The 254785-nt window shown below is 39.6% G+C and overlaps 11 protein-coding genes across 28 annotated transcripts in view; 7 read left to right on the forward strand and 4 right to left on the reverse strand.

The window, feature by feature from the left end:
• acsbg2 (acyl-CoA synthetase bubblegum family member 2) overlaps positions 1–21009 on the forward strand; it is a 23978-nt gene extending 2969 nt beyond the window's left edge. Inside the window, exons 1-15 of one of the 3 annotated variants that reach the window (XM_038715387.1) lie at positions 2117–2278; positions 6675–6801; positions 7603–7724; positions 9219–9490; positions 11171–11259; positions 12635–12755; positions 13359–13439; positions 13523–13672; positions 14152–14328; positions 15485–15666; positions 15986–16228; positions 16350–16567; positions 16741–16880; positions 18014–18260; positions 19353–21009. In XM_038715387.1, coding sequence (XP_038571315.1) covers positions 2272–2278; positions 6675–6801; positions 7603–7724; positions 9219–9490; positions 11171–11259; positions 12635–12755; positions 13359–13439; positions 13523–13672; positions 14152–14328; positions 15485–15666; positions 15986–16228; positions 16350–16567; positions 16741–16880; positions 18014–18260; positions 19353–19471 — 2295 coding nt within the window. In that variant the 5' untranslated portion in view covers positions 2117–2271 and the 3' untranslated portion in view covers positions 19472–21009. Of the gene's footprint in view, positions 1–2116; positions 2279–4829; positions 4849–6674; positions 6802–7602; positions 7725–9218; positions 9491–11170; positions 11260–12634; positions 12756–13358; positions 13440–13522; positions 13673–14151; positions 14329–15484; positions 15667–15985; positions 16229–16349; positions 16568–16740; positions 16881–18013; positions 18261–19352 lie in introns of those variants that run through there. The other 2 variants (XM_038715389.1, XM_038715388.1) reach the window with 2 other exon arrangements.
• A 1397-nt stretch (positions 21010–22406) lies between these two features.
• On the reverse strand, positions 22407–58345 carry mllt1a (MLLT1 super elongation complex subunit a). Of its 5 annotated transcripts, none has more exons than XM_038715391.1 (14): positions 58227–58345; positions 57385–57573; positions 56862–56944; positions 40727–40907; positions 39965–40047; positions 38656–38799; positions 37191–37316; positions 34627–35274; positions 33947–34037; positions 33683–33794; positions 31792–31891; positions 31103–31171; positions 30069–30140; positions 22407–28495 (listed from the first exon to the last, which is right to left on the reverse strand). In XM_038715391.1, the coding sequence occupies exons 2-14, from the start codon at positions 57479–57481 to the stop codon at positions 28367–28369; spliced, it is 1935 nt and encodes a 644-aa protein (XP_038571319.1). In that variant the 5' UTR covers positions 57482–57573; positions 58227–58345; the 3' UTR covers positions 22407–28366. The 5 variants fall into 5 exon arrangements, with proteins under 5 accessions (XP_038571319.1, XP_038571318.1, XP_038571321.1 ...); XM_038715390.1 differs by having other exon boundaries at positions 31094–31171; positions 58227–58344; XM_038715393.1 differs by lacking the exon at positions 56862–56944 and having other exon boundaries at positions 31094–31171; positions 40727–40860; positions 57527–57573.
• An 8229-nt stretch (positions 58346–66574) lies between these two features.
• Positions 66575–74333, reverse strand: acer1 (alkaline ceramidase 1). The gene is made up of 7 exons (XM_038715396.1): positions 73955–74333; positions 71932–72044; positions 71628–71742; positions 70437–70575; positions 68940–69077; positions 68719–68856; positions 66575–68154 (listed from the first exon to the last, which is right to left on the reverse strand). The coding sequence occupies exons 1-7, from the start codon at positions 73959–73961 to the stop codon at positions 67977–67979; spliced, it is 828 nt and encodes a 275-aa protein (XP_038571324.1). The 5' UTR covers positions 73962–74333; the 3' UTR covers positions 66575–67976.
• A 1830-nt stretch (positions 74334–76163) lies between these two features.
• Positions 76164–99947, reverse strand: myo1f (myosin IF). Of its 2 annotated transcripts, XM_038715398.1 has the most exons (29): positions 99929–99947; positions 99661–99811; positions 94835–94963; positions 92440–92529; positions 92242–92336; positions 91966–92053; positions 91780–91869; positions 89996–90127; positions 89670–89804; positions 87416–87548; positions 86822–87018; positions 86603–86683; positions 86367–86453; positions 86063–86149; positions 85556–85723; positions 85229–85314; positions 85054–85135; positions 84786–84892; positions 84592–84690; positions 84332–84476; positions 82919–83033; positions 82656–82825; positions 82267–82412; positions 81229–81375; positions 79348–79496; positions 79101–79163; positions 78559–78766; positions 77363–77523; positions 76164–77222 (listed from the first exon to the last, which is right to left on the reverse strand). In XM_038715398.1, the coding sequence occupies exons 2-29, from the start codon at positions 99661–99663 to the stop codon at positions 77146–77148; spliced, it is 3270 nt and encodes a 1089-aa protein (XP_038571326.1). In that variant the 5' UTR covers positions 99664–99811; positions 99929–99947; the 3' UTR covers positions 76164–77145. The 2 variants fall into 2 exon arrangements, with proteins under 2 accessions (XP_038571326.1, XP_038571325.1); XM_038715397.1 differs by lacking the exon at positions 99929–99947 and having other exon boundaries at positions 99661–99849.
• A 3844-nt stretch (positions 99948–103791) lies between these two features.
• adamts10 (ADAM metallopeptidase with thrombospondin type 1 motif, 10) lies at positions 103792–160889 on the reverse strand. Its single transcript, XM_038715399.1, has 26 exons — positions 160752–160889; positions 154774–155175; positions 146201–146340; positions 145857–146066; positions 139623–139791; positions 139001–139203; positions 137720–137803; positions 135833–135978; positions 133753–133796; positions 131593–131698; positions 128387–128533; positions 127946–128087; positions 126707–126814; positions 126054–126199; positions 123950–124013; positions 123746–123848; positions 119854–119987; positions 116228–116351; positions 112438–112518; positions 111498–111661; positions 111291–111417; positions 109554–109683; positions 108779–108983; positions 107819–107995; positions 107516–107681; positions 103792–107095 (listed from the first exon to the last, which is right to left on the reverse strand). Exons 2-26 carry the CDS (start codon positions 154874–154876, stop codon positions 106986–106988), a joined length of 3333 nt encoding a protein of 1110 aa, XP_038571327.1. The 5' UTR covers positions 154877–155175; positions 160752–160889; the 3' UTR covers positions 103792–106985.
• A 2249-nt stretch (positions 160890–163138) lies between these two features.
• On the forward strand, positions 163139–179343 carry LOC119900445 (tyrosine-protein kinase ZAP-70). Of its 7 annotated transcripts, XM_038715402.1 has the most exons (14): positions 169005–169085; positions 169182–169239; positions 169351–169813; positions 171968–172128; positions 172251–172389; positions 172495–172576; positions 172748–172770; positions 172851–172890; positions 174070–174268; positions 174382–174588; positions 175906–176098; positions 177076–177216; positions 177354–177466; positions 178875–179343. In XM_038715402.1, exons 3-14 carry the CDS (start codon positions 169409–169411, stop codon positions 178990–178992), a joined length of 1821 nt encoding a protein of 606 aa, XP_038571330.1. In that variant the 5' UTR covers positions 169005–169085; positions 169182–169239; positions 169351–169408; the 3' UTR covers positions 178993–179343. The 7 variants fall into 7 exon arrangements, with proteins under 7 accessions (XP_038571334.1, XP_038571328.1, XP_038571332.1 ...); XM_038715406.1 differs by lacking the exons at positions 169005–169085; positions 169182–169239 and adding an exon at positions 163139–163312 and having other exon boundaries at positions 174076–174268; XM_038715400.1 differs by lacking the exons at positions 169005–169085; positions 169182–169239 and adding an exon at positions 163141–163312.
• A 1492-nt stretch (positions 179344–180835) lies between these two features.
• Positions 180836–188014, forward strand: mob3a (MOB kinase activator 3A). Its single transcript, XM_038715407.1, has 4 exons — positions 180836–181063; positions 182357–182928; positions 184790–184992; positions 187577–188014. Exons 2-4 carry the CDS (start codon positions 182511–182513, stop codon positions 187604–187606), a joined length of 651 nt encoding a protein of 216 aa, XP_038571335.1. The 5' UTR covers positions 180836–181063; positions 182357–182510; the 3' UTR covers positions 187607–188014.
• Positions 188015–195901: 7887 nt separating this feature from the next.
• Positions 195902–208746, forward strand: mknk2b (MAPK interacting serine/threonine kinase 2b). The gene is made up of 14 exons (XM_038715408.1): positions 195902–196054; positions 196639–196849; positions 197352–197442; positions 197632–197733; positions 197866–197963; positions 200243–200322; positions 200519–200592; positions 200768–200872; positions 201081–201136; positions 201337–201432; positions 204834–205028; positions 205151–205315; positions 205409–205449; positions 205584–208746. The coding sequence occupies exons 2-14, from the start codon at positions 196799–196801 to the stop codon at positions 205852–205854; spliced, it is 1425 nt and encodes a 474-aa protein (XP_038571336.1). The 5' UTR covers positions 195902–196054; positions 196639–196798; the 3' UTR covers positions 205855–208746.
• Positions 208747–213934: 5188 nt separating this feature from the next.
• On the forward strand, positions 213935–231950 carry rexo1 (REX1, RNA exonuclease 1 homolog). Its single transcript, XM_038715411.1, has 16 exons — positions 213935–214293; positions 215216–217074; positions 217210–217311; positions 218698–218908; positions 219046–219194; positions 219386–219523; positions 219794–219917; positions 220181–220306; positions 222531–222671; positions 222778–222891; positions 223034–223107; positions 223480–223590; positions 223796–223911; positions 224071–224209; positions 225436–225556; positions 230744–231950. The coding sequence occupies exons 1-16, from the start codon at positions 214104–214106 to the stop codon at positions 230830–230832; spliced, it is 3804 nt and encodes a 1267-aa protein (XP_038571339.1). The 5' UTR covers positions 213935–214103; the 3' UTR covers positions 230833–231950.
• Positions 231951–240603: 8653 nt separating this feature from the next.
• zgc:101100 (uncharacterized protein LOC445169 homolog) lies at positions 240604–243059 on the forward strand. Its single transcript, XM_038716974.1, has 3 exons — positions 240604–240766; positions 241655–241830; positions 242116–243059. The coding sequence occupies exons 1-3, from the start codon at positions 240604–240606 to the stop codon at positions 242617–242619; spliced, it is 843 nt and encodes a 280-aa protein (XP_038572902.1). The 3' UTR covers positions 242620–243059.
• Positions 243060–244495: 1436 nt separating this feature from the next.
• Positions 244496–254785, forward strand: part of csnk1g2b (casein kinase 1, gamma 2b) — a 42621-nt gene continuing 32331 nt past the window's right edge. For 4 of the 5 annotated variants that reach the window (XM_038715413.1, XM_038715416.1, XM_038715415.1 and 1 more), the window contains exons 1-2: positions 244496–244650; positions 247748–248541. In XM_038715413.1, the coding sequence (XP_038571341.1) occupies positions 248314–248541 (228 nt within the window). In that variant the 5' untranslated portion in view covers positions 244496–244650; positions 247748–248313. Of the gene's footprint in view, positions 244651–244774; positions 244905–247747; positions 248542–254785 lie in introns of those variants that run through there. The other variant, XM_038715414.1, reaches the window with a different exon arrangement.

Below are 254785 nucleotides of genomic sequence, written 5' to 3' on the forward strand. Positions count from 1 at the left end.
GATTCAGTCAGTTAGCAGAGGTTTACTGTGTGTCAAAATAAAAACCCAGTTTGTTGCTATGTCAAGCTACTGCTTTTATGCACTGTCAGTCATTTCTTTGAACAGCGGTTTTTGCCCTCCCATTTAAATCACCCTCAGCTCAGAATAAAACCTCTCCATGTCTTTCTTTTTATCAACAAAGATTTTAGAAACTGTAAAAATCAGTATGAACCTTAAGACACATATGATTAATGTATAATTATCTCTTTCACTTGTGATGTGAGTGGTTCACTAATTGAACATAATGCCGGTAGAATTGGATATTATATGTTAATATTTCTGATTGAGCAGGATTGTGGTACAGCTGCAGAATGTAGTCAGAAAGTTAGTTTTTTTGTTTGTTTTTTTTAAATAAGCTACATACAGCATTTCAGTGACTTTGCCTAAATTTGCTGAGGCTGAAATAAAGCCATTGAACGCTGTTGAGCCAAGATCCAAATAGATATCTTAATTTAAAATTTTTAGTATTTTAACCTCATCACCTTATCAAGTGCAAAACACTTTATTATCAGGTCAGATTGTGAGCTTATCAAGCCGCGGTGTTTTATCCCTATCAGATTAAAGCTGAAGAAATAAATTTAAAATGTAATGTGGGCTACAGCCTAATACACATCAGATTCCACACCTTTATCATCCAAGGAAATGTACAGCCCAGCCTGTCTGGTAAATGATGAATAAGCACACAACACTGAAAAAACTTCTTGTGCTAACTTATTGACACTTTTTCCAACTCTAAGTAGACTTTCTTTAAAGATAAAACTGGATATACATGCATTAATATATCTTCATCCACTTGATTAAAATGGAGACTCTGGTTTTCCATGGTGAATCATAGTATTAGAGCTCCATTGATGATGGCTTTTTTTATTCACCATGAACAAGCTTAACTCAGAGTGAACATACAAAGAGTTAACTGAACTGAATTTGATCAGCTGTTCTGGAAAACAGGGTTTTCGTTCTCAGGGTTCATCAGCTCCGAGTTCAGGGTTAGACTAGCTGGACTCAGAGTTTGTTTAACTTGCTTTCTGGAGCCCGTCCTGGCTCTAAGGAACTAGAAGTACAGGATTGACTTGTTAAGCTGGGTAACTGGGCTGACAGCTTTGATTTTCAGGGCTAAAGTTGTGTTTGCAAACAATGTTACACTGTTAAATAAAAATCGGACTAATTTCACTGACCACTTGCACTGTAATGCAGTCAGCAAAGTTTTTATTTTGAAACAATTGTAGTGGCATGATATGGAAGGTTGAGTTAACAACTAGTTGATTAACCAATTGGTCGACAGACAAAATTAATCTGCAATTATTTTGTTAACCCTTTCAGTTATTTTTTCAGAAAAAATGTCAAATGTTTGCTTTTTCCGGCTTCTCCAATATGAGGATCTGCTGCTTTTCTCTGTTTTATATTATTGTGAACTGAGTATAATTTGTGTTTTCGACAGTTGGGAGACTGAGATGGACATTCACAATTTGTTAACATTTAATAGAGAAAACGATTGGTTGATTAATTGAGAAAATAATTTGCAGATGATTCGATAATGAATATAATCATTATTTGCAGCCTTGGGGTTTCAATGGCTTAAAATGATGGAAGATGAGCAGATGAAGGAAGATCAATGTGTAATATTTTTTAATAATGTAGGTGACAGGATGTGGGCGGCTTTGCAGTGTGCATAAGAATGATTTCAGTCAGTGGAAAGACAAAAAGCCAAGCCAGCACAGCTGCACTTGTAATCTGGCCTCAGACACGTTTGCATACAGTTTGTCCGACAGTAACCCCAGCCGGCATAGCAGCATATCTCTGTAGGGGGATGGGTTTGAGTTTCATAGCATCATCTGTCATCATCATCAAGAGTGAGTGTGTCCTCAGAGCTACCCCCCCCCCCCCCCCCATCTTATTGACTTGGCTTGCGTGGCCTTATATGGAAAATTGGTTTTGTGGTGTGAGCAGTTTTAGCCAATCAGGTTGCTTTGGGAGACACAGGGAGGAGGAGAGTTTGTCTGGAGGAAGCAGGCGGGCTTCTCTGGGTGGGGTTTTCAGGGGGTGGGACCAACCAAGCCGGTTACTAGTGTTTGAAAATGAATGATATGCTGCTCAAGTTGTAGAAAGGGTGGACAGCTGGTGTATTTTTGTGTGTGTGTGTGTTCAGCGGCATTTACAGAAAGGGAAAAGGAAAAGTGGACGATTCCAGAGAAAATCTGTAATACAAACCTGGGATAGAATTAGTTTCCAGCAATGCAGCGTGAGTACCACAGTTTACATTTATATTTCATGTAGCTGAGATATAATCCTTTTACCTTAAACTCCAGCTTTCACTCAGACAAATCAGAAACCAGTTGGTGATGAGAAAACAGCTTCCATTGTAGTCATGTCTCATGTATGATACTTTGGATTTTATATGAATTAAGATCTGTTAAATCCTCAGGTTTGGTGCTATAGTCTGATATCCCATGTTATCATTTGGCTTTGCCATTCCCTGACATTAATTCTACAGATGTAATTAAATGAAGCCAATCTTTTAGCCTGATTTGAGCACAGCTGTGATTCACAGTATTTTAATCTGTAAATTTCAAGAGAGCTGAAATGTATGGCTGAGTCACCCTGTCCACAGCATGTGGATAGATGCTCTTCTGCAAAAGGGTGTAACCCAACCAGCAGATCTGTGTGAATCTGCCAGATGATGACAAACGTTAAAGGCATGCAAAGCCTTGCCTTGTTTTCTTTAAATGGCCACATTAGCTTAAAAAATTGTTGAGCTTGAGGTGGTAACTGTATAGTGAGGATGCAGAGGTTTACGCCCAGTTGTAAAAACTGCTCTGCTGGGTGCTGTTCAGAGGCAGCAGCTGGCTGAGGATGCGGAGGTTCAGAGAATGTATTGATTGAAAAACAAATTGTCTCAGGTGTATTTTGAGTGACAACATTAGGTTCAGACAGTCAAGAGGAGATGTCTGTTATCTTGGACAAGGAGAGATGGTGCCTGAGAACAGACAGACAAAATTGAAAGCAGGGGTGGGGTTTTGTCTGTTGTGTGTTGACAGGGGATTAACCTAACTGAAGTTTGCAGGCATGGTAGTAGGCTATTGTATTGGAGAGAGTCCCTTGTTTGGTTTTAAGTATTCACGTTGGGGGGGGAGGGGTTATGAAAGACAATAATTAGTGATAAAAGGCTTAAGAGTTGTTATCTGTTCCAACTGTTGAATTTTCCCTTTATGAATCGGTTGGTGCAATGCATGACTCTGCTCCACATTCATAATCCTCTCCTGATTGCATGAACGCAATTGCAATAATGATGTCAGTTTGCACAGTGTTAAAATCCATAAGATAATTCATCCTGGGGCATTAGCTGTGCTGGCACATGACAAGGAATCTGAACAAAAGCATGCTAGAAAGCATTCAAAAAGCTGCTCCTGAGCTGTAATGATTACTCTGTTAACTGATTTTTTTGAGGGACAGAAAATGATCTCTAACGAGGCATTTGCTTGTTCCCCCTTCTCCGATGTTAAAGTTCTGCTTTTCTCAGGTTTATATTCTAAGTGAAATATCTGTGGGTTTTGGAAACCTTTGAAGACGTCTCCTCCTTGGGTTCTGGGATTCATTATTTTCTGACATTTAATAGACAAAACCATTAATCAGTCGGCAGGTTAATCTCTACTGAAAATAATCATTAGTTGCGGCCTTACTTCCCAAGAGACCTTGGTTTTGCTTTTCGTTTCTGTGAAGTTCAAGTTAAGGGGAAGCCCACAAAAATGTCCTATGGGTGATATCAGAATCTGAAATGATAGTTTACCACACAAGGCATGATATTTATTTTGGGCAAAACATTGACCAATAACTCACTAACACTTGATGAGAAATGATTGATGCTGTAAGGTATTTGTCGCTTCTGACAAGAAGTAGGGGACTCTCCCACCAGAGCTAAATCAGAGGCATGCATCTGTAGCCTTTAATCGAGATCTAAATGTGTTGGACCAAAATGGTTGAAAAGGAAGAAGGGGATATAAAAAGGGGGGCAAGCAAGAAATAGCCTTAGGTGGTTTTCCAGTCTGATGTCTAAGGATGTATTACACTACAAGTGACTGAACACCTTCCCAGTTCCTTCCGGTGACCACTGTGCTTGAAGACCAAAAACAATGACAGAAAGGAAATAGAGCGGGGTTGTATTCAATATCTGCCAGTCAACCTAACTCCCTTTAATACTGCTGGAAACCCACATTCACTTACAGCTGTGTCCTTAAGGAATCTGCAGATGCAATGGAAGCACGAGCCAAAATAAAATGGCAGCTTTGCATGTGTCCACGTGAGCAGTGGGGAGATCACCCGGTGACATCTGTCTCCTTTTTGAGAGACCTTCGGGCGTCCGTATGACTCAGTAAAGAACTCGCCTCGGTTTAGGCCATTCATCACATGACTTAAGTAGGATTGATTTTCTTAACTGAAGAACTGATGGCTGCTGATTCCCCAGAGGCCAGCATTTCAGGATTGCTGGCAGTTTTGTTCCTGCCATTTTAAATACACTGAAAGTTGTTACATACATGGAAGGTGTGGTTGGCAGATATGTGTCAAACTCTAAAGTATGATGAAAAATATTTTTGTTCCTGCCTCCTGACCTCCCTGGAGCCTGTTTCTTTCCACTAATTGTCCCTGACAGGCGAGTCATGATAGGCTGCTTTCACAATAGGCAGACGAAGCTGCTGGTATGTGTTTTCAGCCCCCTTAAACAAACAGGCCAGCAGCAGTTCAGACCTGTGAATTACCAAAGAGCTTGAATGAGAGGGAGCATCATGGAGGTGTGGGATTGATGGTGGCTGAGTGGTGAGTTGTTTAGGAGGATTTGACGTGTTTCCTGTAATGAGGTAATGGCAAAGGCGGAAAAGGATTCTCCCTCCACCTCTTTTTTTAAAAGGAAATTATTACCTTTTACACACCAAGTAGCACCATGTAAATGATGCAGGATGATTGATAGAGGAGAAGGAAATCAGGCTTTCATTGTCCGTCGCACTTTGCTCTGTCTGTCTTTCATGCCGTCATATCTCATAATCAGATTTTAGTTTTATCTACTAGGTTTTCGTTGGATTTTGAAAGGGTGGTGCAATGGAACCGTTTTTGAAAAGGTGTTTTGTTGACCGAGCGCGGCAATAAAAGGCAATTCATTATTCGCAGCAGGACAATGTTATCTGTAATAAGACTTTCTACTTTGCCAGCTCGGCTCCATATGTTCCCCACACTGTTGCCATACAACCAAAAATTGTCAACAGAGTAGGCGACGTGGTGTAGACGAAGACAATGTTTGTTTAGCAGCTCAGAAAGTCAGCACTAAAGGTTGATAATAAGCATGACGTAGCTGAACATAGTGGTCGTTTTTGAGAGGTTTCCTGTCGACATTCTGTATTTGTTCAGCAGAGGTCAGTCACCATATGTCATCAATATTTATAGTCACTTAATGAAATGTCTAAAAAACAGATTATACAGTGAAACCTGCACAATATCCAAAAACAGGAATGGATGTGTAGACATAACCCAAACTACAACTGCTGGCAAAAGTAATGCGACTTGGTGCCAAAAACACTCAAGTGTGAGTCTTGTGAGTACTAGAAGCTGCCGGCTGTCACACGTTAGTGTTACTGTCTTGCAATTAGACCAGGGGAGCAACCCATTTTTTCTTTTAAAGTCATAAGGTATCTGCCTTCTCAAACCAGGCTTGAATTTTACTGTTAGTGTTTGTGTCTAGTTTTCATATCAAGAAAAAGGCACCCACACCCTGAAATACTACGTCAATATCTACATATTATTTACAATACTGACAGAAATCTCCGTTACAGATTTCTGTAACATATTTGTCAATAGGATGCAAATAAATATTTTAATTCCTAGATGTATGATCCTCTGAATATAATAAATATAATAATTAGATGATTTGGATACATGCTACAAAGAGGGTTCACCGTTAGTCAACAAAGAAATTAACAATAAAGTGAAAGAAATTAACACCCATAAGTAACCCAGTGTACTTAATTAGAGCTGAAACAAGAAGTTGATTGACAGAAAATTTATGATTTTAATTATTGATTAATCATTTAGGCATTTTTAAATCAAAAATTTCAACCATCATCTGATTGTAGCTTCTCAATGGGTGAGGATTTGCTATTTTTCTCTGTTTTAGATCAAAGTAACTGAATGTCTCTAGGTTTTAGGCTGTTTGTTAGACAGAAGAAGGCATTTGAAGCCCTAACCCTTTTCCCACAATTTCTTGACATTTTATAGACTAAACAAAACAATCGGTTAACAAAACAGAATCAATGGATTAATCAATAATGAATGTGATCATTAGTTGCAGCGCTAAACTAAATGATCACCAATGAAATATTTCAAGAAAAAGAAGACAGATGAGATTTGAACAAAAGGTCTTATATTAAACTTCTCGTTCAGCTCATGAGGAGATTTTTTTATGATGCTGTTGCCTTTTTTGCAGATGCACCTGCCAGTATTGGGTTATACTTACACTACTTTGTGTGTGCACATGTGGCTTATGTCTAGTTATCTTTTTCACCATCTGTAACAGCCATAATACTACTTGCTTGTTAGAGATTTGCTTGTCAAATATACAGTAACTAACAAGCCCCATCACTTGTCTCTTTCAGTGACCGCGTGTGAGCCCACCGCCATGTCTGAAGCTGTGGTGATGGAGCCTTCCAGAACAGGCAGCTTCCTGGAGTCATCCTGTGGTGCAGGGGACAGCGCAGCCTCACTTGACGGCATTGTGCTCAAGTATGCCCGCACAAACACATCCGAGACACCTTGACGTCACTGTCCTGAGAGCTTAGGATCCCAACCTGCGTTAGAAGATGAAAGAGGGCTCAAAAGATGGCTGATAAATTAGAAAAAAAGAACAAACATATTTATGAAGACATTTATCTTGGCTTTTTACTTGAAAAATACTGAATGGTTTTAATGTTTGCAACCTCAAAAAGAATATGAAATTAAACAATTTCAGAATGTATAAATCAACTTTTGCTTGGACTGCTCACTGTGTATTGAGCCAAAAGGTTGGGAACCACTGGTCTAGAGTCAGATGTTGTCTGGGATTGCAATATTGCTAACTTGATAGCTAGTTGACAGTGTTTTTTGCAGAAGCATAGCATCATTGTCTTTCACTAAGATTTGAATATTATAGGGAAATTACCGGATGCAAATCCTGATGCAAATATGCCACCCAGGTACTAGCTCCAGTGTGGTAGTTCACATAATGTTAGTAATTGTGTAGTCTTATTGTGTGTAGGATTACATTCCTGTCAGTGTAATCATAGTGATTTATTTCTCTTTTGTTTTGCCCATGACGCTTTAATTTAATGCAATAATAACATAAACTTTAATTTGAAGCTATTATTGTGAGCATTTTGAGATCTACAGTTTAGATGAAGACATAATATGTACTTTCAGGAGGATGATGAACAGTTTTCCACGTATGCCTCTTGTTTCTGCCTCTGGTTTTCACAAGGATGCGACAGTCACTTTGGGAATCCACTCTCCTCTTGTTAGTGACCAAGTTTTTCCTTTGCTTTTCTTCAGTGAGTCTTCAGAGGAGGAGTCCACAGGGGAAAGAGAAGAGGAGACCAGTGCGCATGATGAAGTCAACAGCAGCACCAAGGCCACAGAGGTCCCCGCTGAACAGACGTCAAACACACAAACAGGTGATGGCTGAAGAATAGCCGCCAGGTTGAATGTGTTTACTCTTTCTTCGTCCCTCCCTGAACTCTAACATTCGTGAGGGTGGTGCAGCCGGATTCAAATGATGATAAGCAATATACAGAGCAATATTCTGAGCTGGAGCTGTGTCAGCATTAGTGCACATGTTTTTTTTTTCCCGATCTTTTTTCCTGAGGAAGTGGGCCAAACACAAGTGCCCACATTCTTTGGCAGAACAACACAACTTTCCTTTTCCTGCCTTCAGTCTGCATTTTTACATTCCTTCCTGTCTCAGTCACGGAGGGCAAAATACACGTATTCAATTCCTTGATATTTGGTTGCAAAGCTTCCATTGATTGTAAGGCTTTCTTACAATTCAAGAGTTAATTTAAATTAACAGGGACTACTCACAGGAAACCCTCATAATTACCATGAAGTCAGTGCAGTAGTAAATCTGTTAAATAGGTTATTAGTTTGGTTTAATAGGATTATGCACTAAAATCATCTTGAATTGAACACCGTACATTCAAATGTTGTACATGGATGTCTGCTGGCCATAAGAGTCCATAAGAAAAGATTCACCATCCTGCCCTTCATCTGCTCTGTGTCTAGCTTATTATCTAAACTGCTTTATTTTAAGGCGAAACCAAAGGGTAGTGCACTGAAAATGTTATCAGTAATCTCTCCCTGCACATGAAACTGTGGCCAGTGTGGCTGTTAAAAGTTGAACCAGGAATTAAATCTGTAATGGATGCTTTCGTGGACAGCTGGGGTTGTTATTTTACTGTTTGCTTTAATTTTCTCTTTCAAACAAGGTTGGCCAAAATGGGTCTTTGCTTGCAACCTGTATGATGATGTGATTGCTCATGTTTTGAGGCATCTCAGCAATTACTTACAATGTTATCATAACCGAGAGAATTGATGAACAGCTACAAAAATCAAACATGTGGTAACAAACACTGACAAATTAAGATGCTATTCTAATGCATTCCATTTAATATAACTCTTACTTTTATTTTTAATAATGATAATACACATTATTTCTTTTTGAGTGCTTTCCAAGGCACTCAAGACACTTCACATGACAAATCCAATCAAAATAACCTAGAAAAAAAATTTTTTGTAAAAAAAGTTCAAGGGTGGCACAAGACATTTTGTGTTTTGTGGGAGAAAGTGAGCCTGTAAGGTTGGTATGAGATAAAATTGACTTTACCGTTTCAAAGAAAACTGCATCCAGCCAGCCTTAAACAGCTTAATCAATGTGCATCCTGTGTGACTGTTGCCAAGAGCTTAGATCAGAACCGCTCAGTGGCTTATGTTTGTTTGTAGCTTTATGTGTCATACCAGACAGTGAGTGGCCCTCTTATACGACAAATACAGGGTGTTGCAACTCTCATGGAGATTATGGGAACAAGGAGATTCTGCATGGAAAGGAGATCTGTCGTTGATATCTCTTGACAACCCCTTGCTTATTTTTCTATCTATGTCTATTTTCACAGTGAAAGCCCAGCGCCCAAACTCCCTGTCGGTGCCAGCAGCAGGAGAGCCCGGCCTGTGGACGTCGCAGGGTGATGCGGAGGTGAAACTGAGGATTGGCGACTCTGGCCTGGCTGCTGACAGCCCTTTGACCGTCAACGAGATGTTCACCTCAGCTGTGGAGCGCTTTGGCAACTGTACAGCTCTGAGCTGGAAGGAGGGCGATCAGCAGAAGAGCCTAAATTACAAAGAATACTACCAGACCTGCCGCACCGCTGCCAAGAGCTTCCTTAAGGTAGTCTTTTTATCTATTGTGTAATCCAGTGTAAACAGCATTTTATACGAAAGGACCAAGGCATTGTTTTTACAGTTGTATTCAAATTCTTCCTTTTGTTATGATATTGGTCTTTGGGAGGAAAACATATTGCTTTTAAATATTAGTGCATGTACATTGTGTGTATATTTTCAGCTTTCTCATGAATAATGTGAATAACAGACTAGGGCTGGAACAATTAATGGATTAGTTAATTGACAGAAAATTAATCTCAGGTCAATTTTAAGTAAACATCCCAAAGCCTCCTGCTTCTCCAATAGGAGGATCAGGATTTTCTCTGTTATATCATTATTAATTGAATGTATTTGGGTTTTGGGTGGTTGGTCGGGAAAACAAGACATTGGAATATGTCACCTTGGGCTCTAGGAAAATCATAATGGACATTTTGCACAATTTTTTGTCAGGAGTGGAAACCCAACCAAACCCAGAACAGTTACACATTTGCAGGTTCAGTGCTGGAAAGTCACATAGCGTTGCACTATTAGGGAAGTTCCTCATTGTAGTTTTATTTCAGAGTATGTAAAACTTCTCAAATACACAATACCTTTAAAAGTGAGAAGTATCTGGAAAAAAAGTGTATTCTTTATCTTTTTCACTTTCGTTTTTATTCACTCTGAGCAACAATATTCCTTCATTATGTAAAGGTCTAAGATGTCATTTTTTATGTAAAACAATCAACTTCTGTTGTCTTTGTTTTAAAGTCTTGTGTCGGTGCATTCAATTTTATGCCAAGTCTGTCTAGACAGCACACGACGACAGCACGAAGGAGTCGGGCTGAAATGTCAGTGCAGGCAGCTCAGGACAGGCCTCAGCTGTTCATACAGCACAGGGCAGATTATTGTTTATTGTGAAACCCAACACAGTTAGTCAAAATGGAAATTCAGTGGGGGTCATGGACGGACGGACGGATGGACGGACACACACACACACACACAAAGACATGCTTACACGTGTGTCTGTATGCTTATACATACAAACCACCCTGACCCTGTGCCCCCACACATACCGACACTTTTGACCTTGTTAAAGGTCTGCAGGTTCTGCAGAAATCAAACTTTCGATATTATTCTTAGATTTCAACCTTGGTTATGAAAGACTCCATGAGTGACTGCAGTGTTGAACTTGGTATCAGTTTCCATTATGACAGTCTTGTGTATATTTGGCTATATCAGTTTCCATGGTTTCTCAGATGTTTTCAGGAATAAAGACAAACTTTGTTTTGCACAGATTTCAGTGCATGTGGGAAAGAATCTCATAAGGAAAGGATTGAACTCAGGACAGTTTAAAGTTTCATCTTAAAAATGAAAATAAGCACATTTAGTATAACAAATGTACCTTACCTTATTTAAGGTAAGTAACTTATTTACTTACAGTTACAGAGGGAGCATCACAGAGGCTTAGGAATGAGACATGTACCACATAAACCACATGTCAAAAAGGCCCCCCAAAATATTTTAAATGAAATAAATAAATAAATGGAAAAAAAAACATGGCCTAGAGGGAAGAGAGATTACACTGTACCTACCTAAGTCCCAGCTAAATTATGCACTGGAAATGGATGTTCAGGATATCCCAATGTTATTTCGAGGATTATTTTGTGTTGTTTTGTTTATATTTAAAAAGTGTGTTTTGTTTTTTCAGCTTGGCTTGCAACGCTACCACGGCGTCGGCATCCTGGGCTTCAACTCCGCTGAGTGGTTCATTGCTGACATTGGAGCCATTATGGCAGGGTGGGTTACTTATCACCTCTGAATTTGTGAGTTCAGTGATGAGCTCAGTGTTGCCTCACACACAGCTTCATTGCCAGCTATGTGTATATGTGCGTATGTAGGCACGTCTTACATACCTGAGTGGTGCAATCCAAGACTTGAAATGTAAGTACACCAGAACATAACTTAAGGTGTCTTCCAGTTTAGCACGTAGTCTCTTATCTTAATGACATCTTGATTCGTAGATGACAGAACATTGCTTAACAGGAAACTGATTAATTGCAGTGGTGGAACACAGCTAAGTTTACTCAACTACTGTAACTAAATATAATTTTGAGGAACTTCCATTTTATGCTATTTTATACTTTTACTCCACTACATTTCTGAGAGAAATAATGTACTTTATACTCCACTACATTTATCTCACAGCTGTAGTCACTACTTACTTTTCAAATTAAGATTTCCCATTAAAGCACATAAGCTTACAAAATAAAATACAATATAAAACACCTTAGCAGCCTGAGTTGTTAGCAGTTCCACTAGGAGACAATTCCCCTCTAAATCTCTCAGATGGTTTCATTTAAGTAAGTTCTTGAGGTATAAAAGTAAAATTATCCAATATATTTCAAAAAGATTAGAGAACATAATTGTACCAGAACGTACAAAGATTATGTTGACATTTTCAACATAACATTTTACCAAACCAAACCAAATTAATTTGGTTATACCCATCAGTACATGTCATACCTAATACTCTTCTCTGGAAGCTATAACACACATGCCGATATTGTGTTTGTATATTCCCCTGTCTCCCACGCCAATTCCCTGCTCAGTGCTGATGCTGCAATAAGTGTGTATTGAAACTACCGTCAACTAGTCAAACCAGTTCTGATCAGTCAAATCACAGGTTTAGTTTGATGAACTTAGTAGTAGACTCATGTTTACTGCGGATCATGTTGCTGGAAAGCTGATACAATACTGGTACGTCAGGTAGTTTTTATTGTCCCGTCTTTACTAGGAGTAGGACAAACAAAACATCAGGAAAAAAAATGTAGAGAAGAAATCCCACTGAAGAACTAAAGGTACTTTTTCACCTAAAGTCTTCTCCTGATCAAGTTTAATGAAAACAGTATAAATTACTTCACAAGAGATCTGTTGTAAAAAAAACAAAAAAAAACATTAAACCTTTACAGATGAATGTAGAGAGCACGAACGATGGGGATGGATTTTTGGTACATCACGTCTCATTGTTCTGTAGATTAAATAAATCTCGAGCAGCAGGTTTCGTGCAAAAGATCTTCCAGAATAGCACAAGGGCAGAGTCTCTTCTGAATCTGTCTATCTGCAGTTTCTCTTTCACATTCGCTAAGTCTGGCTTGTCAATGATCTGTTGCAGTGGGTTTGCTGTGGGCATCTACACCACCAACTCTCCTGAGGCATGCCAGTATGTAGCAGAAAACTGCAGGGCCAATATCATTGTGGTGGAGAACCACAAACAGCTGCAGAAGATCCTTCAGGTGAGATCAGAATGAGTGACACCGTGCATATAAATACTGTGGACAACTATGAATTGAAGAAATTAATACAAATAAAGTTTACATACCACACATCACGTAGGAAATGTGCCCCATGTCCGTACTAAATACTAATTGTTTACAGTATATACTAAATTCAAATTTTTATATTATACTGCCTTTGCAGTTAGAATACAATCAATCTACAAACTTAACCATTTTCTATTACCAGGAAATGAGACAATACTTTCCTATGCCACTGCCAGTTAAACTGAAAGAGACAGCAAAATGTTTTTCTAAAAATAAGTTATTTTTTATTTGTTTTTTCCAGCTGTGAGCAACTTCTCTATTTAAGTCGAGGGGTTTTGGTCTGCACACTGACTATTAAAACCTGCTTATAATTAGCGTGCAGTATAGATCTAGGACACAACTAAAGTTTTTTTCATCCTTAATCTTTATTCTATTATTTAGACTGATGTTGTAGCAAGCCTTTGATCAATACAGTATAAGTCTTGAAATAATTCATACATATTTATAGCCAGTAGTGTAGAAAGCAGACCATCGCCTGCAGTTATGTTCTCATTGGATTGTATTGTTTGCTCACAGGTTGAAGACAAGCTGCCACACCTGAAAGCCATTATCCAGTACAAAGATGCACTAAAAGAGAAGAGACCAAATCTGTACACAGTAAGCAAACAATCAGTTTATGAAACATGAAAAAATTGACTTATTTCATCAAACATTCATCTAAGTGAATTTGTGCACTGCAGTGGGCGGAGTTTATGGAGCTCGGACGCGATGAGCCTGATGCACCACTCGACGCAGTCATCTCCAGCCAGAAGCCCAACCAATGCTGCACCCTCATCTACACCTCAGGAACCACAGGGCAGCCCAAAGGAGTCATGCTCAGCCATGACAATGTAAGTTACAACAGCGTGTTTTTTAACCTTTTGAGTGTCACATGTTTGACTCCTGAGACTGACAGCAGAAACTCAACCCAGTTATGTGATGGGAGAAAAGTGCAAATGTGTCTGACAGCTGAAAGTATTGCACTGCTTGTTAGGCAGGTTTCAACGTATGCAGGTGTGGATCAACAAAATGCCTCAAGGAATTAGAATGACTTTACCTTTAGCACGGTTTGTTCAAGACAATCCTCATGGATAGATGATGTGCTGTAGGCATGTTAAACCATAGACTCATTGACTTGGCACCTGGTTGTCTGACTGAAACAATTTAAAAACTTGTTTTCTGTCAAAGTTCACTTATAGACATAAAAAATGGTCATATACATTCACTGTTGTTTCTGTGTCTTGTAAAGAACGTGTCTCTATGTTACCTCTCGTCCATAAAACTATTAAGATACATCATATTAACTGTGTTCCTCTCTCCTGCCCCTCAGATAACATGGACGGCGCTCTCCACCTGCCGCCACGTGCGACTGACAGACGCCACTCAGAACCAGGAGATTGTGGTCAGCTACCTGCCACTCAGCCACATCGCAGCACAGATGGTCGACATCTGGGTCACAATGAAGGTCGGTGGGGCGACCTACTTCGCTCAGCCAGATGCACTGAAGGTGAGAAACAGCAGTTGTTAATATGCGGCGAATAGTACACAAACACACGCAAATATATGGCCCATTTACAGCAAAGATATGGTTATGAAATTTAGCTAAACAACATTCATAATGTAGTAAATCTTTGATATATTGAGATAATAAATCACACTAATAATTTGTATAGCACCTTCCATGCGGACACAAATTCCAAATTGCTTCACAAAAACAGCATTAAAACATGTTTAGTAGAAAACTAGAAAAAACTGAATGAAATGTTTACAATAACCAAAAGAAAAAATGTTTACAGGAATAAATAGCAAAAAGTAATATAGAATACTTCTAAAAAATAGTAAGCCAGTGTTCCGCTCTATGATCGAGAGAGGGTATTTCAGAAAGGATTGGTCCAGCAGATGGTCATGAAAGAGCCTCCATCCATCCATCGTCAACCGCTTATCCTGCGTACAGGGCGCGGGGGGCTGGAGCCAATCCCAGCTGACATCGGGTGAAAGGCAGGGTACACCCTGGACAGGTTGCCAATCCATCACAGATGAAGGAGCCTATCACCAAAACTTCTCTGATCCTTGAACCCTCCACCAATCATGTGCATTTCATAAAGTGCCATTTCATGGGAACTGCAAGATTTTATCTGCGGTGTCTGTGTGCTGAGCTTATGGCTTCTTTAATTTCAGCATAGTCATCACAACTACACGTTCATTAACACATGTAAAGCCTGTAATCTAGTTAGGAGTGGCAGATTACCGAGAGTTCTAGTAAATGTTTAAGGGATATACTGAATGGTCTTCATCATTGGACAAGGCCAGCAGGGAGTACTTCTGGAGAACAGAGAGACTGAATTTGGAGAGAAAGTCAACACTGAAGATGCCATCCGAGAATTCATGTCTTTAGAACAATAATACTTTGTATTAACTCTGGTGAATAAGAATCTCGTATCAGTTTAAAAACATGTTCTTGAACAGTTAACCACCTTGACAAACCATCGCCTTTCAAAGCTAAAAAAGTTTAGAACAATACTAATTATTTGTTGAAAATTTTTTAATTGTAGTGTAGAGGATCTGTTTAGTGTGGGGGTGTGTGAAAATAACTGTTTGATGACTAAGTATGCTTAGTTTTTAAGTATGATATGTGTTTAAAATTCTGCTTTCTTTTTTATCAGGGCTCTTTGGTAAACACCTTGAAGGAGGTGCGTCCCACAGCCTTCATGGGCGTCCCACGTGTCTGGGAGAAGATGCAGGAGAAGATGAGGGCTGTCGGAGCAAAGTCGTCGACTGTGCGCAGGAAGGTGGCTGCCTGGGCCAAAGATGTCGGTCTGCAGACTAATCTGACCAAGATGAATCCGTACGTACATATTCTAAAAAATTACAGCTTTATTTAGACATGGTTAAATCATGCCTTGTTCCTGTTTCCATGCTTTGTTTCTGTCTTTTTACTGAAGTGATTTGTTTCCCTGTTAGTGCTTCCCTCTTACATAAGTCCACTGTAATTGTTGGATTATTAATGTGGATTGAGTGATTTTTGCATAACCAAATGGCATGGCAAACCATGCAATAGTTGTTGAGACATGTCAGTGTGAGCCACAGTGGTGGACCAACAGACAGGCTGATTGCTATGCTGCTTGCGTGGCTCAAAACTCTCTCCATTTTTTGTCTCTCCTCAGAAGCGATGCAGCTGGCCGACCACCATTAAGCTATCACATAGCCAAAAAGCTTGTGTTCAAAAAGGTGCGTAAGGCCCTAGGCCTGGACCGCTGCAGTAAGTGCTACACAGGTGCCGCACCCATCACCAAGGACACCCTGGAGTTCTTCCTCAGCCTGGACATTCCTCTGTACGAGCTGTACGGTATGAGTGAGTGCACTGGACCTCACACCATCTCCCGCCCTGAAGCCTTCAAACTCACCAGGTACGTTTGTCTTTTTACTTCAAATGGGATTAGACACTCAATTTCCTGGTATTGACCAGTCAGAGACAATTCATAAAAATGTGTGCGTGGTGGAGAATTAGAAAGATGTTTTGTCCTGCAGTTGTGGTAAAGAGATCCCAGGATGCAAGACAAAGCTGCACAACCCGGACGAGGAGGGAAACGGTGAGATCTGCTTCTGGGGCCGTCACGTCTTCATGGGTTACCTCAACATGCCCGACAAGACAGAGGAGGCACTCGATGCAGAGGGCTGGCTGCACTCAGGTGACCTGGGCAAACATGACGAGAATGGATTCCTTTTTATCACTGGACGAATTAAAGGTATTTATTCCATGTAGAGCGAGAACACACTTTGAAACAGGTAAATCTGTACAGGATCTAGTAGAGACTTGTGTGCGGTTTGGGAATTCAATCTGTAAGCCTTCAAAACATTTTCTTTATCCATTGTCAATTAAACCTGTCTGTTACTTAACCTGTGTGTATTGGTGTTTTAGAGCTGATCATCACAGCAGGAGGAGAGAACATCCCTCCTGTTCCGATTGAGGATGCAGTGAAGGAGGCCATTCCACTGATTAGTAACGCCATGCTGATCGGAGACAAGAGGAAGTTTCTGTCGATGCTGCTCACCATTAAGGTAAGTCTTAGAAAGTGAGACCTGGAGGCCAGATGCATAAGTATTGGCTCATTCTTTTCATCAGATTTTTTAAAGAGGCAGAGATGACTGGTTCTGTTTCAGCAGAGTTCTCAAATAATTGTGAACTAGATGCACATGCACAGGCCTAATTTACACAGTTCACCATAAATTGACGCAAAATGCACTTAATCAGCCCTTTGCATATTGATACTCCACCACTAGAGAGACCATCAGTGAGAACGGCCAAGAAGTGCAATTTCACAGACTGTGCTGCACCGGCAAGATTCTCCAGAGCAGCTGTCATTACGCATTGCTGTGTGGCTATTTATAAAATCCATAACACTAATTCATCACCTGTAAATCATCATCATGGAGATATCAGTCATTATTAAACATCAGAAGGATGATCAGTGCTTATTTAAAGAGCTCATATTGAAACCGACTTTACAAAATGCTTCACAATTGAGGATAACATTTAAAGATTAACAGGTAAACAAAATGATTTATAATGTGCCTTTGATAAATATTTGTGTAGACTACAGAAATAAATTAGCAAACAACCTAAATAATGTTGTACTACAAGGTTACGTCTCTCACCTTATTTCATGTCCTCTTTATATCGCAGCTGCCTCTACAAAACTGTACGCCTGGTCTCAAGCGCACACATTCGTCTTATAAATACCAGTTATGTGTGTAAAATGGAGTTATTCCTTGTTTTTGTGCATACATATCGTTGATGTGTGGCCCCTGGTGTCAACTTTACAGCAGGCAATGTTCTGTTTGTCCGTTGTATTCTTGGTTAAAGTAGGACAGCAGGATACCGTGCTGAGTTAGGAAATTGTACTGCTGTAGATAAAGGGATGTAAAAGGCTCTGAGCCTTGTAAACATCTTATCTTTATACCTATTTTTTTTTTTACCTAATCTCAAAGAGTCTATGTATCTGTTGTAACTGCTGGCAATGGCAGTGCTGGCTTCTTAGACATTTATTTTCAGAAGCTGCCATCTAGTGGGCTTTAAGGGAAAACAGCACTAGTATAGACAGACCCAAATTTTAAATTTAATGCTTTAATGCACAAGACAATTTAAATATTAGGCAGTACAATAAAAAAAAATCATATTTTTGTACCTCCAGTGCCAGGTAAACCCAGAGTCGGGCGATCCAGAGGACGAGCTGACGCCAGAAGCTGTGGAGCTCTGCCGGAAGCTGGGCAGCGACGCCACACGGGTCTCTGAGATCGCAGGTGGCCGAGACCGGGCAATCCATGCCGCCATTCAGGAGGGAATCAACGGAGTCAACGAGAAGGCAACCTCCAACGCTCAGCGCATTCAAAAGTGGATCATTCTGGATCGGGATTTCTCCCTTCCAGGAGGAGAACTGGGTGAGTGGGATGGCAACGCAGGGTGCGCTGATTAGGGGGTCAACTTTTCAGAGAGAAGAGTGCAGTTGTAATTTCACTTGGAGGACAAGCTAATACTTGAAATATCCTTCCTGAGCCAACTTCAGGGCATCATGTCAGTGTCACATGGTGCAGGTCTGTGACTAGTTGATGTTGTTTTTCAAACAAAAACACCGAGCTTTAACAAATTTCAGCCTCTAATATGTAAAGAGTTACTTTTTCTTTGTCAAGCAACTCAAATAAGTCAGCATGGGCCTATAATTATAATATAACAGTTTTTACTGTTCTCACATTTCTGTTGCTATAGATAAAACTAATTTGCAGCATTGAAAACAAAAAAACAAAATATACTTCATTATAAAAAAAAAAGAAAATAACACAAATCTGTTTGAACTTCTATACCCCAATAATAATCTTGTAATCTCTTAGATCGTGGTAGATAGTGGTTTCCAATCTAGTGGTTAGCGATTACCCTAATTAATCCCTTTATCTATGGTTTTCTTATGCTATTATAATAATACTACTTTATCAAGTGGTATGAGCTTACATTTGAATTTCAGTGGGAACTGGTCTGCGCTTTTATTGGGTTTTTTTTTTTTTTTTGGAGGTCAGTAAACATTTCAGCTGCCAACATTACTGACAAACTGACCACATGTCCTGCTGGTGCTTAAATTAATAAATAGCTGCTATGAAGTCACTTCTTCAGTTTGTCAGATGATCAGTAACCCTCCTTTTGGATTGAAAATGAGCCAGTGACACACATTAATTAAATTCGTTATGCTAACTTTCTTCATAACAGCATGGTAAAATTTTATGACTATTTTAACTTTTGTAAATTAATCAGAATTTTCAGCTGTAGGAATCTGCCTTTAAACTCAACTCCTTTTAACTGCTTCTGCACTCAAGTCTGCAGCGGGTTCAAGTTAAACCTCTGATACAATGACCTCTAGTGGAGTTTAGGTGATTTCCAAAGAACAAAGCAACTGGGCTTAGACCTTTCGAACTACAGCTTCTGAGGTCAAAGCAGTGGGGGCTAGAGGATTTTTTTAATATGAATTCTCTACTTGTCCACAGGCCCTACCATGAAGCTGAAGCGGCCGGTGGTAATGAAGATGTACAAAGAGCAGATTGAGAACTTTTATAAAGAACTGGCAACTCCAACGACCCCTGACAACCCGCTGCCTCCCAAATAGAGCTGCTCCTCTACCTCCTGTTTGAGTTAACACTCCATCTCATTTATCAAAACCTCTCCCTGTTGCCATTCTTCTCCTGTAAAAATGTTTGCCTTAAGTTGTGAATGATCTGTCTTGGTTTACATTTGTGGGTGTTTTACAAAAATTAAAAGCCAAAATAAGAAGCCATTGTAAAATAGCTTTATGATTTTGAAGACAAATTCAACTATTTACAGGGATGAACGGTAATATTGGATAGCTGAAGTAGCCGCAGCTGTAAGTTATTTATTGCACTGCAATTACTCGAGATAAAGAGACAGAATCGAAAATACATTATAGGGTGTTTTAAAAAAAGGAGTAATGTGCTTTTGAACATGTTTATTTATTTTCAGTTTGCCAAAGTTTATGAGGGCCAAATGAGCTTCAAATGAAGGAGGCATTTCTAGAAAGACTTATGAATTTCTTATGAAATTCAGCAATCATATCTCACGTTTACTGGCCTTTTTAAATGTATTTGGTGTTTTTTCTCGTCTTCGTCTGCCTGGTTTCAAAGAAAGTAATCATTATTTTGTACATGTGTTTAAAAGAAAACTCTCATGACAAAAAAAAATTGTTTTTCGTGCTGGAAAAACACGTCATTGAAGCCATATCTATTGCCTTTTGTAACTGTAAAGTCAGACTTGTTCTGTTTGCTGACTGATTTGCAGCCTACACACCTGCCTGGTCCTGTTGAAATGTTTACCCAACAGTCCTTCTGTGTGTAGATGTGCATTGATTGTGTGTAATATTGTAAATACATTTTTGCCTACATCATCTTTTACTTCTCTTTCGCTCAGTTAAAATTTTCATTCCATATTTTGTTTGCACTCAAACATGGAAAAAGTGTTAATGGAAAAAGTTAGATTGTATGTAGGTTTATGGCAAATACATGAACTGCATTATAGTTGTCCTCATTGGTGTGCTGCCATCTTTTAAGCATCACACACATAAATATTCAGATGCTTGAGGTTTTGATCCAGTAACGTCTTCAGCCTCTTGAAGATGTTTCACGCAAGAGATTGTTGCACTCCAAAGAGCTGATCTTGTATATGAAGTAAGTGTGTGTGTGTGTGTGTGTATGTATGTATATATATATATATAAAGCATATAATAGGTATTTGTAGCTCTCTGACAGTTCAAAGTGAAGGCATAAAGATAAATAAGGAAATGAAGGTGATTCAGTGTGTCAGAGTGAGTGAGTTTCTTGCTGTCTTGAATACGTACAGACTTCATTAAGCCAATAATGTCCACTCAACATATAAAATTAGAACTTGGAAGAGTTTAACAGCCTGTCAGAAAGCTTTTATATCTAAGAGGTTGTTATTTGATGGTCTCCAACAGTTCAGCAATAACTCACAAGACCGCAGACAGAAAACTGGATGTACCTGACCTTAAAGAGGTGTTATTGCTGTGAACAATACCAGGGTTCAAAGATGGAAATGTGCATGACGCCGCAGGAGAAAAACAAAGCAGGCATGTGAATGTTTGATCAGTTATGGAATAAAAGTTGATTAAGCTGATGTGTGGAGCGCTGTTGTTCTTCAGTCTCTCTTTTGAGTGTATGCCACCTATTTAGTGTCCAGGATCAGTGGTGGAAGGAGGACTCTGATCTTTTTCTTAAGTAAAAGCAGCACAAGTCCTGCATTGCAAATTTTACTTTAGTACAAAAGTATTCACATCAAACTGTACCAAAAATAAAGCTCATTATGCAGAATGAGTCCCATTTCAGAATGTTAATTATATTATAATTACTGATGCATTAATGTGTATATCACTTTAATGTTGCAGCTGGTAAAGGTGGAGCTAATTTTAATCACTATACATACACTCTGCTGGGTAGCTTGTATATTTCTCTTTATTGGAGATAAATAAAATCTTCTTGATGTAATAATATCATTTATTTGTTGATTATATTTTCTGTTATTAATCTGAATCTGTAAAAAGTAACTTAACGCAAAATTATCAGATAAATGTTGTACAATATTTATCTCAGATTTACTGGAGTAGAAGTACAAAAGGGGAAAGTAAGTACTAAAGTAACTTAACATTGTGCTTAAGTTCAGTACATTAATATCCTTAGTTGTTAACATCACTGCACCCGCACAACATAAATATTATCACCTCAAATGTGAAAAAAGGGTTACTACCACTCAACAGCCTCAAAACATCCAGAAGAATTGAGTTGACACACAAACAACTTCAGTAAGAGTTTCAAGAAGACTGATTTGATCGCTAAGAGTAATAATAGGTGGCTACTGAGTTTTTCACCAAAAAGCTGTATGTATTAGTGACCTGTATTAGAGACCTACAGGTCTCTTTCAAGGCAAACATTTTGGCTGTTCAACTTCTTGGAGAGCAGCCATGGTTAATATTATTAGAAACACCTGTGCTTCTGTCATATTGTGTACTGCAGATGCCCATTTATAGTGATATATTTCTAGTTCATCTAGGCCTGAGTAATTTCCAATAAAAGTAAAATTCAGAAACACTTGTCAAATTAGAATAGAAACTGTTTATAGAAATAATTATCAGGCAGGGACGTCTGTTTATAGCTTATTCTATTCTGGCAAAAACAACTTTCTATTGTCTCACAGTACATATTGCTATTATCACAATACTGTTTCATTTATAATGTTAAATATACTTCATCATTTGAATAAAGCAGTTAACAATTAAAATTAGCAGATGCAGTCACAGACCACAATTTAGTGATCAGCCTTTGCCAATAAAAATCTCTCCCTATAGTGACATTTCCTCGATAGATGGTCAATGCATCATGAGCATTATTATCCGGCCTGCTGCTTGTCCTTTTAACCCCAAAGACTGCACAGACCATTCACATGAACTTTATATGAACCCTGCGGTCCAGCCATGAACGGGTCACACAGCGGTCAGTGATCGGAAACACACGATGGGACAACAGTACTTAATGACTTTATTAATAATATGATTTCAAAATAAAAAATAACATTAAAATAACATGTTTTGTCCTTGTTAACAACTTGCATCATATGGCCACATGGTGGCATTGTAATGCCAAGTTTTTTTTATTTTCAAAAATACCAAATTGTTCATCATCATCATCATCATCATCATCATCCAGTTCATTTGTTCTGCCCATCGTTTGGAGCTTGGACCACATATATGGAACATATTTTGGACTCCACCCTCCCTCTTTTACATCCCAGCTAAAAAAAATCCAACCTTTATAAATACAGACAAACCTGTCTCCTTGTCACAGACACATTATGACGACCACGGACACAGGAAATATCCCGTCTGCACATGCCCCCTCCCACCCCCCTCCATGTATTTGCAAGGTCTATAGTTTCGCTTTGTCCTCATCCTCTAAAGATCCACACAGTAGATATTCTACTTTTGCTGTATTATACACATATTATATATATAATAGTCTCAGCTGAAATGCTCCACTCCCACAGACCTCCTCAGAGTTGTGATGTGGGAGGGGCCACTGGTTCCGGAAGTGGTTTTCACCATTCAGTTTTTAATCTTAAATATTGCTTAACATAGACACCCAGGACTCGAACCAGATAATGTAACAATCATATAGGTGTACAGTAGAACCACCAGATTAAATCAATTCAACTTTGTTTGTGAGAAATCATGTTTTATTTGTTATTTTGGCATAACGGACGGCTCTAAATACTACAATACCCATGAGCCTCAGCCGCAGTTGCCATGGAGAAGGACAGATGGACCAATCAGGTAACATGAGTGAAATAAAAACAACTCACTGTTGCAGTTATTAACAGAACGCGGCGCCAATGTGGCGGAATTCATCCAAAAGGGACTCAAAAATTAAAAGTGAACTGATTTAAGCGGCAGATTGTAAAATCAGTTTTCATGCCGATCCTAGAAGTGCTCAAGCTGTGAGTCACGAAACACCGCCTATAGAAAAATGAATGATGCTATTCCGGTACCAGGAGCGCTCAAAACAGCTCCATCCCACTTCACAACTCTATTGTTTCCTATGATGTGTTTCTTCAGGCTCAAGTTATCATAACACAACACAATTAGGCTTTTGGGTACATACTTCCATGAATGAGTAGAAAAGAAACACCCAAATCATAACTGGACATGACAGAAATTTAACATTTTAGCTCAACAGTCAGTTCCCTGAACCAAAGTGTGGACTCCTCTTGTCCCCGTTCTGGTCCAGTTATTCCTACTGGAAGCAGAGGGTGAAGTTTAGCTCATCCAGCAAATATTTTCCAACACCTGCTTCTTGGTGTTCAGCTGTCATCAGAATCATGACACACAAAAACATACAGGGAACATCCCCCATAACATTTTGCCTAAAATAGATCCAACAGGCATGTTTGTGAATAATAGTGACAAATCATGCCAAAATAAAAACAATTAAATAAGAAACAAAATGGTTGGCAAAGAAAAAAAAATTCATATTGTATTGCATGTAAATATTGTATAAAATCCTTAAAAATACAGTTTAGGTAACTACTTAAGTACTGAAGTCATCACAGCCAAAAGTGCAGAGGTCCATAAATAAAACATTGACTGTGGGTAGACAGTGGGGCATCTCTCGAATCCCCACGTAACCTCCCCTCTCAACCACAACAACAAGGGACTGAATGAGTGCCTGGTCAAAGGTCAGAGTTCATGAACTAGGACTTAAAAGTTCCCACATCGATGCACAGAGAAGAGGACAGGAAGGTCGGTTTTTAAATCTCTCCTGTCACTGACAAACACACTCGCAGATGCACAAACGTCACTCACACAGTTTCAAAGTTCATTCTCAGTAATCACGGCCTGAAGTTCTGTTGACAGAGGCACACCTAGAGAACATGAGGGTGGGACAGGGGGAAGAGGTGAGGGCAGGAGGGGGTTACTGCAGGGCACATAAGGCGGCAGGGATCCTGGTTTTTCTTTCTTTTCTTGTCTTTTTTTTTGGAGACACATTTTCCGTGCTCAGGCGGCGTTTACAATAAGGGCAGAGGGAGTGTGTACAGGTCGCTGAGCCAGGCAGGCAACAGAAAAGGAGAGCGAAGTATTAAAGCTTTCAAAGCGTCAGAATAAAAACACTGTCGGGAGGAAGAACAGAAGAGGAGGGGAGGGAGGGAGGGAGGGAGGCAGGGAGGCAATGGCTCATTGAAGGTTTGTCCCATAGTGGGCTGGTGGTGTGTGTGTGTGTGAAGCCTGGAGGGGCCACAGGAACTAACACACCAGGGGCCTGAATAAAGAACTAAGTTCACCTCAGTCTGGCTTTCCTTCGGTTTTCTGGCTTCACAAAACCTAACACTGGTGAGCTGGTCTCACAACGCTGGCTCCTGGCTCTGTTAACCCACAATTTACCAGTGTGTTGGGGTTTGTTTACATTAAAGAAGTGTAACAAAAAGATGCCACGTCACATCAACAGTACCTTAATTTATTATATGATAAAACTGTTGATCTCCCTGGGGAATTTTTGTCAGTGCAGCAGCAAGTTAAAAAGATATAAAAAGATCACAAGAAATAGAAAACATCATATTAACTATTAATTATATTATATTAACCAAATACTAAAAGTAATAGGCTATATCTAATAGTGGGTATTGCTCTAAAGGCTTCCTCAAACTGTGCATGAACATGTTGTAGAGTGAGAAAAAGTTGATTATTGACATTTTGCTTATATGTTTCTTGTTGAACAAATATTTCAAATTAATCATTCTGAGCAATCCAGAACCTGACAGTTAAATATAACACTATTTCTGCTGCAAAGAGCAAGAGAGTAAATGTGCACATAAAAATAATGACAGTCTGAACAAGGTTACGGTAAGCTAACCCTAAACATGGGTTTCATTGATTATTAAACGACGATTTTAAGTCTACCTTTATTTCCTTTGGAAAGTGGCTTTGACATAATTGTAATAATGCAGTCCTGACATTAAAAATAATGCAGTGGGTGAGTAATGCTCAGCAGTGGAAATTGCACTGCTTCATCTCTGTATAGCAGAACGCCTTTTACGTGGCTAGATGCTGTGAATATAATGCTAGAAGCAAATTTTCAGTGTGTGGCTATAATATTTAATAGGGAGTATTTCTTTTTGCTTATGATCATCGTCTACATGTTCTTCTGAGCTGCAGTAATGCATAATTCAAAATAAACTTTGTTGAGCCTATTAAAGAATTGCAGTGCAATTAAATGCAACTTCAGTATCGCAAACTATGGCCAACCTGCTTGTGCTACATGCTAGAAGCACTGTTAAAAAGTGGGCAACTGCAGGCGCCCCTGTGGCTTCACGGTTATGACGCTGACACACAACAGGATGTCATTGTCCCTCTCTTACCTCCCCTCATTTCCTGTTACCACTCCTGTTACTGTCATCTCTAATAAAAGGCAAACAAATATTTATTTTTAAAAACACTGGGTAACTGCTTCTGGTACAACCATTTCTTAAATGTCTGATGCAGTTTATAGAACATAATTCTAAGTGAATCTACAGTTCTTTGTGCTCATTATTACTAGTCGTTTACAGGTTTTGATTTAATCCTCTAAACAGAAAATTCTCTGAAGGAGGTTTGCCAAGCAGCATAGGTTTAGTGATGTAAATTGCTTAAAGTAAAATTGAGCCAGCTTTGTGAGACCGCACAGCCTGGGTTTAAGTTATCTGTCTAACCCTTGAAATCTTGCTTCCTGATGCAGGCCCCTGAGAAATACATTTCAAATATATAGGGAAAGAAAACACACAGAGTGTTTTGTTTAGCTTATTTTTCTGCCTTTGTTGAAGCTCTTCAAGTGCCTGGTAACTTGGTATCAAACGCTCCACCACACATAAGTTCAAATACTTCAACCCGCTTGAAGAGGGTACGCCCACCATATTCAACAACAACCGTCTCTCACAAAACACACAACACACCTGAAGAAACTGTTACTAGAGCTAATTAATGTGAGCAACTACCACACAGTCACCTGACACTTCCTCTGTAAAACACTGAACCTAATCTCAGAAAGCAAGAACATAAAAACATGACCATCAGTGAAAATTAGTGGTCTGAAAATTTCGAGAGGGCTTGATTAACAGAAACGTCACTGATAAAACGGCAACAGCCTACAAAGACACTGGAAAAGGAGTAGCAGGGATAGAAGCCATTAAGACAATACTGGATACTCGTTTCCCCAAAGGGGGGTATTTGGGGGGTGGGGCGGGGGGGTGGGGGTTCAAGTCTGTGTGACCATGGCTAACAGAGCGCACACCCCCCCTCACACTGCAAGTCGCAGAAAAAGGCACTAGAGTGGGGCTGTTGCTAGCCGTAGAAAAGTAAAAGCGATATACATTCATAGCTCACAGGTTATCGTAACCGCAATCTGGGAATAAATACACAAAATGCACTTGTAGAAAAATAAAATGTAAAAAAGCGTGGCCCCTATTTTTTCTTATTTTTGGATTCTGGGAGACAAGTATGGCTACTTTTTCACGGCTTTATGAAATCCCCACCCGACCCTACCCATCACTTAGAAGGCAATTCAAGAGTGAGCCTCCACTGCTCTGGCCGTGAGCAGGCGAGCCCTTTCATGCACGCCAATATGGGAATAAGGGAGGAGGAGGGAGAGGAGGGATGGAGTGAGTGGGCTTCAGTGGGGAATGGGGGAGCTGTTGGTAGGAGGTCAAGGCTCAGCTTTCAGTGCGAGGAAGTAGAGGGGAAACTCAACAGAACATGTGTTTTCAAAAGTTCAGACAACAGAGAAAACTCATCCAAACAGCCTCTCTCTCTCACACACACACACACACACACACACACGCACGCACACACACGCACACCTCAGTGTCTTCATGTACAGTGTTGAGTGTAAGGACCTGGGAGACAAACATGTGCATGAATCTGGGTACCAGTTTACTTTAACCCCCCCCCCCCCCCATTTAGCATTTAAAAGCACTGTAAACATGTAACAAATGGTTTATAACCCACTATAATGTAGCTATAAGGATATTTTGTGTTTATTAATTTACAGTATTAATAACTTAATCTAGTGTGTTTTACTATATTGTTATTCATTATCTGTTTATAAACCAGCCTCCACGTAAGGGTGCCAACAGGAGGAGTTCTAGTTGTTGATAAATACATAAAAAGAACACTTATATCTACTTCCAAGTACATTATAGTGTGTTATAAACCATTTATTCAATGCTTCTACACTATTTAAAAATGTTAAATGGAGGAGGGGTTGAAGTAAAGTGTCACCTGAATCTGAATTTGTTTACAGTGTGTGTACGGGGAAGGAACGAAACCGGCTGTTTGTGCACAAGCTTCACGAACAAAGAGAAGTCAGTAACAACAAAGACAACACCTCTTAAACCTCAGCAGCGCTCAAATGCACACACAAACACACATGCAGTCAACACACAAACGACTCAAGAGTATGTCGGGAGAGAAATGAGCTCCAGCTGACAGCAGGGGGGAAGGGAACTGGAGTGTTCTGCCGAGTAAGGAGTGTGAAGGGGGGAGGAGGGAGAGTATTGGCTTTGCAAAGGCGGGAGCAATATGAGTGCAGGGTGAAGGAGGGGGTGTGGGGTGCATTCCACAGCGCTGCACAGACTAAAAAAAAAAAGACCAAAAAAAAGGTTGTGTAGTGAAAATCCTGACAGTAGACGGAGTTGAGCTACTCCTCTCCCACTCCCACCCTCCCCTCCACACCTCCTCCTTCAGTTTCCTCCACAGTGTCACCTGAAGGTGGTGTCTTCGTGTGTGCTTGTGTTTGTTCGTGTGGTAGTTGTTCGATGGTTCAGTCAGCCCTGTGAGACAGCTGCGACAGATGTGGCTGCTCGTCCCCTTCCTTAAAGAGGAGACATGGTGGCGAGTCTACCTCCACCGCTGCTGCCATCTACACGCTGGTTTCCCCACACCGGTTTCCACTTCCTGTCACGTGGCCGTCGCCTCCAGGTAGCTCTGTAGTTTGCGGACGGTAGATTCGTCCAGTGAAAAGAGGTCAAAGTCAAAGGTGGTGTTGGTCACGTTGAAGTGGCCCGTCTCCTCAATGAGGTTGACAATCTGACATAGCAGAGAGAGGAGTGATCAATTATCATAATTCATAACATTTGTCTTTCAGATCATATTATTCCTGAAAAAAACTTATTAAAAGATGCTTACATGGATCACCAAGTTTAAAAACCCCGAGCAGGTTTTCTGTAGAATTCACCAAGTTCAATTTTTACCACCACATAGCATTTTAAAGAGGTCATATTATGCTTTTTGGCTTTTTCCTTCTCCTTTTTTGAGTTATATATATTTTTTGTGCATGAAATAGGTTTGTGAAGTGAAAAAGCACAAAGTCCACCCCAAAGGGAGTTCCCATGCTGCAGCACACAGTGACAAGACGTCCGCCTGCTGCCTTTCCTCTCCCTTCCAAACACATTAGCTACCCGCCAGGCAGTCAATGGACATAAAGTTGTTACTGTGATGTAGAGACAGAGCTCAGTTAAAGCTTAATGGATGAAAGATACATTTGTTACAGATTAATAACTCACCACTGATACTCTTGCTCCAGTCCATGTTGCTAAGCTGGTAAGGGGATATACAGCTGAACCGAAGCCGGCTTCTCACGACCCGCCCTACTCTGCTTCTGATTGGCTAGTAGTCCTTAACTAGGAACTGCGCACGTGTTCCTCTCCCAACAAAGATCTTGTAGAGGTAAGATGTATCACTCCACAGCTAAAACGAAGCCTTCAACACACAGGGTGCAAAGAGGAGCTGCAGCAATGCAGTATGTATAACAAGGAAGATAGTGTTTTTTGAAAATGAAATCATGTAAACCTGTTCTGGTACAACCCCTAAATAAGATTTTGAACCGGAAAATGAGCATAATATGACCTCTTTAATACCTGCCAAAGTACTGTATGAAAGTATGACCATAGGGACAATTTGGAATTATTTACTGGTATTAATACCACATTTTTTCAGAACTTCCCAGTAGTATGCAAGAATAATTCCTAATTATGTAATTAATTACATTAATGTGACCTGGACCAATTAAATATGACAGAGTAATTTAAGCTTTTGTTAAAATCGACATTTGCCCATTATGAGAGGATGAACTTCCTAGCTACCGCAGCTAGCAGCAGTGACATTGCTACAGTCTGATGGTGCTGAATGAAACTGAGAAAACTGAGTATCATCCATCTCAACAATCCCACAACATCACTGCCTACAGCAGCAGACAAGAGAGTATATAAATATATTATCTATCTATGAAAAGATACTTTGCTTACAAGATATACAGGTGCACAACACATACCAGTTAAATGCTATTGCATGTGTTATGTGTTGTGTGCCTGTATAGGTTGCAAGTTGTTAAATGTTATTCATGTGCGATTCTTGTGATGGCTGTGTGCTGCCAGACGCTGTGTCTCTTGAATACCCAAAACAAATTTCTCCCAAGGGAGACAATAAAGACTAATCCTATCTTATTATAGTAAAATGGTTCTGGCATTCACTGGTTTTTCCTTGTATGCATCAAATTATCCCATCTGTTTTACATTCATTTACACTGATTAAACTGCAGATACATTTTCCAGTACAATACTTGGACAATGGAATATGGACAATGGAAAGAAGAAACACATACTTGCTGTAGGACATTACGCTCCCTTAAAGCCATCAGTCTGCGATGGAGGTCCACCAATTCTTCTGTGTAGGCCTGTGTAGAGTTTAGGGGGTGACAGAGGAGAGGGACATGGTTAGTATGGTATTGAAAGATTTTATAGAAGTAGAAGTTTGTAAAGTTAACGAAAGCTAACTTCCATTCAAACAAGGAAAAAAATTAATTTTCTGTCATTAATTTTCAGTGTGCCCTCGCAACAGACTGCGTTGTGCACTCTAGTGTGGGGGGCATTCCAAAAACACATTACATTTATTCACGTAGATTTTATCCAAAGTGACTTATAATTTCTATGTCAGAGGTTGCATGCCTCTGGTGCAACTAGGGGTTAAGTGTCTTGCTCAGGGACACATTGGTGGTTGTGTCACAATGGGGAATTGAACCCGGGTCTCACACCAAAGGCATGTGTCTTATCCACTACACCATTACCATCCCTACACAATACAATATCCGTCTAATCATTAGATTCCCTAACTACAGTGTTCTCCTTGCTATTAAAAAAAAGGACAAAACTAGAAAGCCTTGGTAACCACAGATCATGACAGAAACTATCTGAAGTAATGTGACATAATAGATTGGAAAGAAAATCGAGGACAAATGCAAGGCTATTGTTTTAAATGCAACTACCTCACTGTAATCTTAGTTTGTCACTCAAGTGAGGCAGTGGAGGCACAGCAAGTAAACGTTAAAGAACAAACCTTTCTCCCAATGTCCACAAACACAATCCATGAAACTGAGCATATGTTTCAAGAAGTGCAAAGAAGTGATATAAGATAAGTTTCCCCAAGTTTAATTTTATCACTACATAAATCATCTAGTCACAAAGAAGAAAAGAAGAGATTTCTTTTCAAGGGTTCATAGGCCAGAGTTTGTCTGCACATCTGGATCAATTCACCGGCCATTACTCCATCTTGATTTCATTAATGCGCTCATTGAATATTGAAAAAACACTGCATGTGTATGTGAGTTAAAGCATAAAAAGTTTGATTTACCCTTCCTACCTTGTCGTATCCCTTCTTCAACACCTTCTCTGAGCGAAATGAGGAGTCTGGACTCTTTCTGCCTGAAACCTGCAGAAAACAGATCAGACAAAGAGGGAAAGAAGGAAAGAAAGAGAGGACGAATACAAAGAGAGAGATGTTAGACCGTGAGACTTTCTGGGACTCTCCTGAAGCACTGTGGTTTCTATGTCTGTTTGCTGAATGTTTTTTTATTTCGTGCTGGGTAGGAACAAAGACATTAAAAATACGGCATGTACTAAAATTCTAAATGAGTCATCTCAACTAATGCCGTAGATCACTTTTTAATCATTTGTTTTGATAGTTTTACTCCTTTATGGGTTTCTCAAACATGCAAAACACATTTCTTCAGTAAATTTTAATTACAAAACCACAGGGACACACTATTTAAAGCTTTAGAAAATTCCGGTTCCTGTTGGCCAATGGTTATGTTGACAGCTGAACACTGAAAAATGCACGTACTGGATAAAGAAAAACTCAACACAATGCTATTGTTAAGAATTAATGAGACAAGAATCGGTAAACAACAGGTCGCACTCTGATTCAGACAGCTGGATCACAAGCATCCATGTCAATGTGTGGTTTCAGTGTTTATTTTAGAGTGAAACTATTTTAGTCCCTGTCAATACATCAGTGAAAGCAGTCAGTAAAATGAGGTCTGTGTGACTCACTTTGTTATTGGAGGAGTTGTGTTTCTGTGGGGGAGGGGCGGGGTCTCGACTGGGGCTGTGCGAGCCATCACTGCTGTCACTCTCGCTGTCCAGGCTGAGTCTGACAGGGGGACAGGACGAGGTCAGAGGTCAACCACACACAGACAGACCACATTGTCATACTGATTAGCATTGTACTTGGATGTGTGAGTCTTGGACTATAATCATTATTTGCTGCTAATGTGGAGCTAGTAGTCAGTCAAGCAAACAACATTAGCTCTTTTTGGTGTTTCATTTGCTTGTTATCATTTGGGGAGAAGACAGAACAGACTTAATTTAAAAAAAAAACAACAAGAGGAAACAATCTTGAGAAGAGACTAAAAAACGGGTTAGGTAGAGATAGGAAATTAAAGGCGCCAAGTTCACCACGTCACGCTGTGCAACATGGGTCTAATCTAATCTCAGAGGAGATCTGTGTGACATCACTTTTGAGGCAAGTCATGTGTGATAAAAGCCAGCTGAATTGTAGCGCTACAGTTTACTGTAAACAGGAAAAAATACGGATGCAAGCAGAAAGCTCCAGCCACCTATTTTCTGCACTTCTGGAAAAGCTGTCAAAATATCATAAAACGTTTTTCCTCTGGGCTGAGGTGGAAACCTTTATGTACTGATAAAGGCAAAATAGGGCTGTCACGCGATAACCACAAAATTGAGATAACGCGCTATTGGTCAAGCCTACCGCGGAGGATGGCAAGCAACGCAACAACCGCAATGTTCATACTTTACACTTCAGGGCGTGTTAAAAGAATAAATTCGTGCTTCAAAAGTTCCACAACCATAACAAGCTCTGTAACAGTTCAAGGACAGATTGCCTTGGGCTGTACATGACATGACCTCAAACTTGGAAGCTGTAAGTGTTGCCATGTTTTGTGTTGTTTTACCGTTTATTTTAAAAGGTTAGCTAACTTGGTGTTAGCATATTGCGTGGCTAATGTGTAACGTTGAAAATCCTGAGGGACAGTCGAGTTTGCTTGGCAAAGCTGTTGACTAGCACCCAGCAGCTAGCTTGCTCCAACCATAAAGCTGCTGTTAGCGGCTCGCTGTGCAGTGAGGTGAGATCCACAGACACTCTTACTATGCTATATGGCACCAAATTACTTCATTGATGAAAAATGTGATAATACAGCACTGTTGAGCCCCAACATATAATATAACATAATTATTTCACTGCGACAGCCCTAAGGCAAAATGGAACAAAGTGCAAAGGAAACAGACTTTGTGAATCAATCATGATGTACGTGACTTAAATGTCCACTGAAGAGACTAAAAATGGCAAAAATGATTGTAATATTCCCATGTTTTCATCAAGTTTTCCATTGTTTTCATCTGTTTGAGATTTGACTGGATAATCCTTTTGTAGCTTTTCTTCTTCAGCAACGGTTTAATGGCACCCAGCTTGAAAATTCGCGCCAGCGGTTTATCTCGATGTGCTCAACTCCTAATATTTGCACAACAGCAGTGGATGGAAAGGCACATTATTTTTGCATTTTCATTTGCCAGTTCTCTGGAAATTTGTTTAAAATGCACTCTAAATGTGGATGAAAGCTTGGCTACAGACATGTCACAGAATCGCACCATCCATCTGTGTCGCGTTAATGTTTTGAAAATGAGCAAAAGACAATAAATGAGCTTTGACCATAACACTAGCACTTGTCTAAAAATCCCAAACGAGGAGAAGAGGAGGACCCCGTCGCAGCCAGGGAAAAGACTGCAGAACGCGAAGTGAGTGAGTGTTTTAGCAGCAGCTTTACGCTAGCTTGCCAGTGTGTTTCATCGATGAACTCGTCTCATAGTGCAATCTCAGTTTTTGATTGATGACTAAACATGTAAAGAAGCCTTTAGAGAGACTGACCGAGAGTCGCGGTTGGGGGGGTTGGTCTTTATGGGCGTCTCCTCCTCTGAGCTGCTGTCATCGTCATCTGACTCTTCTGACTGGATCTCCTCCACCATGGATCGAAGGGGGCCTGAGAGGGGGAGAAACAGACTAAATCACTACTGACCTCAACCCTACAACTCCAGAAAATCTTTAAACACACCCAAATTCCACCTTATATTATTACATTAAAATATTGTGAATGCTCATCTCTGCCATGAAAAAAGGTGAAGGGACTCTAACCTTGCCCTTGTTTCTGTCCCGGCTCAAAGTCCGAATCTGAACTGGAGTCAGAGCTAGAACTGGAGTTGGAAGGACTTGAAGGGGCCGACTGCTGTAGGAGGAGGAGAAAAAGAAGAAAATTATGAGAGGGGAAACAAGGGAGAAAAGAAATGGAAGGAATAGGTAAGAAGAGAAATGGGCTAATTAGTCTTGAGTTCAGCACATGAGGTGATTTTATTGTGCTGTTTCTGACTTCTGGACTGCTGCCTTTTATCTGACTATTTTTGGGAAGTATAAACATTCAAGATCAAAGATTTGGAATTAAATTAGGTCCAATCGGAAAGAACTTTCATGAATCTATGAATGCAGTTGTGTAACAAATGGATAAAAATACAAATGAGCAAGAACAGCATAAAAATTGGAACTGAAATAATTAGTCCATTTTTTTTGGTTGTGATTATGAAATTTGAAGATGTTCCATTGGGCTTTAGGAAAGCGTAACAGGGACGTTCACTATTTTCTGACATTCTATAAACTAATGAAAATAATCATTAGTTTCAGCCCTACATAAAATATATCATGATAATGAAGTTTTTGAACAGCATGACATTATGAATTGAAAGTATCTTTTTCACTTTCAAGAAAGTCTGAAAAATGTTGCTTCTGCTCATGTCCTGTGTGCTCCTGTGAAGCTGACATACCTCTGACTTTGAAGATGCTTCGTCCTCTGAATTCGACTCTTCTGACTCTGGAAGTTTTTTGGGCTCCTTCGGCTCCTGCGTGTCATTCTTTCCTTTGGCCCAGCGACCTTTTTCCTTGGGAGGTTTCTTCTCTGCGTAGGGCTGGCTAGCTGCAGATGAGGAGGAAACACGAGGAGAAGTTCCTGTGAAGGCCCCACCCGTCTGCCCCTTTGGCCCCTCTGAGCTGCCCTTCTTCTGCTTCTTCGCACTGGGTTTGGGAGACTCAACAGTGGAGGGTCGTTTCCCCGGGGCTTTGGGCTCTGTGGGACCTCCCACACCTCCTCCCCCACCCCCCCCTCCACTCCCAGCCCCCCCTCCTTTGGGGGACATGCCCTCCATTTTTGACTCCTTCAGGGTGAGTTTAGGCTCCTTAAAGGCGGCCTTGGGTAGGACCTTAACTTCATCTTTCACTTTGATTTCTGACGGCTTTTTTGAAGACGAGGAAGAGGAAGGATCGCGACCACTCTTACTGCTTCCGTCTCTTTCGTTGTCTCCTTTCGACGTGGCTTTGCTCTCAGAGTCTTTTCGCGGCCGTTCACGGTGCTCCTTGGTCAGCTTGTGCGGTTTGGGTCCTTTGCTGCTGCCTCCACTTCCTTCTTTGCTGGGTTCCTGGAGAGACAAAACAACGGCACTGTAATTTACAATCTACTCTTAAAGCACTCAGCCAAAGGGCCCATAAAAGGATACAGGCTCAGCTGCACAGAGACCTCATCAAGGTCTTGCCAGTCTATCCTGTAATCACCTTCACTGTGAACAAGATGTCAAATTAATCATTTATGCAATAACTTAAAATATACAGTATACAGCCTTGCTAGTGGGTCGGTCCCTCTTAGGCACAGGGGTATTTTAGGCTATATTCTAAATTCAGCATGCTAACTTGCTCACAATGACAATGCTACATGCTAATGTTTAGCAGGTAGAATGTTCATCGTGTTCGCTATCTTAGCCAATTATCCCTAAACACAAAGTTCAGCTGAGGCTGATGGGAATGTCTCTACTTGGTCATAAACAAAAGTATTGGACAAACTGAAATTTTGATGAACAGATGATGGTTCTAAATGAAAAGTCTGAAAAGGTACAACAAAGGCTATAACAATTCATCCCGAGGGGGGAAATGGATGTTTGTACCAGAATTCCTTGCCAATCCATGTAATAATTGTCTAGTCCTTTCACACAAAGAAACATAAATGAAGAAAACATGGTGGCACTGGATTTTGTTGATATTTGTTGGACTTGTTTCTGTCTGGACCAAACTGGTGGACCGACAGACCGACTTAGTCATCCCTGAAGTCGTGCTGTTAGGATGGCCAAACAGTAAAAAAATGTATACAAAAGAAAAAGGTAGTTAATCACATACCACTTCACAAGTAAAACAAATATACTATAACACTCTGCGCTAGAGTATAAAAACTATGCACCCACTCTGTCATATGCAAACAGGCCATGGACTACATTAGTTGTATTGCTGGAGTTACATTAGATTACACTCTTACCTTGAAGTGCAGTAAATGAGCTAATTTCAATTTGTAGTAAAACTTTGGGTGCAGCAGACAAAGTAATCATGTAGTGAAGCTTGTATGTGTCAACCACATCCACAGGAGTGGCTTTTAACAGATCTCTCTGGCACACTGATACAGGTTGAGGATTGGATTTCCACACTGTTCATCCACTTATCAGCAAACTGTTTTACAGGTTTTCAAATGTACCCTATTACACTTGATATGTACATAAGAGCTGTTATTATGTTCATTCACTGTGAAAAATAGACTCAGACTGGAAGATTACAGAGAGCGGTGTATGGGGCTCTCACTTTTTCTATGTCAGCAGATGGACACTGCTGGATGTAACCCGGTCCTTTATCTGCCTCAAGTCTGTGCTCAAACCACACCCACTCATGCCACAATAATAATGTGGGTCAAAGTGACATGTATTTATGTGTCAAAATGAAGGACAAATTTAGTTTACAGCTTGAATCAGTCCAAAATGTGGGTCTTTAAGTTGTGTAAATTACTCAAAATCAGACCTCAGTCTAGAAAAAACATTTGTGGTGCATACAGAAGCAAACCTTATCAAGAGACAAGGCGAACTATGCAAAGCTACGAGTGACCCGCCATTTCATTTAAGTGAAGAATGAAGACCTTACCACTGTACTGGTCTGTGAAAACCTGATACCAGAAACAGTGGAAACAATGGAAAACACAAGGGGATCAGTTTCCTGTTTTCCCCCTGATATGTCCTCTCTCCCTGCAGATAAGATGGCTGAGTAATTCTGCACACATGCATACAGATACTAAAAAACAGCTGGCAATAATTATAAGCCTGAGTCAGCCTGTTCTGAAGACCGATTTAATGATTTTGTTAAGGGCATATGATGTTAATTTAGACATTTACCCCTATATATCAATACACATTGACTGGAATGATCAATGAAGTTGTGACACTTGATTAAATACTCCAAATGAATGAGCAATCTGACAGTACTAGTGAGATAATAAGCTGATATGTTTTCGGGCAATTTAACCAACCTTTGACACATGAGAGGTCTTAGTCTTCTTGGGGTCTGAGAAGGCAGAGAGGGGTATGGTGGGGAGCATCGGGTAGTCTGGACTGGGTCTCGACACAGCTTCAGCCCCCTCTGGAACCACCAATACCTGAAATTAAAGAGAGAGTTACTTACATACATTCTCATATAGTGTACAGAGCCTTTATTTGACTGAAGACAGAACCAGGCTTTTAATGAGTTTTTCTCAAAGACAATGTAACATGGCTCACAATTGGAGCACTTCTATCAGTTCAATGGTCATAAAACTCTCCCAAACCTTGAAACATCAGTACAAAAGATGAACAACTTAGTTAGAAAATAGCTCTTTCTTCAAAAAAAGTCAATAAGCACATCAAAACTTCAAGGGGGACGTTAACTACAACTCCCAATCTCAAGGTGCATTACGGCAAGAAACCTCCAAGTCACCAAGCTTTAAATTCTGTTGCATGCACTGAACACCAGATTACGATTTTGAGCAAACAAAGAATCCTGCACACTTTCCATCACTTGTTCTCACTTTATTAACAATGTTTCAGTCCTCCGACCTTCATCAGACAAAGCTCATCCAGAGAACCTTCGAACCTGTCACTAACACTTTATGGTGTGCAAGAACTTTTTAATAAATGCGACCTAGATTCAGATAAACATACAATAGACAGATAGACAAATTAAAAGTAATAAATACATTTAAGCAAGTTTACAGAAATTGACACTATGAGATAACGAGCTTCCTAGCTACTGCAGCTAGCACTAACTGACAGTGTGAGCATGTGAGTCTGATAGTGCTGACTGAAATCCCACAAGAAAAGTTTTGAACAGCCTCTTACACAAACTATCCAGTGCCACAACAATGCCACTTTTGTATGTTTTATGTTTAACTTATACGAGTGTTTATGGCAGGGAGAAAAAACAATATTCAAGACTTTTATAAATAAAATGTAACACCTTTTAAGGCCTTTCTGAAGAAATGGATCAATGTTTTCAAGACCTGCAGATGCACTGAGGATATCGCTTAAAGAAAGACTTGAAATGGGAATCCAGAACTTCACAACTCTATTTGAGAAGAACTGGTATAATACATCATGTGGTACCACAATAAGAATCAGGTTCATTGCCAAGTTGAGTACACATTCATGGAATTTGTTTTGGTATGTTGGTGTATTTGCATGTATTTATATATTGCCCTTTGTTGCATTTACAAATTGTCTTGATGCCTTTTATGTTTTATGTAAAGCATTTTCCAATGCCTTGTTGGTGAAATGTGCAATACAAATAAACTTGCCTTGCCGTAACAATAAACATAGTAAGTATAAAATATAAAGAACGATAAAGTGTAGCTGCCATTATAATACTTTTATTGACTTTAGTATCTGCTATTGACCATAGTCCCTCGCTGAGCCATCAGTCAAGTCAACCTGGCAATCAGCCAGTGTGTCAGGCAGCCTCACCCCTCCAGCTTTAATCAGCTTTCTCCTGAATTCTTTGGTGGGGTTGTTGAAGGTGAGCTTCTCACAGCGCAGGTGGTTGACTGGTGGGTTGCCCTCCAAATTAAGGAACAGGTCGTAGTTGAAACACACCTTTTTTGGCTCCTCCTGAAGGAAGACAACAGGATGAACATTGGTTTAACCCACGCTTAACAGCATGTTTGACAAATAACAATAATTTGTGTGTCTTTCTGCATTACTGCCCTACCTCTCAATACCTACATATTTGACAGCAAAAGATAAAAGCTTAATGAATGAACTATAACCCTGGAACTCAATAAAACAGATAGACATAGCTGGAGCCGGCACACAGATAAGAAATAAATAACATTCCTGAGAGAAGCTGTAGAAGTGGACAATTAAGGTTGAGGAAAAGGCAGTAAGACATTAATGAGAGATTTTATATACAAAAATGTCTTCTTGTAAATGGATTAATGGTTTCTGGTATTTAAACTCCTCTTGCTTGACTTTAAATATTTTCTTGACTGATTTCTGTGTTCACTGTGTATTACTTAAGTACACTAAAGATAAGGAAGTAGCATTTCTGGTACAGTCTAGAGGGTTAATATTGTAAAGAATAAAAGGACATGATGGTACACTAATGTGCACATACCTCTTAAGCATCATCATGATCTTGTAATGAAAGTAAAGTGGTTCCTGTCTTTCATCATTCATTGAATTGCCTGACGAAATCACTTAAAGGGAGAAATGTCTCCTTATCAAAGTAATTTTACAAGCACAATTGTGCATTCTGATTGGTCCTATCTGACCTATTTCAGAGTGTGTTAGTAAGGCTGTCCAATGTGAAGCCACTCTCAAAGAAAAATGGACAAACAGGTTTTTAAACCATCTCTGCATTGCACTTAAACAATATACATGCACTTAAGTAACCTGATTACTCTTGGTTACGGACAGTAAAAGTAATTCAGAAACATCATGTACAAGGAAGACCTGGTTTCTTTTGCCAAGTTAAAGAAGAACCATCTTAACAGTAAATAAACAAAACAGATTTCCTCCCAGTAACCCAAATTTATGTGTGCATGTCTTTGCTTGTAAATGTTTTAGTGCAGTTCAATACTATATTCACTTTATTAAAGAGTTTGTACTATAACACCCATATTGTCACATTACTATCTGTGATTTCCTAAAACCTATACTTTCTAATATTTTTCCACAGCCTCAATTAATTTTTTATATACTGGTAAATATATTATCTACATGAAAAGACCTATCAACCGCCCACAGTTTACTATCCGTGTCCAGTCGAGCTCACCTTGTTCTTGAAGTAGACCTCAATAGGCATGAGGAAGCCTGCGTAGCCCGACTCCTCCACTTTGTACGGCGGCTCCTTGCATACTGCAGACAGACAAAGACTCACATTACTCTTTTCAATTGAATGACATAATGAAATAATGACTGATGTAGTGGGGTAGACAAATAAATTAACTAAATTATGTCACGTTATTGAAGAAGAGTCTTGGTAAACTATATAATATTGTGAATTTTTCTACACTAAAAAATTATGATTGGAACCAGCAAAATGTTTCATGACTGCCATGATAATGGATTATCATTATTTTTTAAAAACAAAAACAGTGCCATTTGTAATAAATTATGAATGAGCTCCAACTTAGCTGACATGTTTTTAGGCATTTACAAGATGGATAGTGAGAGCATTCATTTATAAAAGAGCCAGAAACGTAAAGAGAAAAATGATATGGATTATTTCACTGCACCATTACATCCATTAGTGTACTATACATGGAGGCACTGTTGTCACTTTGACCTCTGTGAATGATCACATATATACAACTTAATCTGAAAATTTATTTAAAACAGTGCAAAACAGCATGTATTCATTATTTTAAGTGAAATTAGTTTCCGTCCCTATGTGTTTTGTATGTCCTATGCTGTATTCATTACTTAAGTATTTATGCAGCATCTAAAACACTTACATACCTTTGAGTATGACATTTGCTATGAAAACAAATGTTGCAGAGTGTTTGCATGTTCAAAAAGTATCTTTCTGTCATACCTCTCTTGGGTTTGGGGAAGCTCTCATGCAGGCGGAAGACAACCTTCTCGACAAAGTGCTGGATGTCGCCGGTCTCTGGGCCTCGGACAAACACCATCCAGTCGTGGGTGAAGCCTTCTGATGTAACTTTTTTTCTCAGCTGGGCTCTGTGGCCCAACTCCAGCTTCACCTGCACAGTGCACTGAAAGGGACAGACAGAAACTTGAGATTCAAATGCTGGATATTACTACTCTAGACCTGTAGCTAGACAACATGGGAGAACATACAAAAGGCAAAAAATAGGTAAAATGCTAACGACAACAGCAGAGAAGCAACATATTTATTCAGATCAAGAAAGTGATGAACATTTGTCTGCCGTTATCTACGCTTTGTACACCTTGTGGTGAACAGAGCCAGTTCAGACAAATGCCTTGACATTCACTTCTTCCGTTTAGCCTTTTAAACTTTTAACTGCAGGTGGAGTCTTTGTTTTCTCATGATGAAAAGATTTACATGTCTACGCTCATATAACCTGAGCATGAGAAATCACATATTATGTATTCCAAGCATTTATAATTGCAAATTAAATGTAACATTTATTCTACATTGTTTCTTGACTATAATAAAACCACTAGGTTTACAACTAACAATTATTTAAAGGCATGTCAATTTTTATTTCTATTGACCTAAATTCCAAATTTGGCTCAAGAGGTTTTACAATCTGTACACAGCATACAACACACCATCTATTGTTAGATCCTCAATTTGGATATGGACAAACTTCTAATTTTTCTAATTATTTATTAATCTGCAGATGATGAAAATGCTAGAAAACTTAAAAAGGATATCTTCAAATCACTTATTTTGTACAACCATTGGCCAAAAAAAGATAGTCATAAGATAAAGATAAACAACATGTTCTCAAATTTAGAAGGTGAAACTTATAAAATTATTAAAGCTACGGTACGCGAAACAATTCTCTTTGTATCCTGACAGCAATCAATAAATCAAATGCTCTGACACAAACATGAAAGGAATCTGGTGTCTGTGGCTGTCGCAGTTCTGTAATAAGCAAGGCCTACCTGCCTGTCTACCTACCTACCTGCGGCCATTCTGCCTGTGCACTCATTGCGCATGAAAATGTGTTTTGGGGGAGTTGCTTTGAAGTGAGGCACAAACCTGGTAGGGATTTTTTCGGTTGGATACTTTCAAAATTTAGACTCTAGGAAACTGTCCTGGACATTACTTTCTGTCAGAGTTATAAATTACACTACCCAACAATACATTAATTGCGGCTGAAATAATTAGCCGATCAACCCATTAGTGAATCAAAACTATATGCACTACTGCAACTATTTTGATAACTGATTGTTTAATTTGTCTTTTGATGTTTCCAGTTTCTTAAAGTTTTATAGTGGCTGAGACAAACCTTGCAAATTTAGGGATGCTAAACAAATAAACATAAGCAAAGCTACTTATTGAGATTAAACCAAAGAGCCATTATTAATTGGTTTCAGATTCTACTTTAAACAAAATCTCTGAATCTCTATTTTGAGTGTGTGGACTTCAAACTCAAGAGGAGAGGCCGAACACTTGGCCTAGACAAACACAAAGCTGGAACAGTGTCGGGACGCTCCCTGTGGAATGGGAGTGATTAGCTGCCCGAGCCGACAGATCTCAAAAGGTTTGTCCAGAAGAGGGGCACATTGTTGAGCTACCTCTCTCTGCCAAGAACAATGACAGCAGCGGGACAAGCAAATGACACTGTGCTGGTGTGATGATGGTGATTGGCGTAGCAAGTGAAGAGGCTATGGAGATGGAGAGCAGAAGGGAACGAGGGGAAGGTGGGCAGAGGGGGGGGGGGGGCAAGAGGGGACAGAAAGGCACTTTATGTCCAGGGGAGGACTGAAGAATGTGGGGATTTGGCCCCGACAGAGAGCAGCTCGTGAGCTGGGACTGAGTGGGGGGATTAGAGGGGACAGGATTGAGATGAGCTGGTCTGGCACTCTCCGGCTCACTCACACACACACACACACACACACACACACACGGGCTCACTCACTCACTCACTCACACACACACACACACTTCCCATGCCTGGCACTCTGCCCGGCCATTCTGTGGCAGTAATGCCCTTAAACTCCAGACTCCGCCACACCCACAGCAAGCAGCCGTGGAGTCCCTCCAACAATCAACAACCCCCTACCCCCCACGGCGACTCCGCCAAATCAGAAATGTGATAAGGACAACATAAAATGCAGGATGATAATGAGCCAAAGAGGAAGACGGTGGTGACTCTCTATTAGAAATCAAAGGAGGCAATATGAAGCTGGGGAAAAAATTGAGTTGCTTGAATTGTTGGGATCTGATCTGCTGCTTTTATTTTATTTACATGACAGTACAATTTATTATTATGATTATTAGTATTTGGGTTTTGGACTGTTCATTGGACCAAACAAGGCATTTGCAGACATCAACTTAGGCTCTCGATTATTATACCAGCCATTTTTCACAAGGCTTTGACATCATATACAGCAAACAATTAATCAAGAAAATAACCAGTTTAATCAATAATTAAAACAATCATTAATTGCAGCTATAGTGAAATACTAGTGCTGCAATTGAAGATTGATTACACTACCAATTAATCTGTTGATCATTTTCTTTATAAATTGATTTGTCTATAAGATGTCAGTAAATACTGAAAATTACTTTCCAGAGATTCTTTAAATTGTTTGTTTTGTTTGACCCACAGTCCAGCACCTAAATATATTGAATGTACAGTGATACAAAACCCGAAAAAAGCAACAAAACCTCACATTGTAGAAGTTGGAGAAAGCAAATGTTTGGCATTATTCAAGCAAAATGACTCAAATAGTTTATTTAAGATTTTATTTTCTATTGATCGACTACTAAAATAATGGACTAATCCAATGGTTATGTTTCTCAGTCATTCAATTCTACTAGTATCAGATGGCCAAAATTACTTGTGGCAACACATTTATTCAACTATCCTCTATTAAAGGCAACACAGGGAGACAAAATCTAACACAAAGACACTAACAACGAGACGTGCTTGCTCTCTCTCTCTCTCTCATACACAGTGGTCCAATTGAAGGGAAATACAAATTTTGGCAGACACACTAGGTCCCACGAATACAATGAACTCCCAGCTGACATGTAAATAACACCCCTCATGACCATTTTAATCTCTTCTAGCTAATGAACGATTAAAATGAAAAGTCAGAAAGTTTCCCTAGGAGAGGAACACGCACAAAAAAAAACAATCATGACAGCAGCTGTGTTTTGATGAAGCTGCAGGTTGCAGCTAAATCCTTCATCACACTTAACCGTATAACTAAAAGATGGCACAAAAAGAGATGAAACAGTTACTTGTATTGGAAAATGGTCAGTCCCGGAGAGCCACAGAGGGAGTCACAAATAGCCTTATCTGCATGCACCAAAGGGAAACATGTGAGTATTGGAAATAAGGTGTGTGGATGAGCGTGTGGGGATTACAAAAAGCTGCATGGCCACTCATCCTGTAGTCACAAAGGCAGTGTTCATACATATAGATCTTGTAACTAAACTGCAAATATCAGAATGTATGCACACAAAGTCATAACCCTACTTCACTAATCAGGCTGTCATCCAGCTGTGTCATGATGCTGTAATGTGTAGTAAATAAATTCAAATATACATTTATAGACAGAACTTGTTCTGACAGATCAACTGCAGGTTTATTAGGTCCACATATCTAAATCTAATGCAGAATCAATACAACAACCCTGAAATATATCTTAATTTCAACAAAGATAGGAAATATTAGAAACACCTTCTAATACAAATCAATCCAATAGGATCACAAACTGCAGCCTCAAAAAGGACCATAAACTTACCTCTCCTAAACTTGTTTTAACAAGAACAGTATAACCTTCATGATGGTGAGGCTTTTAACTGCATGTACCAATAAACTGGCAACTGTGCATAATCTTGTGTAATAAGAATGAAAAATCAAATGCAAATCTTTCACATGTGACATAGTTCACATTCATCACAGAAGAACAGCTACACTATTCTTTTAACTTGTGGCAGAAGTCTTCCTCTAGATGAACACTCACAGATCTAGTTAAACTTCAAAGGGACCAACGCTGAATGGGGCTAGTTCCAAGAAAGTGGCTGAGCCACTTTCCATGGGTGTGTGTGGCCTAACCATCTGAAATGTAGTCCTGAATAACCTCAGGCATTTAGAGTGTAACCCACTCTCAAGCAATATCTCACTTACAGTTTGCAGATATCTCATTTGGTTTACCCACATTTCTGTTTTCTGCAAAATAAATGATGTAGCTTTTTAAGGATGACATAAATCTTAACTGGGCAAATTTACACATGAACAGAATAAAATGCAAAGACAAGGTCTTGTAGGAGCAAAGGGTTTACAAACCAGTCTTAATGTTTTATATTCTGGGTTCTTTAGGATTAGCCAATACATGGGTGGTAATCAAGTTCAACGTGTGCCACAGAGCTTTTCCACCATGGTACATGCATTTTAGTTTACAATCATGAATACGGGGAGCATTAAACATTAACCAACTGTTGGCAAATGATGCACAGATATTACAGAGGTTGATGGTGTTATTAGCCTTGCATGTGAGGTTTCAGGCCGCTGGCAGTGGAGACACCACCCCGCCTCTCCTGCCCAACCTGGAGAGGACAAATCTTTTCCCCGGCGCCTTGCAGCGGCTCCTTAGCCTTTAGCCAACGGCCGACACTCTCCTGATAGGTGGACTAGCTTAGCTTAGCTATACAAAACCTCGACTCGAATTGGTCCTCATGGTATTTAACAACGTGCATGTGCGTTTTAAAAACGAGAGAACGGAATAAACACCAGGTGTAAATCTCTTTGTGTCCCCGGTTGTGGCTACAGCTATACAGCGGTGCTGAATGGTGCGGTAGACTGAAGCTAGCTAGCAGTAAATACCGATGTATGAGTGCCCAGCTAGCATAGCTTCAGAGCCAAACAACTACGAGTTCATTAGCGGCAGGAGCATTTTTTTTTTCTTCTGGCTAGCAGAACAGAGGATTCATTCCTGCTCTGCCTGCGCGCAGCCTGCTGCCATTTTCTCCGTGAAAAGTTCACATCCCACAAGGAGACACAAAAGCCACTGTACCTGGTTCTCCATGTTTCTCTGGCCTCAGTGATTGTTGTATTTATTTACAGCGGCGTTTGTGGAGCGTCTCCCCAGCCTCTGCTCCTCATTGTGTGTCAATCCAGCCCAGAAGCGGAAGGCAGACGGCTCCCCTCCCCTTCCAGACGGCTGCTGGCAGGCAACCAAAACAGAAAGCTCTCTCAGCCAATAGGGAATCAAAAAATGTAAGCACTCTTAAAAGAAACCAATGAGAGCAGTCAAGAGGCGGGGCATAGACAGAACTGCAAATACAATTAAAGCATTTTCTGGTGGTTTTCTCGAGTGACAGCGAGCTTGTCCCAATGGCTACAGCTCTGTTTCAATTGTAAAATGCACATGATGCTAATTGATTAATCGGGGATCGATTGTATAGGTTTGCATCGCTATTAGTCTAGTAAGTGCAATATCAATATCATTAATATAACCAGGAGGCTCATTTGATACTCATACAATTTAATATCTCACAATCCTCTTATATATACTAATAATTAATGTGTGAGCTTTCTCTTTCATTTCCAGCCGAAGCTTCTGTGCTATAAACGGGTCCATAAGAAACAAAGTAAACATTTACTCAAGTACTGTATTTAAGAACATTTTAGAGGTTTTGAAGTACTTGAGTATTTTTTATGCTACATTTTAATTCTTCTGAACTACATCTATGATGATGAAAATAAAGTGTTTTTACCTCTAAAATCTTAAACTACATTTAATTAATAGCTATATTTACTTCACAGATGTAGATTTTACATACATATGTAAACAAACATATGATTAATGTATAAAATATGACAAATATGACAAATTAACTTTAACATTCCTTTTCTCATACATAACCAGATCCTCTGGTTCAAAAATTATCAACATATAAGATCATTCATATTACATTACATGAAGCACTTACAATGAGGTCCCCCTGCATGATGCATAATGAGTTCTTGCACTTTTTTCTTTCTTCTTTTATTCTTCTAGTACTTTCTTTGGTGGGTGTTTTCAGTGTTTTTAGTATGTTATAGCAGTTAAATCATCTCAATACTTCTTTCATCAGTGGTGAAAAGCTAACAAACATGTAAGTATAGGCTATTTGGTAAAAGCATGGTAGCCTGCACAAATTACATAATACAAATTCTTTTCAAAAGAATCTAACGTTATTGAAAAAATATGGTGATTGCACCGCTTTTCTAAACGTGGGTATATCTGAATAAATGTATTATAAACTCTGACGCCACATGTTAACACTGATCTTTCTCAGCCTGTGTCTCAAATGTTTCATCTGAAAAGAAAGCAGTACATAAGACATATCTTTTATACAGAGTCAGGGAGTGAAGTCTCTGTGGTGCTTAGACTTTGATGTGAGATTATCGGGCCTCAGCTATGACAGAAGGTCACCACTCTCTCACTGGCTTGGTGCCTCCTCTTCTCCTCCTGCCGCTCAATCTGATCCAGTCTGCCTCTCAGTCAAATCGGAGTAAAAGAAGTCCCACCTGGCTGTCAGAGAGGAGGGTGTCCCACTTGTAGTGAAACATTAACCTTTAAATCCTCCTTTTCAATATGCAGGGAGAGGGAGAATTACAAAATGAATCCATGCCCCACAGGTTTCACACACATTGCAAAGGCTTATTAAAATTAAGAACAAATGCCTTTTAAAATTTATCAACAGGTGTAATTATTAAAAAGCTGTTCAGTAGAAATTACAAAACTTCATTCATTCATCCATTCATTCAGCTGATGTTTTTATCCAAAGCGACTTACAATTGCTATTACAATTGCTATATGACATACAGACTGATAGTCTGTATGTCATATGTCAGAGGTCACACACCTCTGGAGTAACTATGGGTAAAATGTCTTGCTCAGGGACACATTTGTGTATCACAGTGGACTTGAACCCGGGTCTCTCACACCAAAGGCATGTGTCTTATCCACTGCCCCATCACCCCCCCACAAAAAATAATCAAACCTGAAAAAACATTAAATACATGTAATAAACAATGTGGGCAAAATACTATATCTCTCTGTATAAAAGTTTAATGGTAGGATGAACAAAGCTTTTTCTTTTGACTACTTTTTTGGCACCACACATTGACGTCATTAGGCCTATTTTAAGGGGGCTGAAGCCACCCAAACATGGTCCTAAGCCCCCCCCATAAAAAATTATTAGATTTAGATTTTTTCTTATTGATTTTTTTTTTTACAGTACAGAAATGTACTCGACAAAGAGAAGCAAGAATATTCATAAATACTATAGAATAATACAAATATAATTTGTATTTATTGTCTTAAAATAATCCTTTTGGTTGTTTCCCCTGCTTCATAATCTGCTGACATCGGGCACTAGGACCCTGACGGAGGCTGCCTTTCATTGCTGCTCTGCCGAGCTGTAGAGCAATGTTACTTCCAAGCAGCAACCTCCGGCTCTCACTTCTGATACCAATACGGAAGTATCTGAAACTGCAATTCATCGAGTGGCCACTTGAGGCTGGCTGCAGAAGGGAGTCAATCTCCATTGACCCCCATGTTAAAATGCCCAGCTTTACAGCAGAATAAAACATGTTTACAGCCTGGTTCAAAAGATGGTTTTAGTGCATATTGCTAATTTTGCCCTTCGTGACAACTGTGAGGGGGGGGGGGGGTGAATTTATTTATAACTCACCTGTTTAAATGATATTAAGCCTTAAAGTTCTGCATTATTAGGGGCGTGGCCGCTTTGATTGACAGGCGCCTTTTGCCGCTGCCACTGCTAGCACTCAGTCCGTCTCTGTTGGCCTCACTCAGCTACATGGAGCTCTGAGGCTCAGCTTGTTGGAGCCGATTGGACATTTCTACAAGCAGATACCGGATGAATAACGGCAGGCTGTGCAGTTTATTGGAGAGAGAACATCCAGGAAATCTGTGTTCTACTTGGTTAGTGAAATTCCTGTATTTTATTAATGTGTTAACACTGAACAGGTATTGCTGTCAGCATATAGCTTGTTAGCTTAGCTCGTTACGCTAATTAGCATATATATATAAAAAAAATCCTGGAGGACGCACCCAATTTTTTTTGCTTCCAACGCCCATGTAACATTACAATCATTTTTGATCAACAGAGGAGAAATGGAAGAACAGAGTATGTCTGTCGCTTTTTTTTTTGGCTTCTTCACCGGTTGTTGAGATAAGTGTAGTTCTAATACAGTAACAAAAGCGATGTGAGTGCAAAGATTTTGCAAGTGCAAGTTATGCACAACCTAGGGGCTAAGCACCTCCCCCCCCTTCTTTCAATCCTAGTGAGTACCCTGGCACCACACATACATAAGACAATCATGCGCTTCAATTAGGACAGGTGCTTTGACTTGTAGCAATTGGACATAAAAAACAACAACTTTTTGTCCACTGCAAATAATGGAAAATAAAGGTGAGAAATCTTCTAACCCTAACTCCTCTTTGAAGCCCAATTACATCATCAATCATAATTTCACTTAAACAAATAATAAAAATAAATAAAGACTTCGAACTTCTACATTCACATGTAACGAATCCTTTGCCATTGTATTTGCATGTTAATAATGTAAAATGTTGTGGCTTGGCCTGATCGCTTGCTGCCTCCACCTCTGCTGTTGTCGCATTTTGAGTCTTTCCAGGGCCGTTCACGGTGATCCTACATTTGGTAGCACATGAGGTCTGTCATCATCTATCAGACATCATCTTCTCCTCCCCAGATCCAAAATCTAGCCCCTTCATTTTGGTATGCACTGTGGTTGAATTATTTACAGCTTTCCTCAGGGTGAACTTAACCCAAAATAACCAACAAAAAAATATTAGTATACAACATAAACACAGCAAACTAAATCTTTCTCTGTCTAAAAAACCCCAGGAGAATGATGAAAAGGCAGTCCAACCAATACCACTTCACATTTTTAACAGCTTTTTTTGACTACTATGACCCATTATGCAATATTTACACACTGCTCCTGCTATCAGCTGCTAATCTGAAATGACAAACAGGCAATATATGAAGAAAGAAGCTGGTAAAACAAGCTGTACACTACTCGGGCTGTACTGCTGGAGTTAAGTTAGATATTTTAGATGCCTTTGTCAATCAATTCTGAAGACTGATTTAATTTTTTTAACAAACACACTGCCAAATTTGCAGCATCAAGGATGAATGATTGTAATGATCAATAAATTTAGGACACAGTTTCTGGTTAACTAATCTGCAGAATTGAGCAGGCTGATAGTGCAACTGAGATGACTTATTTATTTTTTATAAATACAGTTTAAGTGCACATTAATTAACATTTCTGTAAATGTGCCAGTTTAGCCAGCTTGGCTAATGTTCGACTGTAGTCCCCGGTGTTATTATAACTACATAAAAGACACTTAAACACGAACAACAATACTTAAGCCCATTTTCCACTGCATGGTACCAGCTCGACTCTTTCCCGCCTCGCCTTTTTTGGTTTTCCATTGTGGAAAAGGTGGACCTGCTACCAGGCACTTTTTTTCGTATCCTCTCCGTTGAGGTTCCAAGTGAGCTGAGGTGATACAAAAATTTCACGCGAAAACACAGCAGACTACTGATTGGGCAGAGAGAATCGTCACAATTCACTGCGTCATCATTGTGCGCGCCAGACAGAGGCCAACAACAGAAAGTTTTATATTTTACAGTTTTCTTACGTTATTTCATCACTAAATCCACTTCTGAGAAGTTTTGAGGTGAGAAATCAACTGTGTAGATTTCGAATATTGTCTTACGAAAAGTGATGGCGGAACAAAAATGTGCTTTAAAGTTTTCAGAGTTGTGGCGGTGGGGGGAGCTCGCAAGGCTGGCCTGCTGCCTGCTCACAGAGCCCTCTGGTCCCAAATTCACACAGACCACTGCAGCAGAAATGGCCGAAGAAAACACAGCTGTAAGGCTCATACCGCTTATCTGTCTTTACATTCTGAGTAATGTTCAAACGTTTTAACTTAAATAAAGAGAAAGCTGCATGTGGGTCATTGGTGTGTGTATCGCATTGAACATTACGTCGCGGGAGCTGTGTGTGGCGTCATTATGACGACCAGCTACATTGAGGGGTACTATCTCTGCCTACTATCTGCAATGGAAAATCGAGGACGGCCAAACCGAGTCGAGGCGAGTTGAGCTGATACTGGTAATGGAAAAACGGCATTATACATATATCAAAATACATTGTACAAGGACACGTAAAATACTTTAAAAGGAAACAATTTTAAAAACATAAAACAAAGCACTCTTCACACTTCATTGTTTTTTAACCATGATTTTAAATTCAATTTAAATGAATGCTGTTTCACACTCTCTAATAACAGTTGAATGGAAGATTTTAATGGACTTTAATATTTGTAACCCACAGAAATACATAGTACACAAATGTGTACTATGTGCAAATATTTGACTTTCTTCAAATATGTATTTTTACATTTGTGATGTGTTACTTCTACACACAACAGTTTTTGCACATTTGCAGATTGCTTTCTGTCAATTTGTGGGTCATGTTACATTTGTAACTTTCTTTAAACACATTTGTGGAATTTTGTCCAATGTGTATGGCGGAGATCTGTAAAACTATACACATATCTCACTACCCAAAACATGTATTTTTACATTTGTGTTGTGTAAAATCATATCCACAAAAATACAGTGCAATTTGCAAATATGTACAATTTACTCTGCACACACATTTAAATTTCACATATAAAGTGTTATTTGCACATTTGCGGATCATTTCCTGTCAATTTGTAGGTCACGCTACATTTGTGACTTCCTTTTTACACATTTGTGGAATTTTGTCCACTCTGTACTACAGAAATCTGTAAACAGAGATCTGTAAATGTGAGAAAGGTTTATTAGCTACACCAGCAGTTGGCGGAAGCGACATTGCCTCTCATGAGTTGCAAGAATATCCATTGCATTACCCAGAGTCATCTGTAGGAGACAACATCTTGGACCACTGGACTCTACTCAGTCAAAATTTTCTGTACAAGTGTATATAGTTTACTATTGAATACTTTATCACTGTATTTGTTTTACATTTACAAATATAACACAGCCTCAGCCCCCTCTGGAACTACAATCACCTAAAATCGAGAGACAAAAGTTGTGTTACTGTTTTGTTAAAGCCACTGTACTCTGCACATACACCGTACATCCTGTACTAGTGTGAGAGGCAGCCTCACCCCTCTAGCTTTGATCAGTTTTCTTCTGAATTCCTAAGTAGGGTTGTTGAAAGTGAGCTTCTCAGAGTGCAGCAGAAGTTTCATCCTCTGAGTTTAAGGATGAGGTCGTTTTTGAAACGCACCTTTTTCTGCCTCTTCTGGAATAAAACGATATAAAGAGCTTTTCATTAAGCTAATCTTTGTTATTGTAACCTTCTTGTGTGACAAAAAGTCATTTGTGTTTGTCAGTCAGCTCTCAACAGAAGATGAAAGAATAAATTATCACCCAGGTCAGTAAAACAAACTTTCATGTCAGTGTGTTAGATCCAGCTAATATTTCTGAGCGTTCAGATGTAGAGTGGGGTACAATTAAAGCTAAAGAAAAGGCATTATGATGAGAGAAAATTTATAAACAAAAATGTTTTTCCCCTTCTTGATTTGTCAATCCATTTCACCCTGTTCTTGATGTAAACCCACATAAAACTCAATAGCTATGAGGAAGCATGCAGAGCCTGACTATACCACTTTGTACAGAGGGTCCTTGCAGACTGCGGATGGACACAGATGTCTTGATGAAAATACTAGTAGTTTATACAGTGACAGTAAACTTATATTATTATTCTTGCTATTAGAGTGTGCAGGAGACAAATGCAGAAAGAAAAGCCAGTGAATTTTTTCTTCCCCATAGCAATTTCCCGGGGGAAACCCTGCACACTACTTTAGTTTTGTTTTAAATGTGTTGTGCTGCAATTCTTAATGGATTTTATGGAGTACAGAAAGCATTTTAAATTGCCTTTGTGTATAAAACATGCTATATAAATAATTTTACCTTACATTGTTGATTGGTGCGTGCATGTTCAAAAGATATCCCCCCCGACACTACTCTCTTGGATTTGGGGAAACTCAGGGGAAAATCTCAGAACCCTTTCTCTACAATGTGTTGGATGTCGCCAATCTCTGTCCCTCAGACATAAAAAACAGTCCAGTCGTGGGTGAAGTCTTCTGTTGTTTCTTTCTCCCTTGGCTGTGCTCTGTGGCTCAACTCCAGATTCACCTGAACTTTACACTGAAAGGGGTAGAAACAAGAGAGTTGCATTCTGTACTTTATAGGACAGAGAAAGAACAGAGACAGGAGTTATGATCTAAACCTGTTATCAAATGACCAAAGTCCATCTGTGGATTCAGACCTTGACATGCAGTTGAAAGCCCCCCAAAAAACACATAAGTGGACCTTGACTGAGATCATAATGATATAAATATCTAAAGGATGTCATGAGTAGAGACAAATAACCTATTTGTGTTGGAGAGGGATCAATCCGAGCTAGAGGGGAGACAGCCTATGTACATTATAGCCTGTACCACACCGGGGAATATTGGGAAAAGGGTGTGTGTATGAGTGTGTAGGGATTGTAAGTAGCACAACTGCTCATCCTATCATCTTAGCTTCTCTCAGCATTTGCACTGATGATGGATTACATTTATATAGCACTTTATCTTAGATACTCAAAGTGCTTCAGCGTGAAAGGGGGGAGAACTCATCTCAACCACCACCAATGTGTAGCACCCACCTGAGCAACAGACTGTTCTTTTTCAACAAGTTTAGACAAAATAATCTTGCCTCAAGGTTTAGTCAAGATTATTTTGTCGAAAACGAAGGTTAACTGTACCTGGTACTGCATGTTTCTCTGGCCTCAGTGGCTGTATGTGTCGCCCCAGCCTCTTTTCCTCAATCCAACTCAGCAGCTAAGAATCCTGCACACTTTCCATCACTTGTTCTCACTTTATTAACAACTTTTCAGTACTCAGACCTCCATTAGACAACGTTCATCCAGACAGCCTACGAACCTTTCACTAACACTTTATGGTGTGCAAAAACTTTTTAATAATTCTGACCTAGACTCAAATAGACAAACTGGATAGATAGATTGACAAATTAAAAGTAATAAATACATTTAAGAAAGTTTCAGTTTTTGCAAATATTGACACTATGAGATAACGAGCTTCCTAGCTACTGCAGCTAGCAATAACTGACGGTGTGAGCTGCATGTCTGATAGTGCCAACTGAAATCCCACAAGAAAGGTATTGAACAGCCTCCTACACAAACTATCCAGTGCCACAACAATGCCACTTTTGTACGTTTTATGTGTAACTTCTCCCAACTGCTCGCAATCAGATGCAAAAATTACAAAAAACTAATACAAGTGTTTATAGCATGCAGGAAAAAATATTCAAGACTTTTATAAATAAAATGTAACACCTTCTAAGGCCTTTTTGAAGAAATGGATCAATGGTTTTTAAGACTTTTCAAGACCTGCAGATGCACTGAGGTTATCGCTTAAAGAAAGACTTGAAATGGGAATTCAAAATGGGGGAAAAATACATCCAGAACTTCACAACTCTATTTGAGAAGAACTGGTATAATACATCATGTGGTACCACAATAAGAATCAGGTTCATTGCCAAGTTGAGTACACATTCATGGAATTTGCTTTGGTATGTTGGTGTATTTGCATGTATTTATATATTGCCCTTTGTTGCATTTACAATTTGTCTTGATGTAACGCATTTTCCAATGCCTTGTTGGTGAAATGTGCTATACAAATAAACTTGCCTTGCCGTAACAATAAACTTAGTAAGTATAAAATATAAAGAAAGATTAACAAGTCGGCACACTGATAAGAAACAACTAATATTCCTGAGAGAAGCTGTAGAAAACAGGACAATTAAGGCTGAGGAAAAGGCATTAAGACATTAATGAGAGATTTTATAAACAAAAATGTCTTTTTGTAAATGGATTAATGGTTGCTGGCAGGGTTTGACATTAACCTTTTTGGTTTTCCAAAGTTACTAGCCACACAGCATTTTCAGTACCCACATTTTTGTTGTTGGGGAATTACATTAAAAGAATAGCTTCTGGATCTCTGTAATTTACAACATTTAACGGCACTTTCCTTCTGGGTTTTCTCCGCCTCTGCTCTTTCTCTCGTTCTCTTCTGCATTTTTTGTCCACACTGGTTGGCCACTCACACTCACGCACTGACTGAATGCTGTGTTGATGTGTGTGTGCATGCAACCATTCGCGTGTGATGACAGAGATCATCCGGTTAAAAGCAGGTGTGAGGCCAACGGGCTACAGGTCTATTGGAATGTGGCTACCCTGTAAAGAATTGCAGGACATGATGGCACACTAAAGGCTCGTGCAGACTACACGACTTTCACTGTCAGCCTATGAAGTGTCGTTCATACAACACAACTTGCCGCCTTGTGACGGGGGTCTTGAAGTCGTTGTGGCGTTCACACTATATGACTGATTGGTGACAGGGGGTCACACACTACACGAGCTGAATGCGGCTGTGTCACACAATGCTGGTCCCCAAACCACGTTTTGTCAAGAAAACACACAGGAAATGGGAAATGACGCGAACCTACACTTGAAACAGCTGTTGTTTGTTATTATAAAGATAGTAATTATAAAGACAAAGAATATGGGTGAAAGAATGGATTAGCACATGCAGGTAGCAGGGATTGTCTGAGCTACAGGGAGAGCTGGAGGTGAGTAAAAAGTGTTTTGTGGTGAAAAAGTAGCCGCCTGTTCGGCTAGCTGCCAGATGTGGATGTCGAGTCAGCCGACTCCTCCAGATATTTGGCATGCAAGATATTTGGCATGCAAGATATCTGGCGTATGCAATGTGTCAATGATGTGTCAGGGAGTAGTTCACACATAACAACTGGTGACCGCCATTCGATCACTGATTTACCCCCGATCACAGCCGCTGAGCTCTCGGACCATGTAGTTTGAACTAGGCTTAATGTGCACATACCTCTTAAGCATCATTATGATCTTGTAATGAAAGTAAAGTGGTACTTCCTGTCTTTCATCATTCATTGAATTGCCTGACGTAAACTCAAGGTGCCAGTATAAGTGCTTGCATTTTTAATTCTATCACTTAAAAGAGAGAAATGTCTCCTTATAAAAGTAATGTTTTACAAACACAATTGTGCATTCTGATTGGTCCTATCTGACCCATTTCAGAGTGTGTTAGTAAGGCTGTCCAATGTGAAGCCACTCTCAAAGAAAAATGGACAAACAGGTTTTTAAACCATCTCTGCATTGCACTTAAACAATATACATGCACTTAAGTAACCTGATTACTCTTGGTTATGGACAGTAAACCTAATTCAGAAACATCATGTACAAGGAAGACCTGGTTTCTTTTGCCAAGTTAAAGAAGAACCATCTTAACAGTAAATTTCTGCTGAAAAACAAAACAGATTTCCTTCCAGTAACCCAAATTTCTGTGTGCATGTCTGTGCTTGTAAATGTTTTAGTGCAGTTCAATACTATATTCACATTATTAAAGAGTTGGTACTATAACACCCATATTGTCACATTACTATCTGTGATTTCCTAAAACCTATACTTTCTAATATTTTTTTCCTACAGCCTAAATTTCTTTTTTATATAAATATATTATCTATATCAATGGTTTGCAAACATTTTCAAGGACCCCTAATTGGACACAAATTAGACCACGGGCCCCTGTTTGAACCTGCACAGACATTTTGTCTCAGGGTCCCCAATCCTAATCTGATAGAATTTTTGCTTTTAGATGATTTATTTATTAGAGAAAGTGTGTGAAACCCATAACCACAATTGCCATACCTTCTGTCATTGTGTTACTTAGATTATGTGAAAATAATAGTTTCCCCTTTGGGGGGACCCCCTGGAACCCCTCAAGGGCCCCTAGGACCCCACTTTGAGAACCACTGATCAACCGCCCACAGTTTACTATCCGTGTCCTGTCGAGCTCACCTTGTTCTTGAAGTAGACCTCAATAGGCATGAGGAAGCCTGCGTAGCCCGACTCCTCCACTTTGTACGGCGGCTCCTTGCATACTGCAGACAGACAAAGACTCACATTACTCTTTTCAATTGAATGACATAATGAAATAATGACTGAAGTAGTGGGGTAGACAAATATATTAACTAAATTATGTCACATTTTTGAAGAAGGGTCTTGGTAAACTATATAATATTATGAATTTTTCTATATTAAAAAACTATGATTGGAACCAGCAAAATGTCTCATAACTGCCATGATAATAGATAGATTTTTAAGGTTCATGTTACGTGATACCAGAACCACATACAACATTATTTATCAAATTGACCATTAGCTAAGCCACGCCCCGAATACACAGCTGGCCAATCACAGCGCAGTATAGGACTCACTCTATCTGAGGCGTAAGTGACATACAACCTTTGAGTATGACATTTACTATGAAAACAAATGTTGCAGAGTGTTTGCATGTTCAAAAAGTATCTTTCTGTCATACCTCTCTTGGGTTTGGGGAAGCTCTCATGCAGGCGGAAGACAACCTTCTCGACAAAGTGCTGGATTTCGCCGGTCTTTGGGCCTCGGACAAACACCATCCAGTCGTGGGTGTAACTTCTTATCCTTCTGATGTAACTTTTTTCCTCAGCTGGGCTCTGTGGCCCAACTCCAGCTTCACCTGCACAGTGCACTGAAAGGGACAGACAGAAACTTGAGATTCAAATGCTGGATATTACTACGCTAGACCTGTAGCTAGACAACATGGGAGAACATACAAAAGGCAAAAAATAGGTAAAATGCTAACTACAACAGCAGAGAAGCAACATATTTATTCAGATCAAGAAAGTGATGAACATTTGTCTGCCGTTATCTACGCTTTGTACACCTTGTGGTGAACAGAGCCAGTTCAGACAAATGCCTTGACATTCACTTCTTCCGTTTGGTCTTTTAAACTTTTAACTGCAGGTGGAGTCTTTGTTTTCTCATGATGAAAAGATTTACATGTCTACGCTCATATAACCTGAGCATGAGAAATCACATTATGTATTCCAAGCATTTATAATTGCAAATTAAATGTAACATTTATTCTACATTGTTTCTTGACTATAATAAAACCACTAGGTTTACAACTAACAATTATTTAAAGTCAAGTCAATTTTTATTTCTATTGACCTAAATTCCAAATTTGGCTCAAGAGGTTTTACAATCTGTACACAGCATACAACTGTTACGTTCAGTGGTGGTTACGGCAGAGTTGAGCAAGTTGGAGGACCCAAACGCAGGACACGTAGGCTAGCAGGTAGAGTTCAGATGGTTTATTCCAACAACAAAAAGCGAGCACACCTTCAAACTGAGTGGCTGATGGCAAAGTCCAGAAACACAAAAGCTGTCCAAACAGAAATCCAACGGTGCAGGGAAACACAACGAGTAGGCAGACAACAAGGGATCATAACACACATAGAAAGTAATGAACCAACAAAGACAAGACAGAAACACCAGGTATATATACACAGGGACTAACGGGAGCAACACAGGTGACAGAGATCAGGGTTAATGAGGGACAGGCAGGCAGGCGGAGAGAGAGGCAGAGAAAAGAGAGAGAGCGACACACAGGCAGAGAGAGAGAAGGGGAAAACAAGGACAGACATGCAGAGGGATCACTGGGGTAACAGACAAGACAAGGTTACTGAATACAAGACATGGGCAGAGAGAATAACCAATAAGACAGAAACACACATGTACAATGAACAAGAACTCAAAAGGAGAACACAGAGCTAAAGTACAAAGGAGACTAGACCCAAAATAATGTAGACAAGGAACCTGAAGTAAATACTAAAACAAGAACCAAGGTGCAGGAAGAAGAACTAAGATGAGAGACAAGACTACCCTAAAACATGGAGATAAGACTAAGGACTAAGACAGACCATAATGAGAAAATACAGAAGTACACTGATAAGGAAAACACTAAACATGAACTAAAGCACAGGACCAAGTACTAAAATGAGCGATAAGACAGTTACAAAGAAAACCAACATTCTGCCTGTGCACATTGTATGTGCATACAATGTGAAACATACAATGTTTCACATTGTATATACAGCAAACAACTAATCGAGAAAATAACTGCCAGATTAAACAATAATTAAAACAATCATTTATTGCAGCTATAGTGAAATACTAGTGCTGCAACTGAAGATTGATTTCACTACCAATTAATCTGTTGATTATTTTCTCTATAAATCGATTTGTCTATAAGATGTCAGAAAATACTGAAAAATTACTTTCCAGAGATTCTTTAAATTGATTGTTTTGTTTGACCAACAGTCCAGCACCTAAATATATTGAATGTACAGTGATACAAAACTGAAAAAAGCAACAAAACCTCACATTGTAGAAGCTGGAGAAGGCAAATGTTTCAAGCAAAATGACTCAGACCGTTTATTTAACAATTCATTTTCTATTGATCGACTACTAAAATAATTGACTTATAGTTGCAGCTCTATAAAATACAGACAGGAAGAGAAAACAATATTGATAGACATGAAGAAGAAAAAAACTCACTACTATCATTTCTACCACTAACCAGAATATGAAGAGCCCAGGAGGAGATATTAGGCTGGGAAAATATAAAGACATGAAATGAAAACTCCCTCTCTTGTACACAGTGCTCCAATTGAAGGGATGGGAAACACAAATTTTGGTGTGTGTGGCCTAACCATCTGAAATGTAGTCCTGAATAACCTCTGGCACTTAGAATACAACCCACTTTGAAGCAATATCTCCCCTTACAGTTAGTAGATATGTAATTTGGTTTACCCACTTTTCTGTTTTCTGCTAATTAATAATGTAGCTTGTGAAGGATGACATAAATCTTAACCGGGCAAATTTACACATGAACAGAATAAAATGTGAAGACACGGTCTTGTAGGAGCAAAGGGTTTACAAATCAGTCTTTAAAATAATGTTTTATATTCTTATTCTATAGCTTTTCCACCATGCTACATGCATTTTAGTCTATAATCATGAGCATTGTGCACACCTCTCCCTCAAGACTCGCAGATGCAGGCTGGCGCGCCAAGCTAGCCTGTCGGAAGTGGACCCTATGATGGGGGTAGCCAACCCCCCCGCCACAGGAGTTACTTGAGGACCCAGAGGAGCCCACCATGCCCGTGGGGCCCACCTGGGGCAAACAGCTCGACTAGCCAGCCTAGCAGCAATGCTAAGTGAAGCTGTGGGGGCCGACTCTGACTCGGGGGACGAGTCCATTAGCCTTGGTTCTGAGGAAGACGATGGGGACGGTGACGAGCCCTTTACCCTACCACATGCTGTAAAGCCAGTGGCAATGGATGGTGCGTGCAGCGGCTCTCCAAACCCGACTGCCAGCATGGACCTGCACGAGACCTGCAAAAGAGCAGCCGCAAGGCTGGGCATTGCATGGCCTGAAGTCCTCACCGAGACCACCACATCTTGCTACGGGGGAAAACGGCTGCCAAAAGTCAAGTCCTCGGCTAGACAGCTGCTGCCGTTTTTTCCCGAGTGTCCGGAGGAGGCAACCCTGTCATGAAACAACCCAGTCTCCGCCAAAAACTCCGTCCAGGGAGGGTCAGAGCTGGATTGGGCTGGCATCGAGGAAAAGGGGTTTTTCCACATGTCCCCGGTCGAGCCCCTTTTGGCTTCTTACCTCCATCCCTCACAGAAGCCCACCATGACATCTGTGGGCCCTACTCTGCCTTCCAGGGTAGACTGCTTTCAGTCGTCACTGACAGAAAAGGGCTACAAGGCGGTGGCTATGTCTGTAAAGGCTCTGAACGCATCATCGCTGCTATGGGCCTACCAGGCTGAATTAGAAGACGACACGCCCACTTCACCCACCTCAGCCCTGTGGGAGGAACTGTGTGTGATAACAGACCTCTGCCTGCCTCTGCCTAGTGTGCTGCCGCCAGCTGAGGACAGCGGTCCTGGCCGGACACCTGCATTCTGTTCCCAAACCAGTTCAAGAGGGCACGTTCCAGGCCCCCCAAAAGGCGTGCAGAGGCCATGTCGGCTCACAGTTCACAGCCACGCAAAGAGGAGGAGAGCCAGACCTGCAAAGAGCTCTGTGGAGCCGCAGCTGACTTACTCAAGCACACACCAGTTCCCAAACACCAGTTCCCAAACACACACAAATGTCCCTCCCCTTCAGTAATAAATGTAACTTTGGGCGCGCATCCAGGCCAAGACCCGAGGGCGCAGCCACATTTCTCAAAAAATATAAAAAACATAAAAACAATGAAAAGGGAACAGTCAATGGCAGGACAGCCTCGCTTGTCGCCACAAGAGGGCGCTTGTGGCGCAGCAGGCCATCCTGCCTACTGCAGTGGGCAACAGATTGGGTAATAAAGACTGTAACCAACGGTTACAGGCTTCAGTTTGCGTCCATCCCGCCCCGATTCAATGGTGTAGTGCAATCACGGGCTCGGGGAGAGCACGCTCGCATTTTGCAGGAGGAAATCACCTCTCTGCAAAACAAGGGGGCTGTTCAGAGAGTACCACCAGAGATGAACCAGAGCGGTTTCTATTTGAGGTATTTTCTGGTGCCAAAGAAAGGCACCAGAGCTGGCTGGCTGGCCCGCACGAGGGCGGGGCAGTAAATGGCACATGTAAATGCTCTGTATTTGTATAGCGCCTTTCTAGTCTTTTCGACCACTCAACGCGCTTTTACACTACATCTGCATTCACCACTCATACACATTCTTACACTGAGCCTAAGTGCTCAAACGGAAACTAACATTCACACAAATTCATACACTGGCGGAACAGCCAGGGGCAAATCGGGGTTCAGTATCTTGCCCAAGGACACTTCGACACGCAACCAGGGAGCCGCCCACATGGCGCTTTCACATGCAGTGGGTTCATATAAACTGCCTGGAACTCCGGGCTGTCTACCTGGCGTTAAGGCATTTCCTGCCTTTCCTGAGAGGGCAGCATGTTCTGGTCAGGACGGACAATACCACGGTAGTGGCATATATCAACAGACAAGGGGGGCTGCGGTCACGTTATCTACACACGTTGGCACACAGACTGATCATGTGAAGCAGCTCTTACCTCCTGTCACTGAGAGCCCTGTACCCGTTATTCTGACTTTTTTGCAAACCCTACTCGACAAGGGCTTGGCATTCTCCACTGTTAAAGTGTACTTAGCCGCTATATCGGCATGTCACACAAATCGGCTGGCCAGTATCCGCTCATTTGTCAGTTTATGAAGGGTGCACGACGCCTCCGGCCAGTGTCGAGGAGCTTGGCTGCCCCGTGGGATTTATCAGTGGTGCTTGATGCATTGTCACACCCACCGTTTGAGCCATTACATCAGGTGGAGCTTAAAACACTCTGCTTTAAAACTGCTTTGTTGCTCGCGCTGGCCTTAGCTAAACACGTAAGTGGCATCCATGCGCTGAACAGTGAACCCGACATGCATGCAGTTTCTGATGGGTGATTCCAAGGTTTTGGTGAGACCCAACCCCGTCTTTGTGCCCAAGATTTTTAACCCGGCACTTTCATGCCGCCCCATTGAACTGTTGGCTTTCTGTCCTCCTCCTTTCTTCAGGCAGGAGCAGGAACGGCTGAATACGCTCTGCCCGGTGCAAGCTGTGTGCACGTATGTGGATAGAACGGCTGGATTCAGGAAGTCGGAACAGCTGTTTGTGTCATGGGCCACCCCACACTTGGGAAATTCCCTAATGAAGCAGCATTTATCACACTGAGTTGTGGGGGCTATTGCTATGGCCTATAATAGCAAGGGATTGCAACCTCTGGTGGGTCCGCGCGCTCATTCCACTCGTGGCATGGCTACGTCATGGGCACTGTTTCAGGTTGTTTCTGTTGAAGAAATATGTGCAGCTGCCTGCTGGACAACGCCTCACACCTTCACCAGGTTATATAGGCTAGATGTTACTGCGCCCTCACTGTCTCACGCAGTTTTGGGTGTGTTCTGTGCCTGAACTGCCTATCTTGCTGGCTCTTAATGGCCGGTCTGGCAATACAGGAGTCTCCATATCCCATAGTGAGATACTGAAACGAATGCTGAAAGAGAACTTTAGGTTGAGAAATTAACCCCAGTTCTCTGAGAACGTGAGACCAGATTAGAGGTCGACCGATTAATCGGCCGATTTTTGGCATTTTTTAACATAACGTGGAACACGTGTTTGACGCGCGCTGCCGCTAGAGTCATTTTCCAGCCGAGTGAGCAGCAGACCTCATCCAGTGCCTAAGGAGCTAACGGCAAGGATTCAATTCTTATTACTACTTTATATTTAATTAAAAACTTTTGATATGTTACTGCCAACTTCGAGAAAAAACCTGAATAAGACATGACATTCGGCTAATTTGGATCGTAGTTGAAGTTGCATTATCACAGAAGAGTTGCTATCATGTCACAATAAGTAAGCAATAATTTTGCAATTACAGAGTGAATCTGAGACTTTTATTTGTTCTGTTTGTGTGTCTTATATTTGAGAGGGTTGTCACTCAATGCAGAGAAATAAGTAATAAAAAAGAGACCAACGCACTATAGGCTAGTGACAGACTGGCTTGGCTTTGCTTTGCTAACGGGTAGCTACAGACAGACCCGGTGCTAATACGCACTGGAACCTTAACGACCGTTATCTACCGCACCAAATATCAACGCGGATTTCTGTGCTTCAGTTCGGTGCAAATAGAGGTTAAAAACCAAGCAAATATTGGCCAAAATAAATCGGCAGCATTAATCCAGGATTTCAAAAGATCGGTATCGGCGTGAAAAAAACCATATCGGTCGACCTCTAGACCAGATCATCCTCCTTGCCTGGAGCGAGGAAGAGGTGTGCTTACTAAGACTGAGGAGAAAACGTTATGTCAAGCTCGTATAGAAGGAGGAAATAGCTTCTGGGGGAGAGCTCGAGGGGCGTGTCATATAGTAAAATACCTTACTCATTCATGCCCTGCCTGTGTGCAGCCTGCTGGCATTTTCTCCGTGAAACGTTCACATTCCACAAAAGCCACTGTACCTGGTTCTCCATGTTGTTGTATTTATTTACAGCGGCGTTTGTGGAGCGTCTTCCCAGCCTCGGCACCTCATTGTGTGTCAATCCAGCCCAGAAGCGGAAGGGAGATGGCCCCCCTCCCCTACCAGACGGCTGCTGGCAGGCAACCGGTTGGCATCGCTATTAGTCTGGTAAGTGTATTATCAAAAGCATTACCATCAGTGTTTCCCACAGGATTTTCAGGGACTGTGGTGGGTGAGCCTCAGACCCCCTCGGGGGGTCAGGGGGCATGCCCCCCCCCCGGAAGAAAATTTTGTACATTTTAAGTTAATTGCATTAATTTGGTGCAAAATTAAGAGGCTATCTATGAAGAACTTTGTACGCTTGTAAACAATGTTGTGCTCTAATAATTATAATTATATATATATATATATATATATATATATTATAATAATTATAATTAATAATATTGTAATATTGTATGGCTATAAATGGTGATGAAACGGCAACAAAAGTCAACAAATTAATTACTGTTTTCCCAAAAACCCTAAATCAAAGAATTGAAAATAGAATAAGTAATTTCCCTAACATTTTTTACTTTTAATGAACACATGTAATATGTTTTATACTTTCTTCTTATTTCCATATCTTATTTTGAAAACCGGGCGTTGTTGTATGTGGTTCTGATATCGCATAACATGAACACTTCACAGCCTCTCTTCAGGTAGGAATCTCATAATGCAACACTTGTCTTTGTAAAGAGAGAAACTGACAGGATAATGTCGCTAACCTGCCTGTCTCTCACGGGTTCGTTTCAGTGGATTTACCATAAAGGCTTTAAAACGTGTGCACTCCAAATGTAGGCGCGGCTAGCTTAATCGCCTTCTCCCAACCGAGTGACAGAAACAGACCGTTAGCGTTACCGTAGTTACCTGAAAAGAAGTGGTTGTCTCGAGTCTGATTCCAAAGTGTGTGAGCGTGCGGCGGCGCAAAAGAACAAGATCTGAAATGTTAAAATGAGATGCATAAAACTATTTTCGGTTCATTTTGAAACTATGGCAATGGAGCAAATTAGACGAGAGGGTCGCCAAGGTCTCGTTAATTAGAATCAGATCAGAATCAGAATCAGCTTTTATTGCCAGGTATGTGTACACATACGGGGAATTTGATTCTGGATTGTACATTGCTCACGATGTGCTTACTCATACAAAGATACAAGATCACAATAATAAAAATAAAATAAAATCAGACACAGACTTCAGTGTAGACAACACAAATATACACACTATGAACAATGTGTGAACTATGAACTATGAACAAAAACAATATAGACATTGACAAATAGTGCAGTGAGCAGAGTGCAAAGGATGCAGGAGTATATACATGTCGGAGTTGGTTGTGATATACAGGTACATATACATGCATATATGTACACATGTACACAGTGCGATGAAGCATAGTGCAAAGAATGCTGGAATAAATAAGTATAAGTATTTTGTGCAGGAGTAATGACTTGAGGTAGATGGATTTGGTATACAGTATCTACAATATGACAATATAACAGTAGCCTATTAATAGCACTGAAACATGAACCAGGGATTAATGGGAAACAATAATTACCATTTACAAAGAGGCTTATATGATACTCACACAATTTAATATCTCACAATGCTCTTATATTTACAAATAATAAATGTGTGAGCTTTCTCTGTCACCTCCAGCAGAGGCTTCTGTGCCATAAACCAGTCTTATAAAACCAAACAAAGTACATTTACTCAAGTACTGTATTTAAGTACATTTTCGAGGTTTTGAGGTACTTGAGTATTTCTTATGCTACATTTTACTTCTTCAGAACTACATTTATGAAGATGAAAATAAAGTGTTTTTCCCTCTACAATCTTAAACTACATTTAGTTAATAGCTATAGTTACTTTGCAGATTTAGATTTTACAGACATATGTATACAAACATATGATTAATTTATAAAATATGGCAAATTAACTACTCAACATTACATGAAGCAATTACAATGAGTTCCACCTGCATGATGCATTATGAGTTCTTGTACCTTTTAGAGGTAGTGCTTTTTTTGGTGCAAAAAAAAAAAGAGTGTACATCTACATCAATCAAAAGAATCTAAAGTTATTGAAAAGTTGTTGATTGCACCATTTTCTGCATCACTGAGATAAAGCTTCTCCAAACGTGGGTATATCTGAAAAAATGTAGACCTATTATAAACTCTGACTCCACATGTTGTTAACACTTGTGTCTCAAATGTTCCATCTGAGAAGAAAGCAGTACTTTTATACAGAGTCAGGGAGTGAAGTCTCTGTGGTGCTCAGACTTTGATGTGAGATGATCGGGCCTCAGCTGTGGGACAGAAGGTCACCACTCTCTCACTTGCTTGGTGCCTCCTCTTCTCCTACTCCTGCTCAAACTGATCCAGTCTGCCCCTCATTCAAATCTGAGTAAAAGAAGTCCCACCTGGCTGTCAGACAGAGGGTGTCCTACTTGTATTGATTCATCAACCTTTAAATCCTCCTTTTCAATATGCAGCGAGAGGGAGAATTACAAAATGAAGCCATGCCCCACAGGTTTCACACACATAACTGAGCTTTATTGTTATCCAACTTATAAAAAAAGTATGTATATTCATACAAATCATCATCATCAATCTTCCATGATAACCAAAAATACAGTTGTGTCCTGACTTGTAAAACATTTTGATGAATAATGTGTGCAAAACATTTCTCTATCTATGAATGAATAAATCTAGAGCATCTTTTTTGGCTAGTAACCCCTGGAAATGAAGCAATGTCTCATTCTGAACCCTTCATCAAAAAGACGCAACATAATAGATGGACTGACCGACCCAAGTGTCATACTGCTATTGTAGCTCTTGTGACTCCTCAGATTGTATTTGTGACCCCTGAGGGGTCCTGACTCACAGGTATGGAACCATTGATCCAGGAATACAAACAAAACTTGAATATATCCAGACAGGGCCTGAAAAGATAAATAATTGATTCTGATGACATGCCATTTGAATTTAGTGCCAACACATTGTATTTTATTTGTTAACTGGCTCTCAGTAAAGATTACATTTCTAAAAGCACTGACTGCTTCACCCACATGAGGTCGCTTTTGAACGTTGATTTTCAGAGAATGCTTGTGTCCTTTTTGTAAAAGGTCTATTGTTGTATATATTGTGTTCTTCCGGAAAGATCATGTGAAAGGAGACACAATGTACCTGAATATTCTCAAAATAGCACAAAAATGTTTTTAAAAGTGATTATTCAGTCACACGAAAAACTTATTTGCAGGTGATTGCTGTGGTCAGTCATACAAATGCAGTTTTTCCTGAGAAATATACCAGAAAATTATCTGAACTTTACTACAAAACTCAGTTGATCTTATACAGCTCAAACTAGCCCAGAGGACAGATTATATGACTGTGAAACAACTACCTGTAAAGGTATTTTAAAAACACTTCACTTCATTTCACTGTGGTGCTTCACTCAAATAAACTGTCACACTGAAGAATGACAGTAGTTATTGTTTCTTAGAAAAATAACCATTTTATCGTAAGAAAACATACAGTACATCAATATATTCTGCCATGCACAGAATCAAATGTGCATTCATATCTTGAAAATAAATCACAGCAATTAATTTATATATACAAAAAACACATGCATAACTATCAAAGACAAACTTTTCAAAAATACACACAATTTCTATAATTTTCACAGTCATTCAGGATATATATATATATATACTTCAGGAAAAGACAAACGAAGGGCAAATATTTAAATTAAAGTAATATTACCTGTGTTCTGCATTTGTATTACAAATCTGATAAAATCATAATTATGTGACCATCAGTGAAACAGTCCTTTTTGAACAGGACCAGATAACAACTGTAACTTACATTTAGTTGTTATCTAGTGATAGGTCGTTTTTGTGGTGAGGCAACTTTTTCCACAGATTGTGTTTATAAGGTATGAAGGTGGGGCTGAGTAAAGGTCACTAGATGAAATAATTTGAAATAATGGAGTGTACAAATATAAATGTTCCACCAATGACTTTGACTTTGTTAGCACCGTTTCTGTGTTTTAGTAGTGCCCTTTAGGACAATGTGAGGTAATCCAACAGCCCATTTATCACACGGCCAGTACTGCAGTCCAGGCAGAGAGTAGGGTATCTCATAGTTGGCATCCAGGTAAGCTATCAGAGTGCTGCCATAGGCCACAGCTATCACAATCAGAATGTGCCTGGGGGATATAGATAATGGAGATTAATTCACATGAGCACGTCCTTGAAATAACATGTATATAATTATTCTTGGACAGCACAGAAGCAGTAGGTAGGTGTTTGGGATAAATGATGGGCAGGGATACCATGTGGAGTCCTGTGTGTGGTTAGGTTTAGTCAACAAAAACTCTTTGGTTAAAGGTAGGAAAAGATCTTTGATTACATGGTAATAAACTAAAACTTTCCTTTGTCTTGCTTCATGTCAAAGTAGACTTTTTCTATATATTAAACCTCAACCATGATCTTACCCTAACTGTAACTAAGTGCTGTGAGCATCTAAACATAATCATAAGAACACGTTAATCATGCTTTAATTTCTATGGGCGGGTATAGTTTTGCATGAGTGGATATTGTAGGGAAACATTGAAATATGTTGTCAGTAAACGTTCTGCAGATGTGTTCAGTAAAAACGTTTCCTCGTTATGTTGATGTTGTTATCCATATGTTCTAATTTCTAGGAAAGGGTTAGAAAGAAGGAATGCAAGGGAAAGAAAGGAAAATGACACAAGTAAGCTAGGACTTACCAAAAACCATGGAGGTAGCAGAAGTTTAGCCTCTGCCAGAAGCTGCAGCCAAAGCGGTCACTAATCCAGCATGAGATAGCGAGCACCCACATAGCCACTGCCATCTTGGCCAGTCGCAGAACCTTCTGGTCGTTGCAGCTGAGAAAGAGAGAAAAACAGTTAAAACAATTCAATACTGCTCCAAAAACATTTATGCCTGAAAAAACCCTGAATTTTCATACCATCTCATTTCGACAGCCAGAATATAAAGCATATGGAGGCCGAAGCAGTTCAAAACATAGGCATTGGCTGTAGGTTTGACAAATGACGACACTGTGGTGATGACAGTAATCACAAGTACGAGGCTTGAAAATGTTGACCTGTGGATAAACAGACGAAGAACAGAAGAAGCTGTTAGGCAAAGGTTCAGGAGCATGAGCGGATTATGAGACATTTGTAGTCCAGTGACATTCTGCAGGTGAACCAGAACACTCTGGTGCTGCTGTTCTCCAGTATTTAGTTTACACTTGAGATGAAGAGAGGCTGTCTGACTGCTGTCCAAGGCTTTCTGTAACAGCAGACCCATGCTGACACTACTCTGTACAGACATTATCCAAAATACTAAAGCACTTATAGGAAACAATCAAAACAAAGCCTGGGATAAAGGTTTCTATTTTCTTTTTTTAGGTAGGACTCTCATAATGCAGCACTTGTCTTTGTAAATTTTTAGGGCCATTTGGAGGCAGTGGAAACAAGTTGTGAACACTACACATATCATTTTAAGTTGATACTGTGAACTTGTTAGCAAACAGTTTCTTTTTTACACATCCAGCATTATGGAGCAACATTTTCATTCATTTGATGTTGGTGTTTCTGGCCACCTGACAAATGTAATTCCAATATTCACTTTGTTTTTAGCTTTGTACTTGGTCTCTCTACCAACTCCTGAGGCAAATATTTGGTTCTTTAGATGCGAACCATCTTAACCAAAACAGTAAAGTTGCAGCCAAACAATGAGTGGACAGAGAGAGCTAAACAATGAACTGAAACTCACTACAAAGCTCCATAAAGCCGAGAGGAGCTGCAGATTCAGGTGATAATTCTCTGTAGGTTCTTCACAATGCCACTACATTGTCATTTATTAACTATTATAGCCCCTTTAACTATTCTGCAGTTCTGATTTACAAATGCATTGTTTCTGTAGCCTCAGTATGTCGTGCAACTGTAATATAAAATTAAAAACAAAGTTTTAGTGGATTTGGCTGGCACATACTCAGTATCTAAAGGCCTGTTTAGCATCCATGCATGTACCCATAACTTACAAACTGGAAAATGTGAGATTATTGAGTTAGAGCCGTGGGACTTTTTTCAGGTGCTCATCAAAATTGTGTTAATCTTTTCCCCACCTTGTGATTAAATATTTATACAGGTTGGGTGGAGCCCCACTCATTTACAATAGTGAGAGCACCTATCTGTCACATTCAGGTGAAGACAACAGGACCATACTGTGACTCCGGTTGGTGCTGTCAGACAGACTCAGTTAGTACAGGTTAGGTTTCAGAATGGCGTGTCTTGGGAACGCTCTCTCATTTTTTGTGTCTTATTAAAGGATTATTAAGCTGTATGTCCTTAGTAACACATGGAGAAATTAATCACTACTGAATAAAGACAAACAATATAAACAAAGACATTGGACCAACTCATCTGTTGTTGGGTTCATTGCTGTAAGGTTGCTTTACCTGTCTTTTATAAAAGAAGGGAAGAGTCTGCGGGGGAACCAGACTGCATATACCACCGCCAGGACCCACAGTATAGACAGCTCATCCAACATCTGGCCAACGAAACTAAGTGTCATGTGGAAGTACGCAGAGAAGACACCTGCAAAAAGAGATAACTGTCTTTTTAATGTGAAACATACAATACAGAATTCAATATTACAGAAGACAAAACACAAAAATGACTGAGGGGGGAGAGGAAGACATATAAGGAATGAGAAGCCTAAAATTTTTCAGAATGAAAAATATTTGTTTTAATTCTTAGATCTAGCCTCTGAAACTGTGAACCAGTGGTTCCTAACCCTGGGGATCGGTACCCCACAAGGGGTTTCAAGATGTTCAACTGGAGAGTAGAAGCAAAAACTATTATTTTGGCAACACAAATCTATGCTTATTCTTAGAATTATATATATAAATTACTGGATTATTTTACTTCTCATTTATTCATATAAAGCAGGGGTAATAACTCTTCTGTCAAACCTGAGTGATATTTGCAACTGTTGACAAGGTGTTGCAAGTAGGAATGCAACTAACCTTTTAAATAGTTTTTATTATCAGTGAATTGTTTGGTCTATGAAATTGTGAAAATGGCCAACACAAGATCCCAGATTCCAAAATAATGTCTTCAGATATTTTGTTTTGTCCAAATAACAGCCCAAAAGTTTCAGTTTACTCTCATAGAATAGTAAGAAAACCAGAAAATGTTGACACTTTGGCTTGAAAAAGGAGGTATAATGAGATTATCTAAAATGGTTGTGGATTAATTTTCTGTTGATTGAACAATTGATCATGAAACTAATCGTTGCAGCCTATTTTATATCATCTTTTGTAGGTCCATCTCTACTTTACTCTTTACTCTACTATAATGCTGGTGTGCCTCAGGGGTCCATTTTGGGACCACTTGCACTCTGCAGGTACATAACAATGTTCAGTCTGTGTATGCAAGATGTATGCTGACAACGGACAACGCAGTGATGTATGCTCATGTCAAATCATAATTAAACCAACAACTTACATGAAGAACGATTCATGACTCATGGCCTAGTGACTCATGTTCAGGTTATTCTTGAGATGATGATAACAGAAAGATGATATCTAGTCATGTGTCTATAATGAAGAGACAGATACAGATGTGAAAGACAAAGAGTGACTGACCTACAAATATCATCATGACCCAGACTGTGTGAATTGCCAGGTTCCTTTCTTTGGCATAAGGGTGTAGAAGGTAGAGCATGATGGGAGATATAATGAAGAAACTAAAGCTGCTTATCTGCAGGGGAAAATCAGGGAAATTTATCAATCAACCAACCGTCCTTTTTTCTGTAAGACATGTATTTCTTAATCGAAGAGGGAAAATATGACAAGAACCTGATTGATTATAAATATTATTCTGCTGACATAAATGTTTCCTGAATGAAGTACTGACATAAATCCTGCTGTATATAGAAGTAGAACGTACAGTGTTGAAGTACTCCACTACATGTTCAGAGTGTCGGTAGTTGTCTTCACACCAGTCAATTTCTGAACTCTCGTAGGCGAAAATTCCTTCCATCTTTTCACTGAAGTAGAAGCCTGTCAGACAGAAAGAGGGGGAACTATAAGTCAGTGACGAGGAGCAGACCTGCAGTTTTACAGACTTTTGTGTCACTTCTTCCCCCAGCATATAAAATGAGTGTTTATCCAACATGCCTGGCAGAGTATTTGTATAGGTGGTTTATGAAAATCAGTCTCCACTCCCCCCTGACTTGTATTTGTATTTGTATTCAAATGTGGCCTTGCACCCTTTCTCAGAGTCGTAAATAGATATAAATAAATAGTTCTTTAAATGTATGTGAGAAATAGGGAAATAAACCAACGCCTTCTGATAATTTTGTTTTAATCTGTATGATTAAGATGTTGCGAAGAACATCTAAAAGAACAACAAAGTAAAATAACAAGGGATGAACAGATTTTTTGCTTTAATGTGTATTCAATTTTGCACCTACATAAAATTTGGGGACTTGTAAGAGACTGAACAGTCAAACTTAATACTATACTTCCCCAGATTGTAATTGTATACTTACAATTTTGACATACTTTAATTTGCTTAAGCATTTCCATTTTAGACTACTTTGTTCTACTCCACTACAATTCAGATGGAAATATTGTACTTTTTTGTCCACTATATTTATTTGTCAGCTTTAGTTCCTTTTTACATGAAAAACATAGGATATGTTGACATAATATGATGCAGTACTATACTACTAATCTTTCCAGTTTTACCTTTGACGCTTTATATTTTACTGATAATACTTATCTACTTTTAGTAACATTTTGAATTTAGGACATTTACTTGAAATTGAGTATTTTTAGACTATTGTATGCACAAGGTGGTTGTTTATTACTGGTAGTCATTACACAGCACAAGGCTGCATAACGAAACAAAATTTGTAGTTCCTTTATGCTACACACAACATATAATTATGTGTAGGCCTTTATTAAAATATGGTAACATATAAAGTAAAATAAAACAATATATACAGTCATACATATATACATACACGTATACACCCTATGGTATTGTAAGATTAGAATGAAATACAGCACATTATTACAACACATTTTATGTAAAGTGGGTTATGAGTAGCCTACTTCATGAACTACTTCAGGGTTGGACTGTGTGATCCTAACAAGAATTAATAATTTTAACAACTTGATATTTCATTACATAATGTGATTCAGATAGTAAGATAGTAGGCTACACACTTCTCACAACATTATGACACATTAAACAAATCCAATATCTTCAGTAAAGTGTTTAACACGCATAATACACTTTTTATATATATTCTCATGCATGTAAACAAAGAATAATAGTGCAGTTAAAGTAATAGACACCTCTCTATAATGTAGTTCAGTAAAACTCCACATTTAACAATGACAGTAATAAAGATGTTGAATTGAAATTTACATATTTTGTGACTATGTCACAAAAAACTGATTATAATCCTAGTGAAGGTTAATGTTATGGCAGGGATGGTGTAATCAATAAACTAGATTGTACCTAATAAAGTAACTACTGAGTGTAAACAGTAGTAATAGTAGTAGGCTATTAGTAAAATAAATCAAATATGCACTATTGGATTGTGATTATGCCTCAATAAATCAAAGATCATTTATTCTTATGTGACAGGTTTGAAACATCCTCAAGTACATGATAAACTCACTACTGATCACCACACACGCAATCTCAGTCCCTGTAGGATTAACAACAGGAGGATAATGATTTCTTAAGGGTGTGACAGTTCCACAATATTTCTAGTCGAAAAGCGCCATGAAAGTCTAATTACTAAATTCTTTATTTAAAAAGGGACAGCGTACAGTAAAACATAAACGTTACCATTTGATACACTGTACCACTGCTAATTCACATCTACAGTCCCTTGGAGACTGCTAATTCATTCTCAATTAGCCAAAAGCAGGCCTATCAGAATTGATCTTACCTCCCATGCTGCTGTTGTCCCGGCCTCAGGTCCGTAAGTGTTGCTCTGCTGCAGGTGGTACCGCAGGTGGATTTAACGGGGAGGAGCATCGAAACTGCCTCTGATCCTGTTGCACGACACTGTACTGCCGCTAATCACCATGCTGAACGGTTTCAAATCTCTGTGCCAATATGTCATCAGGGAAAATGTCTGGAATGGACTCATCATTCCCCCTAGCAAATGTTTGCCTTTATAGAGGAAACACTATGACACATAGGCCTACTATTACAAGACAAATAGTAAAAAATAAAATAATAATAAAAAAAAATGAGAGGGGGTTAAGCGTATTTTAAAATCACATAAAGGCACTGTAAACTCGATAATCAGTGCCAAAGACAGTCCATTGGAGTGTTTGAGTATTTTACCATTATTTAAATAGGCTACCATAAACAGATAAAAAAAGTACGCTATACAGAACAGACAGCAGCAGGTGTTACAGGTGCTGCTGGATTTGTTTGTCTAATCTCAGGTCTTGTCTAGAAATGAGGCTCAACCGGTCCATCTGCCTCCGCTGTGTCAGGCCAACAAGAGCGATGCAAATTTCAAAATAAAAGCATGAGTGGGCGGCCGAGCAGGAATGTGGTGGGTGGTTGTGTGTGTGTGTGTGTGTGTGTGTGTGTGTGTGTGTGTGTGTGTGTGTGTGTGTTTTAGTCTCATTAACACTTTCAGTCCCAAAAGCTGTGTGTTTTTCTCTTAAGTGCCTTTTAAAGTCTCTTATTACCTTCAAACATGGATGTGGTGCACATTTTAGGTTATTCCCATTTCTGAATAACCAGGACTATATGAAAATGAGGATTTATTTGAAGTAAATAGCTGCAGTCAAGATTATATATACACATAGAATTTAGGTTCCCCCAGATAAAAATTGTTACAAATTACATTCTTTTATTAGTATTGTGAAGATGCCAGTCCTCATTATAAAGCAATTCAAAACTAACCAAATTACCTGTTAGGCAGGTTACACAGGTGACAGCCTTATAAGACTTACACAATCAAGTTTTACTGAAATCAATGTCATCATGTCTCTAATTTTTTTGACTTCACAAGGGTCAGGGCTCAATGCCTAGAGTGTGTTCACTAAGCACCATTACCAAAGAATAACACACAGGCAACTATTTAATGAACTGTGTGCAGCCTCACTTCCTAGGGAAAATGGGACACAGTCAAAAGTGAAGATCAAATGTTGCTTGGATTGCTAACACCATGCAAAGAGGTGTTACGTGTGATAGTACATTTTCACCATGGCTATTGATGCCTTCAGTGAGAGCGAAATAGAGCAATCATTTCATGTGCAAGTGCCACTTAAAAGCTGCATGCAGTGGCGATAGATGTATTCATATGTTGTACTTAGTGTAAATAGAGGTGGCAAGTATTCATTATGGAAACTAGCACCATTGTGTCATATTAATCATATGTATACTATTAGAAAATTGTGTAAGAAGTACTGTTTTACTTACGTGAAAATACCACAGTATAGAAAATACTCTCATACAAGAAAAATTCCTGCATTCAAAAACAAAAGTATTGGCATAAAAATATACTTAAAGTAAAACTGCTCATTATGCAGAATGAATTTCACAATATTATTTAATCACTGGATTATAATTAGTGATGCATTAATGTGTACATCACTTTGTTGCAGCTGTTAAAGGTGGGGCTGATTTTACTTTGTATGGCCTACTGTACGGTAACTTGTGAGTCTAAATCCTTAATAATACAACATTATTTGTTTATTTTATTTTGTATTATTGATCTGGATCCACAGAGTAACTAAATCTCTCAAATAACTATAGTGGAGTAAAAAGAACAATATTTGCCTTTGAGATGTGGCGGAGTAGAAGTATAAAGTAACAGAAAATGTTAATCCTCAAGTAAAGTACAAGTACCCCAAAATTGTACTATTTATATATATATACTGATATACACACACACACACACACACACACACACATACTGTATTATTACTTGTAACTTGTCATCTTTGTGCAGTATACACACCGGTTCACAGATACACACTGTTCTATGTAGCAATGTATTATTTGTGTTGTTTCTTTGTATTTTACATTGGATACAAATTGCCCTTGTCCCTAATTATTTCCATTTTAATTAACTCTAGTTGAATGAAGTTTACCAACTTTGTTTACCATATGGACAAAACAGAAAAAATCAATTCAGTGTTAAAATCTTTATTTTTCTCTTCTTATTCATAGACTAAAACACATATTGATTGTGAGAGAATTACAATATTTTACAAAATCAACCACAAATTTTTAAAAAAATGCAGAATTAGCAGAAATAAACACTTTAAACATGTTCAGAAAGATTCAGAAATGATTTATAACTTACTGAAGACAACCTAAACAAGTGCAAAAATCCATGAGATACAAATATGAAAATATATTTCTTTTTTCTTTATTGAGATGATAAAATAAATGATAAACTACCAACCATGATATTAGTAATACTCAATGAATAGAAAATCCTTTGATTCTTTTGATTCATCTGAAGCAGGTTTGTTACAGTGCAAACGTAACAGTCAAGTTCTCTTGTTTCATATTGAATATATTCTCAAATGTCTATTATTACTTTTATTTTGAAGATGTCACACTGCTGTCTTAATCAACAATACTAAGCAGTATTGGATGTTGCTCTGTAGAAAAGTTTCAGGTAAACATAAACACTGTAGACACCAGAAAGCAATGCAGTAATTTCAGGTCCCTTTTCTGTTAAGGCTGTAACTTTTAGCTTTGAGCCATATTTCAGTGAAGTAGAGGCTCAAAGAAAGGTGTTGTGGGAGTGCGGGTGAAGTCAAAGATCTTGTTGTTATGTCACTCAGAACAGGAGAGTCTTGGACAACAACAGATGTGAGACCTGTGCAGCTCTTTGCAATGGATCTGTGTTTTAAAGATGATGATGACCATGACAGCGATGTCTGTTTGTACAACATAATGCGAAACAAGTTATATGTGTCTCTAATGTCAGCGAAGTCCACCCTTAAACAGCCCTATTTCCATTACGGATGGAGATCTACCACGTGACCATGGACTATTCACAGGAAGTTTCTTTAGCGGACGATATGTGCTGCCTTCAACAAAATACACATATTTTCTCACCAGACACAAACTAGTCCACCAGGAGAGATCGAGCCTTGTTCAAATCTTTTCCACGTAGTTACCAGGGAAGAGACCTTCCCTTCCGTGAACCCTGCCTGTCCACCAGCCTGATGGATCTACAAAGAAAATAAGCAGAGAGATATATCATTAACTACTGTAGGATATTTTAAATATACCAGATCAATCAAATGAGACTCCAGCCTGCTGATTATTTATTTTCATCACTCTCCATTTTGCATTCTTGTCATTGACACACCTTCTTTGACGAGGTCGAACACGTCGTTGACCTCAAAGCTGATCTCGTCTGTGTCCTGGCCGATGTACTGATATATTGCCCGGCAGCGGGGACCCTGGGGTCGAGGCTGTGGTTTAGGAGCAGGAGGAGGTCGCTGATTGATGCTCCTTTTCCTCTGCTTCCTGTGACAAAGACAGAAAATGACAAAAGGGATAAAAGGAGCTGCTGATGAGAGGGATTCTTTGAGGCTAAATGGCCAGTCAGGGAGAGTTAAACCACAGAGAGCAAGTTTAAGCTTTATCTTCATGGTTTCTTTTTTAAACTGTAAAACCAAACCAGAACGTGTGGTTCTAAAAAACACTCTTTCAAAATCACATGAACATTTGTAATGACAAAGATTACTAAAAATCCAATCTGGTCACAAAACCTTCCTCAATACAAGTTGAGTGGGCCACTCCATATGTCTAGATAAGGATGCTAAAATTATCTTATATTGTTTATTTAATATTTCTGATTTAGGGGACTTTAATGAATACCATTTCCCCAAGACCTTTGCAAACTAAACATCACCGGTTTGACAAAAATGACCAGTCAGTGGATGTAGCTCAAAATAAATCAATTGGCTAATCATATGAAAACAGAGAGACGGCAGAGTTCACATCTAAAACTGGAAAGATGACATTAGAGAGAGCACGGGTCCATATAATTAAAAAATGTTGTATACCAACAAATAAATTGTTTAATTTTGTTAAAATCACAAAAGTTCAAATTCAAATACAGTAGCAAATGTTGTAGTGAAAACACATTAATCTTAGAATATGGAACATAAACCTCATCAACATGTTTCACTTTTCACTCAGCAAGACAAAACCTGAATGCTTTTTAGAAAATTTTAACAGCATCTAAAACCCCCTCCCCAGACACATTGCTGTAACTTTTAGAAACCAACAACCACTTTTGCCTTTGGGCGTGTTCAGAAGACAGTGGGATGGATGTTTATAGTCCTGAAGCTGATTCACTGGTTTCACAGGTTTATCCATCCCACTATAAAATTCATTCATGTGTTTGGGTGTTGAGCCTCACCTTGACAAGCCTTAACAACTCAGTTGTTAAGGTGTATAAATTGATTTTTACTGACTCATCAGCACCACCTACACATGCTGTGATTATCACTTCCTAAGTTTTTTTTTTCTATTTCATGAGGGGATGTTTCTTACCCTGACATGCCCTGGTCAGGCACATTAAGGAAGTCCATGTTCCCCTGGTTGTGCTGGTTGTGGGCTGGGACTCGGGGCATCCTCTGGGAGCCCAGTTTGGGCAGGGCTGTGCTGGGTGGCCGACCCTGTTTGTGCGGGGAGGAATATGTGATATCTGACGGTTGGTTGTGATGGGCTCTGGAAAACTGGGCGGCTCCATTCTGGTGCGCTGAGGAAGGAGAAAGCGGGGAAAAAGTAAAGCTATCGCCCGAACAACCTCAAAACTTCTTCACAGCTGCTACTGCTTGATCTTCAAAGTAACTGTTAACCAAAACTGTCAAATGTAATGGAGTGAAAAATAGAATATATGAAATTGGAGTATAAAATAGTATATTTATGCAAATTATCAAATAAAGTACCTGAAACTCTTTTTAACTACAGCACTTAAGTAAATGTAATTTTGAGTCTAAAGGTATGTCATGTAAATTATCGACATTATATCCAAATAATATACTGAACATAACAAAGAAACTAAAGGAGATACAGTTAAGTAGAAACTTTACCTCTGCTGGCAAAATTATTTCTCCCTCCACCATGAGACTGTGGAGCACTCTTCCTGGTGGGCTCTGATGAAATACATGCTTAGTTACAATAACATTCATATAAACAAGAATCTACGTATCTTAACATATCTCTTTGTAACCTTTTGTATTTTTTTAAATTTCTTTAGTGTGTGAAATTTGCTCAAAGGTTTTGCCCCCCTCCTCCTAATATGAAGACTGTATGGTGCCATTTTTTCTTTTAACTCACTGGAGGACTTGGGTAGACCGTCCCCTATTGTGATGGTGAGGGTCTTCCCTCCAGGTTTCAGCTGGGACAGGTCTCCTTGCCCCCTCTGAAATACCACCACCCTGCATCCTCCTCCACCCCAGCCCTCCTTCTTCACTCTGAACTCTAGCCTGAGAAGGAAAAAAGTGTGTTTTTTGTGTACAGTCCCCTCCAAACGTATTGGAACAGTAAGTCAAATTCCTTTATTTTTGTTGTTCACTGAAGACATTTGGGTTTAAGATCAAAAGATGAGTATGAGACAAGAGATCTAGATGTGTTATACAACTCAGGACATACCACCCTTTGTTTGAACCCACCCATTTTTCAAGTGAGCAAAACTAATGGAACATGTGACTGATAGATGTTTCTTGTTGCCCAGGTGTTTCCTTTTAGGTTGATTGTCCAAACATTAAATAGCTCTGCATGACTAGTCTAAGTTTTCATCCTTGATTCAAACCTATAAAGACTTTTCCTGTTAAAGAAGATAAATCAACATGAAGACCAGAGAGCTGTCTATGGGAGAAAAGCAAGCCATTGTCAAGCTGAGAAAATAAGGACAATCGACCAGAGCCATTGGACAAACATTGGGCATAGCAAGCACAACAATTTGGAATGTCCTGAAAAAGAAAGAAACTACTGGTGTACTGAGCAACAGATGACGAACAGGTCGGCCAAGGAAAACAACAGTAGTTGATGACAGAAATGTAGAGAGCTGTGAAGAAAACCCCCAAAATGTCAGTAAGTGACATCACCAACGACCTCCACAGTGCAGGGGTGAAGGTATCACAATCCACTGTTGGAAGAAGACTCAGAGAGCAGAAATATAGAGGCCACACCACAAGATGAAACCACTCATCAGCAGTACGATTCGGAAGGCCAGATTGAAATTTGCAAAGAAGTACAGAGATGAGCCGCAAAAGTTCTGAAACACAATCTGATGGACTGATGAGACCAAGATTAATCTCTACCAAAGTGATAGAAAGGCCAAAGTGTGGAGAAAGAAAGGAACTGCTTATGATCCGAAGCATACAAGCTCATCTGTGAAGCATGGTGGAGGTAATGTCATGGCGTGGGTGTGCGTGGCTGCTTCTGGAACAGGCTCATTAATATTTATTGATGATGTAACTGATGATGGTAGCAGCAGAATGAATTCAGAAATGTACAAAATGTACAGAAACATTTTGTCCGCCACTTTATGGAGAAATGCATTGAAACTAATCGGGATGAAGTTTAAAACTAATGAAACTAATCGGGATGAAGTTTATCATGCAGCAGGACAATGACCCAAAGCACACTGCCAACAAAACAAAGGACTTCATCAGGGGAAAAAAGTGGAAGGTTTTAGACTAGCCAAGTCAATCACCTGACCTTAACCCAATAGAGCATGCATTTCACCTCATCAAGAGGAGACTCAAGGGAGAAACACCCCGAAACAAACAAGAACTGAAAGAAGCTGCGGTAAAAGCCTGGAATAGCATCACAAATGAAGAATGCAACAGTTTGGTGATGTCGATGGGTCGCAGGCTTGAGGCATTTATTGCAAGCAAGGGTTATGCCACCAAATATTAAATGTTATTTACTTTAAGATTATTTGTTCCATTACTTTTGCTGACCTAAGAATGCTGTGGTCTAATACAAACAGTGATATGTCCTAAGTTGTTTAACACATCTAGATGTGAACACCAGGAAATAAAAGCTGAAATTCTGATCTCTTGTCTCATACTCATTTTTTGATCTTAAACCCAAATGCCTTCAGTGAACAACAAAAACAAAGGAATTTGTCTTACCGTTCCAATACTTTTGGAGGGGACTGTATGTGAGTTTCTATGCAAATACCGGCTGTCTGAGTGTAGACTCCTCTACCTGTCATTGAAGGAGATTGTCAGTTTTCTCTTGGTCACCTCCTCGTAGCGTTTTGAGAGAAGGCTGAGGAACTCTGTCTTAAAGTTGGACTCCAGCAGACTGTCGTACTGGACCTCATGTAGGATGAAGAAATCATCTTGTCTTGTACTGAAGAAATAAAAACATTAAGAGCTTAAAGACAACTAAAAAGAAAACAAGAAAAGCTTAAATTTTTTGAAGAAAATATTTGCCATTGCTGAAACATTGAAACACTTGAATGTAATGTACATTTTAAGTTATTAAAGCTGTACAGCATAAACTTGTACTTAAACCTGCAGTTCAAAACTTTTGTCTCTTTTTTTTTTTTTTTTAAACCAGCAGCCTGGTATAGAGTATGATGACCTGGGTACCATATTGTGCCAGACAGATTTGACTTTAACAATAGAGTATTAATATACTCCTTTGTCTGTTTTATTATTTATTTAATTTATTAAATGTATTGATTTGTCACCGGGCCGGACAGGGGGGCAGACAACGAGAGTAATTACACAACACTGTTGATGCGCTTATGACGTATAGACTATAGATTTACCAGATGTACTGGTGTCTATGGTATATTGCGAAATAAAGAGATTTACATGGCTATGAGAGGCCTTATTAGCATTGTGTGAACTCTTGAATGTAATAAACATTCATTTATATGTAAAAGTCTTCCATCTAAAAATGGCAATAATGAAATGAACTTAGGTTTCAGTTTAAGTTAAAATCAGTGGAAAACATATTCAGATTAAAATGTCTCCAGGGTAACTTGAGCATTTGCTTTGTAGTATTACGGTTTGTGAGACTGGCCCAGAAAATGTCAAGTTCTCAACTGATAAGCTATAAAAAAAAAAGGTTCTGAGAATTCTCAGTTAAGACTAATATGTTCACTCTTAATGCAACAGTGGTTACTGAACAACATGGCATCATTCTAGTTCTTGTATTTTCAACCACAGTATCTACCACAAAAGTTACTAGTACCAGGTGGAGTAATGTATTTCTTGTAAACTAAAGACCCACCTCAGAGAGACACCACTGATGCTTCCAAACTCCAGTTTTCGTTTCAGCACCTCCTTTATCTGTCCTTTCTCAGGTCCTTTCTTCACCTTCTCTCGACCAATCAGATAGATGCCTTTGGGGGTCAAGATTAAATCTCTCTTGATAGGCTGTGTTGGGAACAAAAAACACCCAAAAAAAGAAGTGAGAACCTTGAGCAATGCCAGAAAGCAGAAGACGTTTTGGGGAAGAGGTATGGTGTGAACTCCGTCATTTCCACAATCTTACTCATTGATTTAAAGGGGAAAACACAAAGAGACATCTCTAAGATGAGGAACTTTCTTCTTGGTAAAATTTATTAAAGTAAACATTACTTTTTGCTTTATTCGTTGAAGGACAAAAGCATGTTTTACCTTGAACCTGCGATCAAACTTTGTGACAGAATCAGCAAAGTCAACACGCTCCCTCTTTGCCAGGAACTGTCGTAGCTCAGGCCTCTGCTCAAGACCGAGGTAGTCTCCGACAAAGTTTCTGTTGATGCTATTCTTCCTCCGCTCCTTCGAGTTGTACAGGATGTCTGAGGCTGTGTCGCAAAGGAGGACAAACATTTATAATCACAGTTCTAAATGTGCACTTTGGTAGGAACAATGTGGAGAGTTTTTGCCCTTTAACTCACCCTCCTCTCTCATCTGTTCATACTTCTTCCTGGCAATGTATCTTCTCCAGGATTTCTGAATGATCCTGGCAAAAGTGTCAAACTTCCTCTCCCTCATCTCCTCAAGCAGGAAAAGCTGTGGAGCATACAGTGTGAGAAAGGAGTTTACATTTATCATTATTTTCTTAATATATGTAATTTTTTAAGTATTGAAGCAATTTTCTTTGTGTTAATTAAAATGTTTCTTTGTTAATCGAGCCTCTGCTCACAGAAAAATTACCACAATTTAAATTATTTTTGGCCACTAGGGGGCAGTGGAAACGTGATTGTGACAACACACCTTTTAAGTTGATAAGGTGAATCGTAACTACAAGAGACCCCTTTCACGCTGTCACATTGTTTTCACATCGTCATTTAATGTATTGATATTATAAAAACATTGATTACAGCTGCTTTAAGTAAAAGAAGCAACACTGTTGTAAACGTGACAGGCTCACATTATACATGATAGAAAGGATCCCTACAGAGATAGACCTTTATTTAAAGAGTAAGATCCTTTTTGTTTAATCAGAAGCAGACGCTATTTCACTCTGTTCAAAGGCACGAGATTCCCTTAAGGTTGCTGGTCTACCGCTGCCTCGATCAGTTACTATGTTTGTGTTATTGTATGACTTTGGTGTTTTATAAGGTTAAAAATACCAAAGTCACACAATTACACATAGTAGGTAGACCAGAGAGCTAAAATTAGGATTTTTGTCAATGGAGTTTCGTTGGAGTGGCTGCTTCTAATTAAACAAAAATGATCTCACTTTTTAGCAGAGGTAAATACTGAATACTGGACCAATTTAAAAAACTGTTTTCCCATAGTCACATACACACAAAAACATGGGGAAATAAGGTCCAGGTTTATAAATACCCTATAAGTAAAATTATGCGAGGATTGTGTTCAAAATGTACTAAGAATTAAAAGTAAGTACTAATTAAGCAGAAAAATGGCCCCTTTGAGTTTTATATTATTATGTGGTTTATTAATATAGTAGAAATCTCTAATTCGTGATCCTGTCTGTCTAGTTTTCACTGTAGGTTCTTATAGTTGATGTATTAATGTTTTAGTAGCATTTTACTGTTGTCGAGCTGTTGTTGTGAAGCTAATATTAACTAGTAGTTTCATCTGTAACAATGCCTCGTATTCTATAAGCTCATTGTATGTTTTCTATGTAAGAAATATTACATATCTATATTAATTTGTAAAGTAACTAGCTCTACAACTATCAAATTAATGTAGTGGAGTAAAAAGCAACACAATACCTTTCTCTGAATTGTGGTGGGGTGGAAGCATAATGTAGCATGAAATGGAAATACTCATGTAAAGTACAAGTAACTCAAATTTACAGTACTTCAACACAGACTGAAATATATAAAAAGGTTTGTTACCGATTCAGGGTTCTTGACAAAGACCTTGGTGCGTCCCAGCTGGTACTGGTCGTTATCCATGTTGACAGACCGGAGGAGGTGAAGTACCCCCTGCTGCTCTGGACCCCTCCAAGATGGCCATGTCTCAGCTGTCAGAATGGCGTACCTGGATACACACACACCAAGCCACTTTGAGAGTGTGTGTTAAGCTGTATTCTTCTTTCAGGAAAAACCCACAGAAATGGATGCATCCTTTCAACCATGTGCAGGAATATACTCACCTCATCAGAAATTTATTGAAGACTCTGCGGTATGCAAATCCAGCCCTTCTCACACGTATGTTTTCCTTCAGTCCCAGGTATTCAACCTGATGCCTAGCCCTAAAAACAGATGGAATAACACCATTCAATAAGAAGTCTTTACTACATGTTTGAGTGTATGTGAATAATATGTTTGTCACAGTGAGGATGCTAACCTGCTCTCCTCCCAGTCTTTTGGCCGTTTTGTCTCATTGGGTTTGATACACCGGATATAGTGCGGTGTGCATTTCATCAGCGTGTTCACCAGTTCATTAGCTTGTCTCTGTCAGATATACCAGTGCGCTATTAATGCATTGTTACAACCCAAAAAACTCCATCTTAATTCTATTTTCTGCATATTCAAACTGAGGGAAAAAATCGGGGTGCACTGATCAAAGGACCTCAGATATTTAGTTCATGGTTTCTCTCAGTTTAAATTCTCACCTTGATCTTTGAGCTGGCTGTAGTCGGCCTGCCTTTCTTTTCTGTGTTGAGGTTTTCAGGAAACAAGCTACGGATGAAATCACTGTAGAGACAAATTCAAAGAGATTTTTCCCCACTACATTTCTTAACTAAACCTAACATAAGTAAAAACATCAGATAGGTATAAGAAACTTACTATTCACTGCTTTGCATGAGTTCAATGAGGTCAGGGAAAAGGACATCCCGGTTTCTCTCACAGAAGCCGTTGATATCATATGACACCTGAGACGAACCCAGACATTTTAAATGCTTTGTAAACTTTCCCTACCTGGCAAATTACAGATTGTTTGCTGTTCATGTAGCAAAAAATACGTCCAGTTGATGTGACTAAAACCTTAATCAGAATACAACACACATCTGCCAACAAGCATTATAGGCAACAACACTAACGTTTAAAATATATAAAATACCAACTCTTGTGAAAAGGTAGTATTTCTGCTACAGGAGGTAGGCTGGTTCCTACCTTGCCAGCATAGTGATGTATGACGAAGCCGGAGTTCCAGTTATTGAAATGTTCGTGCGTTCCCACAGCGGCCTGCAGTTTCTGCAGCAGATTTTCATCTGCACCATCTCCTTTGGCATGCATGGTGGCACACACATCATCCAGCACGCTCATAATACCAGGAGGGTTCTTCAGGGAGAAGATTATGTAGATGAATTTTACTTTAAACAATCACCACTTGCCACAGAGTTTACACATATGAAAATCTCTTGGAAGAAAAAAAGATCCCCCCATGCAAATGTAGAGTATAAAGAGTCATAATTTGATGTTAAGTAGATAATAAAAGAACAAAACTGTCTATCTGTCTGACTGTTTTCAACCACTGGAATGCTTCCGTTTTTTTGAGGTAGAGCACCCAACTAGTTCAGTGCAGGAGAAGCACTCTTATTAACCACTTCAAATCGGTCGGTGTAAAGCCTGTAATTATTTACCGACTTCTTGGCTAAGGTGATGCAGTTATGAACTTACCAATTTATTTTCAATGAGGTCGCATACAATCTTGTTGTTGAAGTACTCAATGGGAGTCCACTTGATGCCTTCATGAACGTATTCTTCCTGAGAGAAAATTTGAAGACATACAAAGAAAAGAGCTCAAAGTAAAACTGATTGAAATACGTTTTAAAACAGTGGATCATATTCATATTAAAATAAACAGAAGCTCACTCTTGTCTCTATCAAACAGAACCCCATTTACTCACCATAATGCAGATGTTAAGAGACAAGGAAGAGATGTGGCAGAATTTACAAAAGCATTAAATTTCGCTGTAGCTACCTGCTCAGCCTTCAGAGTCAGTTCAATGAAGATCTGTTGCAGTTTCTCGTTGACAAAGTTGATACAGAACTGCTCAAAGCCATTTCTCTGCCGGGGGAGAACACAATCCAGTCTATGTCAGATCATCACCATAGTAAAATAAACCCTGATGTGCTGTACCATCTGTACAACTACCATCTGCTATTTTAGTGGCTGCCTATAAATATTATGGAGCTGTAAGTTGTAAGAGGACTAACCTTGAATATCTCAAAGCCATAAATGTCAAGTACTCCAATACTGAATTCTTCATGTGGTTTTTGGATGGCTTTATTTATGGCCTGGATAAGGATGGATTGAAAATATTACATACAAATGCAATTATTTCAACTTGTATAGATATCTCAGTTATATAAAAAGAGGATGTTTAACTTCATTTTATCTGTTTTTGTTGTTACTGTATTAAAAAGTTTGACTACCTCCACCAGGTAGTCAAAGACTCGTGCATAAAGGGCTTTGGCCAGGGCATCCCTTGTATATGTGGCCTGCTCCTGGTTCAGGGTCACATTAATGGACTCAGACTTCCCTCCCCACTTTGAATCCATCTTCCGGCTGGTCAGTTTGTCCTGCAGACGGTTGGGGTCGATGCCCAGCAGATAGGCAGGGAAGGCAAGCACTAGAGTAAACAAAAAGTTGTATTCCTTTTGAATCAAAACAAATATATCAATTTTGCCAAAATAAGATTTAGATATGTTCAGCTTCAATATTGAAAGAGTACAGACTGCCTGAAATACTGATGTAACAGAATAAAGTCTAGCTTAAATTTTACAACTGACAGCAACTGTGGGATTGTAAAATTCCCACCCTGAATGAAGAAGAACAAGGTAGTGTTGATGTGCACAAATTTAGCAGGATGTCTGCCATGGGACTGCTTTGCCATGGTGAGCTCTAATTTACTCATATCCCTTGGGGAGAAAATAAGAAATTTTCATATGCCAGGTGGGAATGTATGCACACATCCATGCATGAGTGAATCCAAGTGTGTCTTGTGTATGTGCATGTGTTTCACTCACAGTCCGTGCTCTCCACCTGCCCATAGTTGCCTGCCTCTATGAAGCTGATGTTACCCAGGTGGAGGATGCCTGCGACGATCTGTAGCACCTGAGTCTGGATATTGCCTGGGATCCCAATCACCTGCATGGCTTCCTGGACATCACAACACAAAAGCCGACAGTGAGGGCAGCAGTTTGAAACAGTTCCCCCAATAAGCATAGGTGAAATTTATTGGAAATGTTTAATTGTCCAAACAAACTTATAGGCTGCTATTTTTAATTTTACTATAACACCATTTTTTAAAATTGTCTTGTTCTTTCTGGTTGGAGAATATTAGGCTATAATACACTACAAGGTCACTCACTCAGTCATTTTATACATCAAAACATCTACTTCAAAGCATAGAAACTACATTCAGTTATTATTAGATACATCTAGCTAGCTAAAACTAGTTTAATACAACACCCTTGCAATAAATCACACCTTCATGGGGCTTAAAATGTTTTTAGTTTTGTCGAAACTGTATATCAGGGAGGGCAAGAACAGCAAGACAATTCAGCAGCACCACAAACTACTAGAAAGAGGAATCAACACTTAACTTAGCTAACGTTAGCCAAAACAAAAACAGAAGGTATGATTTACAGCAGGGATGTTGTATTAGGCTGCATTAGTTTCAGGTAGGTGTGCCCAATAAACCGGCAATTGAGTGTAAGCATGGTCACTTAACACAGGAATAAAAGAGAAGCTGTTCAAAAACAGTTTTTATTTTTTTGTTAGTTTAACTCATGGCTAACTCTGTTTCACCAATGACAGTTGGTTTCTCTAGCATTATAACTGTTAGCATAGGGCGTTGCAACAGTATGTATATAACAGTGGAACTTATTAAAGGAATTCCACTTTGGGACATCAGCAGGTGTTTGTATGGCAGGAACTGGTCAGACAGAAACAGAAACAAGAAAGCACAAGTTTCTGTGGAAGAAGTTAGAGCAGCTCACAAACAAGCTCCAGAAAGAGAAGAGCGTGAGACTGGAGCTGAGTCAACAGTTGCAGGAGCAAAAAAACATCCTTCAGCGAGAACGTGAGGCAGAGAAAAAGTCTTAAGCTAAAAGGGTTAGAGTGGATCAGGAGCTCATCTGGGGGCTGAGGGGTGAGCAGGTTGCCCTCCGTCAAGAGCTGGAGGTCCTTAAAAGAACACTGGGACAATTGACCTTACTGACCTCAAGCTTTCCACCAAACCCAAGGATGAGTTAGTGGCCAATCAGGCCCTCCAAAGCAACACTGCCCAGCTGAACAAAAAGTTGCAGGAGGAGAAGTCCTGTACTGTTTTACAGGCTCTCAAGGCTGAGGAAGAAGTCAATCAAACCCTACAGAGACAGACTGCCCAGCTGAAAGAATAGCTGAAGGAGCAGGAGGAGGAGTCCCTCGAAGTACTTAGGGACTACTACTTCAGTAGAAACTAGCTCCAAGTAAAACTGTTACAGAGTAACAGAGGCATTGTTTTTAGGAAGTCATATTGCTGTTGAATCTTTTTAAACATAATTTGTTAATGCTGTTAGCACCACAAATGAAATTCTAAACTCCATTGCATTTGAGAGGCGGAAGAAATTCTGGAGACTGGCATCTCAGACACCAGATAATCAAACTACTAACTAATAAACTCTCTGCAGAACTGGTTAGATGTCACGCTAAAGGTAGGGAAGAAAATAATAGTGAGAAAATTATGTTAAAACATGTTTTGGGCGAACTATGCTGTTGGATGATTTTAACAGACATCTGCTTGCAAGTAATGATATTTTCCATAGTCATGATATAGTCTATAATGTTATTGTGATAACAGCATTGTGAAATCCATGTCACTGTGTTCCTTCAAGGCTGGATTACCAACCGGGCACCAGCCTCAGCCCCTGGGCATGAAACCCATTGGTTTGTGGCAATTAATTGTAACTTTGTCTGGGAATATTTGCACTACTAAATCCCAATATGAACCTGCAATTTTCACAATATACCAAATGTTGCATGAAATAGTGATACTTCCCTCCAAACTTCTTAGATTGTTTAATGTGAATAATTGATAAACGTCGAAAGCGGTTAAAGCAAAGGTTAGAGAAAAGTAAAACAAAATAGCATACATTTGTGTTGTAGAATAGTGTTTTTACTTATTTCTTATTATTTATTTAATCAATGCATGGCCTCTACAATTTATCTTGTGACCTCTCAGAGTCAGAGGGATCCCAGCCATCTGCTTGGGAACCACCTCTTGCATACAATATGTACCATAGTCTCTTGGAAGTCTTTGCTGTCATTGGTCCCATCCACCTTGTATGTCCCAGACTGATTGAGGTAGTAGTAGTAGTCTGGGGTCATGATGCCTAGACCCTCTTTCTGCTGATCATTGGCGCCCTCTATCAGCTGGAAGACAAAAGTGGGGGTAGAAGAGCTGGTTAACTTGAATTTCTGAGGCAGTGCTTTTCAAAGTGGGAACCAATTGACTAAATAAATTGTGAGCATGAGTGTCCAAGAAACGTTTTAGTTTTAGTTTTTTTTAAGGCAATTGTGACTGATCTGTGACCATCTGTGCATGGATCTTGTCAGCCTCTGACCTGATAGTAAATGTGGAAGTTCCTCTCGCTCTCATTCTGGCTCACCACCCTCGACTTCTCCAGCAGGAAGTTTGAGATTTTTCCACCGTCTGGCTCTCCCCCTCTACTGAACTGAATCTCAAAGTATTTCCCCTGGTAGATGCAAAATCAAAGTCAACAATCAGAGGTGACAAACAGGCTGTCAACAGATAAATCTGTCAAATGTGGTAAACTCAACATGTGCAGGGAAGGCAAATATTCCCCTTATTGTACACTCAGCCTGACACACTACTAAAACCTTATCAATCAATAAATACAAGCTAATAAAGATACCATTAAACCTTAGTTTTATAAATAACTTGCTACATGTGCTAGACAGCCTACATTGACCCAATCATGCGTGCCACATCAAGTATGACAGGAAACTTAACAAATTGATGCACTAAAGATGCACACATGCACGTTCATGTGGTTGATAGGTGTGAATTTAGAGGACCCCGCTGATGAGAAACAGGGGATGAAGTGAAATGTCTTTTTTATGCATCAAACCAACAGCATTAGCTGAAACAATGCTACTGTGCTGCATTGTAACAGCACAATTAAAGACTAAGTCATTTATTTTTCTTTTTTAGATCTTTGATTTTATAATTTCTTTGGATAACATGACCTGTAAATATTGTTATGTTCCCATTTGAGCTGAAACGATTAGTCGATTGACAGTTATTAAGATGTTATTTTTCACACAAAAATGCTAAACAATCTTGAGTTTTAGCTTCTCAGTTGTGAGGGTTTGCTTATTTTTTTGTCTTATGTGATGGTCAATTAAATATCTTTGGGGTTTGGACAGTTAGTTTGACAAAAACGACAGCCTTTTTTGTGTGAAAATTAGTCAATTATTTCTGACATTTCATCGACCAATGATAATCAATCAACTGTGGAAATAATCGGTAGACTAATCATAATGAAAATAATAATTAGTTCACAGACAGCAGTTTGAGAAATCAGCTTTAGATGGAGCAAGTCTGCAATGCTGTCGCATTTTATGAAATGAGTCATGCAACCTTCTGCTTGAGACTGAAAGTGAATTCTTGATCTTGGAAACAGCAGTTGACCAAACAATCTCACCACAAGGTCCATTTAGTAGCCGTTGTGGAGCCTTCAGCTTTATCATACAACCTGTTTGCAGACAGAGTTGTACCTAGATTGAGATGCTGTTTCTAAGATCTTTAAGGTGCTAAGACAGAGTTTAGCTGGCAGCATAATTTTTCACATTGCATTATTTGAAAAAGCTTTCCAACATGTATTAGGAGGCGTGTTATTAGTATCTGTTGACTTCCTAATGTGTCAGTGGGTTTAGCTCTCTTTCTAGCCACAGGGTTCATTATATGTCAGTGAATGATATATAAAATGCTTATAATTTTTTCAAATATTCTTATTTCTCTCTGTTAGTGGTCTTTAGTGTAGATATTTTTTGTTACACCGCATACCAGCATCCGCATTGAGATGGTGTTGTCATCTTGGTCGGTCTGTGTTGTCAGTTTTTCAACACTACAAGTCTACAGCCATGCTAGCAGCTCTGTGACATCATGACATCATCATAACACGTGATAAAAAACGAAAGTTTAAATTTAAACATCTACAATCATATAATGTGATAGGATTTTAAGCTCCAGAACAGTTACTGAATGGCGAGATTTTGTCAAATCCTTTTTAATGACTATAAATGTAGGTGAAAAGTGCATTTCTCACAATTAAACTCTTTAACTTGCTTCCACAGTAGGTTTTGAAGTAAAGATCATACTCACAAAACGACTAGAGTTGTTGTTGCGGACGGTCTTGGCATTCCCGAAAGCTTCCAGCAGAGGATTTGACTGTAGGATGATGTCTTTTACATGCTGCAATACACACAATGGCAGAGCATGAGACACAACAGAAATACTTCCACCCCATGCTGCTGGAACTTTAATAGTTATTGTGTGCTGCCTCTCCACCTGAACTTTCGATCCTCCTCCAGATACTTTGGAAATGTAACCCATGATGTATTTGGCAGCCACTGTCTTTCCGGCACCACTCTCACCGCTACAACAGCACCATAATGCCATGAAAAATAGGACAAAATAACATAACTCCAATTAGATCAGCATATGACAACACATGCTTCATTACAAAATAACAGAACACAACCAACACCAAACAAGACACACACAGTCTAATGAGAGAAAATGAAAACGCTGAGAAGAAAAACAAAACAGGGCTGTTGTGATCACCTAATGATGACACATTGATTCTCTCCATCAATCATCATGTTTCTGTACATGTTATCAGTTAAGGCGTAGATGTGGGGTGGATTCTCATATTGGGCCTAAAGAGACAAATAGAGAGAAATAGTATCCAACAATGGTTTGAACCGCAGCACCACAAATTCAAAGGAATAAAGGAATGAAATACGAAAGAGTTTTACTCACAGCTCCTTGGTAAAGCTCGATCTCTCTGTCAGTGAAATAGGGCATCTGTTTAAATGGGTTAACTGATATCAATACAGGGCCGATGTATGTCTGAGAGGAGGAGTTCAGGAGCGGGATGGATAAATACATGTGTAAATCACCTCTAGAACTTGCTGTACATTTCCAATAGAGCCAAGAAGAAGAAGAACGTACTTTATTGTCACATACACATTGCGAAATTCATCCTCTGCATTTAACCCATCCCTTGAAGGGAGCAGTGGGCAGCCACAGTACAGCGCCCATGGACCAACTCCAGTTTGAGATGCCATGTCAGGTCAAACGGCACTGACTGGAGAACCTACCTAACATGTTTTTGATGGTGGGGGAAACTGGAGCACCTAGAGAAAACCTACACAGACACAGGGAGAACATGCAAACTCCACACAGGAAGGCCGGGGCAACCGGGGTTTGAACCCGCAACTTTCTTGCTGTGAGACGACAGCGCTACTGCACCACCGTGCCGCCAAGATACCAATATTGCCTTTTTTCGATATCATACTTTAAAAATCTAATATTTAATAGGCCACTGTATATAATTCAATATATTTTTTTTGTGTACACAAATACATAACTTTAACTAACATTTTGGAAAAAAAAATCTGATTATTACAGAACTGTGACTAATATATGTACTGACCAGGACATTTTACAGGTCAAGTGAAGTCAAAGTGAGTGAGGTGCTCTCTGGTGAACAAGACATAACGGCGAGATTGTTTCTAAAGTATCACAAAAGTGTCTTTGAAATTTTCACTGACATTTTCATAAAATGCCCTCAAAGGTCTTTAAATTTGACTACCTTTAGTCTTTCGTACCTGAGGCTGTATTGTGCCATTGCAAAGTACTGTAATATTTACTATGTTAGTTTAGCGTGTTAGCATGCTAACATTTGTTAATTAGCACTAAACACAAAGTGTAACATACACAAAGTATAGCTGAGTCTGATTGGAATGTCACTTGTTTTGCAGGTATTTGGTCATAAACAAAAGTATAGAACAAATTTAAATTTTGACCTGATGATGGTGCTAGACGTAGTCAAAGGATTAACAAAGTTATTACAATTCATACTGAAGGGGACATGAATGTATGTACCAAATTTCATGGCAATCCATCCAGTAATTGTTGAGATATTTCAGTCTGAGCCAAAGTAGTGGACTGACCGACACAATGACCATAGTATTTCTAAAAACCTGTGTGATGGCCCTAACCATTACATGCTTATTAAACAATCTATACTTCCTGATTACTGTGTTAAACAAACTACCTAAAAAGTCAGAGAATGCAGAAGAGTAGCTCCAACCACAGATATCCTTTACTTAATGTCTAATTACTGCAAATTAGTAGTTAATGATTTGTAAAGAATCATGTTATCTACTAATAGTCCAATCAATTTATAAATCCATTGTGATCCTAACGTTTTGCTGGAGTGTAATTTTACTTGAGTTGACGTCAGCTGAGTATATATTTAATGTGATTTTTTTCCTCTCACTCTAAATATGGGTTTGCAGTTCAACTGTTCTCTGATAAGACGGAAGTGAGCTCTTGAGTCACACAGTGAATGCAGAAGAGGAAGAGTGAATTCATTGTAAATATGCCCTTATATGTTTGCTTGATTGTTTGACTGTATATTGCTGCTTTTAGTCAGAATATGGAGGTGGGGATAAGGTGGGGAATGAATGTATGAGTGTGACATATAGGACTTTAACAGAAACTAGGGAAGAAAATGTGTTTGACATATATCAAAAAGGGTACACAACACTAAGTCTCCACATTTCATCAAATTATGATGACATTTTCATTAATCTCTCAAATTTGTATTGCTTTTGAGGGATATAAGGTAAAGGTAGAGGCTCAGATTTTATGACACACATTATTGACACATAATGGCTGAACTTCCTGTCCCACAGTCATTATGATTTCCTGTCCAGAAGGCTCCCAAACAGTGGTTCTCAAAGTTTTTCACATCAAGGACACGAATTAGACCATGGGTCAAGATTTTGTCTCAGGATCGCCCATCTGATTTTGGCACACATGACATTTGGATGTTTGTTTTATGTTTTATTACAGAAAGTGTATGAAAACCATGACCAAAACAGTCATACGTTCGGTTACTGTGTTACTTATGGATGGAATTGATTCCCCTTTTTGTTGGGGATCCTCTGGATCACCCTTTGAGAACCACTACTCTAATGTTAGGATGACAATTAGCTTCCATTGTAGCTGTTGTTAATCTTTCTAATGTCCATGGAGTTTAATTGTTTAAATTCAAGATCACAGTATGCAATTCCAAGACTGGCCTGCATTTAAAAAACTTATAAATAAAAATAAAAATACAAATGAATATCAGCTTGTAGGATACAAAGATGAAGTCGTCCAAGAATCTTTTCTTGAGGTTTTCCACAATGGCGTCCTCAGTGATCTTGGACAACAGGACCATGTCATCCACTCCGCTTTGCTTTACATTTTGACTTTGCCAGTGGTACTTAGCCTGAATCAAACACCAGAGAGATAAAGAAAGACATTGGAGATGTGGTGGAGATGCTGCTTATTATGTTGAATAATTTACTTGTCATGAGGACTACCACTGAGCCTGTGAAAACAGTTGTATAATGTCGTCTGTGGCTCTGGAGGGACCTTTCCAAAGTTTGAAAAGATTCAGATGCTGTTTGGGATTGGAGACTAGATCTTCTTTGCAGAAAGAAGTTTGTGTTACAAACTCAGGGCATGGATTTTGAAAGTCAGGTGCATTTAATGAACAGGGAAGGTCAAACAAATAATGCTGTTGTGAAACCAGTTTTTGATGCTTGGCCTATACTTGAGACTGAAATTGACTGAATGATTGTCATTATATCGCAGACTCTGGTTGGATTTGGAAAACTTGTTCTGAAATCTGTGTCTTTAAGTCCCTCAACTTTATTGTGCCTTTAAGTTCAAGTTCACACTTCTAAAAGCTCTTAAGATGAATCGAACAGAAGTTAGAAAGACAGAGAGAAAGAAACACAAACAAGCAAAGGAGAAAAGGAACAAACAACAATAAAGACACAAAAATTAAGAAAAGGAAAAAAGTAAAAGAAAGAAAGAAAGAAAGGGACTAACAATGAAACAAGAAACAAACAACAAGGGAACTAACAAACAAACAATGATAAAGAAACACAGAAAAATAAAGAAACAATTAAGCATACAAACAAAACCAACAAGCAAAAGGAAACAAACATGTTATCATGATATATGAAGAGCACTGAAAACTTTGGGGGTGTCTAATGAAGTATGACAAAGACAAATTTGGCATCAACATAGATGTGCTTTAACTCATTGTGGTTGTCATTACAGGAAGCTGGGCCTGGTTGCCAAGAAACGGGTCAAAGATGAGGTGAGCTCATTTTCTAACTTAGACATTTTAGAGAAGCATTACCAGGCTTTGTAATCTGCCCGAGAATATACAGGACCTCGTCATATGAATGATGTGAAACATTAACGGCGGCTATAACTAAACAATTTTTGTTTCTATGCAATAAAGAGGACATCAGGCAGACCATAGATTTTGACACATTCTTACAGAACCATGAAGTGAACTCATCTCCTGCATCTTGGTTTTCCCTAAAAGATGCTGGTCTGTTTGATGTGTGTCTTAACCGGTCTTTTCATTGGCACGTGGTTGGGCTGTGGTCTGGGGCTTCAACATTCACTACTTGACAGGGAGAAGCTTCACATGCTGTACCTCTATGCAGCCAGTCAACAGAAAAAAATATTCATACCATGACATTATAAAGGGAAGAGTTGCAGATAACAAGAAACACTTTAATACCTGTTTCATTTTAGCACAGGTGTTGTTACCATCAGAGCCATCCAAGTCACTTCCAGCCATATATGTTTAGATGGTTGCTTTCACTTCTTTTGTAATTAATGTGACATTTTCATTTGTAATTTATTTCTTATATCATAGAATTTATTTTAACAAAAGACACCAGATATGACAGTATAAGTTTATAACATGGAAATGTGGACAAAAGTTGCAATAAGCGTCTTAATATTTCACCAAAAGACATGGCATGTACTGTAGCTTGAATACGTCTTGGATTAAACAGATGCATATTAAACAGCATATGTGACATGTGGTGTCAGTAAGTGTGACTTTTTATATCTAAATTTAAATACCCTCGGGGGGAAATTAAAACCCATGAAAACCAGCAACAGCAAAGCTATCATGCTGTTAAAAATGTCATCTTTGTCATGGTTGGGCTAATTTACAGCAAATGTATAATATAGACTCAAAGGATATATCTGTTTTTACTCTATATTTTTCTTACTAACAACAAATCCCTTCAAAAGAACAAAACCAGCAGTTGGTTAGTTCTTCTCTCAATACTTTCTGACTTCCCTATACTGTCTGTGTAAGTCCAAAGCCCATTGGTTCATACTGAAAATATAAATCTTTAAAAATGAGTCACAAGCGGATTAACACACGCTTGGGCCTATGTTCATCATAATGAAGGTCACATATTCACCCAGTGCAACAGAGGGAATTGCTTTTAATAGTTTCTGGACAATAATGGGGTCTATGGTGCAGAAGAATATGCTTTATCAGGCTATACTTGTTATTAAGATAAATTCATGGTTTTGATCTTTCCATGGATTTTATTTTTTGACAAAAAGAAAAATAGAGAATATCAGCAGTGTTATTCTTTAACTAGACTAGAACAACAACACATAATGTAGATTTTCACATTTGATCAGATAGTGATACAAGATTTTTAAAAAACTGTCCTTATAATGTCCACAGAAGAAAACCCAGCAGTTTTAAATCCCTGCTACTGTTAAATCTGTGATTTTTTTCCAAAACATGAGGTGCTGACTACAGGATATTTTGCTGCTTGTTGCATAAAGTGATGATGTATGTAAAACTGTGACCAGCCTTCTCTTCACCTGAGTGAAGTGGATCACTAGCTGAACACCACAACAGTTAAATTCCCCTCATCTCATGACAGGAGGGTCACATGATAGCTTTGCAAACTTATCAAGAGGTGATTCTTGAGGTGTGTGCAAACAGAAAGCGAAACAAATTTGTCCGCTGTACTGTTAGTCTTTATTTGCTCCAAACAGCCAGTGTACCAACATTCGTTAGCTGTAAGCTAGCTAGCAACGGGCCGTGTCTGTGGGAGTTTCTGTGTGTTTGTGTTCAGTTAAAACTGACCAGAAACTCTGGTTCTTTATGTTATTTCCATCCATTATCTCTCCTTTACCCCCTCGGTTCGGTATGTTTATGAAGCACATTCAAATAGCCCCTTGATACAAGCTAACTTTCTGCTCAATTTCAGTATCTTCAATGGGCCTGGACATGTCTTTCCAGTGACCTTGTATGCAATCGTGGGACTTCTTAAATGTCCAAAAGTTCTCTCTGAACACAGTTGAATCTGATTCTTGGACCAGAGGGTGTTCACTGCCGCACAAGTATTTGTCCAAAGATCACAGGCATAAACACAAGGCTACATTTGAAATCAATCGTAGCCTCAGATCTGCAACAGTCTAGTAATCTAGATCCGCAAGTCTAGAATTAAAACTGTCACACAAACTCTGGAACAGCCTCCCTGTTGACTTCCTTTAAATATTTACTAAAAACTTGCATTTGTGTATGAAGTAGTCTTTCTGTACACCATCTCTTTTGACTCTTTTGATTAATCAATCGAAGCTTCCAGTGTTCCAATCATTTATGTTATTTTACTGGTTTAGCATGGGGTTTTTAGTCTCTTTAAAATGTGCTACACAAATAAATATTATGTGACTATTACACATGCAACACATGATTCATAGGTCCTGCAATACAGTTTATTGTGACTAAGCCTATCTATCTGTCTCTTATTTTTATATCCTGACATTTGTAAAGATCCATTGATATCACTGGGGGCAGTTTTCATTGAGAAAAACTTTCTACTCTTTAGACACTGAAAAGTTACTAGAGAGACATTGCTATTGAGTTAAAAATGCAAATTTCAGATGCCTTGAGAACCACAAACAAAATGCTAGTCACTTCTGTCGTGCTGTGGTTTTCACAAAAGTCACAACACCCGGAACCTTCTGTGCAGTTGTTGAAAAAAAACAGGCTGACCCTTTAACTCGCATCACACAGCCATTATTTGTCATATTTAAATGGACAAATTATGCAGATATAAGCCTTTGCCTTACATTAAATCATAAAGGTGTCTAAGATAAGAATGAGTACACTGGCAGTTGTATTGTGTGTATATATATATATATATATATATATATATATATATATACATTTATTTTATCTGCACATTTTGGAGGTCTTCACTCATACATTTAGGAGATATTAAGAGAAGACTTTTGGCCATATGTTGTAAGACTATGCAAGTTTAGATGTGTGAGGACCATTGTGTGAGGAGGAAGTGTTGTGACAGAAACTAGGCCTCTCCTGTAGTCCACTTCCCCCTCTCACACCTCATCTCTGCCTCTTGTGAAACCCTATAAACTTTGTACATGCTACCGGTTCTCTTCCTGCAACTGCCTGCAGACCCCCGGCCCTGATTGCACCAAACACGATATGAGACAAATCTTATAACCTCAGATTACAGTACAGCTCAATCAGTTCATGGCATAATCAAGATACTGTATTTTTTCTGATGTTTTATGAACATGAACACCACATTTATGTCGATTCTTTGTTCTGTTTTAGACTATATGAACTTCATGAGTCCAAATCCAAATCAGTGTTATCATAAATCAAAGTACACAACACTGCAATCAAAGTATTTTTTTGTACTTTGCTTGTCTCAATGAAGGATTTGTCCTGAAAAAGAGGAAACTCACTCTGCTGCTGCTTTAAGGGAGCTGAATTTCCCTGCAGAGATGGCCTTTTAAGAAACACTATCACATCCCACATCATGTAAGAAACTAACGTTAAAACTTGAAATACCCTCTTGTGGTTTGTCAAATGGGAACTACTGAAATGAAATGCAGTTAATCGTGAGCTGTTGTCACTTTTACAAACAGAAAACTCTTTAAAACAGTTGTTTTTGGAAACAAAGCATTAAGAATCAAGCAAGCGTGAGATCACCTTAAATGTACGTGAATGAGAAAACTCAAGATACATAAGCACTAGTTTTAGGAGTGTACATACAGTCTGTCTGAAGGCATGTGAGACAGCAAAATGACGGTGTGGTACTGTACCATTGTCCCAGTGGGCCTCTTCTCCTCCTCAGGTTTCCACTGTCCAGAGAGTGTGTGTTTGTTTCTGTGTCGTTAAAATCCACAGGTTGACCTCTTCAGACTTTAGCCATCACACAGCGGGACGGTTAACAGCCAACAGCAGCCAGCCAACCTACAGCACATCCACTGCAACATTCAAAAATGTACTTCCTCATACTCCCACAGATGCAGTACGTGAAACAAGAACACACACACACACACACACACACACACACGCACACAAACTCACTATGCAAAGCTACTTCTGTATTTCTTTAATATCCAGAGTCATCAGAGCGAGGATGAAATAATGACCTAACGGGCTGATGACAGTCAGCAGATCAGAAAGGTTAAAGGCACAATTAGTCAATCCAATTCATCTTGCCAAAGGCAGACATGTGTTGATGGGAACAACAACTGTAAGGTGATAATTATCTTCAATCCGTTGCCAAATTATGGTGTTTCAGATGTGAACGACCGGCTCCACCCAGACTGCGGTTGCTTCACGCTGTGTTTGTGTTGTCAGAGAAGCTGCTGCTTCCTACGCCCATAATAACTGATGCGGGTTCACACAAAGGTGGAGTATGCACCGTGTTGGCAGGAGTGTGTGTGTGTTTGTGAACGTGTGTGTGTGGAGCTGTCAAACTGTGTAGGTTTTGCTGTCATTTTAGGTGAGATGAAGTATCTTTACAGCAAAAGCTAGATCAACGTAGTTCTGGTCTCATGCATTCAGGGGCAGGTTTAGAAAGACTTATTTTGGGGTGGGGTGGGGGCCAGACTGGGGCACATTTTTAAATAAGGGGGGCATTTCTTACATTTGTAAAAAAAAAAAAAAAAAAAAAAGAAAAAAAGAAAAAAAAAAGCAAGATATGTATTTTGACTCACATCCAAAGTAAGTAAGTAAGTAAGTAAACTTTATTTATATAGCACCCTTCACAGACAAGAGGGGTCACAAAGTGCTTCACAGTAAAAAATAGAATAAAATTAACAAATAACAACAACAACAACACTTAAAATACATAACTATATGACTAGTTAAAGGCTTGTCTAAAAAGATGTGTCTTAAGGTGTTTTCTAAAAGTTTCCACAGAATCCAATACTCTCAAGGCTAAAGGGAGAGAGTTCCAGAGCCTTGGAGCCACCACACAGAAAGCACGATCACCTCTTGTTTTATAACGTGTTCTGGGAACAGTTAAAAGGTCTTGGCCAGAAGAACTCAGAGAGTGACCAGAAATGTGTGCGTGCAACAGATCCTGGATGTAAGAGGGAGCTTGACCATGCAAGGCTCTGTAAGTAATGGTTAAAATTTTAAAATGTACTCTAAAACCAATGGGAAGCCAATGAAGAGCCTTAAGCACAGGAGTAATGTGCGATCTCCTGTTGGTTTTAGACAAAAGCCTTGCAGCTGCATTCTGTACAACTTGCAGTCGGTCTATGGAGGATTTGTTTAGACAAGTGTACAGTACATTCACAAATAAAAGCATGAACAAGCATCTCCATCTCTTCTTTAGAAACCATAGATCTAATCTTAGCAATGTTCTTTAGATGGAAAAAACAGGAACGAACCACAGTTTTAACATGACTGTTAAAACACATAGATTTATCAAAAATGACACCCAAATTTCGCACAACATTACCGTCAGAGGATGATAGAGCCCCAATGCCCTGCCTGATTATAGGGGTAATGTTGTCTGGGGCAAAAATCACCACCTCAGTTTTGTCTGTATTTAGTTGTTTAGTTGTCTGCCATCCATTTGTTAATGGAGGCTAAGCAATTGTGCAACATGGACAGTTTGTCGAGCCTATGAGGACTAAAAGATAAATATAATTGGATGTCATCAGCATAACAATGATAAGATATGTCTTCAAAGCTACCAATAATCTTTCCAAGAGGAAGCATATACGGACTGAACAAAGCCCATTATTACATTAGAATAGTTACATTGTTTATTCACTGTAATAAATGAATGCCAAATAAACAACTTTACATATTCTAATATGAAATCATATCAATAAATAGCTGCTATTTGTAACTCCTAATACACAGACATGTAAAAGGCCCCCCACATAGGACCCCTCCTACACAGGACCAAGACACCCAAGAGACACAAAACCACTACTGCAAAGTTTGTAGTCATTTTATGTCTCTTTGTGATTGTTTGCTGTCTCCTTTCAGTATTTTTTTTTAAATCTCTTTAGTTGTTTTACATCTGGGGATGTCTCTTTGTGGCTGTTTTGCATCTTTATGTCTATTTGTGGTAATTTTGCGTCTCTTTGTGATCATTTTGTGTCTTAAAATTCAAATCTTTAGTCGATTTGAATTTGTCATTTTGTCTCTTTTTAGTTGACATTTTACATGTCTTTGGGGTTGTTTTGCGTCTTCATGTCACTTTGCGGTTATTTTGTGTCTCTTTGCAGCCATTTTGTGTCCCTTTGCGGTCATTTTGTGTCTTTTTAGTTGTTTCACTTCTTGTCTTGTGTTTCTCTGTGGTTGTTTTGCCTAAAACTGACAAAAGCATGGAGGTGACGTTTGTCCATAATTTAAAAAAAATAAAATTGCAAAAGTGTCAGAGGCAGGTGTCATTTAAAAAATCAAGATTAACCTAAGACACAAATTGTGAAAGAACAATGTTCCTGGTTTTATTAACCCCCTAATAGACAGAAAGGTTAAGGAAGGCTGAAGAGACCATCTAAAATTTTTACAGGTATTCACGCTTATATCTGTACTCATACAGTATAGTTACACATACACACATATAATCATCAACCATTTCTTGTCTCTGTCATGAAGGATGTCTCAGGTTCATTCAGACAACAGGAAGAAGTTGTTGCTTCATCTTTTACGCAAATGCTGTCAGATCCAGAAATAGACAGCCATCACTGATGATCTCAACCTCAGTCTGAATAAGAAGCACAAGCACAGCCAAATGTTTGTAGCACTTATACAAATAAAAGATCTAGCAAAGCTACTGTTAGATCAATGTGAAGCTGGTCTCATGTATTCAGGGGAGGGTTTCATTTGTAAAAAAGGTAAAAAAAAGATTCACATTTAAAGCCCTGGTTCTTGGCAATAGTAAACTGTGCAATATAAATAGTTGTACATAACAATGAAACACATAGCCACTACTGCAACGTTTGTAGTGATTTTAAGTGTCTTTGTAAATGCTCCATATTTGTATAGCGCCTTTCTAGTCTTTTCGATCACTCAAATCACTTTTAAACTACAACCGATCCACCATAAATAGAATTAGCCCAAACAGAAACTAACATTCACACACACATTTATACACTGGTGGAACAGCCACCAGAGGCAATTCGCAGTTCAGTATGTTCAAGGAAACTTTGGCACACAGCACAGAGATGCCGGGGATTGAACTGCTGACCTTCCAATTAACAGGCAACCCACTCTGTCTCCCAAGCCATAGCTGCCCCAAGCTGCAGCTGTCATTTTGCATCTATTTGTTGTTGTGTCGTGTCTCCTTTCAGCTATTTCTTGTCTCTTTTCAGCTGTATTGTTTCTCATTTTGCATTTCTTTTTAGTCGTTCACCATTTGTGGTCATTTTGTCTTTTTTTAATTGTTTTTTGTCTTGTTTCGCATCTCTTTGTGGTCACTTTGCACCTCTGTAATCGTTTGACTACAGTTTGATGTCTCATTTTGCTTCTGTGATCATTTACTCTCTTTATTTTACATCTTCAGGTCATATTCCGCGATTTAATAAATAGCTGCTCTTTGTGGCTGTTTTGTGTTTCTTTTTAATACCTGTAAAGAGGGTAGAAGAGACCGTACATCTAAAATCTTTACAGGTACACACTCTTATATATGTATTCATACAGTATATTTACATACACACACATAATCAACAAACCCTTTCTTGTCTGTAAAGAAGGATGTCTCAGCCTCATTCAGACAACAGGAAGAAGTTGCTTCTTTCTCGACACGTGTTGTCAGATCCAGAAATAGACGACCATCGCTGATGATCTCCACTTCAGTCTGAATGCTATTTAGGCACAAGCACAGCCAAATGTTTTTAGTACTGATACAAATATAAGTACATCAAATGGATGAAGGAGGCTTAAATGACCAAATCCCATTTCTTAGAATCAACAATACACCATGTTTAATCAGTTTATTATTTCCTTTTAAAAAGATTTACATAGGGGACAAATGGATTCATCTTCTATATTATTGAACAACATACAGTACATGTCATGTTATAATTAGCATGTGAAAAACAAAACAACAATTACCGGTACGGTCCCTATTATTTACTCAGATACAACAGGCTCACTACTCAGTGTGAACCTTTATTATAGGCACAGGTAGATAGAAAGAGAAAGATGCCTTTCAGACACTGAAACAGGAAATATCCCCAGACAATTATTCTTTGAAATATCTTCTTAAACAGTATGTGCAATTGAAAATGTTACAAATGGTATTTGTCCTGATAAACTGCAGGGATGAGTTTGCTGTACACTCTGATGAAATACGTAAGCTGAAGGTAATTGTTTAATTAAATATTCTGTATAATAATGTTTCTATGCTCAACATGGATGGATTAGCAGACCTTTTAACTTTTTGAGACCCTGTGCACAATCTGATAACCAAGAATTTGCAGCCACGTGCCCCCAGAAATAAATTGTTAAATTTAAAGAATGTGTTAAAGTATTCTCAAAACCCCAAATGTTTGTTTATTTTTTGTTCTTAATTGTTGGAAATGCCAATATCTTGTATAGTGCCCCTTCAGAAATTGTTAAAGTATTTGACATAAATCTAAAATTTGCACAGTGAGCTGCATTTTGGGGTTTTGGGGGCACTACTGGCAACTTAAACAAAGTTAGGGAGTGTAAATCAAAATCTTAAATTATGATAAAATGCATGTTTGGCCCTTGGTGGGTGAGGGGCCCTAAGCAGCTGCACTCTTACACCTCAGGCCGGCTCTGCAGATCGGTATTATTACAGACAGGCTCAAATTAAGTTCTAAATAATTAAAAGCAACAATTGTTGAAATGATAACTCAGAAACAATGACAACAACAGTGAACTAATAGCACCAATCCAAACCAAAGCACCACAAGAAAAAACAACATTGCAGCTGATCCCCATAAAGACACACTGTAGCTTCCTCTCTTTACAATTAAAGTATGTGACATTTAGTGTTACACAGAGCTGCTTTCGGCGGTGATCAGTGTGAACATGTGTGAGAGTCTGTCTGCAGCAGAGTTCAGAGCACAATGGACATCACAGTGATGACTGAGCCTCTGAGGCAGCGTTTCTAAAAGTATTCTCTGCAGGATGGAGAAACAGCGGACACTGTTTTCTAAAAACAAAATCAGTACTTCCGTTACACAAATATGGGTGTGGTTACACGGCTCCTGTTGGTTCACACAATCACATCACTGTCTTTAACAGGAAATAACATACACACCGGGAGCATCTGCCCATTAATGAATCTTTTAGCTGCTGTGCTGTCATGCGGATCATTTTGGGTTCTTTTCTTTGAGAATTCAGCACCCAGTTATACACCAAGTGATTGAGTGACGAGTCATTAAAGCAGCTATCATCAATATTTTCATAATAATTAATCAAGTGACAATGTGTAAACCTGCTATTTTTGGTTCCAACTGGGAACCAACTTTTCAGGTTATGAACCAATTTATTTTTAGTCGAAATGCTCCAATAGTTCAAAAGCCGGTTCTATGTTGGTGGAAAAGACCTAATAGAGTCATTTTTGGCTACAGCAGGCAACGTTTTTCAGCTAAAAAGCATGTGAACGTAGTGGAGGATTTAGCAGCTAAAAAGCCAGGTTTTTGCCTCAGGGGTTGGTGGACACCAGAACAGAGCTAAAAAAAAAAGAGTGAATATTGGACTTACATCATTATGTGATCAGGAATGCGACTCCAGATGAATGATAATGTTGCTCTGTAACTGCTTATTTGTAAATAAGCAACTGTGAAGTTTGCCATATCAGGCCCTAAACAAAATCATTCATGTCATTGCAGGTTCAAATTAGCTCTAATCTATAAACATTTGTAGAAAGAAATCTTTTCACAATACCCTGAATTTTGGTCTCAGACAGCCCACGAATACATCAAATCTGTGCCACAAAGAAATCAGACATTTTATGTGTGTGTAAATCCATCCTCAGATTAGCACTGCTGCTATAATAAAATGCTCTTTGAAAGCTGTGCAGTCAGAGGTCTTAACTCCTCCTCACTGGGCCTGTTCCTGTTGGCAGAGCTGATTCACTGCGTCTCACTGTGCTCTAAATTTCCACTCACAGTAAAAGTTACTAGCACTGTTGAATGAGTGGTAACATGTGGAAAAAATAAACCACAAAAAAAAACATTTAATAACAGCAAGGCCTTCAGTTGTTAAAAGTTCCTTTTTGAAGACTTTATGCACAAGCTGCCACAGTCCGCAGCCACAACACAAAATAACATCCTATAATCTGAAAATTCTTTGCTCACATTACTAAGGCAGTGTCTCCATGTGTTTTACTGTAAAGGTTAGCAAACTAACCAAAATGGCAAGACTATGGCAGGTTCACTGCAGTGAGACTTTTATAGCTTCCACAGAGACATCAAGTCAAATCACTTCAAAACAAACATAAAATACAAAAGTACTTGGACTGCTGACACATTGTGCAAATCAAACTCTGCTCATACTTCAGCTGAATAACAGCGAAGACTTGATGAATACACTTATACGGAACAAAGCAATGGCATAAAACAATGTGGTCAAGTAACAACTATTAGATAACATAGAAAATCTTTTTTTATAGCATAACATATTCCTTATCATGGGCAAAGATATCTGGAAAATATAATTTTCTTTACAAAGTGGATTTTTAAAATTCATAACTAAACAAATATCACCTGTTAACATACAGGTTAAAGAGAGTAATGCAACCAGCCCTGCGGCCAAAGTGAAATATAGTAGCACCAAAAATATTACAACAGAGGGATCATTTAGAAAGACAGAGAGAGGGGGTTTATCCTAAAAGACAATGCAGGGATGTTACTCTCTCTGTCTCTCCAGGTTTCAGCAGCCCTCCCTCCAGTGGAATGTATAACTCAGCTTGGCCCGGAGAGGCGCCTGGTTCGGGCTGGATTCTTGCTGGAAAAGGGTCCCTCTTAACAGTTACAGGACCGTGTCAGTCCGACAGCATCCCAGTTAAATGTCACACTCCTCTGATAGAGGTAGTGTGAGAGCTGCTGTTACAAGGCTCAGTGGGAGGGTTTTCAGGCTTACTGTGAGTGTGTACAGGACCCAAAGATGGATGCTGTTGAGTTTCATGGTGTCCAGGTCAGTGTCCCTGGCAGGTCTTGCAGCACATTTGCCTGAAATATGGCCGGCTGCAGAACTTGAACCTGAGCACCAGGGGGCAGTAGGCCACAGTGTTCACATCTTTACACTCTGCAGGAAAACAAAGTGACAGAGCTTAACTACAGATCTTTAGAAACAGTGCAGGATTTCAAAATACCACAAATATCCTCTCTTTTATTTTTCAAAGACTAATACTACTTAAATGGAATGACATATATATTTTATATAATTAGCGTTAAACATGTTCAAACATTAATTTGTATATAAACATATGATTACACAGATACCTATCACAAACTACATATTTACTACATTATTAGCCTAGGTTTAGAAATTTTCAAGTTAAAACTTGATCTGATGACATCCAGTTCATAATAATTTCACAGAATGCCCGTTAAAATTAAATTCTGAATTGGAGCACCATAATAAAAAATGTTTCTTCAAGTGCAACCTCTAAGTGGGAAATTTTTCTATATAGTTCTTAGCAAAGAGTGAACTTTGACCTCTGACCTTCGGGGTTGTCTATACTGACGGGTAGACTGAGGTCACATTTGCTCTTGCACTGCTGCATGGCTGCTGGCCGCTGATGTTCCAGACACTCATTGGACGGCTGGCCGGTGTGGGTCAGACACTGCACCGAACGCATCTCCTGACCCAGACCACACTTGGCAGAACACTAAGTGACATAAACACACAGAACATGCAAATATTTGATCTGGGGATTGTATTTAAGTACAAAACGGACACTGAACTGTATAAAATGTCCCAGTAAAACCATGAATAGGACTAAGAATAAACCAAAAGTCTGCATACTTCTCCCCAGGGACCCGTCACCCAGTGAGGGGGAGGGCAGCGCTGCAGGTTACAGCGCACCCTGGAGGTGGGTCTGCCATATTTGGGACACTTTGACTCTGGCAGGTTGTCACCGCTTTCCCCGCTCTTACACAAGACCACACGGTGCCTGTAGCCAGGACCACAGCTGGGCGTACACTGCGGACAGAGCGGGGGATGAAGAAAAAGGGATAGGAAAAAAAGGGAAAACATCAGGCGGGAGGGCAGGGAGTTGGGAGGCGATGGGAGGGTGCACTAGGGGGTCACTGCGGTCATAAGCATGCAAAATAACTACTTCCGAATCCACTCAGCAGAGGGCAGCAGCTGTATAAGAAACAAAGTCAAAAGACTGCTTAGGTCCTGTAAATCAGCTGGACATAATTCCTCCACTGCCATCGCTACATTATGACAAGATGTAAGAGAAAAGTTGAATACTGCAGCACTTCTGACACCATTTAATTTGGTAATTCATTCTGCTGTGAGAACAAGGTTTAGCTCCAGGAACAAAGTGGAATATGAGAAGATGGACTTTTCTACCCTGGTGTAGTTAATGAACACAAGAAAAAGTAAATGTCTTAAAAGTGTAATTTGTGTGTCTGCACGGCTACACTGAAGGATGTAAAAGATTCCCACAGACTCCTCAAACTGTCAGAATTAAAAGTATGTCAGACAGATGATAAGTGTAACAATCTGTATTCATGACTGCAACAACATGTTCAGTGTGATGATTTGTCTGCTCCGTGCCTCTGTTGTGTATTTCATGGTTATGGTACTCTTACATTCTCCTGGCAGATGTTTGGGTTTCTTAGGTTCAACTATTGCTTCATCTGGGAGGAATTCTGCAGAAAACTCAAGCACTGGTTCAAATTCGGCCATGAGTTGACTAAAAAACATTGCAGGAGAGCATGCAGCCCACATGCATGATGGGTGACATCTGCCCACCTCTGACCAGTCCAGGGCCAGCCATTCAGGGGGGCAGCTGTGGTTGTTGCAGGGCTCAGTGAGAGAAGGACGCAGGGAGGAACATGCTGAGTCGTCTAGGACCTTCTCCTCAGTCGCAGAGATCCTCCTTTTACATAACACCTCCCGTGTCCGCAGGCCGCCATTACAGCTGCGGCTGCACTCTGACCACTCTCCTGTCCACCAGCTAGAGGCAAGATTAACTTTTATTAGTTTTTTTTAAATTTCCTTGTTTGCATTGCATAATTTTAAAAAAGTGTGGACACACATCGCAGGAGGAGATTATACTGTACAAACAGGAATCATAGCTAGGAATAGTCAACCAACACATACACAATTAATATACATAGTGTGCATATATCTGACATCAAATGCCTCTAAACCTGAAATAAAATAAAAAAATATATATTTTTATAGTTTTTACTATCAAAATGTGATTGTAAAATGAAACCTGAACAATCACTATACTGATGTACCTAAACTAGGTCATCAAATATCATTATACCGTTATACCGAAAGCTAATATAACTCTAAAACTGCAAACTAAAACTAGCATCACTACAAATAATTAAATACTACAATTATATTTATTAGTAAAGAAAACATTTAAAACAAAGCTTCCGCAAATCTGTCCTACATGGAGATTGAAAGTATAGACAGATGGTATAGTGACATAAAATACTGAAGTACACACACTCACATATAACAAGAAAAGTACAAAATCATTAGAAATACATTTATATTCCACAATACTGACCTTGGGGAGCACGGCTCAGTGTTGCAGAATCTTCTCTTCTCTTTGGGTTTGTTCCTCTTGTCACAGAAGTTGTTATAAACGACTGAATGGTCTGTCAGCTTCTTACACACCACCTGCTGGATCTGTGCACCTGACCACAGGTGAGACAAACATTCAAATGGACATTAATAGGGTGCCATGGATACATCAGCATTCATGCTCCATGTTAGTTGTTTTGAACCCTGTTCACACATGGAACCTGTAACATTGCTGAGATTAATTATCTGGGTTAGGATCTGGTCTATAATAATTCTTCTAGGACAAATTCTACTCTGGTGACAGCAACATTTTCAAAAAACGAGTTTTTGCATTTTTCATTTTTCAGCAAAACAAACTGGCTGCTCACGTAAATACCATCAAATGGGAGATCCAATGTGTGATATTCTATTTTATTAGTTTATTTGAGGAATAATGCTTATTGGATCAACAGAACAAAGTACTGTAAATGAGCCAGTGTTGACCTAACAGGCACTCATAAAAGTGACATATCTTCTTCTAAAATCCATGTACACAACAGAACAAAGGTACACAATAGTACAATATATCTGTTGGCTTGATATTTCCCATATGATTTTCACTGGCATTCCGACTCCAGTGTAGTGCCAAAGACAGTGTTGCCTTGGTGGTGATGTGGAACTGTCATTAATAATAAGATGACAACAATTTGCTTAAAGTCCTGCTAAAACATCTAGGGCTAGGGCCCGATTAATAACTCCATGTCAAAGTGAGATGCCTGAAATGAATTCACAAAAAAGTATCTCAATATAAAGAAATTGTCACAACCTCACTAAATGTTCACCCTTCATGTTCACGTCCTCCTGTTCACATTACACCAAGTGAAAAAAATGTATTTCTCGCATTCCTCTGGCCTCAACATGGATTCCAATGGCCTCCCTGGGTCAGTGTTAGTCTACAGCAGGGATTTATTCTGTGTATTCTTATGGGTCACTGTATGTGTGACTTAGTATATCTGTGTGTTTGTATATCCATGTGAGGGAGAGAGACAGGGAATTCATAATAAGACACACAAGCCCTCATAAGCCTGTTCTCATATTGTACTTTTACAAGTTTGTACAAAAACTGTGGAGGGTGTGGCATCAAATATAAAAAACTCATGACCTAATCATTCTTCTAACCTTAGGAATAGCTTGACAATTTGGGAAATGTGCTTATATTTGTTAGATGGGAAAACTGATACCACTCTCATAGCCGTCCAAAAAATAGGAAGCTTCTGTATGTCAAGCAGGCAGTTAGCTTAGCTTATCATTAAGACATTAAGAAACACGGAGAAACTGCTAGCTTGGCTGTTTCCAAATGTAACAAAATTCACCAACGTCCATAAGTGTAAAAAGGACAAGTTGCTAGATGCAGTGACTTCAAGCAGTCTTCCCAAATAAACACATTTGCCAAAATGTTAAACTATTTATTCAACAAAATTTTAATTAACCAAATCTAAACCCAAATAACTGACTAACCTTATTTTCACAAGTAAGTGGGTTAAATCACCTTATGGAGACATAAATATGTTCATAAAATCACATCATGAAGAATAACCACCCATATTGGAAACAAAACTTGTCCCCATAAGGCATGCTTTATGTTTAAGGCTTGGGCCTCCAGCAAATTAATGCAAGTCAATGCAACGTTCTCCCAAGTGTTAGTTTGTGTGCGTGTGTGTGTGTGTGTGTGTGTGTCTACCTCCAGCACAGAGAGCTGAACATCGTGACCAGGAGGTGTAGTGCCAGGCAAAGCCAGTCAGAGGATCCCTATTCATAGGGGGGTTAAAACGATAGTGGATCCCTGGGTTCTCCTCCCTCACCAGCACCTAAACATACATACAACCAAACATTTAACACCTTTAGGACATTCTTTAAGACCTGTTTCAGAGTTTCTTTCCATTCTTACCATGACAATCAGGGTTATGTTTGTTGGCCCCAGAGCTTCAAGAGTTTCTGGTCCGTCAGTGGGCCGCCTGTAGTGGAAGGTGGTGCCGGCAATATCGAACCTGCGCGGTGTGTCAATGGTCAGCTTCCCATTGATAAAGTACTGGTCCCCTTTACTCTTCAGCACTGGGACACAGAGGAGAGGGAGACCAGATAAACAAAGCTTATATAGCTCCTTTCTAAATGGCAGACTGTATAAGTGTTAATATTGGAACAAATGTTCTTTCACCAAATCAGAGATATCATAGCTGTCATAAATGTCCAATATTTCTGAATGAATTACAATTATGGAGGTGATGTGAGCGTTATTTCCCACTTGGATAAGCTACCTCTGGCGAAGCTACCTCTTAGGACAGACATTTTTTTTGCAGGTATAGTACAGTTGTCAGTGCTCCAGTTCAAATGCCTGGTATGGTGCATGCTGGCTCACTGCCTTTCTGGGACACATAGATGAAACATGTTATTAGTGACGCCTGTGCTCTTAAAAAGTGCTACTCAACCTCAGATGTTAAACTGATGTAGGCCTTTTTCAAATCACACATTTTGACTTGGCTCCACTGTATTAAAATGTCCCAGAAAGTCATGACAGTGAGCCAGCATGAACAATAGCCGGACTCTGAAACCCAAGCACTTAAATGGCATTCAGCCATCATTATGTTATTAATAACCCCTCTTGCTATAAAATTCTATCTGAAGTGAAAAATGCCTGTTGAATGCAGAGATTAAAACTGATATTAATATTCCAGAAAGGATGAGACATTCAAACAGGCACATTATATTACTTTGCAACTCTAAAAGAAAACATAACTCATAATTATGATACATATAATCATTTCATATTTCTTGTAACAAATTACTTTAGCAGGCAATTATACTAAACATTACTATGAATATCATCTTACCAAGGTAGTTGAGGGAGATGTTGAGTTCTTGTATGTGGATAAATACTGATCCTTTGGGAATTCTGACCACCTCTTCATAACCTGAAACACACACATAGTCAAAAATTAAAGCAAGGTGAAGGAGGTGTATTGACTGGGGGTAAGAGGGAGTGATGTATTAATAGTGTTTAGCTCCGCGGGACGCCAATGAACTAAGCAGAGGCTTCAGATTCCAGCAGCATTCCTGGGCAAACGGCCCCAGCTGCTGTGCTCGGCTCTTTGCAAGAGAACGAGAACTATGCTGGCTTCTCCTCTCTTCTTCTTCTCTCCACTCTGCACTGTTTTGGGCTCTAGTCCCCTACTTTTTACGCTCACCTCACCTCAGCCCCACCTCGCTCTGCTTTTCTCAGCTCTGCTCTGCTGTCCAGCCAGCAGGCCAGACCGCTTTCAGCTCTGTAAATAACTTCAGCCTCACGATAGGAAGAAGGAATAAAAAAAATGAAGGAATGAAATAATTCCTTCCAGGGTTTTTACCACAAGAGGAAACGAGAGGCTTGGCTCATGACCTCTCTGTGGAGCTCTGGGAGGCGGGACTCACCCTGCTCTAGGTTTCTAGATGGAGGCGTGGAAGATTAGAAGAACAGAGTTTGAGGTTTTTGGCATCTGAGACAGACACAGAAAGAGTGCGAGTGTGGTCTTCTGTTAACAATCAGAGACCTGTGTGGTAAACAGACAGCAAAAGAGTTGTAAACCCAGTCCTTGAAACTTCAGTAACCCCTCACCACCTACCAGAGCCACTGCCTGGACAGATGGAAAGACACCTAAGGGGACATCATTGCAGCTAAGATGAGAGCACAGAATTAGGTAACACAGCAACCTCAGCTTTCACTTTTCTGTGATGTAAGGAACTCCATTAGACATTCATGCCATTTTTTAAACTGTTTTTCAGTATAGGGTCATTGGTTTGGTTTACACTGTATTCATGTAATGTAGGAATAATCGGAACAAATTAGTTCCAGACAATGGCACAGAAAATGCACTTGAATGCCCCCTCAAATCGGAAACCAACTCGGAAAGTCGAGTTAAAACTGTTTCAGCATACTTCACATACATGACAACCCATCATGAAGACACAATACAAAAATGTCCAAATTGTTTCCACATACCTAGTTAAAGCTCATGTACACACCAAAGTTGGGAGAACGACTTCCCATTTCAGGAAAAGAGGCCATCCGAGGAGCACATAAATGCAGCACTTATCCCAGACCATATTTAAATCACTTGAGCAGAGAGGAGAAGCGCTGGCTAAAAGCTTTAGGAGTTCGAAGAAATCAAAAGCTTATTGTTGACATGACAGAGTGATTCTGACAGTCATAAATCTTTCTGTGCCTCCAGTTTGAGTTTGGTTAGAAATGAGACCAAGCTATACTACAGTTCGACTGAGTTTAGACTTTTAGTACTCTTTTGACAGGTTAGGTATGTAGTGTAAACTCAAATGAACACTGTGATACTACTGTCTTTGTACCTTAAACCCTGATTTTAACCCCATCTAACCTTCGGGATGAATTAGATAGGGTTTTCAGTCGTGCCCCAACATCAGTGTCCGACCTCACTAATGCTTTGAATGGGAGCAAATCCCTGCAGCCAGGTTCCAAAACCTTGCGGAAAGCGTTCCTCTTGCCCATGCTCTTATAGCACCATATTACTACCCATCGTTTTGGAATGAGGTGTTCAACAATCACATATGGACGTTTGGTGTTCGCTAACAGTTAACAACATTTTGGTAACAAAACCAAACAGATACATTTTATATGTCTGTAAACATACAAAACTCTATAAATCGCATCATTGACCAACCACTGCAAAGCATGCTGGGACTGCAGCTTATTACAAAGCAGTTTTTGCACTAGGCGATCAGTTGTGAGGAGTGCTACTTAACCCATGAAAGGAGATGCAAAATATCTTCTGTGGCTCTAGAGGGAGGTTCCTAAAATAATAGAAAACAACCCAGATGATAGTGTCTCAGCTTGGAGAAGACACATTTATAACACAAAGCCTGTGTTACTAAAAAAGATGTGCGCCTTTATCAGGCACTGTCTAGTTGTATAATGGAAAATGCGGGAGCCAGTAAGTCTCAACCTCTGCTACATCACTTTTGACAATTATTTTAATTGTTCTCTCGCATCTCCCCCAAATTTAGTGAGGTGCAATACTAAATCAACGGATAGCATTTACCATGGACACCATTCCCCAGATCACATAACTTAAAACCTACACTTCAACTTCAGCCTTACTAACAGATTTTTTAGGTTGATGATATTTTGAGGGTAGTTGAGACCTCAGCTGGGGTTGACAGAGTGGCCTGGTCACTGTGGTCCAGAGCACAGCTGCCTGCACAGGGTGCGTCCCCTCTGAGGAATCCTGGAAGGGGGTGAGTGGTGTTGACAGTTGGGTGAGAAATTCTGAAATCGGTGTTGTGGGGAGAAATGTAACCCAGAATAAATCCAAAAGCAGCCGAACCTCAAGCCACACTGGTCGGACCTCAACTAAATGTGTCCGCCACATGTATCTGGGTGGCTTGTGGATAAATATATGTATATACAGTGCATGCTATGCTATATGTGTGTATTTATTTGTGCGTCCTCACGTTTTTCAAGGAAATATTCTTTGTCTTCCTAAAGATCTTGGTTTGGCTTGGGAACTGATCATGTTGTGTATGTGATATTGAGCTGATCTGACTCATTGTATTTGTTCATTTATGTCTTGTATAAAGTACCAGTGTAATCTTTATCTTAAACGTGTGTCAAACAACCTCTGCCTTGTAACACATGCTGGCCTTTACTCTATCTTAATCCTGCTTGACCTTACAACTGCATTTGACACTGTTGATTGTAATAACTGAATCGACTCAATTATCACATTGGATTAAGAGGCGTGGCTCTTGATTGGTTTGAAGCTTTCAATTCAATTCAAAGTATTTTTCACTTAAACTTGGTAACCTAATTTCCTCATCTACAAATCTTACTTGTGATGTGCCTGAAGGGTCAGTTCAATTATTTGCTCTATGAATATGTTTCCACTTGGTCATGTAATTAATTGACATACTGTGATATACTATTTCATTTGTATGCAGATGATACCCAATTATATCTTATATTTACATGACCTTCTAATAAAACTTCACTGATGTTGTAATATAATACGAAAAAGTGTCCCCTGTGGTCTGAAAAAAAAAACTGCTTGATGTAGACACAATGATGGATGAGACTAGTGACTGTTACTATCTGTAATGCCAACTTTATATCTGGGCTGCATCAACTTTCAGTGGTTGTATATACACATCATTTATCTCTAAGCATTCATCAGAAATACCCTAAGTACAGCAGGTGATGAAATAAATGATTGTCCTGCAGCCACGTGGAGTTTTTTTGGCTTTATCAAATAAATAACTGTAACAATATGCTGCTGTGAACACAGTTTGCATGTGAACAGACAATTATACGATACATTTTGAATGTCTGGGGTATACTAACTCACATTGCAAGGCAGCTTTCCAAGATGCATTCACTATCCAGAGTATCAGAATCCAAACTTTGCATGTGCATGGCACAACAGAACAATTACACTACTTAACTTCTCATGGTAAATACCTCACGTTGGAGATTGTTCCTAATCCACTTTAAGCCTTCGCCCCAGCAAATAAAATAGGGACAGAAAAAATCTTTATCTACATGTGCAGAAACCTCTGCGGTAGCAGCGCCCAAAAGAAAATTAATGAGATGACTAGTGCTTGAGTGTTTCAGTTCTGTACCTCCTTCAGGTAGTGAGTCATTGAAGAGTCCCTCCACAGACACACAGCTGCTCCCATCACCCCCGCAGATCCGGCAGCGGTCCTCACGAACGTCCGAGCCGAGGACACGATCGCAGCCTACATGCTGGGAGAAGGGAGAAATGAGTGAGCTGCAGGGTCATTCAGGGTCATGGGTGAAGGGGTACAGGCAGAAAGTCGAGAGGTGTCAGAGGCCAGGCTGAGGGATTACCTCTAATGTCTTCCAGACCACTTTTCCAAAACACAGAAATATCAGATGGTAAGTCCAGATGTGTTTTCTGATCCTGAGCAGACATAATGCTCTTAGGTTGCTAAACTCATAGCTGTCGACATAAATAAGTTTCATGATGAGCAAAGCAGGTGGTTTTACTCAAACTCTTTAACAGTGAACCAAACCTAAACAAAAGTGTAGAGAATGAATGGCAACTGCTCTCATTCTCATATATCCATGTGGCAGTTGCTTATTGTAGAGAGGGCTAATGAGGTGTTGAAATATCAGGAGATGTGAGAGATGGCAAAATAACGAACTAATTGAATGAACAAGTAATATGCAGACCCAACTTCACCTTAAATAACTTGCATGACACACAAATTGGGGGGCAAGGATGCAAGGATTTGGATTAATAATTGCTCCAAGGACAGGGCAACTCAAGACCCGTTGATATTATATGAAACAAGGGAATTGTGTCAGCTAAAACTATGACTATAAGGGAAAATATGCACCCCAGGATACTGAGCCAGGGACATAACTGAAGATATTTGAAATACTAGATGTGCACTTGACTTATTGTGCCTGCAAGAAACTGCAGTTATTCTGAAAATGACAGACCAAAAGAGAATGCAAAAAAGCTGAACTGACTATGACTCCCTGCACAGTTTCTTATAATAAAATCTAGGTCTGTCTCAATTTTAAGCCGGAAATTTGTTGACAGATTAGTGGGTCCTTGATACAGTACAGTCTTCACCTGGATTTACCTATACCTCTATTAAGTTCATGAAAGAACAGGTTTTGCTAATGTTTTCTACACTCTGGGCAAGATTTACTAAGGCTTGATGTGAAGCGTTCTCCACCTCTTAAAAAGAGGCGTAAACATAGCGCAGATGGGATTTACAAGAGCCATAATGAAGGTTTTAGTGGGAAAAGAAATGTGTAATTCATAGGCTTCAATTCAATTCAATTAAAATTCAAAGAACTTATTGATCCGTTAGGAATTTCATTTGTGCTGAGCATCCATGTGTTTACAGTTCACATTCCAGAAGCACACACACAGAACACAATATATCACACACTACACATCATCATCAGCAATAAACGGTTGTAAGTAAATAAGTAAAGCTTGTAAAGCACAATAAATACATGATAAAAAGGCATTAAACATTAAAAATATATAAAGTATATAATTAAAAAACTGATTATTACAAAATAAAAATGAAGCAATTTGGCTATTATTAATGAATACAAAATCTGATTACTGTAACGCAAATGAATAGTGGACTGATGTTGTGGTTTGTGTTCATCAAACTTTACCATCAATGAACTATAAAATCACTACAGGCTACAACTAAAAATGCATTTGTTTTGTTAAGACATTTAACTGTGTGCTTGTCTGAGTTTACCTCAGCTTTAACATTCATACCTAACCCTAACATCTTCACCTCAACCGTCTCTCTCCTCTCTCAATTTTTCCCTCCCTCCACCAGTTGCATTGTAGTGTGTATCTTTTATATTATACATTTTGTTCTTCTTTGATTTGTCTTATACTTAATTTCCCTTTTCCTATGGTTCCCTCCTGATATATTGATAATTAGTTATATGTTAAAGATTATAATATAATCTCAAACTCCTAAAACCACAGCACACATTTGCACAATGCCATTTTCTGGCCCTCTACATTTTAACCAACAGATTCTGGAAAAAGGGGCTCTGGCAGACGTGCCTTTCGTCTGCAGCGGCATGTTGTGTTCAACTGGACCATCTGTTCCCACATTTCTCCTTCTGTTTCTCCCCTCTCCTTACTGTCAGACCCTAAGTTATGCACTGAAGCCAACATGAGGCTGCAAACAGGAGAGAGAGATGTCTCCACAGTGTGTTTGAAGTTTTATGTGTACATAAAATGTATGAGTGGTAAGATGATAGAGCAGAAGGAGAGGGAGGAAGAAGCTCTGACACTGGATTGCAAGAAAGTTGCAAGAAAAAGGAAGGGGGGAAATGGAGGGACAGAGAGAAAATGAGAGGAATGGATGCAGAGAGTCAGAGAGGGAAAGAAAAAAAAGAGAGCGAGATAATAAGGCTGCAGTGAATGAAAGCCTGCCTGCAGTGCAGACAGACTAACAGCTGAGCTGGAGGGTCACTGAGTTCCTCCAGAGCAGAACAGAGTACAGGGGAAAAGAGAGGAGAGAACAGAGAGGGGATACTGATAAACAAAATCCTCTTTTTGGATGAGTGCAGACACTCCAGCCGCCCTCAGCTCCTCAGTCTACCCAACCTCTATGACACTTAAAATAAAGCAAGATCATGGGGGGCTAAGAGGCAGGAGAGAGGGAGCTAAAAAAATCTTTTGGCACTCTACAGTGCACAGGAACCACAAACCAACAAGCTGGATATCCTGAAGGTTTTTTTTCTATTCACATCTTTTTCTCCCCGTCCAAAGCGTCTGCATCCTATAACTAATGGACCATGTGGGTGTCAAAATGTGTTCCAGGGACCTGTTTGACCTCCAGGTGGTCTCCACTTCATCAAAATGAGCAGCAGTTACATGTTTTGTTTTCATTAACAGCCGGGATTAAGAGAGAGCACCGGTAATTGGGATCTAAGATCGCTGCCAAAGTTAAGACAGTTTTTCAGTTGAGCAGCTAATAGTGATGATCGTCAGCAGTCAGTGTGTAAACTAGACAATGGCAGCTGTCCAGAGTCTAGAGAGCAAGAATAAACAATATTATCTCAGTTGAAGGCAGTCTTGTGTTGATCCTCTATTCTGCTGCTTCAAGTTAAACTGTCTGCTCACATGCAGACGTCTACTATTTCAATCAAACGTTTGCATACATGCTGACAGAAGCAGCAGCATTTTTTGTTATATTTGTTGAAATTCTCTCAACAGCAATCAGTAAATCAAATGCTCTGACACAAAAATGAAAAAGAAATGCCGTTTCTGTGGCTGTCACAGGACTGTAATAAGCACGGCCAACCTATTAATTTGGTCCGAACTAAATAACTGGCTGACCAACCTCCATGTCTACCTGCGCACACTCTGCCCGTACACTCATTGCACGCGAAAATGTGTTTTGGGGGAGTGGCTTAGGAGGGAGGGATGAAGGGAAGGGGTGGGATTTTTTCAGTTGGTTATTTTCAAAATCTCTTGCTTCTTTCTCCAATGTTGCCTACCCCAGCTTTAATTAGTTATTTGATGCTATGCTATGTATGGGCGGGACATCGATACCGATGCTCCAGCCCCGAACGCTACTGCGCAGAATCCAAATGACACCACCAGTACAAGATGGCAGTGCACGTATTTTGGCTTCATTTTTGTACAGTTGGAGGGAGTGGAGATGCGTCTTCAATCTTTATATACAGTCAAAGACACACATACAGTAGAAAGGTCTTATCTTACCTTACACTCTCCGTTTACACACACATCCAGAGAGTCGTCTCGGCAAGGTGTGCCGTCTACCACAGCTGGAGCACGCTCTGTGTAGAAGTTGTATCCTTCTGCCAGACAGTTGAGAGAACAGGGCTTCACCCCACCTAGACACACACAACATACATGGAGCTGTTTCCATATAGCAGATCTATCCACACTATAGCACACAAACACGGACAAAAACACATTCAAGCTTGGCAGCAAGCACAGGCCTAAATGTAACTACTGTTACATGTACTGTATGTCTGCACAAATCTGCACTATTCACAGACACATGCACACAGTCACAGATGAAAAATGTTCAATGGAAAGACACATTTTTAAAGATTTAAAAGCACAAGGTCTCTTACAGAAGCATTTTATTCAATTTAGTTTTCTATTGTATTGACTTTACTGAACTTTGCAATTTAAATTTGGGGTAAATCATAGCCCCTAATTTGATGCTGATGAACATCTTAAATATTAGGTGGTATGGTCTAAATGTCCAACACACCTACTAAATGGACCTTCAAGTGAAAGGTCACAACTGAAGTTGCAAGTGAACATAGAAAAGACTTCGTTCAACAAAAAAAGGAAATTTCAGCAGCTACATTTAAATGATAACTTGATACTTCCATCTAATGAAGATCATGTGATATGATCGAAAGTCCAGAAAAGCTACTAAATTAAGCTTGAGGTGAGATTGCTCTTTCAATGATCAGTATATGAGTTTTTATTTTCCCAGCGCCCCATCTTCCCAGTTTACAAAAGCTCAACAATGGTCTTTGCCCACTGAATGTTGCAGAAAAAAAGCTCAAAATCCTTTCAGGACTTCTCTCCAAGAACTGAACTTGTATTAGCCTAATAGCTTGTGGCCACTACCCTGCAATCTGATCTAATACAAATATTCCAAACTGTGCAGAATTTGAATGCCTAATGGAATAGTCAGAGACCGCAGCAAAACCTCCTGCAGGCCAACTGCCACATCCCAGCACCAACACGCACATTCACTAGCATCTCTGAAAATCAGGCTTGGTCTTTAATTTGGTTTTTACACCTTTTTGAACACCTGATTGAAAAATGAAAGATTACTAACACCAGACATTAAAGTCTGCTTTGAATATTAAGATGACAATGTAGTCAAAGCTATTTGGGAAAGTTGTCTGTCAGCATAGATTTAAACACTGCAACAGCACGACTGGTTGCAAGCCTTTCACACTGCTGAATGCATCGCATCCTTATGAAGGGTGCAGAGAGAAGCATGTTTTTCAGCGCTGACAACCAGAGAACAAGCAGCTGAATGTGATTAGGTCCCTGCTTCCCTCGATTACACACACAAATACACAGGCAGACAACACTACTGAATTCTAACTCAATGAATGCACACAAATATGCACATTCACAGACAGAGGACTCAGAATGGGTATATCAAGACACTGATACCACGAAGGTATACACCAGCCTCACAAAACATGTACTGATTATGCACATGATACTGAATTTTCAACTGACTAAAATTATTATTATTATTATTAAGTACTTTTCTCAAAAAGTATATATTCAGAGAAACATTTGGGCATTTGTGCTTTAAAATTGTAAGCGATAATCAAAATAGTTGCCAATCAGTATATTTATCTATTAATTAGTTAACTAATTGTTTGAGCTCTCGTAAAAAGTACTTCTTTACTTTTTCACAAGTGCATATGTGTTTAATATTTAGTAGCTCCACTGGTCCGATCTAAGTAATGATGTAATATCTATATCTGTAAATGCACTGTGACAAAGAAAATGCATAAATACACACACACACACACACACACACACACACACACACACACCTACATGTGAAGAGACACCTGTAAACACACACACACACAGCGAAGTATGATGTGCACTCACGTGACTATACTCTTTTCATCCTTTCTCTATTTATTCTCTATTCCTTTCACACTGCTATAATGCACGGGCACACACACACACACACACACACACACACACACACACACACACACACACACACAGTTGCTAGAGGTCGTCTCCAGCCAAGTGGTATATATCCTTCATTCATCTGTGCAGCTTGCCAATAGCTCCACTATTTGAGTGGCTGTTGACATCAGTCTGGGCTGTGTTTGTTTGTGCTGGCAGTGTTGAAGCAGGTACAGTATGTACTGGCACGGCCTGCAGACGATAAAGTGGTCAGACCACGGAAAACTACAATTCCCAAGGTGCCTAGCTTTGGCAGGGCAATCATGGCTTGCAGCAGGGTGTGCGTGTGTGTATCGTAACTTGCAGGGTGTGTTGTATGGAGTGTGAAGGTTGAATGTGAAGGCTGTTGGACAGAGAAAAGCAATGTGGAGCACCTTGTTTGAACAAAAAAAGCAGCTTAAACGACCTTTTTTTAATGAAATGTCCTTGGTTGCCTGAGCTGAGAGAGAAAGGCTGCCTCTGTTCTTAGTGTCAAGACAGAAACGAGAGAGAGGCTGCATAATGATGAATTAAATAAAGTGACAGACGGAGAGACATTTATAGAGACCAGAGCAGAAAAGGCAAAGAAAAAAAGCAAGAAGAAGAAAAGGAAGCTGTCTTCCATGAGTTTGAGGGTAAAAGTGAAAGGAGGAAAGCTGAAATGAGAATTCGAGGAGAGCGAGAAGGCTACAGAGGACAGGGAAGGGGCTGGGCGGCGTGATCTGGCCTTTACGCGGGGCAGAGTCTATGGCACGGTTCCTATTTTAACAGCTGCAAGGGATTTCCATTGTAAAATCAGCTGACTTGATGAAAGGAGCACTTGTTGCCTGAAGTTGGAATTGGCTGGCGAGCCATCTCTGTAAGCCATTATGATTAAAGGCAGTTATGTCGTTGAAACTATTTATCTTTCACGTCCAGCGTAGTGCTCATCAGGAGCGAGGAATTCTCGCAAGGCATTGTGGGATGCATGGCTCTGTGCAGCCAGCATCTGTGGGCCAGACAGGAGGGAGTCTGCAGCTTCGATTCACCTTCTCCTGTCTCTCTCTCTACACATACACACACACACACACACACACACACACACACACACACACACACACACACACACACACACACACACACACACACACACACACACACACACACACACTACTCTCTGTCTCATGACTTCTGTTTGTCTCCTGTCATCAACTCTTCTTCCTTCCTATTTGAATCTACTTTTCTTCATTTCTACAAAATTACCCTTTTGAGAGTGTTTTACTAGTATATATTATATGACAGAGTTATTTTTAGGTAGGCATTTAAATGTTAGCAGCATTTTTAAGAACTGGTCCAAGTGGGGGTCTTTTTAATTAGTTTATATGCTGGACATTCAGGTAAGAAAATACCTAACAGATACAGAATATAGCAAAATGTAGTGATATAGTGTGTAAGATGATGGAGTGTGTTTTACTTTTGACCATATTATGTTGTTTTAATCCACACGACGCTGCACAGGATGAGCGGAGATAAAGATAATGGGTGGATATTTTGTCTAATTATATATATTTTAGAGAACCATAAACAGCTGTTTTAACACACCCCCTCGCTGATTTTGAGCCATTATTGTGAATGCTCTGCTTAATAGATGTAAATAAATAATTCTTATGACATGTTGTTTAGTTTTAACAGCTTGTCCAATGTGCTCCGGTCATTGTGGATTTTTGCTGCATTCTGTGACTGTTTTTTCTCCCTAACCACCAGAACAGCACCTTCTCTATGTTCTGGGACCTCCTGATTTACAAATTAAGCATAGCAGTGTTATGCATTTTACTGCCAATTGGCAGTTGGAGTATTTGGGAAAGACCGATATAAAACATTGATTAGTGCAAGATCACCACATACATACACTCCACACAGATATCGATTACTCACTCACCCCCTCTATATGGCTTCCATGTGTAAAATTTTCCCCGGAAAGGAACACTGTCAAAATCAGAGCACTGAATCTCCCGGAAATCCAGAGCGCTTGCAGGACACTCCTGTAACACACAGACACATTTATATATACACATACATGCCACAATACCCTCACATTGTGGTCCCCACCACAATACTGACGATGATGATGAAGAATACTCACATCAATATTGCAGGACCTGAAGCGCTTTCTCTCCCCCAGACAATACTTTCCACCGATAGTTGGCCTACGACCAAACACAGAGAGAATCAGGCCAGTCAGTCACATCTGAGTACAATTTAACACAATCTAACCTCCATCACATCGCCACACAACATTGGCTCCTGATCTCTGCTTTGTCTGCCCTTATCAAGGTATCTCATTGTCGTTCTCTTTTTAGTGTTTTATTGTCTATCACAGACCATCACGACAACATCTGTACATAATATAAAAAATAAAATAAAAAACAGCAGAGAGGGAAGCCAGAGCCAACCACCATCAAATGGCTGCCTCTACAAACCTTTCAACAAAATGAAACAGAATGGAGCCAAAGCAAATATGCAAACGATGCTCAAAAAATAATAAGAAAGAACCCTGTTGGCCTCAGATTTTGGTCAATTCATTCTCAGTTTAATTAATTCAAGATGACAGATCCGGTGACTGTGATCTGCAAGTCTGCTAGTCATTTGGTGATGATTTAGACTCCTTTCTGAATTATTTCATACACGATAAAAACGGTTACACTGCTGCCTGGGAGAAGGTCCTGGAAATAAATCTTGGTAGCACATTACATTACAACTCGGTAATAACATGGTAATAGTGGGGTAACAGTTTGATAATAAAGAGGAAATAATTAAATAATACCATGTAATTACCAAAGTAATAACCAGGTAATAGCTTGGTATTCACAATGGGTAAATCTGGGAAATATTAAACTGAAATGCCCTGGTGCTTTCTGTGTTGAGTTTGCATGTTCTTTCACTTTAGATAAAAGTGTCAGCTAAATGACTAAATGTAATGTAATGTAATGTTCTTCCTGTGTCTCTAGTTTTATTTGAGTGCTCCAGTTTCCTCCCACAGGTAAAACTGATTTTCTCAGGATGTAACCATCTAACTTTATCTTAACCAATTTCAACCAAACCGGAGGTATCGATCAATACCTGTGCTCTTTTTCTTCCATATACGGCAACTCATTATTTGGTACTGGTTGGGATCAAGGTGGCACAAGGCTGTAAATATCCAACGTACCTTTTAAGCTGTTTTTCAGTTTTAATTATACATATCTAGAATGTGTAAACAGAATCAGCTTTCATAACAACAGTCATTATAAACAGTATTTAATGTGGATCTCTCACTTCTGGACATTATTTGAAACATTCAATACGGCCATTATTGGCACAGATAATGATCCACTTTATTGTATCAATGCCTCATTATAATTTACTATGTAAATAGTTTGCCAGTTTTTCTACAAGTTTACAGAATAAAAATAGAAGTTCTTATTCCCAATGAGACTTTTTCAAGCCTAAAACAACCTTGGGGTTTGATAATCTGATTGGAAAACAAAGTGATATCCACCTGTCCAACAATGAAAAATGTATTATAATTAATGTATTATAAATAAGTATGTAATTATGTATTTGAAAGAGTTAAGGGTCCCTGTATTTATTGATCCTGAGGCAAAATCACGAGTGACTACACTGTAAGTGATTGGGGACAAAATCAGTCCTCTTTCTGTGCAATAGTGTGCCTCAGTAGTCTGATTTAGCCACTTTAAGTGAGCATCTATATAAAAAATACTTTTTAACACAAAATTTCCTCTTTGTGTGCCCATGGAGGGTGTTTTCTTTCTAAGCTATGGTGGAAGGATATTTCCTTTTAGTTTCGGGTAGACTAGGTAGGTTGCCGGGAGAAAATACTGTCAATAAACCCGCACACGACTGCTAAGACAAAGATAATATTGTAAACTCCGACTGTTGATGCCTCTTATCTCTTATCTTAACAGAAATGTATAATGTGTTTTTGTACAGAATGAAGTCTGTGGATTTTGTCTCGTATCTCTTGTGGTGTAGTGGCTCTATGAAGGTATCAGTCAGTACAGAAAGGAGGAACAACTACACCAACAAATAACTCATTATCGTAAAAAATCATTTCCTATCTTAATTAGCTGGCCAATTTCCCTGTTGCATTCCAAGACCTATTCTACCTGCTGATCCTGAGATATTCAGTCATTTTGAAGTTAGTAACTTGAGTTTTTCACCACAGGAGTGATGCATTTCACCCATACCTGGGGCTGTCACAGTGTCTGATGGAAGAGGAGACTCCTCCTCCACAGGTCCTGCTGCACTCCTCCCAGGCTGACCAAAGACCCCAACCTCCGTCCACGCCCTCAGGACGAGTTCCATACGCCACACACACCCTCTTGTAGCACCACTGCAGCACAAACATGCATATAATTATATTTATAATAATTTTCAGATACATAGAATTTGCACATAAACAATGACAGCATTCCTTAAAAAACATTTCAGTTCTGTTTTATCACAGCCAAATGAAACAGAAAAAGGTAAAGATTTGTAAATATATAATAACACTGTCTAAAGAAAAAATTGTATTGTCACAATCTTGAGAAGAATACTAGAGAAACAAAGAAAACAAGATAATCCACAACCCGAAGAACAGTTTTTTTTGTTATTTGTTTGTGTTTTTAAGTGTGTTTTTTTTTCTAATTATCTATTGTACAAACATTTTTATTGGACAATGTGTTATCCAAACAAAACAACAACCAAGATGAGTCATCTTTTTCTTGTAAGAAGCTGGAGAACCAGATGGACAAAATCATACCACCTACATCAGCCACATTTAGCCTTTTTCATGAGAACACTTTCTTTCCCCACTTAAAAAGAATGATGTAAGAAAAAGGTCCATTTCAGTATTTACCCCTTTCTCTATGGTGTTGGTCTGACAGATAGTTCCCTCTGCAGCAGGAATGCTGCTGGTGATGCAGCGGTTGCTCTTGCTCATGCACCAAAGTTCACTGCAGACTTCCTGTGTGTGTGAGTGAAAGGATAATAAAAACACAGGAAAGAGGGCAAAAAAGAGCAACAAAGCAAAGAGTTAGACAACCTGTCAGAGTGTTTCTATATGAGCTCATTATAAAGAAGATCAGACACACTCTTGTTCCCCTTCCTTCCCTCTACAGCAATACCTATAACACATGGGAGTTATGTTTTATTGTGTACATATGCTCTGACCACGTAGTATTGATAATAATGAGTCTATAAAGCAGTGTGCTATTCCAGATGTCCATTCGCTCTGAATCTGGCCCCGTAAAAGTTGACCATGCAATAAAGTGGATGCTTTTCGGCGAAGGTATTACAAGATATTTCACGCTGTCAAAGAGGCAGAGAGCCAGAGGAAGACAAATCAGGAGTGAGCAGTGAGATAAAAAAAAACTTGAGATTGACTCAGCTTAAAGAGAAAGGATCAAGGACAGTGAAGCATATTATACAGACAACCCATGTCCACAAATAACAATTGATGAGATCACAGAAATGTGAAAGAGCAAAAGAGATAAGACAGTAAAAATGTTGCAGAGCTAAACATTTAATCTAAACCAAAGTGTGGTGCATTGGTATTGAGCTAGAGGTATTAAATTAAAAAGTGAACTGTGCTTACTATTTTAATCTTGAAGACATTTTTCAACATCAGAGAGGCTTCTTCGGGTTTGAAAAATATCATTATTTCTACAGTATATGATCCATTTGAAGCTTTCTGCATCAATTTGTCTAATACTTTGCTTTATGACCAAATACCTGCAAACTTTATGACCAAATACCTACAAAATTACTGACATTCCTATCAGTTTTAGCCGTACTGTTAGCATGCTAACACGGTAAACATTATACCTGCTAAACATCAGCATGTTTAAAGTAATTTTGATCATATTAGTTTGATGATGTTAGCATTTAGCTCCTCATATTATCTAATATCTTGCATTGCTGTGATGAAATTCCTTGATTTGTCAGGTTTTCTGTATCAAGATATTTTCTGTATCAAGATATATATATATATATATATATTCTGTATATTGTGATATAAAATTACAAGCACAGTGGTTGCAGAATAGCGGAAAGGTATGTTGAATGTAATTTGGGAAAAAGTAGACAGAGCACTCACCGCATATTTACATTGTCGAGATCTGACGCCGTACTGGAAGCGGCACTGTTCGTCTGCGTCATAGGCCTGACCCGGTGCTGTGGTGGGATACACAAACTCCTGCTTGGGAGGGACGTTGTTCAGACAGGAGCCCATACCTGAGCTAAAGCACACCAAACAGAAGAGAAACATTTGAGAGATTAAAATATACAATAACTGTCAATGTTTTAGTCTTTTGTTCTGAGAATATCCAACTTAAAACAGTCAGTTTTATTGAAAACCCAAACTGGCTACAGATAATTTAATTAAAGTGGATTTGCCTACTGTCAAATTCCATTGGTTACTTGAGTGTTTCTCTGACCATCAAAAATGCTACTCTGACATCCAAGTGAATTTTTCTGTCTCCAACATCTCATTACCAAATTATTTGTGGTGCTGCAGATATCTGATAGGCTGACTCACTCCAGAAAGCTGGTGATGTAATCCCGGCTACAGGCAGACCAGATGAATGGGTTTGTCTTCATGGTGATGTGGTCAGCCATCAGCTTGGCGGTCTCCTGGCTGCGGGGCCCACAGGCGTTCCCCATACCGTCATGATTCATCCCAAACCTAAAGCCGATGATGATACAGTGACAACACTTTGAGGCCGTGTGGACCGGTAATAGTCTCTGCAGTAGGGATGGGGACAGTGGAAAAAAGATTACTGTGGATAAACAAGTGGGATCTACAGAACAGACATGTTGTAGTGGTTTGACTGTCAGAAATGGGGTGCCCTGTCTGACAAAATTAATTAAATTACAATAACATCAAACCACACAAAGGATATATGACCTCAACTCTAAATTGTAAACCCGACTGAAACAGGAATATTCACCACAATGTGAAAAAGTATAATCAACAGCTGTAACTAGGGCTGCAACTAATGATTTTTTAAAATACTGATTAATCAGTCGATTCTTTTCAGGATTAATCGAAGTCCACATAATGGTGAAAAATGTCTATCAGCGTTTCCCAAAGCCCAAGGTGACATCCTCAAGGGTCTACTTTGCCCGCAACCCAAAGATATTCAGTTTAATGTCATAGAGGAGTAAAGAAACCAGAAAATATTTTCATTTCAGAAGCTGAAATCAGAGAATTTTAGTCAAAAACAATTATTCAATTATCAAAATATTTGACATTTAATTTAATAGTGGACAACTAATCGATTAATCGTTACAGCTCTAGTTGTAATAAATGTTCACCATCATCTATTAAAATCTATGATATGTTTCATTGTTATCATCATTGGACAGGGGACAATGGTCTTCAGTACATTCAGTTCTGTTACTTGAGACTCACAACATCCTGCTGGTTTTCTATTTGACTTCAAATCACTGGTCATTTACATCTTGTAGTGGCCTTTTAAACTGTGCAACTTGAAAGGGGCTCTTCTTGACTCACATGTAAATAGCAACATTGCACTTTTAACAAACATAAAGAAGACACACCGCATAACATGAAGGCAGGATTAGAGCTGGAATGGTTACTCAATTAATTAGCTAGACAGAAAATGTATCAGCAACTATTTTGATAAATCGAGACAATAATCTGTAGTCACAGCCTTAGTCAAGTTTACATTCTTTCTTAATATGATAATACTGTGAAAATACTTTGCAATTAACACAAAATATGGTGCTACCACACCTGACTGGGGCTGCAATTCTAAATTATTTTCATTACTGATTAATCATCTGATCATTTTCCCAATTAATGGATTCATGGTCTTGTCTGAAAAATTGTGTAATATGTTGGTTTTAATTTCCAGGAGCCAAATGTAACTTATTAAAAATGCTTGTTTTACTGTATCTGGCCAACAGTCCTAACCCACAGAGATTATTTTACTACCATATTTGAAAAAGAAAAGCCAGTTTGGATTTTTGATTGAAACAATTTATCGATTATCAGCAGATACATTTTCTAATGATCAATTCATCATTCCAGTTTTACACACTCTAAAATATAATGTATAAGCTGGCATTATAGAAAACTAGCAGAGCTCTGTAACCTCATACCAGAACTGAACCCCAATGACTGAAATACTGATATACCACAATAGGAAAAGTCTTGTCCAGAAGATTATTAGTTATTTAACAACATGACACGGTAAAGGGATTTATAAATGACATAAGACCCTGATAGTTTAACTAAATGTATTAAGTTACACAGTGGTAGTGGGCCATTTGGAGATTTTTCACCAAGCATTTATGACAGACTCAGACTAACAGTAGCTATGTTTCAGCCTGAAATAAAAATGTTCTGAAAGCTTTTCATCCCCCAGCTGAGTCATTTCTGTCTCGGTTATTTCATGTGGGTGCCCTCGACCACAAACAGGCCTGCATTTAATCTAATGCTCCACTGTGATGTCAAAACAATTTATATGACAATTAAAAACAAATGTTGATTGTGTTGAGACAGAGGAAACAGATTGTATATATATATATATAGACACACTAATCAGTGCACTATGTCTACTCATGCAGGCAAATAAGCCTTGTTTTCTGAGTGCTCGAAAGCTACCCGCGTTAATCATTAGGGAGGTAGAACCCCGAAGGATCCACCATCTGTCTTAATACTTCTCTGAGCTGTGTGAGGACACTCAATTATTCCGAGCAAGAAGGCTACTCCCCAAAAATAAACCAACTTGATGATGGTAAAGATTTCATGATTTACTGTATTCACAACACACGTACAGCAGATAAAATGGCTTGTTAATAAGGGATACAGATCAGCTATAGCAGGCAAATGAGTAAAACACAGTTTCCAAGTCATCCAGGGTTTTTTTATCCAGATATAAAATACAGAGGCCAGGTGCTGCACCAGCCCCACATGTTACTAATTCCACATACAAATAGTGTGACGGAAAGAAAATATACTATTAACATAATAATATACTATTAACTATTAACACATTCTCAAATGATGGAAATGATTCACGGTGTTAGAGATTACATAAACTCTCTCTGGAGATCTGGAGATGCAATCTGAGGACAGTTTCTCTGAGGAGGGAAGGTTAATCCAAGACCAGACCACAAGGAAAGACACATGAGACACCTCAGGGATTCCTTTAAGGACATTTTGTGTTTCAGCTTCAGCTAAAGAACAGCAACCAAGGATCTGCTGGGGATTAAGTGTATTTTCTAAGAGGCACTGCTGGACAACACAGGGTTATTAACGTCTCCTCTACAGTCTTAGTGGGTCATAGCTTAATCTGCATGAACTCTGCATGCAACTTTGCGGAAACCTGTCCTGAAAGATTTATAACATGTCAGTCGTATTGTATACTGTTTAACAGACATCAGAAACGTGGATTATGATGTAGGTTAACTGAAAATGTGTCTGATCCTCATCAGACCAATTGTTATATCGCTCTTTTTGGGAAGCTGGTTTGCGATGGACAAACTCATTCAGATGGCTATCTTCAATATTTGTCAAGAAAGTAAACTCTGGACCAAAGAGGTGGAATTACCATCTGAAAATTCTACATTGTTCCTGATTTCACTCATCAGGCCCTTATTGAGCCTCAGAAATAAGACCATTGAAAGATTTGTGTTGGGTTTACAAAAAACAGACAACTTTCAGAAAATGGCGTGTTTTAATTACGTGTGTGAGTGTGTGTGCGTTTCACTCACGTGTGTCCTATCTCGTGGGCAATAGTGAAGGCTGTTCCCAGGCCAATGTCCTCATTAATGCTGCAGCTCCTCTCTGGTTCACACATCCCTCCTACAGGAGCCAGACCTGTCTCACACACACACATTTATGAATATACCAATTCTATAAAGCCATCGATACTAAAGGAAACATACAGACTGAATAACAAATCCTTGTTAATGTGAATTTCCGGGTGACTGAGAGATAATTCTTAGCTGAATCCTAATCATAAACATACTTAGATTTTCCAAAAGGTCTTATTGTAAATGTAGTACCAGAACATTCCTATCTGGGATTTTAATTATGTTTACTCTGTAATTATTCAAATACAACATCAACACGCATAATCCATCTTCCTATAAATGAACCGAGGACAGACCAATTGGAGTTTCAGATATTTAAAGTGAGGACATTTTGACTGGTCCTCACTTTGGGCTGGACCTTCAATTTTCAAGGATTAAGACTTGGTTTTAGGGTTACCCTTTTTATTAAGTTTAGTTTAGTTAGCGTATGGGTTGGGATCAGGCATTTAGTCAGGGTTAGAGAGGGTCAGGGAATGTTAGTGAGGAATCTCATAAGGATAAAAGTACAAATACACTGACCAAAATTATAAACGCAAAACTTTGGTTTTTGCCCCTATTCATCATGAGCTGAACTCAAAGATCTAACACTTTCTCTATGTGCACAAAAGGCCTATTTCTCTCAAATATTGTTCACAAATCTGTCAAAATCTGTGTTAGTAAGCACTTCTCGTTTGCCGAGATAATCCCTCCACCTCACAGGTGTGGCATATCAGGATGCTCATCAGACAGCATGGGTATTGCACAGGTGCCTTAGGCTGGCCATAATAAAAGGCCACTCTAAAATGTGCAGTTCCATCACACAGCACAATGTCGCAAGTTTTTAAGGTAGTGTACAATTGGCATGCTGACTGCAGGAATGTCCACCAGAGCTGTTAATTTCTCTACCATAAGCTGTCCCCAAAGGCGTTTCAGAGAATTTGTCAGTACATCCAACTGGTCTCCCAACCGCAGACGATATCCAGCATCTTCACCTACAAGATCGTCTGAGACCAGCCACCTGGACATCTGCTGCAACAAACAGTTTGCATAAGCAAAGAATTTGTGATTAATCTGTCAAGAACCGTCTCAGGGAAGCTCATCTGCATGCTCGTGGTCCTCATCGGGGTCTCGACCTGACTGCAGTTCATCGTCGCAACCGACTTGAGTGGGTAAATGCTCACATTCGATGGCGTCTGGTACTTTGGAGAGGTGTTCTCTTCACAGATGAATCCTGGTTTTCACTGTACAGGGCAGATGGCAGACAGCATGTATGACATCGTGTGGCTTAGCGGTTTGCTGATGTCAACGTTGTGGATTGAGTGGCCCATGGTGGCGGTGGGGTTATGGTATGGGCAGCCATGTGTTATGGTGTTATGGACAACAAATACAGGTGCATTTTATTGATGGCATTTTGAATGCACAGAGATACATTGATGAGATCCTGAGGGACATTGATGTGCCATTCATTCACAATCGTCACCTCATGTTGCAGCATGATAATGCACGGCCCCATGTTGCAAGGATCTGTACACAATTCCTGGAAGCTGAAATCATCCCAGTTCATGCATGGCCAGCATACTCACCGGACATGTCACCCATTGAGCATGTTTGGATCGGCGTATACGACAGCGTGTTCCAGGTCCTGCCAATATCCAGAAACTTCGCACAGCATTGAAGAGGAGTAGGCCAACATTCCACAGGCCACAATCAACAACCTGATCAACTCTATGCGAAGGAGATGTGTTGCACTGCAACCCCCCCCAATTCAGTGAAACTGCACATTTTCGAGTGGCCTTCTATTGTGGCCACACCTGTGCAATACCCATGCTGTCTGATGAGCATCTTGATATGCTACACCTGTGAGGTGGATGGATTATCTCGGCAAACGAGAAGTTGCTCACTAACACAGATTTTGACAGATTTGTGAACAATATTTGAGAGAAATAGGCATTTTGTGTACATAGAGAAAGTCTTAGATCTTTGAGTTCAGCTCATGATGAATGGGGACAAAAACAAAAGTGCTGCGTTTATAATTTTGTTTTGTGTATGTGTTTGTGTGCATATGTGTTTGTGTGTTACCTAGGGTTTCACAGGGCTTGTTTTTTTGGATGCAAATGTCGTACCTGCAGACAGGAAGGAAAATCAACCTTATAAAAACCAATGCAGGTACCAATCAATAGATGAAATCCAGCATGTACTCATACATACACGTGCAAACAAACACATACAAACACACTTGACACAAAGTATATTCACAGATTGTGACAGACACACTCACACAGACATTATGGACAGACAATGGACAGTAGTGATAGCCGAAAGATATAGTTTTAAAAGAACAATAGCAGGAAATCATGGACAGTCACTGTGGTGTCATCTGTCTGGACAGCTTCCATCCTCTGCTTGATAAATCCTGTCGTAAATCAAAAGTGTTCTCACAAAGCCACCACCAAAACCACATCTCAAAAAACAGACATTTATCTATCTGTACTTTCCTTACGTCTCCTCTTACATAAGCTTATAGCACATTCTGTTAGAAAGAATAGGAAAGTATTTGTGGCAGCTCTTGCCCGGTCCCATTGCATTCAGATGACTCGGACCATGGTTGTGTTGTTTGCTGTTGCACATTCCTCCATCAATAGCATCAGTGTTTTATCTGCTTAATATGCATCGACCACTATTGTCTCTGTTTTCCTCCAGCTGTATCAGTGACAGAGAGCACTGTTACAGAAATTATGAGAAAACTGAGAGAAAGCAGAACTGTCAGATTCAAGGCAGCTTTGCTTTGATGTTTGCTCTCTCACTCTCTTTGTCTCTCAGTCCTCTCCTTATATCTCCCTTTTAGGTTTTCTCTCCAGATGCTGAGCTAGGAAGAGCGGCCCCAGCTATTGTCACCCCAGACAGGACAAGATATAGACCAACTCCTTTGGACTTGGCTTAACGAAAACCTATGAGGACAGGGGCTGGGAATGTAAGAATTCAGCTCCAAGGAAACACTGTTTTAACCCTTATATGAACAGGGAAACAGACTCAACATATTTATATTTACACAATGTTGCAATAAGAGGATTAGGGTGTACATATAAGTAAACTATTTACACCTACTTACCTTGCACCTACACTTAAGGAAAAAAAAAAACACTTTTTTTTGTTTTGCCTTCACAAACAATGTCTTCATTCTTAATTCCATTTATTTAAATACACTGCTCAAAAAAATAAAGGGAACACTTAAACAACACAATGCAACTCCAAGTCAATCACACTCCTGTGAAATCAAACTCCATGAGGGTGGTATGAGGGCCCAACATCCACAGGTGGGGGTTGTGCTTACAGCCCAACACCGTGCAGGACGTTTGGCATTTGCCAGAGAACACCAAGATTGGCAAATTCGCCACTGGCGCCCTGTGCTCTTCACAGATGAAAGCAGTTTCACACTGAGCACATGTGACAGACGTGACAGAGTCTGGAGACGCCGTGGAGAACGTTCTGCTGCCTGCAACATCCCTTGTGAGACCATATGCTGGTGCGGTTTGCCCTGGGTTCCTCCTAATGCAAGACAATGCTAGACCTCATGTGGCTGGAGTGTGTCAGCAGTTCCTGCAAGAGGACAGCATTGATGCTATGGACTGGCCCGCCCATTCCCCAGACCTGAATCCAATTGAGCACATCTGGGACATCATGGCTCACTCTATCCACCAACGCCACGTTGCACCACAGACTGCCCAGGAGTTGACGGATGCTTTAGTCTAGGTCTGGGAGGAGATCCCTTAGGAGACCGCCACCTCATCGGGAGCATGCCCAGGCGTTGTAGGGAGGTGATACAGGCACGTGGAGGCCACACACACTACTGAGCCTCATTTTGACTTGTTTTAAGGACATTATATCAAAGTTGGATTGGCCCGTAGTGTGGTTTTCCACTTTGATTTTGAGTGTGACTCCAAATCCAGACCTCCATGGGTTGACAAATTTGATTTCCATTGATAATTTTTGTTGTCAGCACATTCAACTATGTAAAGAAAGGAGTATTTAATGAGATTATTTCATTCATTCAGATCTAGGATGTGTTATTTTAGTGTTCCCTTTATTTTTTTGAGCAGTGTATATTACAGTCTTTATTGCTTACTCCTGCGAGAAAAGTTTGTCTGTTTGTATTTCTGACCTGGTGACGAGCACAGCAGTGTCATGGTGAGCGATCCCGTTGTCTGGTATGGCGTTACCATAGCTGCTCCGGTGCTGGATGGTTTTCTGCCACTTACAGAAGCTGTCTAAAGACTTCCCTGCATGGTGGTTGATCTCTAGTGTTGGCTGAAGGAGAGACAAGAGAGGAAATACAGAGTCAAAAGCAAATTGGAAAAATCAACAATATGAATTTAAATCCAGCTATTTGATATTTTTGCAAAAATACTTAATTTAATATATAGGTTCTTCCAGTGTTTACAAAGGTGAAATTTCATCAATCAGATAATAGGCCCAACAACGCTAACCCAGCCCCTGTCTTCTTGTATTGCAGTGTTTCTGTGTTGTCTTCCATTCTAGTATGTTAGTCTTTCAATCCTGTGAAAAACTTGTATCCCCAACTCCTTTCATAAGCTAAGAAAAAGGCTGTGCTTTTGGCTTTGTGACGCTACATTTTTAGATGTTAAGAAGAAGGAGAATTTCTTTAATACTTTACTTAAAAATCACCAAATTTGCAGATAAATGATTTTTACTGAACACCAACTTCATTAGACTGTATGACATACATAGTTTTGAATCTAAAGAAACCTTCCTCCATACTATCAAAGAAGCTAATGTAGAGCAGGATTAGAGAGAAGGTGCTTTCTAGTATTATTAGAGTGCAGAGAGAGGAAGGAGAGGAGGGAATGCTCTGCTGGCCACAGCTGGCGAGAACTCGTAACCAAGGAATGCATGTGGTGACATAACTAGTAATTGTCTCATCCCACAGTCCCTCATTTCTGGGCCCACTGCTGGCCTGACTTTACTTTCCAGGGGAAGCTTGTCGTTTTCAGACCTGGAAACCAGCAGCAGAACCACTCGCCGAGACTACTCTCAATCCTGTCCCGACCTCAACCTCAACGGTCCATGGAGAAAGAATAACAACACTAATACTGCCCACCGCTAATGATCCTAACATTTACTTCTTAACTCTGTCAGACGACAAACACATGCAAGCGGTAAATTATGGGGCTAATTTTGAGGCAGTATGAATCATAAATGTTCCCTAATAAGACAGCTATGGAGGAAACCTCAAAGCCACGCTGTAATGGCCCTTTAAGTCAGTATGATTCATCTGTCAGATTGATAGAAGGTCAACATTATGATGGAGCCGGCCGCACCATCTCAACACATGCTGTTGGCAACAACGGCAGGCTAATAAGGTCAGTTACTAGGTAGTCAGATGGCCCAGTCATCTCCTGTGCTATGCTGGTAAGGTCATGCACTTTTTATGAGCTGAACCACTGCCTTGTGGTCAGGTGTGGATTCTAACTCTACGTCCTTTCTAACCTCCGTCCACTCCCTTATATCATACAGCAGGAGTCTACAGCCATGCTAACAGTACTGTGAGGCTGAGCACAGGAATGAGGGTCTGAGCTAACAATTTCTATTAAAGATAAATATCTAATAATAGATATCATGCTGATTTTATGTAAATATAATGTTCTCCTTCTTAGTTCTACAACCTGGATGTGCATTGTAGCAACTGTCAGAGAGGTCACTATTCCTCACAGTAACTAGCAAGACAGTCACAAAACAGCTCTGTCTTGATAGCTACAAAACCCCCCTCATACCGTGATTATTCTGCCTTTCCTTACACCCTCTCCTCCCTTTCATTACAGCCAGGACCCACTTACACGAATCCAGCGGGAGTGGTGGAGGAAAAGACACTCAAGCCAAAGATTTGACACAAACAAGGAGCTCATAGATGCTGGTCAGAAAAGAGATTTGTGCAGTCTGGACGGAGACGAGGACGAGCACAGAAAGACATACAGAGAGGAGAGGAGAGGGTTGTACAACTTTTTACAGTAGTTGGCAGAAGTTTATTTACCTGGTCCTCCATGAGCAGGATAAGCCGTGTCACCACGATGTTGACAGCATTCCCCAGGCTAGAATCCTGGAACAGTTTGGCAACCTGACCTCCAGGGAAACAAGAAAAGGCCAGTCTTAAAAACAGCTGATATACCCATTGAGCACATTACTGTACATTAGAAGAAACAGCACTAGAAAAAGACACAGGAGTAATGCATAATAAATTGAGATTTGTAACGGCAAGAGCATCATTTTGCCATGATTTTCCTGTTAAGAGACCAGCCCTGATGCATTGTGCGTGTGTAATAACAACTTTTGCTTCAACCGTCCAACTGTGATCCCCGGAAAGTCTGGATAATTTTTGTAGAGATGGCTTAGGCAAGTCAACACAGTCAAGGCAACGGAAGTGGGCTAAGAAGGCGTCCCTGTTATTTGCCACGACCAAAATAGATTTTAAGTTTAATAGCCAAACGCTTCATCTATGAGAGAGACTAGTTGGAGAGTCTTAAAAGAGCTGTAAATGATTATTAAAGAGTTAAAGCACCAACAGCCATAAAAAAGACTGCAGTTAAAACCACTACTGGCACTAAAGCTGCCCTCAGACACTTGTCACTGCTGGTGCCTGGTGTAATTTGGCCCACTTTGCTCCACACCACTAAACAGACAGTTAGTCTCTGTGATTCTGCACCACTCCGGATGCAACCTGCTTTGTAACAGCTGACCAACCCTTCATTAAACACATTCCTAACATGTGTGTGCATAGGTTTAAAGTGATTAACTGTGTGCGAAGAGATCCCCAGTGACAGAAGTAGTGCAGATGATGACATACAATCTAAGCATGTCTGACTAAAACATGGCCTCTGCAAGAAGAAATGTTCCTTATTCATGCCACTAAATAAGTCTCAATCTGATTCATTTGAACTTAATTTATGTTGGGTTTTTTTCACACATTTTTGTATAAACAAGTTTGTGCAGCAGTCCACGATCCAAGCCGCGGAATTCAGAGACTGTTGTGCCCACATCGTTACAGAGACCTGCCCCATCAACATCCCGGATGAAGCGCTCTGCAGGTGGTACATGTTCCGAGCTGTGAGTACAAGACTCCGGCAGAGGAAGACTGTGTTTTACATTGATGATGCTCGATGCTCAAACACAGTCAAGATGCACTCTGTTTCCCAAATGTCAGAATGTTTATTGTGAAGATGAAACGTTTATATTATCATTTGGTTGCTGCTGTTTACATTCTCCCCAGAAGTGTCAATGCATTGTGCATATACATCTTTTGTGTTGTAAAACTTACAATATTCATGACAGCCAGGATGTACTGCTCGATGTCTCTGCGACCATGGTAACCCACCATCATCTTGTCAGCTACCACCAGCGTCTCCACATAGCGCTCCCGGCTAACTGAGCGCTTCAGAGGCAGCTGGCCGCGGCCGACATGATGGGGAGGTGTCTTCAGAGTTCGCTGCCACCATGATGCGCCTTTCATTGGCTTCTCGTCTGAGGAAGATCACACACACACACACACACACACTTAAGTTTTGAAGGCATATAGTAGGAAGAAACCCACAAAAACACAGCAGGAGTTCAGCAAATTATACAAAAAACTACAGAATCGCTTGCTGTACATTTTGCATTTGCCAAAACTGGCCAACAGATTAAGGATGATCATTGAAAGCAACCACAATGATGCCTCAACACATTTTCCATGAATATAGAACAGAACAGAAGCACAGCATTTATTTGTTTTCCGAACATACTTTTGCTTTTTCAGCAACGCCCTGTAACACAGACTCAGTCACACCCAATCACAACTGGGAACTCCGACACAACCACAATCTTCTGCTGCTATGCAAATCAGCCTAGGGCAGTTTACTCTTCCTTTTTTTCTAAAAGGACCAGAATATTTCTCCTCTCACCAATAACTCCACAAGATTGGCCTTTGTATTGATGGCGGAGTGATGACCGCTTGTAAACCACATGGGGGCGCCCCTCTGCTCTCTCCCCCCTCTCCGTCCTGGTCTGGTTATCTGGTGAGACAAGGGGTTCAATCAGGTACTCCTCTCCCCCTGCAACAATCACCCCCTGCTGCAGAGAGACAGATAGGTAGAATAGAATAGAACAGAATAAAATAGAATAGAATAACAGGAATCATTGCTTTCATGATACAAATATCACAAATGTCACATCACACTGATAGTCTGAATCTTTACTAATCTTTTATTGGTAAAAATATCTTTATCGTTAAGATATGTACATGTAGCTAGTACAGATGATCCATCAGCACGATAAGGCTAAAATCAATCAATTATACAATATTTGTTAAGGTAAGACAGAAGTGAATCAGACGCCCTCTGAGGGATCTTCATGGATAAAAAACAGCTGGCGAGAAGGAGACTTCATAACAACCTCTGAACTGCAGCAGATTTTGAGTTCAGTTGTCCATGTTGAAGCAGTTTTTGGCCTCCATTTATGATGGCTGTCTACCTAGTTTATTTTATAGGCAGCATTTGTCAGTATTGATCAGGGAGCATTATATTTGGAGAGAGGTACAGTAGTTTACAGCCCACATGCGAGGTGTCTTCTCCACAGGGGCAAGAGTCACTGACTTTTGGTCACAATACCAAACAAATAAAGATAATAAAGAAATAAGACAAGCACTTCCATGGAAAAATACAATGACACTGTAATGGTGATGTTAAAGTACAATCTGCAATGTCCTCCACCAGACAGAGATGATGAGGAAACAGTGCCAGTATGTGAAGACACAATATATGTACAGTGCCTTGCGAAAGTATTCGGCCCCCTTGAACTTTTCAACCTTTTGCCACATTGCAGGCTTCAGACATAAAGATATAAAACTGTAATTTTTTGTGAAGAACCAACAAGTGGGACACAATCATGAAATGGAAAGAAATTTATTGGATATTTCAAACTTTAACAAATAAAAAACAGAAAAATTGGGCGTGCAAAATTATTCAGCCCCCTTAAGTTAATACTTTGTAGCACCACCTTTTGCTGCGATTACAGCTGTAAGTCGCTTGGGGTACGTCTCTATCAGTTTTGCACATTGAGAGACTGAAATTTTTGCCCATTCCTCCTTGCAAAACAGCTCGAGCTCAGTGAGGTTGGATGGAGAGCGTTTGTGAACAGCAGTTTTCAGTTCTTTCCACAGATTCTCAATTGGATTCAGGTCTGGACTTTGACTTGGCCATTCTAACACCTGGATAGGTTTATTTGTGAACCATTCCAGTATAGATTTTGCTTTATGTTTTGGATCAATCTCTGTCCCAGTCTCAGGTCTTTTGCAGACTCCATCAGGTTTTCTTCCAGAATGGTCCTGTATTTGGCTCCATCCATCTTCCCATCAATTTTAACCATCTTCCCTGTCCCTGCTGAAGAAAAGCAGGCCCAAACCATGATGCCACCACCATGTTTGACAGTGGGGATGGTGTGTTCAGGGTGATGAGCTGTGTTGCTTTTACGCCAAACATAACGTTTTGCACTGTTGCCAAAAAGTTCGATTTTGGTTTCATCTGACCAGAGCACCTTCTTCCACATGTTTGGTGTGTCTCCCAGGTGGCTTGTGGCAAACTTTAAACAAGACTTTTTATGGATATCTTTAAGAAATGGCTTTCTTCTTGCCACTCTTCCATAAAGGCCAGATTTGTGCAGTATACGACTGATTGTTGTCCTATGGACAGAGTCTCCCACCTCAGCTGTAGATCTCTGCAGTTCATCCAGAGTGATCATGGGCCTCTTGGCTGCATCTCTGATCAGTCTTCTCCTTGTATGAGCTGAAAGTTTAGAGGGACAGCCGGGTCTTTGTAGATTTGCAGTGGTCTGATGTTCCTTCCTTTTCAATATTATCGCTTGCACAGTGCTCCTTGGGATGTTTAAAGCTTGGGAAATCTTTTTGTATCCAAATCCGGCTTTAAACTTCTCCACAACAGTATCTCGGACCTGCCTGGTTTGTTCCTTGTTCTTCATGATGCTCTCTGCGCTTTAAACGGACCTCTGAGACTATCACAGAGCAGGTGCATTTATACGGAGACTTGATTTCACACAGGTGGATTCTATTTATCATCATTAGTCATTTAGGTCAACATTGGATCATTCAGAGATCCTCACTGAACTTCTGGAGAGAGTTTGCTGCACTGAAAGTAAAGGGGCTGAATAATTTTGCACGCCCAATTGTTCAGTTTTTTATTTGTTAAAAAGGTTTGAAATATCCAATAAATTTCATTCCACTTCATAATTGTGTCCCACTTGTTGTTGATTCTTCACAAAAAATTACAGTTTTATATCTTTATGTTTGAAGCCTGAAATGTGGCAAAAGGTTGAAAAGTTCAAGGGGGCCGAATACTTTCGCAAGGCACTGTACATAATTGGAGAGGTGAGTTGTCAACTTAGCATTGCAGTTAAAAACAAGTGTGAATCTTAAATGTACTGTCTTAAATGTACTGTGTGTAAATATTGAATGCTTTAACTTCCATATCTTCCATATCATGTAATAACGTGTGATTACTAACTAAAAAATAAGAACGGTTGAGTAATTACTTTCAATTGCTTCTCACCCTTGGCAAGATATGGACTGAAATGGTAGTGATGCCATCGAGCTGGTGTGTAGCCAAGATTTCTTTCTCCCCATTTTCTAGTGACTTGTGTTGACCAGCACCAGTTGACATGCTGCATCTTTTTTGCTTGTAACTTAGCGCCTTTCTAGTCTTTTCGACCACTCAAAGCGCTTTTACACTACATCTGCATTCACCAGTCACACACATTCATACACTGAGCACATTCAAACTAACATTCACACTCATTCATACACTGGCGGAATAGCCGCCAGGGGCAAGTATCGGGGTTCAGTATCTTGCCCAAGGACACTTCGACACGCAACCAGGGGGAGCCAGGGATCAAACCGCCGACCTTCCGGGTAACGGCCAACCCGCTCTACCTCCTGAGCCACAGCCGCCCCAATTGTGACTTGAATTGTGATGTCAATCAGCACGTGTTCTGACAGGAACCAGGAAAAGAGATCATATTTCTCCTGTTTTAGCTTCTTTGCATTGGCTTCCAGTAAAATCCAGAATAGAATTTAAAATCATTCTTCTTACCTACAAAGCTCTTAATGGTCAGGCACCATCTTATCTTAAAGAGCTCATAGTACCTTACTACCCCACCAGAGCACTGCGCTCCCAGAATGCAGGGTTACTTGTGGTTCCTAGAGTCTCCAAAAGTAGACTAGGAGCCAGAGCGTTCAGCTATCAAGCTCCTCTCCTGTGGAACCAGGTTCCAGTTTGGGTTCAGGAGGCAGACACCATCTCCACATTTAAGAGTAGGCTTAAGACTTTCCTCTTTGATAAAGCTTATAGTTAGGGCTGGCTCAGGTGAGTCCTGAACCATCCCTTAGTTATGCTTCTATAGGCCTAGACTGCTGGGGGATTTCTTATGATGCACTGAGCTCCTCTCTCCTCTACTTTCTCTCCCTCAGTAACATGCACTAATGGGATGAGGTTGCATACAAACACAACTTCTCCCCTTTCCGGTAGTCTTGTGCTTTCTCGTCCCTCTCCTCTCTCCTCCTATCACTTCCTGCAGGTTTTCTGGCTCTGGAGTTGTGGAGTCTGGATCTGTGACTGCGGGTCACCTGCTGCCCCCGTGTTCCTGCTCGGCGCCCTCTGCTGCGACGATTGTTACTAGTCCTATTATTATTATTGTTATTATAATCATTAACATTATGATTGTTATCATTAACACTACTATAAATATCTGTACCATTTTTCATTTAGTCTATAGCAACATCACCTTTACTGTCTGTACCTCTGTGTGTGTATATTGTGTAGGCTGCCTCCCTCCCCTCTCTCTCCTTCCATCCCTCTCTTTTTCTCTCTGTTCCTTTCTTGCCCTCTCCCTCTCCCCCCCCTCTCTCTCTCTCTCTCCCCCTTGCTCCCCCCCCCCTCTCCTTCACCCCAACCGGTCGAGGCAGATGGCCGCCCACCCTGAGCCATGGTTCTGCTCGAGGTTTCTGCCTCTTAAAAGGAAGTTTTTCCTTGCCTCTGTCGCCTAGTGCTTGCTCTTGGTGGGAACTGTTGGGTAAATAGCATCATAGAGTACGGTCTAGACCTGCTCTTTTATGAAAAGCGCTGTGAGATAACTGTTGTTGTGATTTGGCGCTATATAAATAAAACTGAATTGAAGTGAATTGAATCATATTACTATATTTAGTGTGGGAAATGTGTTATAGTTCTTGGCTGCTGAAAAAAAGTAATATATTTTGTAACTTGCTACTTCTGTAATATGCTGCCCCCAACAACTGCTTCTGATGTAGCATTAATTGCAATGTGTGATATAGTTGAAATAAATAAATAAATAAAATAAATAACGAGTAATAACTAACAGCAACTAATAACTGTAATTACAAGACAATATATATAGATTGTAATGGCCTGACAAGTATTACATGATTAGTAAAATATATGTTATAAAGCACAGGAGAAGACAAGGCAAATTGAAATAGTATGAATGTAATATTTATCTGGTTTTCTCTTATAATTTACATTTTTATTAAATTACCAGCATAATGTTTCCTCCCATTTACAGACTTACATGTTACAATATTAGCAGCTACAAAGCCTTTAGTGAGAAAAACATAAACATGCCTAACATTATCATCATATCGCTGGGTGTTCAGACTGTCCCCCTCACAAGGTCCTCTGTTGGCGAACTGTGAGAGGAGGATCAGAACCCCACAGAACAAACACACACACACACACACACACACACACACACACACACACACACGGTAAAGCATGAAAGAGTGAATGAGAGCGCGAAAAATGAGATAGCGAGACAGAGCTACACTAACACTTCCTTTGATTCTGCTCAGATGTGTTGGCCCCGGTCAGAGCGAGTGTTTCCCCTCGACTCACTGCGGCAGCTTTCAAAGTGCCTTTAATCCCATAATAAAGTTAGTGATGCTTCCCTGGACACACATCCCACTCACTGGTGAATGTGCTCACGCTGGTCTGACCAACAGTAATTACGTGTGCTGCTTATTAACGCTTTGTGAACACATCTAATCCTCAGCTGTGTATACAACTGTTATTGTGGAGCCTGCTGTTTGTGGTGAGAGGATACACAGATACACGGTGCTGTGAATGCAGCAAAATGGGGGCAATAACTTTGATCTCTTAGTTTGGGGCATTAACAAGCACATGACTTCCTGTGAAAGGTAAATAAATGAAAAGGAATTGATGTTTTACTAAGTGGTAAACAAGACCACTTTGGAAGGCTGTTTCCCATAACTTCATGACCACAGTTCCAGTTAATAATTCCCTAGAGTTCCCTTTAAACATCCCTATGAGAGCATGCCAGAGCTTGATGCATTTTGGGTTATAGGTAGAGGTTAACGATCTCAAACTTCAAACAAAGTGCTTATTGGCTTGTCTAACAGCACCCCAACCCCCATCCTATGTTGGCTGGTTCCAATGCTTTGTATCTTTCTGAAACCAACAATCATGGCCTCGTCACGCAGCGATTGGCCAGGTTTGCAGAGGTGAGAAAGTAAGCAGGGTTTGCACTTCTCTCTCAGGCTACTCACTTCAATCACTTTTTTGTGCAACTGATTGCAACAACAATGAATGCCTTTGGGGAGAGACACTCTGACAGTGTGCTAAATATGTTTATTTCTACAATTAATTGAGTCTTGCCTCTCTCTGCCCTTAAAAACCACACAAACATGGACGTGTCATTTTCAGCTAAAGTCTGTCATTTAATTTGTCAGTGAACAGTATTTTTAACCTTCACTTCACCAATTCTGCAGTGCCAATATTTACCTGATAATATTTTCAACGTATCACCATGTATTCTACACTTGGTTAATTATCTGTAAGGATACAAATAAGAAAAATATTATGTATTTTTTTAGGATGAATCCTTCTTTTAAAAGTACCTGATATTAAATTAAATATTTTGATGACCACACTTGTTGGTTTGGGCAAAGATTAAAGCTGGCTTGAGAACTCAAGGTTTGTTAAAATGTCAGAATCAAGTATTACAGATTCCGTATTTGCTGAGCCAGCGCTGCTGCAGCTGCTGACTGACCTCACTCAGTGTATTAGATGTGGATTAGACTTTGGTTTCAGTCTTACCAGGCCGTTACAGTTGCTCAGGGCCACTTTGCTGGAGTGCGGCTGGTCTTGGATGTGTCCTACATAGTGGCAGTGGGGAGAGTAAGGATGACTCCAGGCTAATCGACCTCTCTTCCAGTACTCCACCCTGAACTGCTGGGACAGCAGGCCTCCCTGCAGCGTTAGGTTCAGCAGGAAGTTGTTACGTGACGTGGACAGCTGGTAGAAGAGCTAGGATATAGACATAGACAGAGGTCAGTTTGCTATTTTAGAGAGTAATTTAAAGGTGTGTATAAATGCAAGGCAAAGAGAGACTCAAAATAAGAATGAAAAATAAAGGGAAACAATTTCAAAAAGCACAATACAGAGTCAGGCAGCCTGTCCTCAGTGCTGCGTCTTCTTCTTTGGTGTTGTTGAGGCGTTTCTTCGTCCAGCATCTCACCATTAGGTCCTACACGCACTGGGATGGCAATCTCATACTGGCCAAGACTGGACAAGAAGGCAGCTAGCGGGAGAGAAATAAAGAAGGTATAAACCAAAATTAGAGTTTAATTTAATAAAACCCAAAATTTAGCTTAATCTAATTGACTCAGCTGAGGATTTTGGAGTTGCTTATTTTGAATAATTCTATGGGGTTTTGTATTGAGATAGTAACCCAGTTGGCAAAGAGACACTTGCAGGCTATTTGGCCCATTACTGAAAAGGTCTCTCCCCTCCACAAACCCCTCCTGCACAAGGCCAAAGAGATGTTGCCATGGTTGCAATGAAACTGTATACTTCCTGTCTGTCCAGTCCATGCCGGGGCCTGGTAGAGATTTATTGCCCATATACACACGGCTCCAAACAGCCAACGTCAGCTAACAAACGGGGAAAGGTCACCAGCAAATGAGCCCAGTTTTCATCAAACCTTTGGCCTCAGTTGGTGGAGAAGCAGCCCCTTCCCACACAGTGTAAATACCCAGGGATCAGAATTCCCTGGTACAGACTTGGAGAGCTCTGTACCGGGAAAAACCACTCTGTATGCAGCTGATAGGTCTGGCTTGAATAAACAGCAAGCACAATTACAAATGCTGCCTTCACATGGAACTCATGAGGTTGTACTGTATTTTCGACATGGGAAGTTTAGTACAAAGTATGCTCGGCGTTCAAGTTGTTTTAGTCATGAGAACAAAAATGGATGCCGCCTTGTTCCCTTCTCAAAAATGGTGATGATTCAGCATTTTGTGCATTATAATTTCAACTTTAATTTTCTTCCCTTAGTATGAAGGTGCACAGCTATGCAGCGAGCAAAACACACTTTAAGGGTTTAAGAAGGTGGGATGACATATAAAGTTTTTATTGGAAGTAAAGTGTGGAAAAAGCATTATAGAAAACATGGACGTTTCAATGATAGTGGTTACAAATCAAAAAGATTTAGAAAAAAATGTACTGTTACCGTCATGGTGACAGCCAATTCATACATTTCCTGCAGTTTTTATTTTACCTCTAAGTCCCCCGTCACTTCAAAAACTGCCATTACAGTTACAATGAATTACTACGGTGACAAAAAAAATGAGATCACAAGCCTGATGGCCTGAGGAAAGAAACTCTGTCTCCGTCTTTCCGTTTTGGTTATGTGACTGCGAAGACGCTTGCCTTAACACAACAGCTGGAACAGTGGTGAGGATCCTTCATGATCCTAAAGGCTCTGGTTCAGGCGAACACACTACTCTCTGCAGAAATCTCCTGTCCTGAGGGAGCTGTTGACAAAGCAGGCAGTGATGGTTCCTGTCAGGATGCTCTCTACAGCTCTAGAGTACAAGGATTCAAGTATCCTGAGAGAGACTGAACTTCCTCAGCTGTCTGAGTTGGTAAAGGCGCTGCCTTGCCTTTCTCACCAGAGTGTCTGTTTGTGCTGCCCATGTCATATCCTCTGTGATGTGGACTCTCAGGTATTTGAAGCTGCTCAACCTCTCCACAGTAGTCCCTTCAAACTAGTGTGTACGTCCTGCATTGTTGTTCCCTCCTAAAGTCTACAAAAAGCTCCTTGGTTTTGGCAACATTCTTGAGTAAGCTGTTATCCTGGCACTAGAGTGACAAGTCAGCCACTTCCTCCACAGAGAACTTCTCATTGTTGACCCACTACCACTGTGAAGTCAGCAAACTTAATGGTGTAATTGGAGCTGAACCTGGCCACACAGTCATGTACTGTCATGATGTAGTAATGCTAAAACATTAGCAAACAGTTGCCTATTTACACATCCAGAATATATGGAGAAACATTCATTTGGAGGTGTATCTAGACACTTGACATGTCAAAGTGTAATATACAATCTACAAACTCCTGAAAAAATGTCTTTAGCTTGAGTCTTTAGCTTGCTATATCCTAATCGATCAACAACTAACTGCTAATCGCTAGTTAGCAAGTTTTTGCACTTAACAAGTATGTATGTTAGTATGGTAATCAAAGTTTTTCTAGGGTTAAGGGTAAAAGGCCATCAAACATGAATTGGATCCATTGTTTTAGCATCAAGAAAATTAATATTTGAAAACAAAAATATGTTTAATAACATTGGAAAAAATTGGGTTGACTTTTTTAAAACTGTCTTTAGGGTACAACACATTGTGTGAACTAGAACTAGTAGAAAAGTCGAGAAATCACACCAATGACTACTTGAAACAGCCTAAAATGGACACTTAAAGGCCCCAAAATCAGCACTATTTCACAAACTCTTTCAAAAGCATTACTTCTAAGCACTCTGAGCTGTTTCCCCACAACACTCTTGCACTCACAGTTTGCGCTAACAAACCACAGTAAGTAATCAGGCAGGTGATATTACCATTACCTTTAGAAAACAGGAAAAGCTCCTAGAGAGAAAAGGAAGGGAGGGTGTTAATAAAGTAGATATAACTCACCTCCCAGGAAGGGATTAAGGAGTACTCACACAGAATAAACTGTACACTAATGAAAACCAACAAAACAAATTAGTATGTAGTTTGAACTAAAGGTTTGAACTTCCTCTCCACAGAATTTCCAACTAATTTCGCTAACTGGGGAAACAAGACACATGTAGTCCTTAATATTTTTTTTTTTATCTATAAAAAGAAAGCAAAAACAGTGACTCAACTACTGGAAGTGGATAAAATCATTACAATGTCCCTGTTTTTCTTATGTTGTTTCCCAAAGTGACAGATACACACCACGTTAGGACATCACAATTCAGAGTAGCAGCATTATTGTTTATACCAAGAAACCATCTGAATACAGTATGTAAAGTGGACTTTCATTCCCATTTGGATGCATACAGTGTACTGGAAGAAGTTATAGCCCCTCTTGTTCAAACTCTTAGAGCATTTATCAGTTGTTTGGCAGCCATGTAGTTTAATCACTTTTTATATGATGGATAAGGAATGCCTTTAACGTTTTTACAACTTCCTTCTATCAAAATACCTGTTTCTCCCATTCAAGTACTGTACATGCAATCCATTACTCTCCGACCCTGCCTGGGGCCCCCTGATAAAACTGGTGGACTCTTTCTGCTTTACAGAAAACAAACAAAAAATATGATGTGCTTTATATCACATCACATCCTGACTAACTTCTTCTTGTCCTCTCTCTACACACAATTGTTCCAGCCCTGTTTCTCTAGTAAACCCTGAGTGTAAACTACTATAATAAACATATTTGATTTGTTATCTGTCTAACGGGTGGGAAATGGAGTCCATGCAGTGACCCTGCAGTATCCAGCAGTTCAAAATACATTCATCGACTGATTTAACATTTGAAAATGTTAAGTAGACATCAAAGCAAATTGCCGGTGGAAACACGCTTGCTAAATTTCACATGAGGCACTCCCATTGCTAAAAGGGTTTCATTTCGAAACTTTGATAAATCCACCCATCCACCCGTGAGCAGGGCATCACCCTGGATTCTGTTATCACCGAATGAAAATTGTGGGAGGAAATGGAAAACTGTAGCCTCCCTCCATCCTAGACACACCTCAGGCCACACGCTGCTCTGCTTTATTTGAAACAACTACTACAAGAGGAGGAAGAACCAGTGATCATTCAGTATAAACTACAAAAAAAACCCAAACTTCTACCTCAATCACACCTCATCAGTTTATCTGTCTGTGTCTGTCTTTCTCTTGTATACAGTCTGGGTGGCACACACACTGGAGTGATTCACACATACCCTATATGGCCAAAAGTATGTAGACACCCAGTCCAAATACTTTACTCCGAATAATATGTTCCAGGTGATGATTTGGCGGGGTTATGCACTTTTTGGTAGGTGAAGTAACAAGTACTTTGCAGACTTAAAAACTCATTGTAAGAAAAGGAAAGCTGGGCTCTGACCAAACTAAAGTTGCTATTGCTACTAGCCAAGATTGAGACTTGATATCTAATCTTAATGCTATAGCATAAAAGGATATTTCAGACAATAGTGTATTTCCAACTTTGTGCAACAGTTTGGGGAAGACCCTTTTCTGTTTCAACATACCAATGTTCCCATTCACAAAGCAAGGTTCATAAAGAAATAGTTTTCCCATTTTGATGTAGAAGAACTGCACAGAGCACTGACCTCAACACCACCCAACACCTTTGGGATGAACTGGAACGCCAACTGTGAGTCAAGCCTTATTGCCCAACATCAGAGGCCGACATCGCTAATGCTCTTGTGGCTGAATGAGAGCAAATCCCTGCAGCCAGGCGCCAAAATGGGAAGCCTCACCAACAGAGTGAAGACTGTTACAGCAGCGGATTAATACCCACGGTTTTTGCGATGTTCAACAATCACACATGGGTGTAAAGTTCAGTTTTCCACATTCTTTTGGCTATGTCGTGTATATGGATATAGGACCACTGAAGGAGCGACAGCAGGTCAAACAATTTCATCCATGCTTAGTCCTTTGTCTTCCTTCCACCTATCTAACCCTTATTACTGTTTTTCATCACAACAGAGATAAACGAATGAAGACTGATAAAGATATGTATTAGGTTATGATTAAAATGTTTCTTAAACAAACACACAGTCACTAACAAATACTGTACTGCACATAGCTGGACACCAAGTGAACAAGCAAACAAGAGAAACTTATGTTTCTAGTCATTTTCCCATTATTTCATTTGCTATTTCAAATGACTCAAAGGGGTTATCATCTGTGTAAAGATATCAACCAAGTGCCTGGACAAGAGTCAAGTCCAAAGAGGAGAGGAAGAGAAACAAACAGAGAGAGAGAGAGAGAGAGAAAGAAAGAGAGAGAGAGAGAAAGAGGGAGGATCATTTTAAATATATTTTTCTTTTTTTAACACAAACACACATACGCTTTAATTACTTTATGCTTTAATTACTTGTTTAATGAAATGTATGGGGTTGATTGTTCTTATGTAGTTTGTATGATGCTTTGGCAATATTGTTGTTACACATTCATGCCAATAAAGCTAATTTGAATTTGAATTTAATTGAGAGGGACATAGACGGAGTGAGAGAGTACATTATTAAATGTTTTAATATTGCGTTATGTGTATGCTGTTTTTGACAGGATCAAAACAAGTCAAATCATGGTTTCTGCAACAAATGAGCAATACTTTTGTGGTTTTTATGAACGATATCTATACTTTGCAACATTAGACACAGAGATTATGCAGTAGGCTAAAGAAAACAAGAACAGAAAAACGGTTCTGTGCTTGACAAGACACCAAAAATCTGATGCTTGACCTTTCCATTGCTGTGTTAAACCAAGGAAGATCAAATTCACTGTGATGACTTTGTGTTAGAGCGGCATTAATTATTTTTTTGGCCACAACCAAGCAAGAACCTCGGGGTCTGAAAAGTGCAATGGTCAGCAGGGGGGAACTCCACTGGCTGCAAAGAGAAATCAGATTCCATCAGAAATAATGGCAAAATGGCTCTACTTCTCATTTGATTTATTCAGTATCAGAAAACACTTTCCTAATGAGTTTATAAAGTTTATAAAATAGATAATAAAGCTGGGTATACTTTAGGATGGGACTACCTTGTGATTGACAAGGCACTACCATGGTGACCTGTCAATCAGGCTAGAGGAGCCTCATATCCACTGCACTGTAAATTTAACCAGTGCTGCTGAAAAAGCTGATTAGGAGTCAGCTGCTCATTTTTTACAGTAAGAACGTTTTGTTTTAAGCCCATTTTTCGCTAGCCAAAATTAGCAGTTAACATGAGTTACGGACGCAGCTTGCTAACAAAGCTGGCTAGCACCACAGTCTCATACAAATATCATCACCTCTGGTCCCTGGTTGCAGAAAATCATGATGGCGACAGCTAAACACAGGCTTTAAAACAGTAAACCAATGGGTAACGTCCACAGTCTGTAGTCGCTACGAGACAAGCATACATTTACATATCATGACCTTATACAGATGTTATGGTTAACTTGTTTCCAAACAGTCGCAGTTACATCCTGTGTCCAACAGACACAGAGCAACATATGCTTTTATTCGGTGTTGTCGTTCTGTCAGGATGAAAATGTTACGTCTCTTTTAACTCTGTTTTTGGTCTCCACCTACTCCTGCGAAAAATATCTGTCTCTTTGGCTGCTAAATGCTCCACTATGTTCACCATCTAGTCTCCAAATGCTCCAAAATGGCTCATGGAACCAAAATGACTCAAAATGCTCCATAGAACTGAGAGGAACTTGAGAGTTACATGATAATTCTCTGTGGGTTCATCACTACAAGAAACTCATTTTACATTACACATAGTGCTACTCTAAACACTAAACTGTCTGTACCTGAGGAAAACAAAGTCTCTGAAGGAATGAGCCACGTCAGCGTTTTGAGGGGTGGGTTAGGAAGCAGCGTGGCAGACTATTAGAGACAGATGACTGCGAGGGGTCAGAGGTTAGGTTTAGGAAATACACAATCACAGGCTTGTTCTGGGTGACGAGACACGGACACTCAGGGATTTTATGTCTTTGCTTTCAGGGGATTTCAGTCGCTCCAGTTTCAGTGTGTATGTGAAAGAGACCGGCAGACTGTGTGGTGAGAGGTGAAGGGGGCGGGCACGTGGCTGTGCCACAGAAACATGATTTGTGGAAGCCCAGACCTGCATGCCTGCAGTGTGCCTCAGCCGGTCGGACAGCCTGGTCAGACATGAAACACTTTCTACAGCTCATTTCATTTTTTTTCTCATGCATGTGAATTATAAATAAAAAACAAGTAACAATGGAACACATTGATCCTTAAATTACAATGATTAAAAATGAAATGAAAAATTATAATCAGCTACTCAAATTAAAAACAAATTAAGAGAAGGGCATTTATTCTGAATTTATAAACACGGGTGGCATTGAGACGGGTTGTTTTTTTTGTTTTTTTTACTGAAATGAAAAACAGACTTCACTCTGGGCGATTCGACCATAAAATACATTAAAGTACTCCTAAGTTCTCAAAGACTGAAAATAATTAAAGCACCCCACAGTATAAAACCCGGATCAAAGCCAATAAACCAATGATGTTTTTAATATTTATAAAGACTTAAAGAATGAAGATTAAAGTCTGTGCTTTTAATATGGTGTTTAATTGTAACCCAGGTCTCTGACACTCTTTTCATACTGGACTTCTGATTGCTTTGAAAAGGTCAACCTGTGTTATGCCACCTGGTTTTAGACGTGCTCCAGACTGTGGTGGGACACTGCTCTGTTTGTTGGTGAGAAAGGGTGAACACACTTTTCTATAATAATTAAAGGATTACTACAGTTCACACACTATACAGCAGATATGGCATAGATGTCTATCCCTCCTACCATAAGTTCAGCTACTCACAGCCTCAGAGACACCTGAACATGATTGATTTTAAGTTGCTGCATGAACATGTCAAAAAGTAGCCAAAAACAAATCTCTCTGACACATTGCCATGGTGACTTTTCAGTCTAAACACCACACGGACAACTTTTAATAAACCAACAGTTTTTTTATGTCTGGCTATAATGTTAAAGCTGTTGTAGGTAGGGCTGGGTATCACACCTCAATATACTTTTTTGGTACCGACTGAAATGTGTCTAGCTCCGAGTTTCATGAACTGACTGGAATTTCTGGTCAAATTTATAATCATGTTAACTTGTTCTTTGATCAAATAGCACCTGATTAAAATCACTAGTTTACCGGGTTTTTTTTACTATTTCATTTAGGCAAAATTCCTGAATTGGTGCTTGTGTTCTTTTGTTAAATAAAATACGGATTTGTAGGAAAATGTGTAAATTTTTCCCAAAGGTAGGCGTAGAAACAATGTTGAGCTACGAGGACTAAAACATAGGCAAAAAGCTATGGGGTGTCATATATAAGTATTCCAATTCCAACTGATGATATAAATTAATTTACAATTAGGGCTTTTTCCACACCATTTATACTGTGGTACAGTACCTTCTAGTTTAATATCTCCATGCATTTTTCTGAAACTAAAGTCAGCCTGATATATCCATGTTATAGTTTACAGGCAGCACCTTAAAGTGGTCATATTATGGTCATTTTCAGGTTCATAATTTTATTTAGCGGTTATACCAGAATAGGTTTACATTGTTTAATTTTCAAAAACCACACTTATTTCTGTCAAACCTCTTTTCACCCTGTGCTTTGACTGCTCCTTTTTAGCTATCAAGTGGAGCATCTCAGATGTGATCTTTGTTGGGAGTTGCACATGCGCAGTACTAGCCAATCAGAAGCAGAGTAAGGCGGGCCAGTAAACACGTCTTCGGTTCAGCGGTAGCCTACATGTTCCCAAACCAGCTTTGCAAGTTATTAATTTGACATCTTGTCACTGTGTGCTGCAGCTCATGTGTTTTTCCATCTGTGTTTTTGAGGGCGTGCCACACTAGCCGCTAGGTGAGCATTATGACACGTGTTACAAAGTGACTCAACTTTTTCACGGAAGTAAAGTCATAATATGACCTCTTTAATCATAATCGCCTCCTCTCACCTTGTGACTGAGCAAACTCATCTCTGTGACCTCCTTCGACCTCGGTGGCAACCATGACAGCGATGACAGTGCAGACCAGACCAGTCCTCCATAGCGTTTCCATGGTTACTACAGTATTTGCTATAGTAACAGAATTCAGTGCAGTGGTCCCCGGGCCTCTGTCCCAACATGTCTTCTACCCTCTCGGATGCCCTGTCGCCTAGCAGTGGGACAGCTCAGCGCTCTGTTGTGCCATGGCTGCAAAAAGAGCTATGAGTTCAGACAGACATAGCACCCCCTACAGTGTGTTGATCAGCTAGTGGTGATGGATCCTGGACACGTCCTCATAGAAGTAGAAGAGGCCTGGATGGATCTCCCGAGAGGCTCAGCAGCAGTGGTGGGTTTGGAGTCCTCTCTATAGCCCTGTGGAGAAGAGAAATTGCTCAGTAATGAAGAGGAAGGCCAGGAAAGGGAGTGAAAAGGGAGGGGAGAGAGAGATTTAGGCTAAAAAAAGTGGGAGTAACAAAGGGAGACATAGTGAAACACAGACTAAAAGAGAGAGAGCATGAGACCCATGCAGTTCCCAGTCTAATAATACAAATCTACGCAGTTCATATTTAGCATCCAGTGAAGGACCGCCCAGTGCTATATTGTTCCTTCAGCTAATCAATCTTGGCTTTGGCAAAGGGTAAACACTCTGTGTTTCACTCTGATGACCACAGACAACAGCAGGTCCCAACCTGGGGCCCCTGAGGCCCTGCTCTTTAAGCTGCCTGCCCACCGGAAAGAGTTCAAACACAAAGGAAGCCATTGATCTTGTAAAAAGCTGCGCTTAATGCCCAAACAGAGCTTGAAGTGGGTATTATGTCAGAGGCTCTGGGGGTAAAATGAGCCAATTTGAGAGGAGCAGCAGGTTGCCATCACTGCTACGCTGGCTGACTGTAGTGGTTGGTTGTATGGCTGAGTGACTTGCTGGCTGGCTGCCTGACTGTACAGTTTACTAATTGGCTGGCATCCTGACTATCAGACTGATGGTATGAGTGCCTATATGAAGCTTGATTACTTCTGAGTCAAAGGGTTACAATAACAGTATTGTAATAATTATAACCGGACCAACATACAATAAACAACAATCTTGATGGATCCCATAGATTTGCGTGGGTTTTTGTTTTTTATGTGAGATTCATTTTGAGTGGGACATTTTACACTTGGGAAATCAACTTGTTATTTCTTTCCAGTGGAGAAACTACTTCAACTAGTTTGAGTTTGTTAGTTTCAGCTCTAACCAGCCATTTTAACACACTATTTCTTACTTTATTCGCATTTATAAAAACAACAACCACAACAACAGATTCAGAGTTTGTTTTTAGGGTATATTTTAAGCTGTTACAATTACAACAAATGACCATCAGTGAAGAGAACGTTTTAAAAAGGGATTTAAAAGAAGATACTGCCTGCCAGAGGATCTCCAGCAGCGAGCTTGTAAAATTGACAGGTAACCAGTGAAAAGCACTAAGTATTGGTGTGATGAGTTCGCAGCATTTTGAATTAACTACAGTCTTTTGATGTTTCGCCTGCTGAGATCAGAACAAAGTGTGTTAACAGTAATCAAGTCTTCTTCAGATCAGCCAAGAGAGCAATGACCTAATCTTGGTTAAATGCCAATTTGAAAGGCAGATGGGAGTCAAAAAGTATACCTACACTACAGCCTTCTTGTTAGATGAGGCAAGTACACTAGATGAGCGACTGTTAATAGTGGAAGTGCTGTGACCAGAAGGAGTAATTATAATGTGCATATACATCTATTCATCCAGTTTTCAGCATAACACAACATAATACAGGGCACATCGGGACCAGGTTTTGTTCTGACATACAGTTGTGTATCATCGGCATAGTAGTAAAATTAAATGTTTCGTTCTATCAGCAGACGTTAACTACTCTTTACCACTGCCATTACCATTAACGGTAGTTAGTTTGTATGACAGCACATGATGATCTTTTAGAGGTAACAGTTCAGCCAGCCAGACATCACAGATTAACATCTTGGGCCTCTTGTTCATTGTCACACTACTAATTTAACTGTCCTGTGCTATACATAAACCCCAAGTTCCCTTTTAATTTAGAACTATTTTGTTTGAGTTCGTTTTGTACCTATAGACCAACACAGAGCGAGTCAGCTTTATGATAACAATGGAAAACGACTTCCTCAGACCCACAGTACCCATTACAAAAACAGACCACAGCCAGGATCGGGAGTCGCATTTTCATGGGTGCCCTTCTCTTTGACTTGAGTTTCATGGCTATGGATTGCAGTGTCAGCTAAAACCCAACCCTTGCTATTCTCCAGTAAAGTCTGCCCACCCAGTTCACTCTTGTCCCTGCCTCCCTCCCCTCCATCCCTCCCTCAGTGTTGTCTGGGGAGAGAAGAGTGAGCGGAGACGCCACACTGGCCCAGATGGCTGGCGGCTAACCAACTGCAGCCAAAGGTAATCGGAAGCAGATGGGAAACCTTTTGGTGACGAGAGCAGGGGGAACAAGTTGCCTCCTGAAAAGAGGAGGGGAAAAAAACGAGCACAAAGCCCGAGGGGAATGAAAGAGACAGCAGAGTGTAAGCTGGGAGAGCCAGCTGGGAGAGCCATTCTTGAGTGTTAATTCCTTGAACTGAGTGTGGAGGAATGACTTGAAAAGAGCCCTAATGTGCCTCTCATTTCATTTCAAACAGTAATGGGAAGGTACAGTATGGAGAGCTTGCTTAAAAAACACTGAGGGGTCTTTGTACTGTTGCAGCTTCCCTCATACGTGGAACAACTGAAAGTCTTTCTCTCTTCCCCTCCCTCAGGCTTTCTCCCAGTCATTTCCTGCACAAGCCAAACTCCCCTCCATTTTCATTACTTCTTCTGCTCCCGCTCTCAATTTATTGTGGGGGTATTAAACTTACAGCTTGATATCAAGTGCTTTTCATTACCACTAACTCTCCTCTTGTTTATTTAAACAAGAAAAAGAGGGAGATACTGGCCCCACCGGTGCTGTCCCATGGTGCTTTTTAAGTAAAGTCGCTTAAAAGATTTGTGGACAGCCTTCAAAAGATCCCCACAACAACATGCATGCGCTGCCTTCTTGGTAAATTATTACTCCATTATAAACCACACAGAAATGAAGCTAAATTAAGAGTAAGCTGTCACGCAGAGGTGACGGTGTCGTACATCTTCCGCGGTCTGTTGTGCAAAACTTTCCCTCTGGGCTGTATCACTTTTGGCAAAATAGAAAACGTATGTTTGTCAGCAGACCAAGCGAGCGCATACACAGACTCTCTACTCTGTGTTTTGCTTGGATTAGCCACGAATATCGAGCATATAGCTGCAATCACGGCCAACAGAGAGAGTGGTCCGAGCTGCAGACAGGACACACAATTTCCAACGCAATCACAATTTGCAAAAGAGAAAAGAAGGAGGGGAGAAGAAAGGGGTTGTTGTTAACAAGAGAGAGAAAAGTTGGGCCGCTCAGGATAATTAGGTGGGAATTTAAGGGTGGGCCAAATTTGCAATGTAACCAAGCCAGTGGACCCAGAAGCCTTTTGACACGTTATTTTTTCATCTTGTCATCTACTAGTGAGCAGTGACTGCTGCTTTTCATGTGATGTAAGGGATGTACAGTGAGTTTTTTTTCTAAGACTATGAGGTAACTATGCTGTCCTTGTCTTTAACCGTCACCAGGGAGAGTGGGGCTATATGAAAACTAGTACGCTAATCAAAGCCATATGACTGGCTCAAAGTAAAGTCTGTGTGGACCGAACAGATGCTAAGTGTACCTCAGCTTAGCTTTAAGTCTAACACTCCCCCACTCTCTCCTACTTTGATCAGGGAGTAGCTCATGAATCAGCTTAAGGTTCAGTTTATTATTTCCTTAAACCAGTCGTTCTCTTTTCTAATAAGACCATGAGGCTGTGGGATCAAATAGCCCATAAGACAAATGTCACAAGTCAGATTCAGTGTTTCACACTTGCCTCAGCAGCAATCACTCCCTCACTGGAAAAAGAAAAGAAGTCTAGATTCACTCAGATCTCCACATGAAACCCTGAACAGGTGATAGAAATAATACAAAGGAATGAGGGATATTTCTCAGACTAAACTCTTAATTCTGTCTGCTACAAAGACAGAAAGAGAAAAAGGCAGGCATTCCTTTCTCAATTTTCCCAAATAAACAGCGTGCAGATGAAAAGTGGGAACATAAACAGGCTGGAGAACCTCGGATGAGCTCCCCTTGCTCTGAAAATGTGCCTCTCGAGTGAAACAATATTTAGTGAGAGAGAGAGCTGACTCGACATGAAGTGAGTCAGCCAGCAGCACTGGGAACAGAGCACACATGGTAGTGGAAGGTTTTTGTCTTGCTGCCTTTTATCATATTCAGTTTTTGCGACATTTTTATCTTCTTTAGGACTGCCAGTAGTCCAAAACCAAAAATAATATACTGAGTTTTCTGTCACATAAGACAACAAAAGGTAGCAAATCCTCGTATTTAAGATGTTAGAACTGAATGTTTGGCTTAAATTAATGTCAAAATAGCTGCCAATTAAGTTTCTTTAAATCGACTAATTGGTTAATCAAGTAATTGTTCAGCTCTAAAAGTCTTTATCAATCCAATCAAGCTTTTAGAGACTAGTTTTTTAAACCTCCTTAAGATGCAAATAATAACTTTACATAGCATTGATGTAGTGCAAAGGAAGGCCTGTAAAAGTGTGTGTGTGTTGGGGAAAAGGCGCGTAGGGATGCACTGAGCCAATATAGGATATTGGTGCCGTTTCTGACCTTTTTACAGAAGAACCCAGGATGTGACTGATCAACATTAACAATTTCTTTGTTTATGTTATAAGGAAATTCAGTGTTTCTGCTAGTATTTATCAGATGCATGAGCTCAAGGCGGGCTACCAACTAAGTTTTTACTGCCACAGTAATGCCTGGCCTCATGTTACCTTATGTAAAAATGATCCCAATGAGTTCCACAGAGGACTTTACAGATTTGAAATTTGGAGGAAAGAATGCACAGGATATTCTGAGTTGAGGTATCAGGAGAGAAAGGGTTGGATTCTGCATCTCTAGTGTGCATGTATCTGTGTGGTTTGGTTGATGCTGAAAATCCAAAAACCTGAGAGACTCATAACAGGCCTGCTGCCAGCATTGTGCAAACTACAAATACAGGACACAAAAATAAAGTATCTGGTATAAGCTGACAATGATATGCTAAGTCTTCTCGTGGCATTTAGTATCTCCACACAGTGTGGCCAAATAAAAGACTGACTAAAGCAAACTTATACGAAAAAATAAACAACCAAATGAACTGCTCAAAGATCAAGAAGGCATCTGCCATGATAGACATGCAACATATACATAAACCTGCAGAATTATGCTAAGTCAAATGACTCATCAATCATTTCTGCTGTTCATTGAGGGGCCCCATCTTTGAATATTCGAAAAATATGAGCTTTTAACTTTTGGAGTAATAAATGATAAATCACTATAAGTGGTTATTTTAGCACGAGCGACACAATGCCAAACCTTAATTTATGTAGGCTACCTGATGTGAGATGTCGGCCACATCATCCCTTCGCCGGCCTGCACACACACACGTACGCACACACGCACACACACACACACACACACACACACACACTGACTGCCTTGTCATAAGCCAATGAGGAGATCCCAGCCATAGCTAGGAACTCTTAAAGAGAAGAACCAATCCAAACATGCCTCAAAGAAATATTACTAGACAAATACCACAAGGCAACATTAAGTCCATAGGTGCATACCATGACCCTGTGATACCACAATGAAAAAACTAAAGGACTAACTGAGGGCGACACTAGCAGTCTGAAGAAACATTTCTGGAGAAATCAGCGCATCGAGGTGAGAACAGCCTCCTGCCAGCATCATGTCACGACCGTTTTCCTGCACACTTGATGCATGAAAAAGCAGAGAGTGTGGCCGAGCTCGCTGACCTACCTTCCCGTGTCCCCTTGCAGAAGTTTCCGCTGCGAGTCTGTCCTCCGCAGCGGAGCTGAGAGGAGGCGGCGCCGGCTGGTGACTGAGGAGGCTCAACTTCTTCCACTTTCAGAACCAGAGACCCACAGTTGGGGGTCAAGCCACTCATACTTAAATGATCAAACTTCCGGTTACAACTTACAAAATAAAAGTCGTAAACTGTACAACTTTAAAAATATCCATGTCCATCACTGATGCAGAGAACACAAAAACCCTGACCTTGGAGACGTCTAACAGCCCGATATCATCAATAAACAAACTGCAGTTCTCAAGTGTTTTGCTTAGATAGTTTTTCTTCTTTATCTTTATTTGCACATGCAAGGGTCCAAGTGCTGGGCACTGGAGTCTGAACTCTTAGATGGTGGATCCAGCCACAGTCAATGAAGATGCAGAACATACTGAAGCTAGAGAAGGGTTTGACTCAGATTACCATGTTTCATGTTCTTCTACTGTATCCTCAATATTGGCCACTGTGTATGAGTTATTGCAACACTGAGATGTTGCCAAAATATTTTTAATAAATCTTGCAGATTGTACCACTTAATGGAGGATATGTCCATGATTTGTCCGTTTAACTGTGACATTACTTTTCTGCCCCCTTACAGTCTGAATGTAAAAACAACTGGAAGTGAAAAGTCATCATACTAGTTTGCTTTTGTTTAATTATATTTTTCAACCTTTTTGAGAGCAAATGGAGGAATACATTAATTTCATATGGATTCAAAAAGCACCCACAACTACATCAGACTGCAAGATATCTTCTCCGGACGTCAGTGGTGAAACAGTTGGGGACTCATTACGGTTGCAAAAAGTTTTTCCAGGTAAGAATTTTTTCTAAACCCTCTGCTGTGATGATTTAAAGTTAAATTAAAAGGGAGACACATGCAGATATAATGCAAGTGCAAACTCAACTTTTGTGTCAATACATAAACATGGTGGTTCTTTAGACTTATTTTGAAGTCATAACATTTCTTTAACTTCAGTCTGGCAGGGAGCCTGTGTTGCTGAGACATCACAGTATTTTTAAATGTATACTCCTTGTTGAGGCATTCAAGATCATTAAGGTGCTGAATGAGCCTTAGAAAAAAACACCACAGAAATTTAAGTTAATATTTCTGCTTTAACTTTGAAGTAACACACCTTCCTGTCCGGTTTGGTTGTTTCTGTTTTTTCCTGACTTGATTCAGTGGGATCCTGCTGATTGGCTGCCTGATCAGCGACTCCAAGGAAGCAGCTGCAGCCAGTAAAGTGGGGGTTGTGTGCGTGTGTGTGTGTGTGTGTGTGTGTGTGTGTGTGTGTGTGTGTGTGTGTGTGTGTTAGGGGGGTTACTGTGGGTATTGCACAGGTGTTGGAGTACAGTGTGTGCATGTGTCATAATGGTTACTCTTTAATAAAAATGTCAATCTGTATCACAAACCCACAACAACTTAAATTATTAAGAAATATAACAGGAGTTAGTTTAGCTTAGCACAAAGACGAAACTAGCTAGACTGACTGTATGAAGATAAGAAAATCAGCCTAGCAGCACCTCTAGCCTATAACACATTAATTATCTTGTTTTTACAGTGTAACAATGTGTTTTGCATATATTGTTATATTAGAGCCAGGATTCCCTGTATCCAGTCTGTATGCTAAGCTAAGCTAACCAACACCTGACTACATCTTAATATTTAAAGGAATAGTTTGACATTTTGGGAAATACACTTGTTCACTTTTTGGCAGAAAGTTAAAAGACAAAAAGTGATACCACCCTCATATCTGTCTATTAAATAAGTATAAGGTATAGCCAGATAGCTTAGCACAAAATCAGCTTTCAGTCTTTATGCTAAGCTAAGCCAACTGGTGGCTAGCTGTAGCTTTATTTTTAAAGGACAAATACAAGAGTTGTGTTTCTTTTGATTAAACTTTTGACAAGAAATAAGCATATATCCCCATATGTCAAATTACTCCTTTAAATAGAAATCTACTTACAGCAGCCGTTTAGCTTAGCTTCATGTACACACTGGAAATAAAACACAAAAGCCTGTCTCTGTACAAAGGTCAAATAATTCATCTACCAGCACGTCCACGAAATATTTTAGTACCTCCCATGAACTTGTCATTAACACTTTTGTTTGTTTTTGTATAGCTTAAACAAAAAAGATATAGGATGTTAATGAGTGAACTTTAAGGTGCTAATAGGTTTATTTTGTAATCTTCACACAGAGCCAGGCTAGCTGTTTTCCAGTCTTTGCACTAAGCTAAGCTAACTATCTCCTCCTCCTCTTCATATTTAACACAAAGACATATGAGGGGATATCAATCGTCTCATCTGACTCTCAGCATGAAAGCAAATTAACATATTTCCCGAAATGTTGGATTTTCCCTTTATATAGTAATCTACTTTGTGAATGTGTGTGCGTGTGTGTCATTTTCTCTAACCCCCACTTGTACAGAGCACCTTACACTGCAGTTAGATCAACAGATATATCTTAGTCTCTGAAGCAACAGCATCGCTCTACGTGGCAGTGTAGCAGAGAAACGTAAGTAGGTTTTGTTATATCTGATTAAACAGCAGACATGCTTTATATATATACATATATACAGTTTTTCCTCAGTACAAAACACAAAAAAACCCACAGAAGCTTGCTATATTATTAGGTTAAGACTGGGCCTGAGAAAAGTTGCATTGAAAAAATTATAATAATAATATATCAACAAAAACCTACATTACAGTTTATAACTTCAAAATGTTATCGATCTAAATCTATTTTTCTTTCTTAAATGCCACATGGTTCAATATACAATAGTTTGATAGCAACAGTTTGCCATTAACCTTCATGTTCAAAGTTTGTTTTAACATTTTATTTCAGTAACCCACAGCCTCAAGAGTAAAACTCCACTAGAGCTTTAAAGTGACTCTGGAGATGGTTTAAATTTAATCCAAATTGAGTCTGTGAATCTACAATAATCTTTGATATTTATATTCTTACTGATCCAGTTAAAATGGGTGTTTTTGTATTTCCACAGCTGTGTCTGAGCTGTAAAAAAGAATAAAAGAGTGTGTGCACCACAGTTGGGCTGAGGCATTGTTGCTCTGGCTTACAAAAGTAGAGATTTCATGCACAAAATATAAATAGCTGCTTTCATTGTGCCTTGGAATAGAAAACCAAAAATGGCTAGGTTTTAACACACCGAAGATTAAGTGTGTGTGTCTTTTATCGCTTGTAACTTTTCTTGAAATTACTGGATGTATTTTTGGTCCTGGACTGAAGCATATCTACAAAATGTTCCAGCCACAGTGTGACGATATTGTGCTGGACAGCAGAAAGAGGATTTTATGTACAAAATGTGCATGCTAATTCACAATCTAAAGTTCAGACAGTTACAGCCAATTTGAACATTAAATTTCATTTTAGATGAAGCCACAGAAGGCATTTTTAAAAGAAGGTTTCACTGACAGTTTATTACAGGTGTTTTTTTTGTGGATGTTGTTTTGTATGAACAGAAATGAAACAACTGTTAAGGCTGTGCAGCTTGTGTAATTTTTGGTTATTTTAAAGACATTAAAATGCTAATGAAAATATCACTTCCCTTTCTTTTGAGTGTAGATTTAAATCGCAACAGCTTTTGGAATAACACAATATGAATCATGACAAAGGAACATACACATGCAAACTGTTTATCTGAATGTCATTTGTTTCCATCAATGCAGGAAATTATGCTTCAGTTTGGGGCATTTTGGCTCCTAATCCGATACCCGGAACTGCCTCTTATCCAAGTCCGCTTACATCTTTTGTTGTTTTTGAATCGTCATTAATAGACCAGTTTGGGAAAAATCTTTTCATGTTTGATGGTTACCAGACATATTGTCTGTTGGTGGACGCCAACACAGTCTCAAATGTTGATGTACGTATAGAGGAATGCTTTGAGTTACATAACCCCCATTGTGACTTCCTGATAGTGCAACCAAAATAATCACGACCTAAATAACTTTAACTAACTTTTTAATAGCTGAATAGTTATCACTGGACTGTTCTTGATTTAATATGAATCACGTAATCTACAGAAAACACAAATAAATGAAATCACTGACCTCATGGTTTACATGCAGGATTCAAAAGAGTAAAAGAGCTTCATTGTGTCTGCACGAATGAGTTGCTGACTCTGAGTGCTGTTGGGGTGCTCTGCTTCTTGTGATTTTACTCTTTTCAAGCAGACATGTCACTATTTACATGACCCCTACTTGATCCTGTCATCCTGACGTTGACATTAGCATTCTACTGAGGGCTTTGGTTGAACAGATTGAGATGTTTGCATATGGGGATATTCAGAGGTGGGTAGAGTTGCCCAAAACTGTCCTCAAACAAGTACTCAAGTAGAAGTGGTCATCAAAATAACTACTTGAGTAAGAGTACAGAGGTATTTCTAAAGAAATTACTTAAGTAGTGAGTAATTTTCCCCATGTATTTTATTTGATGTGGATGTGAATTATTTCAGATGGTCTAACTCACGTAAAGGTAAAGAAGTGAACATAAACTTATATTTATGTGTGTTGAAATGACAAGTCATCATCTCCTGATTAGATAACTTGCCACATTTACACCAGGACAATATTCCGGGTGTGTATCCATCAAGTGTGATTACAAAATAATGCATTAATATTATAGTCTTTTACTCCAATAAGTAAATAGTGTTTAAAAATATAAATGATTTTCTTTTTGTCCCTTATGTTAAATTATGATTTGGCAAACAAATCAAAGAAGGAGACAATTCTGTGATGTTCCATTCATTTTATTGCCTATTAAATACAGGTGTATTCACTTCTTCACGTTTTCTTGAGAAATTTCATCTGTGATTGAAACATAAGTCATCAGTCACATCCACATGAAATAAGAGTAGTTTTTTTATGTGCATAATTTGATCTGTCTTTATGACTAGCTAAATGCAGACTGCTCGTACACTGTTAGCTTGAATATTTCCATTAAGGCAGAAAGCCGGAGGAGTTTTTAAGCATGGTATACCTTGTATACTATTTATTATAAAACATATTAGTATTAACACAACTGACACTGCTCTCTGTCAGCTCAGTATCAGCACGGTGTAGCCTACTGTCTTCATAACCGAAACCCACTGCACCTACACGGCCTCATCCCAGGGCAAATGATACCGACGCATATGGGACAGCCTGTGATGAGACGAGGCTGGCTGCACGGTGCACTAAATTTTAATCTGTAGCCTAAATATTAGCTGCTAGCACCATATAAAAAGCCATACTACCATGCTGTAGCTTCATATTACAATATACTCAAAAAGTTACTTGAATACATGTAACAGAGTAAATGTAACTTGTTACTACCCACCTCTGGGGATAGTGGAGAGTTTTAGACATGTTAGCAGCTAAATCAAGCTGGTGGCAGTGTCAGTCAGTCAGCCCACCACTATTGGATTACCATGACATTTTTACAGACATTCATGGTCCCATGAATCCTACTGACTTTGGGGATCCCCTAATGTTTCCTGTAGTGCCACTAGCAGGTCAGAGGTTTCAATAATTCAGTGAAAATATTTGATAGATTGGCACAAATTTTGGCACACATATTCATATTCCCAATAGGGCGAATTGTCACAGCTTTCCCTGAAATTTCCTCTGGCGATATCAGCATTGTCTGTTTATGACGTAATAGGCTAATACCTGCACAACTAATGACATCCCCTGAGCCTCAGCTTGTGCTTAGTGCTAATTAGCAAACGTTACTACGCTTACACATAAAACTAAGATGGTAAGCATGGTAAACATTATAGCTGCTAAAAATCTGTGTGTTTAGCGTTGTGATGGTGAGCATATTGGCATGCTGACATTAGCATTTTGCTTGAAACACCACTGTACCTAAGTCAAGGCTGTCACAGCTGCTAGCATGACTCTAGACTCTTAGTTTTGTTAAGTACATCTAGTTGCTCAAACTTATATTTGCTAACAGTTTACTTGAGTACACTTTGATAGAATACTTGTAATGGGGGTATTTTTTATTATTGCTAATTATTATTTTCCTTGAGTAAATGATCTAAATACATCTTCCAGTTAAGAGTATTCCTCCTTACACCCTAATTTTAGCTGAACTTTATCACTGTAACTGTTTTGCTGGGGAAGAAAGTTGTATGCCTGCACTTTTATTGTCACTTTGACATCAAGATTGATTGACCTGTAAGATTCACTTCTCGCCAAAATTGGAAAGTTTGAATAGAAAACAAACACGATCAAGTTTTTGCTTTGTATTTAATCACATTTTACTTTGTGCCTGAGGGATCTCTGAGGACCTAAATCATGCCAGAAAAAAATCCCCCCTCTGTGGAAAACAAGCTCTCGGGCCTGTAGATTTTGGCGTTTGTCACTTATGTACTCCTCCGCTTGTTGAAAACAGAGTGACTCATAGGACTTTTCCACCGCTCACTGGGTCACTATCTGCTTACTCTGCAACCCCTCATTTGCAAAAGTATGTTTCTATGCACATTTTAGGTTTTTATACATTGCATTCAGCTAGTTTCTGTCTTTTAAAGTATCTTTTGATGAAAACAGCGTCGGTATGAAAGATACTACACAACATGGGTACATGTGGGTTCAAAGCTGGCTTAGGAACTGTGTCATGTGTCACCTCATCTCGCTCCACTCTTTGCTTTTGCAGTTCATAATATACAAGTAAAGTAGAAAAGCCATGAAAATCCTATTTTGAAAAGAACATTAGCGGAGAAAAGACTTGGCTGATGTCGTTGCTTGAAGTTTTTATGTCTTGTTGGAAAACTGTCAATATTTTGGTTAGTTTGGTCATGTCATACATTACAGTAGTGTGGCTAATATTCTTGTCATTGTGTGTTAGGAGGGTTTGTTGGTTTGTAATTAAAATTTATTTTTTCTTTCAGTTTAAGTCTCTTTAAGTAATATGATGAATTTAGAATCGATGGAAAAATTGTATTACTCCACTATCTATTGTACGTTGCTCAGTGTTTACTGGATTTCTAATAAAGCTGTCCAAGTTTCCCTTAAGGCACAATTTTACCTTAACATGCTGACAAGAACCCAAGTATATTTTAGTCTCACATAAACTGAACTGTACTGATTAAAATATCCTAAATAAACACCATACAGACAATTTCAGGCTCGGTTTACAAAGCACTCGTGCATTGTTGCCATATTGTCTCACAGCTTGTATCTAGACGTGTGTCTGTCCGTCCACACTGAGGATCTGGTCTTTGTTGTGGTGAGAAGGGGGTCAAGCCACAGTGGAGTCTTAAGTCTTGTGGCAGCTAGGTGTTTCTGCTCAGTTGTCCACTGTGGATGTGGGCAGCAACACAGGTATGTAGACAGGAAGCTGAGGTTTTCATAATCTATATGATTTTACATTGTGTTTCATCGTGAGGTGGAAAATTGAAAAGTTATCTGGCTCTTATTTAAAATGAATGTCCGTGCTTTTTCTTCCGAGCTTTTACATTCACACTAAGACCAGAAAGTGATAGCGTTTATAAAATCTAACAGGAAGACAAAGTCAAGATTGGCTTAATTGACTGTTAAGTTTCCAACACACTGCTTTAGCTTTCATTTTTGATTAATTTGATTGTTGATTGATTCAAGATCTAAAACACTACAGAATACCCTGGCTAATCTCTGACATTTTATTTCCTCATGTTTCTTTGTAGTTTGATGTGATAATTATAAAATCTTTATAATTCGTATAATACTTCGTCATATTCTATGTGTTGTGAGCTGATGTGTGCTGTCAATTTCTGTGTTGAACTCCAACAGACATTTTCCACCTGCTATCACCCTCCTGTATTGCAGTCAAAACCTGCTTGATTTTAATCTTATCTTTATGTGTTTACTTCAGCTCAGACACCTATATTAAAGCCTTACTTCAGAATCCTGACATTCGCATCACATTGTGCATGCAGTAGCAGCTGTAACGATGTTGTGGGGTTAATTTTCCCCAAAAAGTTTTCCATACAGGAAAACTTACAAATTTGAGATTCTTAAGCAGAGGGAATGATCTAGAAGCGAAAAGCACCTGTTCAACGGAAGAGCGAGATGCTGGAGAAAGAAGGCTCTGAGGGCGGACTGCAACTTCCTGTTGTGGCTTTTGTCACCAGTATGTTAATCTGCAAGCTGTGTGCAGTCTTTAAGTGTGGGTGCTTCCTGCTAAATATCTCATCCAGACATATAGCACCTCATAGCTCGTCTGTGTGAGCTGACGGTCCTGTCAAAAAAAAAAAACATTTTAAACTTTATACTTTCTCTAGGTGTAACATAGGAGAGGAGAAGAGGAGGTGAGGTTCTCAGGATGTGTTTTTGGGAAAAAGCGTTCAATTTTGCAGTGTCCATTTTCAGATTTTCAGTATTTTAACAACTGATTTTTAATTTAGTTGGGAGGTAGGGGCTAAAAGGCTGAAAGGTCAGAGGTCACAGACTGGATTTAAATCAGTGAGTGCTCTGGCCACACATTGGGCTACTGAACCATTATATTCCTAAAAAACGTTTAGCCTTTTTTAAATGCAGGTATTGCTTAAATGCTTTCCCTTTCTGTCTCTCTAGTTCCTTTGCACTGTCTACATCCAAGCCAAAGTCCAGCTCATCTTTCCCAGGTCTCACCATGTCCATTGACCCTGCGGCCGAGCTGCCTTTTTACTACGGCAGCATCAGTCGCTCAGATGCCGAGCAGCATCTGAAGCTGGCTGGGATGGCTGACGGGCTCTTCTTGCTGCGTCAGTGTTTCCGCAGTCTGGGAGGCTACGTCCTGTCCGTTGTGTGGAACCTGGAGTTCCACCATTACACCATAGAAAAGCTGCTCAATGGGACTTACTGCATAGCAGGAGGGAAGCCTCACTGTGGGCCTGCAGAGCTCTGTGAGTTTTACAGCAAAGACCCTGATGGGCTGGTGTGCAACCTGAGGAAGCCCTGTCTGCGCTCCCCAGACACACCGATACGACCTGGCGTGTTCGACAGCCTGAGAGAAAACATGCTGAGGGAGTATGTGAAGCAAACCTGGAACCTGGAGGTGAGACTCTGCTGAGACTGTTGGGTGCTGTGGAACAGTTACCCTAAACTTTTTAAGTTTGCAGTCTCTGAAAGTAAAGAGTTGAACAAATTGTACTATAATCAAATATGTTTATACGAGAGATGCATTTAATAATTAAAGGGTCGGTTCTAGTGGTTGAATGTAACTAATTAGATTTACTCAAGTTCTGCACTTGTTCTTGTTCTTGAGTACATCCATTTTATGTTACTTATATGTCTTCCCTACATTTCAGAGGCAAATATTGTATTACATTTAATTTATTTGACAGATATATAATATAATTATTACTAAAGAGACATTTCCCCTTTAAATGTTTGAGGCCCAACAATGTCAAATGATCAAATATTAAAAATAAATAAAACTAAGATTAGAGTGAAGTCAAATCAAAATAAATAGTGTGTAAAATAGTGTGGCAGAATATATTTTTCTGCCCTCTCCAATTAGTCATTTAAGGACCCCTCAGATTTTTCTCGTGACCCTTTGGAGGGGGCCGACCCATAGGTTGGGAACCTCTGCACAAACTTAAGTAAAGAATCTGAGTATGTGTTCCACCACTAGTCAGTTCACCCAAAAATGACAGAAAAACACATTTAGTCACTTATAAACTGGTATGTAGCCATTCAGATTCCTGCCTCCAGAGTGATTCGAGGTAAAAAACAAAAATATATATATATAATTATATATATTTGAAGTAAAATCTCTTTCCAAGAAAACCGTTCCTGTTATCATCCTGGATAATACAAAAACACACTGTCAGTAGTTTTCATAGGGACTTTTTCTTTGGTAGAAAGTAGCTCCAATAAAAACAGCAAGGAAGTCATTTTGGTTAACTGACCCTTTAACTAGCAATGGATTTTGACTGAAAATATCTAATTAAAAAATGAAGATGATCCGTTTAAGTGATCATATGACAGCAGCTGGAATACTAGTCTCACACATATAAAGATAAAAGGTACAAGTTTCCTGAAGTATAACCGAACTCTGAACATAATGTGCCATCATCAAAGAATCTTGCAGAGAAAACTGTCTCATCTCAGAGCCTGTACTCATTAAAATATCTCAAAGATACTCTATATATAAAAACTAAGCACAGTCTCCAGGTGATTTTGGAAATTGCACCTTTTCTTTGGTTAAGATGAACACACTTTTTTACTTAGTTTAAGGTCTGGCCCTCTGAAGTGCCACTTCAATCCAAAATCCTGCAGTTTTATGATTTGTCTCCCGCTGCAGACAGTCACACACTGAGACCAGTAGCAGCCAAAGTGGCTCCAGATGTTTGTGGACTCCCACAAACTGAGAGGAGCCAGAAAACGCATATCCCCTTCAGCAATAGCACCTCTCAGCAGTGGTGAAAAGTAACTAAGTACATTTACTCAAATAACATTTCAGTTTTGAGGTACTTGTACATTACTTGAGTAGGCCTATTTTCATTTTTTGCTCCTACGTTTTAGTCCACTAAGTTCGTTTGACAGATATGGGTTTGAATTACATTGCAGGTTAAATTTATTTTACATAAAAACAAAAAAAGCTTATTAAATACAATGAGCTCCTAAAGGTTAACTAGTTGTTTGAAGCTTCTTCTTTTTATTTGCCTTTGGCCCACAAAAAATCAATGATATATTTAAGCATTAAACTGCTTTATGTTCAAAAAGGTTAAATTATCCTATATTTTACAAAAAAGGCAAAGATTAAAGACATGTCGAACAAGCAAATACACATTTGTTTATGTTGTTTATGTTAGTTTTTTCTTCTTTCCCAATCATCTCAGATTTATTCTGTCCATTGGACTAAACTATCTAACATATAAAGTAGTTAAAGCTAGCTACACCATGACCACCTACAATAGTAAAATGTTATTTATGCACTGATGCATCAGTATTAGTGATCTAATAATATAATTTATCATAATATATCAGTCACATGGGACATTTTTCTGCAAATACAAAGCATACTCCAAGTAAATTTTTCTAGTAATACTTGCGAAATGTGATGTGTACCTTTATTTAGATATTAAAATATATTGCTGCAAGATATCTGGTGTCCCATCTTGAGCATCTTAAATACTTATTAGTCTAAATATGTGTATTCTGCATGTCTGTTCCTGCGTCTGTCTTTGCTGTTTTTTCTGCTTAGGGAGAAGCCATGGAGCAGGCCATCATCAGTCAAGCTCCTCAGCTGGAGAAACTGATCGCCACGACAGCCCATGAGAAGATGCCTTGGTATCATGGTAAAATCCCCCGCAACGAAGGTGAGAGGAGGCTTTACTCTGGAGCCCAACCTGATGGAAAGTTTCTGTAAGTTGCTTGTGTATGCATCAATATTCTATTTCTGGGCCCGTTTGTCATGCAACCTCTGAAGATTTTGTGTCAAAGGCCTCAGTGCAGTTTTTAAGCAACACTGTTTTTTTGTTTCTCAGCCTGAGAGACAGAGATGCGTCGGGTTCTTATGCTCTCTCCATGATGTATGGGAAATCAGTGTACCACTATCAGATCCTCCAGGACAAATCGGGGAAATACTTAATGCCAGAGGGAACAAAGTTTGACACCATCTGGCAGGTAGGCCCTCTTCCATTATAAGTAATAATGCTGCAGCTGATGGCCTTTTATATCAATTAAAATGTAATATTATGTTATATATATATATTATATTGTTCTCTGTAGCTGGTTGAGTACCTAAAGATGAAACCTGATGGCCTGGTGACTGTTCTCCGGGAAGCGTGTGTTAATGGCAAAGCTGCTGAAAGTACTGAACATCTCATTTCTTTTTCTCAGTCATGTCAACATTATGTAATTCCTGCAAAATTCACTGAGTTTCCAGTTCATGTTTGTGCATTTTTTGTAATGCTCAACCTTGTTCATTATCACACCAACTGCTGAAATTGTTGATATAACGGTAAATCTTATAATCTTTCAGAGACACCAAGTCTTCCTGCACCAGTGAGTACTGATTACATCATAGAGTGTTTAAATCAGCATATTTTCTTTCTCTGAGATTAATTTCAATGTAACTCTTTCAGAGGCCGATTGGCACACACAGATACACACCGCCACCCCAAGGTCAGTCACATGAAGTACAACCAGTTAAGACTTCGCCCTTTACAGTTACACTGCAACACCTTTTCCAAACACACGTGATTAGCTGCTCTGTTATTTGCACTTGCATCAAAAGTAATTTTATGTAATGTTTATTGTTTTATTGGGACAAGTATGAACAACACAGAATTAAGAGTCTTGTATTCAAGTAACAGTACACAAGTATTATTCTCAAAATTTACTTTCAGAATCAAGGTTAAAGTACTCTTTATGCAGAAAATGGCTGATGTGAGTGTTATAATTATTATAAAATGTCATAATGATATTATTACAGTTTTATTTATGTATGAGCTGTCTTTTAATGTTGAATATGGAGGATAGGAAAATGATTTAACTACAACATATATTGTTGGGAAGTTTAATTTGTAACAGGGCATCATATTTTATCATCATCATTTGTTTTGTGTGTAAAATCTGAATCTGACTAGTAACTTCAGATAATTGTGGCAGAGTAAAACTCCTACTACAAATCCTTCTGAAATGTATAGTGGAGTAGGAGTATTAAGTAATATATGTAAATACTTAAGTAAAGTGCTAGTAAACTGTATTTAAATAATAATAATAATCTTTATTTGTAGAGCACTTTTCAAAAACAAGTTACAAAGTGCTTTAACAAGTGTAAAGACAATAATACCCAAAAAACAATAATACCCAAAAAACAATACTACAAAAACAATACAAGATAAAGAAAAGAAAAGACTAAAATACATGTTTAAGATAAATATAAAATTAGTAAAATAGAATAAAATAAAAGGGATAAAATAAAGTCAAATAAGATCAGGAAAGGCTCTCCTATAAAAGTATGTTTTAAGAAGGGACTTAAAAGAGTTCACTGACTCAGCTGACCTGATACCTTCCACCACTGCCTGCAATGCTTTTACAGTTACTGCAGCACCATTTCCAAACCTTTTAAAGTATTTCCAAGAAAACAAAACAAACTCTTAATAATAATATTAATAATAATAATTAAAAACTCAAGTGAATAAATTAAGAATTTTAAATGAAGCTTAATAGATCCCACCAGCTGTTTAACAGCACGCACAGCACACAAAAAAGAAAAAAAAAAGAAATGTCAACATACTAATATCAACATACAGAATTGCATTTTCACCCCATGTGATTTGTATCTTCACTTTTGGGTAGTTGCAGGGGCATCGAAGCAAACCGTCGTGCCTGCAGAACGTGATGTTCTACCAATGGACTGCAGCGGATTTAACCCATACCACAACCCGAATGAAGTGAGGAGGTTTAACATCAAGAGGGAGCAGCTAATGATAGATGAAGTGGAGCTTGGCTCTGGAAACTTCGGCTGCGTCAAGAAAGGAGTCCTTAAGTCTGAATCGTGAGGAAACATAAAAGAAAAATCCAGTGCCCTCCAGATATCACCTGAGGTTGCAAGCAGATATGTTTAGAGGTCAGACGTTGATCCAGAATGTTTTGTTTGTTTTCTCTCAGGGGCCACATCGATGTGGCCATCAAAGTGCTTAAGAGTGACAATGAAAAGCTGGTGAAGGAGGAGATGATGAGGGAGGCAGAGATCATGCACCAGCTGAGCAACCCCTTCATCGTTCGCATGCTGGGTCTGTGCAACGCTGAGAACCTGATGCTAGTCATGGAGATGGCCTCTGCCGGACCTCTCAACAAATTTCTCTCATCCAATAAGTGAGTTCAGTTGTTAGTAAATCAGACAAGATCTTAATGTGATGGGAGTAATGGACCACCATTTTGTTCTGTTACATTAAAACAGAACAAAACATTATAATGATAATGTATTTCAGTGGTCGAAACTAATGATCTGATGAACTTTACACATACTCTACATACATAAACCTAATCAAATTTGTGTAACCACCTGAAAAAAGTAAACATGATGAACAAGGACTGTACCTACCTTAAAGACACAATGGGAGAAATAAAAAAAACATATATAGGCAACTGTACATTTGTATTTCATTTAACTAGATTTAGCTTCTCTTCAATTAAATGACAATATGACCAGAGTTGGGGGAATTTATTTTAGGTACAGTGTAGGTACAGGCAAAACGTCAGCAGAATGGTATATATGGAACCAATTAAGTCTCCATATACCAATAATTAAGTTTGAGTGTCTAGTGAGGATCAGCCTAAACTTTTCATATATTAACTTCTGTAATGAATTGGAGTGTAAACTGCAGATATGTTGTTTTAAGGTGGAATGAGCAGGATATAGTACAGGATATTGTCATGTGCTCAAAAGAAAAACATACTTTATTCCAATATAAGAAACTTTTTCAGATTCTGTGCCAGTTGTTCCACTTGGTTGAAAAGAAAGACTGCTATCTAACCAAATTCCCAGATATTTATAAGAAAACAATTTTGTTATTGTCGCTATAATATATTCTTGGGAATAAAACATATTTGTCCATCTGTGGTTCTGCAGAGATGTCTGAAGTATATATATATAATATAATATTGTTGTCTGCATAAAAATGATTCTTTTAAATCTTGATATTGTAACATATCATACAATAACTGATAAGTGCAATATTTCAGGAAAAGTTGCATGTGTAGCGCCTCCTGGGGGGCAGAAGTTGGTATAAGTAGTTGGCAGGGGGAGATGGGTCAGGTATGATTTTACTTGCCCTTGATTTGATGATTGATGATTTGAGATATCATTATAGATTTTGGTACAGTCACTCCTCTGACTTTATATCAAAGTGCTCTATAATTCAAGTCAAATTTGAGACAAATTTGTCTCAGTTTACAAAATACATTTTACATTTAGCTGATGCCTTTATCCAAAGCAACTTACATTGCTATACATATCAGAGGTTGCACACCTCTGGAGCAACTAAGGATTAAGTGTCTTGCTCAGGGAGACAACAGTGGATGGGCCACAGTGGGGGATTGAACCCAGGACTCTCACACCAAAGGCATGCAGGCAACGTAATCACCACCAGCTTCTGATTATTTTGATGGTCAGTACCTTTGTCCCCACAGGGATACTGTAACTGTGGAGATGATTGTCAACCTGATGCACCAGGTGTCAATGGGAATGAAGTATCTGGAGGAGAAGAACTTTGTCCACAGAGACTTAGCAGCTCGCAACGTCCTGCTGGTTAACCAACGGTTCGCCAAAATCAGTGACTTTGGGCTCTCCAAGGCCCTGGGAGCAGATGACAACTATTACAAGGTAGACACATCGCCAGATTTTCTTGAGGTCGTTGTGCTGCAAGACATAGTGACACAAATGTAGAACTAAAGTATGGGGGACGTGGGGGATTGTAAATAACACAAAAAGAAGTGTATCTTGAATTGACTGCTTTTCTTGGAAGTACTGAAACCCATTCACAAAAATACTAATCCAAAGGTGTGTGCTCTGTGCAAACTAAACGCTCATTGATTTCCTTTTTACTGGTTTACTGACCTACATCTGGAGGGAATGTGGGTATCAGAAAGCGACAGGAATCCCTAACACCAATGAAATAATACACAACTGGACATTTAGAAATAGATCATGTTGTGTAATTTAACAAAACTTTTATTGTTTGAGAAATATAATATCAATAATTCCCATACATTTTTAAACCACACATCAAACAAAATCACTTTGAAGGGGGACTGCAATGTTATTTCTTTTCATGGAAACCCCACCCATCCAATGACCACCTAAATCAATCACACTTGTGCATACATGTGACATATGTAAACATCAATATTTAGTGAAATAATATAGGCCTATTCTCAATCACAAAAAGAAAGGAGTTTTAGGCTCTGTTGCTCTGTGGATTTACAGATAAATATTAAACTCATTAATTTAAACAACTCTATGGTATAGTATGGTAATTAGCTTATGCTTTATTTTCATGTTTTTCAAAAGTAAAATTAGCTTAAAACTTAGGGATTCCAATGTTTATTGCTTATTTTTTCTGTGCTGACAGCTTTAAAAATGTAATATGAAAATGTAGCTAAAGCAAATGTCACCTAATTTTTTTTTATGTAGTGAAACATTACATTGAAAAACTGGAAATTATAAAATCTTGCACACCACTGGCCACTCACTTTGGGTGCTCTAAATCATACAGTATGTTGGCTGTAATTATTAACACTGATGTAAGTTGCCTCTGGTGAATCATTGATGTGCTGCGTGTTACTTTTTGTGTTGTACAGGCTCGTACTGCAGGTAAATGGCCACTGAAGTGGTACGCTCCAGAATGTATTAACTTTCACAAATTCTCCAGTAAAAGTGATGTGTGGAGTTTTGGTATCACCATGTGGGAGGCCTTTTCGTATGGAGGGAAACCTTACAAGGTACATAATTACATTACATTTACATTACATTTTATATAATAACATAATAATTCTATCACAAAATTCACACCACTATAAGAATTGATCCTGAACATCAAATTTAATTACAGCTATTTTTGTGTCCCGATTTTGTCTAGAAAATGAAAGGACCAGATGTGATACGCTTCATTGATGCTGGGAACCGTATGGAGTGTCCACCAGCGTGTCCAGAGCGAATGTATACAGTGATGAAAGAATGCTGGACGTACAAGTAAGAAACTTAATAGTTAGTTGAGCTTTATTTAGTCATGGAGTCTCATTGGGATCATGATCCATTGAGATGAGAGAGCAACGAACAAATTACAAATAAACATACATATGTATAAAATCACAACAGACATTTCAGTCGCATAAAGTAGTCATCACATACAACCATACACTAATTGATACAGTCACAAGTATAATTAAATATATCAGAAGACTTTTAAATGCCCTCAGAGTAATGGGTGTCTCTAACTTCAGTTTGTTTTGCATTTAATTTGAAAAAGTGAAGTGCTCAGTGGTGTAGAAGTATTTCCTAGTTCAGGAACTTTTAAAGCTAGCTTATTTTGTTGTGTCATGGTTATTCACTTTGAGCTCACTAAGTAAGTGAAATATATATGGCTTACAAGACAGTGTCATCAGCATAAAAACAGAAATTGGAATTTTTAGTTGAAAAATGTATATTATTTACGTAGAGAATAAATAGCAAAAGGGCTAACATTGATCCTTGTGAGACAGCTTTATTAATAAGGGGACTTGATTTGAAAACAGCCTACCAAAGAGACAATACATAGTAATTGTAACAGTATGATCAAAAGTATCAAAAGCTCTGGGCAGATCTACTAAGAGTGCAGCACAATGTTGCTTTTTATCAAGCAACTTAACAAGAGTTGGGTTTTCATCAACCTGTTTTTATGCACATTTTCAATTTGCACATAACAAAGTGTGAGTGAAAACTTTGAAAAAAAGTCTCAATATTGCAGAAAAGTTTATACGCTCGGCTGAGGTCAAAAGGTTGGTGTATTGATAGAAATAAAAGGCAACAAAGTTCATTGGTAACAGATTCTGCTAATAAATCATGACATACACGAAGCTTCCGCTCAACTGAAGAGATAAAAAATGGCAGCAGACAAAAACATCAGATCTGTGTGGAGCGATGTGGACACAAAATTTTACATGAAAAAAAAATGTTCCCATTATTTAAGGGTTTGACTCTTAACTACGCAATCTCGTTGCACCCTATTTTTCTGCAATGGTGTAATGGCACCTGATTGGAGCATTAGCGCCACCTACTGTGACTCTTGATGAACCAACCCCTAATATGTGCAGATCCGTAGAGGATGACAACGTGTTTTAAACATGCATTTTCTTTTGCCAATTTTCTGAAAATTCTTTAAAAAATTTTGCATTTCATTTAGATGGAAACCTGGTTATTGTTATTCAGTCGCAGCAGTTATTGTGCTATGATCAGGTCTAAAGTCGGACTGTTCTGGCTATGTCCGAAATAAAAAGACAATGCACCAGATAATGTGCTGTATCTGAGATTCTGTCAGTTTTATACTGCACTGTGATCTCTTAAGATCTCATGACATTGATTTCAAACGGCTGTTTTTGGCCCTCCTCTCTTCTCTCTCTAGGCATGAGGAGCGTCCTGACTTCAAGAAGGTCGAGGAGTCCATGAGGGCTTACCATTACTCCTTATCGAACAAGGCCAAGCCTGAGGGAGCTGCAGCCGCTGCTGAGCCTGTTGAGTAGACAGAAAACAAGGCACATTCTGTCCCAGTGCTGCACAAAGCATCCTTTCAACTGGCCATTAAACAACCAAAACAAAGAGCTTTTTATGAACGGTGCACACTGAGCAGAACAGAACCGATACAGCTAAACAGGCCTAAGTGACAATAAATGTGCATTTGTAAATTGGACTTGTGTGTTAGCCATTTAAGGAGGACAGATGTCTGTCTGTTGTGGTTTAAATGTTAAGTATTGATGTATTTACAGGGATTTGGTACATGTAGAAGTTTTTCACTGTATTTGCCACCACGCGATTAGGTTCTTATTTTTTTATGCCAAATAAACTGTAAGAAGAAATAAACTAATAGAACTGTACACTGTTATTATTTCAACATTCCTGTAAGGTCTGTGATTTAAGGTGAGATCATAGGGTGAGATATTGGTTTACTTTCACACAAAGTTTACCAATCAGAAAAAGGAAAGTCAATCATTTCCATTGACTGAGCAAACATTTTGTGCTATGAATCTTTATGAATATTATCATATAGGCCTACTACATGCACGATTTGTTTTGTTTTTTGGAGAGACCACAAAGTAAAACTATAAACTGGATATAATCATTAATTGCACTGACCCACCCATGTAATGACCCACAGAGGGATGGCCAACATGTTTCAAAAGGTCCAAAGACGATTAGAGGAAACAAGAGCAACATAAAAATCTGTAACTACTAAGCATGTAGCAAAAAATGTGGTGAATAACATCCTAGAAACATACCTTATGTGATCATTTGCATTGGAAGTCCATATGTGAAGGGGATGTAAAAGATTTAAGACTTAAAATCTTGACTTATGCAGATTTTCCTTTGGTTTTGCCAGTCAGTAATTAAAACATGATGTACTGTTGTTTATTACGACTGTGCTATAAAATTTATGAGGTTAGCCCCCCCCATTCACTGACATGTTGTGTGTGTCAAAGGAAGTACTTCTGAGCTGCCAGGCAACACTGAAGGGTACACAAAACCGGAAGTTGGTGAATTAGGCTTCAAAATAATGGCGTACAGTGTTTACAGAAAAACCATGGGGCTTGAACATGGCATAAATGCTCAAGTGAAAGTAAATGTCCTGCATTCAAGCAAGTATTAGCAGATTAATGTACTCAAGTAATTAAGTGTGAAAGTAAGTGGAAAACAAAAAGTCTAAACTTTCTTTTATTTTTGCTATCTTTCTACTTTTTCTTCAGATTGACCAGATGACCAAGCTGAAATAAGGCTGTCTGTCCTGAAAAGTTGATACTTGGATATTTAACTGGACAACGGCAATATATTATGAGTTTATCTTTGGCTGTGTGAAATCTTGGTCTGTATAGGAGTACATGACTATAAGATGACTGTTGTCTGAGTCTGGGTTAGTTGTAACAACAATAGTCCAGGTTAGTTGTAACAACAATGAAAATGTTCAAACCCACCCAACCAACAGAAATGTCAAAAATGTTAACCTTCCCCGGTCTCCTCTACTGGAAAGTCTCTCTACTATTTTATTCAAGTACTGTAGCTCCTTTGTACAATTTTAAAGTACTTGTCCTCCTCCCTATATTGTACTTTTTACTCTGTTACATTTATTTAATAATAATACTTTTCAGATTAATTATTTTTAATCAACAAATGCCTTATTTAATTATTATTACAGGTTAGGGTAAGACTTTGTTGATCCGAATTTCACAAGCTACCCTACAGAATTTAAAATAACTTAAATTAGCAAAACATTTACCAACTGCAACATTAAATCGATGAACACATGAATGTGTTAATAAATATGTGACAGGGGTACAGTATTTTGAAGGTTCTGACCGGAAGTTGCTAGCAGCGTCTCTAACCTGACGCTGGTATACTTTTCGTTTCATTGGGAGGAGTCGGGCGTTAGTTTCTATATTAAAGTGACATGTTTATTGAATTAACAGTATTTCTACAACGTATATTGCGCAATATATCCATAATGTAGTCTGTGCATGTTGTTGACGTAAAGCTGTTGATCGGTAACCAGGTAATTTTCGATAAAAGATCGAAGGAAACTGACGGAACAGGAAGGCGGAACAAGTAAGTTCATGAAAGTGGCTTTCAACTGTGCAATTTCGTCACCCTTTGATCATCCGTCTGAGATAACGGATTATTTTACACGGTTTTTATTTAAGATGTGATGTAAATTAAGTGTGAATAAGGTGTTTTTGTCCTATCTTGTTCGGGTGGGTTTTGTTCAAGCTGAAAGCAACAAGTCTGACCGAGTTAGCTAGTCACGTCACGAATAAACTTCGCACAGTCGTCATGTGCCCTGGTGTTTAATCTCTGGCTTTTGTCTTTTAAAGTTCGCTAAAACGATTTAAAAGCCCGGATTTTTATGAAGATTATGATGCAGATATTTAAATGGTGGTCTACATAAACCCAGTTATGTCCTCTTACATTAGTAACAAGCGGGTTGACTTCGTTTTATTGTCATTCCGCAGATTCTTGGTTTCACGGCGGAATTAACGTGCTAGTACCTCAAACAGGAAATGACTCATGTTCACTTATAGACGATGTTTCATCTTTAGTGCAAGTCTGGTGTCACTGATGAGTCGTGTACCTGAGATGAGATGAGGCAAAAGGTGAATTCAGGCCTCCTCACTTTCTTACCATTTAGTAGTAGATTAAATAATGTAAGTAATCAAGTAAAATGCCCTGTATTTGGTGGTAATCGTCAGTTATATGCCTCTGGATTTCTGTTCTTGTAATGTACATTTTATGGCTTCATTTTGACATGACATCCATTTTTGTTAATGCCACTCCTCATGTGTCTCATGAACACTATGAATTTCAGATTTCCATTTGCCTAAGCAGGTGGGTGAGGGGCTTATACTTTACTACATCTCAGCATGCAACTTTAGAGCCAGGACATGCAAAAACTGGGTAACAGATGCTATTGTTGTGTAATTCCCAGCCAACTCTGATGTATTACACGTTCAATAAGAGACAATGAGTGGTTGTAATAAAAAGATTACTTGATTAATAGGCTAGTACGTCAAGAAAACAAATTTTATAGTTGATTAATATTTAAGTCATTTTTAAAGCTTAAATGCCAAACCCGACCTAGTTCAGGCTTCTTAATTGTGAGGATTTGCAGCATGATAGTAAACTAGTTCTATTTAGGTCTTGGAAATTGTGATGTGCATTTGCCATATAATGAAAACAGTAGGATTTAATTGCAGTCATAGATTGTAATATTTTGGCAATATAAGGAGTAGGGGGTATCCAAACATCAGGCTTGTCAGAAAGTAGATGTCAGTGAACATGTCCACCTATTAATCAAACTCTATCCCTTTCTTTCTTTCTCTCCTCTCCTTTTATCATACACAGGATCACAGACTGAGTCAAAACATATACCAAAAGACAGTCCATAACAAAAACCCTGCACTGGTTGCTTACACAACCTTTTGACTGCTTCCATTTCAACAGTAAATAATTCACCAGAACCATTCAATCAGATCGCCCGCTGGCACCACATGCAAACATGTCCATGGCGCTGAAACAAGTCTTCAACAAAGACAGGACATTCCGGCCCAAGCGCAAGTTTGAGCCCGGGACGCAGCGCTTCGAGTTGCACAAGAAGGCCCAGGCATCTCTAAACGCGGGGCTGGACCTGAAGCAGGCTGTGCAGCTGCCCCACGGTGAGGACCTCAATGACTGGGTGGCTGTCCACGTGGTCGACTTCTTTAACCGCATCAACCTCATTTACGGCACCATCAGCGACTCCTGCACCGATCAGACCTGCCCTGTCATGTCCGGTGGGCCCAAGTACGAATATCGCTGGCAGGACGAGAACAAGTACAAGAGGCCGACGGCGCTTTCAGCCCCAAAATACATGAGCCTGCTCATGGATTGGATTGAGGTGCAAATCAACAATGAGAACATCTTCCCCACTAATGTTGGTAAGTGTTAAGATTACATATAGCCCCTTAACCTCTATGCTGAGAATATCCAGAATTAGGTCACGGACATTTTCGTTTTGTGCGTCATCGAAAAGAGTGTTTCCAGAATAAGAAACTTTATCTGGGCATGTCAACATTCAAGACATCCTACTGTAAAGGATCTAATCCTTGAGTCAGATAGTGAGCTCTGCTTGTGTCCAAACCAAGCCACCACCCATTCTAATCATAGTCAATGTCCACAGACTCCTAACCTTACATCAAGTTATTGTCAATTAAGCAATTTCAGTTCATCCCAAATGCTCAAAGTGATGTCTTAAGATTTTGTACAGTTAAAGGTGGTGTGTGTGCCATTCTAATTGAGTACACATCTTTTTGTCAAATTCAGCGAATATCTCTTCACGGTCCATTAGCTGTCCGTTCTGTGTGTGTGCTCAAAAAAATCTGGTGTTCGACTTTGTACACAGCCCTGGCTCGGTAAATGTCAAACAAAGTGGCTTGGACCCTATTCCAGCCATTCAAGCCATGATGTGTTTATCCGGTAATGTTGCATTACTTTCTCACTGACTGTGTAACTGACAGTTGAGAGTATCACTGTCTGGAGCTGGTGTGCTGGCTCTGGGAAACTGTCTCGTGCTCTCTGCCTGTTAGTTTCGCAGCAGCAACTGTAGCGACAGTTTGCTAACCCACAACTTGGCTAACTTCAGCTACATTACTTGCTGTGTCGTTATTTGCTCTATATCGCACCTTTAAACCACCAGTTTATGATATAAAAACCGACAGAAGCAGCTGATTATCACAGTTGAGATGCTGTAACCCAGTGGTTCCCAATTTAGGTGTCGAAGGGTCGCAAACGGAACAGAAGAGGAAAGCGGAAAGGAACATATTTATGATGCACAAAGTTATGCTTATATTTTAGATTTCACTCACTTTGGGGGACTCTAAAAAATATTCCAATAACACAGGAAAGATTTGTCTTTGAACTGTTCACAAATAAAGTACAACAGATGTCAAAGGTTTACAAGTTGAGGGGTTACAACCCAAAATGTTTGGGAACCTCTGCTGTCACATGCAGATATTTGGTATTTTCACTTTGAATGATTAATCATTCTTTCAGTAGGCTAATCATTTCAGCACTGGTCACACGAAAGACCAAAACAAAGCCCCTTTAATGACTAACATGTAATGAATACAAATGAAAATTAAAATGTGATACAGAGAAACATATTGCATCTGTTCTGTAGTTTAAAAAAATAGATAATCAAAAGATGTTTTAGATTTAATCAGCAAGGTCACATTTGTTAGATTACCTATGGAGTTGCACATCGCAAACACTGTCTGTTAATCTTCTGCTGCTGTGGCATTCCTGGTTTTCTGTTATCTCTGTCTGTAGCTCTGTGAATGCCCTGAGCTGTGGCTCGGCATCTGACTGACTACAGAAACATCCAAGCAATGGCTTTAAAAATGGGTCGCACAATGTACAGTTGGCTATGAATAGAAACGACCTCTGACGCATTTGTCCTCTGGAACAGATTCCTGAAATATTATTGAATTAGTCAAAGCAAAACGCCATACTACATTAATCGGTTGCTTAGAGCAGAGGCTTATCCCTGACTAAGTCATGTTGGTTTTCCATTCACATATGAAGTGAATGGAGGCTGCGTCCTGTAGCATGCTGGTATCCAACATGAGGGGCTCCAGAGGACAAAAACGGTTAACAAACACATTGAAAAGTTAGCTAAAATTTACTATAACTATTGCATTAGAAACATCTATATTTCAAATGCGTTCCTTTCTGTGAAGCAAATTGTAAAAGGTCATCCTGGATTGACCGTTCTCCTGTCTCCATCTGTTTGACTCCCAGGTACTCCCTTCCCTAAGACCTTCATGCAGGTGGCTAAGAAGATTTTGTCTCGTCTGTTTCGGGTGTTTGTCCACGTCTACATTCACCACTTTGACCGTGTGAGCCAGATGGGGGCCGAGGCTCACGTCAATACCTGCTACAAGCATTTCTATTACTTTGTCACTGAGTTCAACCTCACGGACCACAAAGAGCTGGAACCTCTGGTGAGTTAAAGAGGGGTTTGGATTAAGTTTTAAAAAAATGTGAATACAAGCTTAGATATGTTTTAAAATAATGTAATTTCAAACAACCAACCCTAAACTAAAGCAGTATTGTGAAATTTAGTGTCAGACATGGACAAAGTCATAACCTGATAAACATGTTTTTTGCTGCTGAAATTTATATTTTAGTACGGCTGGGCATGTTAACGCATTATTATCGCGTTAATGCATTAATTAATTAACGCCGACAATTATTTTATTGAAAATCCCTTGCTTACTGGCTCTGAATACACATTAAGTCAAACCATGGGTCACAGGCAGAGTGGGATGCTGATCAGCCTGTAAGTCACCCACCCTAACACGCAGCGGAGGGAGGCTTCGGCAGACTACTTGGCTGCAGCATGTGGGAGCAGTAGATAAACAAATGCAAGACGATGATCAAATGCCATAGTAAAGTGGATGGCTACCTTTTTATATACAGTCTATGATGGCTACACACTGCGTGCTGATTAGTATTCATAGTTTTCACGTGACGTCACATTACAAGGAAAACGCTCCCTTGGAGGGCAAAAAGAAAGGGAGACAAGCGCTCCGCAAGTAAACGGCAGGGGATTTGTGGATATTAACCATGGCAACAGCTTCTGTGCACAGCTGGAGCCTATTTAACTTAAATTAAAATGATATGCTACACAACTTTACCTGATAGGCCTTCACCTAGTTTTGCAGGGATGCTCTGCCATGCGATTTCCCTCCTGTTGATGTCCTATTTAGTAAACAGTAATCGACTCTGGAAACACACAAACAGCGAGGATCAGTCTCTCTTCCAATGATTTGTGCTCTGCGTCACGTACAAAAAGTTCAAGACAATTCAGCTTCTGCGGCGGGCGTGTGCGTGAGGCGACCACTTCCCCTCACTCTAACAGGGACGCTTGCTTCTGAACACAACATTTATGCTGCTCCCTGATAAAAGAAAAATGTCTCTGCTGATACCTGTTTAGGAAAAAAAAACAAACAAGAAAACTGATTTATATAGCCTATGTTAACCTGTTGCTCAGAAGACTCCTGGCAGTGGTAAATAGCTTTGTTTTCATATTTGATTTAATTACATTAACGTTTAAGTTGAGATTTACAAGAAATATTTTATTGCTACTGTGTAAAGGGAATACTGCTGGTAAAAAGCATCTTATTTGTTTAAAGTGTTTGCAAACCACATGTTATTGCACTTCTGTCTATTTAGCAGTACATCTAACTTAAAAGTGCGCAATACATTACTTTAGAATTCATTATTCAATTTTGAGCATAACAATGCGCTTAATCGCAGAAAATCATGCAATTAATTGCGATAAAATAATTTATTCGTTACTGTACCAATACTAATTTTAGTGTGACAGCATATCGCCCCAATTTTTTTTTACCCACATAAACATATATCATAAAACCTTTTTGATATGGATCACTTGTATTTGTTTTTTAAAGAATTGTGACTATGGTACTGAACTTAAAGGTTGGGTAAGCAATTCTGGAGAAATATATATTATATTTGAACTCGGCAGCCAAACAAATACAACATACAAATAGTGGAATCCAGAGCAGCTGTTGCCCAAGGGTAGCTGAATCAAAACAAACATAATATAAAATGTCAAACGAACAACATGCAAGCACACAAAAAAAGCATCCGAAACAGAACGACTGAAAACAGGGCCATAGGTTTGTAGCTACGATAACACCTGCTCCAGACAGTGATACTCACAACACTTATGCTACTGTAGCTAACATCACCACAACAGCATATGTTGGCGAACTTGAAAGTAGCTGAATGTCTGTGGGAAAGTCATTTACATCACAAACATTAGCAAACAGGACCAAACAATACTGACCTATTGCTCCTGTGAAACAAAGCAACACTAATGTTACTCAGCTGTCAAGCAGAAACAGCGTAACCCCCGCATCCGTCTTCATGCCTTTCAGTTCTCAGATGTCTCAAAAAGCCTCGCCGATGTTAACTCATAGAACAGGATGCTAGTGGACCATGACAAAAAGTGAATTGGATTGGATTAGAGTCGCTTAGTCCACAATGTAACTGTACAATGGGGACACTATTTCTAAACTAACTCAAACATCTTATTTTATTTTAATATCTTATTGCATCTTGTTAATTATTGTCCAACTTATGTCAATACTAATATATCCGCAATGAGCTAGTATAGATATTAAATAGTAAAGTAGTGGGTAAACTGTGTCCCGTATATAGTAATTGTTAATAAAAAGTGTATTCATTGGGCGCCCTGGTGGCCTTGAACAATATGAGATCATTTCCTCCTGCAATAATTTTAAGACGTTTGACTCATGGTGTAACAAAGAACTATGTGACCAAAAGCTTAGACAATAAGCTGGATGTTTGCAACGGAGATTAGTTTGCGGATTGTTTAGACCTTTTTTTTTTTTGCTATTTTTTCTATTCTACATGAACTTACAAATACATTTAAAGAACCTGCCTACTGCATCCTAAAGTGTGGTCACATTTTGAAGAGCATAGGTATTTCCTTCCCTGCTCTGACTCGCTGTACTGTGTACACTGTGTTTGCAGAAAGAGATGACCTCTCGGGTGTGTCACTGAGGGAGCACAAGTGACCTGTCGACACAAGCCCGACGAACGCACCCGTCCATCTAGAAGACTGCAGCGGAGAACTAAAAGAACAGACAAATTAAAAAAAAAGAGTCTATTTTTATATTTAAGTACTGTAATCTATTTTAGCCACATACTGTAGGTGTTAAACAAGAAACTTGTCTTATAAGTTGTTTTGTTCCTTTTAAAAAAGAATTCAAACATTTTATCAGAGCACAGTATTAAGAGGTGTATGTTTGTGTTGATGTTTTTCTATTTTATTTGAATCGCAATCATTCCAGGATACTTCCGTCTTTCTGTCTGTCTAAAATGATCTAAAATTAGTACGATTTCTTACTGTACGTCTATAAAATCACTATGTTGTTGCATTAAAATGATTCTTTACTGTTATAATTTGAATTTGGCAATCTGTATTTAAATGAACACTGACTGGTTTTCCTTTCTGATGGTAACAGTGCTGGGCTATGGCCTAACCTAATCTGTTGGTTTTCTGTAAAACTATCAGCAGTTTTACTACTCACCACTGAACATTCAGTTATGAAAAAAACTTTTTTTTTTCTGTTTCGAAAATTATTTCAGGTGTTTAAATAGATTTGGGGCTCATTACCATCAATTTTAAAAGTTATGAACACATTTGGAAGTAAACTTAATACTGTAATGGCTTGCTGGTGAGTCAGACATTATCAAGTCTGTGTCATTGCACGCTTTAGGGCTCGGTCCACCAGGCAGGTTCTCAGATGTCAAAGCTGCAGTTGTTTGTTGCAGATACTCTTGGCAGATGAAGGTCACACGAGACTTAAACCTCACATGACTAAAGTCAGGGTGGTGGCACATGTTCTGAAGACCAAATGTAAAAACTGTCCACTGGGTGGCATCAGACACCAAAACCCGTTGTGAGGAAATACTGAAATCCTAATCTGCCCAGTGTCCCAGTTATAGTCATGAAGAGGCCATGTGGACCCTTTCTGGATCTGATTCGGGTTAATGATTTGACTAAGCTGGTTATATAAGAAACAGGCCAGACTGTACTGCGATGAATACAGAGAGAGTTTTTGTTTAGAATGAGCCCTGCTTTGCATGACTGGGCCAAGAACAACAGGCTTGAGAACAACATTGTTGGGTCAGATTTAGAGGGTATATCACTCACAATGATTTGGATCAAGTAAATAATGAGCAGCAATCTTGCACACAAGAAACACACCTGTGTTAACACAAATTACAAGATAACGTTTAAGAGCCTACAACTTGTGACAATCAAAACATTAAGTAGTACATGTTTTTTTTTAAAGGAACATTACCTTTATTGCCCCTGCAGGAGCACTGGCTGTGGGTATTCTCAAAAACTCATACTTCTTGACTTGCACTTGATCCAAACAATAATAAAATAATTCAAAATTGACTTACTCTACACTTTCAGAGTGGTATATATTTTTATGCTAACAACTTTGGGTGACAATACAAACATTTTATTGTGACTGAGTTGAGCTAATGATTCTAACCAATAATTAGTAGTTATTATTTACTTGTTTGGAGAACTTATGTTACATTGAACATGAATTACATTATGTACTTTTGTATACATTTGCTATATCGTGATGTGTATGATTATTTTAAACACATAAATATACCGATTTAAAATATCAACCAGCGCAACTGCCAGACATTTGTATAATGCTGTGTGGTTTCAACATATATTTTAGAAGCTTATATGTTTTGTGAGTTAAATCTAAATCTTAAAAGTAACCAGTAACTACAGATGTCAGATAAATGTAGTGGAGTAAAAATTACAAGAATAATCTCTGAAATGTTGTTAAGTAGAAGTAAGAAGAGGCATAAAATATAAGTAAATGTACTTGGTTAGTTTCCACTACTGATTATGAGTCAGTCATCTCAGCTGCACGTCTATCAGCATATTTAAAGCTAAAATATTTCCCTAAAATGGTTCCCTCCTTCATTAAAACTGGAACAACCTAATATTTTGACATGTTAAAATCTTAATAAACCAACATGATGTAACAGTCTGCCGCACTAATATCAACCATTAAAATGACCTCATTGCCTGCTGCAACCTGATCCTCTTAAAAGGATTGCCCCTCCTCTCAACGGAGTCACTTCCGCTCCAAACACTCCACGGTACTCTGGCCACATGCGTTACGTCTGTTACGTGTGAGATGAGCTGTGTCCGCCTCTCGCTCTGCCCTCCCTGTGGTGTGTTGTTCTCTCCTGGAATGTACCAGACATCCCCTAAGGGCTCTGCAGTTGCAAGACATGAAGGAAAGTACTGGGGGGAGGCCAAGAACAAGGGGAAAAGTTTCAGGCCGAGAGTGAAGCTTGTCCAACTCTGTCAGGGTTTACACAGCAGTGTCTGCTTATTGTTGGGTTGGTGCAGTGTGATTATTTTCACGTAGAGAAAAGAGTTTGGGAGATAATGTGACTCAGCAAATGTTGTCTATGGGCACACAACCTTAACGGTTTTGTGGCTTGTGAGTCAGTTGCCTCATGTAGCTAGAAGCCCACAGCAAAGACGACCCACAAAAGTTCCACTAAGATGATTAATTCTTTAAGGGGAAGTTATTTCAGTTGGTCCAACCTAAGCCCATGCCCTCCTTTTGATAATTGATCAATCATTATTATTTCAAAAATGCCAGCTTCTCCTTTTTAAGAATAAACTGCCTTTGTTAGTCTGACATGATGGTAAATTGATTGTTGTGTGCTGGTCATTGACAAAACAAGGCTATTTGAAGATGTCACCTGTTTTCTGACAAGTTCAACAGGCAAAATGAAAAGAGGTAATGAGAAAATAATCTGCAGATTAATAAACAATGAAAATATTCATTAGTTGCAGCCCCAACAGTCACAATGCTCCACTATTAAGATAATGAAAAAGTGTAACACAACATTGGCTGTCTCACTCTGTATTTAAAGACTGAAATCTACATAAAAAAAGCTCAGAATATTTCTATGGTTATGTTAACTGAGTGACTTCAATCCACAGCCAAGCGCAATGCCCTTGGACATGCAAGTGTTACTCTGTGCACTGTGATGTTGCCTGAAGTTTTCAAAATTGCACAACAAAGATTATTAGATTATTAGTCATTAAAAAGTGTCATTCCAACCAGTCTTACACCTATTCACTTCCCATTAGTTTCTAAAAAGTAGTGTGGATTTATTACATGTAAACTTTGTGTTACAGCTAGTTATTCAGAAATTAAATAGGGACACAAACACTACAGCCAAGTCGGAAAAGCCCATTGAACTAGTGCTAGTAACTAGTAACAGACTGCAGTTGCTGGTGTATTGCCCAATCTGAAATGAGAATCTAAAATGCTTTGCTATACAGTATGTATAGCTACAGTTATGTAACAAGAGTGAAGTGCAGAAAACAAAACAAAAGGTTTCCAAGAAATGGAAATTGGAAAAAACTAAGGCTATTGCAAAATCCTTCGTAACTCTTTCTGTGTTAAAGGGATTTTGCTGGATTTTTTTTTCCTTTCAGTGGTCCAGTAAGCTGTTTTGCTTTTGTAGTACCTAAAGCATATAAGTTTTTGCTAGAGATTATGTTTGGGTCTATGCCTAACTGGACGCTACTTCCTTCTAGGAAATTTGCTATGGGAAGGCTTCTTAGAAAAGGTACAGTAAGCACCGTCAGACTGTGACCTTCCTACTTGAGAAAAGTATGCTACTCATTATAACTTTTTAAGATGGCAGGCCGCTTCTACCACACTCATCTTCTTGACAGTTTTATTTGGATATGCCAGACACATGCATTTCATGAACACATTTGCACAACATGCACAGATGCATGAAGCGTGGTGTAGTACTGTACTGTTTATAAGGACAGTTCAGGAATGTTTTTGCAACATATCCTGGTGTTTCAGACTTTAGGACCTTAACTCATCAATTAAAATTACTTCTTCTTAGCATTAATAACGCATTTTAAGTGTAGCTTTGTGCTTTTTTTTTTTACTTTGACATGGTCATGGTCATGGTCATGACATGGTTTGACTTTTTAGAGTTTCGAAGAGAGTTACAAAGTTTCTCCCCTTTTTTTCCATTTAAGTAACTTTCAGGTTGGCAAAATCATCTTACAGACTGTGACGGCCCCTCTGCAGGGTTCAAACTGCTGTTAATATGCTTTTTGTCTACAGGGCTGTATACCTGATTGGCAGGCTAAGCAGCAGCATGGGACACACAAGGGCCTGGTGTTCTCCGTGCATATAAGCCAGGGCAGCAGTCAGTCTTGGGTCGGACCTCCTCATCTCACGTCTTCCTTTATTGTGTTTGGTTTCTTGTCTTTGTTTTTACAGCACAACATCCATGCAGCACATTTTCATTCATCCACTCCAGACACTACTGACTTTACAGATTCTTCCCACTCATTGGCTTTGCATATTATTAATAATGTTATTTAGTTGACCCGTGTGTCTCCCGTTTTTGTTGCAGTTCATGAGCCGCGCTGACACAGACTTTCTGACAGTATCACATATATATTCTGTATCGGCTTGTTGCAGCTCAGCATTAAAACTATATGATGTTTACCATGAGAGAAATATTCAAACCCCAGACTCCATGTTTTTATGATTGCACCACTGCATATTTGGTATCTGAGGAAAATGTGGGACCTTTACTTGAATTTAAAATAAAGTTGCATGACTTTGATGAGTTGATGTGTGCTTACTGGTTCACTGGTGAGGTGTGCACGTTGAAACCACAGACTGTATATAAAAAAAATATTCGCGGGTCAATTTCTAAAAAGTGCTGAATTAAATTGTCAACGCAGCTAACTGTATTGGAATGTCATACTAACTTTTGAGAATGTTATTTATTAGACATAATGGAAATGATGCAGATGCACACGTCCACTGAGACAGATGGCAGTAACACAACTAGTTGAACAGGTACCTGCATCTACAGCTATAGCCTCAGGATACTTTAGAAGACTAGTCTCGAATTGCAGTGTCATCAAACAACAGAGACGCACCTCTGTAATATCATATTTCAGACTGCCTCAAAAGAGAAACTCCTTGAGTATCTCCTGATTGAGTGCCATTCACACTGAAATGTGGCTGTTGCCAGCTGAAGTTATTTATGATTGCCTATCCCTCTTCCTTTTGACCTGTAGTGACACAGACCCACCCACATGTGATCCTGTTTTCTTACTAAACCTTCCACTACACCATGTGCTCCTGCCTAGGCATAGTCAGCCAATAGCTTGCGTAATGTTTGCTACCGTCAGGCTTATGTTTGAGGGGCAGAAGGTGAAAGGAGGAGAGGCAGAAAGCCTCCAGTCACAAGATGGTTGACTCCTAAAAACAAGCCGTACATGGTTTTAACTTTAACATTCTTGATAAACAATACAAGGATTATATAGAGATAGGGATTGCATACAGTGATAACCGTTAACACAACAACTCACAGAAGGCATACAGTTTGACAACAAAGCACATGGTACAATAAAACATGTACACTTCTTGGCATGTAATGCAACATATGGTAAGATGGTGAACATTTTCTATCATTAGTATCTGGATTTAATTAATCGGATGCACGTAAAAGAGCAAAATTAATATGGCTTAACTGAGTAGTTTACCATCCTTCTGTGTGTGCGCCTCTGTCCATCATTGCCATTAATCTCTGAAATTTGTGAAAATTGTGTGAACTTGACACCTGTGTGGCAATATTGCTTTGGCATTTCACAATTAGCAGATGGGTTAAGAGAGTGCATGTTTCTACTTCATCAGAGTTCTTGGATTTCTTTGATTATCAAAACAATGTAACAGTGTCTCCACTCCAGCATGGCCAATCATTTCATTTGGTTTCACATGTAGCCCTTGCTGAAAGTCCAGGACAATTTTCGCTCTTCTGCTGTTTTTTTTGGCAAATTAGCTAAAAATTGTTAAATTGTAAGAATTTGTGTACCTTGTGTAGTCCATTTGTTCACAGTATTGGGAGCAACCTAGTTCTGGGGGTGAGAAAAAACATGCCCTTGCTGTAATTTAATGCATGAATATTATAAATAATGTTTGAAATAGTAGTAAGCCATGACTCAACAAAATAACACGACGTCACCCCTTTCAAGGATCAATGGGTAGACTGCCATTGATTCATCAGATCTTGCTATGTTCAGTCAGATCAACTATTTAGACGCTGGTGGTTGTAATCATGCAAAACTATTTATTGACGAATAAATGAGTGAGTGAACAGCATGAGCCAACTAAACAACTCAAACAGGCAGCTAATAAAATATGCATGAAAGTCCACGAAAACTTTGACACCTCTTTGGGTAGACTACACAAGACATAAAAACAACCTTGCTTGTTTAAAGACAAACGCTTACAACAAAATCAATTAAAAAAACATGCACCTATTACCAGAAGGATGACATTTTTTCTCACCCTCCACAACTAGGTTGCTACCTATACTGTGAACACATGGACTGCATTTACAAGAAATTATTAAGGTTAAACAATTTCGAGCTAATTTGCAATAGACTAAAGAACAGCAAAAAATCCTTGGGGCGAGTTCAATCTCAAAACGTTTTGCACCGGTTTACAACACTTTCGGATTGAACGACATGTTTCCTTGCAACGTTGCGCAACGTTCTGCAACGGGCTTCGAGGTATGTTTTCTCCCGTTTGGTGGGCGTGTCTCAGCTGTTACCCAATCAGCTGCAACAAGTTTGTAAACATAATGGTGCTAAAAAGGCAGGGAAATTCATTGCGCTTGCGAACACAGCAGGGTGTTCAGGAAACCATCGTTTACGTTGAAAAAACGTTTTGCTACGTTTTGTCTGCTCTAAACTCAGCCCTGTTCTTTCAGCAAGGGCTACGTGAGAAACGGCATCGTCAGGCTAAGCCAATCAGATGCAGAGTGGGGCGGGTCATGTCTTCGTCATACTGGATTCGCCAATCCGCTGCCCATGCACACATGCATTTTAGGGGCGTGGCTTTGGAAAAAGATATCACAGGACGGGTTGGGATTTTTTCGGTTAAATTATTTCTAAATCTAGCTGTCTCTTGCTAGTTTCACCAACAGTTGCATAACCCAGCTTTAATTTTCAAAATCGTTTACTTTCACCAAAGCAAACAGACATTAAAATCTATCAGTTAGTCAGATAAATATTTCCAAATATTGGAAATTGTTTTCTAGTTAGTATCCAGTGGTGTGCATTTACTCAAATACAGCACTTGATGACAATTTTTTTGACAGCTGAAGTTACTGGTTACTTTAAAGATTAAGGTTTTACACACAAAACTGATGATCATCTGATAAAAGATGTCATTTTGTTTTAAGATTTAACCAACAATATATAAAATAATACTATGTAACATTGACAGGAGTCATTCTGTCTGCATTATGAGCATTTACTTTTGATACTCATACTTCTTGACTTGTACTGGAAATTAAATGTTCACTGCAGGAAGTATTTATTTTTTGTATTTACCAGTAGAAGGTGGTGAAACTTCTTTTGAGATTGCATGTGAGTATGTGTGTTTGACTGTGTGTATTTGTTTCTGAAATCACACAATAGCTGAAGTCATTGCACTATATAGCAGTGACTCAGACAGGGGGTTTCTTTGAACACCAATCTGGCCATAGCCATTCATCACTGGTGTGACAAACATCATAAATGTAAATGCTCTCATTTCAGAGAGGGAAAGGGGTGGTGTATTTCTGCTTGTTTATATATTTAATAGCACAAAGCTGGCAAATTGTTATTTTATGTAGCCTACTAGCTCCGTTTATAGCATAGCCCTGAGGTCCAGTGACAGCAGCAGAACAAGTTATTATCATTTCAGTGCCGTCATAGTATAAACGGGAGGATCTGGTTTGTCTACATGTTCTCTCCACCTCCATTGAGATCCTCACATCTCTTTCATCAAAACAGCCATATTTGCTGGTTGTGCCAAAGCGCACGTACTCATGGCAGATCATTCCTCCCCTCCATACATCCCGTCGTGGGGCCTCTGAAACAAAACAGAGCTCACTGGCCGAGTACCATTTAGGATGTATTACCAATTTTGTTTCTGAGACCTTTTCGTGAAATGTGTTCAGAATTTCACCTAAGTTTATTTTAAATGACGTACCTCATCAAGCTATTGCTTATTTATATGCCTTCTGCACCACGTCGAGCAGCTAATTAGTTATACTTCTTACCTTAAGAAGTGGTAAAGTAAATGTGGCGAGACGAAATGGTACCTAGCCGCCATATCCTTTTCTAGAAAACACATGATGCATCCCGTCGTTGATGCAGTCCTGAGGAGGGAGGAGACAAGGAGGAGTCAGCAGGGAGGTTATAAAACCACCTACGCTATCGCTTGTTAGCCACCTTCCACGCACTTTCTATCAGGCGTATCCCCCCTCGACCGTCCTCTGCGGCGTTTGAAGCAGTGGGTCAAACAACGACGCTAACACTGGAGCTGTAAAATTAACAACGGGGTGAGTAAAAAAAAGTGGCATTATTTACATTTGAAAGGGCGTAATACCCGTTGTTATCGCGACACTTAGCTGCAGTAACGTTAACGTTAAGTATGAACGGTAACTCGGCTAACCTTTGTTATCTAACGTTAACAAGTTGAATGTGTCATAACGGTCAAGCTCGAAACCCCGGTGGTCGCGAGTTTACGGTTAACTTAATGTTAGCTAAACGAATGTTAGCCTGTCTGCTGCTGTTGTAGCGGTCGCTATCTTAACAGCGTGGCTTTCCAACATAGTTGCTTATTTTATCCAAACTATAGTATGATGTTCTCTTATCTTGGCACATTTAAAAGCATGCAACTAACTTAACGGTTATAACGTTAAACGAGAGTGGTGTTGTAAGTTAACGTTAGCCGTTGCTGTTGTTGCACTCTGATTGTTTTTCTTGACGTTAACCCACGATCATGTGAAGAATATTGGCTAACGTTAATCTGCCATAGTCAGGTTTGCTAAAATCTGGCTAATGCACGTTGGTATCTCGGTAATTTGTTATGCAAACGTTAATGTGTTTTGTAATGGTGCGGTGTGTATTGTATTGTCCACAGGGCTCCCGTTTAAAGCGCCGCAGCAAGCTCACCGGCCAGCGCAGTGCGACCACTTGCGACTCTCTGAAACGATTTTCTGTTTCGGAGAAGTGCAAATTCATATCCCAAAAACCACTGCCGCCGCCGCACATCCACCAAAAGCACCCCAAATCAAAGCAAAATGGTGCAAAATAAGATCACCGAGGTCACTGGATTCCACCGCTCTTTCAAGGTGAGTTTGAGATTTGTTGAGGGGGGAAAATGCAGAGCTATTATCGTGCCTTTTGGGAAGTCTCTATAATCAGGGCACATTTGTCAGCATGTATGAGAGGACCTCACTTTGCTATATATAAACACATCTGTTGCTCTCCCACATCTTATGTCTGACAAATATACTGTGTGGGCCGGTGTCACGTGGATGTTCAGCTAATGAAAGTAGGACTTCAGTAGGTTACAGCTGAGTTGAAGAAATGTGGCTCTTTGATTGATATTTAGCAATATTTATGTGTTGTATTGTTAGGGTTGACTAATGACTGGATGGGTTTGGGTGACTTTGTTGCTTCAGATATTTATGGTAGTTTTAAACGTTTCTGCCCATCTGTTTTGCTGTTTTGAGTCTACTTTCTGTTTATGCAGTATGGGAGTTATAACTTATCAGTTATCTCTAACAGCTAGCACTAAATGGTTCATTGATAAGATACCTTAACAATCATATTTTTATTATCACTCCCTAGGGCCAAAATCCCTTTGAATCTGAGGACTTCACTAAAAATGGATCCCATCTTATTGATTCGTCATTTAATTTTGATTCCTCCCCAAGACATGGTGAGTACTTGAACAGTCTTATCTGTTATCTATCCATACAATAAGTTCTCCAATTTGGCAAAAATGTACAGTTTACTCTGATCAAAAACATTGTGATTACCACTTAAATTTTTTTCTCCCTTTGTAGTGCTTAAGTTGGAGTGATTTCCTTGCTAGCACATGATAATATAGGCACTCTTGTTTTGACAGAAATGCCTTCCAGTCAGCCTATTGACATCCCTGATGCCAAGAAGAGAAACAAGAAGAAAAAGCGTTGCCGGGCAACTGACAGTTTCTCTGGACGATTCGAGGGTAAAAGCTTTTATTTTTAGGATCATTATGTTGCTGTTACAAAAACACAAGTATTATCTTTTGCAACAACTAAATTTATGTACATTTAATAAAATTAAGTATGTTCCTAACTTGTCAAACTCTGTGCCACAGATGTCTACAGACTGCAGGAAGAGGTACTAGGAGAGGGCGCTTATGCCAGAGTGCAAACATGCATCAACCTCATCACCAACAAAGAGTACGCTGTCAAGGTAAGCGGGCAGACATTCTCACACACATATTAAATGATTGTAATATATTTGAAGATGTTAGCATAATGAATGGGGTCCTGGTTTGCTACAAGTCAGTGCTCCTCTCTCACGAGTCTGTGAATGTCGTCGTTATTATGTAACACTTGCTGTGTGTGTGGATACTGTGGCTAGTCATCAATATAGAGATGTTTTATGTCTAGGGCCGTGCTGTGTTACTTTATCATTTACTTTGAGAGATTCTTTTGTACATGAAGAAAACACGTGACCTTACTTACTGATTATCTAAATGGAAGAAAGCTAGGCTACAGGATGTGCGACATTGTGTCCATGTTGCCTTTCTCTTCTTGATCTTGGGGCAGCATACTTCAGCTCAGTCTGCAGTCTCTAATCTGTTCTACTGCTGTGCTTTTTAATGTGCAACACTAGCTGCTGTTAGCAAACCCTTCCCTTCACTGTTTTTATACTTTGCTAGCCTATCGAAGAGCTGGGAGGGATATACCCACCCCTTTTCTTTACTCCTTCAGCCTACAGAGGACGCTCATAGTGAGAACACAGTGTACTGTTAACTGTGCCAAAACACAACCCACAGAGAGGAAGGGGGGGGGGGGGGATGTGCAGGGTGAGAGTTATGACCCAGGGTGTTTACACTGCTTTGTTCTCCTTCTCGTTCAGTACAGTTGTACTTTTTCTCCTTTTCCTCTCCAAATGGGGTGTGGACTTGTGAATACATGTCTTGACTTTTATTTTATAAATTTTTGGCCCCTAATCCCACTGGGACACAGGAAATAAACACCAAGCTATTTTTATAACTATTAATTCCTTTTGTAGTTTAATTCTGTTCAGATTTGAAACAGTGTGTTGATAGGTAAAGGCTGGTTCCCCATAGAAGTGTCCATATCATACCAATTCATATTTTAGAGGAATCGGAGCACAGATTCTATCACTTGACCATGATCTATGAGAATTGTTTACCCCGGAATGGTTTGGTAGGTCCCCTGGGACTTTGCCGTTCTGGGGGAGGAGGCACGAGGGTCGGCAGTTATTGGAGGTCATTTAGGAGTCGGAGGGGGCTCAGACTGCTTCTGCCAGATGTCCTGTCTCTCCCCTCCCCCTACAGACTGGGGTGAGTTATGGTGGGCTCCTTGTGTTACAATTGCAACAAAAGCCGTGCAGCACCAAGGACGAGCAGAGGGCTGTGTAGTACATGTTTATCTGAAGCTCTGGTTCCCCTGGGTTTGAACCTGACTTGGTGTGGCCTTGTTTTGCAGCAGGCTGCTGTGATTATGATCTGTGATTTGGTAAACAACCATTAAATCTAGTACCCCTCAAATAACTGTCGACCCACTTGTGTGTTTTTGCTATGATTTGCAGTTTAAATTTTTAATCTGCATGTGGTGTTTTTAGGGTGGAAGGTTTGTGTAGTGATCAGGAGAAAGTGAGCTGATTGGGGGCTGTTTGTGCTGCTGACTCAGACTGAAACAGTGCAGAGGCTTTGGACTGCTCACAGGCCTCTTGTCTGTGCATTAATCCTAGACACACACTGAAACTCGGGCCCCACTGGGCTTCAATGGCAGCTGTAATCCAGCTACCAGGAAGAGAAACATGCACCGCCTCCCAAGCAGACAATAACCAACCATGGCTGGAAAATTCAGGCCTTTTGCTCTGTTGTCAGCAGTCTATGTTTCTGTCTCTCTCGGCAGTGCGTCGTGCAGCTGGTGGCCCCTCTGTGGTTTAGTTCCAGGCAGTGCAAAGTTATATTTAGGGAGCATTTTTTGGTTATTGTAAACAGTTTTGGATTAGCTCATGGGATGTTTCAAAGGAAGACTTTTGGCTCCTCAAGAGCACTTAAGATTTAAATATGGGTCACACATGAAGGTTAAATATGAGCTGCTGTGACTTGTTTCATTCTCATTCTGTTAGTCTCTCCTTTGGCTCTGAAAGAAGGTTAAAGTATCTCTTCCAATTGTTGCACACGGTGGGATAAAGGAATCAGGAAAAATGCATGTCTGGTCTGGAACTAAGCCAGTAACAGGGCTCTTTATATGGAATCTATAATCTGTGCTATGCCGCCTTGTCAACAGTAAACACACGGGTGGAGTTTCTGGTGCAGTGTAACCAAATATTAACTCACAGATTGGCTAAATTTTTCTTAAGCCGTTAGAGCACTTTCATAATTATCCTCCCACCCACTACTGTGGAAAACACGAAAGTCAGACTAATTCAGTTCAGTGGGCTATTTTTAGATAATGTGACTGAACCATTATGATGTTCTGTTCCAGATCATTGAGAAAAGACCAGGTCACAGCCGCAGCCGTGTCTTCCGTGAGGTTGAGATGCTCTATCAGTGCCAGGGTCACAGGTAATGGCCTTCTGTCATGACCAACTAAGCAATACCACCTGATGAATGTATAGGGACTGTACCATAAACTGACTGACCTTATTTGTGCTGAAGCTTATTCTATTGAACCCCTTAGTCCTCCTACTTAGTCCAGAAATCAGCAGGCACTAGATGTCTGTTACCTCTGGCTCATGGTGCTTTTTTTCTTTTTCTGAAGCAACATCCTGGAGCTGGTGGAGTTCTTTGAAGAGGAGGACAAATTCTACCTGGTGTTTGAAAAGCTTAGAGGAGGTTAGTGAATTATAGCTGCTGCAGGATGCCTGCATCAGTTCCCTTTGGCTACAGACTAGAGACACATGCATTGCCGAATGGCTTAAAAAAAAGTCATTTGTCTGTCGGAAGGCATGCATTCTATGCCTTGTGCTTCTAAATGCAGCTGATATATACTCTTATTTCCCTGCATTAGGGTCAATCTTGGCACACATTCACAAGAGACGGCACTTCAGTGAGCAGGAAGCAAGTGTTGTCGTGCAGGACATAGCCAGTGCTCTAGATTTCCTGCATAACAAAGGTAAGACTTTATTACTACTCATGATCACCAAAAAGGCAAAGCATCTCTAAGGGTATATGCGTACCATGAAGTAGGTTTTAGTACAGTAGTTCGGACACCATATGCAAAAAACAACAACACAAACAAACATCCTTGATCCTGGCGCAAAACCAGGTCTTATTAACAGAAAAATGTGACTGATTGCTTTCATAATATTTTTTTTCCCTAGGAATGGCACATAGAGACCTGAAACCTGAGAACATTCTCTGTAAGAGTGCAGACAAGGTGAGCTTACTGCACACATGTTTGAGCCCAATTAGTTCAAAGGGTAATTAATGTGGTAAAGTGTGATTAGTTCCTCTAAGATGGTGATATGAACCTTGGTAAAGAGAAATGATAGTTGAAATCTCTTGTCATACAAGTAGATACTCCACACAAATGATGAATCATGAATTTTAATGATTCTGAACTTGTATCTTTGTCAGATTTCACCAGTTAAAATCTGTGACTTTGACTTGGGAAGTGGCATCAAGCTGAACAGCGACAGCTCACCCATCTCCACCCCTGAGCTCCTCACTCCTGTAAGTCCACCTGTATATTGTCTTGTTCAAACACTAAAGACCATTTTTATAAAATGGGATTGGGACAGTGATATTGAAGGGAAGCAGTTAGCAATATAATGGGTATAGCTATTGAGAGTGAGGAAGAGAACTGTACAGTGGTGTGTCCTTGTGTATAAGCAGGGTGTGTTCAGGCTGTAAAACTGTCTTTATCAAGTCCAACTGGCTGGTAGCCTATTGGGCAATCCTCAGTGGTGTTAGCTGTAGGACAGCTCGCTGATTGGGAGAGGTAGAGAATGTTTTTGAGGTTAAGGTAGTTCAGTGTTGGGCAGCTTCTCTGAAATTACATGGATTGTTTCCTGAATGTCCCTAGCTGGCAGCTTTATGCTTTCTTATCAAGTATCAGCCAACCTTTGGTTTAATGTCCACGTTCTGATGCTTATCAGACACAAATATTGGGGTCCATGAGTCTGGGGGTTATGATTGTTGAACTCTCCTGCTGTCATCACAACACAAAGCGGGGGGGAAAAACTGGCATGCTTATGTCAACACTGTTTGCTGGTTGTCTGGGGGAAGGGGGTTGGATGGATGGACCAGAACAGGTGGAGGATAGCAGTTTAGCCTGCAGGAATGTCGGGATGGGTGGGGGATTTTCTACACTGGTAACTTCATCTTCCTTTAGCATAACTAATGAATAGAGAGCCCATCCCCAGAGTATTTGAAGGGGAGATGGTTTAGAGGCCAAGAGGCACCTCATGTTTAGTCTACATGGACTTAGATATTGGGCCTGAATTATGTTTTGTGTATTTGGTGCAGGGATGTTTGGAATGCGGTTCAATTTGCTCGCCATAATTCAAAACACAAACTAGTGTTCATTTTCATTATGCCATGCTAATTACAGCCTACTACATCCATGGTATCTCTTAATACTGCTAAGCTAGAAAGTAATTTCCAACGCTGCACGCCTGCTTAATTTATCTTGAAGTTTTGTTGTGCTGGGTATTTTTGCACACAACCACAAGACCTGATGTAATGCAGAGATTTTAGTGGAAGAAAAGTTGATGCTGGAGGACAAGGCACAATGTGATAGCCTTGAAATGCAGTATAGCTGCAGGGAACACAGTGTGACTTTTACAAGGCCATGTCCTACGATTATGAAGAAGTTACAATGAAACCACAACACAAACTCTCATTTCCCTTTTCTCTCTGTGGTGTGAGAGAATAACATCCACCCTCCCTTTCTGCTTAGTCTCCGCCCTGTGGCCCCAACCAGCTTGTGCTGGTCTGCGCTTTCTTTATGTTCTTTATACAAAGGCTGTGCATAAGGCTTGTTCTAGAAATTTTAGTCGCTCCCCCCCTCCCCCCTATATACCTAGCAACTGAAATGTGATTGGCTAAACCAGTGGGAGGGGGAGGTTAACTGGGAGGGACAAACGCCCTGTCTGCTCATGCGCTCTGGCTTGTTTTCTTTGCCTTGATCACAGGAACAATGTTATCTGATTTTCATGTCACTATTGGCACCTGCCCTTATTTTACCCACATTCCTACAGCTGTTGCACAATATAGTCTGATTTTGCATTTTAGTACTTATGTACCTGATCCCACTGAATGTGTTTAATCAACTAAAATCCCATGGGCTATTTGAGAATGTATGTTTACAGTGGATGTTTGTATTCTCTCTAGTACAAACTTGAAAGACAGGAGCACAGGGAAAAGGAGAGGGACCTTTCTAGGAAAAAGCTAATTTTAGTTTACTAAGAAATTTACACAGGTGGCTGGCTGTCTGGCATGAGATAAATCTTGACAGTTCAGACGTCAACGCTCATGTGCAGCAGTTGGGAACACAAAGCAGCTTAGACAGTTTAAAAAAAATAAAAAATCAAGGAACTGCCTCAGTTATTGTCACAGGTGCAGCTGCATGACGACAGAACAGGTCGTCTTACTGTAAGCCTCTTCAGATAATCCTGTAGTTTACAAACAGCAGAGGTGTGTGTCGTCAGTGGTGTCAATATGGTCTGACTAGTCACATGGTTTCAGGAAAGTCCCAGGTTGCAATACCAACGAAGCCTGCGGTAACAACTGTATCTGCAGCTTTTGGAAAGGTTTAAGGAGGATGTAACTGGTGCAAGCTCAGAAGTGTTTGCAACAACAGTACAGGAAGAACTTGCGAGTTTGAGGATATGCTAAAGAGCCATGACTACGGTTATTTCACTTTAGGTGCTTGGAAACAAGACTAGCCTTGCTAGCTGTTATTTGATAGCACAGCTATCGCATCCCCTTTCAGTTTTACAGCACCTTGGTAGGCAAAAATATTTCTTTTATTCCTGTGGCAGCTACATTTGGCCTGAATCCTGTGGGCATGTCCGTGGAGGCAGTCGCCCCAGACACGATGATGTTGGTGGAAATGTGGGGGTTGGGTTTTCTCTCCGACAGAAGCAGCTTTGTCTGAGATGAGATTCCTGTGCAGCAAATTCCATTACATAAGGGTGCAGCAGGGTGGAGGAGTTAGGAGACAGCTGGGATATGGTACTGGGACACAATAGATGCCTGCTCTATGTAAACATGATCACCCACAGATTGAGGTAAGGATATAGGCCTTGGGGTTTTCCAGGATGCAGGCCTAGGTGGAAGATTTAAAAACAACTGATCAGGCAAAGGGCTGATTAACAGGTATTCTCAGCAAGTTCTAAGAATTTATACCAGTAGTGTCTATATTTAGGACATCCTCTAAAGAGCTCACAGAATCCAAACTCTTTCCTAAGAATATAAAAGGTGATCCATTGAGGCAACGATTAAATGTTATATTATCCACACATACGTACATGTCCTACTGAACTAGCGACCCGCTGCTCCTTTTCCTGTTCCTAAAAGTATTAAAAGCGTTTTGGTGTTTGTGTTTCCAAGTTATGTAAGTGTTGAGGGCCGGTCTCTGGCTCTGCAGGACAGCTCAATCCTCTTTTCCCTGCTCAGAGTTTGGCCTAATTTCTTTCTTAGCTACATAACAAGGGACCGTCAGAGCTGAGCCTGGCTTCTGTACAGCTAGATGGTCATAACAGTGAGTCACTGCTGCGGCCTACCCACAGTAACCTGCTTCATTATAGCATATCCCTCCCTTTTCTACCCTTGAAATGGAATTGTACACGATGTTTCCACTGAGGTGTCCTTAAGGGCATTGAGAAATGCAGTGGAGCACATTTTTAAGTGAACCCATCACCGCAAATAAGCATGTGACTGTCACAGGCTGCCCCCCCACGCGCACAGCCCAAGAGTGGGCTCCAAGCTTTAACACTAGCAACCACGAGGTATCAGCTGAGTGAAGGAATGTGGGCTGCAGCCAAGAGGCTTTTTTTCTGCTATAGATACTGCTTTCTGTCATGCCTGCGGCTAACAAACTTGTTTGTTTTTGTTTCCTCTTGTCTCAGTGTGGCTCAGCAGAGTACATGGCACCTGAGGTGGTTGAGGCCTTCAGTGAGGAGGCCACAATTTACGACAAGCGCTGTGACCTGTGGAGCCTTGGAGTCATCCTGTACATCATGCTGAGCGGCTACCCACCCTTTGTAGGCCGCTGTGGCGGTGACTGTGGCTGGGAATTAGGGGAACCCTGCCATACCTGCCAGGTAAGAGTTAGACACATTTATTCAGCTTTTCATATTTCCTGCATCTTGTACTGGACATAAACATTGTATCTTCAGCCTCCAGGTCAAGGTAACTGATAAATGGTTTTTATGTCCATTTCTAGAACACTTTGTTTGAGAGTATCCAGGAAGGAAAATATGAGTTTCCAGAGAAAGACTGGGCTCACATCTCCTCAAGTGCCAAAGATCTCATATCCAAACTTCTGGTTCGGGACGCCAAAAACCGCCTGAGTGCCAGCCAGGTGCTGCAGCACCCCTGGGTGCAGGGGGTAGGTCTTGAAATCACACATTTTCTGCAGCTATTTCACAGTATGTTTAAGTGTTGAGGTTTCTAATTAACTAATATTTTTTCTTTTTTTCAGGGTGCTTATGACACTTTGCCAACATCCATCTTGCATCAACGGTGAGAAAACATTATACACGTTACTGTTACACAAGACTGTATTCCTGTCACACTTTAGCCCAATATATTTGCATCTTGTATTTCATTTGCTCACAATGACTGATTTATTTCTTTCCCCTTTCCTTGTCCCTTAGAACCAGCAATGCCAGGGATCTGACATTCTTTGCTGACAAGGCCATGGCTGTGAACCGGCAGCTGGCTGAACAGGATGGCATGGAAGACCAGCAGCAGCAGGAAATCCCGTTTGTTGTTACTGCTACTGGCTCTTCTATGCGCCTTTCTCCTTCCAACTCCAAGCTGGCTAAGCGCAGGCAGCGAAGCAGCCAGCCCAAGGGAGGGCCCGTTTCTGCTGCAGAGCTTCGTCAGCTCTTGGCCCCTCTCGTTATTGTGGGAGACTGTGCCTGAACTTTGTCAACTCTGACCTCCGACCTTCCGTTAAGATTCATGTCCAGATCCAAGACTGCCCTGAGACTCTCCCCCTCTAATTCTGGCTCCTCTCCCTGACTCTAGCTGGCCTTGGTTACATACATTCAGGCTTTCTTGCCTCACTGTAAAGGGAGATGCTGCTTGCAGCCCTTTCTCTAAATGCCTTCTGCCCTTCTGCAGCACTTCTGAAGCACATCAGCCCAGGGCCTGCATATAGCAAACACACACATATGTGCATGTCTGGGTTTCCGGGGGGGGGCAGTTAATGTTTTGGGGGAGAGAGAGAAGTATTTTCTAAGTTATGTTTGGTTTGTTTTAATTTTATTCATAACACCGTTCAGAAGACATCAGAACGCTTATCTTCGAAACTAAGCTCAGACACCAAAGGACAACCTGTTGTGCTGCTCCCACGTTACAACTGGATCCACTGTGAATTAAGTTATCTGGAATGTTCTCTTTGCCTGTATGTATATGCGTGAATGGCCCATCTGCAGATACGTACAAGCTTATGCAATACGCCAAGATGAAGGCTGTTCCTGTCTTTGAAGGGATTCAGTATAAGGGGTTGGAAGGTCTGTAAGCCAATGCTGTCCGTGCCTGGTGCGGTCCATTATGTGGCTGGGGACTTCAAAGAATTTTTTTGTCTCAATTTAAGATGAATTTCCTCAACGCTGAGCTTTTTTTGTAAATGTCAGATAAAACATGCACTCATCTAGCTTGGTGGCCACGCACTTAATGCTCCTAGAGCAAAAAATGTTAGTCTGTAGCCAGCCATGACTTACTGTTGCACCGATTCATACAGTTTAGTACATGAACTTCCCAACTTATCAGTGGCCACACTTTTCAGTGTTTGTGAGACCGTCAGGCAAGTCTCTTATTGAAGTAAACAGTTTTACTCCCCCGAAATTGTACTTCTGAGCAAACCCTGAAGTACATCCATTATGTTGGTACAAGCTAATTATGTCAAATGGCTAGGCAAGTGAAACTGGGTCGGTGTCTTTCATCGTAAAGAATTCATGACGTCCCCTTTCCAACAACCAGAATTGTGGTGTTTGTTTGTTTTTCTTCTTCCTACAAATCAATTTAGAAATTGGATTTAACCTTGAACATGTTGCCAGTAAAGGTTAGAACTACTATCAGGGGTCTTAAAAGCACATTTTGGCCAATGTAACCAAAGTGTCATTTGTTGATCAAATATATTTGGACTTTTTTGTTTTGGGTTTTTTTTTTTTTTTCCTCAATGGTTCACCATTGTGTGTTTTGAGACAACCCTTTCAAAATAATGACATTACAAAATAAGATGCAGATGAGTTTTTTTTTTTTCTTCAAAAATGAAACACAAAAAAAGGAAAAACATTCCACAAAAGGAAAAAAAAACAAGTCTTCCACAAACATGTAGCTGTAAGTTTACTTTATTTTTCATGTTTGAAAACTCCATGTCAATGTGCCACACTGATTTCCCCCTCCCCCTTTTTTCATGGCTGTTAATAAGCTTTTATTTTCTATGTTGATTTTCATGCAGGTGCTGTTCAGGTGAAACACCGGATGTTTTCCTTAAAGGTTGTGTTTGTGTGTGTGTTTTTTTTTTTTTTTTAAATGTTTTTAAAAGTTCTGTGTGTGTGTGTGTGTGTGAGAGAGCACGATGGTCGGTTTAGTGGAGCTGGAGCGTTCATGCCCAGTGAAGGTGTTTTAATTTTGTGTTATGTGTTTTTTTTTTTTTTTAATTTTTTTTTTTATGAGAGTTGGCAATAATTATATATTTTTGTTTAGATAAGTTTATTAAGCTCATTCTGAAACCGACAGGTAATGGACAGGTGATGAGGTCTCACAACACTGTAGCCATTTCACCAAAGAGGGTTCAAGTCATGACATTGAACATGTGATCCATCACAGAGCAGTGAGAAGTGGGGACTTCTGATTGTCCGTGTCCTGTTACCAGCACTGCAGCGACGGTACTCTGGAAATGGCTCCCTTGGTGTCAAAGGACCCATTATGCTGATAATAGGACACTGTAATAGTTCTAAAATACCTTCTACAGATGCATAGTTAAGGGGTTTTATGTCTTATAATAAGACTTACTTGAATTTGTGTATGCAGCTGTTTCTTCTCCATTTGGGAAACTATTTTGCTATCAATAATTTCAAAGCATTAAGCTGATGATCAAGGCAATCTTGGGGTTTTGAAAATACCAATACAGTTCAGTATTCTGCCTTCTCCCTTTTGAGCATCAGCTGATTTAGGCCCTACTTTTTTGATAGGGTTGGATACTCAAATGCACAAACTTTGGCCATACTCTAATATCCTGAATGGTATAATAAGAGTTTTCTTGGTCATGACCATTTCTACTTTTGTCAAGTGGCAGTAGCTTTTTGGACTACCTTTTATTCGGGTGGGGTGGAGGGGGAAGGGGACAAAATTATATCCTTAAGTCTTGCAATTTTTTATATTGTAAGTCATTTTGAAGGAAGTGTTAACATTCATTCAAATAGACAGTCCCATCAAACTCCCTACAATTTGAATGTAGCCCACAGGCAAAAGCATTTACAATCCAGCAACATTGATCAAATGTTTTATAAAAACTTCATGGTATGTTGGGTTATTCTGTCTACGTTGATACAGTCCTCAAGTCTTTTCCTTTTGAGAGTTGACACCTGATTTTAAAACTGAATTACCCCAAACCCACTGTGTTTGTGGGAATAAATTTGAAGTAAATACATCCTTTAAGTACAAAAACATTTTGATTTAAAATAAGCACTTTACTGTACCATGTGAATGATTGCAGTTCACTCAAGGCAACATTTATGACCGTTGCTACAGAATTTTGTATTGTTTTTCTAAAAAAAAAAATGCAATAAAATGCTTTCAACTAAACACTTGTCTGGTAACTAAAGTTTTTTTCCAGCTGTACTGTTTTCTGCTCCCTCCTATATCACTAGTTTCACATTAACTAGCAGGTTTATCTTCAGACCAAGGTTGAGGCTGTTTCATCTGATTCAGTGCTGTAAATGCCTCTATCAGTAACACTCCCTGATACCTGAGCTATGTCACATTTGTCCTTGGCTGTTGGTAAACATGATCTCACACACAAATGTGACGGTGGTTTCAACTTGCATTAGTCATGATGAGAGCTGCCGAGGGGGGCGCTCGTCACAGCTGCACGGGCCTGATCTGATGAGACTGATGCAACCTGCTGCAAGAGCTGCAGCCCCTGTGTGCCACCTCGTGATCTCTGTGGAAACACAAAATTACTTATGCTGAATTTGCTAAATGCCTGTATCATGGCAACACTGCTACAAGTTAGGATTTGTCATCCACTGGTTAAAATCTGCTGTATAGACTAAAATGATGTCTGAAGAAATAATACTTCCAAGTGGACAAACAAGTAGGGTTTTTTCAAAAGTTGACTGAGTCAATGAGTAAAGAAATGCATAATAAGAAATTTCAAGTGTTCTATTTGATTAATCAATTCATCATTTAATCTATGAAATGACAAAACTGTACAACATTTTCCTGTCACAAGTTCAGAGAGCCCAGGGTGAATCCCTCAGATGTCTTGTTGTCAACAGCCCACAACAACGCAAGCTGCTAGTTCTCACATTGTGTAGCTGGAACCAGCAAATATCCGGCATTTTTATTTGATAACACATGTTAAACAATAATAAATAATCAACTAAAGTGAAAATATCAATTGCTTAACTTCAAGGCAGGAGAAAACGAAATGATGCAACAGCAGTGAGTTAGCTGTACATTCCCCAGAGAAAATGTTATCAATGACTAACTTAAAAAGATATTTGTCTCCCTCTTGTGGACACCGCTCACAGATGCATGTACAATCACTGCTACGATAAAACTGAAAGATTATCCTCTCTGTGTCTTTACAGATGGGGACAAATTATAAAGAAAACACCTGAATAAAAAGAGTGGAGAACCATATCAAATGTAGATACAGATGTAGATTTAGTGATGTCTGTGACTGTCTCTGATCCTTTTGTTATGTCTGATTATGTTAGTTTTTTCTTTGTATCAGCTGTACTCAGGTCTCTCTTGATAATGACATTACCTGATTAAATAAAGGTTGTATATATAAATAATAATAATAATCCTTATTTGTAGAGCACTTTTCAAAAACAAGTTACAAAGTGCTTTAACAAGTGTAAAGAATAATACAAAAAAACAAGATAAGAGCATGAAAACATTGAAAAGACTAAAATACCGATTAATATGAAATTAGTAAAATACAATAAAATAAAAGGGATAAAATAAAGTCAAATAAGATCGGGAAAGTCTCTCCTATAAAAGTATGTTTTAAGAAGGAACTTAAAAGAGTTCACTGACTCAGCCGACCTGATTTCCTCATGCAGGCTGTTCCAGAGCCTCGGGGCCCTGACAGCAAACGCTCTGTCCCCTTTAGTTTTCAGTCGAGACTCTGGAACAGACAACAGACCTCTGCCCGAGGATCTCAAGGTACGTGCTGGTGTGTATGGGACTAAAAGGTCAGAAATATAACAAGGCGAGAGGCCATGAAGAGCTTTAAAAGTGATTTTAAAGTCAATTCTAAAACATACTGGGAGCCAGTGTAATGAAGCTAAAATAGGAGTAATGTGGTCATATTACTTTGTTCTGGTTAAAAGCCTGGCAGCTGAGTTCTGGACAGTCTGGAGTCGATCAATAGATTTTTGGGTTAAACAGGTGAAATGGCTGTTGCAATAATCCAGGCGTGATGAGATGAAGGCATGTAAAATGGTCTCGGTGTCCTTAAAAGTTAACATGGATCGAATTTTAGCTATATTTCTAAGTTGATAAAAACATGATTGAACAAGCTTTGTGGTGTGCTGCTCGAAATTTAAATTACTATCAAAATAAACACCAAGGTTCTTTGCCACAGGCTTAATGTGATTTACTAGGGAACCAGCAGATGGCAGTATTTTATTTGCCATCTGCTGGGACCCGATGACCAGGATTTCTGTTTTGTCTGAGTTCAGCTGGAGGAAATTATTTGACATCCATTTTTTAACTTCACAAAGGCAGTTGTTAAGTGAACTCAGCATTCCAGGGTCTGTGGATCTGACGGGCAAGTATATTTGTGTCTCATCAGCATAAATATGAAAAGAAATGCCATGTTTATGGATAATATGTCCAAGGGGAAGCAGATACAAGGAAAACAAAATGGGTCCTAAGACCGACCCCTGAGGCACACCATATTTAACTGGACAGAACGAGGAGACATAGTTGTTTACAGACACGCAAAACTTCCTATTTGACAGGTAGGATGAAAACCATTCTAGAGCAGTACCAGAGATCCCCACCCAGTGCCTCAGTCTGTCTAACATGATGTTGTGATCAGTGGTATCAAAAGCAGCGCTAAGGTGCAGGAGTACCAGGACTGAGCACATGCCTTCATCAGCAGACATTAAAAGGTCATTGGTGACTTTAAGCAGGGCAGTCTCAGTGCTGTGGTACTTCCTGAAACCAGACTGAAACTTTTCAAATAATTTGTTATTTTCCAGTGAGCAGCTGTTTGGACACAATTCTTTCTAGAATCTTTGCAATAAAAGGCAGTTTTGAAGTTGGTCTAAAATTATGTGGGAGGGAGGGATCTAAACCAGGTTTCTTTAAAAGTGGGTTCACACAAGCCGTTTTTAAAATAATCAGGGACACAACCAGTAGATAGGGAGCTGTTGAAAACAGAGATCAAATGGGGCCCAACAGAATGAGGGAATGTCTTGTGGAGGAATGGTGTTCAACCGTCCAATAGAGTTGCACAGACTTGGTAAGGAGCACTGAAGCCTTTCTGGAGGCTCTTGGTGGCCTAACTTCATACTTTAATTTGTCACCCATCTGTAGTTAGTGGTCAGTGGTGGGATGTAATTACATTTACTCAAGTGCTGTACTTAAACACAAATTTGAGGTACTTTACTTGACTTGAATATTTCCATTTATACTTTTACTTAACTACATTTGTCTGACAGCTTTAGTAACTAGATAGCTTTCAGATTACAATTTTTCCATACCCTTCCTGTCCAGTGAAAACCATGCATCTCCAAAGTGAGTAATGTTTCTGTTAAACTAAAAGATTGTGTTCCTTTATTAATAAGATTTTTTTAATTACAAACATAAGATAAAGAGGGAAACAATCAACCGTGTGAGCCTCAGATCATGAGATTCAACTCTCAGATCTGAAGATGATCAAGTGAATTTTACTTCTGCGTGTACATCAATGTTTTGACTCAGTGGTCTACACAAATTTAAAATCACTCTTGTATAATTTGGTGTGTATTGTGTTGTGTTTTGATAACATTGTTTAAACTCCATTTGCTAAATTGCTTATTTTTTCCCTGTAAAGAAATGCCTTTTATGACTTCTATTATATCTGATAAAATAGGGATAGTAATATGACCCAAGTTACAGGACATTCTATGCAGCAGGATCTAAACACATCCCATTTCAAATTTGACTAAATATTTTTAAAGGAGCCTGAGACAGTTCGTCAGGTGTTTCATTGTCTCTGGACGCTTTGCCTTATATAGTTATTTAACAACTCAAATTATTAGTGCAATACATTGTTTGTTTATATATATATATATATATATATATATATATAGAAAAGGATCAAATGAACCAGGTAAACTCAGCAAGTACCAATGCATAAGTAGTGATAAGAATGATAACTGAATAAAAAGTAAAATAAAAGTATAGAAAAAAATTAAAACTAGGTTAAAAAAAAGGTAATTAATGCAATAATAGCAGTAAAAGCATAGGTAAAAAACATAAACAAAGGAACATATACAGAGGATTATAAAATAGATATACAACAACTTTATACATTTCTTTTTATAACCAATTTAACAGAGTAGAAATTAATAGTATTTGGCATACCGTTCAGTTCTCCTTTGTGTAAAGATAATGTCTCCATTAAAACAGAAACATTTAATATGTGACTAATGACCCCTCCAAAACAAAACATGTCTGAGGCTAAAAGAGAAGTAGTGGATCTGACTTTTGAAAACAAGTGTACCTGAAGGCGTGCCAATTACTATGTCACTGATTACCTGCGCAGCGCACATGAGCATCATAATTAGGACTGGATCTAATTAGATCACGTGACTGTCTGGAGTGCACAAAAAGCCTGAGCACCTGTTAAGTCTGAAGTTTGACAGTCAAGCTACAGGTAGGTATCGTGGGGCATTGTAGAAGAGGTTGTAGTTTGTTTTGCTTGTCCGGATTTGGGATTTTCATAACTAGAAACAAAAAATTAAGCCAATGGGTAGTGTTTTAAAAAGTTAAGTAGTTTTTCTAAGACATTTTTATTTTGCTGAAGAAACGTAATTAAACGTTTTTAACTTCAAATAGCCTATATAAAACTAGTGAATGTGCTTATTTCAAGTCGGAGCACTTAAAAATACTAAGTAATGTCAGGCTAATTTCTTGGCAGTTTTAGTTTAGTTTTGTGATTTCAGTTAACCGTTTTCAAGACCCTTAATGGAGTAGTTCGACATTTTTGGGAAAGGCTGTCTATTCGCATCAGCTGCAGCTCCAAAGCTGAAACGAACATGCCACCACATTAGTGTTAAAGATACTCGGGTGACGCTAAGGCCAAAAAGGCAAATAAAATTCCCCAAAATGTTGTGAAACCTGCATGTATGGACGATTATTGCCTTCATTTCCAGGCCATGGGACCCAAGGACTCGATGACTACTCACTGGATACCTGTTAAATAAAATATTGAAACACTTGTCTCATTTATCTTGTAAAACGAGTTGAGGTTGCTTTCAACTCATAATTTCACTACAAGGCGCACACAGGTGTTTCGTCTAATTAACACCGCTGGTTTGCAGAAGGCCAGCAACCCAATAAAGGCGACAAACGTAAATCTTGTGTAGGCATAGTGTTGACTGAAGCACACTCCCCAAATGTTAACACATTTTTGGTTCACAAGTACACTTGTTAAAGGCTTACTTTCTATATTTTTTGGTATGTTTGGGCGTAGACTAGGGTAAAAGGTTTAACTCTTTACGTAGGTTAACCATTAAGCGCACTCTGTGACGTCAAGGAGCGCGACACGTGTGAATTCACGCGAGGTTTCGTCAGCCCTAACCAATCCAACATGGCGCCGTAGGGACGTTGTTATTGTTCTGTCGCTCCTACAAGCTTTGGCAGTGCGATTTAAAAACTACGCAGACAAACGACCAAGTGTGTTCATGCGGGCATGAGAGGAACATCTGGAGATAATGCTAAGATCCACCGGCTTCTTCCGAGGGATTGACTGTCCGTTTTACGCGGAGTACAGCGAAGGCAAAGGAGGCAGAAATGGGTGCAACAGACCGTACTGTCACTTCAGGCACAGCCAGCAAAGACGGTCGTCTTACGGGGCACCGGCAGACGTTAAAAAGCAAAGAGACCTTCAGACCGCACAGAAAGGTGGGGAGTATTACTTTATTAAATCCAAACTTGACTTGAATACTTTGACGTCTTCGCCCGCAGAGTAGGTAGCGAGGACGTGTGAGGAGGACTGGATCACAATGCCGTATCGAAACGGGCTAACGAAACCAAAAACGGTGTAAAGTGAATTTCTGTTACCCTTAGCTGCACTCTGTAAATTACCAGTTCTTACCAGGCATGTCCTGCTGCTGTAAACTGAGCTAAATGCGCAAGAGAACAGATGCATAGTATTAAGTATTTGAACCCCCCCCCCCCCCCCAATACACTAGGACCATCTGCTAAACGAAGCATAAAAAAACAAAACAAGGTACATATAATGTATACATCTATACTAAAGACTACTGAGAGAAAATGGTTACAAATAAAGTAAGGAGACAAGGAAGTTGTAATTGAAAGATCAATACAAAACTTGCGTTTGAGGTAATGGACTAAGTGTCTGCAGGTAGCCGTGTCCGCAGGATAAAATATAGCTATTGTGCATGTACCAGCAAACCAAAGTGTTAGTTGGCACCCAAACTTGTCCCTTCTTATCATGTTCACATCCCTTATAGAGAATCTTCTATAAATATTTTAAATTTATGTATGTATTTATGTAAATATTTATAAGAACTTCTGAGCTGGAACCGTTTGGATAAATTAGACAAGGCAGTACGTTGTGCTCCAGGGATTGCTGTGGTGTTAAAATTGAGTGTGTAGCCTTCATTCACTGAATGAATGTTACTTAAAACTTTTATAATTCCAGTGAAAAAGAAACTGTTGTTGCACATTGCGGCCAATGCTTAAAAGGTCAGGACCGGATTAATGCATCCTTAGTTGAAAACTCCCAGAAAAGTGGGTAAGTGGACCTTTTATTATTCTATCTGTCAATTTTATTAAGACTGTTTATCTTGCATCCCTACAGATCAAGGTTATGATCCCTTCAACCCAGAAGTTGTGAGGCCCCAGGTGCAGCAGAATGGAAAGCCAGCTGCCTCAGGAGACCTCAGTGGTGCTCTGGAGTTGGTCAACAAGGCCATCGAGGAGGTCCGCAGCGAGGTGGAGAGGGAGAAGAGGAAGCTCTCTCGGATTGGGGATGAACCGTACAATCCCAGCGGGAGTACCAGTTCATCTTCATCTGATGCTGTTAAAAGTAAAACACCACCTTCACACATGGCCTATGACCCTGGGAGTTATCAGATGACATCAGGAGATTATAATCCCACCCCTGGCTGCAGCAAGTATACCTTGGATTTAGACAACCAGGGGAATAATAGTAACTCTATGGAATATGTTCCTACTTCAGTGAAAAAGCCTTCATCTCGGACACACACACATCAACTCCCCTCTCCTCCCCCAAGTCCAAAGTACTGCAACAGCAAATCCTCTAAGTGTAAATACACTGTGGACAATTCAAAACCATCTACAGATATGGAGTATGACCCGCTGTCCAACTACACGGCAGGAATTGCTGTGCAGCACAAGCGGGACAAGCGGGCACAAGCTGTTAAGACGATGGGAAGTAAGACACACAAAATGCCAGGATCAGATATATCAGATGAGGAGTGTGTTGTGGCTGTGAAAAAAGCACGGCAGAGTGTAGACTCAAAAAAGTACACTTTCTCTGACTCTGATGGGGAGACCTCTGGAACAGAGTATCGACCCACGTCGCTTAGTAATCTTCAGCAGAGAAAAGGCAACAGTGGGTCGCTTTGGGACGCTGTGGGGAAGGAGAGGAAAGAGAGAACTGAGAATTTGCTAAATACACTGACACAGAGGAATAAAGAGGACTCAGCAGGGGACTCGGACATCGAGGAAGATATCAAACGAAAGGACAGCCTAGAGAAAAAGAAGGTGGCTAGTCGAACTAGTCAGGAGAAAAGTGGTAAATTTGAGAAGGAAGTAAACAAAACAGCTGGTAGTAAGAGTAGTAGCAGCAGCAGTAAAGACAAAGGGTCAATAAAGAACTCAAATCAAGACTCTGCAAAGAAGGAGAACAAGAGTCATGGAAAACGAGATGATGGGAAAAACACAGTTAAGGTTAAAACATCTGATAAAGTTCAGAGGGAAGTCAGAGATGAAAAGAGAAGTGATGGTAAGATCAAAACTGTGGAAAAAGTAAAAACGGACTCAAGCAAACGAGATAAAGATACAGAAAATGTTGCAAAGGAAAGCAAGAAACCCAAGATATCAGAGAAGGAAAAGGAACTCGGCAAGTATAAGGACCGCCAACACAAAAATGGTAAACTTGATAGCAGTAAAAGAGAAAAGAATGTAAAGAAAATGAGTAAAAGCAGTTCTAGTAGGCCGAGCAGTAGTAATAACAGTAAAGTTAGCTCTGCGAACAGTAAAGGGAAGGTGAAGCAAAACATCGGCTCATCAAATGGGAAAAGACTTAAAGACAAACGGCAAAGTCTGAGTCTCAGCCATGCTGATCTGTTTGGAGACGATAGCCCAGAGGAGGCCGAACCGATAGAGGTGGATGATGACGACGACGAGGAACCCGAAGAATTGCTGGTGAGAAAATCTGCGGATGCTTTAAAGAGGGGACGTCTGAACAAGAGGAAAGCATCAGAGCTGACCCCTTCTTCCTCTGACGATGAGGATGACCGCGGTGAGGTGGGCAGCAGTGCGGGTAAGGACGAGGTCGACTCTGTTGGATTTGACTTCTCTAGTTTCCAAGATGATCTGGACTTTGACTCAGATCCCATGGAGGAGTGTTTGCGGATCTTCAACGAATCCAAGGATGTGAAGATGGAAGACAAAGGAAGGCAAGCTAAACAGGTAGTGTTTCTTTCTCACCATACTGTTGCACTTTAGTCGGCATTTTCATTAACGACATACTGTTTTTTTCAAAGTCATATTACGCAATTGCCAGTTGATGGGATTGAATTAACATGCTGAATTGTGCTCTGTCAGCCCTCTAGGGATTCAGAGGACGAGAAAAGCACAGAGAGCACTTTAACAACTCTCTTTCCTGGTCAAAAGAAGAGAGTCTCCCATTGTGTTGCCAAAGGAAATGTAAGTTTGTCACCTTCTTCATGCCACAGTGCTGTCACGGGGAAAATTTAAGTCCGTCAGCCGTGACAATTGAGAACATCTTTTAATACAAAACATGTTTGTTTACAAAACAGTAATTGTTTAAAAGGAATGCACATTTTGTTACCATGACAACCCAACTTTATCACAGGCAGAATGTTTCAGCAATAGCTCACGACAGGCCGTGGTATACGCGTCTTATATCACAATTATGGGGTGTTGTTCGGCCCGACGCGAAGCAGAGAAAACCAACATACAGTGGTAAAGTAATAGTATTCATGCATCAGATAAGTATTACGACATGGAGATTCCCCTAGCCCTTTTGGTAAGAAGTAGTTTTGTCATCATCACTTGAAGTCAAACTGGTACAACTGTGGTTGATTCTGCATGTCTCTGTGTTGGGAACACAATTCCTTTCCTTGCCATTATGTACATGGGAGCCAAAGGGGGAGCACAGTGAAATTGTTATAGTTCATCACAAGTAGTGCTGGGGTCACTTTGGGAGGCCTGTACAGTTACATTAGAACAAACAAGGAAGTAAACACTGAAAGGATTCTGAAACTACTGGCATAGCACGGGTTTTGTTGGGGATTTCCACTGGTACAGGTTGTAACATTTAAATGCACCGTCATTCTTGACAGGAAGCAATCAGCTGTCTGTGTTTCCTAAACAGTCAGCTGATATAGTTACCGTATAAGGTTGCTTTCGACTCGATGGGCTTCTGGCCTACCCTGTCTATGGCAGTTTCATTAAAGATCCAGTCTGCAGTTTGTTATTTTGTTGTGCTTTTTGGGCCATATAAATTTCAGGTGTAGTCACAGGTTACAGGTAAAGTTATATATTGAAATCAGTATTTATTCATAACTGATTATAAATTAACTGTTTATTATTACATTATTATCATATATATTTAAAACCAAGCAAACTAAAACACATAGGTGTAGAGATAATAAGGTAATATATACAATGAATAAAACACAAACATTTGTTACAGCATTTAAGGAGTCCAACTTTTTAAGATTAGCAATTCTCATAGAGCAGTTGTGCATTCACATTATCATTACCAGAGTGTCAGTCAGGTGTTCCATGGTGAGGTAGCTTATACTGTGTGTACTATATATATATATATATATAACACACACATGTATATGTGTGTATGTATGTATGTATGTATGTATATATATATATATATATATATATATATATATATATATATATATATATATAATATGTTGGGTGCTTACATCAAAACCATCTTGCTGTCACTGACTTCATTTCTAGCACAGGTAGCCAAATAATGACATGACAGCATCATACTTTCCAAATTAAGCTGTCACTTTTTAATAAAATGTGCTTCTGTTTTTTCAGACTGATGCACCTTCGAAGACTGTGGTGCCTCCGTACAGGAGACTCACGGCCCAGGAGGTCTGCTACCAGCGTATGCAGATGGCACAGCAGCAAGCTGCTCAGCTTTCTGCCTCAGTCAAGGCTGCCTCAAAGAGCTCCAGCTCCGGCTTTTCTGGAGAGAGGAAGAGAATAGCGCACCGCCCCAACCCACAGATAACCTCCTCCAAAACAGGTATGAGTTCCTCCACTACTCCATATTGTAGCAGGATTCAGCTTTTGCTTTTATTTTTACATAATCATATCACTGCCCTAATGAAACCTTAAGTACATGTTGTGGTCTCAGTGTTGTTATGGTGTGTGTCTCAATAGGTTCTGCAGATGTTAAACCAGCTGCCAGTCGAGTGTTATCCCCCGGCCAAACCCATCAGACTGTCAAGGCCCAAACCACCGCTGGCATCTTGTCCAAGACCGTGTCCACTGTCATGCAGAAGAGGTTGGCACACACACCCACCATGAAGGTATCCGTCGGCCACAATCTCTCATGCTGCTGATTGTTTTTCTGAACATCTGTTTTATGTTTTGTGTCTGCATATTCTTGCACAACCTTGACAATTTACTGGCAGAGGTGGGCCACCCCTCTAAGGAGAAATAGTTGCTTAATCTGTAGGATGTAATTTACCATTAATGTTCTCTTTTTGTTTTTTTTCAGAGTGGTTCAATGAAGCGCCCTATCATCCCCACTGAGTTTGGGGCCAAAGTTCCCACCAACATCCGCCAGCGCTACCTCAACACTTTCATAGATGAATGTGTCAAATTTTGCCCATCAGAGGACGTTGCCTTCCAGATGGTATGAATAACACTCTTTTCACTAATTGCACACAGAGCTACAACTTTTTTAAATTGTTTATCAGACATTTTTTCTGTCCCAATGTAACTAATATCTAGCTGAGCTTATAAATCATGTATAGTTTTGAAAATGTTTCAACAAAAATTGTTGTTTTCGAAGAGAACGCTACTGCTCAAATCACACCATGGTCTTGAACACAGAGGAGATTCAATAACTGCTTCAGTTGAACAAGTTGTGGTTTTGTCAGTGACAGAGGTTTTACTGTTTCAGGCCCTTGATGAGGAGAAGCTGGTGTATGATCGTAGTAACAGCAAGAACATCTACCTCAATGTCGCTGTCAACACTCTGAAGAAGCTACGCAACAAGAGCATCTCCTGTCCATCGCCTGTCACCAGTGCGTCACTTCAGTCCCTGTTCAGAATAGCTTGCAGTATTTACTCTTATTTAAGCCTACACAAAAAACTAAGGATTGATTGTGCCAGATGTGCCAAATACATGATATCATATGTTATGATACATAGCACAATATCTCATCAGTTTATGTCTTCACATGTGAGCATCAGCATGAAAAGCATTTGACCAGAAATGTGATGGTTGTATCCGGTGTTTAGACTACATTTCAATGGTAACTCTGTGTTTGTGTGTGTTTTTCTGCAGAGGACCCAGGATTAGTTGCAAACAGGAGGGCCCAGTCCCACGAGGAAGTTCTGGGAGGTCGTCTTGCTGCTACAACCAGCTTTACTGTCAACAGGATGGGTAAACAGCAGGAGGAGAAACTCACTGGTATGGGGCAAGTTAACTGTGTCTTCTAATGTGTACTCAGCTAACTCCCACACAGGGCTGCAGTCAAGATGACAAGAAGCCTCATGTTTTCAGTGTTTTCAGTCCTCTTTCTCTAGAATTGTTATTGAACATATTCTTTTTATGTCGTTCCCATTTTTTTCTCTGTTTTTCTTAAGTCACCTGATCACATCCCAGAAATTATACCTCTGATAAAATCAAAAAGCCAAGAGAAGAAAAAAGTACTGAAATATATCTGAAAGAATCTAGTGTCAAGTAGAGACTTGTCTACAGTAACAGTGAAACTGTTCAAATAACCATGTGACAACCTCCTGTTCTGTTTACGGCAAACTCCCTGCCCCATGCCCTGACGTCAGAGGGAATATGTTTGCACGACTGTTGGATTACTGAAAGAAATGTTGAACAGTGCGATGAACAGGAAATTAATTGATAAATCCTTTAAGTCATTTATCAAGTAAAAATACCACTAACACCAGAGAGCTGAAACAATATGTCAATCAACTGAAAATGAATCAGCAACTTTGATAGCCAATTGATAACCAGTTATTCTTAGATGTCACCTTGGCCTGTAGGATATTTAGGAGGGGCATTTTCACAGGTATTTGACGTTTTATAGACCAAATGATTAATAAAGATAGCAAAATTTAAAGTTAATTCATAATAAAAATATTTGTTAGTTGGAGTCTTATTGAAAACATTTGGGTCAAAAGTGTTTGGTATCAATATTTTACAACTTACAGAATAAATTAATTACTGATTTATCAACAAAATAATTTATAGGTTAAATGAATTATGAAAATCATCATATACCTTATTGATTGTATCAGTGTATAAACAGGAAAACGGTCCGTTAGCTTTATCTATACTCCTCCGTAGGGTCTACGTGCGTAGCTAGGCAGGCATTTATGCCGCGTTCGAGACTAGGAACTAGTTCTAGTTGGAAATTTCCCAGTTCCGAGTTGCCTGGAACGCAGCATTATACTTGTGTGTCGGTGTATTCGTCATTCTGCAATTACACCCCCAAACGCTAGTCGGCAGTAGCGCTACAGTGTATAGTCTTTTCAAATGTTATCGACCGAATGGATCACATTCTGATAGTGAAAAGAGTCATTTTGCTTGAGTTGCGACGGTCAAATATATTGATCCACCGTGTTACAGCCGCCGTTTTGGCCAATAGTAAAAGTTACTTCAAAGCATGGACCACTTCCTGTCCAGTCTTGTACCAATCACAGAGCTTAAAGTCCCCGTCAACTCGACATGTAGTTATGCCGCATTCGAAACCAGTCGGAACTGGGATTTTTCCCAGTTGAAACTTCTGACTTCCGACCTCAAAGCATTCCAGGTGCATGGTGGTGCATGACGCCAAAAGTGAACGAAAACCATGGCTGACCGTGACAAAGTACACACAGTTGCACCCTCAGCAGTGTTTTAGGTGTTACTTCAAAGGATGGCAGTTTAACTACAACAACTGACATAAATAACCTATACGTTACTAGTTAACTGTGTACCCCTCTAGCTACATCAGCTGGTAACCCTCAAGTCAGTCAGTGTTGTAGATTACACTTCCTAATGTTTTGGCATTCTTAACAATAACTTTTATGTGTGAGTCTTTACTGTAGCCAGCTACCTAATCGGCCTAACATATTTCTACATCAATGTACATGCAGAACAGGTTTTACTATATGATTGTATATGTATTATTTTAATTTAAATACATGCAAATTTACTTTTTGTTGCCTTTTAGTTTATGGTTTACCATTTACAGTGTGTGCTTCCATGGGTGCTGACATTGTTTTGTGACGTCATTCAGCTGCTACTCGTGAAGTCGGAGTACATATTTTTTCTCCGACTTCAAGTGGCGTTCCAGGATAATTTTTCTAGTTGGAGATCGAAAATTTCCGAGTTCCAAGTCGCCTGGAATGCAGCATTGCATTTTTGAGGAGGTGCACGTCAGGCGACGGCGTAGCCTCTACCTAGCCCCGTAGCCTATGCTGTCACCTACGTCGTTGATTCGACGCAGAAGAATAAATTACACTTAAGGCAACTGGTCAAAGCCCACAACATTTAGCAGGTGTTGAAAGTTTCTTGCAACATACGGATGTCTCTCCACATGCAAAAGTATTTATGGTCAACTTAAAAAACAAACATTTCTCAGCGTTTTTCAGCGTAAGGTTAAGGTTTTAATTGTTGCTCTGTCTCACTCTAGGAGCCAAACTGTACAGAAGGCTGAAGGCGTACCTGATGACGGAGGAGCAGCTCCAGGAGCACGGATACCCGAGAGCAAACCCTGAATCTGCAGGCAAAGCCATCATATATAACCTCCCAGAGAAAAAGCCCATTTCAGACCGTGAGTGAGCCCACAACTCTAATGGCCAGTATCCAATTACGTTAACATCAGTTTGTGTTCCAGCAATTATTTGACTTTCAGCTCACACTCTGTAATGTATTTTCAGCATTCAGCAAGATATGCTGTCGATGTGGAGCAGAGTATAAGATCAATGTCAATGGCAACTGTATACGGAAAGAGGAATGTAGCTTTCACTGGGGACGATTGCGGAGAAATAAAGGTAAGTTTGTTTGCAATTATTTAGCGTTAATAAACATAAATATTGAATGAATGAATGCAGATTTCATTCCCTCTCCCCAACCCTCTTTTATAAACTGTAATTTACCTGTGTCTCTGTCCGACTCATTTCTCTTCTCTTTCAGTCGCTGGAGGCTGGGAGACCAGCTACAGCTGCTGTGCTGCGGCTGTGGGAACGCCTGGCTGCCAAGTTTCCAAGGTATCATCCTTTGCAAGCCAACAGCTATTCGTTTTTCTTCTTTTCAATTTATAGAAGTGAAATATATGAGCTGTCATGACTTAGTGGTTTAATGTAATCTTAAAATGTGGCATTTTGAAAGATAAACTACATTCACATATACAATTGAACAATTTAATGTAAAAGCAGCTAATGGAGAAAGTTTAAAAAGCACTTTAAATTACACATCTTGGTTACTGGTTCTATGATTGTCTGACAATAGACTAATAATCATTATCCCTCAGCCTTTGCCCTTCAAGGACTTCCAGGATATCTTACAATAACTATCCATTTAAACTTTTAAAACATGTTTGATAAACAACCCCATGCTTGAAACATTTCATATTCCCACAGCAACACGTTCAGGACGGGCGTAAAGAGTCATTTGATGGCTACGTCACAACGTTTAGTAAAACTCTCCCAGCAGATGGCAATGGAGGGGTGTTTGCTTTGGACTGTGAGATGGTGAGTCAGACAGAGATGTTTACCTAAGGGAAAAACTCTCATCTACTTGCACAACTAGCCTTAAACTGCCATCTTTTGTGTGTGTGATTTTAGATTTGCTTTATTATAGGCCAGTGGGGCCTAATGGGACATAGAGAGTCGCTCAGTGCTCATTCTTATGCTGCATGCATGTGTATATTATGTTTTTTTCTCCCCTCTGAAACAGTGTTACACAAGGCAGGGCCTGGAACTGACAAGGGTGACAGTCATTGACTCTGAGATGAAAGTCATCTACGATACATTTGTCAAACCTGAAAGCAAAGTGGTTGATTACAACACACGGTGAGTTTCTCTCACTTGACACTGTGTGGCTCGTGTGTGCTATTGAATTTAACTTGTAATGAAAGTAACTGTCAGTTATACCCCTGTCTTAAATTTGTCTTTGACGCAGTCATAGGACTGTAAAGGCGGTATAAACTGAATGTCGCATATCTCTCACAGATTTTCAGGTGTGACGGCGGAGGACTTGGAGAGCGTCACCATTAGTCTGAGAGATGTTCAGGCCGTGCTGCTCAGTATGTTCAGTGCTGAATCCATCCTCATAGGACACAGTCTGGAGAGCGACCTGCTTGCTCTGAAGGTACTGTGGCACGGCAGTAATCTTCAAGACTTTTTATTTGACGCTTTTGAAATGATGATTCATACAATGTTTGCATTTCCCACAAAACCATTGTCTGCTGCCCGTTACTGATGTGATATCAGCTATGCTTTCGTGACAAACAAAGAGGAATCCCCTTATCAATCACTTTGCACTACACCTTTACTTTATTTTCACTTCCTGAGAAAAATTATAAATTGTTTAAATTATTGAAGTATAAACATAAAGACTGTATTAGGCAAGATATTTATTGTAAAAATATTAAATGGGGGATATTTAATAAATACACACATTTTTGAAAGTCACATATTGGCCGGGGTGTTTTGTGAAACTGTGTAAAATGTAAAAAAGCTAAAATTATTTTAAAGGAAATTGTCTAGGCTTTACTTAATTCTTTATTTGATTTAGACAAAATTGTTGAGAATCACCACAAGTAGTTCTTCACTAACTTTAGTGGACAAATTTTAATGATAACTGGGTCAAGTGAAACTCAGCACATATGAGGAAGTCTTCAGGTGCAGAGCAGTACAGTAAAACATTGTGAAATTACAATCAGGAAGTAACTCGAGAAGATTCTTGCTTTAACGGGAGAATCAGCTTATTCATTAGCCTTAGTTCCAGGCTGATACACTGAGTTGCTACTGCTTTGCCTGTGCTAAAAGAAAACCCTGAAGTTATGTAGGGATCAGGAAAAAATCGATTCACTGAAGTATCATGATTCTTTATTTTACGATTTTTTGATCACAGAAATCATTCATTGCTATGATTATATTAATTATCATTATAGCATTACATATTAAATTATTATGAATTTATTAGTACACATTATACAATTAATTAAATTAATGAATTTAATTAAATAAGAGCAGGAATAGCTAAATATAGCCATTTACTTCAAATTCATTTTATTTACCACTTTTGTATGCAGTATAGCAAAGAAATAAAACTCAGACAGACTGTGATCTGCATTGTTTTTGGATAAATGACGCATGATATACAGCCTCTAGAAGTGTATGATTCAACTTTTCCCATGGTCTAGTGTTAAAGAAGAAAAGAAAAATCATACTATCAAATCGCAATATATGTCAAATCGCAATACATATCGAATCGGCACCCACATATCATGATGGAATCGAAATAGGAGGTAAGCATATTGTCCCAGCCCTAATCTCTGTCCCCCTCTTTCTGTCTGTCTCTCTTGCCTCCAGCTAATCCACAGTTCAGTTGTAGACACGGCCATCGTGTTCCCTCACCGCCTCGGCTTGCCCTACAAACGTGCCTTGAGGAACCTGATGGCCGACCACCTCAAGCGCATCATTCAGGACAACGGTGAGAAAATCACACAGAATTCGACAAAAGTTATCATAAACATGTTTTAATTATCCATCACTTTTTTTGTTGACATGTTTCTTTGTCCAAAAATCATAGTACCGCAAACACCTAATACGTGTTATTTCATTATGCTGTTTATGCTTTCAGGTTTATTTGCATTCAGGCATTAAACAAATAGATGTTGTTCTAGCTAGTGATAGTAAAATTAGAAAAGCATTTAAAACTGTGTATGGAAATAATTTCATGAATTATGACTTAAGGTCTGTTAGGATTTAAATAAGTAAACCATTAAATCCCAGCAAATTGAGAAACCATTTGAGTCCTAATACTGTGTAAAAATGTTTTCTTTTTTTCTTAGAGTATTTCTTTCCTATTACACATACATAATAACCTGTCAGATAAACATGGCCCTAGTTACACAAACAGACCCTCTCCTCTGCATGCCACACACATTTATGCCGTAGAGCAAAATCACATAATCTTGTAACCGACTCCTGCCAAAATCCATGTAAACAACAAACAGCTACAGAATGACTGAGTGATCAGTCTGCATCAGTTAATCTTTTATTTGTTGAGCATATTTCACTGAAGCATAACCAGCAGATTTACAGATATGCCAAGTTAACATTAATCTCAAACAAAATTACAGTCAATTTATAGTTTTTGTATGAACATTAAATCATAAATATTACATCAAATGTTTTAATGAGCTTTATAGGCCCACAGCTGACGCTGTTCCTTTACCAAGGTCTCGCTTTATAAAGAACGCAGGGCAAACCTTTGGCCAAAAAGAAACAATTTTAGAAATTTTTTTTTTTTTTTTTTTAGAAAGTCGTAACAGATAATAGAAATAAAAAATACAATAGGATTCTTAGTAGGGTTGCAACAGTATGAGATTGTCGTAGTACAATAATCATCAAATATCAGGATATCATGGCATACAGTATAACACAGTTATTATTATCAGTTACAGTGGCCTTTAAATTAATGAAAACAGAGTTTTTTGGTTTGACAAACGCTTTTTTATAATTTCACAAAGTATAATGTCCTGACTGAGATACAACTGTGATATAGACTTTTTTTTTTTTATTTCTTTACTAATACTGTAGAATTCAATACCATAGATAAGAAAATGTACATTCATACCACAGTATATTGCTGCAACCATACTTACAGGTTGAAAATAAATAAATCAATGCAGTGCAGTAAGCCTCACGAATTTAAAGTAAATTGTAGTAAATGCCAAATCATAAATGTAAATGCGTGGTGCATCACATCATATCCAGAAGATGTTTTTGTATGTCTTGAATCGGCTGGCAATGTTTATGTAATTTAGGATTAAGTTTATTCTCCTGTCTGGCGTCCAACCTATTTTGGATATTTTGATAATCCTCCGCTACATGCTATCCAGTTTGACTGCACCACATCCATGTCTCCAGCTGATGGCACTCATGCACACTGTGTCAACTGAAGCAGGAGTGTAAAATCCATTTTCAGCACAGTTTGCTGCTGAAACGTCTCAACTTTAGAAAGCCTTGTTTTTCCATCACTAATCAAGATGTTTCCCTGAAATATTAAGGCCTATCTGTTTCAGAGTCAAAGATTCCTAAAGATGGCCTTTGGGAAATGTAACACTTAGTGACTTTGGTGATGCCCTGACTTTTCATCTAGCGCCACCATGCAGTTGATATTTATGATTTAAGTGAAATGTCTTGACAACTATTGGATAGATTTTCCATTAAATTGTGTATAAACATTTATGTCTCTCTCAGGATAAATTGAAATAACGTCGGTGATCATTAAACTTTTCATCCACCGCCATCATCAGGTCAAAAAAGCAATGTGTTCGATACATTTATGACCAAATACCTAAGGACATTCTCATCAGCCTCAGCTGAACTGAACATAGTGTTTAATGCTAATTATCAAATGTTAGCAAACATTATACTGGCTAAACACCAAAATGTTAACATTTAGCTCAAAGCACTGCTCTGCTGAAGTACAGCCTACGCTTTGCATGGCTGTAGACTTTTCTTCTTAAAGGTTCAGTGTGTAAGATTTAGTGGCATCTAGTGGTGAAGGTTGTGAATTGTCGCTAACTTTTCAGTCTACCACTGCCCCCTAACCTTTGAAAGAGCATAGGACAGCTGCGGTTGCTGACACAGCACAAAAGGTGTCTCTTCTGAGAAAGCAGAGAGTGGCCAGTCAAGAAATGAGGTTCCTTCAGGTATATTTATTAAGAAATTATATTTACTTAATTATTCAGTAAATTATTCATATGTTAGTGCGTCTCACACTTCACACTGCTACTGGCAATATTTCTCTCCAACGTGCAACCGCGACACAGAGCTCTCCGGCAAAAGGTGGAGGTATCTGTTTTTATATCAACAATGGCTGGTGTACCGACGTGACAGTGATTCAGCAGCACTGTTCTCCTGATCTGGAATTTTTTATCATTTAACTGTAAACCTTTTTACTCTCCCTGTGAGTTTGCTTCATTCACTGGTTGGTGTTTACATTCCACCGCAGGCCAACATGCAGGACGCACAGTGCATGCTGGCCGACCGGATACTGTATGTGGAGCAGACAAATCCCTTGTTATTGTTCTTCAGCCAAGAACTCACCACAGTTGCTACACCACAGTTAGCAGTGCCTATCACGCCGTCCCCCGCGCTCCACTGGGACACTAATCATGTCATGGTCCACCTGATTCCTGCATACAGACAGAATCTAAAACTCTGTAAACCTGTGGTGAGGACTTCAAAAAAATGGACCAGTGAAGCTGTAGAGGATCTTCAGGTGTGTTTGGACTGCACTGACTGGGACGTTTTCAGAACTGCTACCAACAGTCTGGATGAGTTTATTGATGCTGAGACGTCCTACATCGGCTTCTGAGGACAGCTGTATACCAACACGGACCAGGGTGAGTTATAACAATGACAAACCCTGGTTTACAGCAAAACTCAGACAGCCGAGGTTGGAAAAGGAGGAGGCATTTAGGAGTGGGGACAGGGTCAGGTTTAAGGAGTCAAAGTACAGGTTTAGCAAAGTGGTGCGAGATGCTAAACGACTGTACTCAGAGTGGCTAAAGGACCAGTCCTCTGCAAATGATGCTGCTTCTGTCCCTCTCTCCATCTCAGAGAGGTATGTCAACAGACTATTCAGGAGGCAGAAACCCCACAAAGCAGCTGGGCCGGACTGTATCTCCCCATCCACCCTGAAGCACTGTGCTGATCAGCTGTCTCCGGTGTTCAGATATTTTTAACACCTCACTGGAGACATGCCATGTGCCAGCCTGCTTCAAAGCCTCCACCATCATCCCTGTCCCCAAGAAACCAAGGATCACAGGACTAAATGACTACAGACCCGCCGCCCTGACCTCTGTAGTAATGAAGTCTTTTGAGTGCCTTGTGTTGTCCCACAGACCCACTCCTGAACCCCCTAAAGTTCGCCTACAGAGCCAACAGGTCTGTAGACGACGCAGTAAACATGGCCCTTCACTTCATCCTTCAGCACCTGGACTCCCCAGGAACCTACGCCAGGATCTTGTTTGTGGATTTCAGCTCTGCTTTCAACACCATTATCCCGGCCCAGCTGCAGGACAAGCTCTCCCAGCTGAACGTGCCTGACTCCACCTGCAGGTGGATCACAGACTTCCTGACGGACAGCAAGCAGCACGTGAAGATGGGAAAACATGCCTCTGATTCCAGGACCATCAGCACCAGTTCCCCTCAAGGCTGCGTTCTTTCCCCTCTGCTCTTCTCCCTGTATACCAACAGCTGCACCTCCAGTCACCAGTCCGTCAAGCTCCTGAGACTAGCTGCAGACTGGAAGAAGCTTTTTTTCCTGGTGAGAGGTTTTCGTCCTGATGGACCGCAGCCTCTTGCCAGAGGGGAGAGTCTGAAACAGTTTGTGTCCAGGGTGGGAGGGGTCAACAGCAATCTTTCCTGCTCGCTTCAGAGTTCTGGAGGTGTACAGTTCCTGAAGAGATGGAAGATTGCAGCCAATAACCTTCTCTGCAGAGCGAATGACACGTTGCAGCCTACCTTTGTCCCCGGCAGTGGCAGCAGTGTACCAGATGGGTGATGGAGGAGGTGAGGATGGACTCAATGATGGTGGTGTAGAGGTGCACCATCATTGTCTTTGGCAGACTGAACAACTTCAGCTGCCTCAGGAAGTACATCCTCTGCTGGGCCTTTTTGGTGAGGGAGGTGATGTTCAGCTCCCACTTGAGGTCCTGGGAGATGATGGTGCCCAGGAAGCAGAAGGAGTCCACAGTGGTGACGGGAGTCACACAGGATGATGGGGGAGGGGGAGGCTGGGCTCTTTCTACAATCTACGATCATCTCCACTGTCTTCTGAGCATTGAACTTCAGACTGTTCTGGCTGCACCAGGTCACCAGATGGTCAATCTCTCACCTGTAGGCTGAATGGCCCAATGAGGGTGGTGTCATCCACAATCTTCATTAACAAGCCAAGGTCCCCCACTGACACTCAAATAAGGCAAATGTCTGTGCACGTCTAAATTTTACTTCATTTCATATCATGCACAAACCTGGCACATTGCGTTCATCGTTGTTGTTCTATATTTTTCTATTTTGTCAATTTATAAATTTATGTTCACAATATTCTCTTCTGTTGCAATACGTCTGCACAACACAAACCGGAGTAATGCACATGTAAATATCCGCCCCATTGTTCCTGAGTCCTGCGCTTTTCCGACTGAGCTAACCCACGTCTATGTATGTCAATATTATGTGTCATATTCTCACCCACCATCTAATGTTTGAAAATATTGCTCCGATGCAAAACTTATTTGCCGGAAGGGGGGACCCGCGGTTATGGAGCTATATATGGCTCATTCTAAGGTAATAAAAACATAGCAGTTCATAATGTAAGGTCTTTATACATCACTGAAAACATAGTTATGGATATTATATTGTATTTCTGTCAATAACTCCTCAGAAATATTACACACTAAACCTTTAACATCATCTTTAACAACATCAACACAACATTTTTTTCATTAAGTAATTCTTATTGTGTATTGTTTCCATATTACTAGAAAGTTAACATTAATCTGTGTTAATCTAATGGAAACTGGTGTTCTACTGCAGCTTTTCACATGTTCAGTGTGGCATTATTTAAGTAACAAAAACCTGTCATTTGTTCATGTGTTTCCAGTGGAGGGCCACGACTCGAGCGAAGATGCGTCTGCCTGCATGGAGCTGATGATTTGGAAGATCAAGGAGGATGCAAAGGTCAAAAGATGACCTCTGACCCCTCTACTCCACTTTCCTCAGTTCAACTTCCTGCCTTCCTGTTGGTTGCAGGGAGACAGAGAAGTTCAGGGGACCTGCACCTGCTCTCACAGAGTTACGGTCAGAGAGTCGGAGGGAGGGATGATTCAGCACAGTTGGAAGTTTTCAGCAGAAAAAGCACCTACTGTTGTTGCTACCTACTGGACTGAGTAAGAGAACTGCCAGTTCCTTCAAAGCAATAAAAGCCCAAATTAACAGTGTTTTCATTTGCTTTTTGGTATTTCAGTTCTAAATAATGTTAGTTAAAATGTATTTTTGTTTATTTGGGCAGTGTCTTTTAAGGTCTCAAACAGTATATCAGTGAAACCTTTCTATAGAAGAACTACTTAAAATGCCAGGGCATTGTCCGCTGAACAATGATGATTAATATGATATTCATGCCAGGCTGTATCTTCAGCCTAAATTGCACTATAGAAACGCTCTTGTTGTATAGGGCCCAAGTCTGAGTACCTCATCTGTGTTATAAAACATTCACTTCTAATGAATAACACGTTACTTTTTCTTAGTTACACTTAAGTGCATTTATGTCTTAGTCTGTCGAACATTGCTATGTAAATGCACTTGTGTTTTTCACATTGCACCTCGTTACCTGTCACTGATGCTCTGTTTAAGGTGCGGCTCCTATCGAGTTGTTGGTTGGCTCTCAAACCTGACTAATCCTATAATACTTGATCATATGAAAGAAAGTGTCTGCAACCTACTTATTTGGTATAGTTGATGGAATATATGACTGTATTTTATAGTTCAGACCAAATACTGATTATATCCACCGCTGTGTCTGTGTCATGTGCACTGCATGAAATAAAGCAACAGGAATCGTTGTGATAGCAGGTATGTCATGTTATTCCTCCATTAAAAAAATTAGGTTTGGTGTTGTTGAATTAGGCCTGGTTTATTAATTAAAGACAATTAATCATTTAGTGAGTGCCAGCTAACCAATGCTGTTTTATGTTGAAAACGACTGAAAGAATACTCGAGTTCTGTAAATATACGCTGTAAGCTGTTTCTTTTTGTATTTGTTCATTTTTTGTTGTTTAACTTTTTCTATTAAAAGGTATTAGTTAAAAGAAGATGTTGCTTTGCTGTCTTTAAGTCTCAACAGTCTGTACATCTGCAGAGATATTTGTGCTTTACTTTCCATTTTATGCTACTTTATACTTGTACTCCACTACATTTCAGAGGGAAGTATTGTACTTATTGCACTACATTTGTCCGACATACAGCTTTAGTTGCTGGTTATTTGGCTCAGAAACAAAAAATAAGATTCCCCTGCTGCCTTAAAATTGGGAGTTAACTGAACTTCAGTTGAATAATAAGTCTTAGTTTCACAACTCATTAGACAACTTTGAACTGAGTTAAGTAAGATATTAAGTTGAATCAACAACTGTAAAGTCACACTGACAAACATCACAGACGGATTACCTTTCCAGTTACATGTGTTAGTTTTTAATTTGATAGAAGTTTCTATAATGGCTCCTGTTGATATACAGATATGTCAAGTGGTTTTGTTAAATAATAATAAATACATTTACATAGCGCTTCACCTTACATACTCAAAGTGCTTGAGAGTGAAGTGGGGAAGACTAGCCCACCAATACTACTTCCAGCAGCAACTTAGTTTTCCCAGGAGGTCTCCCATCCACCTATATGTTGGTATAGCTGCTGGCTAAACTAGGGACTGAATTCAATACTAACCTTCATTGTGGTTAGCACTGTTTTTATTATTAGGAAAAGAAACCACTACAACTCATCATGTATTAATCACAGCAGTAGATTCATTCAATTCATCAATGTTTTGTACTGAAGTACTGAAGTGATCTAAAAATAAAAACTAGAACTTTGAAGTTGAAAAACTTTATTGATAAACATACTCTTACTTTTGATAGTTAAAAGTACATTTTGCTGATGATACTTTCACTTCAGGACATTACTCCTGTAATGGGAATGTTGTTACACTGTGTTAATGCTACCTCTTCAGCAAAAGATCATAATACTTCTTCCACCTCTGCTGCACAAATAGTTTTTGACAGTGTGACAGCTTTTTTCTCAGTACAGTGCTGGGCCTCTTGCAAGCTATATGTCCCTATAACAGCAGGTGCAGCGGCTGTAATTCTCTTTTCTTCAGCAGATGTGTAAATTGGAAAAAATGGAAGAGAAATGCTAAACTGAGAGGCCCATCCTTTCTTCGGTGTGTTTGCCTGTTAAGCTCCTCCCGTCACATGTCAGTATGCATTTCCCCAGGCCGGGCCACAGACCCCAGGTATTAAAAGAGCCAGTTAGCTGGGATCAATACCTACACAATGTTCCAGTGACAGGGAGGGGGCCTTCCTAGTGTTTATTGAGTGTTGCAGAGATTTTGAACATGTGGAGCAAAGCAGCTTAGAGGGGTCGTCTTCATTATCAAATTCGATCAGTGCCTCTCTTTCTCTCTCCCCCGTGATCACCTTTGACTAGTGGGGGTCACGAGGGGGAAGCTGCAGGCCGGGGCTCTAAAACCAAGCCCATGCTGAGAGATGGAGGGCATTATCTTGGCGAGAGCCAGAGCAAGGCAACAATTTACTGCCTACATCCTGAATACACTGAAACCATTAGTCGATGAATTGATTTGTAGAAATACAGAAAAGTAGTCTGCAACTATTCTGACAATTGATTAATCGTTGAACTCTTTTAATTAAGTGAAACCGCAAAAGATTCACTAGGCTACAGTGTCTGTTCTGGTTCCAAGTGTGATTTGCTGGTTTTCTTAGTCTTCTATAATTATAAACTGAATATCTTTGGGTTTGGGATTTTTAATCGGACAAAACAAGACATTTGAGGACATTGCCTTTGACCCAAATCAGTTGTTTTTCACTATTTTCTGGTTATTTTTTTAGATCAAAGGAATAATCGAGAAAACAATCATTAGTTCAGCCCAGACCTTCAGCTCCAAACCAAAAGATATTCACTTTCCTTTTATATAGGGAAAAAAAGAAAAGCGGTACATTCCCACATTAAAGAAGCAGGAGCCTTCAGATGTTTGGCATTCTTGCTTTAGAAATGGCTAAAATGATTAATCGATTATCAATATAGTTGCCAATTAATTTTTTGTCAGTTCACTAGTCGATTATTTGACCAATCATTTCAGCTCTAAAAGGTATTTAGGGTATAGGTTCTTGATGTGTTGCATCTTTAAATAACTCATCGGCAGTCCTGGAAAGATCAGACTCATGCAGACGGTGACTTATTCTGACATATTTTACTAACAGAATAAACTGCAGAAGATGGTTAAAGGTGCATTTAAAGAATCAAAACGTTTCAGGCAGAGAACTTAAAAAGACATTATACATGAGAAACTTCATTCCTGAGAATGGATGAGAAACAGTGGGGAGAGGCTTCCCAAACTGGAAAACACAGAAAAGAGGATCCAGAAAAGTGAAAACATTTAAAATGCTGAATATGTGCACAGGTGCAGATCTTTATTTAAACTGTCTTTATTTGTGCACATATTTAACATTAAATCTTTACTTTCCTGCACTCTGTGGCACCTCTCCTTTCCGATGTATCTCCACTCAGTTTGGATGAAACTCAAACTTACTTTGTGTACATAGTTTGTGTTATCACTGGGTCTTAAAAGATGGTGCTGAAAAGACGATGGCTTAAACCCGCCGGGGTCTGTTTTCTCTTTCTGTTGGTCTTGAGGTCACCGTTTGCATCCCAGTCTAGCCCACTGTGGGTACCCTTGACCCTTGGGGCACCCACAGCTGCTTTTCCCTCTCTCTCTGTCTTTAATCTAGCGCTCTTGTCCAATTAAGAGACTGATCTTTACTCAGTCCTCTTGTATTGATCTGCTGGTGTAGCTGCTTATTGCTGTGCTCCCAAGGGCTGCACAGGAGATCATAGGAAGCTAATTGGAAGGTAATAAGAGTCTAGGTCTTATAAAGGAGGAATTATTAGAGTAATGCATTTCTCAGACTTGTAGCTCCTCATTTTAGATCAATAAAATCAGACTAATGGATTGGTTTGTTAGCTGACATAAAATGATCTTCTCGCTTAAATGCTGCTCTCTGAGCCAAAGCCATCTATGTGTATGTTTGAGATTTTTTTGTGTGCACTTGGTGTGTTTGCAACCGGGTCAATGTCACTCTAAGCCCTGAGTGTGTCATAGCCAGTGTCAGGCCTCACAGCGTGATCCTGGCACTCAGAGGGGCTTAAGCAGACCGACTGACCTGCCGCCCGCTCTCTCTGTCTCCCTCAGGTCAAAGGCCAGCCAGCCCTATCGATTCCCGCGATGAAGAAGTCTTTAGCTCCTCCGCCTGCTCTCTCCTCTTCGGCCCACATGCTCCCAGACTATCATCACGGCCCCCAAAAGGCCTCTCAATTGTGTTGCGCATGGCGATCGATCCAGTTGGTGTCCGAAGGGGGGGCCTTCCTTTGAGATAACTGACAACTACAAAGGTCTCCTCCTGACAGGCCCTTGTCAATACAAATTTCCACTATTGATAAGTAATTAAAGAAAGCCTGAACATAAGGGGAGTTTGCTTTCTGAAACATCTGTTAAACAGGAGACATTAACAAAAACCTCTTAGTGACAAAAGAAAGGAGACAATGGAAAAAAAGGATACACTTAACTGCCCCTCCACCCTCACTCACTTGAACTGCCCCATAGTTTCCATCAGTGGTAATAGTTTTCTAAGTATTTGAATAAACTTTAAATGAAACAACAGGTGCATATATAGCTGAAATGATTAGTCAATAATGTATTAGTCTATTGACATAAAGTGGCAATAAAGTGGCAACTGTTGAGATAATCAATTAATCTTTTAGGTCATTTTTCAACCAAATGTGCCAAATAATTCCTTCAGATTCTCAGTTGTGAAGATTTGCTGCTTCTCTTTGTTTGATTTGATCATAAACAAAAAACAATTACTTGTTCCAGTTCCCAAAATGACGACATTACCTGGTTGTTCTTTGTCTTCTTTGATAATAAACTACTACTAATAAAATCCTTTTGGGTATTGAACTGTTTATCATACAAAAGAAGCTATTTCAAGACATCACCTCAGGCTTTATAGATGTGTGCAATTTTCACAATCTTCTGACATTTTGTCGCTAAAATTATTAATCAAGAGATTAATTGGCAGATACATCAGTAATGAAATAATCGTTAGTTGCAGCAGGTCCTTGGATCATTTGTTATTATTTTTAGAGCTAATGAATAATGGCATGGCAAAATATTGAACATTTAACACAGCTTTTGGTACCGCCTTCTTTTAAATCACCATTTTTAAAGTTTCTTAATGGTTGATAAATCATTTATTAATTCATTGTAGATCAGATAATGTCCATAAATAAGAATAACTTTTGGGTTGCTAAGTTGTTCTCTTTAGTAATAATGCAGCATTATATGTTGGTAATTCCTTAATGAATGCTCATGGAATTTGCCATTTCTAATAAGGTGTAAGGTGCTACAAAATGTTAATTAGTCATTATAACAACAGGCTTAATCATCAAGTCTGCAGTTGTGTGTGTTAATATATTGTTAGCACTTCTTCTCTAGAAGTAAGTGTTTTTTGTCAACACCTCTTTAAAAAAAAACTGTTGGTATCTGTGGGTAAATGTTTAGCAATACATTCAACCTATGTTTGCAGGCACTACAGGACAATATGAGATGGGCCTTGTATTGGCTAAACTTTAATAACCTCATGTTATTTGAAATCAAGCAGGATAAAGAGTGAATGTTTTGACAGTGACTATTCACATCGTAATTTTCTTACTTTCAGCAGAGCAGTGAGGTCGCTGTAATTCCCTCCGCTATGTGACAACAGTTATTAATCCTGCGAGAGGTTTCACCTGCTCTCTGGTGAGACTCTTGTCAGAGATGTGACTCAGCCTTTTGTCTTTTATTCACTGTAATCCATGCATGTGTAAGTGGATCCTCTAAGAGCAGGATAACTCCTTTTAAGTGGTTTTAAACACTACAGGAGGGACTCAAATCCAGTAACTTCTCATTTACCTCTGCACCTAAGTCTTGAATGCAAAATACTGCATCCTGGTGATTAGACCAAGGCCTGTTTCTTGTTTGGAAATCACAAAACTGCTGATTAACTGTTTGATTAAGAAGTAATGGGGTATGAGCTCACTGGCTGTTGTGGGAACTTGAAGATGAAGCAGTTTTGGGATGACAGGAAGTTGAGTTCATTTAGACTGAACCCTGGTCGTCTTGATGGGTAGGAGGTGAACCCGGACGAGCCCTGCCTGGCCCACAGAAGGGGAAATGATCCGCGGGGGAGGGAGTGAGTCAGTGGTTGTGGCTCTGGGATGGGGAGGGTCACACACAACCACACTCTTTGTGTGCCTCTAATCCCCCCAGCCAACACAGCTTTGGCCAGGTTTCATCATGAAAGTGCCATGAAATAACTACTTTTTTTCTCTCCTCGCAGTAAATCTCCCCTAATCCTGCGGGCTGTGGAGACAAAAGCCTCTGGGACCTAATCCTGGAGCTTTTAGTGGGGCTGAGGGGCTGGCCGACAGAGCCTCTTCTAAATGACTTATTTCTATCAGACACTAATATAGCTTGACAGCCAAGAACAGCGAAAGGAGGAGGAAAAAAGCCAGGGGAGAAAAGAGCACAAACATTTTCACATATTTTGGAAGTCTGAGCAGTTGATTGTGTGCAAGTGTGAGAGGAAGAAGTGGACTGTGGTTATGTGTGCACACTATCAAAGTACACAACGGTCAAGACATCTCACACGTTCATCTGTGGATATTAGTAAAAGTGATTTCTTTAAGTGAAGTTTACTGGGGTGAAGGAATGTTTGTTAGATGAGAATGTGAAGGGAAATTGAACACAAGGAAATGATAACAAAGGATAAAGCAACAGGTTATACTCACCACAAAGCAGTATTTTAGAGACCTTTACACTTTTTGTGACATGAGTGAAGAAAATTAAGTAAATACAATTAAATTTAAGTAAACATAAGAAGATATCACAATTTTTAAAGTATGATCAACTTTAACAGTATTCAAACAAACTTCTGAAAGTAAACCTTTTACATTCCAGCCAGCTTTAATTGTCTGGAAAAAAATCTTAATCACACATTATCTACTATGTTAATATCTGGACACACAGACAGACATAGGTCACATCTACATTTGTGTTTGTAAAAATCCCAAAATAGTATGTTTGGATGAGTGATACGATTTATTTCTCCAAGGCTCTTCAGCGTGGACGAGGCCGGTCGGGACTTTTACGAAGTCTGTCGACAACCCTCGACCTCTGTGCGATGTAAAGTTAGATGTGGCAGTGGTGGAAGAAATTTTCAACTACTTTACTTAAGTAAAAGTAGCAATAGCAAAATGTCAAGCAAAATGTCTGCATTCCAAAGGTATAAAAATAATACCAGCAGTAAGTACTTAATATGCAACAAGGTCTAGATTTAGTAGCTGTGCTCAACAGATGGAGTCTGCCCAGTTGATATGGAACTGAACCATTTTAGTGAGTATTTTAATGTCCATGTTGGCTCATCTCCCCTTGCAAGCAAGCAAAGACAACATTTCCTCAGAATCGTCTACAATTGCATAAGCATTTGGGCATACTCCATTTGCTTAGGAAGATCTTGATACAATGAAAAGCTCCCAAACAGCTACAGCACTAAATGGACTTTAAGGTTCCCATGGTCAAACTTGAACTGTCAATCTCAAACATTTTTTAATGGGCAACTTTTAACTATTTTATATACAGCTGGGCAGTGTAATCTAACAAGTTTATAAACTTCTATAGGTTAAATCTTAATCTGCAAAGTAATCACTTACTATCACTGTCAGATAATATAGTAAAAAGTACTTTATTTACCTCTAAAATCTAGTGGAGTAGAAGTATAAGGTGGCATTTAATGGAATTACTCAACCTAAAAACCGCAATTAAGTCAAGTATTTGAGTAAGAGATACCACTTTACTTTAACCCTTCCCCTTTTTATCATTTATAAGCAGTATATGAATCTTTTATAAATGGTTTAAAACACACTATAATGTAGTTAGAAGCAAATGTGTTTATTAATGTATCTGTCAACAACTGTAACTCCTGTGGGCATGCATGAATGGAGGCTGGTTTCTAAACAGATAATGTATGACAATATGGTAAAATACAGTTTTAATAATATAAAATATGTTCTCAGAGAAGTTCTAATTGCTAACAAATATTGTTGTAACCCGTTTAATGAAGGAATATTTTGGGGGTCAAATTTGAAGCTGCAAAATTGCAAGCTGCAAAAGTCTTTAACTGTGGAATAACTCTAGCAAAAAGCAGGCCTGCTATATTTACTTCTGCAATGTTGTGGAGTATGAAGTGGCATTAAAACTGTAATTAAGTCAAGTTGAGTAAATGTACTCAGTTACTTTCCACGTCTATGGTTTATAAGCATTGGGGGACTTCATTTTGATGATGATTTGATGTTTTTTCTGATTTGCTTTTCTGTTCCTGGGAAGACTTCTAATTTAGCTCAGTCGGATCTTAAGAAATTGTTCTCATTGAGTACCGTACAGATTAACTTCACATGGTGACAGTTTATAGGCAAAATATGGTGCCTGTTAGCAAAACAAACCCTTGGAGAAAAACCCCCTCTGATGAGAGACTGTCAAAGGCAGCGGTATGGGAGAAAGAGGGCTGAGAAGGAGAGCACAATCAAAGGCTGTTATTTTAATCTGCCCTGCCTGGGAGATTAGCCGACCACATTGTTTTAATTGTTTTAACGGGAGGGAATGAAACGCTCGCTTATAGGGGGATCCTTGGCATAAATCTCTCAAGTTCAATAGTTTCAAAAACTTGAGCCCCTTGCAACCCCCTCTCTTCCCTCATCCCACCTAATCCCGGCTAATACCTTTCTTTCTATTGGCTAATGGCTGAGGGGAGCCTGGGTAAATGCTTCTTAAATAGTCGGGTGCGAATGGTTTCGGGGAATTAGATCTGTGCCACGACAAAGAGCGCTGGTGTTCGAGGATATAAGGCCCAAACTGGACTAGAAAATACTGGACTTGAGCTCACCAAGGTCGACTCCTGTGCGTAAAAGCGCACCTGGATCTCACGCTCCTGCTCAGGGTCTGGATCTCAGGTACACAGCCAGGGAGACTGAAAAACCTGCGCAGACAGAAAAGCTTTTAAAGATGTTTTCATTGGAAAAAGTCACTGAATGAGGAGAGAATTCAAATGTCTTACCTTATCATGGATATTAATGAAATCTGTTTTTTGAGTTGTAATATTTGCTGCTTTTATGGCTGTAAGGTGCAACATTGGGGGCAAGGTGTGAGCACTCACACTCGTCCAAATTAAACTGAATTGAATATTTACCACTTCATACATATTACATAAAATATCCTACATATTAATTAACTTATAAAATTGAGAGTTCACAATCTGATGAGTCACTAAAAAATTGCCAAGAAAGGGTTTGGACAGTACTAATACTTTAGGGAACACTGGGAAATAATTTTGGTCCCTCATGTTCTGTCGCATATATTTGTTGACTAATTTATGAAATTAAGATAAAACCATCTTAATTTCATTCTACAGTAATTGCTCCCTTGACCTCATAACAAGTGTATTTAGACAGCTTTAGATACTTTTCCTATAGAGTTTGAGAGTGGAAGTATTCTACATTTCTACTACTTCAGTATATCCTAATGCTATCCATATCAACAATACACCCTTCAGTCAGTAAAATATGTCTTTATTTTTCCTAGGATTCAATATGAATTCTTTGAATTTTTGCGAGCCGTCAAGCGGTCTGTATCCCCTCCACGGTGTTAACTCCATGCTGTTCGACCTGCACCACCAGATGGCGGAGCAGTACCAGGTTTATTCTGCAGCCAGCCCCACAGTGCACACCCTCTCTGTGGCCGAGAGACTGGCAGGTAGGTCATCCTGGTCCTGGACAGACATAAACACTCAATCTGACTGAGACACTTGAGTCCAACAGTGTAATCTAAAGTTTAAAATTATTTGCTACTTTGTATTTATACTCCACTACAGTTCTGTGGCAATATATTAAATATATTTTATTGTTATTTTGCAGATTCAGATTAGAAATACAGAAAAAACAAGTTGTAACATTAAACTGATGTAAACATCATTCAATATTTATTATACAATAATTTTATTTATATATATATATATTATTCTGAATGGGCCATTGTGCATAATGAGTAATTTTGCTTTTAGTACCTCAATTGCAGTTTCTGCTAGTTCCCTTCAGGGATGAATACAGTATCTTACATCTTACATTATCTTAAGTATATTTGATGCTAATATTTTTTAATTTTTACTTAAGCACATTTAAATGCATGCCAACTTGTAGCAGTGTATTTCTACACTGTTGTACTGCCACTTATTTTGCAAATAAAGGATCATTTATAATGGATTGAATTGCCCAGCAGCATATAAATTAGTTTAATCAAAGTATTTTCTTGCATTATTTAGTTGATAATACTTAAGTACTTCTAGTGTAATTATGAATGCAGGACTTGTAATAGAGCATTTCACTGAAGTGTGGAATCTTTACACTTCTTCCACCACCCATCTTACACTAATGCAAAGCCTGCTATGAATTCATACTTATATTTATATATGTCAGCCTAAGAAAGGAGGTCACTTTTTAAGTCTAAAATCTGACCAAACTGTGTGGGTCAAAGCATCCATGATAACACAGAAAAACAAAATGGAAATGTGGGCAAAAAAGCTCCTTATCAAATTAAGTTGGAGAGAACTTGCTGCTGAGTTTTTGTTTCTCTCCATCCTACCAGAGCTAATTCTGGAGGCTCGGTATGGCAACCAGCAGAAGCAGCGGCGCAGCCGCACAGCATTCACAGTGTCGCAGCTGCAGGCTCTGGAGGAAGCCTTTGCACAGACACAGTACCCAGATGTCGGCATGAGAGAGAGGCTGGCTGTCTGTATCAACCTGCCTGAGGCTCGCATTCAGGTTAGAGCACACTCCACCCAACACCTGACTGTAAACCTGCTAAAACTAATACTGCATGGTTGTAGATGTTAATTTATGGTGAACATTTAGCTGGAAAGCAAGATTAAAACCCTGCTACGTTTAGATTTTTATTAATTAATTTTATTAATATAAATTCTTATTCAATCTTTTAAAATTGGTTTCAAATTCCTTTTAAAATTTAAGTGCTTGTAAATCATTTTGAAACTGCCTTGTGTGTGAATTGTGCTATGTAAATAAATTTACATTTGTTGTTTGCTCATCCAGGTGTGGTTCAAGAACAGGAGGGCAAAGTTTCGTAAAGGTCAGAGGTGCTCCCTGCTCTCCAGAGACCACAGCCTGGAGGAAGCACCACACCGCAGCAAGATGGGACAGGATGAAGTCAGGACTAAAGACAAACAGGACATCACCACATCACACAATGACAGCATCACCCCTCCTCCTCGTGGTCCTCCTCATGTGGATAAATCTAGGGATGTTTGCCCGCCTATCGCTCCTTCAGACTCTGATGTTTCACGGTGCCCACTCCGACTTCACTCTCCTCCACTTTTCACCTTCATGACGGGGGAGCACTACAGCCATTCACCTCACCAGCCATTTGTAGGAGTGCTGTCCACTGAGCTCCCCCTCCCCCCGGTGTTCTGGCCCATGATACAGCAGCACAGCTCCGCCATGGGGGTTTCTCCATTGTCAGTTACTAAAAACTGTAGCCTCTCCCTTCAGACTGCTTATGCCAGAAAAGCTGTGCCTCACCCTCACCTAGGGCTGTAACTGTAGACATATACCTACAGCCGGTGGTCTCCTTGTGGACTCAGGTACACCTGAAGCAACCCTGTGTGGGAAAAGACAGGTTAACAAAGTAGAGAAGCTCTTACTGCCGTGTTTCTGTAAATGTGACTACAGATGTGAACTTTATTGCCTGTCCATCTAAAGGGATGAAAAGATGTATAGTCATATACTTTCAGAGGATTTTTTTTGTAGACTTCTACAGATTGGTTTTAGTTTGCCAGTGGTATGAGTTTGCTTGAGATTACTCACATTTTGTTTCTAGTCAACAAGCAGTGTAAACACCACATTAAAAGATATTGTTGTCTTCTGCAGTTTTATTTAGATGGTTACACTGCCAAGTATCTACACAGTCATAACGACGGTACAAGCATTTGAGAGAAGTTCCTTCCTGTAACCAGGCACTGCAACATAGAAATGTGAAATAAAATGTTTTGTACCTGTTTTCCCTGGGGGGTGTTTCTTGGTTTTTGAGACTTAGTACTGCCAGTAAGATGAGTTTTACTCACTTTAAATATATTTTGGGACACAAAAAAAAGATATATTACATGTACGCCTTCTGAGGTCTCTTTCAAGAAAAATATACAAACTATTTGGTATAAGGCTGGGTGAAGATTCAATTTGATCATTTATTGACATGGAATTGTATTGCGGTGATATGGTCATAATATTTTATAATTTTAGTCAGTTTAATTGTTTGTTTTTTTTTGATTTTGCAAATAACTGCCATAACATAATATATATAAATACTAAAAAAAACTCAATATTATGACATTGATTTCAATCATATATACTTAAGCTTTTCTTAAAACTTTGGAGCACTGCCAGCAACAAGTGGTTTACATAGCTACATAACACGTAAAATTTGGCATGAACTTTTGCATTTTGGGGGTACTGTTCTTACAATGTAAGGAAGCCAACAACTGGCAGCAGGGAAAAATCTTTTCACAAAAAAAAGGATTTAAATCATGTGGGCAGCAAGTGAGACAGGAACAAGCTTTCATTTGATGGACACCTAATATTAGAAGGTTTGTATGAAGGCAATCTGGTCTATGAAGTATTTTTTAAACAGGAGTATATTTTTCAAATCCTGAACGAGAGACTATATGATCAAAATTCCTCTCCAATATTAATATCTGTGATGTGAATTAGGCTGCAGCTAATGAGTTAGCTAAACAGCTAAACAGTTAGTCTGTCAATGTTTTATTGATTTATTGATTCCTTGTTTAGTCTATAAACTCAAAAAATAGTAAAATACTGCCCATCAAAATTACCCAGCGCCCAAGTTAACATATTTAATTACTTATTTTGTCTTTCCAACAGTCCAAAACAAAGATATTAACTTCACTATCATAGAAGACTAAGACAACCAGCAAATATTCATATTTGAGAAGCTGTTACAAGTTAATTATTGGCATTTTTAAAACATGACTTAAACAATTATCAAAAGTGTTCCCATCGAATATGATAAGTTGGGAATGGCAGTGTTTGGTTAAAGATGAAGACATTAGTGCAGGTAACAGAAAAGAAGTATTGACTCTGAATATGACTGTGTTCATACTTTGGATACACCTGTGGCATAAAACTTGATGTTTGAGGGGATCATATTTAGGATAATAATCTTCTAATTTGTGTTAAATTAGCAAACTAAAGAACATAATTGTGTTGCACATGTTTACCAGGTTGTAAATGTTTATATATCTTCACACCATCACAGCTTCAGTTCTATCAAGATTCCAACGGTGTCAACCAAATTGACCAGTTTGAAGCAGGTTTGAAGCAGCTATTCAATGAACTACACACGTATTTCCGTATTCCCCAAACCATTTGCGTCAGTTTTTCAGCGTAGCACAGTGCTGTGAGCTAGCGTGACGCCGTCCCTGGGTATCGGCAGCTGAGGGAGGCTTAAAGAGACAACAGGAAAATCATAGCAACTTTAGGGGAAGAGAAATGAGAAAGACACCCACGAACGAAGAACCATGACTTCGACAACGTTTCGATAGCTACACTTTAAAGGTAACATGCTCTCCTTTGGCGACAGAAATGTATTATTAGCGGTTGTTTTTTTAAAGACGCCGTCGCGCCGTGCACTAACGTTCTTGCTAATGTTTCGTGTGCTAGCCTGCTAAATGGCTAGCTAGTAAGCTAAGCGGTAAGACATCCCAGGCTACTATTGGTGTGCAATCGGTTGTTTAGGATTAAGGAGTTGCCCGGCAGTGGTCAGGGTAATGGCTGTAGCTGGAATCTGAACTCAAAAACGATACACTCAGGTGAAACAACGATCCCTTTTTTCTTATCGATAACGTTACTTAAGTCATTGACATTATCTCGTTAACGTCGCTTGGGATTTCTCAGTTATTAACTGAGCATTTAACGTTTCTAACTAACCAGGTTAAGGTAGCATGGGGGAATGCAAATCAATGAATATTTTATGCTCGGTCCTGCTTCGACTTGTTTTATTTGCATTAATTCGCTAACTGTTAGATGTCTTGTGTCCTTATCGTACAGTGTTGTTAACAGATTAGCTGTTAACATCGTTAGCTGTTTTTTAATCAGGCGTTGGGCCAAGAGGATCGGTGTTTTTGGTTGGATGCTGGCTATATGTTAGCTTAAAACTGCTATGTGACATTTCGATTTAGCTGCAACAAGCGAATGGACGTAGATTCTACATTAATTTACCGTTAAATGCTGTAACGTTATATATACAGTGCAAGAACACGGGCATTGCGTACGATTGAACGATATCAAGCTAGCTCGAGCTTGCTAACTAACGTCAAGAAAGCTTGTCGTATCTGGCCTTATCCGCCGAACCAGCTAGTCTGATGTTAACCCCAGGTTTTCTGAAGACAGTCGTCGACGGGGTTTGCTTGTAAGATTATATTTTGTTTTTGTCATCTCGTATTGTTATCGGAAAACAAGCTTCGTGTTATCAAGGAGAGAAAGAAGGTAAACCGAAACTAACGTTAAATGACAGCTGACAAGCACTATTCATTTAGCTGTTAGCTAACTAGCATTAACATAAGCTTTAAAATTTAGGAGCTGTTAACCGCAGTAAGGAAAACTTGTCAGTTTGGTCCGGGTACTACTGTTTAATGTCAACTTGAGGCTCTGTGTTGATAGTTGTATTCATATTTGTGACGTTTGAAGTCGTCTTGCGTCGTGTTATTACAAGCTAACTGAAACTGTTATTGACTACGTATAATAACAGCAAGCTGACGTTAGAGCCACAGTCTACCCCAAGATTTAGAGATATCGTTCATGTCTCCGTATTATTTAAGTTCCAACTCAAAACTTATACATATGTGACTACTCACTCACTATATTTTAAAAAACTTAGTAGCCATACCAAACAGCTGACATTAAAAACAATACCCAACTTCCTGAAATGAGACGGTCTAGATATATGGGCCAAGATTGCCAAAGAGTTACCTGAATTTATTTAGGTCTTTGTTGTTTTTCAGGAACATCTTTATCCTTTCTCATTTTCATACATTGACATACTTTTTCTTTAAATGTATGGAATAGTAATGTTTTTTGGCTCACCTTGACAAATGAATTGCCTGGCATAATGCACTTTGCCATTTCAGTAGATGTGATCATTTGACAATCTTTTTCACCCACCATGTTTATTGTACTTCCAATCTTGTGACTAGTTGACTTGTTTCATTTTCTGCAGTATCACCATGCGTCATGCTACAAGGAAAACAAAACAGTGCAATGATTGACTGCATACCTGGTCCATAAATATGTTCTCTAGTACTGATAGAATGCAGTCATACACAAGATTTTCAGTGGATTTTTTATGGGTTGTGTTGTTGTTTATCTAGTCATACATGCACCTCTAAACGTTTTAGGCTTCAGTAACTAGTGTAGTTTTAATATAGTACCTCCTCAACAAGATGTCAACTGTTGTTTGTTTCCTGGTAGATCTGCAACACGTCATACAACCAGTCAAAGTTATAATTTAGAAACTTCCTTAGAATTTCACAGACAAAAAGTTGATCAGTTAAAACATCATAATGGTACTTTATTTTAATTGTTTGTGGAATAAACTTTGTGTAGATTAAAATCAAAAAGCTGCTCACTCACCATCAGCATACTTATGTCTAATAATACTGCATTTTAGTTCTGTTCTTAGTCTGCCAGACAACTGAGCCAGCTGTAGACTAGACTGTGTCCAGATCCTTCCAATAATATGCTTACCAATGATGCAAATGTTATGATGAGATGACCATTACAGCAGTCATTGATCCATGTAAGTGCCTTTCCATAGGAAAGAGTAGCTGCCCTCACTAGTGCCTGCATTACCTGCTCTCTTCAGCACCACCAACATCTTAGATCATGGACATAGGGGAGTTAGGAGAGCCGCTCTGGACAGAGACGTCTGCAAGGGATTGTTAACGAAAAGCTGCACAAAGTTACACTGCTGTGAAAGCTGAAATTATGATTGTGTTTCATGTTGTTTGTGCCTGGTACTGCTTCTATAGAAGTGTATGGCTTAGTCTGATATCTTGTCACTTATTTATACTTTAGTCTAATTTATAATAATTCAACTTTGTGATCTACTTAATCTCAGTTAGGCACTGTTTTGGGTTTTAAAGAATATGTTTAATTTAAAAGAAAATGTTTGAGGTCCACTGTGGAATATTTCCGCTCATATTGATTGCTTTATTGCGCTGGTCTAGAGCAAGCTCTCATTTCAGCTGTAGTAAGCCGTAAGCTGTAGAACAACCACACTAGACATAGTTTGTCTAGTCTTCAAGTAAAATGTTTTAAGTTGAAAATTGTAATCTGTGTGGCCACGAAGTGTCATGGGAACAGAAAATGACTGATTTGTTAAGTTTTCCAGTGTAATGGCTTATATTGATTCCTTCACAGATTATGCTTATATAGTGTTTCGCAGTAACAAGTGTAGAAGGGGATATCTACTAGAGGGTATCTCATCTGCAGTTAGTGAACGTAGTGAACATCTGTTTTCTTCATTCTTTAAAAAACAGGCCAAAGGATATTGTAAAAATAATTAAGGAAATTAGTTTACTTGTAACAGATGATCTGTTGCTGTTACAGGGTATACAGAAAACCATCTGAATTTTGTGAATTTTTGCTTTTGCAGATCTCCAGCTGACATCAAACCCATCCGTTACCTGTCTTCCTCGACGCTGTTTCCTCTAACTCTGGGTTGCCCCGTCTGCTTTGGCCTCGCAACATGGAGAGTGTCCACTGTGTCACTAAAGGCTGACTAGAAGGAATGAGGCACTCCAGGAGATGTTCCCAAGTGGCCTTGTGGATGCAGTAGCTGGGTTTCGGAGTGCTTTTTTATGACTAGTATTGTATGTGTGTCTGTGGGCACATCCTAGCACAACCTGCCTATTCCTCAGGCAGGGACATGCTACTCTGAGACTGGAGCTGGAGAAACACACAAGGAAGGAGCCCCTCTGGTAAACAAGGAACACAAAGAAAAAGGGAAGCATTCAGAAAAAGAGCTGTCTGATAGACACACGGGGCACTTAAGCTCATTTAAGTGTCTTTTGAACCATTGCACGTTTTAACAGCATCACCTTTCCTCTGTCCTGTGAGCTCTGTCCCCCTCCCTAAAGCCTCCTCTGTCGTTGTTACTGGAGTTTCTATGGTTTGCATGGCTGGAGAATAACCGTGGAGAGGCCAGGGTATCACAAGCTTATGGATTTTGACAAGAGAGGGGGCAAGGGAGAGACAGAGGAAGGGAAAAAGATGTCTAAGACAGCAGGCAGCAGGACTGGGCATGGGGGCCGGAGTTCAGGGACCAATTCTGGAGTTCTTATGGTTGGCCCAAACTTCCGTGTGGGTAAAAAAATCGGGTGCGGGAACTTTGGAGAGCTGCGGTTGGGAAAAAATCTCTATACTAACGAATATGTGGCCATCAAATTGGTAAGTGAACCATCAGTTGGTTGGTGAAGTAACATAGATATATGAACTCACAGTTTCACTTGTTCACCACACCACTTTTCTGCTACATCTCCAGTATCTATCTGCATCCTATATTAATAATCCTGCGTACTTTATGTTTATTATGCATTTTTTTAGCAATTAAGTTTATTTTAATGTTCAGCAGACTCTCCTTGTGCAGTTGACTCTTTGACCTAAAAGAGACAGATACAGGAAGTAAATAGGAGCTGTCCCCCACCCCCTCCCTCCCACAGCTTGGCCCCATGTACTGTTAATGAGTCAACCATATTCTGCCTGGGTTTATCAAAGAGGTGATGAAGAGTAAGCTGAGACTAAACTGGATAATATCTTTATCTGTCTTGTCTTTATAGAAGGACAGGCGTTTGTTTTCCTTTTTCAGCATTTCTAAGAAAGGGCAAACTGAAAGTAAACTCTGCTCTATTGTTCTGCAGCAACATTTTTCTCGTTCCACAAAATGCTTCTAAACAAGCCTGATAAGGCCTACTTGTCCATCTGGAGTGAAATTAATACCTTGAAGGTTGTATAAAATTAGCCACTCAATCTAAAGCAATCATTTCTGTAAAAGCAACATTTTCAGACTTCCTACCTACTGAACATTTTCCTCAGTCAGTAGAGTTTGTCAATTATTGTGGGAGCTCTCTCTCTAATAATCTCACACCAGGACGAGCAATGAGCAATCAATAATTTACTGTCTTTTTATTTTATGTCAGCATGAACACTTTTTTCAGTGTGACTGGTTTAGTAGCATTTAAACAGGCTGTGAAAAACCACATGAAATGTCAAGGCCACTTTGTTTTCTTAGATTCTAGGCCAACCAGTGGCTGCTCAACCATTTCCTCTGCACATGATTTCTTTGCTATAAATGTGTTGCCACTTGTAGCACTTTGATCACTGGCAGATTTTTTTTTCTCTCTCTGACAATGCCTTAATGTAAGCAAAGTCTTACTAAAACTCTACTGGTTAAGTAGTCATGCTGGAGTTGGGGGACGCTTGGCATCTTCTCTACCACATCTGTGTATGATTATCCTTAACATTTGTATCTCCCAGCGAGGTCATTATCTCTGAATGGGTATCCAGCAAAGGATTTGCTAACCACATAGAAGGCAGAGGTTTGCAAACAGCTGTAATTGCAGTTCTCTTCTCCTCTCTGAAATCTTTAGTTGGGTTTGCTGCCCCCCCCCCACCCTTTGCCTGTGAACCCGCCCATCTGTTTGGTTATTTTTATCCCCATGGTGTCCAGCTATATCTGGATCTGGCATTAGGGCCATGACACTGCTCCATGAATCTCGTGGCCCACTGGACCAAGTGTTTTATCTGAATGTATAATAGTGAGAGAAGGAAGTGCGCTAATGGTGTCAACAAAGTTCGACAAGGCCCTGGTAATAGTGAGGTCTGATTATCAGGAATCAGGCTTATTTAGGATTTCATTTTAAGGACTAATTTCAGATGGTAATTCATGTTTTCTTGTCATTGTTTTTGGAGCTACAGTGAATACTGTAATGGCTTTGTTTGATGTTCACAAAGATCTCTTTTAGGTTATATTTTCAACATGAACTAAACAAATTGGACTTGTAGTTTTAGGCCTGTACGCTGGTGTTGTTACGCCTGACATGGAGAGGGCTTCTCCCTTGTTGACTCTTGGGCTAACCCAGACTCTGGCACAGTTGTCTGTCCACATGTTTCTGTCTGTCCTGATCTCACAGCCTCCCTGGGGTAACTCGGTGAATGTCACTCCTTGTCCATTTACGCTTTTGTTTTGTCAGTGGCTGTCACTGAACTCTTCCTTATGGACTAAGACAAATAACAGTCCTGCTATCTACGACCACCTGCTAACACATGCTTGACATGAGTAGGGTCTCCTCTGTCTGTCAGTCACTTCAGTGGTAACTGCTGCCTTGAAGATAGAATCTCTAAAATAATTGTTGGCAGATTATAGGGCTAGAAAAATGTGTTGATGATGTGTATTTTTTAGGGCTGAACAATTAATCAAAATCTTATTGAAATTGCAAAATCTTACTGAAATGCAAAATTTGTTAAAGGCAAAATGTATGTCAAAATAACCATTTAAAATGAATTCTTATTAATTACAGACATGTCCTGACTAGGGCTGGATGGTATATCAATATATGAGGTATACCGATATAATTTCAAAAGAGATATGAAATTAGACAATACCGTTTATACCGATATAGTTTGATGTTGAGTTAATTAATGTTGCCGTAAAGTCCTGCCAGCGTTTGCTCCCACAAATGAACAAATGGTAGCTTTGAGTGTACTTGCTTTAGGTCTAATGCACAAATACTGACATCTTGAAATGTGTATTTCTCAACTTGAACAAAGTTAAATGATAAACAATTTTTATAACAAAAACTAATAAAACAGATGTAAAACAGAGCAAGGAGCGGAGAACAGCTTGAAGGAGCAAATATTGGCACCCTGGCTCTTGCTGAAGTTACATCTGTCCATTGCAGAGACACTATCCACAACCTGGAGGAGGAACTACTATACATGAGTGTATTAGTATAATATTATTCATTATGTAGCACGTCAGACTTTTTTTTTAATGTCCTGCCCCATCCAGGCTGTGATTGATTGGTTGACGAAATGTGACTGACAAGCACATCGGCTTTATTAAAAGTTGAACATGTTGAAGGCACTAATACAGCTAAATGGCTTGCTAGCCAAACCTTCCTTATGAGAACCCAGTGGGAGCGTGGATAATGAGCAGACTGCAGCACACACAGAGAAGAGAGTGTCTCACACACTTTTTCTGTTTTATTAAATCACACCCTTTTTACGGTTATGTAATCACACCTGATGACATCGCAATTGCGATTAGATTAATCGTGTAGCCCTAATTTCAGCTATAATACAGACTTTGATATAGACTACACTCCTTCCAGTGTTCTCCTTGCTATTGCCATTAAAATAAAGTGTTTTAACTGATCAACTTTTTGTCTGTGAAACTCTAAGGAAGTTTCTAAATTATTACTTTGACTGGTTGTATGACGTGTTGCAGATCTACCAGGAAACCAACAAGGCGGCTTTGTTAAGATAGCAAATTGTAATTTTTTATCTGGCTGGTTAAAACTAGTTTAATCTCTCTCCTTTGTTGTAATGTAATGAATTGTAGATGCCAACCCCTGAAAGACAGCACGTTGTGATTACTTATTGTTGAGCTGGTGCCTTTATGTGCTGAGTGTCTTGTGTGCTAACTTGCAGAGTTGGGCATGTAGGTAGTCCCTGTCTGCACCTGGGACAAAGGTGAATGCCAGTGTCACCCTGCTCCGCCACGTGATATCACAGATAGAGATGTATGGTGGGCCAGTGCAAGAGATCCTCTGTCAGAGTTGATCTGGAACTGCTGTGAATGTTCCTGCAAAAAGCAAGAGAGAAGGGGGAAACCACTGAGTGCTGAAAGGTTGCCTTTGTTAGCAGGCCTTGTTGACACACAGTGGTTTAGTCTTCGGTTCAGCTGGATGCATTCTCACTCTGACAAACGCCTATGTGATGGAGGCAGGCCCATATAGCCACAGCTATAAGTACACTGCAGGCTTTACTCCCAAGGGGAGATCCCGGTGTCTTAAAGAAACAGCAGTATTTAATGTCTGCTTTCTGTCAAGGCTTGCTGTAGAAACTAGCACTCATCAGGGTCATTTTAAAGGGTAAAGGGACACCGCCATTTCCATCAGTACACTTCCCTGCCATGATGACATAACTGTCCACTGAGAAAATGACCATCTAATCCTCCCCCAGAACATTTTGCACATCATGTATCATACTGTTCTTATTTGATCTTGATGTCTCTCTCTCGCTCTCTCGCACACTTTCTGCCACAATCTTCAGGGTGCTGTCTTATCAAGGTCATCAGCCTTAACCCCATCGTTGTGTTAGCCATGGGTCGAGGACACATGCACAAACCCATCTAATCCATGCTTTGGGCTAAGAAATCCAATTGTATAGGTTTTTGCTGACATTTCCACTAGTCCTCTCTGTAAACAGTTGAAGCTACAAATGTTACAGCTTGTATTTTGTTGTAGCCCCTTTTCATGTTGTTGGTTATTCATTGACAGATAGGTGCATGTGAGACATGCTCCTTGCAAAGCTGGTATTATCAGTAATAAGTTATAAACCAATTGGAGGCCTCTTTGTGATGTCAGACACTTGAGACACAATGACAAGTGGTTGTAATATCTACCCCAAATGGGTGGAGAGTAAAAGGTGAATGTTATAGTGTTGGGACTTATTGTACAGCATTGTGCCTTCCTTAGTGGGGGGGAGGGGGCTGATATTGGAGTGATCATCTAGGAGACAAACATAGTTAACACAGAGACCTACTGTGCATTGTGTGCCATCAATGAACATACAGAGCAGTGTTTTACCATGGTATGTTTGCAGTGCTTATTCAAGGCATGACTGGATTTGTAATTTGAAAATGAAATTGCCCATCGCCACCCAAAAAATACAATGGTAGTCCATACTTCTTATCTTGATCCATTGTCTTGGCTGAAATGATTGTAGGCTGCATACTTGAACAGCTGAAGCTAATTAAGGTTAATTCCATGAGTTGGCCAAACCACAAAATTAAGCACTTGGATTTTATCTGACTGGTAAATTTGCTCTGTTGGGGTCTGTACCATTTACACTTAAGCAAAGATGTTTACACTGTCGTGTCATTTTGGTATTTAAACAGATAGTAGACTGTTCAAAAAAACACCACAGTGGGTGGTGGTGTTCGCTCGTAAAAATTGTTACGAGCGAACAGGAAAAATTATTTACGAGCACAATGTGCGAGTAACTACAACCTACCATAACCCCCACCCGCCTCTGTGCTAATCGTTCAAAACACCCCTGCTCTGAGTATTAGGTAGGACATGACGCAACGCTGGTGTCGATCATTTGAGAGCTGTTGAAATGGATAACCTTGCTTGTCCATATCATCAATAAAAAATAATTATAGGCTACCAATCAACTACTATGGCTTCAACAGGTGGCATTTTATGCAAGGTATCGAATGAAGTACTCTGTTGGTATCGGTATCACTTTAAGGGTTACTAGTTTTTGTACTGGTATTGTAAAATTTTAAACGATAACCAACACTAGTGTGTAAACATACGAGGAAATGGACATTTTTAATGTTGCTTTTAATGTACTTTAAATTTAAACTAAACATATAACTATTATGTTCATACACATAGGTAACAAATAGGGGTGTGTGTGTGCCCGATGTAAGCTGGGATTGGCTCCAGCCCCCCGTGACCCCTGTACGCAGGATAAGCGGTTGATGATGGATGGATGGATATAAGAATCAGGTTAAATGACTGTAATATCAGAGGTGTCCCTCCTATTGATGAACCCACAGACAATTATCACCTAACTCTGCAGTTCCTCTCAGCTCTATACAGCATTTTAGTGTATTTAAGCTCAATGTTTTGGTTACCCAAACTCCAGATATACTGTTTGGTTCAGTCTCACCGCTCTCATCAGTGTCATGTTCAGCTGCAGCAGGCAGATATAAACAAAGAATGCTGGTGAAGACCATAAACAAGATAATATTGGGCTTGCAGTTTGCCAGATAAAAACTTCAAATAAATGATAGTATTGCTCTGTCTCTGCTTGATGTGAAGCTTGGCAAATAAAAGTTTGTCACCTTGTTAGCCATAACCTTTTTGAGGCAGTGCTTGGTCAAACGTGTTTGCGATGTTCAGCTTGTTGTGGAGTTCTGCTCCCAAGTGGCCAGAGAAGATTAATGATGCTATAAGTATTTCATCAAATGTTGTGTATTGCTTCCAAAGAGCACATGTACTGCATGGTATGGCATTGTGCTGTATGTATGGAGAAGGGTATATTGTCTCTGGCAGACCTTTTTTTTTCTTTGATGGTCTCACTGACGCAGAGGCATAAGAGTAAGATGGTTTATATGAGTGAAGCCATAAGACCGGTCAAGTCGTGATACTCTAAAGGGAATCTGAGGTGTTGTGCTAAACTCTCCTGTCTGCCTCCCACTGAAGCATGATAAGCAGCTCTTGTTGCAGTCTAGCTCAGCAGCTTACACCAGCTCGTCATGAGGCAGTTGTCAAATAACTGCGAAGGCACAAAAGCTCTATCAGCATGTTTGGCTAGAAATAAAGTGACATTTTGACGATTTAAGTTCTTCCCTACCCTGCTCGGGCTCTCCAAAGAGCATGCTGGGCAGACTAAATGA

Source organism: Micropterus salmoides, unplaced genomic scaffold (genome assembly GCF_014851395.1).
Source record: "Micropterus salmoides isolate LMB-PRFRI ecotype aquatic unplaced genomic scaffold, ASM1485139v1 Ms_hic_scaffold_13, whole genome shotgun sequence".
Lineage (NCBI taxonomy): Eukaryota > Metazoa > Chordata > Actinopteri > Centrarchiformes > Centrarchidae > Micropterus > Micropterus salmoides.

Coding starts and splice junctions, on each gene's coding strand:
- mknk2b (XM_038715408.1), top strand. CDS start 196,799: ATGGTGCAAAATAAGATCACCGAGGTCACTGGATTCCACCGCTCTTTC. Junction 197,964..200,242: donor ACAAAGAGTACGCTGTCAAG/GTAAGCGGGCAG, acceptor GTTCTGTTCCAG/ATCATTGAGAAAAGACCAGG. Junction 205,316..205,408: donor AGCACCCCTGGGTGCAGGGG/GTAGGTCTTGAA, acceptor TCTTTTTTTCAG/GGTGCTTATGACACTTTGCC.
- mob3a (XM_038715407.1), top strand. CDS start 182,511: ATGTCCATGGCGCTGAAACAAGTCTTCAACAAAGACAGGACATTCCGG. Junction 182,929..184,789: donor CATCTTCCCCACTAATGTTG/GTAAGTGTTAAG, acceptor TTTGACTCCCAG/GTACTCCCTTCCCTAAGACC. Junction 184,993..187,576: donor ACAAAGAGCTGGAACCTCTG/GTGAGTTAAAGA, acceptor CTGTGTTTGCAG/AAAGAGATGACCTCTCGGGT.
- myo1f (XM_038715398.1), bottom strand. Junction 84,893..85,053: donor CAGCCAGCTCAAAGATCAAG/GTGAGAATTTAA, acceptor TATATCTGACAG/AGACAAGCTAATGAACTGGT. Junction 77,524..78,558: donor CCTGACCAGGGCATGTCAGG/GTAAGAAACATC, acceptor TCTTTGTCACAG/GAAGCAGAGGAAAAGGAGCA.
- rexo1 (XM_038715411.1), top strand. CDS start 214,104: ATGCTAAGATCCACCGGCTTCTTCCGAGGGATTGACTGTCCGTTTTAC. Junction 222,892..223,033: donor ACGATTGCGGAGAAATAAAG/GTAAGTTTGTTT, acceptor CTTCTCTTTCAG/TCGCTGGAGGCTGGGAGACC. Junction 223,108..223,479: donor CTGGCTGCCAAGTTTCCAAG/GTATCATCCTTT, acceptor ATATTCCCACAG/CAACACGTTCAGGACGGGCG.
- LOC119900445 (XM_038715400.1), top strand. CDS start 169,409: ATGTCCATTGACCCTGCGGCCGAGCTGCCTTTTTACTACGGCAGCATC. Junction 169,814..171,967: donor AGCAAACCTGGAACCTGGAG/GTGAGACTCTGC, acceptor TTTTCTGCTTAG/GGAGAAGCCATGGAGCAGGC. Junction 172,390..172,494: donor AGTTTGACACCATCTGGCAG/GTAGGCCCTCTT, acceptor TGTTCTCTGTAG/CTGGTTGAGTACCTAAAGAT.
- acer1 (XM_038715396.1), bottom strand. Junction 71,743..71,931: donor TAGTGGAGTACTTCAACACT/GTACGTTCTACT, acceptor TTTCCCCTGCAG/ATAAGCAGCTTTAGTTTCTT. Junction 70,576..71,627: donor GGTCATGATGATATTTGTAG/GTCAGTCACTCT, acceptor CTCTTTTTGCAG/GTGTCTTCTCTGCGTACTTC.
- mllt1a (XM_038715390.1), bottom strand. CDS start 57,481: ATGGTGTTTGTCCGAGGCCCAAAGACCGGCGAAATCCAGCACTTTGTC. Junction 56,945..57,384: donor CTTCCCCAAACCCAAGAGAG/GTATGACAGAAA, acceptor GTCTGTCTGCAG/TATGCAAGGAGCCGCCGTAC. Junction 30,141..31,093: donor GATACGACAAGGTAGGAAGG/GTAAATCAAACT, acceptor AACTCTACACAG/GCCTACACAGAAGAATTGGT.
- adamts10 (XM_038715399.1), bottom strand. CDS start 154,876: ATGGAAACGCTATGGAGGACTGGTCTGGTCTGCACTGTCATCGCTGTC. Junction 128,534..131,592: donor GCCCACGAGATAGGACACAC/GTGAGTGAAACG, acceptor CATCGGCTTTAG/GTTTGGGATGAATCATGACG. Junction 108,984..109,553: donor ACTGAGCCGTGCTCCCCAAG/GTCAGTATTGTG, acceptor TCTTGCCTCTAG/CTGGTGGACAGGAGAGTGGT.
- zgc:101100 (XM_038716974.1), top strand. CDS start 240,604: ATGAATTCTTTGAATTTTTGCGAGCCGTCAAGCGGTCTGTATCCCCTC. Junction 240,767..241,654: donor TGTGGCCGAGAGACTGGCAG/GTAGGTCATCCT, acceptor CCATCCTACCAG/AGCTAATTCTGGAGGCTCGG. Junction 241,831..242,115: donor TGCCTGAGGCTCGCATTCAG/GTTAGAGCACAC, acceptor TTGCTCATCCAG/GTGTGGTTCAAGAACAGGAG.